The 288,358-nt window shown below is 38.5% G+C and overlaps 1 long non-coding RNA gene and 1 pseudogene across 1 annotated transcript; one reads left to right on the top strand and one right to left on the bottom strand.

The window, feature by feature from the left end:
- The first annotated feature begins 43,420 nt into the window (after positions 1-43,420).
- On the top strand, positions 43,421-43,910 carry LOC109449914 (succinate dehydrogenase cytochrome b560 subunit, mitochondrial pseudogene; annotated as a pseudogene).
- A 53,616-nt stretch (positions 43,911-97,526) lies between these two features.
- Positions 97,527-244,716, bottom strand: LOC141571349 (uncharacterized). Its single transcript, XR_012496111.2, has 4 exons — positions 244,601-244,716; positions 174,174-174,256; positions 99,121-99,239; positions 97,527-98,086 (listed from the first exon to the last, which is right to left on the bottom strand). It is a non-coding gene; the product is annotated as an uncharacterized LOC141571349 (long non-coding RNA).
- Between the last annotated feature and the right edge of the window lie 43,642 nt (positions 244,717-288,358).

Raw genomic sequence — 288,358 nt, 5'->3', positions numbered from 1 at the left:
GCAGGTGATGGTTTAGAATTTTGCAAAGCACCTCACTGAGGGGGAAGTCTCCAGGAAGGATGGAGACTAAAACGTGAGCCTGGGAGGGCTGGCAGTAAGCAGAGTGGGGAGCTGAAGAAATAAAAGCCTCCTGAGATCTTTGGCCCATGGAGGGTAAACCCCACAAACGTTCCTGTTGCTTCTGCAACACATGCCACTCCCGGTGTTGCTCTTCAGATGATGTGATTGTGTCTGCTTCATTTTGGGGTCGATGGAAATGCACTCCAGACCTCCTAATCTGGGGTATAGGACCAGAGGGTAGGGTTGGGAGTGGGGACAGAAGGTGGGCCTGGGCAGGGTTTGAGGGAAAGGCTGGATATCAGGCAAGGATGTCAGTAGAGGATGGAAAAGCATTGGGTATTCTTGGCATGTGGAGGCATTTGATGTTCTATTGAAAATAAAGACTGAGGAATAGTCACCCAGACATGGGCAGCAGAGGGCAAGGACTCGCTGTGCAAAGATGGGAAACCACAGAAGAGACAGATATGATTTTCTAGCCAAGAATCCTCCAGGCCTCAAGATATGAGGGCCGCCGATGCACATGCTGTTCCGTTGGTTTGTCTTTGCTGCTCCGGAAAGGAAGGGCGATGACTGCGTCATGCTTATCAACACCTGACTCTAATGTTTTGGTAGAAGAATTGAGGTGGTATTCTGGCTTACATTGTTCAGATTCAGTCAGTGAAACTGGAGTCTGGTGATGGTGATGCAGGCGGCACTGCTGCTACGTGATGGTGAGCAAATGAACTGGTGGGGATCATTTTCTGACAAATCAGGTAAGGGGTCGGTATATTCGGAAAGGGAAGGGTCAAGAAAGATGGTATTCAGGGTCAAGGGGGCCTCTGGTTTGCGAAGAGGATCCATTCTCAGAATGCCACGTGATGGGCTGCCAGGGCGTTGGGATTGGGAATGTTCTGCCGGGAATTTGGATTCCAAGGGATGAAAAGGCTCTGGTGGCAACGAGTGACCCAGTGGGAAAGCTGAAGGAGAGTCGGGTAAGGGGGTCACTGAATTAGTGGAGAGAAATCGGGGTGACGGTGAGGAAGGCTCAGGCAGAGGGCCTGGTATTGGTTCTCCTGGACGTAGGGCTGAGAAGGGGGGGGACAGAGGAAACAGTGATTCAGTCACAGAATCTGTAGAATCCAAAAGGGACACAGAGGATGTGGCATCTTCCAAGGACTCTGGGTATAGTAGACTATTGATCTCAGCAGTTGCGCGATTACACACCTCACAGAAGGGGTCTGGACATAACATTCGACGAAAGCGCATAGTATCATAATTCTGGCCCAGTGGACTGAAAGAGACAGGAGGTGGAAGCTGCAGCCAGGACCAGAACAAAGGATGGAGGACCTCGTGGTCCTGTGGGGGTGGGGCCACCTGAAACCTGCTGCCTTTCCCATGGCTCCACATCCATGACTTCACAATACACTCAGTAGCACTCACCCCAGGCCTTCATTCCCATCCCCGTTCCTATGGCTACTCCACCCCATGACTACGGAAGGCTGCACTGAACCCTGGATTGCATACAACACCCCAAAAGGGATCAGGAAAGAGGGGGAAAGTCTAGTCACCTTTTCAGGATAGAAATCAGCCTCTTTTTCTCCTCTTCTTCCCTCTGGTAATATCTGCAACCTGGGAAACCAGAGGAATGATTTACATGGGATGAAAATAGAACCATAGGTTTCATACAGGAGTCCCTTTATGGGAAACCATTGTGACGTTAGTCTGTGAAAGCCACAAGAATCAGTAGATGAGGTAAAGTGGTCGATGACAATATTAACAAGGTTCCCTCATGTGTCTGTTGCTTCATTTGTAAAGTACTTCCACATACATTATCTCATTTGATGCTCAAAACCTCTCTGTGAATCAGAGACGTCAGTGGTTACCTCAGAGGGGTATCATCCAGGAAGTCAAAGCACTTCCACCAGGTCAGAGGACAGAAGTTCTGAGTCTCCACATCTATTAGGCAGTGTCGATTGCTCAGGTCCATCACTGCTCATGCCCAGGGATGGCAGAGCAGGGGATCTGAGAAGTGTACAGGGTCTGACTGCCTTCCCATGAGCCTCTTTTCTGTGGGCTCTGTTTACTTAGAGGGACTCTATCTATTATAGCTACTAATATCCTCAGAGACCATGGCCCTGGGACCTCATGGAAAGGACTGGGAGCTGAGAAAGTTCTCTCAGAAAGCTCTCACCCTTGGAGAGCTCTGGTGGAACAGGCACAACTTACCTTTCCGTGTCCCACGCTTCCTTCTCTTGGCTCTGCCCTGATGCTGAGAAAAAGAAGAGAATCATTTCTGTCATTTCTCTCCACAGGAAACTCAGACACTCATGATACAAGAGTAATATGACTATTTTAATTGCCCAAACATTGCGTTCCTCCCTTTTTCATTTTATATAGGTTTAAAAATGTCTTCAATTTTCCTTCTTTGAAAAACTCAAAGAAGGATTTTGTCTATGAGGTCCACACTTGGTGTTCTCAGTCAGAAGTCCTTTGCTCACGGAGGGCATAGTATCTGAGGCCAGCAGTCGCATCTCTGCTCCCTCTGATAAGACCCTGTAACCTGGGGCAGAGCTCAGGCTCCAGCCTCTGCTCAGAAGCTCTCAGAGGCTCAGCGCTGCTCTCCGGATCAGCCCAACACAGAGGAAGCCTCCGTGGAGTGATGCCTGACATGGGAATATGACTCATGATGAAGTGCTGGGGAACTCTGTTCTCCTGCAGGGATCCCAAACTCTCTAAACAATGCAATCCGGGGCCAGGAAATCACTGTTTGGGGTGTGATCCTGGAATCCTTCCCCCCCATACATACCCAGATGGCCTGTGAGCCTCCAAGGAAACAGTCCCAGCTCAACCCCTAGTCTTTTCCAGCCTATTCTCCTAGAACGATGTCCTCACCTCTCAGACTCTTTACCTCAGATGTTACTCTGAGCCAATCACGCACATTTTAAAAGGTGGGACTAGAAATGGAAACAACAATAAGGAAGGCTACTGGGACTGGCTCATGGTGGCTTACCTTTTGCCTGTTTTCAGTCTCCCAGACTGTTGGTGAAGATGGAATCCCCACCAGGCAGCACAGCAACAGAAGGAGCAACCACAACCCATACGTGCAAGTGAGGGTGTGGTTAGCATTTTGGGATGTTGAGAGGAAGCATAGACAAGATTCACAAAGGCTATTCAGAAATGAGAAAACATTCCACAGTGTGAATTCCATTATCTGAATCGCCAAGCTGCCTGAAGCAACTGAGCTCTGAGAGTGCAGACCCTGATTTTATTGCCAGGCCTGCATCACAGACGATTGATGAGTCACAAAGGGTTTTGACACAGCAAGCCCCCCCCCCCCCCCCACCAGTCCAGGAGGTCCCTCCACCCCTCTTGGGCCTGTAGGTCCCTCTGCCCCACCCATCTTCCTGTTTTCCAATCCACCTTTCATCATATCATATACTTCCCTTAATGAAATGTTCTGCTTGTTCCACATGTAACCCAGATATTACCTTCGTCCCCTTAACTGTTTGGAGACCCTGACTACAAGCTTACCACATCCATTACCTTGAAAGTCTAAGTACTGCAAAGATTGTTTGCTTGTACCCAGACATTTACACACAGGGCCATATTTGTCTTCAAACTCATCTTTCCTGTAGAACATTTTGCCTTACAGGAACCTGGATACAGAACGTGAAGTTCTTTTACACTTACAGTGGTACCTTGGTTTTCTAATGTAATCCGTTCCAGAAGATGGTTCAAGTTCTGAAACGTTCAAAAACAGCCGACAGCTAGGCCTCAGGATCTTGCACTCAGCAGAAGCTGCGTGACATGTTCAATTTTCGAGACGTATTCAAAAACCAAAGCATTTACTTCCATGTTTACGGCATTCGTAACTGAAATATTCGTAACGAAGACGTTTAGAAACCAAGCTACTACTGTATTTAGTTTTGTAAATGTTTAACAGCAAACTTTAGTTGTTTCAGTAAGGTATAAATGAATAATAAAAGTTGAAAATGTCATCCCTCCCAGGAATACATCTCCATATTTTACATATCTCCCTAGGTTTTGTATTAAAACTTTCCCCAGTGCATTTCAGGTAGCCATCCAGGGATGGCATTTGGTAGAGTGAGGTCTTCTCCTTACAACCCATGTCATCTTCCCAATTGAGGTCCATCACCACACAGAAGTCTGGTCCCAGATTGCAGACTGCACTTGTTCATATTGTCTCCAAGGAGGAGTGTTTTTCAAAAGCTTTACTAGAATAATATGCTTCTATTTGAGGAGGCTCGTTAGAGATAAGTCATTTGAATCAGCAGGAATTGTGGTGATGTATAACGCTTAACATTTAAAATCAATGAACATCTTATGTGCTCAAGGTTGTATTCTTAGAAAGTCAGAAAAAGCTGTGTGTAGAAGAAGTGCAATGTAGCCAGAGGGAATATGAGCAAACATATAACAAACGTAAAAGTACATATCTGGTCACAATAAAGCATAAGGTATGTACCTAAGGATGAAAGTAGCAAAAAACTAGGTGAAAATGTAGAAGGGGATTCGATTGTGAAAGACATTGAAGGAAAGTTTAAGAAGATTGAATGTTCTACTGAGGGCAGTGGGAAGCTAGGGTTTTCATAATCAGAAGAAAGGCACAGTCAGATCTCTGTTTTGGAAAGAAGACTGGCAAGAGAAGATAGTTGAGCGTTCTTGTAGAAATATGCAAATTGATCACTTTATCACATAGGACTCTCTCTTTCAGATGATAGAAAGCCACATGAGTTCTGGCGTAAGCAAAAATTGTATTAGCTTCTATTTCTCCACCCTAGAGCAGTACATTCAGCTTCTGACTCACCATCCTTCAGTTCTATTTTCTCAGTGTTAACTCATTCTCAAGCCACTTCTCTTGTGCTCTCAGATGGCTTCCCAGAAGGAAAAACAGAATTGCTGTCCCAGTGTTTATTCAGTTGAATGGGACTAGCTCAGGTCATAAGGACACTCCTGGAATAATTACTGGGAACCAGACAATACTATCAGCCTGGTCTCTGTCAGTGCTACTCAAAACTGTGGTCCGTGGACCAATGCCTGTTTTCACATTTTTGTTACCATTTGTAACAATTTACAGATAGAAACTGAGGATGGTTAGAAATTTTATTGCCATTTGACAAAGCAATTAACTCTAATAATAAAACATTAAGGCTTCTATTTTGTACGTTTTTGTTTTGTGTGTCATTTTTCCAGTGATCATTTTTATTGTGTTTCCCACAATATCAGTCCACAGTGGATGGGGGTTTGGGAAGAGAAGCAAACTGGTCCTTCACCACAGCAAGTTTGAGAAACTGCGGTCTAATGTACGTGCCACACTGTGCAGAGTGAAGCGTGGGGTGAGTGAGCATTCCAGAAGCACACCGAGATGTGGGGAGACCTTTCCTTCTCTCCATTAGATGGGGCATTAAGAAAGTTCTGCTGTGATGCAGGCACCTAATTTGGAAAGAGGAAGGACATTCCCAGACTTACTTTAGCTCTCCTTTCTTTCTCCTGCTTTCTTCCATGATGGCCTGCTCTCCTTATTCAGAGTCCCTGGTAAGAATTGACTCTGCTTAAGCTTTGGATATGGCCATTTTAATAGGCTGAACATTACATGGTCATATGTCTATGCTCCCCATTGTAACTTTTATTACTAGAAGCAAAGCATTCAAATGGCTCTCCTAAGCCATTAAGAGTAAAGCAACTTTGAGCTAGACTAACCCAATGTACTTACTAAACTGATTTGAATTGCTTTATCATGCTGTTGGCACTGAGGTATCAAAACTCCAGAGCCCTATAAGAGGTCTGAATGGGAAAAAAAGTTAAGCAAACTAATCAGAAACAGTCTCAGAGACAGAGAAAAAACTGAGGGTTGCGAGATGGGAGGGGGGTAGGGATGAGGGAGAAGGTGAGGGGATTAGAAAGCACAATCAGTAACCACAAGATTGCCACAGGGATACGAAAGTCAATTTGGGGAATGTAATCAATAATGTTGTAAAGATTTAGTAGGGTATCCGATGGACACTTGTCTTAATACGGAGACCACCTCAGGGATGATGTAGATGCCTGATCACTGCACTGTACACCTGAAGCTGAAGCTGAATACTAATGAATGTCAACTATAATTATATATATATTGTCACAGAATATGGAGTACAGCATAGGGAATAGAGTCAACAGAATTGTAACAGCTGTATACTATGTCAGAGGGGTAGTAGATTTGGGGAGGGGGGTTAACACTTTGTGAGGGGTGCAAATGTCTAATTATTACATTGTTTTGTACACCTGAAATTAATAATAAAAAATAAGGTTAAGACAAATTACAGGGATCTAAGTTTCTCATTAAAAATACATTTTAGAAAAAAACACATTTTAGAAAACTGTTGTAGGTTAACTTGCTAGAGAAGTTGTATGGCAAGGAAACGTGTGGCAGTTTGGCAATTGCAGCTTTCAGTTCTCTTTTGAAATAAAATGTAAACAATAAAAACATAATAAAAAAATTCAAAATATATAATTTGAAAGAGCCTTTTGATTCTTTTTCTATTTAAAGGTCTTCAATTAAAGTTTTCCTGGAGCACAACCTATATTTTTGTTTGTTTGTTCGTTTTCAATTAAAGTTTATTGGGGTGACAAATTGTTAGCAAATTTACATAGATTTCAGATGTACAATTCTGTTATACATCATATATATATATATCACAGTGTATGTATGTTTTTAATCTCACTGCACATGAAGGGCTAATATAGGCACAGGATTTGAGATGCCTGCTACCCTCAGAGCTGGAAGTGACCATGGAGAACCTTTTATTTTTGCTTTCTTATTTTATAGATTGGAAACTGAGGCCAGGACAGCACTACTTTTTTTTTTCTCCTTAATCCTTTCTTGTGTGCATGTGTTTTCTCAGAATGCTTAGAAACTTGGTTTCTGCATAGTTTTAACATAATGTAAACACTTAACGTGGGACATCTTTCTTTCCAGGTCCCTAAATCGCCTTACAGTATAAATATAAGTACTCAGAAAGCCCCCAATTTTATCCAGATGAGCGATTTTTGCCTAAGTGAACAATTAAGACAGTAATGCTTTTTGTGTGACCATCTAATGGAAATACAGTATATCCTTTCATGCATTCTCCAATTATCTAAATGTGACTTCAATGATCCTTGATGGCCCAAGCTGAGTCTAATAAACAACTGTGGTACTCCAGAGGAGCAGGTGTAGACAATCTGGGATATAGACACAAATGTACACATCAGCAGTGGCCCCAAGCCTGCCATCATTAAAAAAAACAAAAAACAAAAACAAAAAAACTATTACTTGTATTTTACCAATTTACCTCTTTTGATATAATCACAATGATTGTTTATCCAATACACACACACGCACGCACGCGCACACACACACACACGGTAAAAAACTGGAGTATGACGGAACTGCCTTTAGCAGGTCACAGGACTACCCTTAAGGGTTAATGCAGTTTAGATCACCTTTATCCTCTCAGGTGGTGAGGGAACCTCAGGGAGGACGTAAAATAAAATTAATGTTTGGTGCGTATTTAATATGTGACTCAAACTTTCAGTCATTGCACTGCTTAACTCTCCTGTGTGGGAAGAAATGTTGCCCATTTTACAGATGACAGTACTGAGCTGTAGAAAGATTAAATAGTTTGTCCAAGGCCACAGAGCTAAAAGGCAGCATAGTGAAGATTTGAACTAAGCTTGCTGTGGTCCCAGACCTGTTTCTTCTCTCTACACAATGCTATCCCAGAAACTACAGTCACTGGGTTCTGATTCCTGACTCTTCTACTCCATTAACAAACCAGCAGCTCTCTTTTACCGTGTAATAAACCAACCCAAAACTTACTGGCTTAAAACAGTGAACATGTTTTGCTCACAGCTCTTCAATCTGGGCTGGGCTTAGCTGGGTGGTTCTTCTGTTGATCTTGTCAATGGTCCGTCATATGTATTCATTCATCTAGCTAGTACAGTGTTTCCGTGAAAATAAGACCTAGCCAAACAATCAGCTCTAATGCACCTTTTGGAGCAAAAATTAATATAAGACCCAGTCTTATTTTACTATAAGTCTTATTTTACTATAAGACTAGTATAATATAATATAATATAATATAATATAGTGTAGTGTAGTGTAGTGTAGTGTAGTGTAGTGTAATGTAATGTAATGTAGTATAGTATAGTATAGTATAGTATAGTATAGTATAGTATAGTATAATACCAGGTATAATATAATATAATATAATATAATATAATATAATATAATATAATATAATATAATATAATATAATACCAGGTCTTATATTAATTTTTGCTCCAAAAGATGCATTAGAGCCTGTCCAGCTAGGTCTTATTTTTGAGGACACACGGTAGGTCAGGAGAACTTGAGCTTAGCTGGGATACTGGATGTCTGGGATTCCCTCTCAGGGCCTCTCCCTCTTATGTGGCTTCTTCTATGGCCTCTCCATGTAGTTCCAGCAGGGTAACAAAATTCTTATAAGACCGATCAGGGCTCCTAAGAGCATAAAAGCTGAACTTGTTAAGGCTTAGACCAAGAACTGATACAGCATCTGCCGCCTCCAGTTAGTGAAAGTAAGTCAGTCCAAACTCAAATTCAAAGGGCAAGCACTACAAAAGGAAATGGAGATCTTTGGGGTCCAGCAATGGAAGAGTGGTCACCATAATCTTCTTCAATATGGGCACCACCCACTCTACTGGTTGCTGTTTCTTTTGTTCCTGACACTTTTCTCCTGTTTGTTTCACCACTTTCTCCTACAATTTCTTAGCTTCTCTGCATTGTAAGTGGACTTCCTCAGCCAGCGACAAATTGAGAATTTCTTTCATTCACATCAGTGAACTGAGCAATCTTATCAGGTCAACCCTATTCTTCAGGTTGTCAGTCTTTGCAGCTAAAGTGTTTGATTGACAGAGAATCCTTCGTTTTGGTTGTTGTGCTTTGCTTTTACATCTGTGTTCAAAGCTGGAAGTCTCTTTAAAGGAAAATAAGACATCATTGCATCAAAAAGCTACTTAAGTGAATACACTTAAATGCTTTGCCCTTGTTAATAAAATCTAGAATCTGTGACCTCCAAGAAAGCAAGATATCCACTTCAAAGGCCAAGTTAACAAATCAAATTTATCATGTTTTACTTGCTTTAAATTCCTTTATCAGTCATTTACCAGGACAAAAAAAGGAAGAAAGGCTTGCAGGAATCAGATAATTTCTGGCATTACATTTCTAGTCCACAGCAGGTTGCTTTGTACAGGTGGCTAAAATGAGATCAGATTAAGTTTCCATTGAATCATTCAACTTGTCTGATCACTGCTTTCTGCTGTCAAGGGAGATTCAGGAGTACAAAGAATTATCCAGGGCCAGGAGACCAGCTGTACAGATACCACCAGCATGAAGAGGGCAAAGGAAGTGGAAAAAAAAATTATAAATAACCAAGGTGAAGATCTTTGCAGAAAGAGATCGTGGGTTTCTATTTAAAATACTAAGGAATTTCAAGTTAAAATGAGTTGTAATGTGAATTCCCCTCCAAGAGTTTCTAAATCCATTTGCTGACAATGTTTCTCATTGTTCCTTTTATTGTACTCCCTGAGGCCAGGCATTGGATAGTTGATTGTTGGATTTCATCTCCACCAGACATTAAGGAGCAAAATTAAAAGGGTACTAAAGTCAATTTGGCTACCTATACATGTAAAACTGCTCAGGCGAAGGAGGCAACTGATATAAAATATCTTTGTTATTATTTCAGACTAATTCATTGACTCTGATTTTATCTGTGCTATAGAGTCACAAATATCAAAAGTTGATTGAAAATGTGCATAAATTCATATGTAAATGAATTGTTCATAAATTCATTACAATCCTCACAATGTTTCCACAGAATCCAATTAACATTCTATGAAAATTTTGGAGAATCTGACTAGATTCGAATGTTCTCAGGAAAAAAAAACAACGTAGGTATATTCATCAAAGAAAATTTTGAATAAAGAATCTGAGATAGGATTAACCACACTAGATCTTTAAATAAATATTATAAGGCTACGATAACTAAAATAAGACACTACTGAAGGAAGAAAAAAAATATGGACATAGAACAGACTAGATAGTCCAGAAATTGAATTTTTTCCATGAAAGAATTTGCTAGAAAATTAGAACGTGACATTAGAAAATTAAAGTGACATCACCAGAAAGGAAGAACTATTCATTAACTTGTAGGGGAATATATGGGTAGGAATTTAAGGGAAATAAAATTAATTTAGACCCATCCCGCATAGTACATAACAAAATAAATCACAGATACATTGAAAAGTTAAACATTTTTTAAACATCCTTTTCCTAATGTCCATCAAGCAAGCTATTACATCGGTGAATTTAAAACCCAAGATGAATTCCTAAGCTTAAAATCCTTGTAGGACATCATAAAGCAAAAGAACAAATGATCAGATTATAGAAAATTTAAAACTTCTATTTATAGAACAGTTAATTAAAAAAATAAGCATTTAAGGGTGGCTGGTTAGCTCAGCTGGTTAGAGTGCATTGCTACTAACACCAAGGTTGCAGTTCAATTCCCGCATGGGCCACTTTGCCTCCTTAAGAAAAAAAAAAAAAAGGAAGGAAGAAAAGTGCAGAGCAGACTATATAATTGTCACCCCAATAAACTTTTTTTTTTTAAAAACGTGATTAAAAAAACCCCCAGCAGTTAGTAAAATTACATTCAGAAAATATGGCAAAAATTAGCTTCCTTAGAAAATGCATTATTTTATTACTACAGCAAGAGAAAACATTTTCACATTTATTATTTGTTGATCAATTTTTTTCTGTTTGTGGCCTTCGTCCAGGGCAACAGAATTAATCTTTCTAAAATGCCATTTCCTTATGATATTTCCTTGTTATAGGAATAGAACAATTTTCTGTCACTCGCCATTCTCTAATCTCAGTCATTTCAGTACAACTACACATACTCACCATGTCAATATATCATTTGTACACAATATTTATTTCATAATTTTCTTTAAATTGACTTTTACTTAAGCAAATTTACCTCTTTTCTAACCAATAATTTCTGTGAAATTAGAAGTTTTATGTAAAGGAAGTTAAAACATTAAAGGCAACTAAAATTTTGCCACCCTGAATCTCCTGTTGGGGATATTAATTTTAAGTTGTCAATTAAGAAAAAGGCTCAGATGGAAACGTTGGCTCTCCCCCCTTTCCTACCCAAAAGATTCAGACAAAGAAATGTGCTTCTGGAAGGAAATCTTAGGATGCTGCCTTAGCCTAATTTGAATGAACTATGGTAGATAAATAAGAGTGCATCAGGCAGGCACCTGTTAGTTAGATACCCGCTGTGTCCCACCATTTCTGAGTTGCCCAATAAGAATTGGCCTGCCATGTATGTTCCATTCTTCCTCAAGTACCTGTAAATCACCCAGTTTTACTTCTGAAATGGAATACCTCCTGCCCCCTCTTTTCTCCTTTGTCCAAAATGTCTTTCTTATATACCTGATGTTGCCTCACTGTCTTTGGAATTTTCATGCCCATGTGAATTGCCCTTATGCATGCATTAACATTTTTATTTTCTCCTGTTACTCTCTCTCTTAATTTGATTATTAGTCCAGTTAGAAGAACTTAGAAGATGTGAGGAAAAACAATTATTTTTTTAGCCCCCAAAATATATAAAACAAATTTTAAAACAAATCTATCTGCCACTGAAAATTACCTATGCTGACTGTGATGATTAATTTTAATGTGTCAACGTGGCTAGGCTATGGTGCTCTGTTATTTAGTCAAATACAAGTGTTGCAGTTAGCTTTTTTTAGACGTGATTATCAGTAAAATAAGTACACTTTCAGTAAAGCAGATGCCCCTTCATAATGTGTGTGGGCTTCATCTAATCAGTTGAATGACCTGAGAGAAAAGACTGAGGTTCTCTGAAGAGGAAGGAATTCTGCCTCCAGACTGACTTCAGATTCAAGACTGCAACATCAAATCCTGAGGAACTTTCCAGTGTGCGGCCTGCATTGTAAATTTTGCGTTTGCCAGCTTTTACAATCGAATTAGCCAGTTCCTCAAAATAAATCCCCACCCCCACTCCTCTCTCTCTGTCTCTCTCTCTCTCTCTCTCTCTCTCTCTCTCTCTCTCTCTCTCTCTCTCTCTCAACACATCCTATCCTATTGATTGTTTCTCTGGAGAACCCTGACTAATAGCCTGACCAGCTGATTTCCTAATCACATTCAAATACCCTGGCTTGGATGCCAATGTCCACCTTTATCTGGCTCCTCTCTCCTATTCCAAGTTCATTTCATGTGACTTTCCAATCACACTCTGCTTTACTCCATCTGGTTACCTCACACCTTTGTGCTCTGCGCTCTACTAAGAATGCCTCAGTGGCCAGGCCTCCCCTCTTCCCGACTTTAAGGCCAGGATCAATTACTTCATGAGGAGCTAAGGAAGAAATGGAAGGTAGAATAAGATTATCACATTTAGAAATACGTCAAACCAGCTTTGGATAGTGAGGTTTCATCTCATGTGCCAGTTCTGACTAATTGGGGGCAGCCACTTGGGACATTTTAAGAAGGATTCTGAGACTGTCTGAAAGAACACAGTGACCTATTAGTGGAAGGGGGAGAAAGGGTCAGAGTGGTAGGTAATAAACTTCATACATATTTGCTACCTCTGGCTTGGTTATTAAGGAAACTGGCCAGAATGTTTTCCTGAGTCCTTTCCAATAGCTACTCAAAGAAGGTATTAGATCTGTTATCTTTTTAAAAACCTAATTCACACTCCAGTCATTTCCCAGTTTTACATATGCAGGGAAAGTCAACCAAGAGCACTCAAAGAAGGTAGAAAGAGTACAGAGAACAGGCTACACTCGCTTCCCCGAAGTCTCCTTTCTCATGTAATACCAAATGTCAGTGCAGAATTTGCCTGTTGGGATGAGTGAGTGGGGAATACAAACATCCCAGTATGTGCACTTTAGTTCCCCCCCCCCCCCCAAGTCTCCCAGCACCTGACACTGGCACATCCTTATAAAGACTTTTGGGAGATCTTAGGTAAAAAAATTCCCTGGGGCAGAAAAATCACACTGGTTCTTCCCTCACATTCCTGCTTTCCTATCCCTAGATGCTGGAATGAGAACAGTAGCAATCCTTTGCAGCACACCAAGATCAGAGTTTGTCCTGTTGATACAGATTTTTGTTAAAATCAACCCAAAATTGTCCTCATAAAATAATCACCCTATGCCTGATTTTCAATGGTTCTTTCCCATATTCTTTAAGGTTTAGGGGTGAGGGGATATGATTATTCATACAGATGAATTAGGTTACTTTCATTTATTGTGAACTCGAGCATGTCTTTCTAAAAAGACACTGTGACAGGTACTGAAGATAGAAAGAGAATTCATATCTGATCTGTGATTTCAAGGACCCTCCCTGGCTTAATTGATAGTCACAGAATATATAGAATCATATCTTAGACTAGGATCGGTAAAATTTCTATAACAAGCCAGACAGTAAATGTTTTCAGCTCTGCAGGCACATGTTCTCTGTTGACCCTACTAAACTCTGCTGTTGTGGCACAAAGGTAGCACAGACATATCAAAAGAACTCGAGAAGAACTTGGAGTCTCTGGCTAGAAATAAATGATAATGATTTATTCAAGGGTCTCAGGGTTTGCAAACCAGAAAAACTAGACAATAACCAGGGTGTTCCAAAGAAGAAAGAAAAGCTAAGGGTTGTTATAGTAAAAAAGTACATTCTTGAGAAGAATCAGTTCTACATTCTTAGCCTCTGGATTTGTCCACGATAATAATCTTCCAGATGACCAGTCTGGAGAATGGATGTCAGGCGGTCTGGATACATGAAGATTCTCTCTTTAGTCCTTCAGGGAGTAACCAGAGGGTTATCTGGAGATTTGATACACATTCAGCCATTGGCTTTGACCTGGAAAATTCAAACGTTTAAGTTCTCATTCTTGTTAAAACGAGAATAGAATAATTTCTACATGCCTCAACGTACTTGATTTTAGTAATTTAGCAGCTTGACTACAGTGACTCCATTTTATTTCCTCAGTCTATTCCTCAGACAGTACTTAAAGAGGAAGTTGTGGCTATGTTAAAAAAAAAAAAAATGTATTTACAGCAAAAGGCTGCTGGCCACATTTGGCCCATAGTTTGCTGATCCCTTATTTAGACTCTTTCAGAAAAATGAGGACCTGAGATGAGCATCTCGCAGAAGAAAAGGTAAAAAAAAAAAAAAAAAAGAGTAGATCAGTCCTTGGTTAGCGTGGTCACTTGAATAATAAGAACCTTATTCCTTGATGGTGATTTTTAATTTATTAAAACTCCAAATAAGATCTATGACATCTCAGGTGAAAATGTGAGGAAATAAAGCAGTTATGTTTAGTAACAGAATAGCTTCATTCATTTAAAAACATTTTTAATATAAGATTTTCCATAGTCACAATTCATTCAATGAGGAGCAACTGCCAATGATGAAAATGATGTGGTAGAAATCCACAGGGCAGAGTGGAGCAAGCCCTAGAGAGAAATCAGAAAATGCTTATACAATGTGTGCAGTGAAAATGTGCCCCTGTCACGCATAGAGGTCTTAATTTTTCAAACCATCATGGAATACCCTGGAAAAATGACCCTCACCCTGAAACCTCAACAAAGACTCTCTCGTTCATGTTCCCTCCAGCAATAAGAAATTTATTGAGCAGTAGGGCAAATAAAGAAATCGGGAAAATTTGATGGAAGGTCAGAAAGTGCTATTTTAATATTAGGTACACAGATGTTCTAATGAAATCCTGGCCTGACAAAAATAACTTGTTACTGAAAAGTTGATTTGAGAAGTCCACTGAAACACATGGCTATGAGTAGACAGTGCCACCAGCTCAGCTTGTATGACCGAGCAACTTACCTCCCAAAGTTCATTGCACTGTCCCTCATTATATCATTAAATTTCAGGGTCCTAGAGGTTATGGAGAAAAATACTCCCTGTCTTATGGTCAAACCAGAGTCCAGACAGATTCAGCTACAGTCAGTACCACAATCATTGCCATCATTCACAAAATGACTTTCATGTCTAGAGACGCCAACAGAAGCAAAACTGAGAAACTGACCACGTGGCAAACTTCACTCCCACATCACCAATGCCCCTGCTCTATCCCTAATATGTGCGCATATATTTCCTTTATATGTGAATACCCATCAGAACACCCCAAAGACCTCAATTGAGAAATACCAATATTTCTCTTAGTCCCAATTAGGTATTTACATTTTCAAACAGGACTCTTAAAGACCAAAGGGTTTTAAAGGCCATAGTAATGATTCTATAGCAGTAAGATTTCAAGCATCGTGAGTGATAAAATAACTTTATTGGACAAGAGATACAGGTTCTTCTGAAACTAACCCTGACTGTTAGCTTCCCAAACACTTATGAAATAGTCTCTGTCAATGAAAATAGTAGTGGATAACTGTCCACTCACCATAATAAAAACGTTTCTCACAATTTTAACACGAGCTGTTATGTCGTTATAAGCTATCCAATAGACTTGGTTAACTAAGATTCTCTCTTATGTATGTTTACGTAAAACCTCACTCTCAGGAATCTGAAATCAAACAAGAAGCACAATATCTTAGTCACCTGTTCTATTTATTGTGTACCTGCTGGGAACACTAAGAAATATAAGACATGGTTCCTATCCTGAAGAAGTTTGCATGGTCAAAGCAAAAATAAGTAGTAAAGCAAGTCATCATTTGGCCAATAGAAATCCCTACAAAAATGCAATAACACATTAAACAAAATCACAGTTTTTCACTGGTTTCCCACTCATTTAGAACAAAGATAAAACTTCTTAATGGGGCCTATGAAAACTCATGTGCTGTAGGTGACAGACAGCCGTTCCTCTGGCCATAAGTGCACTTGCTCTCTCTGCTCCAGACACACTATCCATCTTCAGTCCCTATGCCTACCATACCTTCTCCCGCACCAGGGCCTTTGAAGAGACATTTACCTGAGACTGGAAGGCTCCTCAGTCCCCTTGCTCCCTAGATAATTCCTTGTCATGATCAGCACTCAGGGCAGGTGTGACCCAACCCCCCACTACATGCTTTCATTGCCCTCTTGTGCTATCCTCCTTGGTATTTTCCACTGTAGTGAATCTTTTATTCATTAAATAATTATTGTATTCATATATTTCTCTCTACTAAAAGCTCCAGGAGGCAAGGATCATGTCTATCTGTTTAGCACTGAATTTCTAATGCTTAGCATATAATAGGGGTTCAGTAGATATTTGTCTGAATAACTGAGTAATTGAATGAATGAATGAAGATCTGGACTTATATAAAACAATAAAAATTAATGTATTTTAATTGATAATAATCATTTCATATATAGCTATTAAAAGTTTAAAGTTCACCCACAAATATTTATGAAATTCCTACTATGTGCCTGGCACTCTGCTGCACGCTGGAATATAGAGATGAAGACACTGGCCCTCTCCATGCTGCCTACTAAGGAAGACAGATGAGTAAACAAACAATACAACATAACCTACACTGTAGATAAGAGAATCCAAAGTGCTGTGAGAACACAAAGGCAAGAATTAACTCTGCCCGAGGAAGCTGAAGAAGACCTCTAAGAAAGTGATGTTTGGGCTCTTGACGAAGAACTAGAGCACAGCAGGCAAAATGGTGAAAGAAGACATTTAATGCAGAAAATCGACTGTGAAAAACGTCAAAAGGTTTGAAGCACTTGGTATAGATATGGAAGAGCAAATAGTTCGGTACCACTGTGACTGAAAATGTGTGGAAAGGAAATGACTCGAAATGGGATGGAAATTGTAGGCTGAGGTGCACTGATGAGGACATGATAAATCTGCAATAAGAACAACACACCCAAGTGGGACTGAATGGCAGTTAGTGGGAGGTACAGAATAAAGGTTTGGGAAAGTAATACGAAAGAGAAATGCCTTCACGGGAATGATGGGGGTATTTGGGAATCAGGGACTCCCGTTCTCTGATCACCTTTCAAAATCATACTTTGTAGGACAGACAGTGTTCCCCACACGTACCTCACGACATCAGTCACATGGCTGTTAAAATATATGTTGCAGGGACATACCCAACCCTCCTGCGTCAGAATCCCCAAAGGAGAAGGCTGGAAATCTGAATGTTTAACCAACTCCCTAGGTAACCCTCATTATCAGGGAAGCTTGAGAAACATTTTTAAAGGGAACTCCCTCCCATTCCCCCTTCAGGTAAGGCTCACCATCCTTTTCCCCAGCACTGTGTCCACTGGCCTGTCAGCGATATGTCTGTCAAGAAAATATCAATTTCAATTAACAATTAACACAGTGACCTTTCTCCCCAACACAATGATAAAATATGACTGTGTTACACAGAGAAAATACAAGCATAGTCAACAAGAATATCATTGGGAGAATTGTACATGCTACTGGAGGAAATTTTCAACGAATTATGCTCAGAAGATAGAAAAAAACGGACTGTCTGTGCCGAAGGAAGAAAGCCCATGAACTTTTCCCATTAGTGCAGTAGTTATGGGTGATTCGTAGGCCTCCGAATCCATTTGCTTCTCCCCAAGTGACTAACTATCAATTTCAATTAAATCATCAGTGGAGGTCCCAAGAGCTGTGGAACTGACTACAAAACAATTGAAATTTTTTCAACACTTACTTGTTGGGCTTATCACTGACAGAGAACGGAGAAAGGAGATATACTACATAAACAGAGCAGTCTGAGTTTATCACAACCCTTGTGCTGGAAAAAACTCTGTGCAATGAAGGTATTAGTGTTCAGAATTTTAGTTGCTCGTACTGTAATCATTTGGACAGCAACCCTTCGTTTAGCCCACACACTTTCTGTGACCATCTAGGTCACCACTTGCCTACCCATGACTGCAGCTATAAATGGCAACTTGGGTGTTGCGAGCCTGAACTATTTCTAATGGAAAGCTTTTGCCCTCTTTGGGAATCCAGCTGGATAATGGCCTCCAACCTTGGAACTCATTGAAAAGCAAGTGCACTAGAATCTCGGATTGTTTATACAATTTCCTACATAACTTTAGCTAAAGACTTTCATATCTCTGTGCCTCAGTTTTCTCACCCATAATTAATCACAAGTGCTATTTTTTAACTTACATTATATAATACTATAAAAATAAAAGATGTTTTTAAGTGTTTCTTGAGAGGATATCAAAATTACTTGTTGGTATCAAACCATATTTAAATGAAAGCCTTTTGTTCCAGTAGGCAAATATGTATATAATCTATTGTTTTTCTCATTTTTTTAACCAAATTGAATGAAGCTAAATTTGCAATAGGTACCCTATTTAAGACAACAGCATATTACTGGGAGGGGAAAGGTTGCTCAAAAGCAGAACACCTGAGAAGTAAATACTGCTATGTCTATATTTTACTTTCTTTCTTAATGACCTTTGAATGTAAGATAAGATGCTCTTAATAAAAAGTGACTTGCTTTCCAAAATGCTGTTCTGCTGATTGGCGAAGGAGAGCTATGGAAACGGAGAATGAAAAAAACGTAATTTCTGGGTGTTACTAAGCTATACATAGATTTCTAAAAATACCAGAAATTGTACTGGGTAGGCCAATTAGATGTATTTAAGTGAGGATCCCAGGAAATTCTGGGCATTGCTTTGTAAATGGCCATCTCTAAATTTTACAAACATTGTGTCCAGTCCAAAATGACCCTTGGGGTTTTCCAAGGTTCCTTGCCCTTTGGTGCAAGTGAATTTTCTCAGAGTGTTTATAATGGATGACGATAAGAATTATGCATGACATAAAACAAAACGGTCATGTTCAGAACCTAGGTACTATGGACACTTGACGATGAATGACAAAAATAAAACTATGAGGTGGGGGGAAAATGACCATTACAATAAACAGTGCTAGAACAAATGGATATCCACAAGCAGGAAAATGATGTTGAATCAGACATTAGATTAAAAAATAATTCACAGTGTACATTTGGCATCCCATTGTATAGAGAAGTGCTTCTCAAAGTGTGGCCCATGCCCCACTTATATCCAAGTCACCTGGGTGATACTTAAAGATACAGATTCCTGTGCCTAACTTAGACTTATTAATTCTCTAGGAACAGGACCTAAAAAATTCTGTATTTTTATCTAACTACCCTAAATGATTTTTAGTATACTAATGCTTGAGATTCACCTGCAGAGTGTTTTGCAGTTAGCAAAACAATTATCTGAATCCCAGCTTGGCCAGTTATGGACAAATTAATCAATCTGTATGCATTTCAGTTTTCTCATCAGTAAAATGGTGATAATAACCTCATACATTGGTTGTGATGATTAAATGAGGTATTGCATATACTGCATCCCTCTTTATCCGTGGTTTCACCTTTTGTGGTTTCAGTAACCTATAGTTAACTGTGGTCTGAAAATATTAAATGGAAATTTCCAGAAAAGAAACAACTCATGTTTTAAAATGCATGCTGTTCTGAGTAGCACGATGGAATCTCATGTCACCCAGTTATGTCCTTTCCTAACATGAATTACCCCTTTGTGGAATGTATCCACACTGTATTAGTTATTTAGTAGCCATTTTTGTTGTCAGATCAACTGTCACACACTGAGAGGCTTAAACAACAGAAATGTATTCTTTTGCAGTTCTGGAGGCTAGAAATTTGACATCAAGGTGTCATCAGGGCCATGCTCTCTTTAAAAGCTCTGGGGAAGAATCTCTTACATGCCTCTCTCCTAGCTTCTGATGGATGCCGGCAATTCTTGGCATTCCTTGGCTTGTAGCTGCATCACTCCAGGATTTGCCTCTATCATCGCATGGCCTTCTTCTCTCTATGCCATCTCTTTTTATAACGATACCAGTCCTTGGATCAAGGGCTAATTTGAATCCAGGATATTCACCTAAATTTGACTAATACAATGTGCAAAGACTCTGTTTCTAAATAATCACATTATGAAGTTCTGAGTAGATACAAATCTGCAGGAGACACTATTCATCCCAGGCCAGTCTCAGTAGACCATGGTCTTAGGAGGAGAAGGTGATAAGGATTAGCTGAAATGAAGTCAGGCAGGGGATGGGACCAAAGGTAAGGAGATAGCATAAACCCACACTCAGCATCCAGCAGCACTGAACCACTCAGGGTTGCCTTCCCACATGTTCCTACCTTCACTAACGGGCCCACGTATCCATTAAGCACAACAGGCACAGAGCCAAGGTACTTTTAGGGGCCCATGAAAATGTTTCAAACTCTTTTAAAAGCTAAAGAAAGAAAAAAATATATATATATACATATATATACACATGTGTGTGTGTGTGTGTGTGTGTGTGTGTGTGTGTGTGTATATATATATATATATATATATATATATATATATATATATATATATATGTATATATGATCCAAGCTGAATTATATTCACATTTGTATCTATGCAGTCATAAATGACAATTTTTATCATTTTTTAATGGAGGAGGGCCCCTGGAGAGGCGAAAGTGCCTAGGCCACACCAAAGTGATAATGCAGCCCATTCTCTAATGTTCATGCTCATGCTCTCTGCCTAAAATTGCCTCCCACATCCATCATCTGTGTCACCCTTCAGGACTCACTTATGGGTCATTGCCTTGGAGAAATTTTCCTTGACAACCACTCCCATCTCACCTCTACTCCAGCCTCACAACGTCCTCACAACTAGCTTAGTTTATGTGTTCCTCACGTGCACAGCTCTATTACTCCACCCTCATGTCATTTTACAATCACCAATTTCTATGGAGTCGTTCAGAGACGAAACATCAGGCACCACTGTGCAGCAGATGCTCCTGATGCTCTACCTAGATCCCCTTTGTCGTTATAGTGCACTCACCCCCCAGATGTCATGGGTGTTATTGTTAATGGCTCACACCTCAAGTCTCCCAGAGGACATGTCTTGGCCTGACAGAACTGACTGGAGGCACGTAGAAGTTTACATGAGCCTCCACCCACCCCAGCCCCAGTGTGGCCCATAGCCAATCAGTGGCTGAGAGCAGGGGTAAAACAGCCCAGCCCCTTACCAATGGGGAGAATAACTTATACGGTACAATTCACTCTTCAGATGGCCCTATGAAACCACATCATTGCCTAGCTTCTTTCCCATCACATTCTTTTTCTCTTCCACCTGTATAGCATTCCGTTAGTTTACCACTTGCATAAAAATTCCCACTCAATATCTGCTTCTAGGGTGCAGGACCTAAGACACATTGAATCTCCATGATTAGTATTAGCAACTGGAAACATTCTTTAATAAACAAACATATTGATTGATTGATTGATTGATTGATTGATTGATTGATTGAATAAAAGAGTAAATGGTACAGAGACATGGAAGCAAGTATCAAACTAATCCAGGCCTATACAAGGGCTGAACTGCTAATAAAAGAACTTCAGTCCTTGCTAAACTAAACACTTGAACACACGGAGAAAGGGATGTAGGTACAGTACAGTAAGACAGATTTGTTCACAAAAACTAGGCATAGTCTAATAAATAGACTATGAAGAATGATGCGTACCCAGCAAGTCACCTTCACATATACCAATAGCTACCAAAACTGATACAGGTTTCCTTAAATTCTCACAGACTTGGTTGGCCCCAGAATTGCAGATGACGTGAGTTTGCAAACAGAGATTATGAGGTTGGTTCAGAAGAATTTTTGTGAACAATGATCTGTTGATACAAGGACTGACTTTGAAGATCTGGCACCTTGCAGTAGTTCCCTGGTAATCCTAAAAGCGTGGTCCTCTGGAGCCAAAAAAGGAAAGAAGATTCCATTGTATGGAACTTGTGTCATAGCTATGGTTCTTTGTAACTTAAGCAGCTTCTCTCAACCTTTGCAACAGTTTTGGAGTCAAGCAGGTGGTAGGGAATGGCTTGATGAAGTGGTTAAATATCAATGTGTATTCAGAGCCCTGAAGAATGCCTGGCACAGTGGATGCAACAATAACTATTTTGGATTGAAGAATGATTGAATTAATGAGTAAACGAATGACTGACTGAATGAATACAACACATCTGTATCAGAATCTCCACAGATTTTTCCAGGGCACAAAAATAACCAGGGTAAAACCTAATGATTTAGTTCTTCACTGCCATTAACACCCTAGTAAGAAATGGCATTAGGTACACAAACACATTGGTGGAGAAGTGATCTAACCTGATCATTGTAAGCTGAGCCTTTGGACAAGAAAAGAAAAATATAATAGTAAATGATGTCCCGGTGAATAAGAACATCTTGTGAGCTAGGAGAGTAGGAAAATGTGTACAAGTGGGCATGAGCACCAGAGGAGAGAGAGAATGTACCTCAGAGGTGTAAAAGCCACTTACATTGGCTACACCACTCATAACATTCAAACTCCCACTGGTATGAGACTCTAGGAAAGTATAGGCTCAACTAGTTTGCATAAATATAATATATAATCTACAGCCCATAGGGCTCTAGCTAATAAGAGAAATATAAGATTAGTACTCAAGTTAATAAAAAAAAGAAAATAGTAGAAAAATGTTTAAACAAATTTGATGAACTCAAGAATATAGTGGACATGGCATTTTGAAATTTGATCCCAAAGTTGTTTTCCATAACATTTGTAGCACATAATGATAAGACCCCTTCTGGCACAATCTTGTGGTTTGTTGTCCAAAAAAGAGGCAACGTCATCTTTGATAGCTCTTGATATAAATCATACAGTCAGTACAAATCAAATACATTTCATAAGTGAGCTTTACCAGGTATAATTTTTACAGCAACTTCCTCATTTGAACAGGGACAAGAACATCTTCTGCAGTCTTAGGTTTACTAAAAAACAATATGAGTATTAAAACGATAAAATAAATTTTATTTCCTTTATGAAAAAGTATATTTTCCAATGCACTTTCAAATGTTCTTACGAATAGTCTAGGAATTTTATACGTAGGGCTCTTTACTTAAATCATCGCCACATGTTTTAATGTCAGGGTGTCTATGATACTACTAGGGACTAAGGTATTCATGGAAAGTGAATAATATTCAGAACTAGACCTCAAAGCATGTATGGTCTGCAGATTTTACTGACTTGTAGCAGCCATTTGAATTCTCAAAACAGCTGACAATTTTTAAAAAATCAGAAATTATAGCATAAAAGTGTATTTAATGAAAACACAGTCATTTCCAATGAGGCAGCTCTCAGAGGATGGCTAGAAAACCTTGACATTTGGCTTATGATAAGGTAATAGAGTCTTATCCTGACACTTTCAGTAGGAAAGAAAGGCATTTGATGTTCTCCTTCAGGGCTGAATTCCAGCTGAAACAGCTGCCACCATAACACTAACCATCACCAGCACCACAGCTTTTCCAGTAACAAATATTTACTAAACACAGTTTATGGGCACACTATAGACTGGTAAAAATATCATGAGCTTAAGAATGAGGTAGATAAAAATTAAATATTTATTACGTGCCAACAATTGTTCTAACTGCTTTACCCATATTAATGCATATAATCCTCCCAATAAGCCTGTGAAGTAAAGAAAATGATGCAAAAAGTTAAAAACCTTGCCCTAATTTTATAGATAAGAAAACTGAAGCTCAGAGAAGTCCAGTAACTTGCCTAAAATTAAAGGTCATGGTAGAAGTGGGATTTGGATCCAGACATGTCTGTTCAAAAATTCATGTTTTTAACTACTGAGCTAGATTATCCTAATATTCAAATTTGATAAAGAAATCAGTAATCAACTTCTAATTGTCTTATCCTTAAAAAAAAAAAAAAAGAAGAAATAAAAGTAGTAGAAAGGATAACACAATGCTTTATAGAGGAAGAGCTGAGTCTGGAGTGATACATAAGAATTTAACAATGAGACTTTGGGTGGGAAACTTTCCAGGCAGAGGAAACAGTATATATGAGGGTCCAGAGGCATGAAATAACAAAGCATGATTGAGAGATTACAAACAATTAAGAATGGATGGACTGCAATGAACAACTGGGAAACTGAACTTTTTAAGAAAAATATTCAGGAATAAATTTAAGAAAAGAAGTACAAAACATACTCTGAAAACTACAAAATATTATTGGAAGGAAGTGAAAAAAATCTAAATACTTGAAAAAGATAAGATAAGATATCTCATGTTCATGAATAGGAATACTTAACATTGTTCAGATGGCATTACTCCCCAAATTGATCTACAGAGTCAATGCCATCCCCATCAGATTCCCAGGTGACTTCTTTATAGATATTGACAAGTTGATTTTATAATTCATATGAAATTGCAAGGGGCCAAGAAGAGCAAAAATCATCTTAGAAAAGAAGAGCAAAGTGGGAGGACTCACAATTACTTATTTCAAAATTTACTACAAAGCAAGAGTAAACAAGACAGTATGTGATTGGCATGAGAATAGACATATAAATAAATGGAAAAGAATTGAGAGTCCAGAAAGAAACCCTTATATTTATGGTCAACTGATTTTCAATGATGGTGCCAAGGCCATTCAACAGGAAAAAATAGTTTTCCTCAAATAAATGGTATGGGACAAATGCATAGCCACAGGCAAAAGATTAAAATTGGACCCTTGCTTCACATGACATACAAAAGTTAACTCAAAATGGATCAAAGAATTAAATTTAGAACTGAAAATACAAAAATCTTAGAAGAAAGCATGGGGTAAATCTTCATTACCTGGGGTTTGGCAAAGGATTCTTAGCTATAACACCAAAGGCATGAGAAACAAGAACAACAAAAGTGGATAGATTAGTCTTCATTATAATTAAAAATATTTATACTTTAAAAAATATCATCAGGAAAGTGAAAAGGCAACCTACAGAATGAGAGAAAATATATTAAATTCTCATTATTCACAATAACTGTGTTCTATAAATTCACTGCAAACATTGAATTAGCAAATATTGAAACTTTGTCCCTAAGGGAAATGTAAGATTAGGTTCCTGAGGCCTTCTGGTCACAACATATTTGTCAATCAATTAATACATAACCTTTTTTATGTGAGTTTCTGTTTAAGGACACCTTGTTTAATATTTATTGTTGATTCAATAACATGGAACTCATGGCCAATAGCTTTATAGCTCATGCCTGAATGGAGCTTATCTAACATACATTTTTTCTCCGTAAGACACATCACAGCCTCTTGTGCTTGGGAACACTAGACAGTACTTCAGCAGTACACTTGGAAGCTATTTTAAACAGCAAAATGACCAATAAAAAGCACAAAAATACACACACAAAAAAAAGTAACACTAAATAGATACTTGCTTACAGTAGGAGAGCTGAAACAAAAAGGCAAAGGGTTTCTTTGTGTCATCTCAGCTAAGAATGTATGAAACAAGCAACTCAAAATTGTTGCCACCCTGCACATGTACATGTCCTTCAATGAGAAAGTACAAGCACTGATTTGTGATTACAGATAAATTTTAGTGAGTAGGCACATTTGAAAACATGGAATATGCAAATAATGAGAATCAACTATATTTGCAAATCATATATCTGATAAAGAACTTGAATCAAAGATATATAAACTCTTACAATTCATCAGTAAAAATACAAATAACCCAATTGAAAAAGGGCAAAAATTTGAATAGACATTTTTATAAAAGAGAATTTCAACTGACCAATAAGCACACAAAAAGATGCTCATCTTTAGCCATCAGGGAAATAGAAATCAAACCCACAATGAGATTCCACGTTGCACCCATTAGGATGGCTATAATTTAAAAAAATCCAGTAATAACAAGTGTTGGCAAGCACAAGAAGAAACTGGAAGCCTCATACACTGATGGTGGGAATGTAAACTTGGACAGCCATTTGGACAACAGTCTGGCAATTCCTTAAACAACTGAATGTAGTTACCATATGACTCAGCAATTGTACTCCTAGGTATAAACACTCTGCTTGCATCCTCTCACAAACACATTAAAATTACAACTAAATTACAGAACAATCATTATTGAGGATGGCCTGAAGTATAGCTGAACACAAGTCCTTATAACTAAGAAGAGACAGAAGGAGCCAACTTGAGACTGGTAGCAGAGGCAGAGGTGAAGAATTAGCTGGTCCACACCAACATGTGACAGTTAAAAATAGGGAGGGATATCTCAGCAGCAGAGCTTCCCCCTAAGAAGCATGGGTCCCAGCCCCACACCAGGATCTCCAACTCAGGGTTCCAGTGACAGGAAGAGAATTCCCCAAAACTTCTGGTTATGAAAACCAGCAGACATTGTAGCTGAGTAAAACAGAAGGTGGCTAGAGTCCCAGGGGTTCCTTTTGGCCCACAACACAGACTTATTTATGAATAAACTAACTTACTCTCAGCTCCTTTGCTGAGATAGCAGCTCAGAAGGCACCAGGGACATGTGTGGGAGAACTGTATTGTCGGACTTTAGAGAGAGGGCTGGAGGAGCAGCTTAGACAGAAGTGCTGGTAGAAGCTATTATTCTTTTGTTGAGCATTCCACCCATCAAAGTGCAGATTCAGGCCATGCCATATTGGAGTCTCCATCAACCTAGTTAACAACTTTCACCCTGACCTGCTGATTCCATGAGACCCTGCCACACAAAACATGTGAACCCACCCAAGCTGCTTCCATTGGCTTTTTCATAAATGGCCTGTCTTGGCTCACATTGCAGACTCTCCTAAAATCTCTGAAAGGTTTATAAACCTCAAACAAGCAACATCTGGTCTCAGCAAACCCCTTACCTCTTGCTAAGCAGTGCCAAGCCCAACGGTACCAGAAGACAGCTTTGGTTCACAACTTAACTCCTCCAAAAAAAGTTCAAGCCCAAGATAAGTGGCAACAATCTTCAGGTCACTATGTACCTCATATCAAGTGGCCCAGGCAGGGCACAGACAATAGCTGAACTTGGCCTGCAACAGAGCGCCTCCAAAGAAGACCCAGATCCAAACACACCCAATGGCCAGCTTCAGACCACACCAAAGCACCATCCAACCACCTCCACAAATGACACACACAAAGGGCAGAATGGGCAGGCATTAGAACACCACTAAAGCAAACCCTGCTCTGTAGGTTTAGTCCCTGCACAACAGCCCTCCACTGAAGTCACAGCCAGTCCTCACAGCAAATCAGCCTCAGGGTCAATCCATCCACTGATGTGCAAACAGTAACCAAGGCTCAACTATAACAGGAGGGTACACACAAGCCACACAAGGGATGCACCTGGACCACCCAGCTCAGGCAACCAGGGAGTCTGTGCCACTGGGCCCCATGGACACCCACTACATAAGGCCACTCTATCTGTGTACTAGATAGCAGACCTAACTGATACACAGAAACAAACACAGGGAGGCAGCCAAAATCGGGAAGCAAAGAAACATGTCCCAAATGAAACAAAAGAACAAAACTCCAGAAAAAGAACTAAACAGAATGGAGACAAACACTCTACCAGACTGAGTTCAAAACCCCAGTTATAAGGATATTCAATGACCACAAGGAGAACTTTAACAAAGAGATAGGAAACATAAAAAAGAACCAGTCAGAAATGAAGAATACAATAACACAAATGAAGAACACCTGAGAGGGCATCAATAATAGAGTAGATTAAGCAGAGGATCAAATCAGTGATTTGGAAGATAAAGTATCAGAAAACACCCAATCAGAACAGCAAAAACAACAAAGAATCCATGAAAACGTAAATAGTTAAAGAAACCTCTGAGACAACACCTAGTATGAAAACACTCACATCAGAAGGCTACCAGAAAGAAAAGAGAGATAGCAAGGGATTGAAAACCTATTTGAAGAAATAATGACTGAAAACTTCCCTAACCTGGGGGAGAAAATCGACATACAAGCCCAGGAAGCACACAGAGTCCAAAAAAGATAAACCCAAAAAAGGCTCACACCAAAATATATCATAATTAAAATGCCAAAGGTTAAAGACAAAGAGAGACTCTTAAAAGCAGCAAGAGAAAAGTAGTTAGTGACCTACAAGGGAGTTCCCATAAGACAATCAGCTGATTTCTCAACAGAAACTTTACAGGCCAAAGTGATGAAAAGCAAGGACCTACAACCAAGATTACTCTACCCAGCAAAGCTATCATTTACAATCAAAGGACAGATAAGGAGCTCCCCAGACAAGAAAAAGTTAAAGGAGTTCATCACCACCAACCAATATTTCAATGAATGTTACGGGGACTTCTTTAAGACAAACAAAAAAATTTAAAAATATAAAAAATATGAATAATAAAATGGCAATAGCTACCTATCTATCAACAATTACTTTCAACGTAAATTGATTACATGCTCCAATCAAAAGACACAGGGTGGGGCCGGCCCGGTGGCTCAGGCGGTTAGAGCTCCGTGCTCCTAACTCCGAAGGCTGCCAGTTCAATTCCCACATGGGCCAGTGGGCTCTCAACCACAAGGTTGCCAGTTCAATTCCTTGAGTCCTGCAAGGGATGGTGGGCTCTGCCCCCTGCAACTAAGATTGAACACGGCACCTTGAGCTGAGCTGCCTCCCGGATGGCTCAGTTGTTGGTTGGAGCGCAGGCTCTCAACCACAAGGTTGCCAGTTCAATTCCTTGAGTCCCACAGGGATGGTGGGCAGTGCTCCCTGAAACTAAAATTGAACACGGCACCTTGAGCTGAGCTGCCGCTGAGCTCCCGGATGGCTCAGTTGGTTGGAGCGCGTCCTCTCAACCACAAGGTTGCCGGTTCAACTCCCGCAAGGGATGGTGGGCTGTGCCCCCTGCAACTAGCAACGGCAACTGGACCTGGAGCTGAGCTGCGCCCTCCACAACTAAGACTGAAAGGACAACAACTTGAAGCTGAACAGAACCCTCCACAACTAAGATTGAAAGGACAACAACTTGACTTGGAAAAAAAGTCCTGAAGTACACACTGTTCCCCAATAAAGTGCTGTTCCCCTTCCCCAATAAAATCTAAAAAAAAAAAAAAGCCATTTGCTTTAAAAAAAAAAAAAAAAGACACAAGGTGGCTGAATGGGTAAGAAAACAAAACCCTTACATATGCTGCCTACAAAAGACTCACTTCAGATCAAAACATACACACAGACTGAAAATAAAGGGATGAAAAAAGATATTTCATGAAAATGTAAACAAACAAAAAAGGTGGGGTAGTAATACTTATATCAGACAAAATAGACTTTAAAACAAAGGCTATAACAAGAGACAAAGAAGGACCCAATAATCCCACTTCTGGGTATTCATCCAAAGAAACCCAAAACACTACTTCCAGGGGACATGTGCATCCATATGTTCATTGCAGCACTGTTTACAATGGTCAAGATGTGGAGGCAGCCTGGGTGTCCAACGATGGATGAATGGATAAAGAGGAGGTGGTACATATATACAATGGAATATTGCTCGGCCAGGGAAGGGAATGGATTATTGCCATCTGCGGTTATTGCCATGGTGCTGAGAGGAGTATGTCAGACAGAGAAAGACAGGTGCAACGTGATTTAGCTGGTATGTGGAATCTAAAGAACAAAATAACCAAACAAACAAAACAGAAGCAAACGCATTGATACAGAGAACATTTTGATGGTTATCAGATGGGAGGGTTTTTGGGAGATTTGGTGAAAAAGGGAAAGGGATTAAGAAGTACAAATTGGTAATTACGAAATAGTCATGGGGATATAAAGTACAGCATAAGGAACATAGTCAATTATATTGTAATAGCTATGTGTTGGGTCAGATGGGTACTAGATTTACTAGGGTGATCCCTTTGTAAGTTATACAAATGTCTAATCACTATGTTGTACACCTAAAATAATATAATATTGTATGGCAACTGTAATTGAAAAATAAAAAAATTATTTACAGAGACACACACACACACACACACACACACACACACACACACACAGTGGTTACTCTGAGTTACTGGCCTTGAATCAATGTAGACAATCCATGATGCAAGTGAAAGCAAAGGGCAAGCTCAAATCATGTTCCTCTCCACAATAAGTTATCTCACTCATCTTTTCTCTGCCTAACCCATATGAAAGGAAATTTTCTGCTTACAATTACATTTGCCTAGGAGGTACCAAAACTCAGCGCTCTGTTTTATCACAATTAGTTCTAACAAGCAGAAGCTGATAAATTACCATGAATTCAGGATTACCCCAGTATGCCAGACACTTCTACACCTAATTAAAGACTCTTTCCTGACCAATGGATAAGAGGACTTATTTTAATCAACCGTATAAAGACCAAAGAACATTATATTCTACCCAGAGTGCTAGTTTTCAACTCAGCATAACCACATGAAATGCCCTTTCCCCTCTCTATGTCCACTCAGTGAATTTCTTCACTGGTGTGTGTTCCCTGCCTGACAAATCATTTCAGTTTTGCTTTCTAAAGTTCTTTTGATCTTTTTTTAAATTATTTGGCACCCCTAATCCATGGTCCCCCCGCCCCCCACTTCTTATCACATTTGTTTCTCTTCTTGCACTTTCATTTTTTCCTTCCCTCCTACCTATAACTGGCACCTAAAATTCTCAAAGAGATGTCAGGACTGCTACCATCATAAACCATTGTTCTCTCTCTTTTAACTTTTAGATGAGACTGTGCTCACCACCTTCACCTACTCAGCTCTATTCATATCTATCCCTGTTTCTGGAATGCCCCACAATCTCCTGTTGGAATCTTCACCTATTGAAATCGATGCAGTACTTAGAGGTCTACTTTAGGTTGCACGGCAAAGCATTGCCTCATAAAGAAGGCTTCCCCAAAGACCTCAGCAAAAGTGATTCCTTGTTTCTCTGAACTCCTGAAATTTTTGCTTATAATTTTCTCATGTCATTTGTCACTTTCCAGCAGTGGTTTCAGCTATTGACATTATTAAATTAATTTTCCTATAAGACAGAAAGCTTTTTGAAATTCTGGGCATTTATGAGCAAAAGATACATTGTCCATAGACATTCCAGAGCAAACATCAGCTAAGTTTGATCTTTGGGCTCTTCTACGTTTTGCAAATTTTTCTTAGGTATTCCTTGTACTTTAAAAAAAACAAAAACAAAAACAAAAAAACTGATATATCTATAATGCTTTATATTTAAAGGCATTTTTCAATGTAATTTCTCATTTGGTCCTCAGAAGAATTCTGTCACATAGTACTTTTACTAGCTCTATTTTACAAATGAAGGAACTTAGATAGTTAAGGGACCTGATGAAAGTCATACAATACTAACTACTTGATCAAGTTTGCAAATCCCACCCCCTGCTTTCTGCTGATGGTGTCATCAATAAAAACTGGAATGTTCTGTGGGATAGCTTACTAAAGTGACAGGCAAAGCCAAGTATTCAGTATATCTTCTTCATTGTTCTACAGATTTAGATAATATTATAGCCTTTAGCATTTTGGAGTTCCTTATCTATTAACAAACAACCCAATGATATTTTGCATTGTTATTGGTTGAAACCAGCTCACTTTTCCTCTAGCTGACATTTAATACCTACACAATTCTAGTGATTTGTCTAGTCTGTTGATGACCAATCTCATATCAAAGTTGCAGGATGCTGAGAACTCACAAAGAAGAGATAGGAGGTAACCTCCAAAATCAAACATCTCTATTTCAGGTGCAAGGGTCATACCACCAGGTCAACAGTTCCTTGATGATACCCCATCTTATAATGACAGGAAGAGATAAACCAACAAGATATTGTGAAACATAGATTTTTCCTCTAATTTATAAAAGCCTATTCAAAATGTGTGATTTTGAACTAGGTTGAAAACACATATGGCCTCATTTCTATGGGTTCAGCCAGGAATCATGAAATCAACAAATCAACTCTGAGATTCTTAACCCAGATCGGCTTTTGTCTTCTTATAAATTGTTCTAAGACTCTAAAGGAATGAAAGTTTCTATAAATAGGGCCCTGGAAAGAACAATACCTCTCATTTAAGAAATTCTGTTCTCCTCAATTAGGTTTTCACTTTCCTGTGGTCAGGGATCACAGTTCGCAGACCTGCTCTATCCCCCCTTAGCATCCCACTGACTCATACAGACAATGCCTAGTGAAAGCTCCTTGCCTTGAATTAGATTAATTCAAAGAGATAAGGTAACAAAGACAATTCCACATTTAGCATATACATGACAATGTACTAATCAACAAGTCAGTCTCAATAGTGCTCTGGATTACAGAAGGAAGGTTTAATTCTTGTTCTGGTTCCTTCAACTATTCCTATTTTACAGGTATCAGACCAATCAAAATTCCTTTCAAATATGGGAAAACTGAAGCACATGATTTAATTTCAAAAAAATTAATTAAAAAATAAGATATAACAGCTTATCAGAATATTAGGAATCCTCAGATTTCTGGTCAAGATGGCACGGTAAATAAATGCTGTGCTTGACTCCTCTCATGACCACATCAAAATTACAACTAAACTACAGAACAACCACCACTGAGAATCACCTGAAGTCTACTGAACTGAAGCCCTACAACTTAGGACATACTGAAGAAGCCACGTGCAGCCTGGTAGGAGGGGTGGAGACACAGAATGGGCTGATCCCACACTCGCATGTGACAATTAAAAACCAGGCGGGATAGCTCGGCTGCAGAGGTCTCCCCAGTTGGAGTGAGGGGTCCCAGCCACACACCAGGCTCCCCAGCCCAGGGTTCCAGTGCCTGGAAGAGAAGTCCCCATAATTTCTGGCTGTGAAAACCAGAGGAGATTATGGCTTGGTGAGACAGAGGGCAGCTAGAGTCCCAGGTGTGTTCCTCTTAAATGGCCCTCACATGGACTTGCTGGCAAACTCTCTTGCTCTGAGGTCCAGCACTGGAGCAGCAGCTCTAAAGGCACTAAGGACATATGGGGAGTAACTGAGTTGTCTGGCTTCAGGGCAATGGCTGGAGGGAAAACTTTCTACAAGACAGATGTTTTGTAGAATCCATTGTTTCTTTGTTGGGCCCTCCCCACTCCAGGCATGAAGATACAGGAGGGTGCCATATCTGGGTCTCCATCAACATAGATAACACCATTCATTGCACATTGGTGATTCTGTGACACCTCCACCTCTCCCAACTTTGGGGTACACCCAAGCTGCTTGCAGTGGCTTTTCCATACAAACAGCCTGTATTGCCTCATACTGCAGTCTTTCCTAAAATCTCTCAAAGGCTCACAAAACCCAAACAAGCACCATCTGGCTTCAGCATTTCCCATGCCTCTTGCTCAGGAGCCCCAAGCATAACACTAGCAGGAGCTGGCATCGGTTCATGGCTTGGCCTCTAGAGGCACCTCCAAGCCCAGCGAGGGTGGCTGTCATGTGCAGATTGATTTGTGGCTCATGCCAGGTGGCTCTAGACAGGGCACAGGCTGTGGCTGAACTTAGCCAGTGGCAGAGCCCCTCCTAGCAAGCCCAGGTGCTCGCACGCCTGGTGGCCGGTTTTGGACAAAGTGGAGCATCATTTGGCTGCATCCAAGGACAACACACCCAAAGGTCAGACTGAGAAGGGACCAGAGCCCTGCTAAAGCGAATCTTGCTCTGTAGGTTCAACTCCTGCACTATAGTCACAGCCAGTCCTCACAACAAATCAGCCTGAGGGTCAATCCCTCTTATTGATGTGCAAACAGCAACCAAGGCTCAACTACAATAGTAGGGCACACGCCAGCCACACAAGGGACACACCTGGAGTACCAGGTTGAGGGGACCAGGGAGACTGCGCCACTGGGTCCCACAGGAAACCTACTACATAAGGCCACTACACTAAGATCGAGAGGCATAGCAGCCCTACCTAATACATAGAAACAAACAGGGAGGCAGCCAAAATGGGGAGACAAAGAAACATGTCCCAAATAAAAGAACAAAGCTCCAGAAAAAGAACTAAACAAAATGGAGACAAGCAGTCCACCAGATGCAGAGCTCCAAACACTGGTCATAAGGATGTTCAATAGCCTCAAGGAGAACTTCAACAAAGAGATAAGAAACATAAAAATAGAGATAGAAAACATAAAAAAGAACTAGTTAGGAATAAAGAATAAAGTAACACAAAGGAAGACTACCTTAGAGGGAATTAACAGTAGATTAGAAGAAGCAGAGGATCAAATCAGTGATTTGGAAGGTAACGTATCAGAAAACACCCAATCAGAACAGCAAACCAATACAGAATCCATGGAAATGAAAATAGTTAAAGAGACGTCTGGGACAACATCTAGCATACCAATATTCACATCGTAGGGGTACCAGAAAGAAAAGATAGCAAGGGATTGAAAACCTATTTGAAGAAATAATGACGGAAAACTTCCCTAAATTGGGGAATGAAATAGACATATAATCCCAGAAAGCACACGGAGTTCCAAACAAGATGAACCCAAAGAGGCTCACACCAAGATACATCATAATTAAAATAGCAAAGGTTAAAGAGAGAATCTTAAAAACAGCAAGAGAAAAGCAGTTAGTTACCTACAAGGGAGCTCCCATAAGACAACTAGCTGACTTCTCAACAGAAACTTTACAGGTCAGAAGGAATTGGCAGAAAATATTCAAAGTGATGAAAAGCAAGGACCTACAACCAAGATTATTCTACCCGGTAAAGTTATCATTTAGAATCAAAGGACAGATAAAGAGAGTCCCAGACAAGTAAAAGATAAAGGAGTTCATCAATATCGAACCAGTATTAGAAGGAAATTTAGAGGAAGTATTTTAAAATGAAAATATATATATATCAAAATATGAATAATAAAATGGCAATAACTATGTACCTATCAACAATTACTTTCAATGTAAATGGATTCAGTGCTCCAATCAAGAGACACAGGGTGGCTGAATGGATACCAATATGAGACCCTTACATGTGCTGCCTACAAGAGACTCACTTCAGATCAAAAGACACACACAGAGTGAAAGTAAAGAGATGGAAAAAGATATTTCATAAAAATGGAAACAAACAAAAAGCAGGGGTAGCAATATTTACAACAGACAAAATAGACTTTAAAACAAAGGCTATAAGAGACAAAGAAGGACCCAATAACCCCATTTCTGGCTATTTAACTGAATGAACCGAAAATGCTATTTCAAGGGGACGTGTGCATCCATATGTTCATTGCAGCACTGTTTACAATGGCCAAGATGTAGAAGCAGCCTGAGTGTCCAACGATGGATGAATGGATAAAGAGGAGGTGATACACATATACAATGGAATATTGCTCGGCCAGGGAAGGGAACAGGTTATTGCTATCTGCGATTAATTATGGTTTTTGCCATGGTGCTGAGAGGAGTATGTCATACAGAGAAAGACAGATGCAATGTGATTTAGCTGGTATGTGGAATCTAACGAACAAAATAACCAAACAAATAAAACAGAAACAAACACATAGATACAGAGAACATTTTTGATGGTTGTCTGATGGGACGGGTGGTGGGAGGGTTGGTGAAAAAAGGAAAGGGATTAAGAAGTACAAACTGGTGGTTACACAATAGTCATGGGGATGTAAAGTAAAGTATAGGGAATATAGTCAATAATATGGTAATAACTAAGTATAGTGCCAGGTGGGTACTAGACTAGTCAGGGGGACCACTTCTTAAATTATATAAATGTCTAACTATTATGCTGTACACCTGAAATTAATATAAAATAATACTGAATGCCAAGTGTAATTGAAAAACAAAATTTTAAAGGGGGGGGGCAAAAGGGGATAAGAGGTCCAAATTTCCAGGTATAAAACAGATAAGTCATGGTGATGTAATATACAGCATAGGGAATATAGTCTATGATACTGTGATACCATGGTACAGAGTCAGATGGTTGCTGGGCTTATCATGGTGATCACTTCTTTAGGTATATAAATGTTGAATAACTATGGTGTACACCTGAAACTAATATAATATTGTATGTTAGCTATATTTTAATAGAAATATTTTTATAAAAAGAATATTAGTTATCCTATACAGGACACATTTAGACTCCTTATTTAATCTATGACAAAGAATTTTTAAATAATAATTATTTATACATACTGAAAGAAAGAAATGTTAATGTTGTTCCTGCTGAGATATTTTTCAAATTATTTAACTTACTAAACAATGCAATGCCCTAATGTTTTGTTTGTTTGTTTGTTTGTTTTTTATTAGTTTCAGGTGCAGAAAACAAAGTAATACTTAGACGTTTATCATTTATATCCCTCACACTGTGTCAACCCCCCCACCCCCTATCCACTATCCCTCTGACATCGCACACAGCCAATACATTTCCATTGTCTCTATTCCTAATGCTGTATTCCGTTTCTTGTAAGTATATACACATATATACACATATATATAAACTTGTAGTTGACATTCATTATTGTTCAGCTTCAGCTTCAGGTGTACAATGCAGTTAGAGCCACATACACTTCTTTGGCTCCCAAATGTTTTCAGCAATAACTTTTTCCTTGTTAATTTCCAAGTCTTGGCTGTATTTCCTGATACTTTCAAACATATGTCACGTACGAAATATGAAACTTTTCTAAGCCGAATTTTGGCATGAGGGAATTTTGGAAGTTGCATAGGAAGATTTGGGTTAAATAAACAGGACAGCTTGAAGCTGCCACAACTTCATAACAGTTTTACCTTGTTCAACTGTCGCCATGTCAACAAAGGCAAGGACAGTAACAAGGGGTGAGTGGGCTCTGATAAAAATTTCAACATGACGTGAAACACACCTTGAAGTATAAGATCTTACCCTGTAACTAACTTTTCAAAAAGAATCACTCAAAATAGTAATTAATTTGTATAGGATACAAGATATGAGGTAAACTTAAGACACTGATAACAAATGTAATACAATACTGATATTAATCACCCTAGTTCCCTGAGACTCACAGTCAAAAGAAATATACAGGTAAAGCAATGTGAAAATTATTCTTAACCTTCAAGATTTTCTATACTTATAGCATTTGGAAAATGCCAGACATCTCCAATTATATAAAATCTATTTTCTTCAGATACTCTAAACCTGATTTTGTGAAGAATTACTAAGTAATAAATAGATAAAAAGATGTGAATTTATCACAGATATCTATCAATACTTGAGGACCAAGAGATACCCTTAGGCACATTTTTCTTTTCCTTATAAACATTCAGCTTCATTATATAGGTAAGTAGGAAGAAAGCAAGTATAATAAAAAGAAATCTGAGATGGAAGCATGAAACAGGGTCTTAGTCCCAATTTCATCCTTTTCTAAAATAGTGAATTGAGTGCAATGGCCACGATTATTCACCCCTCCCTACATCTACAACCTTTCAAATGTTGCTTAGTAGTTCATTAATACATAGAGACTATTTTGTCACCCCTGTGACTTGCTGAGCCAATAAAATGCAAAGGAAATGATATTTTGCCACATTGAAACCTAGAGATATGGTACACCTTCTGAGTTTGCTCCCCTCACCTTCACTACAAGAACATGCCTGAACTAGCCTACTGGAAGATGAGACACATAGAACAGAGGTGAATCAGTTCAGTGACTCAGGTGAGGCCCCAGACATATGAGAGAGCAGAGGCAAGATTCGCAAAGTCACCTAGCCAATTCACACCTGATAGTCACAACTGACATGTCAGAGAGCCTCACCAAGCCCAGTCCAAATCAGCGGAAACCACCCAGCTAAGCAACATGTTTAGCTGTTCTAAGATTCTGGTTGCTATTCTCAGCTTCTAAATTTGTTTTGTTTCAATGCAGCAATAGCTAATTGTTACCTCTGGCTTACTCAAGTGACCTCCTTGTTTAACTGACAGAATAGTATAGGTAATTAATAACAAGTATCTGTGTATATTTTAGAAAAGTAATAAAATAAAAATCCACAAATAGCTCTTTGTTTATAAATATCTGCATGTTTCATCTATCGGAATTAAGTATTAAATTTGGGCTCAAATGAAAAAACTGGCTCAGTTACAGATCAGCAGATGGCACCTATTCAAGTACCAAGAGGAGCTTGATTAACAGATTTGAAAAGGTTTAAAAAAATCAAACAATAAAATTATCTTTGTATGTCATTGATTTTTAAATGAAGAGATTATTTTAGCAACTTAATTATTCAATTCAATTTTTAAAAACTTTCTTTTCACTTGGACTTACTTTTAAATTTCCCTTAAGACTAGCTTAGTCTGGGAGATTTTAGGTTTAAATGGAATTTGGCTGACTATCGCTCCTTTCTCCTAAAATACCTACACAAACCAGGAAAAAAAAGCAACACTGAAAAATTGACTATTACCTAAATTTAGAGGGAATTCCCTTTAACTGTTAAACAGATGGAGCTGAAATGAGCAAAGCAGGCAATGGCTGACCCATGTATTACTCTTAAAATGATCCTTCCATCACTCTGGAGGGTAGAGAAATCTCTTTCTCATTGACTCTCTGACCCTCTGGCTTGGAGAGACGTACTTACATCCAACCAGGAAAAATAAAAAGATTATTTCTCAACTGAGTAGAAGGAAATATGACATGGCCATAATACTGTTTCCCCTTACCCTGCTCAGACTCCTCAACATCTTTTTACATCCTGCAACACCCCATAATAAAAGGACAGAGGAAGAAAAGAGTACATGAGGATTAGAGATCTCATATCCCACTATGGATGGTGTGATCACATAGTTTTATATGGTAAGGAGAAGAGACTTACAGGAGCCTTTTATAAGTTTCTTTTAGGAGACTAAAATGTACCCCATGAACTCAGATTGCCAGAGAATGAGACTTGAAGCTAAGCAGTGCTATTATCATGGCTTAGCTAGAAGAACCAACTTAGTAAATGCCTACAATCTAGAATTTATGCTAGAAACTAAGCATATCTACCCACGTTGCAGTAGAAATTAGTTCAGTCAACTCCCATGTACACTGGTTCCCCTCCGTTATCCATGGGGGACATGTTCCAAGCCCACCAGTAGAAGCCTGAAACCATAGATAGTACCAAACCATATATATGGACTATGCTTTTTCCTATACATACATACTTTTTTCACTTAAAAGAAGAACTGAAGGGCTTCTCTTTGGCATATATGAATTGCCTGCATCACTACTCTTGCTCTTTGGGGCTATTATTAAATAAAATAAGAGTTACTTGCACACAAGCACTGAGATACCTTGACAAAAATTGATCTGATAACCAAGAGGACCGCCAAGTGATTAATGTGCAGGTAGCTATGCATGCAGCATAAAGATACTGGACAGAGGGATATTCACAACCTGGGTGGGATGGAGCAGAAGGACGGGAGATCTCATCACACTACTCAAACCCACCTGTAATTTAAAACTTATAATTGTTTATTTATGGAATTTTCCATTTAATATATTCAGACCATGGTTAACCACAGGTAACTGAAACTGCATAAACTGAATCCAAGGATAAGGAGGAACTACTATAGAGAACAAGAAGCCCATCCACACATATACTCTGTTGGCAGATACTAAATAAAAGATAGATATTATCTTTCAAGAAAGAGTGAAAAAAAATTAAAAATTTATCAAAATAGAGCCAGTGGACTTCCACTTCTGGGAATGTGTAGTAGATGTACTTTTCACTATTTCTCCTGCTAAGTACACCTGAAAAATTCTGGATGTGTTTAGATAAAACAAATTTTAACAAGTACTCTGAAAGGTAAGGAAAAGAAGGCAGATTAACTAGGGACCTCAGGACTGAAGAAAAGATGTGATGGGAGTTCCCTTGGTTTTTCTATTGCCTTGTATAACCCAAATTTGGAGCTGAAGAATTTGAAAGCCGGAAAATGCCAAAGGGTAGAGATCCCCTTAAAAAAGCCGCAACAAAAACTCTCCCTCCAGCAAAAGGAGCAGGAAAGGCTAGCCTTGCATGACAGAGAACTTTTAGACAATAACAGCTTTATTACACCCAAACACTATAAGCCATGAACTAGAAAGAACTAAAATCAGATGAAAATCATAATAATAATCAACACATACCGATACTGTGATGACAGACATGTTAGAATTATTTGACAATTTTTTTAAAAAGCTATATTTGGACAAATGTATAATGACTTATATCCATCATTATATTATCATATGAAATATTTTCACTGCTCTAAAAATTCTCTGTGCTCCACCTATACATCCCTTACCCACCCCACATAACCCCTTGCAACCACTAATCTTTTTGCTGTCTCCATAGTTTTGCCTTTTCCAGAATATCACATGGTTCAAATCACATAGCATATAGCCTCTTAAGATTGGCTTCTTTCACTTAATAATATGCATTTAAGGTTTTTTCATGTCTTTTCATGATTTGATAGTTCATTTCTTTTTTTTTTTTTACCACTGAAAAATATACCATTGTCTAGATGTACAACAGTTGATTTATCCATTCACCTGCTAAAGGGCATCTTAATTGCTTTTGAGTATTGGCAATTAGAATAAGTTGCTATAATCATCTTTGTGAAGGTTTTTTGCATGGACATCAAATTGGTAAATCAAATGCCAAAGAGCACAACTGCTGGATCATATTGCAAGAATATGTTTAATTTTGTAAGAAAGTTCCAAACTATATCCCAAAGTGGCTATAACATTTTGCATTCCCCCTAGTAATGAATGAGAGTTCCTATTGTTCTACATTTCAACCAGCATTTGGTTTTTGAATTGTGGCCATTCTAATAAGTTTTAATTGTATCTCCTTGCTTTGCTGTGCCTTTCCCTGATGATGGAACATCTTTTCATGTCTATTTGCCATTTGTATAAACCCATAGAGTATACAACACTAAGAGTGAAGCTTAATGAAAAATATGACATTTGGGTGATTATGATGTGTCAGTGTAAATTCATCAATTGTAACAAATGTACCCCTCTGGTGGGGAATGTTGATAACAGGAGAGGCTGTGCATGTGTGGGGGCAAGAGGTATATGAAAACTCTCTACCTTCCTCTCAATTTTGCTGTAAACCTAAAAGTGCTCCAAAAACATAAGTTCTTTAAATATTAAAAGCCATCATAAAAAAATGTTTCAAAAAATAATTATAAGAACACTTGAATCAAATGGGAAAAAAATCGAAAGTCCCAGCAAAAAGAAAAAAAAAGAAAAAAGAAAGAAAGAAAGAAAAAGAAAATCTCAGCAAAGAAATAGAAGATCTAAAGAAGAACTAAACGGAAACATTAGAACTGAAAAATACAATAACCAAAATATAAAACCCAATGTATGGACTCAACAAAAGAATGGAGGTGACAGAGAAAGAATCACTGAACTTGAAATCATGCAACAGAAATTACCCAATCTGAACAACAGATAAAATAGACTGGGGAAAAAATGAACAGAACCTCAGGAATTTGTGACTCCATAACAAAGGATCTCATCTTTGTGTGATGAAAGTCCCAGATTAGAGGAGGAAGACACTAAGGCTGAAAAGTACTTAAGAAGATAATAGCTGAAAACTTCCCAAATTTAGCAAAAGACCTAAATCTACAGAATCAAGAAAGCAAGCAAACCTCAAACATGATAAACCTAAAGAAATCCATATCATGATAAAAATACAGTTAAACTTCTGGAAACTAAGACAAAACAAAAATCTTCAAAGCAGCTACAGAAATGAAACTAACTATGAGGGAAAACCATTTAAATGGCAGTGAATTTTTATCAGAAACCATTGAAACTAGAAGAAAGTAGCGCAACAGTATTTTTTTGCAGAAGTATCAAAATGCAATAGTCCTGAAATCAGAATCTTATATTCAGTGAAAATATTCTTCAGGAATGAAGGAAAAATCAATATATTCTCAAATTAAGAAAAGCTAAGACAATGTGTTACCAGCAGATATGCAATTAAAAATGGCCACAGAGGCATTAAACGAAATTAAATGATTACATTAGGAATCACGCAACATCAGGAATGAAGAAAGAAGACAGTAAGCAAAAATATTGATAATAGGATTGACTTTCCTTCTCCTTTTGAGTCTCCTAAAGTACGTTTAATGGTTTAAACACAATTGTAGTAGTATCCAATATATATATACAAAATATTTAGGACAACTTTGTTATGAATGGTGGGGAGCAAAAGGAGATAAAAGGGCAGCAAGTTTTCTACACTTCATGGAAAGTAGTAAAGCAAACCATACCTATAGACTAATTGTTACATATAGATAATGTAATAGCTAGGACAACCATTAAAAAAAGGCTATATAAAAAGATATACTCGGGAATGTCATAGAAACGGCAGTGTGAGGGATGCTTCTTGAAATCTCCCCTGGAAGTTATTAATACCACAAATTGAACACCTTTAATTCCACAAAAAATATACTCAAAGCCACTATAAATAAATCAAAATAAAATTCTCAAAAATTTTAAGTAACACACAGGAAAAAGACAGAGAGAACAAAAGAAACTAAAATAGCAGAGTTAAGCCCTAATATATTAAAATTGCATTAATTTAAGTGGTCTAAATATACCCATTAAAAGACAGAGAATTGGACAGTAGATTAAGGAACATAACCCAACTATAAGCTATCTACAAGAAATTAAATTCAAATGTAACAATAAAGGCAGTAAAATAATGGAGAAAGATAAAGCAGGAAAAAGAAAGCAAAAGTGATTCCATAAATATCAGATGAAGTAAACTTCAGAGCAAAGGAAATTACCAGAAAGACAGGGACATTATCTAATTATATAAGGATCAATCCATCAAGATTAGCAATCTTAACTGTGTATGTACCAAAACAACAGAACTGTGAAATATGTAAAGCAAAAACTATTAGAACTGGAAAAGAAATAGGAAAACGCACAATTATAATTGAAGAATTCAATAATCTTCTCTCAAAGATGGATAGAACAACTAGGCAGAGAAGCAGCAAGGATACAGAAGAATTCAACACCATCAACCAATGGGAACTGATTGACATTTGTAGGACAATTCTATCCAACCAGAGCAGAATATACGTTCTTTTCAAATGCCCATAGAATATATACCAAGATAAACTATATACAGGACCATAAAATAAACTGCAACAAATTTAAATTTAAATTCTTTAAAGTTAAAATAAGTAAATAAATAATTAAAATCATATACAGTATGTTCTCTAACAACAATGGAATCAAACACTAGAAATTAATAAGAGAAAGATAAGAGATAAATCTCCAAACATTTGTAATCTAAATAATACACTTCTGAATAAATTGAGAGTTAAAAAGGAAGTCTCAAGAGAAACAATAAAATATAAATTGAATGGGAGAAAATAAAAATGTAACATATCAAAATCTGTGAGACTCGGCTAAAACAGTGCTAAGAGGGAAATTTATAATTCTAAAAGTATACATCAGAAAAAAGTCCAAACAAATAATCTAAGTTCCCAACTCAAGAAACTAGAAAAAGAAGAGCAAAATAAACCCAACGTAACCATAAGGAAGCAAGCAATAAAAATAACAGCAGCGACTTCTGTCTAGGCTGGAACTCAAGATGGCTACACTCTTGTTGAGACATGTTGGCCATCACTGCCTCCGTGCCCACCTTAGTCTTTGGCTGTGTATCAGAAATGCTCTTCTTTTGGGAACTACTGCCAAAGAGATGAAGAGGTCCTGGATCAAACCACCCTTTGCCTGCCTGTATCACTATCTACAGTTCGTTTCTTCCCATGGCTGTCAATTTGCCACCATGACACTGGTAATCCCTTGAGTTCGGAGGTCTCTCTTTTCGGCTTCTTAGCCCTGTTCATTCCTGGGAACTTTGAGTCTCTTTTGGAACCTGTGAAGTCCCTGTGTCTGGGGCCAGCCCTAATCCACACAATCAAGTTTGCTCTCATCTTCCTTTTCATGTATCACACCTGGAATGGGATCCAACGCTTGATGTGGGATGTAGTAAAGGGCCTGAAGATGTCCCAGTTACACCGGTCTGCAGTGATGTCTTGGTTCTTACTGAGTTGTCCCCTGTAGGACTGATAGCCATGTAAAGAGCTGAAGTTCCAACATCATCTTCTTACAGGTTATTACACTGAGCTATCTTCCTGTTTGTCACTCTTATCTCCTGCCAGGGTAAATTCTTTTGATTTGTTTAGACCCTTTTGTGCTTGCAGATTCCTTCTGGAGTTCAACAGTAGAGTACCTTACAGAACCACAGTAATGGAAAAAGATCCAGTTTTTCCCTTATTTCTAAAGATGAAATGAGGGCAAAAACTCTTTTCCCTGCGCCCAGCTTGTGGCCTACTCTGGACCTAGGAGTAGATTATATTCCTCACATTTGGGCCTTGATTTGTTCTTGAGGGTCAGCATTTGGCTCCTTCTTCTTGAGACAGTGAAAATGATGCCACCTCTGTGGCCTTGTACCATAGGCACTGGGAGCGGGGCTTCGGGTGCCATTGCCTGTGGGTTGATGGTATAAAAAACAATTCTGTTCATCAGTCCCAATCCAGGGCCTTTAGCACCTACACAGTGTGATTAAAGGAAGAAGGGGCGGAGGGTGATTGAGAATCGGCCTGTCCCAGATAGTTGGCTCTTCGAGCTTTGAGGAGAAGATCTATAGCTTTTGATGCAAGAGGAAGATCCAGAAAATTATTGTGGAATCTATTAAGGGTTATTTCTTCTCCTGCTGTTCCGGAAAAACAAGCCTCTTATTGTCATGTTTTCTAATCCAAATTCATGTGACCATCTTTTTCTGAAACTAAATTACTCAGTTTGTCTTTGAAAAAAAATAAGAGCAGAAATCAATGAAACAGAAAACAGGAAAAAAAATAGAGAACATTAGTGATACAGAGCTGGTTCTTTGAAAAACTCAGTAACATTGGCAATGTTCTAGCAGGAATGATAAAGAAAAAACGAAAGATGACACAATATCAGTTATGAAACAGAGGGTATTAAGTACAGATCCTACAGATATAGAAATAGATAGAATTGCAGAGAGCCCTTCCCAGTTCATTTAATGAAGCTAGTATTACCCAGATACCAAAACCACAGAGACAAAGCACAACAAAACACACTACTCTAAAAACACACACAAAAAATACACAGACCAATACCCTTCATGAGTATGGACACAAAAATCCTTAACAAAATATTAACAACTAGAATCCCACAATATACAAAAAAATTTATACAGAATTATACTAAGTGAAAATTATGCCAGGGATAAAAGTCTGGCTCAATAATAAAAAAAAAAATCTATCAATGGTTTAATATACAATGTATCAAAACACAATCTACCAATATAATCTAACAGGCTAAGGAAAATCACAGGATCATTACGATTACTGCAGAAAAAAAAAAACATGACAAAATTCTAATACATTCATGTTTTTAAAAACTAAGAAAAATATAAAAAGAAGGGAACTTCCTCAAATTGATGAAGAGCATCTATAAAAAGCCTACCGCTAACATGACATTTACACTGAAAGAGAATGCTTTCTCCCTAAGAAGAGGAACAAAGAATGTCCTCACTCTTCACTCTAATTTGACACAGTAAAGAACATTCTAACCAGTGCAATAAGCAAAAATAATGAATATGGATCAGAAAGGAAAATATAAATCGTCTGTATTTGCAGATGAAATGATTGTATACACAGAAAATCTCAAGGAACTTAAAAAAAACCTAGAACTAACAAGTAAGTTCAGCAAAGGTACGGAATACAAAATAAACACTTTTTTTTTTTTTTTTACATACGGTACTAGCAATGAGTATATGAGTCCCAAATTAATAAACAGAATTTCACTGACAATTGCTTTAAAAAGGTATAGAACTTGGATGCTAAAAAGTATTTAGAAAAAAACTGATGCAAGAATTCAAAGAATATCTGAATAAATAAAAAGATATAATATGTTTGTGGATTGAAAGTTCATCATAATAAAGATGTCATTTCTCTCCATCTTGTGACACCGGTACGAACACAATTCCTGTCAAAATTCCAGCAATACAGAGGGTGCCAAAAAATATATATACACACTTTAAGAAAGAAAAAACTGTATTAAAATTGTAATACTCAATATATACCGATAACAAAAGATGAAAACAAGTCACATTTGACTTCTGCAATTACAAGAGGTGCTCAAAGTGGCTACCATCAGCGTCTAGACACTTCTGATTACAGTGAAATACTGCTTGAGCAATGGTAACCAAAGTGTCTACTTGTATATATACTTTTTGGCACCCCTGGTATATGTACACATAAATATACATATATACTATATAATAAATTTTGAAATTGGGTAGACTTATTCCTAGCAGTTTATTCTTCTTTCTCAAAATTATTTTAGCTACTGTAGCTCTTTTACCTTTTCATATAAATTTTGGAATAATATCGTCCAAAAATATTGAGGGTGCCAAAAAAATGTATACAAATTGTATTCATCTTCTGTTATCAGTATATATTGAGTATTACAATTTTAATACAGTTTTTTTCCTTTCTTAGAATATAAATTTTTTTTTTTTTTTTTTTTTTTTTTGCACCCTCTGTACAGTTGCAATGCTGAATGCTGACAAGGATACAGAAACTAGATCACTAATGCATTGCTGGTGGAAATGTAAAGTGATATAGACACTCTAGAAAACAGTTTGGAAGATTTCTTAAAAATTAACATGCAACTACCATACAAACTAGCAATTGCACCCCTGGGCATTTATTCCAGAGAAATGAAGATTAGATTCACACAAAAACCTGTATAGAAATGTTTATAGACACTTTATAGCTCAAAATTGGAAGCAACTCAAAATGTCTTTCAAAAGGTGAATGGTTAAATTGTGGTTTGTTTACCATGGAATACTACTCAGAAATAAAAAGGAACAAACTATTGATATACACAACATCTTGGATGAATCTTCATAGAACTAAGATGAGTGAAAAAAAGTCAATCCTCAAACATTAGATATTATATCTATCCATTCATATAACGTTCTTGATATGACAAAATCATAGAAATTACTTGTACAAAGTAATCAATTTAATTTATCAATATAGATCCCACACAAAATACTAAAATAACAAACGTAACTGAATTATGTATAAACCGCCCACTATGACCAAGTGAGATTTACCCCTAGACTGTAAGGATGGATTAATATTAAGATATACGTTAACATATACTCAAATTTTCAAGTTTATTTTTTTAAGTTTCAATAGATAGCAGAAACATATTGGATCCTAATCAATAACCATAGGTTTTTAAACTTTAATTAATTAGCTAAACTTTTTAATCATTAACTAATGACAGCAAAGGTGAAATGAAATAGCATTTTCTAACTCTTTGGCAGGAATCTGAAATAATATACTTTTCCAAGGGAAAAATATTCATATTTATTAAAACAAACCTTTAAAATATTCCTGTCTTTTTAACCATTCATTTCACCTCTAAGACTGTATTAATGAAATAATCATGGTCTAGACAAATACATATGGACAAAACTATTCATCACAGTATGGTAATAGAAAAAAATTTAGGGTAACTAAATACGGCTTACTATTAGTAGCCATTAAAAATAATGTCTTTGAAGAATGTCAAGTAACTTAAGGTAAGATTACAGATAAAAAGCTGCAGGTAAAAGCAGAATCCAAGACTGTACGCGGAGCATAATTCCAACTGTGTTACACACACACACATACACGACTCAAGCACAGATGTTGCATATATATTAAATATTAGCTGTGTTTGTTTAGAGAGTAGGGTTATAGCTAATTTTTGTTTTCTTTGTACACCACTAAAGTTAAACTCCCTGAGAGCAAAAATACATCTGTCTTATTCATTGCTTTGTTTTCAACTCATATATAATAAGTGCTAAAGAAACATAGCTTGAGTGAGTGAATATTTTTAATTTTCTAAAATAAGGGTTTATTGTTTTCTTATGGGACAAATTCAATCATTATTTTAAAATATGTGTATGTATATATAATCTGTACTTGAGTAAATTCTATTCACTGTTTGTAAATGGGCTAATTTCTGTATATGAAAATATATGCACCATGTAATTCCAATCCAAAAGATTTTGATCCCCAAATCAAGTCTGTACATCAGAACATCAAACTTTTATTAGTTATTTATTTTGCTCAACAAAGAATATTTAGGAAATATATCCACTTCCATAGTCTTTTTGACTTTACATCTCCCTGCTTCTTCTCAATTTCCACACCAAGAAGTGTAGTTAGATAGTTATTATAAGTACAATTCAGGGGGAATAAACTTGAGCACTCATTACTGAAATGTTTTCATAGAGATAAGGTTTATTCTTTAATAAATAAAAATTTAAAGTATATTTAAAATGAAGTTGTAAGTGATTCTCAGGATTATATGAAAATAACGAGATTCTTGGTCAAAATTTCATTCAGTAATACATGCGGAGCTTTGCGATCCTCCAGGAGAAACAGTGGGTCCAAAGAACAAATGTTGGACAAACTCTTTGATTGCAATGGTGGTGGTGGATTCAAATTAGTTCAAGCAAAAAGAAAATTTAATGCTTCACCAAATCAGGAAGTCATAGATACATATGGCATTTGGCACAGTGAACTCAATGGGCTCAGACAATATTATCTCTCCTCTCTCCATTTCATTATTCTATCACTCTACCTACCTATATTTTGCATGAAGGCTGTCACCACATGGTACACAAGCAAGCCAACCACATCTTTCCAGGTTAACATCCCCAGCTTAACGTTTCCAGAAATAGACTTTCCCTCTCTGCTATATATCAATCCGATGGAATACTCTGCTTGACCCTTACCCAAGGCTGGTTAAACTCAGGTTGCCTAGTCTGTCCAGGACTTCTGACACCAACTGCAATGAGTAAGACAAAATCAGAGGGAACAATCCCCACAAGACCACCCTCTCTTCAGACCCCAGTCACAAGTTCAGGGGCCCCAAAAAGGCCACCCTCACCTCAGACCAGTTAGCTACAAATTCAGGGGATCCCATGACCACCCTCAGGTTCGATCATTGACTAGAAAAACTCAGAGGACTCAGGAAAACATTAGAGTTATCATTACAGTTTTATTATACCAAAAGAATACAGGTTTGAACTAGCCAAAGGAAAAGATACATAAGCAATCTGACAATTAAATTCCCGAACTTGTTGCAACGATGTTGCTAACCTTTTGTTGATATCAGCGGGATTATTCATTATGAATTTGTACCAACTGGACAGTTAACCAAATGTACTATTTGGAAGTGCTGAAAAGGTTACATGAAAAAGTTAGACGACCTGACCTTTTTGCCAACGATTCGTGGCTCTTGAATCATGACAATGCACCAGCTCAAATGGCACTGCCTGTGAGGGAGTTTTTAGCCAATAAATAAATAACTGTGTTGGAACACCCTCCCTAGTCACCTGATCTGGCCCCCAATGACTTCTTTCTTTACCCGAAGATAAAGGAAATATTGAAAGGAAGACATTTTGATGACATTCAGGACATCAAGGGTAATACAATGATAGCTCTGATGGCCATTCCAGAAAAGAGTTCCAAAACTGCTTTGAAGGGTGGACTAGGTGCTGGCGTGGGTCCCTAGCTTCCCAAGGGGAGTACTTTGAAGGTGGCTGTAGTAATATTCAGCAATGAGGTATGTAGCACTTTGTCTAGGGTGAGTTCACGAACTTAATTGTCTGAGCTTGTAGGGCAAAGTCTGGAATGGTTACAGGTGCAAAGCTGATCATCCTCAGGGACACATTACTCTCCCAGCACCAATATATGACAATCCTTTAAAAGTACTGCCAGCTAACGGAGCTCACCCAAGTTTCTGTGGCCAGAGCTTTTATTGGGGTTTCATACGTAGGTATGATTGATTGAATAATAACCCACATGGTTTAATCAATCTCCAGCCCACATAATTCCCAGAAGTCAGGCTGATATCACATGGTCTGAAGGGTGCACCATAAGTCACTCTGTTAACATAAAGCACCACATGTGGTCTAATGGGCCCACCATGACTAACAAAAACACTCCTATTAGGAAATTCCAAGGTTTAGAGGTTACGTCCTAGGAACTATGGCAAAGACCAGGCTTCTCATTGAACTGAAGCCAAATTCTTTATTACACAACCCTATTTGCCCATCCCTAAAAGAATCAATCACTTCAATCACTAAGATTTAGTAAAAGAAATCATCTGATTGGCCAAAATGGATCTGTTTACATCCCAGTGGTGAGAGCATGGGGTGCTAGAGAAAAAGTTCCCAGAAGGAACCATAGAATAAAGCTAGGATAATACATAAGTGGAACAGATGTAACTTTGAGACACAGTTGTCCATTATAACTGGTCACAAACATTACTTCCAAAAACAACAAAAGAACAAGACAAACAAATGAGAAAAAAAACTCATAGACACAGACAATAGTTTAGTGGTTACCAGAGGGTAAGGGGGGTGGCGGGTGGGAGATGAGGGTAAGGGGGATCAAATATATGGTGATGGAAGGAAAACTGACTCTGGGTGGTGAACACACAATGGGATTTATAGGTGATGTAATACAGAATTGTATACCTGAAATCTATGTAATTTTACTAACAATTGTCGCCCCAATAAATAAAAAAATAAAAAAATAAAAATAAAAAACATTACTTCATTATCCAAAAATATTCATATTTTTAAAAACTAATAGGATTTTTAGGAGAGATAGGAAGAAATGGTTCTAAAAACCCCATGATCAGAAGCTAATCAAATAGAAATCGTTCTGCGTAAAGTATTAAGTATGCAATTATGAAAACTATTTGAAGAATATGGTTTCAAAAAACATTTGTCTGTAGTATGAACTTTAAAATTAGGAATACATTTTTCTTTTTCTTTCCTTTGTATCGCAATGCCTAAAAAAATAAAACTGTTTTTATTTGTGAAAGAAAAACATCATTCTAAGTCTCAGTTTTCTTATTGGCAAAATGAAGTTATTACTTACCTACCATATAGGATTATTAAGAGGATTAGAGAAAATGTTTCTAAAATGCCAAGCACAATGTCTGACATCTAACAAACTGTATCTGTTGTTTTTGCTGCTCCAAATTAAAAGCCACAGCCCAGATATAGCAAGTATAAACCAAATTTGAGTGATCACTACCTAGGAAGAACTGAACTCCGAAGAATCATGTTTAAGTGCTTTAGAATGAACGAGCAGTGCATAAAGGAAAAGAGATTTGAGACAGGAAACAAAAGTCCCGATTTCATGCTTCTTTCCCACCACTTTATGTACTAAGCAACCATGGACAAGTCACTTTACCTCTGCTGCCCTCAACTATTAAATCTGTAAAGTGGGGATAAAAGCACATTTTTTTTTACTATCTTACACGATTCTTTATGTGATATGTTCAGATAGTATTATAAAAAATGAGTGGCAGTAGTAGTTACAGGACCATCTTTCACTTTGTACATATGAAAAATACTACACAATTAGGGCAAAATATTAAACTCCAACTGCTTGTACAATTATGGTGTCAAGAGAGAAAAGTTGTTTCTATTACTCCACAAATATGAGAAACAACTTACCACATTAAAAAACGTATAAAATGTTAAGTATATATCTAGTAATATATGTCATGTCAAGGATTACAATTTAAGATAGAAGAAAAGATAGACGGCTGTAAACTTGTACCTTTAACAGTATTAATAGCAGAACTAACCAACGCCAATCCTATCAACTGGAATATTGACAGTAACACAGCACGATAGAATTAGGAACATCATCTTCTGAATACCCAAGCTCCAAGACTCATGGGAACAAATTTCTCAGGCCACATAAAATATATTTAGTTTCATTATATTAAGAATCATATGATTTAAACAATGACTTTTAGCCTGAGTTAGTAGAATTTCTAAGTTGTGACCAAAGCATATATCTAGGGCCCAAGACAAGCTTTCTCATTAATAATAAGCATCTTCCCTTTTTCAACCACAAATGTCAAAGGGCTAGGCAGATATAATTTTCCACATAGACCGACTATCACCGTACTTCAAAGAATACTATTTCAAAGCCACACTCCCAGCCTGGAAATCTTCAAGCCATCTTTGACTCCTCCATCCCTTCAAGCCCTCACATTTAGTTACTAAATTTCCTAGATGTTTCCTTAAAATATCTCTCACATTTGTTCATTTATCTTTTCTCTGCCACCATCACAGTCCACATCATCTCCTTGTGCCCAAACTCTGTCTCCTCCAGTCTTTTCTCCCTTCGCTCCAGCCTACAAATCTCTGCCCATTTATCTCCCTAAAATACAGTACTGCTTACATCCTGCCAGGTCCTGCCCAGGAGCCTATAACCACATCAATCTTTTGACTCCAAGGGAGGAGCTATTCAAAAGCACTGATGCTCAAGTTCTACGTGAAGAGGTTCTGATTTGATTTATCTGGGACGGAGACAGTCATGAATTCTCTTTCAAAGGTCCTCATGTGTAGCTTCTCAGGTTTGAGAAGCCCTGTGGTGAATCTCTGTCGCCTATTAAGCTAAATAACTCCTGTAGCAGACAGAGGGAGTGCTCTGCCAAGACTGCTTCTGATCCCTTCATCCTTTCTGTGTGCCCATCCCCTGGCTCCGGTGTGATGTGCTTCTGATGGCCATCACCACATGCTACTCTCCTCTGATGACTGCCCTGGAGCTACTACACTAGAGTTACTTTGTCCCAGCTCCTGCAGAGAAAACAGGAAGGTCTAGGGGTTTCTATCCCCTGGGGTAGCCTGTAGTCAACACCTAGGTGACGTGGGAGTATGGACACCTAGCGCCCTTGCCTAGATCTGGACATATTCGGAGCTGCAATTCACTTCCGAACTCCCTGCAGGACCAGGCTGAGACAGAGACTTTGCCTAAACACACATACACACACTCTTGCTTGGCTTCTCACCCTTCCCCTTACTCCCTATCATTTCTCCTGGGAGCACTCCCTTAAGAAATCACTGCGCACAAATCCTCATCACAAGGTCTGCTTATAGAGAATCCAAACTGTCTCACAGCTTAGTCAAAAGGTTCATAACTCGGCCCCACCATGTTTTCTGTAATTATCCATGATACACCAAGGGTGGTAGTTCTCTCCTCCGCTGTGCTGATCCACAGCACTCTAAGCATGCACTTCCCCTCACCCAAGATGCCGCTTCCTTGCCACTATGACTGTCAAAACATCTTACCTTTAAAAAAAAGCCCTAGATATCACACCCACCCCATGCACAGCCCAAGGCCCTACCCATGACAGATGCTTAATAAATGTGGGTTGAACTGGTGCTGCCTCCTCCATTAAACTTGTTCTCACAATTCTAGTACACATAACTCTCGCTGTTTTCTCTAACTTCTACGTTTAATGTCAAACCCGTTCTCATTGATTCATTCAGCTGATATTTGTGTGATTATTATGCACCAGGAACTGTGCTCATCGTGAGGAATGAAACAGTGAATGAGGATATATTTTTGCCCCCATGGGGCTTATAGTCACCGTAAGGGTACAGACATTAAACAAAAAAAATCACACCAATGTTAATTTATCACCATGAAAATCTAAGGTGAGATAAACGTGCTGTGAGAGAACATATGAGTGGTAAATGTGCTTCCTGAAGAAATAATGAAGAAATAATCACCTAAAATTAGGTTCTGTTCTCTATTTTAGAGGTTCTTAGACCCCCCCTAAAATTGTATACAAATTGTGTGTGACCATGTATTATTCTAATAGACTTTCAAGGTGTCCATAACCCCAAATTTTGCACAATGTCAATCCTATAGAAAACAATGCCACATTTATTAATTGCCTCCTACACATGCCTTGCCTGTAGGTCCCTGTTTATGAAAATGCTAACATTTTTCTTTTGTATCTGATAGCATTTAGTATAATGTTAGACATGTGCTCATCACTTAACAAATATTTGTTTTCCTCTGCCTGTTTTCAGCCTGAGTATTTCTACAGAACTCAGACTCTCAAAAACAAATAAGAAAAGTGTCTTTATTTTCTTTATTGAATAAGAGTCCATTTTGAGCAGTTATGGGTAGACTGAAAATGATTATCTTCGTTTTGTTGGGTGCCAGTTAAACAAGAGCAACAAAACAGAATTTGCATATTAAAGCCTGTTTGTGCTAGGTTAGTGCCAAACAATTGTCACTACAGCACTTCAGAATTCTCTTTCTTCAGGGATTTAACTCTTTCATTCTGGAGGCTCCCTGGGGGCTTTCCCCAGCCCCAATCTTTAGCTACCCTAAAGTACTTACTAGGTCAAAGCAGAAAACATTCATCTCACATGAAAAAAGACGAAAGCTGATTACTTAAACATACAGATAAATTTAAAAGAAAAACAGAATAAAAAATTAAAATTTCATTTCAAATGCAACTGGAAAATATTTGTGACTATACATATACTGAAAATCAATGTTATGTATGAATAGATAAAAAATAAATATGCATTTATATATACTAAAAATAAATGTTTTCAATATGTACACTTATGAATTCATTTATGTTATAGATAAATATATATAAATCACAATTTCAAAATGACATCGATTAATACATAAACATAAAATAATAAAATAAGATTATGCCAGATTCCAACATATTTCTAAGGTATTGTTAAAAATTTACCAATTTCAAAAACCTGTACTTGAATCTCAGGTCCAACAGACCTGAAATAATGGTACCAATGTATAAAACAACAGAAACCACAGACAAACATTAAAACAATACAATAATTAAATTGGATAATCAAAGGACAGAAAGCTTCAGGTTTATTGTACAAACCCATTTAAGAGCTAAACAGAGAAAGAGACTTGCATAATTTCACATTCTCATTTCATGCTTTTCTTAAACTTCAAGCTCAGAGTCTCAAAGATAGGTTATTACTGGAATATCATGAACAGATGACACCATATGTACACATCAATATTTTAAAACACATTTTTTGCGGGAAACGAGTAAACTCCTCATATCGCCTCTAGTTGGAACCGGCAAAAATTTTGCAAAGTAAATAAATAGAGACCTCTTTTTAAACTAAAACACTGAAAGTTTCATAGAAAAATATCAAATAGATCGAAAGATATGAATATTTTACGGAAAGTCTAATTTTGGCGAGAAAATGTCAAAAAAGCCCCGTGTTACGACGCGATTTGGCGGGAAAATGCCCGCTTACAAATTAATAGACTGCCATTCGAACAGTTAAGGGACCAAACACTAAATTTTAAAAATGTGTTTCCTTTTCCCATAGGTTGACAACCCTTGTGCCCCTGTATTCCCGCATAGGTGTGCAGATAAAGAGAGAGGGTGTTCAATGCAAATAAAATTGTCACTTAATAACAAATCAGAAATAAAGTCTGAGAAAACAGTAGAAAGCCACAGTTCATTCTAAAATCAAGACTTGATTTATGGTTTCTTACTGATGGTTTTCCTTTCTTATTAGCATATGTGATCAAATGTATGCTAAGTAATTATATATTAGGAACCAAGTCTCAAAGACAAGTTTAAGAAGGAAGAATCAGGTACAAAATTACTTTCCATACAGGGAATGATGACAGGGAATGAAAGAATATAAAGTCATCCAATGAGTCATTTATTGCTTCTACTTTTAGGTCCTTTGTTTCTTTAGATCCATGTTTCTTAACATGTTGTCCTCCCAGGAATGTCACACTCCCATGGACATAACCATAGTCAGCAATTCTTCATGCCAATTCTACCCTTTTTTCTGCTGCTTCAAAGCTACAAAAGGAAAAATGATTTTACCATAAATAAGGATAGCTTTGATTTAGCTCCCATCCTTTAAGTAACTTATCCTTAAACATGCCCATTTTAATTATAAATGGCAAATTATCTGCTACACCCTTCATGAGTGATGAAGATTGACCAAAGTGTTGGTATTCCAAAGGGGATAGTTACTGGCCTCAAAGGATTAACCAAAGAACTGTGAGGTATCTTGCAGGACATCCTAGAACTGAAAGAAGAAATACTTAATGGCTATTTGGTCCTGTATTTTGCACTTTCTCTGTCTGCAACTCTCATATGCATTGAAAGACTATTACAATTTTTCTTTCCTCCCCTGCCAACGGTTTTCGTCAGGGTGTGGAGAATAAAGGTGATGGTAACCATAGTAGAAAGCAGGTAGGCTGATGAATATGCCAGAGGGAGTTTAACATAGGTATTGTACATATAACGTGATCATGGATGAGTGCTATGCATGATACAACGTCCAGAGGCCAGGAAAGTGGCAGCTTCACTATGCCCCCAAAAAAGGTTCACTGGCCTATCACTGACCAGGAAAGACTTTCTGAAAGCAGTAGGATAGACCCTAAATTGTCAGCCCAAGTACACCATTGTTCAAATAGGAGCCACACATGGGTTGCTTTCACTATACAAATAAAACAACCCAAGAATTTTTCAAAAACAATGGATTTTTAATTGGCATGTTAAATCACCCTCCCTAACCCCAAGTCAAGGCACTCCTCCAATGACTTTGATTAAGCCTTTTGTAGAATTATGAACTTGGAGAGCTTTTTAAAGGAGAAAAGGATTGAATGCCAGGTGGGATTTAGCCAAAGCTGTCACAGCTCTGGTTGTTACCCGTCATAATCCATCTTGCTTAGTCAAAAAGCAAATTGCGAACAAACAGCTTAGGCAGTTTGTTTAAAGATACTCTCCTGTCTTTCTAGGAGGGATTAATTCATGGCTACAGTTTGTTTGGAAAATGATCATCCACATGAAAATTATTAAATTCATGTGGCATCTCTTTGAGCCAAAATGTTTTATAACTTTTCATCTCTGGATCACAGAGATGATAACGCTGTAGTTTTTCTCCTGGAACACAGACCTTCTCCATAGTCTTTCAAAACATTGTCAATTTTTTTTGCATTTGTCACAAGAATACAGAACATGTTGACTTTCACACTTATAAATAATAAGGATTCAGGCACTGTCTTTAAAGAGGAATCACAGCAATACCAGATGTGGAAAGAAGGGGATTATTTTTAGCATTTATTCCAAACACTGGGCTCCATAAAAGCCACATATCACATCCTGCTGCAACAGCAGAGACAGATTAGGTAGCTAAGAGCTTGAGCAAGAAGGAAAGAGTAAAGCCAACACTGTGATACATTTCAGAAGTAAAGTGTTTCCCCTTAGGATGGACTAATATTAAATTTCGTCACGATACATGGATCTAAATCTTGGAACACAGTATAATCTCTTTATAATATCTAAGCAATTGGCCTCCTTTGTATCATCAAATATTGCATTTTTGATACTCAAGGCATTTTTGGTTTTCAAATAATCCCTGAATTGAGATGGGGGAGGGAGATTATTCAACAAACACTAAATGGTTGCTATGTGTCAGGCACCATGGCGGGTCTTAGATAAACAGGATTAATAAAACACTGGCCCTGCCTTCTGGAGCTCATAGTCTAGTAAAGAGGACAGACATGTAAACAATAGATTACTCAGCATTATGACAAAAATCACAATAGAAGGGTAACCAATTCAATTGAAGAAGCAGAACTCCATAGGATGCACGCAGGCCAAAAAAAAAAAAAAAAAAAAAAAGAAAGGCCACAAGAAAAAAGCTTCATTTGTTACCCTCACAGGCCCTTCATAACCCATTTGCAGACTCAGTTTTCCTTTGCCCTTTGAAGGAAATGTTGGGTGAGAGAAAGTCTCATAATTTTCTTAGACACTCTTCTTTTAGGTCACTTGTAGAGCCAAAAATAATCTAGCTCAGTAATTAAAATGTCCAATCTATTTTATTAATCAAATCACCAACTTCATTTAAAGTTAAAACTTCTTCCCTCTGCCAAATTGGTAGTGCTTTCAGGCTGGGAGACCTAGAGCAGAGAAGTATGGTACTCTTTTTCCCTATTTCCTCACCTTGCGTTGTCTTACCTACCCACCTAACTCTCCCCTCCCTCCACACACAAATGTGTCTCTGCTTCCATCAGGGATGCAGCGAGGTGAAGGGAGGAGAAGGAAGCCTCAGAAAATGTCTTGACTTGACTGGTACTATTAGAATCGGAACAAAATAGATTCTTTCTTATAAGGTGTTTTTATGTATTTATTCCACAAATATTAATAGAACACCAATTACATTCTACACAGCATTCCAAACACTTGGGACACATAATAAGAAAACCAAAATCCCTGATTTCATGGAGTTCATAGTCTAGAGGGAGCTGTAACTCGAATCTATATCTATGTCTATGTCTATGTCTATGTCTATGTCTATGTCTATGTCTATGTCTATATCTATATCATCATCTATATATAGAAAGAGACTTAAATTATATATAAAACATGTTAGATGGTGATAAGGGCTTCGAAAAAAATAATTAAATAGGATAAGGGGATAGTGAGCATGAGAGGTAGGTGCTGTTTTACTTAGGGCAGTCAGGGAAGTTTTCTCTGATAAGGTAATATTTGAGCAGAGATCAGGGGAAAAATTAAAATAACTGAAGGATTTAAACAAAGCAAATATCAGGGTAAAGAGCATTCCAACCTGAGAGAATAAAAATTGCAAAGGCCCTGAGGTAGGCAAATGCTTGATATGTTCAAAGAACAGTAAGTAGGCTAGAACAGAATAAGCAAAGGAAAGAATGTTAGAGATGACGCCACAGAAGTAGAGGGAATTTAGATCATACGGTAGGTACTCATAAGCCATTGGGCTTTTATCTGAGATTCCTTCCTTCCTTTCTTCCTTCCTTCCTTCCTTCCTTCTTTTTTTTTAAAAAAGAAGATTTGAAAGTTTTGAGCAGAGAAATTAAATACATTTTGTAAAAATCACTCTGGGAGCGGCCAGATGGCTCAGTTGGTTAGAGTACGAGCTCTGAACAACAGGGTTGCCGGTTCAATTCCTGCATGGGCCAGTGAGCTGTGCCCTCCACAGCTAGATAAAGACAATGAACTGCCAGTGAGCTTCCGAAGGGGTGGCCAGATGGCTCAGTTGGTTAGAGCACAAGATCTCAACAATAAGGTTGCTGGTTCAACTCCTATATGGGATGGTGGGCTGCGCTCCCTACAACTAAGATTGAAAACGGCAACTGGACTCAGAACTGAGCTGCGCCCTCCACAACTAGATTGAAGGACAAAGACTTAGTGCTGATGGGCCCTGGAGAAACACACTGTCCCCCAATATTCCCCAATTAAAACAAAATCACTCTGGCTTCAAGATGGAGTAAAGTTTACAAGGCAAGTGAGAAAGCAGGAAAACAATTGGCAGATTACTGTAAGAATTCAGGCCAGAGGTGATGGTGTCTTGAATCACTTGTAGAAGATGAGGAAGAGGAGGTAGAGAGAATTGGACAGATTCTGGGTATACTATAAAGGACTTCATGATGGACCAATTATGGGGTGTGAGAGTACAAAAGAAGTCAAAGCTGACTCCAAATATTTTGACCTAAGAAAACTGAAGAAGAATGTTACTATTTACTGTGATAGGAAAGAATGTGAGATGATAAGGTTTGATTTAAAAACAAAAACAAAAGCAAGGGTTTTGTGTTGTACATGTTAAGTTTACGCTTCCTATTTGACATCTAAAATAAATATAGACGTATATTGTTTGATATTCAACACTGTAGTTCAGAAAAGTCCAGTCTGGTCAGCACATACATAGTATTTAAAGACATAAACAGGGAAATGTCTGGGTGGAGAAGCAATCTGAGGCCAAAGACCTCAAAAAGAATAGCTGATACTACATATCTTTAACGAATCAAATATCACCTTTAATTAAAGATGTCTTAATTTTAAAACACAGGAATATGAAAAGGTATAATATTTTATATCTGATTCTAATGTTAACTATACATTCTATAAAGTAAAATGGTAGCTGGCAGCTTAGAAAATTACCAAGAAGATTTTCCAACTAAAGAGAAACAAATTTAAATAAATGATAAAAATAAACTCAAGGAGACGCTCATAGTTGCAACTTGTAATCTATCGGTTGCTTTTATTGACAGTAAAGTTGTACAGTCAATATGATTTTTTATAAGGACAATGCCATATCAAATAATTCATGTCTGTCTTTGAAGTATAACAGTATGATTATCTCCTGAGATAGCAAATTAAGATTTTGTTCTCTTGGCAGTGATAAGACAGTATAAATATCTACAAATGTGAAAGTAGAGATTCTATTCAATTTGACATTATCGAAGAGGATACATTTAGATAAAACTATCTAATAAAACTCAATCATACATGCTTTTATGTTGCATGATTACTGTTCATAGAGCACCCCAAGTCAGGGAGAGGAAGAATTAATATTGTACCAAACATCACAGTATTCTCTGTTTTAAGAATAATAGGTTCATCACTTCGTAAGGTATATAAATGATGAATAACTCGGTTGTATACCTGAAACCCATATAATATTACACATCAACTACACTTTGATCAAAAAAATAAACTCCAACAAAAAAAAATCAAAGTGAAAAAAAAATAATTGCAGCCTTGTTTAATGTCAATCATATCTCAAGAAAAAGAATAATAGGAACCAGAATTCTCACTATTAATGAGGAGAGTTACAGACATGGAGAGGGAAAAACTAAAATTAACCCTGCAGTGTTGGGTGTCTGATTGGAATCAGAGGTATTAATGTGAACTCACAGTTTTCAGTGAATACAGATATAGGAATAAATATAGATTAGATGCATATTATATGTATGTATATATCTCTCCCCACTGAGAAAGACATGGGAGCAGTAACACCTCAAAGCAATGAACACACTTAGTACCTATACTGGCTTCTAAATACTATACTCCAGCAAATGGAACCAGGGCATCTTACAGAAATGGCTGATTCTAGGGCTAGTTCAGGGAAAATACAAGATAATCCTGATAAATGTTGTTGTATGAGAAAGTAAGAAATGTTCAAAGAATGATGGATATGTCAAAAGGACCCAGAAGCTAGTTGTAAGAGGCTCCCACTGTCCAAGCCCAGGACAGTATGAACATCAAAATAAATAATGATAATAACAGACTGCAATTAACTAAATAAAATAGAAAACCATAAGCCCAAATGAGTACAAATGAATGAATGAATGAGAAGCTTGATGAATAAAAACTATACATATAGTTTCAAAGTACCGTCCCCAAAAATAGTAATTGCAAAGAAAAAATTATATAAAAGTTGGCATACAACACCTTAGTCAAGTGATTAAATAGAACATGATTAGTAATGGGATTAATAAAAATCATGCATCACTTAATAGGATAAAATCAAGAGTCATCTATACTTGTATACTATTCTTACCAAAAATATACAACCTATAACTAAACATGAGGAAACATCAGACAAACCCAAATTGCAAGACATACTACAAAATAACTGAGTTGTAATATTTAACACTTAACGACAATCAAGCACCAACTGAGGAACTGCTCCAGATGAAACCTGCTTCTAACTACACGACATTTTAATGATTTCTGTTTACCATGTGCATTTACTTACTATTCAAAAGGTTTATTCATTAAACATTTTAAATAAATGAACACATGTTTTTAAAAACGTGAACAGTCTGACCCAGAAATTCCATTTCTCATACTCTGGAGAAGCACTTGAAAATATGCACAACGAGGCATGTAGAAAGATGTTCATGGCAGCATTGGCTATAATAATAATAAATAAAACACAATGTCTAGCAATCTAAAAAAATATTAAATATCCATTTAAAGAAATACAATACAGCAGTTAAAAGGAATCAGGTACATCCATATGTACTATTATAGGTAGGTCGAAAAGATAGCTGTTGGATGAAAGAACCATTCTGCAGAGAATATGCATAATATAATACCATTTTATATAAAATAAATAAATAAACTATAGATATTTTAGGTGAATACATAGCATAGAATATATACCAAACTGATAATAATGATAATAGAGCGTTTACCTCCTAGAAAGGGATTATCAGTGGGGTATTTAGACTCAAGGAGACTTTTAATTTTTTAACTGAGATAATTAAATCTTGCATTACTTATATAAGAAAAGATAATCTAAATAAATTGCCCCTGACCTAAAGGAACTTACAATCTATTTGGGGAGTGTAGTAGACAGTGTGAACTCTAGTCTATCAGTCTACTATCTAGTGTCTCTATCAGGCATACTTTTCTATCCAATTCACCTGACCTTTCAGGAACTATATTCCCTCTTTATGTTGTCATAGGGGGCAATGAACCCAGTGACATTTTTATCATAAATGTGGGCCCATAACCTAGTCTAGTCTATCAATACCTGTATCCCTATGACTGCAATTTTTGGTTTAGGAATTAGCAAATATCCCAAAATCAGGCCAATCAGAGCATTACTTGTTATTAAACTGCTTTGGATTATATTTCCATCCACTTGCATCCAAACCAATTCTGATAAATACAGGGAAACATACATTAATACTTAAACAGATATTTTCGTAGAATAAGATGAGTAAAAAAACACTATGTGAAGTGGCATATTCCTTAACATAGACTGATACAAATTAAAGACATCTACTATAAACTATCACGTAACCACTAAAAAAATAGCTAGACCTAATAGGCTTCCTAAAAAGGAAGAAAATGGTGTAATAAATAATCAATTCCAATCAGGGCTGGGAAAGTGGAAAAGAATTACAAATAACACAAGGGACAAAAAGAAAAAATATGAATAGCAAGAAAGTATATTTAAGCCAAAGTATACTAATAATCACATTATACATAAATGGTCTGTATTAGTTTTCTATCGCTACCAAAATAAATTACCACAAGTTTAATGTCTTGAAACAACAAACATTTATCATCTTCTACTTCTGAACATCAGAAATCTGGTACTGCTCTCATCAAGCTAAAACCAAGATGTCAACAAAGCAGTTAATTCTTTCTGGGAAGTCTCTGAGAGAATCTGTTTCCTTGCTCATTCAGATGCTGGCAGAATTCTGACCCTTCCAGTTGTAGCGCTGAAGTCTGTTTACTGGCTATCCATCAGCTGAGGGCTATTCTAGCTTCTAGAGACTGTCCGCATGCCTCAGCTCATTGTCCCCTTCCCTCATCTTCAAAGCCAGCAACAGAAGATCAGAGACCTCACATTTTGAATTTCTCCTGCCTTTTCCTCTGTCTTCAAATATCTCTGACTTGTTCTGGGAAAAGTTCTCAGATTTTGAAGGCTCCTATGATTGGGTAACCCAGGATTTCCCCATTTTAAGATCAGATGACAAGCACCGTTAATTCCATCTGAAAAGTGAATTCTCTTATACTACGTATATAAAGTGATATTAAGTTGGTGCAAAAGTAATTTTGGTTTTTGCAATTATTTTTAACCTTTTAAACCGCAATTACTTTTGCACCAACCAGATATATTTTCCAGTTACAAGGATTAGGACATGGAAATCTCTTGGAGGCCATTATTCTGCCTAACACATGGTCTAAACACTCATTCAAACACAGATTAATGTGTTTCAAACTCTCATCATTCAAACACTCAGATTAGAGTAAGAAGCAAGACCCAACTATACACAGCCTACAAGAAACCCATTTTAAATTTAAAGAAACAAATTGTTTAAAATAAGATAGAAAATGTGAAACTATCCTATTCAAAAGAAAGCTGGATAGAGAAGAGTGATGCAAAATGGCAGACTAGGGAACTCCAGGAAGCTTTGGGAAGCTCCCCACATACCAGAAAACCTAGAAAGCCACACACATGCACACAGCAGGATGTAAGCTCAGAAAAGACCCGAGAATACAGTAAGTTTTCACCTCTGGCTAATCTTTAGGTTCAACAAAAAGAGGATGTGAAAGCTCAGAAAGAGTTGTAAACAACCTGGCTAAAAACTGAAGGAGTGCTTCACCACAGAGCCAATCTGCAAAGACCTGGAGTCTTCGTTTTCCTTTCTGTTTTACTTTGCTTGTTTGTTTTTGTTTTTGTTTTGTTGCTTTTGACTCCAGTCATTTAAGAAAATCACTAACAAGCCACTAACTGAGCACTAAGCTAAAGGAATGGAGATTTCAGAGTCCACACATGACAAAGAATAATGTATTTATAAAAAAAACGTTTAAGCCAAATTGACTGTGGTGATGGGTGTATATATCTGTGATATATTAAAAACCACGTAATTATACACTTTAAATGGATGACTTGTGTGGTACATGAATTATATCTCAATAAAACTGTTTTCAAAGAGTTTAAAAACATCACTAAACAAACAACTACAACCCAACCTGCAGCGAGCAAGAACAACAAATCCTAAGGATGAGAAAGACAAGAAACTGACTTCCAGAGTTACAACATCCCAACACTCAAAATGCCCAGTTTTCAACAACAACAAAAAAAACCCCAATGATTAATGCAGAGAAATATGAAAGTATGCTCCATTCACAGGAAACAAAAAAGAAATTAACAGAAATTCTCCCTAGTAAGTACATACATTGGACTTACTGAAAAACACTTTAAACCAACTGTCTTAAATACATTCAAAGAAGTAAAGGAAATCACAGACAGAACTAAAGGAAATCAGAAAACTGATATCTCAACCAATAGAGAATATCAATAAATAGATCGACAATATAAAAAGGAACCAAATAGAAATTTTGAAGCTGCAATGTACAATAAGTGAAATGAAAAATTCACTAAAGGAGTTTAACAGCAGATTGGGGTGGCTGAAAAAAGAATCAACGAACTTGAAGCTCTGATAAACAAAATTGCCAAGTCAGAGAAACAGAAAGGGAAAAAAAATGCTGAAGTACCTATATCAACAACAGAGAAAGTAAATTTCAGGGGGAAAAAAATTACATGAAAAATGAGGGTCATTTTATAAAAACAGGTGAGGTAGGGGAGGGTTCAGTTAATCAATAAGACATAAGAATCCTAAACATTGGTACGCCTAATAAAAGAGTTTCAAATTACATGAAGACAAAAGATCACTCCAAGGACAAATAAACATATCCACAGTTACACTGAAAGACTTCAATATCCCTCTTTCAATAATTGATAGAACAAATAGACAGAAAATCAGTAAGGACATAGGAGGCTTGAACAAACTATCAATCAATTTGATATAATTAACATTTATAAAACACTCCACACACTAAGACTGTACAAGTACACCTATAAGATTATCAAGATAGAACATATGCTGTATTAAAACATAAACCACACACACACACACACACACACACACACACACCACTAAACAAATTTAAATTGTTCAGATTAGACAAAGCATTTACTCCTACCACAATGGAATTTCTTTTTAAAAAATCAATACGAGAAAAATCTGAAAACCAACATATATTTCAAAATTAAACTTAAAAATTCTAAATATCCCATGGATTAAAGGAAAAATCAAATGGGAAATTAAAAGTATTTTGAACAAAATGAAAACAAAATACAACATACTGAAACTTCTCATATGCAGTTAAATAATATTTAAAGAAAAACTTACAACACTAGATGCCTACATTAAAAAAAAAAAGTCTCAAATCAATGACCTTGGCTTCAACCTTAAGTAACTAAAAAGAGAAGGGCAAATTATACCCAAAGTAAGTAAAAGAAAAGAGACGAAATCAATGTAATAGACAACACAAAAAACATTAACAATCAATGAAATCAAAAGCTAGTACTCTGTAAAAATCAATAAAATTAATAAACCTGTGGCCAGACTTATCAGGTGAAAACTAAAGACACAAATTACCAATATCAGGAATGAGAGAAGGGACATCACTATAGACCCTAAAAACATTTAAACAATAATAAGGGAATTTTCTAAACAACTTTTCACCAATAACTCTGAAAACTTAGGTGAAATAGATAAATTTCTTAAGAAATGCAAACTCACCCTACATAAAATAGATTATTTGAATAGATCTATAACTATAAAAAATTGATTTTTAATTTAATTCCCATGCCCCCAAAAAAGTCCCCAGAACCTGATGACTGCACTGGAGAATTCAACCAAATATTTAAAGAAAATTAACACCAATTGTACAAAATCTCTTCCAAAAAACAGAGGAGGAGGGAACACTATCCAATTTGTTTTATGAAATCTGACCCTGACACGAAAATGAGACAAAATCATTACAAAAACAAGAAAACTACAGATCAATATTCTTTGTGAATATATATGCAAACATCCTAAATAACATGTTAGCAAATAGAATTCAGCAATATATAAAAAGAATTATACACATAACTAAGTAGCACTTGTGACAGGATACAAGTCTGGTTCAATATTAGAAAATCAATGTAATCTACATTATTAACAGACTAAACAAGGAAAATCAGAAGATCATATCAATTCATGCACAAAAACCATTTGACATAATTCAACACCCATTCATGATTAAATACTCTCAGAAAAAGAAGAGCAAAAAAGGGTAACTTCCTCTACTTCATAAAGAGCATCTACAAAATGCCTACAGTTAACATCATATTCACGATTAAAGACAGACCCTAAGACCAGGAACATAGCAATGATGTCTGCTTCAGCACTCTTATTAAATACAGTGTTGGAAATTGGAGCCAGTGCAGTATGGTATACAGATCAGAAAGGGGGAAATAAAATTGACCCAATTTGTAGATAACATAATTGTCTATATAAAAAAAATCTCAAGGAATCTATGAAAAAAAAAATCTACTAGAATATGTGAGTTCAGCAAGATCAAAGAATATAAAATAAACATACAGAATCTATTGTATTTCTGTATACTATAAAGGAATACATAGACACAAAAATTAAAAATGCACTATCATTTACAATCACTAAAACAATAAAATATTTAGGTGTACAAAATACTTAGGTGTACAGGAGTTATATGCTGAAAACTACACAATGTTGATGAAAAAAATTCAAGAAGACCTAAATGAATGGAGTGCTATACTATGTTCATGGGTTGGAGGATTCAACATACAAAACATGTCAATGTTCCCCAAACTGATCTACACATACACACGTAACACAATTTCTACCAGAATCCCAGGAGACTTTATGGAGATGAGATTTCTACAACACATGGGGAAAGGTAAAGGAACTGGAATAGCTAAAACAATTCTGAAAAACAATAAAGCAGGAAGAACCAGTCTATCTAATTTTAAGACTTACTTGGCTTATTATAGACACAATAATCAAGATTATGTGGTACTAACATATAGATAGATATATATGTCAATGGAAAATAATAGAATACCAAGAAATAGGTCCACACAAACACGTTCAGTGAATTTTTGACAAAGTACAAAAGCAATTAAATGGAGTCAAGAAGCTTTTAAACGAACAGTGATTGACTCTCTAACTTCAAACTATACTGCAAAGCAACAGTAATCTAAACAGTAGGCTTTGGTAGAAAAACAGACACACAAACCAATGGAATGTAATTGAAAACCCAGAAATAAACCCACACATATATAGGCAACTAGTTTTCAACAAAGGAGCCAAAAACATACAATAAAGTAAACTCTCTTCAATAAATGGTGTTGGGAAAACTGGACAGACATATGTAAAAGAATAAAACTAGACTACTATCTTGCACCATACACAAAAATTAACCCAAAATAGATTAAGGCTTGAATGTAAGATAACCAATTATATACACAGAGAATACATAAGCACTAAACTTATGGACCTTTGTCTCGAAGGTGTTTTTGTGAACGTTACCCCAAAGGCAAGGGAAACAAAGTAAAAATAAACGAATGGGACTACATCAAACTAGAAAGCTTCTGCACAGCAAAAGAAACCATTAACAAAACAAAAAGGCAAACAATTGAATGAGAGAAGATATTTGCAAATAATACTTATGATAAGGGGCTGATACCCAAAATATATAAAGAATTCATAAAACACAGCAGATGCAACAAAATCTGATTAAAAAAATGAGTACCTCAAGAGACACCTTTCCAAGGATGATACATAGATGGTCAACAGACACATAAAAAGATGTTCAACATCACTAGTTATTAGGCAAATGCAAATCAAAAGTACAATGAGATATATCACCTCACACCCATGAATGGTTGTTACGAAAAAAAACAAGAAATAGCCAGTGTTCCAAGGGATGTGGAGAAAAAGAACCCTCATACACTATTAGTGGGAATGTGCATTAGTGCAGCCACTGTGGAAAACAGTACGGAGATTCCTTGAAAAATTAAGAATAGAACTATCATATGATCCAGTAATATCTCTTCTGGGTATCTACCCAAAAATAAAAGAAAAACTTATTTTTAAAGATATATCTACCCTATGTTCACTGCAGCATTATTTACAATAGGCAAGATATGGAAACAAGCTATGTTTCCATCAATGGATGATTGGACAAAGAAGATGTGGTATGTATATGCTACTCATCCATAAAAAAGATCAAATATTGCCATTAGCGACACATGGATGGATTTTGGGAGTATTGTTCTAAGTGAAATAAGCCAGACAGAAAAGCACAAACATTGTATGATTTCACTCATATGTGAAATATAGACAAAAAGTGAAAAACAAACAAAACAAACAAGAACAAACTCATAGATATGGACAACAGAATGGTGCTTACCAGAGGGAAAAGGAGTACAGGGAGGGCAAAGTGGGTAAAAGGGGTCAAATATATGGTAATGGAAGACTAGACTTCAGGAGGTGAGAATGAAATACAGTACACAATGTTGAATTATAATCTATTACACCTGCTGATTATGTAATGTGGTTAACCAATGCTACCCTGATAAGTTTATTAAAAGTAAACAAATAGTGCTGGAGCAAGTGGACATGTATACACCTCCTCCCACAGAAAAAAATGAACCTCTGCCTAAGTCTCACACCTTACATAAACATTAACTCACAATGGATCACAGATATAAACACAAAAATATAAAGCTTTTAGAAAAAATTGGAGAAAGTCATCAGGATCTAAGGATAGGCAAAGAGTTCTTAAATGTGACACCAAAGACATAACATGTAATAAAAAGAATTGATAAATTGATCTTCGTCAAACGTTAAAACTATTTGTCTGCAAAAGACAGTTAAGACAATGAAGAGACAAGCTACAGACTGGGAGAAAATATTTCCAAACCGCATCTCCAACAAAGGGCTGGTATCAATAATACAGAAAGAACTGGCAACTCAACAGTAAAAAAGCAAACAATCCAAATAAGAACATGGGCAAGACATGAAGAGACATTTCATCAAAGAAGACAAAAAGATGGCAAATAAGCCCATGAAAAAATGTTCGCTATCATTTGTCACTCAAGAAATGCAAATTAAAACCACAATGAGATATCACCACACACTATGAGATGTCTACACAATTTTTTTTAAACAGTGACAACACCAAATGCTGGCAAGGATGAGGATAAACGGGGTCACCGATATGTTGCTGATAGAAATGTAAAAATATAAATACAGCCACAGTTTCATTTACTTAAAAAGCTAAACATGCAGCTACCATAAAACTCAGCAATTATAGTACTGGGCATTTATCATAGAGAAATGAACACTTAGGTTTATGCAAAAATCTACACAGATGTTCATAGAAGCTTTATTTGTAACACCAAACAAGAAATAATCCAGTTGTTCAACTGGTTAAACAAACTCTAGTACATTGTGCCACAGAACACTACTCAGCAATGAAAAAGAATGAACTAGTGATACACACAACAGCCCAGATGAATCTCCAGAGATTTCAGCTGTGTCAAAAAAGCAAATCCCAGCTATTTATCTAGTAGATGATTCCATACATATAAAATATTAAAATGAAAAACAGATTAGAAGGGGGTAGGGACAGGAGGGCAATGAGTATGTCTGCAACATGCCAACATGAGAGATACTTGTGATGATAGAAATATTCTGTATCTTGACAATATCAACGTCAATATCTTCATTGTGATATTATACTACAGTTTTGCAAGACATTACGTTTGGAGGAAATTGGATAAAGTATACATAAGATATCTCTATTTCTTATAACTGCATGTGACTCTTCATTTATCTCAAAATAAAAACTTTAATTTTTAAAAACTCAAAATGAATGGGAAGATATGGATGTGTGGCTATCTTGATTGGGATGATTGCATTATCAAACTCATTTAGCCATACACTTTAAATAAATGCAGGTTTTTTGCATGTCAATTATGCTTCCAGAAAGATAGGGAGTAAAACAATGCCGTATTTCTCTTCCTTTTCATTTCTATAATAATTCAGTTTTATAGCCATTAGGTGAGCCAAGCAAAGTAGGCATCTACACCAAAGGGGGACGGAGAGGACAGGTGTTGGCAATGTCCCAGATGTGCGCGTCAGAGCCCAAACAGGGTGAAGCGGGCCTTCACGTAGAAGGATTACCTGGCACAGTGTTGGTGTCTACTTAGCACAGCTGCCAAACACATTGATGTCTCAGCACACATGGCAGAAAAGGACAACCATGCATCAAGGGGACGGTGGTTCCCTTGATGCACGGTTGCTCACACAGAGGATGACTGACTAAACAAGAGAATGTTTTAGCACAATGAAACCAGATTCCTCACTGTTGGAGAAAGAAGTGACAAATATGGGAAGGGAGAAAACTAGAATGTACCTGATAGTGTCACACTGCAACCATGGTTTTCAGCATATAAAGATACAGAAATAAATTAATATTTAAGTGGGGAGGGGAGGGCTGTGCATATACATACACATATTCCCTAGCAGTGTTCACTGAAGGCCAAAAGCAGCAACATCCCAATGATATTGCGCACATCTAGTACCCTGACCTTGGATTCTAAATACCATTCTCCATTAAAAGAATCAGGGCTACTTGGAGAAATGCCTGCAACTTTCCCAGGGCTGATATAAGGAAAGGTATACAATCATCCTTTTTGTGTCAGAAAGTAAGAAATTATAGAGCTAAATCAAAAGAACACAGAAGTCAGATTGAAGTAACTAGCTAAGTCTGTAAAATTCTGGCACCAAAATAAATACTGGTAGTAACTGAGTGAATTAAATCAACTATGAAACCAAGAGTCAATGTTGATATAAATAGCAAGGAAATAAGTAAATGAATGAATAAATTGAAAATCTGATGGGGAATGTGATATTCATTTTTGTTTTGGAATAGATATTTAATCGTAATGAGAATGCTTTAATTTTGACTCAGAGCATGTAAACATACATTACTACATAATTAGAATAGATTATAAAAATACAACTGAAACATCTTACAGTCCATTTGAGGGGAACGTAGTAAACTGTGAGAACTCTAGGATTTCGCTGCCCATTACATTTTTCCAGCCAATCCATTTAGTAGCTGACTAGCTATTGGGAGTATGAAGAGGGAAAAATGGCTCTTGTGTTTCCCACTTGGGTGTCCAGGTACTATTAATTGATACTGGGAATATAAGAGAAAGGAAAGGTTGGAGGCAGAGGAAAACCATGGGTTAAGTCTGAAAGATTTTATAGTGAGGATGTTTAGCAAGTAGTTGGTTTCACTGCCTTAAAACTCATAGGATAATCTAGTGCTGAAATAGCTAACCACATGAGTGCTTAATTCATCTAAGAATGATTGGAGACAAAGAAAAGCAGTCAGCCCAAGACAAAAATCCTGGGTTAAGCAGACATCAGGGAAAAGCTTTCTGCTGGTTGGCATAGGACTGTTTATAAGCAACTATAATTATGAACAAACATGGTAAGGAAAATATTAAAATTTCAAAAACTTTGAAACTACCCCAATGTCAACAAAGGTAGAATTTAACAGTGCTCCACTTAATAGGATTTGATGATTAAAATGTTACATGTATTTATGAAACTTTATAATGATATAAAAATGTTTGATAGTGTTTTTCCTTTAAAGTACATATTACTGAAGCAATGTGAAAAATAGGCATAGCAAAATCTGCAAAGAGATACATCAAAAAGTTAACAGTAATTGTTTTCAAGGTGGGAATGTATGAGGCGCTGCCTTCTACTTTTCCATATCTTTCAAATTTGTTAATAATACTTCCTAATAGGAAAGAAAGTCAGCAAAAGGATTCTCTTGTACCTCTTCCTAAGATAAACATGGTGACAGTCTCCAGTTAACAAAGAACCTGGATACATAGTAGGCCCTCAGTAAATGCATGGACCTATCAATACTTGCAATCGAAGGCAGTTGACTGAGATTTTCTTACCTAGTATAAAAAGCCCGTAGTCCTGTCAGCTGCAGAGGCTCCTGGGCTGCTGTCCTGGATCTTGCAGGGTTCTTTGAACAAAGGGTTCTGACTCTACCCTCTCTGTCTACTGACACTAACGTCTTCATAGGCCTTTACCTAGATTCCCAAGAACCATTCCTACTAGATTCACTGTTAGGTCCAAAGGGAGTTAAAGCTTTTCTTGTTGGCTCCTCTGAAAACAAGGGACTGTGAGCATCTTTCTTTAGGTCACTAGTCCTACAGAGAATCAGACATGATGACTTCTTAATTTAGTGTGTGAACCAGAAACTCCACATCTCACTGTCCTTCTCACCTGTGCAGGCATTTCAAAGGCACTGGGCTCTCTGGGGGCTGGAAGGCGCATGTGCTGACTGCATCTGGGACCTGGCCCGTTCCTTAAAACCGGCCCTTAACACTGTTCAGAGCTCTTTACCTCATTCCAGTTCTCACTGCAAACCCTGTTAGTCCATATTAGCTGGTGTCACCACACATACCATTTCCCCGAAAGTAAAACCTAGCCGAACCATCAGCTCCAATGCATCTTTCAGAGCAAAATTTAATATAAGAACCGGTATTGTATTATATTGCTATCTTATATTGTATTATATTATAAAGACCCGGTCTTAAATTATATTGTAAAAGGCCAGGTCCTATATTAATTTTTGCTCCAAAAGACGCAAATATAGAAATAAATTAATCAGCGCTGATGGTCCGGCTAGGTCTTGTTTTCCGGGAAACACAGCAGTAGCTGATTGACTGACAGGTCAGCTGCGCAAGGCCCGGCAGCCAGTGCGAGGCGAAGCCTTCATGGTCGTCCATATCGTTACTGTATTTAGATTATGATCACCTGTGTTTGGTGGCGTCATCCCCAGAAGGGGGCGCTGGTCCGGTAGGTGGAGACCCACCCGCAGGCCTCTGGGCTTCTTTTGAAGCCTCGGCCTCTCGGGAGGCTTCTGAGCTGACAGCCCACGAAGCCCAGCCAGACGGATGGAAATGGCTGACGGAGGGAAGAATCCATCAGCCAGGGAAGGGAGAGGTCATTCGGGAGCCCAAACACCTTCCTCGCAAACTCTCCTTGAGTCAAATCTCAACTCCTGTCTTCCAGGCCGCAGGACCGACGGAAGTAGCAGCCAGAAGGCTGAGGTGCGACATCTCTGCCCTGGCCAGGTGCGGCCTCTTCAGAAGGCCTGAAGCCACAGCCCCACAGGCCCCGCCCCTGAACGTGCCCCGCCCTCCGCAGCACGTTAGGCGGGGCCACCGGGGAGAAATCCCTTCTGTTGCTTCTAGTTTCTTCCTACAGGGGTTAACAGCTCCGCTGGGGCCAGTGGCTGTGATGGGGTAAACATAAGTCCCCGTCCTCTCAGAAGGAAGATACAGTGGACCCTTGAACAACACTGGGGTTAGGAGCACCGACTACCTGCACATTTGAAAATCCGCATATTACTTAGGTTGGCCCTCTGCATAGGCAGATTCCCAACTGCCAGGTGAACCTTGAACAAGGCAGGTTTGAACTGCTGGGGTCAGCTGAACTTCTTGGGTCAACTGAACTAGGATCAGTGAACTGGGCAAGTCGACTGAAAAAAAAAAACTGGCATATATATAGACCTGTGCAATTCAAACCTGTGTTCTTTGAGGGTCAACTGTAAGTAACTAAACCAAATATCCACATGGTGTGGAAAGTGTTGTCAATGGGAAAGCAAAGAGAGCCCCTAGCTTGGGAAGATGGAGGAAAACATCTAAGGGGAACCTTTCTGTGTGATAGGAAGGAAAGAAAAAGAAGTAATGGGGATTCAGCTATTGGTTTTGGTTATGTTGCTGTTTTGGAGCTTTTGTGATATATTCCCATCTGATGATTTCTCATTCCCCTGTGGTGGTCCAGCACGTATGCTCAATGAGTGACAAATGGGGAGAAGTTGTAGGAAAGTGAAATAGTTTTGAGTACTTAGGCAAGAGAATTGACTAAGAAAACAACCATATAAGCGCCCCCAAGACAAGGAGGTTTGTTTGATTCCTTCACTGGCTTATCGCAAGGGCTTAGAAGAGTGCCTAGTACATATTTAAAAATGCAGGAATGAATGGATTCTTTTCAGTCAGTGTTGGAGCTTACAAGTAGTAGTAGCATGTACATTTATGGTGACATCAGCAAACCTAATTGCATGATTTTATCAAGAGGAACCAGCCCCTTATTACATAGTTGGTCAAAAACAGGTAGAGTTAAAGTTTTCCAGTCAGGAAAGAATGAAGGATGCTGGGGGTAGGCTGTTTACTGTAGAATAATGGCACATGGACAGGGAAAAAGTATAAAGTGGCTTGTAGTTCCTGAATAGGTTGGGGAATTGGCATACTGAGGGCATAGGCTGAAAAGATAAAAGCTGCTATGTCAGATATTTTCAGAAGGCTGGAGAGATGCTAGTAATAAGTCATAGGGTATGGTCCTAACCGAAGTGGAACGGAGGGAAAGGGCTGGAACATGAGGAGGGATAGACAGTGAGAGTTAAGATCATAGCCTAATCTGTCCACCTGCATGTTCAGATTTTGATCATTCCTCCCACTTCGAGTCCCTGTCTTGGGCCCCATCCCACTTCTTTCCTGTCCCAAGGTGCCCACAAAATCTATGTGTCCTCCAACTCCATGCTTCAGTCAATGGCATGACTCTGGACAACAAATCAGAAATGGGCAAGTGAGAGAGAGGGCTATAGCAGATACTGGCTTTATTTTTCTTTTCTTTTGACACCCAGCAGTCACTCACCTTCTGGAAATAATACCTCTGTGCCCGTGTAAGGAACTAACCCCATTGTCAGTATCAGTCCATGTGCAAGTGGAGTGATCTTTCCCTGACACTCTTTCTTTAAGGATGGATGTAGAACTCAGCCCTGGCCAAAGAGATTGTTCCCTGCTGTTGGCAACAATGATTGGTCAGAGATGGGTATGTGACCCAACTGGAGACAATAAGGCACAATAGGACTTTCAAAGGACTAGTGGGAGAGACAACCTACTTTTAGCTGCACCTGAAGCTTGAAGAACGTTGCCGGACAAAAAGCTGCACACTAAAGCTAGTCCAGAGTATAGAACCAAGACACGGATAGCAACTGACTGTTGACGGCATCCATTGAGCACCAGTATGAATCCTCCTGCCAGAGGCCAGCCTTACTCCCAGACTTTTTCATGGACTTGATTCAATGGATTCTTTTTTAAGTTTTTAAGAGCAGAGGCTCTTGAGTTCATCGTGGTTGCCACTGACATGTTCAACATCCAAGGCCACTTGGCCCATTAACAGGCCAGTGGCTGCACAGCCTCTATGCCAGGTATGGGCAATACAGTGTATTGCTACAGTTGCCAAGATTAATGGAGCATGACAATTAATCCTCTCAGGAAATACCATTTCATCCCTTGAAAAATTGTGCTGTCTCCTAGAGGAGTTTCACACAGAACATACCCACTTAAGGGCCTCATCTTTACCTTCCTATCCTGAAGCCTTTGGAGCCACTGCTGTCTTTAGGTAATTCTCCTTATTTCAAATCAGCGCCTACATCAACCGTTATTATTTCCTCACTCCTGAGAATGTCCACCTAAATTTTCCTTTCATGTGAGAGTCAGGACAGGATTGTACAACAGATGCCTCCCAACTTCTGCTTGGGGTCAGGAAACATGAAAGCCATTAGTAACCACATAGAGCAGAAGCCAGAACTTCCTGCAAGATAAAGGGGGAAAGATAACTCGCATTCCTTCTGAGTCCTCTCTGGCAGGGAATAGAAACGTCAGTAAATAGCTCAGGAAAAATCTCCTGCCTCAAATGAAGGCTGCCTAAAGCTGGGCAAGAATCCCTACACAGGAAAATTGCCCACGCTTGTCATTGTCATCCCAACCTCCTTCCCACAGTGAAATACTGCAAACTTGCATAAATTCGCTTTCTTTTACGCACCACCCCCTCACCATGAAGGAAGAAACACACCCTGAGTCTCCTGGGCAGGCTCCACAAGTCTCTGAACCTGCCATTTGGCCTCCCTAGTGAAGACCAAACATGTCCTTGTGACCCCAGGAATGGCCTAATTTACACTCTGACCCAGGGCCAATGGAGGTTGTTGAAGAAAGGATTCAAGAGAAGAGGCCCCGGCCCTCATAGCCTGGGCTCTTCCATTGACACTGAAGAATGGGTCACAGTACTTAGTGCTAATCCCTTAGGCTGCATCAAGGAATCTTCTATTCTTAGGCAGCTCCTGGCACCAGAGAAATTCACAATGCCTGAAGCTGGGACCTGGTGTCCTCTTGCCCAACCCACATCAAGGTACCCATCGATGCATGCATTTTGTTTGCCCTGATATTAGGTTCAGAGTGTGAGCACGAAGCTATCCATTTTTATTAGAGTACGGTAAAGAGGGGGACATGGTCTATCCAAACTTCAAGAAGTGGAGAAGAGCTCTTAGGAGCAGGTGACATATATTCCTCACGAAGAGATCCAACATGAAGGTTTCTCTCTACCACTAAGATAAGAGCCTAAACACTCTCCTTCCCCACTTCCTATTCCAAAGCTTTCTGGAGGCCATAAGGGGGAATTCTGGCTGTGTTATGTCAGAGTACCTCATCCTACTATATATATATATATATATATATATATATATATATATATATATATATATAGTTCAGAATAGTGAGGGAGCAGATAAAAAGAGAGTTTGAGACAGCTTCTGGGCTTTAAGACTTTTTCTCACATTGAAACAGTCGGCAAGATTTTAGAGTAAACATTTTGTAATTTTATGAAAAAAAAAATAAGGTTTTTTTTAACTATAGGACATCTGAGGAGGCTCAAATAGGGGATCCCGGGATAAAACTGAGGAGGCCACTGTCAGGCTCCCTACATGGGACTGATAATCTTTTAGACCTAAAGAGGAAGTCAGTAAGAGCTATGGTAATTTCTTCCTTTCCCTAAGCATAAGTCCAGAGGTATAGAAAAAAAAGAAAAAAAAAAAAGAAACCCATGCGATACATACAGAGCAACACTCTCCAATAGAAGAAACATTTGTTGACAAGGATCAATATCTTGGGTTGAGTTAACAAAGATTGTTCGCTTCAGAGGATGTGTTATCACAAAACTGAGGCTTTCTCAACAAGGATGGAATGATTTCTTGGGGAAATATTTTCTCCCTAGAAGAGCTGGGGAAGCATTTTCTGTTTTAATAGAAGAGTCAAATCTCAGAACACAGTGCTTGTATCAGGGGTGTGAATGGCCAGAGGGACCCGGAATATGTGAGGTGGGGACAGAGTCCCAGAGAGCAGTTTCCAGGCTCTTGGCCTCACGTGGAAAGGTGTTGGCTCGGGTAGTAGATGGCCATCAGCTGTGACTAGTTGGCCATCAGCTGTAACCAGTTAGCCAATTAACAACTGGTATAACTGCTGTGGCTGCGTTGGTTGGTTGGTTGGTTGGTTGGTTGGTTGGTTGGTTGGCAGGCAGAGAAGCGGACGGCAGATTGTGCATCCTGTGGCTAGTATTTCCTGTGTCTAGCATGGCCACTAGCGAGACTGGGGTACAGGAAGACCCCTTGATGGGGTACTAGAGGATATTTGCTTTTGTGTCTTGACTAGCCACCAGCAAGAATATAGTGGTATGAACCCCTATCTATGGCTCCGTGGGTGTTCCTTTTTGGCCTCACCATGTCCTGTGTTCTTGTGTGGGGAGCGGGACAAGAGACCATGCATGATATGTGATGTATGCAGGTGGGTCTCGGATGGGGCACAGGCACCCCGGACAGTGGGGAAGTGTGTTCACTGTGGCATAATGGCAGGTCCTCGAAGGCTACACACCCTTCCTGGGGATGACTGGTTCTTGCTCTGATCCTTGTAACAGCTGTAGGACAACTCTGGTCAGCAGAGGCGGCTTCTTGGTTGCAGCACCAGACACTTGCCCATTCCTCTTGCTGTGGGTCAGAGAGAGCTCCGTAGATGGAGGGATGTCCCTTGTCACAATCTACTTGGGCTGGCAGTTCCTTCTGCTGACTTAACTCAAGTCTGTACCTCCAGGCCACTTTCTCCTCTAGGATCCTTCCAATGGCTGTCACGAGCTCCTGAGCTTCAGGAGGCCCACAATCCACAGAGAAAACTCCACCTTCAGTTGGGTCTTGTGCTATGCAAAGGTTGACAAAAACTGGGCTTTCTGTTGGAGACTTTCCCGATTTTTGAGTTTTTTCTTGGAATCAATCCACAGAAAAAAATCACCCCCTCTATTTTCAGAAATAACTATCAGGAGGAAACTGTTCATTCTGTGACAGAGACAGGGAAGTGCTCTCCATTTCTCTGTCCTCAACAGGGTGGCTCTTCTCTCCAGGCTTTAGCTGTCTTTCTTCCTGTATCCTCAATCCACATTCTCCTTCCTGCCTGGGAGCCCGCAGGTATCTCTTTGTTTGCAGCTGATGGGAAGCTGTTCTTCTGGCACTTCCAGAAGATTTGCTTAGAGACCCAGGGCTCCCGCCTCATCTCCGCGAGGACCCTGCCATCCTCCAGTTGGACGTGCAGCACCTGGGAAGGTCCCACGTCCCCACCGGAGACGCTGTGGCACTGAATCAGTGAGGACATGGAAGGCAAGCTACCTGAAGTAAGGGAAATGTCAGCAGGACAGCCTAAGCCTGGCTTTGCTCTCAGCTCTCCAGTTTAAACTTTAACTCACGAAGGACCTGATTTTTCATGACTGATAGTTGAGATTTTTGTGGAAAGGATATTTTTGGTGAGGGACATTCACTTGTCAGGGTAGTATCTACTTTACTTATATTCACATCTGTCATTAGGAAGTTTCCCTGCTCCCTGGTGGTCAAGATGTCACAAGATTGTGACTTAAGAGCACATAACTTCTCGGCCTTGAATATCTCCCTGCACATGTTGGACAGGCAAAAATGTTCTAAATTCTTCTCCATTGTCATTTGGCCCTGCTCTGTCACTCAGGCTCACACATTCTCATCCCTCAGCTTAGGTCCAGCGCCAGCTTGCTTCACGGGCACCTCTGGGTTGCATCTGTTGTCTTGTACAGTTACATGCTGACTCCCTTTGTCTATGGTGCTGTGTCAGGGGCTGTCTGTCTGCCACTCTGAATTTTCTAGACATCGTCTGCAAGCTTATGGTCCCTATCAGCATGTGATGGTTTCAGGGCCCCGTCTTTCACTGCACACAGATGAAGAAGCCAGAAGAGGACAATCCAGCAAATTCAGGGACTGAATTTGTTGTTCTCGCCTTGTTTCCCTGAAAAGTTTTAAAACATTCCTCAAGGGGCTTGGGAACCTCAGATTTGGAGTCTACCCCAGAAACATGGATGGCTGAGGAGGGAAAGTCAAATTGGGGAAGAGGCCATGTTTTGGCTTCTCTCAACATATAGAATTTTATGGATTCAAAAACCTTGAGGGCTAGGCCCCACTTCTGACTCACTCAAAACATTATAATACCAGCTTCTAGCACTTTTTGAGTGTTGGAATCAAGAAAATAAAACTCCAGGGGTGGCCAATTAGCTCAGTTGTTTGGAGCATGGTGCTGATAACAGCAAGGTTGCTGGTATGATCCCCGCATGGGACACTGTGAGCTGCGCCCTCCTTAAAAAAACAAAAACAAAAAACAGCTCTAGAATACTAATCTGGCAGTAGACCCTTCCTACTATTGTTTTCCATATTGCTGAGGGAACTACCAGAAGGATGTGATGTACTGTCCTCAGCCAGCCATGAATGACACGTGATGTCGTGCCCACTTAGGGATCCTAAGCGCAGTGATCTGCCACTACTTCTTGCTCAAATGTAACCTAAGAATGCTTTTCACTTGATCTAGTCTCTGTCCTTCCTTGATGCAGTTAATAATTCATCCCCTAAGTAATTCTTTGAGCGACCCCACAGTTACTTTTTATGTCTGAGGCAGCCTTCAGACCCTTCATTAGGTAGCAGTCTGAGACCCTCAGTGAGCTGTCTTCTGGGCTCTTCTCTAGGATATTCCCAAGATTCTTCCTCATGTCCTTGCTTAGCTGAAACATTTGTGGAAACCTCTCACAGAAACTTTCTGGGAGACTCAATTCAGCCTTGGCTAGATCATTGCTACTCTGGTCCTGAAGCTCAGAGAGTCGTAAGTGAGCCTGGCTGCTTTCTGCTGAGATATTTCTGTTCATTTACACTGAGGCACCATCAGTGCTGGGGATGGTAGATTCCCACAGGTGTGCAGGCAGCAGCATGAGATTATCCTCCTTGGAATGTGGAGCTGCAGTTTCTTTTGGGGTTCACTGGTGATATGAAAATGGCCAGGAAGTATAGAAACTGGTATATAGGCATGGGATGACCAGTGGACCAATGGAAGATTGGGAGCTCAAGAGTAAGTGGCCAATGGAGAGTTTTAGAGCACAGGGACTAAACTCCACAAACTTACCTCTTGCTTCAGCAACATGAGCCATTCTAGGTGACGATTTTCTGTCAAGATATGATAGTCTGACTCATTCTTAGATCTATGGAAAGATGCTCCACAGTCCCTAATATCAAAAGAAGAAAATGTTAGGATTGAGAGTCGGGAATAAAGGTGGAACTGGGCCTGGACCTGTGTGAAATTTTGGGATGGGGGCCTGATTTGAGGCAGAGGTTGAGAACTATACTGTGTATAGTTCGAAATGAGACGGAGGTGAAGATCTTAGATGCTGCATTTGGATGAAGAGGCATTATAGATGCCATTCAATTAGACAAAGCAAGACTCTAGATGGGAACTACTTCCTGAAACCAGGAAAGTAGCCACCAGGGACTCACTGTGTAAAGAAAGAAGACCTCAGAAGAGCTGGTTCCATTTCTGCTGAAAGTTTCCCCCCAAAGTCTTGACATGAAAGAGCTGCTGGCTAATGCGCAGCTGCTCTGCTATGTCTTCAGTGTTTTGGGGGCTGTGCTGTCCTCTTCATCACATGGCTGCAGTGAATTCCATGAACATGTCCGATGGCATTCTGGCCACATATGTTTTGAAAATGGTCCCTCCTCCTTTTATTTCTTCTCTAAATTCTAAAAATCCATTCTCCTTTTTATTTTCTCTCCAAGTGTGCCTCTATGTTAAGGCCAAGAGAACAATGGCTACTGGCCTCTGCGTGCTGTGTAACAGTCTCCCCAGAGAGAGGTCTCTGGGAGAAGAGGGAAACGTGTTCTCACTGAGAATCAGACTGTGACAATGTGGGGAGGAGCACGTTCTCGGCTGCAGTTGAAAGGTTTGAATCGTCAGTGCCTCTGATTGTTGGGACATAAGTGCACCATACACCAGGACTATCTTGAAATGAATCATCTAGAACAGGCTTCAATGAGATGGAATTGATTTACATTGAGTCACAGTGAAAGTGCATTCTGGAGGTGGTGAAATAGACAGCATTCGTGGTGAATCAGTGGGACTCACTGGCTGTGATAAACCTGGTAAGGAGTTGATATCTTGGGAAAGGGTAGGGTCAAGTGAGAAGATGGTATTCGGAGATGAAGTGGCCTCTTTTTGGACAACAGTATCTGCTCTCTGAGTGTCATGTGGTGGAAGAGGGGGAAAGATATGGGTTTGGGGTGGGGAATGTTCCACTGGGAATTTGGATTTCAATGTATGAAATGGTTCTGGTGGCAAAGAGTGACCCCCTGGTGAAGGTGAAAGAAATGAGCTAAGGGGGACGTTGGATTAGGGGAGGGAATTGGGGGTGATGGTGGGAAAGGCATAGGCAGACGGTCAGGGATTGAGTCTCTTGAGGGGATTACTGAAAAGGCAGGAGACAGACAGAATGATGACTTGGTCCTAGGATCTGTGGAGGCCAAAGGGGACACAGAAGGAGTAGCATCTCCAGGGCCTCCTGGAGCAGCAGCTGATTGACTTCTGCAGTTGCACTATTACACACATCACAGGAGGGGTCCGGACATGACAGCTGATGAAAGCACATGTATCATGGTGCTGGCCCAGGGCGCTACAGGAGACAGGAGGTACAAAGCTACCGCCAGGACCAGAGCAACATGTAGGACCTTGGAAGGTCTGGCAAAGGTAAAGCCTCACACTGCATACTGTCTTTTCACATCCCCTACTTCCTCAATCTGACAGTGTACAATTTATCCCTGTCCCACAGACATTCACATTGGGGTCTGGGGATTTTCCCTCCCATGTCCATCCCAAGCTTCACTAAGGCCCTGGAAATTCATGGACTGGGCTAAAAGAAGGTTCATAGACTGGGCTAAAAATAAGGGGTAATGTTTAATCACTGTTGCAGAACAGAAAGCACCTTCCTTGCCTCCTCTACTTTGCTCTGGCAAGCTCTCCAATCTGGGAAAGGGCAAGAATGATGAAGGCAGAAGCAAAGAGATCTTATAGCAGGAGAATGAGAATGTTCCTTAAAGGTGCCCTGCTTAGATTGACTTGGGGAGCCCCAAGAATTAGTGTATAGTGTCACATGGGCAATACTAGTAATAGGCTCAGACGTATGTTGCTTTATCACAAAGGGCTTTCACATATACTATTCTATGTGACACACAAAACCACCCTGTGAGCAGCATTGGTCAATGGTCATCTCAAGGAGGAGGCTGAGTCCCAGGAAGTCAAAGTACATTTGTAAAGTCAGTAGACAAGGGTCCTGACTCTTGACGTCTCACATGACCACCTGTTGGGCAACACCCATTGCCCAGGTCTGTCACTGTTTCATTCCCAGCAATGGCCAAAGCAGGGAACCTGAGAGGTGTCTCAGGGTCTGACTGAGACCACATGAGCCTCTCCTCTGATGGCTCTTGTTTTCTGAAAGCGGCTGAATCTAGCAACTAATGTCCTCAGACACCGTGGACCTGAGACCAAATGGAAAGGAGAGGAAGGGTCACACTTGGAGAGCTCAGGTGGGATAGGCAGAACCTTACTTTTCAGTGTCCCACCTTCCTTTCTCCTCTGGCTCCGCCCAGGCACTGAGAACACAAAGAAAGTAATGAGTGGTTGGTACTCATTTCCTTCACTCCTCTCCCTGGGAAAATCAAACACTTATAATACAAGATTAATGTGACTCTACTTAATTAACAGAACAAAATGTTTGGAGATTAAAGAACACAATACCAACACATGGGTCAAAATATAGGCTGAAAGAAAAAAGTAATTTTAAACTAAATGAAAATGAAAGAAACTTTACAAAATTTGTGAGATGTAACAAAAGCAGTTTTTAAAGGGAAATTGATAGCACTAAATGCATCTATTTGGAAAGAATAAGTTACTATCTGAGGGACTCACTCTGGTTTACTTACATGATTATTGATGTCTCTCTGTTTCCAAAATACTGGGAAACATGGCTTCCTGTGTAGGAGCTCAGTGACAGAAGGAGGAGCCCCATCCCACCCAGGTGGGCAAGAATGGGAATACCTAGAAGGGCAGCTGGAGCTCAGCCATGGTGCAGTGAGGTTCCTCAGACAAAGGAGCTGGTCTGCAGCACCAGAAGTGCGTTGCTGCAGCAGGCAGAGGAGCGTCCCAGGCCCACACCACAGAGCTGTGGCACAGACACCAAAGGTTCTTGAGGGATGGGAAGGGGACGCCTCAAGGGAGATGAACCCACAACCCTTCCCCCATCCTCCAGCCCAGAAGATCTGTCCATCCCTCCAGGGCCCTTTAGATCCCTCCATCCTAACGTCCATCTCCAACCATTCACCATACCACATATTGATTTACATTAGTGAAGTTTGCTATTTATTCAACATGTTACCCAGATAATACCTGAGACTCTTCTACTGCCTGGTGATCTCCTTTTGGACCCCACACTGTTTGAAAGTCAGCTGTGTCCGGCCATTTACACCCGCAAGATCTACTCTGTCCTCAACTACACCTTCCCTTATACATGATGTATTCTTACGTGTGACAGCCCAGAAATATACTTAGCTGCAGCCCCACTCCCAGATTTCCCCAAAGAAGCCATGTTCACTAAGAAGCGTTGGAGCAGCCTGTACCCAGGAACAGAAAGCAGGGCAGAGGGGGAGGGGACATGGCACAGCCGTGCACCAATGTCAGACAAATTTAAAATTTTTCACAATTCTTTTTCTCTCAAGACCCTCTTAGGCTCTTCAGACCCTCAGGGTTCTCAAATCTAGCCGCCCGCACTCACACAATGTCGAGCCCTGCTGCTCCCTCTTTCTTCTCTCTGCCAGACTCCTTCTCTCCCCACAGCAGTTTTAGTTCTTTGTTTCACAGAGCAGTTGTGCCAGCCCACAACCCACAGGACCAAACTCATCTTGATTTAGGGAGTGGGCTTCTCTTTAGCATAATTTAAATGAGCACAATTGTAGTTATATGTAGCAATATATTTGGGGGTTTTTGAGTCACACCTATGGTTACTTCTTTCATGAAAAGTGATGATTGTTTTCCCCCATCTTCTAACTTTTCACCAAAATTCCTGTTGGCATCTGTATGTCATTTGAAATAACAATGCAATTTTGTTGGTGGTGTATGTGTATTTGTTTCATCTCCCCATGCCAGCTACTCATTTAACAGTCACAAGCCCTACCGCTTCATTATTTAGATTCTGAACTGCTGAAGTGAAGTCCTGTGTCCTTTTCTCACTTTCTGTGCCTGCATCCCCTCTCTCAGTCTGATGAATCAGTCTTGGCCCCAGATACCCAATCCTTTCGCTCGCATTTGAGGAAGGTTTACCAGTAATGACAGCTCCTTTCTCTGCCTGTCTTCTCCGGCCTCCACAGCTTCCCCATTGTCTCACTCAGTAGGAAGGTGCACTTCACGGCCAGCCCCTCTCCCGTGTCCTTCCTTGATTCCAGAGGTGTCTCTGTTCAGAAAAATCCCTCCACATGTCCTTATATCTCTGGTACTGTATTTTTATAGCAAGTGTCCCTAAGGTCCTTAGGGACCTTTAAAAATATCTTAAAGTCTGAGCCAGATAAGCTCCACCAAAACTTTTTCCAGAACAGAAGGACTTACAAAAATGGCACTTTGAATATATTCTTAAAAAATGGACTTGTCATAGAAAGGAAAGGTTAAGAACTTGATCCAGATTAAAGAAGACACATGAGAGCTAAATGTAATACCAGACTGAATCTTATAATGGAGGTTTTAAAAGAAGCCACAAGGATGTTACTTGATAAATTGACAAAAATAGAACATGAATGGGAGCTTAGTTAAAAGTTTTATGTCAAATGTTATATTTACTGAAGGAAATAACTACTGTATTTAAGAGAATCTTTTTGTAAGAAATATGCAATGGAATATTCAAGTCAAAACTGCATGATGCATAAACTCAAGTATTCAAGAATAATTGTATAGGTTTCATGTGTACGTAGATATTCATATGTAGGGAGAAAGGAGGGAGGGAAGGAGACAGAAACAGAGTCACAAAAAGACACAGAGGAGACAAGTGGCAAATGCATCAGAATGTTACTGGGTTAATCAGGATAAAGGGTATATGGTTTTACCACACATGCAACTTTTCCACAAGTTTCATTATTTTCCAATAAATACAGTTTAAAAATGGATCATTCACTGTTTTCCTGAACTTTACCTGACCTTTGAGATTTCTGCCTTTGATGCTCCCAGCTCCTACCACCACCACCATATCCAGACTAGAAGTGTGCAATGCAACGTTACACAGTTGTCTCAGGTTCTGTCCCAGGCAAGAAGCCTAGGATTCTGCACATTTGACAAATTTTAACATTGCCTCAGGATTTTACAAATTACTGGAGAAGATCAAACCCCAAAAAAGAAAAAAAATTAAATTATACACAATGTAAAACAAACAATAAATTGAACATGTTTTCAGTGTGGAACCCCTAATTTCTTTCTTACCTGGTGCAAACAGGTTGTCCATGTTCTGGGGTTTTGTTGTGTGAAGTGGTTGCCCAGCACTTCCTCTGCTCTGCTGCTCACTTACCACTCTGGCACCAGATTTTCATCTCCCAAAAATGTGTTGACGTATTTTGTCCTAGCCTCACTCTTTCTTAGCCTAGCCTCTCCCCTTCTTGTAATGATCAAGCACTTACTCTTTTAAAATCCTTTACTTGTTTTAACAGCTTTATTGAAATATAGTTCACATACCATACCCCTCACCCAATCAACGTGTTTAATTTTATGATTTGTAGTGTATTTACAGACATGTGCACCATCACAGTTTGATAACATTTTCATGACTTCATAAAGGAGCCCTGTAACCTTCAGCTATCATCTCCCTCCTCCTTTTGCCTCTCAGCCTTAAACTACTACTAAGCTACTGGCTGTTTCTCTAGTTTTCTCTATTTGGGGCATTTCACCTGAATGGGATCACCTGTGGCCCTTTGTGACTGGCTTCACTCACTTAGCATAATCGAAAAGAGTGTCATTCCTTCCGTGTTGTAGCATGTATCACTATTTTTTTATGCAAAACCTATTACATTATATGGATATTCTATATTTTATTTACCCATTCAGCGGTTGATGGACATTTGGGTTATTTCCACCTTTTTACTCTGTGAATAACACTGCTAGAATATTTGTTTATAAGTTTTGTGTGGACATGTGCTTTCATTTCTCATGAGTATATATTACAAGTAGAACTGCTGGGTCGCCTGGGAACTCTATGTTGACCATTTTGAGGAAGCACCAGAGTGTTTTCCCAAGCGGCTGCACCATTTTCATTCCCACCAGCAATGTGTGAGGGTTCTACTTTCTCCATATTCTCAGTGACACTTGTCATCTCACTTTTTGATTCTAGCTGTCCTTGTGTGTATGTGGTGCTTGCTATCTCCTAGTGGTTTCGCTTTTCAATTTCCCTGAAGGCTAATGATGTTCAGCATCTTTTCATCTAATATTTCATTTTGAATGGCATTTGGAAAGGAAAGCATTTGAACATGTGTGGCTTGATCTACTGTTTAATTCAAAACACAATAGCTCATTTCAAACATTTGACTTGAAAGAATTTCTTCTAAATATTTGAACAGACATATAGCGATATGAAGTCTTTATCAGCATGGATAGATTTCTACTTGAATACTTTCTACATGTTAGCATAGTTACTGTGTGATTAGGGGACAGCAATATTGTGCACTGGATTTGCTCCGTAATATTACTTCTTGGGTGGACTTGAGGGGGAAATTCACTCAGACGACTCCTCGGGATTGAGTAAAAGGGAGAACAGCACCGATTGCCAAATCCTGTGGAAGCTCAGTGCTTTCTCGTCAGCAATGCTATTTACATTTGTGGTGTATAAATTTGTTCCATGGGTGATAAATATCAAATAAATGTGAGAACTTTGACATGGGCACATAGCATAGGATTGAAAGGTAGATGGCAAGATGTTTCAGTGGGCTTTTTCACTTTATTGTAGTGTAAAGAAATGGGATGCATCACACATACCAGATGATAACTGTGAAAGTTGGGTGAGGGTGCATGGGAAGATATGTTCTTCTATCTGCTCTTGTGTTTAAACGTTTCTGTAATAAAAAGCTTTAAAACATAGAAGATGTCGGGTGCCTCAGGAGAGGGAGGGGCAAAAGGCTACCTGACAAGGGTGCATCAGTCCATCAATATCTGAGTTTAGCTATTTCTCAATAAGGAGATTTCAAGAAGTGTCATTCCTTTGAGATAGGTAAGGAAATCTCTTTCCATAAAGCAGTAAGGAAGAAGGAATGGAGGAATAGGAAAGTGTTTTGGTGAACAGGTCTCATCTCGTGGCTTCTAGCTCCTCTGTGAACAGTGGTCCAGTACATCTGCTGAGCAAATGAAGACGGGCTCAGTCTGAGGAAAAGGGAAGGACATTTGAAGTCGATTTGAGTAGCATCAGAGACAGCGTTGACTAAGGAAACAGTGACCTCAGCTCCGTTTGTTTTTTTCACATTAGTAAGATCGATAATTATTTGTGAAATGAATGAATTAGGTCCAGGTAGTACAGGGGCTCAGTTTATCTGGGCACCAGTAGACTCCATTGTAAGCTTTGATCCAATAGTGATCAGTTATTTATATGAGGGAATTTCTGGAAAAGTCAGAGCGATGGGTTTTTTTCAGACAAAAAGGATGAAAGTGTATTGGAAGGGTCCCATTTATAGTGGAGCTTTTTAAAATGTTGGTTAAATGATAGACCATCTAGTCTGCCTTGGTCTATCCACACGGAGGTTAGAGCCCTCCAGTGTCTCCCCTCTTCTTCAAGTTCCCTGCTCTGGGCCCCATCTCACCTTATTTCCCTCCCAGTACCTCCAAGAATCTGTAGTCTTCCTGTGACCCTAAGCTTCAGACATTGCAAGGTCAGTGGCATAACTCTGGACAAGAAGATGTAAGTCTGGTAATGAGAGGACTGTGGTGGACACCAGTTTTGCATTTTTTTGCTGTTGTTGTTTGTTTAAACACTGAGCATTCACAAGACTTTCTGGAAAAATATCAAGTGCTCTCTAGGACATTCATCGTATTTTTAACTCTCAGCCTATACAAGTTGAGATGCATTCCCTCCAGACCTCTATTGTAAGGATGAGTATGTGTGCAGTTTGGTCAAAAACATCATTCCATGGAAGTCCATGGTGAAGTCCTAAATATCTGCAATCCTTGTGCATAGTCTAGGTTTCACCTCAGATTCATGAGCTACAAGTGTTCTGGGGGAGATTTATTATGGCTCCACCATGACCATGAATATCAAAGGTGACATTCCATCCTCACAGCTGAATGGTACATGCTAAGGGCAAGATCTTGTATATTTGCATCAAGCATGAATGGAAGGAAGGCATCTAGATCACCTTCCCCAAAGACAGGGATGCCAGGCCTGATGACCTCCCTGCAAATACTCTTTTACTACTCAAACAATAGCCCCATGTGTTTTGGTATATGGCATCAGTATGCTGTGTGGTGCTCTGATCAGCCTCATGCAGGGGAGCTTGAATCAGACGCAGGAAGCTGGGAACAAGACAGGGTGCCAATGCAGGGATGATGACACGTAGACCTTTGTTCCAGCAGCCAGGTCATTCTTTCCCCTCTTCCTTTCTTCTGAATTTCCCCTTTTCCACTCACTCTAAGGCATCGTTTCGTTACTTTCAGCTTTTTTTTACACCAGAAGATAGTGGTTCCGGGTCAACATTCCTACCACTGACAGATGAGTGATGTTTTTGCTTGGCAAAAAAATACATATACATATTGGCTGTCGGATCATCAAACTGACAGCTAGAAGAAATACCCAAGGTTGGAACCACTTCCCCAAGGTCTTTCCAGTAGAGAAACTTCAGTGTCAAGTATAAAGGATGCTTCCCCAACACACTAACAGGACCTAAGAGGCAGACTTATAAGCAGCATCTATGCTGTTCCTAGACTCCACCCCAACCAGCCCAGGATCCACTGCAGCGACATCCTCCCCACAAACACACCCACTGAGGGGTCACCCATCTGGTGTCCTCTAATCACTGACTTCTACATAATGATCAAGGCACTGTTTCTTCTTCTCTGATACTTTCTGAAAATATACCTGTCTTTGACCCTCTTCAGATATAGAGGGCCCATGTGCCCCACCGCCCTAAAGGGTATAACACGTCCATGAGGGGGAAAGTGTGGGCTGCTATACGTGGTCCTTAGGGCTAAGCTAAGAGGCAGGAGACACAGCCCATTGCCCCAAACTTCATCAGGGACTAAATGGGCTTTTGGGGGCACATGATATCTATTTCTCAACTAGAGCTCCAGAGAACTGGTCACCTTTTAGAAGCCAAAGAAGGCAATAGGTAAAAGCTAAACTAACTCCTTCCTTTCCCTAAGCACAAGCCCCGAGTTATCCAAAACCCATGTCCCCAATACTGTTCACAGAAAGTGTCACTATTATTGATGAAACATTTATTAGGGAGAATCAATTCTCTCCACAAGGAAGAAAGTAGTTGGGGGTGGGAAAATGTTTTCCCTGGAAATTCTAGGGAACATTTTTGTGACTAGTAGAGACTCATCTCTGAAAGCACTGCCTTGAGCAGTGGCGAGAGCAGCTTGAGGCCCCTGGCCAGCTTGTCGCCTGTAGCTGTGGCTTGGATGGGGCACAACCTCGCGGTGGTGCCTGGATCGGGGGTGCATCTGCCATAAGAGCTGCTCCTTAAATGTTGCAGCTGTCTGGGCTTGTCTGTCCTTCTCTCACATTTGTTTAATACTTGCAGAAATCTTCCCCAGGGCTTGCATGGGCCACAGTCTCCCTATAGGGCCTGGGTTGGAGGTGTTTCTGGTAGAAGAATTGCTCCTTAAACACCGCAACCTTCTGGCGGCATTGTCTGTCCTTGTCTCGGATTTGTCTAAGACTTGTAGAGCTCTGGCAGCAAAGCCAGCAGCTTGTTGGTGTGACTTTGTCCCTTTACAGCAGGGAGCCCTGGAGTTGAAAGGATGCCCCTGGCTGGGCCCTGCCTGGGCTGGTATTTGTGCCTTCTGCTGAGCTTGAGCAAACTTCACTGGTGAGGGAAGGTGCTCTTGAGGGCAGGGCATATCTGTTTCACGCCGACACCCCAGTTTCTCCTGTAGAAACTTCCCCATGCCTGTCACGACAACCTCACCCTTCAGCTCATCTTCCTTGAGCTGAAGGATTTCTGAACTCCTGTCAGAGAAGCTGTTGGGTTGGTTCAATCCTTTGTATGCACAGACCGTAATTGCTCTTTGACTCAGATGTGTCTGCACAATGGCTCAGAAGCCTCAACAGGGAGAGAGACTCATGGATTCTGCGGGGCAGGCCCCACAGGTGTTGGATGAGCCTCTTTTGCAGGTGATGGTCTAAATAGTTTTGCGAAGCTCATTGCTGAGCGGGAAGTCTAGAGGAAGGATGGAGACTGAAACCTGAGCCTGGGAGGGCTGGCAGTAAGCAGAGTGGGGAGCTGAAGAACTAAAGGCCTCCTGAGATCTTTGGCCCACGGAGGGTAAACCCCACAAACGTCCCTGTTGCTTCTGCAACACATGCCACTCCAGGTGTTGCTCTTCAGATGATGTGATTGTGTCTGCTTCATTTTGGGGTCGATGGAAATGCACTCCAGACCTCCTAATCTGGGGTATAGGACCAGAGGGTAGGGTTGGGAGTGGGGACAGAAGGTGGGCCTGGGCAGGGTTTGAGGGAAAGGCTGGATATCAGGCAAGGATGGAGGCAGAGGATGGAAAAGCATTGGGTATTCTTGGCATGTGGAGGCATTTGATGTTCTATTGAAAATAAAGACTGAGGAGTAGTCACCCAGACACGGGCAGCAGAGGGCAAGGACTCGCTCTGCAAAGATGGGAAACCACAGAAGAGACAGATATGATTTTCTAGCCAAGAATCCTCCAGGCCTCAGAATATGAGGGCCGCCGATGCACATGCTGTTCCGTTGGTTTGTCTTTGCTGCTCCGGAAAGGAAGGGCGATGACCGCGTCATGCTTATCAACACCTGACTCTAATGTTTTGGTAGAAGAATTGAGGTGGTATTCTGGCTTACATTGTTCAGATTGAGTCAGTGAAACGAGTCTGGTGATGGTGATGCAGGTGGCACTGCTGCTACGTGATGGTGAGCAAATGAACTGGTGGGGATCATTTTCTGACAAATCAGGTAAGGGGTCGGTATATTCGGAAAGGGAAGGGTCAAGAAAGATGGTATTCAGGGTCAAGGGGGCCTCTGGTTTCAGAAGAGGATCCATTCTCAGAATGCCACGTAATGGGCTGCCAGGGCGTTGGGATTGGGAATGTTCTGCCGGGAATTTGGATTCCAAGGGATGAAAAGGCTCTGGTGGCAACGAGTGACCCAGTGGGAAAGCTGAAGGAGAGTCGGGTAAGGGGGTCACTGAATTAGTGGAGAGAAATCGGGGTGACGGTGAGGAAGGCTCAGGCAGAGGGCCTGGTATTGGGTCTCCTGGACGTAGGGCTGAGAAGGGGGGGGACAGAGGAAACAGTGATTCAGTCACAGAATCTGTAGAATCCAAAGGGGACACAGAGGATGTGGCATCTTCCAAGGACTCTGGGTATAATAGACTATTGATCTCAGCAGTTGCGCGATTACACACCTCACAGAAGGGGTCTGGACATAACATTCGACGAAAGCGCATAATATCATAATTCTGGCCCAGTGGACTGAAAGAGACAGGAGGTGGAAGCTGCAGCCAGGACCAGAACAAAGGATGGAGGACCTCGTGGCCCTGTGGGGGTGGGGCCACCTGAAACTTGCCGCCTTTCCCATGGCTCCACATCCATGACTTCACAATACACTCAGTAGCACTCACCCCAGGCCTTCATTCCCATCCTGTTCCTATGGCTACTCCACCCCATGACTACGGAAGGCTGCACTGAACCCTGGATTGCATACAACACCCCAAAAGGGATCAGGAAAAAGGGGAAAAGTCTAGTCACCTTTTCAGGATAGAAATCAGCCTCTTTTTCTCCTCTTCTTCCCTCTGGTAATATCTGCAACCTGGGAAACCAGAGGAATGATTTACATGGGATGAAAATAGAACCATAGGTTTCATACAGGAGTCCCTTTATGGGAAACCATTGTGACGTTAGTCTGTGAAAGCCACAAGAATCAGTAGATGAGGTAAAGTGGTCGATGACAATATTAACAAGGTTCCCTCATGCGTCTGTTGCTTCATTTGTAAAGTACTTTCACATACATTATATCATTTGATGCTCAAAACCTCTCTGTGAATCAGACGTCAGTGGTTACCTCAGAGGGGAATCTGATCATCCAGGAAGTCAAAGCACTTCCACCAGGTCAGAGGACAGAAGTTGTGAGTCTCCACATCTATTAGGCAGTGTCGATTGCTCGGGTCCATCACTGCTCATGACCAGGGATGGCAGAGCAGGGGACCTGAGAAGTGTACAGGGTCTGACTGCCTTCCCATGAGCCTCTTCTCTGTGGGCTCTGTTTACTGAGAGGGACTCTATCTATTATAGCTACTAATATCCTCAGAGATCATGGCCCTGGGACCTCATGGAAAGGACTGGGAGCTGAGAAAGTTCTCTCAGGAAGCTCTCACCCTTGGAGAGCTCAGGTGGAACAGGCACAACTTACCTTTCCGTGTCCCACGCTTCCTTCTCTTGGCTCTGCCCTGATGCTGAGAAAAAAAAAGAGAATCATTTCTGTCATTTCTCTCCACAGGAAACTCAGACACTCATGATACAAGAGTAATATGACTATTTTAATTGCCCAAACATTGCGTTCCTCCCTTTTTCATTTTATATAGGTTTAAAAATGTCTTCAATTTTCCTTCTTTGAAAAACTCAAAGAAAGATTTTGCCTATGAGGTCCACTCATGTATTCTGTCAGAAGTCCTTTGCTCACGGAGGGCGTAGTATCTGAGGCCAGCAGTCGCATCTCTGCTCCCTCCGATAAGACCCTGTAACCTGGGGCAGAGCTCAGGCTCCAGCCTCTGCTCAGAAGCTCTCAGAGGCTCAGCGCTGCTCTCCGGATCAGCCCAACACAGAGGAAGCCTCCGTGGAGTGATGCCTGACATGGGAATATGACTCATGATGAAGTGCTGGGGAACTCTGTTCTCCTGCAGGGATCCCAAACTCTCTAAACAATGCAATCCGGGGTCAGGAAATCACTGTTTGGGGTGTGATCCTGGAATCCTTCCCCCCCACACATACCCAGATGGCCTGTGAGCCTCCAAGGAAATAGTCCCAGCTCAACCCCTAGTCTTGTCCAGCCTATTCTCCTAGAACGATGTCCTCACCTCTCAGACTCTATACCTCAGATGTTACTCTGAGCCAATTATGCTCATTTTAAAAAGTGGGACTAGAAATGGAAACAACAATAAGGAAGGCTACTGGGACAGGCTCAGGGTGGCTTACCTTTTGCCTGCTTTCAGTCTCCCAGACTGTTGGTGAAGATGGAATCCCCACCAGGCAGCACAGCAACAGAAGGAGCAACCACAACCCATACGTGCAAGTGAGGGTGTGGTTAGCATTTTGGGATGTTGAGAGGAAGCATAGACAAGATTCACAAAGGCTATTCAGAAATGAGAAAACATTCCACAGTGTGAATTCCATTATCTGAATCGCCAAGCTGCCTGAAGCAACTGAGCTCTGAGAGTGCAGACCCTGACTTTATTGCCAGGCCTGCATCACAGACGATTGATGAGTCACAAAGGGTTTTGACACAACAAGCCCCCCCCCCCCCCCAGTCCAGGAGGTCCCTCCACCCCTCTTGGGCCTGTAGGTCCCTCTGCCCCACCCACCTTCCTGTTTTCCAATCCACCTCTCATCTTATCATATACTTCCCTTAATGAAATGTTCTGCTTATGCCACCTATAACCTAGATATTACCTGGGTCCCCTTTACTGTTTGGAGAGCCTGACTATGGGCTTACCACATCCATTACCTTGAAAGTCTAAGTACTGCAAAGATTGTTTGCTTGTACCCAGACATTTATACACAGGGCCATATATATCTTCAAATCTATCTTTCCTGTAGAATGGTGTGCCTTACAGGAACCTGGATACAGAACTTATAGTTCCTTTACACTTACTTAATGTTATAAATGTTTAACAGCAAATTTTAGTTGTTTCAGTAAGGCATAAATGAATAATAAAAGTTGAAAATGTCATCCCTCCCAAGAATACATCTCACATATTTTACATATCTCCCTAGTTTTTGTTATAAAGCTTTCCCCAGAGCATTTCAGGCAGCCACCCGGGGATGGCATTTGGTAGAGTGAGGTCTTCTCCTTACAATCCCATGATGTCTTCCCAATTGAGGTCCATCACCACACAGAAGTGTGGTCCCAGATTGCAGACTGCACTTGTTCACATTGTCTCCAAGGAGGAGTGTTTTTCAAAAGCTTTACTAGAATAATATGCTTCTATTTGAGGAGGCTCGTTAGAGATAAGTCATCAGTGTACAATTCTCCTAAGTTCTCAGTTTTCTAGGGACAGTCCTTAGTGCTCCGTCATGCCCATCCTGATCACTATCCCGGGATGAGAGACATGAGTGCAGCTCTTTTCAGGATACCAAATGGCCGAATAACAGATTCTGGAGCAAAATACTTTAAGCTGCATTGAAAACAGTAGTTGTAAGATGCCCTTCATCATTCACACAGCAAACTTGTATTGTACTCTCCTGTGTCGTATTTCTAGAAGAAGTGTTAACAAAAGCAGGCATTACCTCTGCCCTCAGGCAGGTCATAGTGCAGCAAGTGATACCTGCACACAACCGCAATAAAGGGATACGGAGCGTAAGAGAAGTAGGAAGAAGAACACACAACACTGAGAAAGAAGCAATAGATTGTTCTGCCAGGGGGGAGAGGAGGAAGGGGTCAGGGAAAACTTCAGAGCTGGTTCCCCCTGAGATGGGAAGTTGTCTTTCCCTTTCCCACTGTTTCTCCTCTTCCTCCTTTTCCTCATCTTCTTCCTTCTTTAGACTATTTTTTAGTGCAGTTTTAGGTTCACAGCAGATTTAGCAAAAAGTGCAAAGTTCCCATATTCCCCCTGACGCCCCCGACACACACACACACACACACACACACACACACACACACACACACACACGTCCCCATTTTCAACATTCCCCACCAGAGTGGGACACTTGCTACAGTTGATGAACCTACATGGACACATCATCATCGCTCAAAGTCCATAGATTACACTAGGGTTCGCTCTTGGTGTCGTACATTCTTTGGGTTTGGATGAAGTATGATCACATGTATTGACCATTCTAGTGTCATACAGAGAGCAGTCACTGCCTTAAAAATCCTCCGTGCTCTGCCTATTCCATCATCCCCTCCTCCTCCAGTGCCTGACAACCACTGATCTTTTTAGTGTCTCCAGAGTTTAGCCTTTTCCATAATTCCATCTAGTTTGAATCGTGGCAAACTATCGTGTGTAGCCTTTTCAGATTAGCTTTTTCACTTAGTCATATGCATTTAAGGTTCCTCCATGTCTTTTTTTCATGGCTTAAAGTTCATTTCTTTTAAGAGCTGTATAATATTCCTCTATCTGGATGTACCACAGTTGCTTTATCCACTCACCCTGGACATTTTGGTTGCTTCCAGTTTGGACAACTATGAGTGAAGCTCATATAAATTCACTCTTGTATCATGAGTGTCTGAGTTTCCTGTGGCGAGAAATGACAGAAATGATTCTCTTCTTTTTCTCAGCATCAGGGCAGAGCCAAGAGGAGAAGGAAGGGTGGGACCCGGAAAGGTAAGTTGTGCCTGTTCCACCTGAGCTCTCCAAGGGTGAGAGCTTCCTGAGAGAACTTTCTCAGCTCCCTGTCTTTTCCATGAGGTCCCAGGTCCATGGTTTCTGAGGATATTAGTTGCTATAATAGATAGAGTCCCTCTCAGTAAACAGAGCCCTCAAAGAAGAGGCTCATGGGAAGGCAGTCAGACCCTATAAGAATTGACTCTGCTTAAGCTTTGGATATGGCCATTTTAACAGGCTGAACATTACATGGGCATTTGTCTACCCTCCCCATTGCAACTTTTATTACTAGATGCAAAGCATTTGAATGGCTCTCCTAAGCCATTAAGAGAAAAGCAACTTTGAGCTAGACTAACCCAAGGTACTTACTAAACTGATTTGAATTGCTTTGTCATGCTCTTGGCACTGAGGTATGGAAACTCCAGAGCCCTATAAGAGGTCTGAAGGGAAAAAAAGTTTAAGACAAACTACATGGATCTAAATTTCTCATTAAAAATGCATTTTAGAAGATCATTGTAGGTTAACTTGCTAGAGAAGTTGTATGACACGGAAACGTAGCATTTTGGCAAGTTGCTGCTTTCAGTTCTCATTTGAAGTAAAATGGAATCAATAGACACACAATTAAAACTAAAATGTTTAAAAATGTAATCTAAAAGAGCATTTTGATCCTTTTTCTATTTAAAGCTCTGCAATTAAAATTTTCTTGGAGAGCAAACTGCCCACAAAGGCCTAATACAGGCATAAGGTTTGAGATTCTTGCTACACTCAGAGCTGGAAGTGGCCTTGGAGAAACTTCTAGTCTGCCTTTCTCATTTTACTAATTGGAAACTGAGGCCAGGGCAGGATTACTTCTTCTGTCCTTAATCTTTTTTTCATGTGTGTTATGTATGTTTTCTTTCAGAATGTGTGGAAACATGGTGATGGCTATTTTAACATAGTTTAGGCACTCAGTATGGGACTTTTTTGTTTCCAGGGCCCTGATTTACCTCCCACTACAAAGGTAAGTACTCAAAAAGCACCAAATGTTATCTGTCTGGTACTGCAATTTTTGTCTAATTGAACTTTACAGGTAATTTAGATAGTAATGCCTGTTGTTGTTTTTTTGTGGGGTTTTTTTGGTGAAAATCTAATGTAAATATGGCATATGCCTTCTATAATAATATAAGCTGAATAACATAAGCTTCAGTGCTCTTTGGTGATCTAAGCTTACTCTAATAAACAACTGTGGTATTCCAAGGGAGCAGGGGTAGATGCTCTGGGACACAGATGCCAACGCTCATTGACTCCAGCAGTGGCCCCCAAATCTGCGTCATTAAAAAAAAATCCATAATTGTATATTAGGAGTTTACCTCTTTTTCATATAAACACAATGATTGTCTATACAATACACACAAACATACAGTGCAAAACTGACCTATGATAAAACTACCTTTAGTAAGTGTTAATATATTTTAGATCATTTTAATCTCCTCTGAGGGTGAGGGAATCACAGGGAAGAAATGGAGCAGAACTAATATTTGGTGGGTACTAATATGAGCCCAAATGTTCAGTCATTTTATTGCTTAACACTCCTGTGAGAAAAGAAAATTTTTTATCATTTTACACATAATAGAACTGAGCTGTAGAAAGATAAAATAGCTTGTCCAAGGCCACAGAGCTAAAAGGCAGCATAGTGAAGATTTGAACTGAGCTTGCTGTGGTCCCAGGCCTGTTTCTTCTCTCTTCAAAGTGCTGTCCCAGAAAGTATAGTCATTGAGTCTTGATTCCTGACTCTTCTACTCCATTATCATACCAGCAGCTCCCTTTTACCGTGTAAAAAAACCAACCCAAAATTTACTCACTTAAAAGAGTGAAAATTTTATATGCTCACAATTCTGCATCAAGGCTGGACTTCGCTGGGTGGTTCTTCTGTTGATCTTACCAATGGTCTGTTATATGTGTTCATTCATCTAGCTAGTATGTCAGCAGGAGCTTAGCTGGGATACTGGATGGCTGGGCTTCTTACCCAAGGCCTCTCCTTCTTATGTGGCTTCTCCTATGGCCTCTCCATGTAGTTCCAGCAAGGTAACAAAATTCTTATCAGATGGATCAGGGTTCCTAAGAGCATAAAAGCAGAACTTGTTAAGGCTTAGACCAAGAACTGATACAGCATCACTGTGCCACCTCCAGTTAATGAAAGTAAGTCAAGGTCCCAACTCCTGTTCAAAGGGCAAGGACTACAAGAGGACAAATACTGGGAGATGGAGATCTTTGGGGTCCAACAAGGGAACAGTGGTCACCATAATCTTCTTCAACATGGGCACCACCCACTCTACAGGTTGCTGTTTCTTCTGTTCCTAACACTTTTTTTCTCTTTTCCTGTTTGTTTCTCCACTTTCTCCTACCATTTCTTAGCTTCTTTGCATTGTAAATGGACTTCCTTAGCCAACTACAAATTGAGGATTCCTTTCCTTCACATCAGGTCAACCCTATTCTTCAGGTTGTCAGTCTTTGCAGCTGAAGTGTTTGATTGACAGAGATTCCTTTGTTTTGGTTGTTGTTGTGTTTTGCTTTTACAACTGTGTTCAAAGCCAGATGTTTAGTTTAAAAGAAAATTAGACATCACTGCATCAGTTAGCAACTTATTTGAATATACTTAAATGCTTTGCTCTTCTAAAAAAAAAATCTAGAATCTGATACCCTTCTTCAGTTTTACCTGCAAGAAGGCAAGATGTCCAGTTCAATGGCCATGACAACAAATCTAAGTTTGCCATGTTTTACATACTTTAAATTCCTTTAGCAGGACAAAAAGGGAAGAGAGGCTTGCAGGAGTCAGATAATACCTGGCATTATATTTCTTTTTCATGCCAGGTTGCTTCTTACAGGTGGCTAAAAAGAGAAAGATTATTTCTACTGAATCATTCTGATCCCTGCTTTCTGCTGTTAGGAGAGATTCAAGAGCACCAAGAATTAGCCAGGGACAGAAGAACCAGCTATTCAGATACCACCAGCATGAGGAGAGCAAAGGAAGTGAGGAAGGACAAAAAAACCACACACACTTATGAAGATCTTTGCAGAATGAGATTATGGGTTTCCTTTTGAAATACTAAGGAGTTAAAAAAAAAAGGTAAAAAAAAAAGGTGGGGACTTACTCTTTACGGGTTTCTAAATCCATTCGCTAACAATGTTTATCATTGCTTCTTTTATTCTGCTCCCTGAGGCCAGTCACTGGATCCTTGATTATTGGGTCACATCTCCACCAGACATTTATCTGCAAAAATAAAAGAGTTAAATTCAATTTGGCAATTTATACATTTAAATTTCACAAGAAAATGAGGAAACTAAGATAAAAAGTCTATGTTATTATTTTAGACTAATTCATTGACTCCAAACTTATCTGTGCTATGTAATCACAAACATCAAAAGTTGATTAAAATGTGCATAAATTCATACATAAATGAATTACACATAAATTCATCACAATCTTCATAAGGATTTACACAAAATCCAATTAATGTTCTTTGAAAATGTTGGAGAATGACTAGATTCTTATGTTCTCAGGAAGAAAAAATAGATAACTTTACCAAAGAAAATTTTAAATTAAGAGTATGAAAAGGACTAGCCACACTAGATATTTAAATATGTTATCAGGCTATGGTAAATATGAGACACTACTAAAAGAAGAGATAATGTACAGATATAGAAAAGACAAGAAGGTCCAGAAATTGATTTTGTTCCATGTAATAATTTTCTAGAAAATAAAAGTGACATCACCATGAAAGAATTATTCATTAACTTGTGCAGGAATAACTGGGTAGCAATTTAAGGGAGATAAAATCAATTTAGACCCATCCCTCATGGTGTATAACAGAGTAAATCTCAGAACATTAAAAAGTTAAATGTTTTTAAAACATCTTTTTCTAAATGCCAACTCAAACAAGGTACTAGATCTGTAAATTGAAGCCAAGGATGCCTTTCTAAGCTTAAAATCCTTTTCAGAAATCATAAAGCAAAAGACCAACTGCTCAGATTACATAAAATTTAAAATTTCTACTTATGGAAAAAAAGTAGTATAAACAGTTTTGTTTTGTTTTTTTAAATGATGACGTCATAAAAATGGCAGCGTAAGGTGAGCCTCTTGAAACTCCCCCTGGAATTTACAACAAATTGAACAACTGTAACTCCACAAAGGACTCCCTGCACAGCAGACAGGCAAGACTGAGAGGCGCACTACTGAAATCATCTAAAGGTGGGCAAATTGTGCAAGCAGCAGCCGAGAGAAGGGAGAAGTGCAGAGACGGGGTCACGAGGGTGCAGCACCTAGCTCAGTTCTCTGAGCCCGCTGCATCCCGGAATTACCACAGCTGTGGGAGAGGGAAGAATTCAGACTGCTAGGGCTCCGCTTATGGCCCACAGGGCTGAGGGGTCAGTATATAACATGGCTGAACCCAACGCTCACAGCAGAGATCTCGGAGCAAAGACTGAAGGAAGAGGCTGAAAACAGTGGTTTAGGCCCTCAATGCCAAGCAGAGAATGGAAGTCTTAGGCACTGAGCCTAGCCACCCCCTCCCTAACCTCCAGAGCTTGCCCTGCCCCCACCTGCCCAGTGCTAAAAGTGGAACAGTAGCAGTGTCAGATCAAAAGAACAGAATATTTGCAGTCCTGAGAACTGTGGTTCACAGACACAGATTCGCAGCCCAAGTAGTTCTGGCAAAGGGGAGGGAGCTGTGGAAGCAGGACCGGCTGTGGTAGTGGTCATTGCCATTGCTCTGAGCCACCTCTCACTACACACCCCACTCCTGTCACCACCTATCTGGGCAGATCCCTGCAGGAGGAAACAGAGCTGCTGAAGCACAATGGCTCTGAATTTGTGCAGGAAGAGCTTTGGAACTTCAGAAGCTCGCCACATCCCCCCCACGAAGGCAGTGCCCTATGAGCCAGGCGAACTGTTCACAGAGGAGAAGCCTGCATTCCAGGGAATCCCCCCGTTGTGTGAGAAGCTAGAATAGTGCAGAGAAAATATAACACTACAGTGTGAGAGAGAATAAAAGGCTGCAGTCAGAGAGAAAATAAAACATTCAACCAATACCTACTGGAAAACAAAAGAAAGGCCTCTTTCTAGCAACCTATTGCAGAACACACTCCTGTAGATGTCTAGGAAGAGAAATAATAAATCATTAATTGCCATAAATCATAAATAACAAAGGTAACAAGACAGCTGAGAAAGAAAATGAAGTCTCCAGAAAATGAACTTAAAGACATGTAAATATGTGACTTAAATGGCAGAGAATTCAAGAGTGTAGTTCTTATAAAACTCACGAGACGCAAGAAAACACAGACAGGCAGTTTAATGAACTCAGAAACACAATCAAAGAACAAAATGAACATTTTACCAAAGAGACTGAAATTTTAAAAAAGAACCAAATAAAATTTCTGGAGGTTAAGAAATCAATAAAAGAAATGAAGAATGAAATAGCCTGCTTAGGTAGTAGACTTGACCAGATGGAGGAAAGAATCAGTGACATTGAAGATAGAAATCTGGAAATGACATGGATGGAAGAAGAAAGAGACTTGAGACTTAAAAGAAATAAGGAACTCTATAAGAACTTTCTGACTCCATCAGAAAGAGCAATATAAGAAAAATGAGCATACCAGAAGGAAAAGAAAGAATTGGATATATTCAAACAAATAGTCGACAAGAACTTCCCAAATTTGTGGAAAGAACTGGATCCTTGAATCCAAGAAGCAAATAGAACACCTAATTACCTCAACTGCAACAGGCCTTCTCCAAGGCACATTGTATTGAAGCTGTCAAAAATCAAAGACAAAGAAAGAATCCTCAAGGCAGCCAGGGAAAAGAAGATGGTAACCTACAAAGGAAAGCACATTCGATTATCATCAGATTTTTAGCAGAAACTCTGCAAGCCAGAAGGAAGTGGAATCAAATATTGAAATTATTGAAAGAGAGAAATTATGAGCCAAGAATAATAATACATCCAGCAAAGATATCCTTTAGATATGGAGGAGGAATAAAGGCCTTTCCAGACATAGAGAAGGTGAGGGAATTTTCTAACATACTACCTACACTACAAGAAACTCTGACGGACGTTATTCGACCAGCATAAATAAGGATCACTTGTGACAACCGAAACATAAAATGGGGGAGAGTAAAGGCCTGAAGCGGAATATGGGAATGGAGAAAGTAAGCATGCTAAAGAAAATGGAATACTCTAAATATGAAACTTTCTTTTACATAAACTTAATAGTAACCACTCAAAAAAAAAAAAAAAAAATCCAGAACTGAAATATATAATGTAATCAAAGAAGAAACAGAGGGAAAAATCATAGAATACACCACACAGAAGTAATAGACAACAATGAAAAGGCAAAGAAACAATGGAGACACAGTCTTACCAGAAAATCAAAGATAGAATGATAGGAAATCCTCATATATCAATAAACACCCTAAATGTAAATGGACTGAACTCACCAATAAAAAGGCACAGAGTAGCAGATTGGATCAAAAAATTAAACCCAACCATATGCTGCCTTCAAGAGACATATCTCAGCTACAAGAACAAACATAGACTAAAGTGAAAGGGTGTAAACTGACACTCCAAGCAAATGGTATCCAGAGGAAGTCAGGTGTAGCCATACTGATATCAGATGAAACAGACTTCAGGATAAAAAAGGTAAGACAGATATTACCTGTTGTGTCTTCCTGTTGTATAGTCCCCTTAATCATTACAAAATATCTAGCTAGAACAGTTGGTTCTTTGAAAGATTAATAAAATTGACAAATCCTTTGCCAGACTCACTAGCTAGATATTTTATAATGATAAAGGGGACTATACAACAAGAAGACATAACAGTCATCAATATTTATGCCCCCAATCAGGGAGCACTGAAATATACCAAGCAACTACTAACAGAACTAAAGAGAGAAACTGACCAAAACACAATTATAGTAGGGGACCTAAATACATCATTGACAGCTATGAATAGATTATCCAAAGAGAAATAAATAAAGAAATAGCAGCTCTAAATGACATAGTAGATGAAATGGATGTAATTGACATTTATAGAGCACTTCATCCTATAACATCAGACTATACATTTTTTTCTAATGTACATGGAACATTCTCAAGGATAGACCATATGTTGGGACATAAAATGAGCCTCAGCAAATTTAAGAAGATTGAAATCATACCAAGCATATTCTCTGATCCCCAGGCTTTGAATTGGATATCAACTGCAAAAAGAAAGCAGGAAAAACTACAAATATGTGAAGATTAAACAACATACATTTAAAGAACGACCGGGTCAAAGAAAAAATAAGAGGAGAGATCAAAAGATACATAGAAACAAATGACAATGAAAATACATCCTACCAAAATTTTTGGGATGCAGCGAAAGCAGTTTTCAGAAGAAAATTTATATCATCGCAGGCCTATCTCAAGAAACAAGAAAATTTCCAGATAAGAAAACCTCACGTTACACCTTAAAGAACTAGAAAAAGAACAAATGAACCCCAAAGTCAGCAGAAAGAAGGAAGTAACAAAAACCAGAGCAGAAATAAATGAAATAGAGAACAAAAAGACAATAGAAAAAATTAATGTGACAAACAGCTGGTTCTTTGAAAGATTAATAAAATTGACAAACCCTTTGCCAGTCTCACAAAGATAAAAAGAGAAAAGACACTAATAAACAAAATCAGAAATGAAAGAGGAGAAGTTATCACGGATGCCACAGAAATATAAAGGATCATCTAAGAATACTATGAAAATCTATATGCCACCAAATTCAATAACCTAGAAGAAATGGACAAGTTCTTAGAAACATATAGCCTTCCTACGCTGAATCACGGAGTATTGGAAAATCTTAAGACTGATCATCAGCAAGGAAATTGAATCAGTCATCTGAAACCTTCCCAAAACTAAAGTCCAGGACCAGATGGCTTCACTAGTGAATTCTACAAATCCCTCAAAGAGGATCTAATACCTGTCCTACTCAAACTCTTCCAAAAAATTGAAAAAGAGACAATACTCCCTAATTCATTTTATGAGGCCAACATTACCATGATACCAAAACCTGGTAAGGATAACACAAAAAAGAAAACTACAGACTAGTATCTCTGATGAATACAGATGCAAAAATCCTAAACAAAATTCTAGCAAATCAAATGCCACCGTGCATTAAAAAGATTATTCATCACGACCAAGTAGGATTCATCCCAGGGGCACAAGGATGGTTCAACATATGCAAATCCATCAATGTGATACATCATATAAACAAAATAAAGGACAAAAATCATATGATTATATCAATTGATGCAGAAAGAGCGTTTGACAAGATACAACATCCATTTATGATGAAAACACTTAATAAAATAGGTATAGAAGGAAAATACCTCAACATAATAAAGTCCACATATGACAAACCCTCAGCTAATATCATAATTAACAGTGAAAAACAGAAACCCTTTGCTTTACATTCAGGAACACGACAGGGCTGTCCCCTATCACCTCTGTTTTTTAACATGGTGTTGGAAATGCTCACCAGAGCAATCAGGCAAGAGAAATAAATAAAAGGCATCCAAATTGGGAATGAAGAAGTTAAACTGTCATTCTTTGCAGATGACATGATGCTATATATAGAAAACCCTAATGACTCCACCAAAAAGCTATTAGAAACAATCAACGAATACAGTAAAGTTGCCAGCTACAAAATCAATGTACTAAAGTCCACTGCATTCCTATATATTAACAATGAAATCTCAGAAACGGAAATAAAAAAAAATTCCTTTTGCAATTGCAACAAAAAGAATAAAATACCTAGGAATAAACTTAACCAAGGATATGAAAGACCTATATGCTGAAAAGTATAAGACATTTTTAAAAGAAATCGAAGAAGACACAAAGAAATGTAAAGACATTCTGTGCTCATGGATTGGAAGAATCAACATAGTTAAAATGATCATGTTACACAAAGCAATATACAGATTTCATGCAATCCCCATCAAAATCCCAATGACATTTTTTAAAGAAATAGAACAAAAAATCATCAGACTTGTATGGAACCACAAAAGACCCCGAATAGCCAAAGCAATTCTAAGAAACAAGAACAATGCTGGAGGTATCACACTCCTTGACTTTAACTTGTACTACAGGGCAACAATAATCAAAACAGCATGGTACTGGCAGAAAAATAGACACACAGATCAATGGAATAGAATTGAGAACCCAGAAATAAACCCACATAAATATGGACAGATAATTTTTGACAAAGAAGCAAAAAACATACAATGGAGGAAAGACAGCCCCTTCAGTAAATGGTGCTGACAGAATTGGAAAACCATGTGCAAAAGAATGAAACTGGACTGCTGTCTGTCACCATGTACCAAAATGAATTCAAAATGGATCAAAGACTTAAGCATAAGACCTGAAACAATAAACTGCATAGAAGAAAACATAGGTACTAAACTTATGGACCTTGGGCTCAAAGAGCATTTTATGAATTTGACTCCAAAGGCAAGGGAAATAAAAGCTAAAATAAATTAATGGGACTATATCAAATTTAAAGGCTTCTGCACAGCAAAAGAAACCACCGACAAAATAAAGAGGCAACCAACTGGATGGGAGAAGATTTTTGCAAACAGCACCTCTGATAAGGGGCTAATGTCCAAAATACACAAGTAACTCATACAACTCAACAACAAAAAAGCAAACAACCCAACTGAAAAATGGGCAGAGGACCTGAAGAGACATTTCTCCAAAGAGGACATACAAATGGCAAATAGACATGAAAAAATGTTCAACATCACTAATCATCAGAGAAATGCAAATAAAAACCACAATGAGATATCAGCTCACCCCAGTTAGAATGGCTATCATCAACAAGACAAATAGTAACAAGTGTTGGAGAGACTGTGGAGAAAAAGGAACCCTCATACACTGTTGGTGGGAGTGCAGATTGGTACAGCCGCTGTGGAAGGCAGTGTGGAGCTTCCTCAAAAAATTAAGAATAGAATTACCATATGACCCAGCAATCCCTCTCGTGGGTATCTACCCAAAAAATCTGAAAACATTTATTCATAAAGACAAGTGTACTCCAATGTTCATTGCAGCTTTATTTATGGTGGCCAAGACATGGAAACAACCCAAATGTCCTTCAATAAATGAATGGATAAAGAAGTTGTGGTATATATACACAATGGAATACTATTTGGTGGTAAAAAAAGATGAAGTAGTACCATTTGTGACAACATGGATGGATCTTGAGATTATAATGCTAAGTGAAATAAGTCAGACAGAAAAAGCAGAGAACCATATGATTTTACTGATATGTGGTATATAAAACTGAAAACAGAAAAGAACAAGACAAACAAATGAAGGAACAAAAACTCATAGACAATAGTTTAGGGTTACCAGAGGGTCAGGGGAGGGGCTCTAGAAGAGGGTAAACGGGGTCTAATGTATGGTGATGGAAAGAGAACTGACTCTGGGTGGTGAACACACAATGTGAGACATAGATAATGTATTACAGAATTGTACACCTGAAATCTATGTAACTTTACTAACAATTGTCACCCCAATAAACTTTAATTTAAAAAATAAAAATAATGAAAAGAAATTGTGAAGGTGAGCAATAGCCATTTACTGTAGTAGGTAATTAGTAATAATAATAATAACAACAATAATAATAGTAATTAACATGTCCAATAAGAACATAGTTCATTTCTGGAATTTAAATAGTTAATTGATTGGCATGTTAAGTGGCATGGGACACTACTAGTTTCCTACTTTGTTTCAATGTTTACACAGGATCAACTTGTGCTGGGGTGATCCTACCACAGTTGTGTGGCTGTCCTGAAGTGGCTTCCAGGGGAGAACATGGGATTTTCCTTTATGCTTATTGATAAAAACATCCCATATGTCTGGAGATAGATAAGACTTCTGCTAACAAATAGTGGATGGCCTTAAGTTCCTTCCTGCCCATTCAGGGGCATGAGTATTACCACCATATTATCAATTAATGAGTGAAATTTTTCACCTGTGTTTTCCCATGACAACTTTTTATATTCAGTCATAACATTTTAATTCAAGGTTGTTTTCTTTTATCAAATAGATTATCTAAGGAATCATGCAAAAGTTTCAGTTCTATAAGGCTGTGCATTTAAGAAAACTGTTTAAATAAAAAATACAAATAAACTCCTTTGAAACTTCATGCTAAAAATAAATAAAGAAATAAAAATAAATAAGTAAAAATAAATAAATAAAATAAAAACAGCAGCCAACTGGGAAAATTACATTTAAAAATATGGCAAAAAGTTCTCCTCCTTAGAAAATGCAAATTTATTACTATAGCAAGAGACAACATTTTCACATTTATTTTTATTTATTTATTTATTTTCACATTTATTTTTATTTATTTATTATCATTTGTTTTATGAATTTTTTGTGTCCCGGCCTTTGTCCAGGGCAACAGAATTAATCTTCCTAAAACCGCATTTCCTTATGACATTTCCTTGTCACAGAAGTAGAGCAATTCTCTGTCACTTCCCAATCTCTAATCGTGGTCATTTCAGTACACCCTTCATATACTCACCATACCATACAACATCTGTATCCAATATTCATTTAATAATTTTCTTTAACTCACTTCTGTTTTACATAAATAAATTTACCTTTTTTTAACCAATAATTTCTGTGAAATCAGTTTTATTTCAGAGAAATTTTAAAATATAACAAATCCATCTGCCACTGAAAATTACCTATGCTGACTGTGATGGTTAATTTTCATATGTCACCTTGGTTAGGCTATGGTGCCCAGCTATTTGGTCAAATACCAGTCAATATTGCAGTTACAGTTTTTGTTAGATGTGATTACCAGTACACTTTGAGTAAAGTAGATGACCCTTCATAATGTGTGTGGGCCCTGTACAATCAGTTGAAGGACTTGAGAGAAATGACTGAGGTCCTTCGAAAAGAAAGGAGTTCTGCCTCCTGGCTTCCTTCAGATTCAAGTTTGCAACATCAGCTTGAGTCTTCAGCCTGCTGGCCTGCATGGCAGATTTTGAGCTTGCCAGTTTTCACAATGGAATGAACCAAACCTTAAAATAAATCTCTCTCTCTCTCTCTCTCTCTCTCTCTCTCTCTCTCTCTCTCTCTCTCTCTCTCTCTCTCTCTCTCTCTCTCAACACATCCTATCCTATTGGTTGTTTCTCTGGAGAACCCTGACTAATAGCCTGACCAGCTTTTGGGACCCCTGATTTCCTAATCACATTCAAATACCCTGGCTTGGATGCCAATGTCCACCTTTATCTGGCTCCTCTCTCCTATTCCAAGTTCATTTCATGTGACTTTCCAATGCACACTCTGCTTTACTCCATCTGGTTATCTCACACCTTTGTGCTCTGCGCTCTACTGAGAATGCCTCAGTGGCCAGGCCTCCCCTCTTCCTGACTTTAAGGCCAGGATCAATTACTTCATGAGGAGCTAAGGAAGAAATAGAAGGTAGAATAAGATTATCACATTTAGAAATACGTCAAAGCAGCTTTGGATGGTGAGGTTTCATCTCATGTGCCAGTTCTGACTAATTGGGGACAGCCACTTGGAACATTTTAAGAAGGATTCTGAGACTCTGTCTGAAAGAACACAGTGACCTATTAGTGGAAGGGGGAGAAAGGGTCAGAGTGGTAGGTAATAAACTTCATACATATTTGCTACCTCTGGCTTGGTTATTAAGGAAACTGGCCAGAATGTTTTCCTGAGTCCTTTCCAATAGCTACTCAAAGAAGGTATTAGATCTATTAACTTTTTAAAAACCTAATTCACACTCCAGTCATTTCCCAGTTTTACATATGTAAGGAAAGTCAACCAAGAGCACTCAAAGAAGGTAGAAAGAGTACAGAGAACAGGCTACACTTGCTTCCCCGAAGTCTCCTTTCTCATGTAATACCAAATGTCAGTGCAGAATGTGCCTGTTGGGATGAGTGAGTGGGGAATACAAACATCCCAGTATGTGCACTTTAGCTCCCCCCCGCTAAGCCTCCCAGCACCTGATACTGGCACATCCTTATAAAGACTTTTGGGAGATCTTAGGTAAAAAAATTCCCTGGGGCAGAAAAATCACATTGGTGCTTCCCTCACATCCCTGCTTTCCTACCCATAGATGCTGGAATGAGAACAGTAGCAATCCTTTGCAGCACACCAAGATCAGAGTTTGTCCTGTTGATATAGATTTTCGTTAAAATCAACCCAAAATTGTCCTGATAAAAATATCACCCTGTGCCTGGTTTTCAATGGTTCTTTCCCATATTCTTTAACTTCAGGTGTGGGAGAGCATGATTATTTATACAGACAAATTGGGCTACTTTCATTCATTCTGAATTTGAGCACTTTTTTCCAACAAGACAGTGTGATAGAAACTGAAGACACAAAGTGAAATCATATTTTGCTGTTCTTTCAAGGAGGTCCTGGCTTAATTGATAGTCAAAGAATAAGTAGAATCATATCTTACATTAGGGTTGGCAAACTTTTTCTATAAAAGGCCAGATAGTAAATATTTACAGCTCTGTAGGCTATGTTTTCTGTTGCAACCACTTAACTCTACTGTTGTAGCACAAAAGCAACACAAACAGTACTTAAATAGATGGGCGTGGCTGTGTTCCAATAAAAATTTATTCCTAGAGAAAAGCTGCTGGCCCGATTTAGCCTGTAGTTTCCTGATCTCTGATTTAGATTCTATTAGACAAATTGGGACCTGAGATGAGCATCTCTCAGAGGAAGATGTAAAACAAAAGGATGGATGACTCTTTGTTTAGTGTGGTCGCTTGAATAATCAGAACTTTATTTCATGGTGGTAATTTTTAATTTATTAAAACTCCCAATAGGATCTATGGGATCTTGTGTGAAAATGTGAGGAAATAAAGCAGTTACATTTAATAACAGAATGGCTTTATTCATTTAAAAATATTTTTAATAAAAGATTTGTCATAGTCACAATTCATTCAATGAGGAACAATTGCCGATTATGAAAATGATGTGATAGAAATTCACAGAGCAGAGTGGAGAAAGCACTAGGGGGAAATAAGAAAAATCTCACAGAATGTCTGCAGTAGAAATGTGCTCCTGTCAGGCCTACAGGTCTTAATTTTACAAACCAACGTGGAATATTCTGGAAAAAACCACCCTCTACCCAAAACCTCAACAAATGCTCTCTTTCTCATTCATATCCCCTCCAGCAACTAGAAATTTATTAAGCAGAGGGGCAAATAATGAAGTTGGAAACTGATGAAGGATCAGAAAACACTATTATAATACTAAGTACACAGATATGCTAATGAAATCCTAGCCTGACAAAAATAACTTGTTACTGAAAAGTTGATTTGAGAGTCCACTGAAACACATGGCTTTGAGTAGACAGTGCCACCAGCTCAGCTTGTATGACCGAGCAACTTACCTCCCAAAGTTCATTGCACTGTCCCTCATGATATCATTAAATTTCAGGGTCCTAGAGGTTATGGAGAAAAATACTCCCTGTCTTATGGTCAAACCAGAGTCCAGACAGATTCAGCTACAGTCAGTACCACAATCATTGCTATCATTCACAAAATGACTTTCATGTCTAGAGACGCCAACAGAAGCAAAACTGAGAAACTGGCCACATGGCAAACTTCACTCCCACATCACCAATGCCCCTGCTCTATCCCTAATACGTGCGCATATATTTCCTTTATACGTGAATACCCATCAGAACACCCCAAAGACCTCAATTGATAAATACCAGTATTTCTCTTAGTCCCAATTAGGTATTTACATTTTCAAAGAGGACTCTTAAAGACCAAAGGGTTCTAAATGCCATAGTAATGATTCTGTAGCAGTAAGATTTCAAGCATCGTGAGTGATAAAATAACTTTATTGGACAAGAGATACAGGCTCTTCTGAAACTAACCCTGACTGTTAGCTTCTCAAACACTTATGAAATAGTCTCTGTCAATGAAAATAGTAGTGGATAACTGTCCACTCACCATGATAAAAATGTTTCTCACAATTTTAACACCAGCTGTTATGTCGTTATAAGCTATCCAATAGATTTGGTTAACTAAGCTTCTCTCTTACGTATGTTTACGTAAAACCTCACTCTCAAGTATCTGAAATCAAACAAGAAGCACAATCTCTTAGTCACCTGTTCTATTTATTGTGTATCTGCTGGGAACACTAAGAAATATAAGACATGGTTCCTATCCTGAAGAAGTTTACATGGTCAAAGCAAAAATAAGTAGTAAAGCAAGTCATCATTTGGCCAATAGAAATCCCCACAAAAATGCAATAACACATTCAACAAAATCACAGTTTTTCACTGGTTTCCCACTCATTTAGAACAAAGATAAAACTTCTTAACGGGGCCTATGAAAACTCATGTGCTGTAGGTGACAGACAGCCGTTCCTCTGGCCATAAGTGCACTTGCTCTCTCTGCTCCAGACACACTATCCATCTTCAGTCCCTGTGCTTACCATACCTCCTCCCGCACCAGGGCCTTTGAAGAGACTTTTACCTGAGACTGGAAGGCTCCTCAGTCCCCTTGCTCCCTAGATAATTCCTTGTCATGATCAGCACTCAGTGCAGGTGTGACCCAACCCCCCACTACATGCTTGCATTGCCCTCTTATGCTATCCTCCTTGGTATTTTCCACTGTAGTGAATCTTTTATTCATTAAATAATTATTGTAGTCATATATTTCTCTCTACTAAAAGCTCCATGAGGCAAGGATCATGTCTATTTTCTTTGCTTAGCACTGAATTTCTAATGCTTAGCATACAATAGGGGTTCAGTAGATATTTGTCTGAATAACTGAGTAATTGAATGAATGAATGAAGATCTGGACTTATATAAAAATAAAAATTAATGTATTTTTAACTGATAATAATCATTTCATATATAACTATTAAAAGTTTAAAGTTCACCCACAAATATTTATGAAATTCCCACTATGTGCCTGGCACTCTGCTGCACGCTGGAATATAGAGATGAAGACACTGACCCTCTCCATGCTGCCTACTAAGGGAGACAGATGAGTAAACAAACAATACAACATAACCTACACTGTAGAGAAGAGAATCCAAAGTGCTGTGAGAACACAAAGGCAAGAATTAACTCTGCCCGAGGAAGCTGAAGAAGACCTCTAAGAAAGTGATGTTTGGGCTCTTGACGAAGAACTAGAGCACAGCGGGCAAAATGGTGAAAGAAGACATTTAATGCAGAATATCGACTGTGAAAAACGTCAGAAGGTTTGAAGCACTTGGTATAGATATGGAAGAGCAAATAGTTCAGTACCACTGTGACTGAAAATGTGTGGAAAGGGAATGACTCGAAATGGGATGGAGATTGAATGTGTGGAAAGGGAATGACTCGAAATGGGATGGAGATTGTAGGCTGAGGTGCACTGAGGAGGACATGATAAATCTGCAATAAGAACAACACACCCAAGTGGGACTGAATGGCAGTTAGTGGGAGGTACAGAATAAAGGTTTGGGAAAGTAATACGAAAGAGAAATGCCTTCACGGGAATGATGGGGGGTATTTGGGAATCAGGGACTCCCGTTCTCTGATCACCTTTCAAAATCATACTTTGTAGGACAGACAGTGTTCCCCACACGTACCTCATGACATCAGTCACATGGCTGTTAAAATATATGTTGCAGGGACATACCCAACCCTCCTGCGTCAGAATCCCCAAAGGAGAAGGCTGGAAATCTGAATGTTTAACCAACTCCCTAGGTAACCCTCATTATCAGGGAAGCTTGAGAAACATTTTTAAAGGGAACTCCCTCCCATTCCCCCTTCAGGTAAGGCTCACCATCCTTTTCCCAGCACTATCTGAATCCCAGCTCTGCCAGTTATGGGGGAACTAATCAATCTGTCTGCATTTCAGTTTTCTCATCAGTAAAATGATGATAATAATAACATCATAGGTAGGTCATGATGATTAAATGAGATACTGCATTTACAGTCGTCCCCCCTTATCTGTGGTTTTGCTTTCCTCAGTTTCAGTTAACTACAGCCTGAAAATATTAAATGAAAAACTCCAGAAATAAACAATCCTTAAGTTTTAAATTGCACGCTGTTCTGAGTAGCAAGATGAAATCTTGTGCTGTCCTGCTCCGTCCTGCCCATGATGTGAATCATCCAGTGTGTGCCCGCTGTATACGTTCCCTGCCTGTGAGTCACTTAATAGTCATCTCAGTTATCAGATCGATCAACTGTCGCAGTATCTCAGTGATTGTGTTCAAGTAACTCTTATTTTACTAAATAATGGCCCCAAAGCACTAGCACAGTGATGCTGGCAATTTGGACTTGCCGAAGAGTTTTATATTAGTGTATTGTATTTATGTGTATTCATAGGAAAAAAACCAGTATATATAAGGTTTGGTACTATGAGCAGTTCAGGCATCTAATGGGGGACTTGGAGCAGTATCCCCTGGCCACCAGGGGCGCTACTTGTACAGTGCTTAGTATCATCCTGGTTCACAGTAAACACGCAGTAGATGTTAAAATTATTCTTCATACCTGGTAAACCTACTAACAAAAATTTTAATTGTAAAATTTTGTAGCATATTACTGTATGTAAAGGCCAGTCCCTCTACTTATATGTCAGTATGCTGGGACAAGATGCGCAGGTGGCAGGCAATGAGACTGGTGCACCTGAACGTTTGCAGGCCTGGGCTGATGTGTGCGCTTGGGACTCAGCTTTTAACAAAAAGTTTTCACATGCAGAAAAATAAATTAATTAAATTGAAAATAGAAAAAAGCTTATACAATAATTATATAAAGAAAGGAAATATTTCTGTACAGCTGTACAAATGTGCTTGTGTTTTAAGCTAAGTGTTAGTACAAGAGTTGAAAAGTTAAAAACTTTACAAAGTAAAAACATTACAGTAAGCTAAGGTTAATTTATTATTGAGGAAAGAAAAACATTTTTTACAAATTACTGTAGCCTAAGTGAACAGCATTTATAAAGTCTGCAATAGTGTACAGTGATGTCCAAGACCTATTCACTCACTGACTCACCCAGAGCGACTTCCAGTCCTGCAAGCTCCAATCATGGTAAGTGTCTTACATAGGTATACCATTTTTTATTTTTTATATTAGGTTTTTACTGTACCTTTTCTACAGTTAGATATGTTTAGATACACAAATACTTACCATTGTGTTACAGTTGCCTACAATATTCAGTACTGTAACATACGGTACAGGCTTCTAGCCCAGGGGCACTAGACTATCCCGTACAGCCTGGCTGTGGAGTGGACTATATATACCATCTAGGTTTGTGTAAGTGCACTCTATAATGTTCGCACAATGACGAAATTGCCTGCAAAACATTTCTCAGAACTCTCCCCATCGTTAAGCAGCCCATGACTGTATACTAAACTAAAGCTGTGCTCTTGCTGCTTTTTGGATGCCTCAATGAGTTGACAACTAACTCTGCTGTCTCCTTCCTAAGTGTTGGGGAGCCACCCACTAGAATGCAGCTTTGTTCTCTTGCTACTTCTAATCTGCAGACACATGTTTTCAGATCGGGAAACTGAATTTCACACAAACTCTGGGCTCCATTCTAACATGTAACTAATAGGCCCTTGTCATTGCTCCCTTATTCTTTCTCTTGGTACCTGATATGAGTCGAGTTAGGCTTTGAAAATGAAGGAGAATAGATGACTCCAGAATAAAAACCATTTTCCTGCCAATCCTAGCTCCAAACTGGGGGTATGAAAGGAACAAAAGAGAAAATACATGTGTGCCATGCACACACGCTTTGGTGTCCTGGAGCGAAACTTCATTGCCAATGGGGAAAGAAACACTTTGACTCAGATAGGCGATTGGAGTTTTAAACTGGACTAGACAGGATTCGTGTCGTGGTCACCTGAAGAGACAGGTGCCCCCCCCACACACTCAAAATTTAGTTGTGATATTGAGTGATGACACCAAACACACACATACACACACCAAAAAGGAATGAAAGGATTGATTACTTACATAATTGAGGTCTTTGGAGAGAACAGGGAATGTCCTTTAAGCAGGTACAAAACTGTTTGGGAGAGCCAAAATAGGAGATTGGCCTCAGTTTTTCTTGTGGTTTGGGAGTGGGGCTGCGTAAGAGTTTGCCCACATGTGTGCAGGTAGGGGCTTGTGTGATTTGAATCTCCCTTCCCAGGGCCAAAGGAGGAAACACCAGGCTGTCCTGTCAGCTAACCTAGATGTGGGGCACAAAGGGGCCAGTGAAGGTAAGACTTAAAAGTTGTCAGCATCAGACATCAAACATAAAATAGAGGCAGAATCCTCATTGCGACTCACTAACTGAAAGTGATGGGATATTGTGGAATCTCCCTGAAGCATTCATTGCTTGAGGTTCAAGGAAAGGTGACATTTTGCAGTGGAAAGATGAGAGAGCTGTTGTTAAATTCCCTCTATGGCAGAATGGCCTCTGAAACAGGTTGAGACACAAAGGGCTGGCTCTCAGTTCTCCTTGCAGACTTAATCCATACGTCAGTCCATGCCCTTGTTACTCTTGTTACTTAAGTGAGTTCACAAAGTTGAAGAGATTCTAAAAGGTGCTTTGGTTTTATTAAAGGTCAATTCAATAGTATACCACCCTATTAGTGTCTATCTGACCACACAAAGACAGGAAAGTCCAGTCCATAGGACTTAGGTATAAGGCCTCGACTGACCGACTCTAAGATGAGGCCCTCCCACTAATGCATCAGATGTGATGCAGTAATGGGGCTTTCAGAGAGTTGGCATATTAGGCCAGAGGGTAAGAGGTGAAAGGCATCTGGGTGTCTGCAAGTGCACAACGAACCAATGGCACACATCTCAGTATGCATTAGTGTCTTTCTCAAATAATTATTTCATTTAACATTTAATTAGCCATGTAAAATAGTTCAAAGGCTCACAGTGGAGTTACTCTAAAATGGAAACCTAGGTTAGGAGAGAGGAGACACTTTGGACTGGAAACAAACATGAATGTTATGAAATAAAATGTCTTCTCTTTTCCATAGTGGTTAAAGGTTACTCCTCATAACCTTAATTTAAGGTCTCCAGGTTTTTGGATTAAACTGAAGTTGCATAAAAGCACTGTGTTAAAGCAGGGATTATATCCCCCTTTCCCTTTTCATGTTATGTATATTGCTATAAATCCTGACTTCATTTAGGACTATTTCCCCAAATCTGCTAATAATTGGAATTACCTGGAACCTGTGTTAAAAATATGGCTTCCTAAGCCTCACCCTAGATTTACTATATACTTACTAATACATCAGAATATTCAGCAAGGAACTTTATGGATATGTATTTTTGACAAGTGACCCCCCTTCAGATGATTCTGGCAACAGCCAATATCTGATGCCGCTTCAACATGTAGCATGGTGTCGACTCTATATTGGACGAATAAAGTCTACTATCAGCTGAAGAAAACCTGGGGCAGTGTGGCAGAAAAACCGCAGTTTTGAGAACATATGAATTACCTTTCCTCTTTGGTCTAATAGCGTCCTGTCTACACCACCATTAAGGAACAGTTCACACACGATTGCCTCTTCAGAAAAATGACTTTTTCCTAAGACTGAGCTTCTTGAACAAGTGTTTTCTAAGTTAGAGCTTTGGCAATTAGGACAGGGATTATTTGTTGAGTTAATGTAAGAATTTATGAATGAATTTATGCATGAATACACAAACGCATGAATGTGACAATTACATTCATTAAAAGAGTTCAAAATAACTATGAAACAGGCAGATAACAGAAAGTCAGTATGTAGTTATATTTCAAAGAGAGCTTATTTGACCATCATTCACAAAGAGTTACTTACACACCCAACACCATAAAAATCTGAGCTCTAAGCTTATGTATAATGAAAGGGCAGTAAAACTCTCTCAAGGTCTTTGGTAAAAAGCAGCTGCTAAAAATTCTTAACAGGGAGAATATCTTAAGAAAGAAGAGGTAAAATGTGCCCATATATATAACCTAAAATCATGTATGTGTCATGCAAGAAGAAAGCTTTATAAGTAGGAACTTGTTAAACATTTTTACTACATACTTTTTACTCATTTATTACCTTAAGTTCTTGCCTGGCATTGCCACGTTTCTCTTTGTGGAAGAATTTTATGTGTGCCTGTCTATCTATTTGTATAAACATCTATGTTTATGCAGATTTTTTTAATTCTATCTAGTATCTAACATACTTGCACTGCACACATTGGTACTTAATAAAGATTATTTGAGCGTGAAGATTTAATTACTGGAAAATGGCAGTTGAATATTTAATAGAAGATGACATCTTTGCATTTAAATGTGCACTCGTTTTTAAAATGTTAACCAGAAATAGTTGGGGGGAAACCTTAAAGAATGAGCTATCATGTTTCTGGGTTATGTCGGCAATAATTCTCTACTATATTAGTTCTTTCAAAGGTGAATGGTTTTTTATTATGATATAACCTTAACTTGCCATCTGTTATGAAAGTGTATGAAGCTTAAACGTAGGATTTTCAGCTTCACAAACTCTCTGACAATTATGAACTCTAACTGACTTCATAATTAAGTCTAGACAAGGTTAACAATCACCTGCCATTCTGTTAATGTTATCGTTCCTCTGTGAACCTTGCAAATTCTTATAAGTCACTGTGATATTTTCTTTGAAAAACAAACATTCTTATAACCTTTCAAGTAGTGAAAAATCCTATGACAAATCAGGAAGACCCTTGGGGCTTAAGAGGCACCTTCAAAACCATCTAATCCAACTCTCTGTCTACTTTCAGGAACAGAATCTCACATTGAAGAACAAAAAGTAAGGAACTTTTTCAACATCAACTCTGCCTGGGGTAGAGCTGATGTTAGAACTCATCTCTTTCTAATCCAGAATTCTTGGCAGTGTCCCAAACAAGTTCAAGAAGAAGACATTTTTATAAACAAAGATGAAATTTACCATGGTAAAGGATTCAGGAGCTGTGCTTTTATGAGACAATATTCTTGAGATTTTGCTGCTCGATGACTCTTACACAGTCAGATAATTGACAGAAACTTGCTTCTGGGGGCAGCATCTGCTCTTGCTATACATGACCTGCTGAGTGTTTTTCTCAGTAGACTATGCACTTTGGTTACTGGCTACACAGTCAGCATCTTATGAACTCTATGTTCATATATAGTTCTTATAAACTATAGCTTACTTTTCACATAGTTCTCAGTAATGACCAGAAATTTAATAATAATCACAGGTGTTTGCCTCTGATATGAACAACATTCCCTAAGGTTATAGGCCTACTACCATTAAGAAGAAAGCCTTTCTTAGTTTAGCCCAACTCAGCACAGAGCCACTCCCCCACTCTCTCTCTCTCTCTCTCTCTCTCTCTCTCTCTCTCTCAGTAGGGGCTCAACAAGTAAGAGGTGGATGAAGAATTCTAACACAGGAATGTTTTACCTCGGGCTCTGTCCTCTTCGCCATCATTCTGCACTGCATCCATATGACTACTCCTCCATCCTCAATGGGCCAGCCTGAGCTAATGGCCTGCACCTCCTGCAGCCTGGTGCATGCAATTCAAGGTCCTTGCTCAAATGCACACATCGTAGGCTCTCTGATCCTGTCCCTGTCATATACTGTGGGAGACACAGAAATCCGCTTGTCATGAATATTCAACATTCTGTGGACCTTGAAGATTATTTTCCCCTTGAACGAAAGCCTTCTGGAATCATTTTCATAGTCACCAGCAACTCTATTCCTCTATAGTATGTCCTTTCATGCTGAAAAGCACCCTCTACCACTTAGACCTGTCCTTCCCCAAATGCAGCCCAATTTAGCGAGAACGTGTCTCACCAATCACAGGACATAAATGAGTAAGATTTTACTCTGGTGCATTCAACATAATAAAAATTATTCTCAGAGGAGGGTAATCAATTTAAAATATACAATTTCGGGAGATATACCACTGACTCTCCTACTGAGCTGTTCTTTCAAACACAGTCAAATATGTCCTTTCAAAGAGCAGGGCTTCCCATTGCAATGAGAGCATGTGAAGTCCTAGAATAAAAAAAAAAAAAGAAAGCTACCCAGTTGTGCAGCCTTTCATTCTTTCATTAGGTCATCGTGTCCTCCTTTCAGCCTTTCAGAAGAAGAAAAATATTATTCCTCATGGCAACATCTAAAAAACTTACATTGGGACCATTTAGAAAGGAATTCTAGAATGAAAGTATATATATATAAAGTAGTGGCAAGATAATTCTGAAGAGATCTTTCACTGAAAAGATTTAAGGGTAGAAAGATTTTTAGGCCTAAGGTTTGCAAGAGACAAATTGTCATTTATCACTCCTTCCTGCCTAGCCCCTTTCTTTCTTTCTATTCTTATTCATTCCTCTTATTCATTGTTTTCTCATTCATTCCTTCCTTTTGCAGACTTTTATTGTGTATCTTCTATATTCTAGTATCTAATGAGATGAGGGGTACACCCCTGCCATCACATGGGACTACAAGTGGATTACACATGGCATTACAGGATAGAAAGGGAGAGAAGGGCGGGGGGGCGGGGGGGCTTCAGAGCAAAGATTCTCAATCACCTAGGAACTTAAAAAAAAAAAGGAAAGAGAGAAACCAATGCTAAGGATGCACCCCAGAACAACTGAATCAGAATTTCTGAAGAATGGTGGCTCAACGTTTGTTTCAGATTCTGAACCACTACTTTTGTTCAGTATTTCTAACTCACCTGTGTTTCCTGCAGGTAGCCTAATATAGCCCCTGACAGCAAGGGGCAGATCAAGAGAAACTAGCAACACAAATGTCAGTTGGCTTTCCTAAAATAAACATGGCAAAATAGCTTTTGTTCTCCTGCCAGCTTACATTTTAGTAATTACAAAACAATCTACTGACCTTTGGAATCGTAATTTACAGAATCCTGGGGCTGGCTAACTTCTGCTCTGGTGGCTATTGTCTAGATGAGGAAGCAAGGCTCACCTGACATCTCTTAACCTGGGCAGCCCACTTGCTTTCTAGAACCCCAACTTTTGCTTCATGAACTTCAAGTTGTAAGGAATGAGCCTCGTAGGGAAAAGCATGTATTGGAATCTTAAGGGAAGAGCAACTTTCCCTTCTGTGGGTAACAGTACTTCAGGTTATCAGATGTTCAAAAAGTACTTGCACAGCAAAGAGTATCCAGCCCATTTTATGGAGGAGGAAATTGAAACAGAGTTTAAGTAACTTACAAAACTCCCACTGCTCTGGTCTAAGGCTTCCTAAAACTCAGATCTCCAGGTTTCATGTCCCTGTTTCTGTTCCATGATTTCTAGTTATGGAACAAACCACATTTTTAATAAACAAGTATCAAGCATGAAAATAGAGAAGACAGTCTCTCCATTAAGAAGAAAAACCGTATTTATTTATTCATTTACCCATATATATTGGAGTAGGGAGACTACTAATGATAGTTCCTTGAACAGAAGACAGAGTGTATGCTAAAAGGGCAAAAGGCATGATTTTGGACTCAAGGAAGAAGGATAATTGCTTGGCATGCAAAAAGAGACAGAAAGAGAAGGAGAGAGGGAGAAGGAGAGGGAGGGGGGAGGGAGCGAGGGAGAGAGAGACAGAGAGAAAGAGAGAAGAAAGAAGGAAGGAAGGAAAGAGAGAGAGAGGGAGGGAGGGAGGGAGGGAGGGAGGGAGAGAGAAAGGAAAGAAGAGAAAGAAAGAAAATGGAGGGAGGGAGGGGGAGAGAGAAAGAAAGGGAAATAAAGAAAAAGGGGGGTGGCAATAGTAGGTAGTTTTGTAGACTGCCAAGAACCCCAAGGTGCTTTTGTGGATCTACATTGGTTGTGAAAATGACCATGGGTCTCAAATCATAACATGGGATGTGCCAGCACAGTAGAGGCAAGTAGATGCCATTCCTTACAGACACATGAGGTGTTAACTGAGAAGGCATGTGCTTCATTCAGTAATAGAAATCATTGGGTATAGTTGAGCTAGCAATAAGACTATGAAATGTCCTTCCTATTTTGGGATGTGAATGTGATGGGAATCAGATGTGAGAGAGGAAGGGAAGGGAGGAGATGTGATAGAGTGGCTGGTGTGCAGAACCATCTCTTGCCTTTTATAAATTTATAGTGCTAGTCTTTGTTTTTTGTTTTTTGTGTTTTTTTTTTTTTTTTTTTTTACTTTTTAGTACTTCTTTTTATTTTAGTAAATTTTACTGGGGAATACTGGGAGCAACATTGTTCTTAAAAGCTCGTGCTCTAATCAACTGAGCCATCTGGCTGCCCCTCAGGAAGCTCAACTGCAGCTCTTTGTCTTCAATCTAGTTGTGGAGGGCACAGCTCACTGGCCCATGTGGGTATCGAACCAGCCATCCTGTAGTTCAGAGCTCACACTCTAACCACCTGAGCCATCTGGCCACCAGATAGTGCTAGTTTTTGTGAAGTTAGTTTTGTTCTTGATTGCACAGATAATTACAGGAGAAGTGACAGGTAAGTGCTGGAGAAAGATGCCACTAATGCGATTTTTATGTCCCAACTGGAGGGCACTCTATTTAAAGGTCTTGGCTCTTTCCAGCCTGAATTGGGTTACTTCTATGGTATGTAAGATAAAATAATCCAGAAGAATTTGGTGTTAATCAACTGGGAATAGACCCCTACTGAGCCAGAACTATGGCCTAGAATAAACTTTTAGTCTTGAGAAAGACAGATACCTCTCCCCTCCCCAGACTGCCATGGATGGTCTTGGACTTCAAAGCCTAGGTACTCAAAATATTCCTGGTGAAATGGGTGAAGTGATCTCTACAGGGTGGGAGAAATATATAGGCTAGAAAGGAAGTGACCCTTTGGATGAACCAGAATATTTCCTTGCCATCATCCTGCTATTTAATTAAATCACTTAAAATCTTACACTTGGGTCTTAAGGACACTGGGGAGAACTAAGGAAAGAACTTGCTTCATGCATGGGACAGAGAAGTCAAATGGAGGTGTGCCATCCTCCTTCTAAATACAGTGTGGTAGTAGAAACAGACACTCTTAAAGGATGCCTATACCCAGTGGAGTGCTGGTCCTGTCACAATGGGACAGTGTGAGAGCAGAAATAGAGGATAGGAGCCAAAGGATATGAAGGCCATGATTTTAAATATCAAGGAAGCAGCAATAGGAACAGTCAGAAAGAATTGGTAAGTGTCCTGCAGGGACTCTGGTCCTGCTCCCTGCACAAGAACGCAGGATATGGTAAGGCCAAAACCAACAAAGCCATGGATAGGGGAGTCATACAACTATATTCTCACTGGCGGCCGGGTTGGAGACACAGGAAGCAGGATCCACACAATCCGCAATCCGCCGTCCACTTCTCTGCCAACCAACCAACCCCCTTGCCAGCGTAGCCAAAGCAGTTATATCAATGGATAACAGCTAATCGGTAACAGCTGATAGCCAACTAGTCACAGCTGATGGTCGTCTACTACCAGAGCCAGCACATTTCCACGTGAGGTCGAGAGCCTGGAAACTGCTCCCTGGGACTCTGTCCCCACAGTAGGCAATATGCAAATGGAGCTCTGAGTAATTATAAATTGGAGTATAAATGGAAATATAACTTCAGTTACAGCCAACCAGTGAAGTTTGTACCCTGACTGGCAAATATTCTTATGAGATGATCCAGAAACCAAGCAAGTATTCTAAATATATTGCCAAACATTGTCATATGTTTTTCTTACAAGCCAGGCCCGATAATGAAAATTGCTAACAAACCTGTATTACATGTTTTTTATGTGCCACATACAGTGCTAACACTTTAAAATTCTTAGGATAACATTTTGAGTTTCATATCACAAGCCTCTCTTTATCAATGAGGAACCTGCAGCTTTAAAAGGTTAAATAAATTGCCCAAGATCAACAGCTAGTAAGTGGTGGAACCGGGAATCAAACAGAGATCACTTGTTCTAAAGCCTGAGCTCTTGGCCACCATGCTATGCTGTCCGTTAAGAACCAAAGATAAAGGCACGGGGATGGTGAGGACGGAAGGAGAAAGAAGGCTGGAACTAATATAATACAATTCCACAATTTTAGAATATATCTTCAGTATTATCACTTTTTAGGGAAAAGAAATAAAATAATTAAAGTACAACAATTGTAAGATAGCCCCTGCTTTCAGAAATATTACAGTGAGAAAATGAGTATCATAGAATATGGGAAATATGGTATATTAAGTGCTTCCCATAATGATGCTTCAAGATGTAAAGGACTTGCTCAAAGTTAAATAACTGGTCAGTGATAAGACCAGAATTTAAACCCATAATTGCTTAAGTATTAAATCAGTATTTAGGGGGTACAAAGCCTTCATTCCTATTTTTTTCTTCTAAGACAGGATCCCATGACTCTACACTTGAAAGAATGTTTTTAGATGTCGTTTCCATAATTGCTACTCCTGAAAGCAAAGCAACTCTCGTAGGTAAGAGTTCTACAATCACATTCAGACTTTTTGGATGCATTAGAGAAAATGATAATGGCTTCTGCAATTTACCTAGTAACCACCACTTTCAAGAGCTTTCCTTTAGAGCCAAGTCACTTATGTGATTTTCAGCCAGTTTACTTTGGAACCTAACACTGAGGTTGGCCAAGGCATCATACGAAGAGTTATTACTATTTCGTACCTAGAAAAGGTATAAATAAATTTCACTGTGCTAGCTTCTCTCTGTGTATGATAGTCTTCGTGCAAACACATTTGGAAACTATAATAAATGTTTTTGGAAAAATTAATTTAAACTGATATTTATTATCCTTATGGTTAAGAGTTAAATGTAACTTCCTAAAAGTTTCCTGCATGTCATGAAGGCATAGCTTAACCACAGGGAGTATTTGCTTCATTGAGTAACAGAATTCTGGAAAATTTAAATGCCATGGAAGAGAGTTATATAGAAAGTCCAAATGATTGTTGCAAACAGACTATAGCATCATAATATACACAGACAAATGTGTGTGTCTACATGTATGTGGATGTAAACACATATGTACGTGGAGGGATCATTTGAACTCCAAAAGAGATAATAGATATAAAAATATCCTTAGATAAATACATTCACACATTATCATGGACATAAATACATGTACTCCTATGTATACATATGCATACATATGCACCCATCACAAAGATTGGTTCTGAAAAATTGACTGTAAATTATATTTTTATTTAAATTGAATTTAACTTGAGCCATTATTAATTGAACTACTCTTTTTCTTCAAAAAATGTTTTTCTTGCTCTCTTTTGTTCCATTTAAAAAATTGTTTAAATTTTGTTTTTCTTTTAAATTGAGGCATAATTAACAAACCACTTTTTTAAAAAAATTAAGCATTCTCAGGCAATTTATATGACTTACAAAATACCTAGAAGTGTATGTTAAGTCTTCCCAAAGCATCTATATTTTAAATGTGTACATGTATTACATTTGTTTCATCCATGTCAATGACTCAACAAATATTTACTTAGCACCTACTGTGCACCTAGCACTCTGCCAGGTGCTGGAGAAGCTGTGTGTGTGTGTGTGTGTGTGTGTGTGTGTGTGTGTGTGTGTGTGTGTGTGTGTATGTGTGTGTGTATACAGAATTATACACACAGAATTAAGGTATGAATTTATAACTAGAAACTTATTGAAATAATAAAAATTCTTTGGTCTCCCAGTAGTCTGTTGGTCCTTGGGAAACAATTAACTACATATGGAACTGAGCTCTCCTGGGCACTATTAGTAACACAGTCTATCCTTAATCTCAGTCTTTTAGTCTAGACCAGACATTTACACTTGATTCCCAAATGTGAATTCAAGCCCGTAGCCAGATCGTCCAATACGTATTAATTTTAAAATCTACTCTGCAACTTCAAAGTCAAGAATAGATTGAGAATATTATTCCAAGCAGAAAAAACAAAAACAAATGCATGTTCAGCTCTTTAAACCTTTTACTACTATACGTAGGCTGCAGAAAAAAACTAAGGCTAGATGAGTTAAAGATACCTGATGAGCATTTCAATGTACTTCAGCAATCACTTCTCTGTGAGTCCAGGACTGTATACTTTTGAAAATCCTTCAACAGTTAAGTAATACCAAGAAATTGGCCCCCTCAAGCAATAAATTACTTTGAAATTCACCACAACACAACAACAAACTGGCTGTCAAGTTTGGCAACCATTTAAAAAGAGGTGGGCCTCCTCTCTGAACTCTGAATGGAAACATTATTTTTCCTCCACTAGAAGCCATCATCACTCTTTCACCATCAGGAAGGTCACACCATCTTTCACAAAAGATTTGCCTGCTTGTAATTACTGCCTGCAGCGTACAGACAAACGCAATCTTTTAAAATGCTAACTGTGTTATACTTATACCCAAGGGATCCTGGGTAGAAATGTAAGGCAGCCTCACCAGTTTGTCTTAGTGAGACCTTCCAGTGCTGATTGAAAACAGCTGAACTAAATCAACAGTTACCTTGAGGCAGGGGCCTTTGGAGAGCAATTAGAGTCAAGGCTTGGGTTTTGAACCCAATATGCTCTGTCAGTCTCAATGATTTGTGTTTGTTGTACTCAGTCTCATTTCCTGCATGAAATATGAGGCTGTATAAAGAGGGAAAATTCCCAAGATTAAAAAATATTTGACCTCAGTGCATTTGTGAGCATAGCAGTACACATGTCTAAATGACCATTTGGGTTTGTAGTACAAAGTTCTATTGATGTTGGCAGCCCGAGCTTCCCAGTCTCAAAGCCACATGAATGGTTTCGAGTTTCAGCCAAAAAATGTTTTCCACATGCTTTAGTGTGGGCCAATTTACACAGTAGATTTTGTGGAGACTGTGGCCAAGTGCTTCATAAAGGGCTGCCTTCTCTGGGATCAGGGAAACCACAACAGACACATTGCTAATGCAATCTAATTATCTGCTTGAATATTTTTCCAGATGTATCCAATGTCTAAAAATAATGCAATAAAAAAGGTATTATTTGGCTCCCTCGACTGAAACAGTGGCATAAAGAACCTGTTTGTCTAGAGGGAAAGTTACGACCTTGTACTTCTATGACTGCATTTAAATCAAACAAAACAGTACCTGCAGTGGGGGCCATGCCTTCTTTTTAAATGAGTCTTCCAAACCGAGTCCTTCGGCTAAGAGATCATCCCTTCACATAAAGGGGTGACCCTCTCAGTTATAAGTTAATTTCTCTCATTCGTGGTTTCCTAATTTGATTGAGGTTGGTTAGAGTAATTCATGACAAAGAGAGCCCATGTTTTTTCTACTAAGCTCATTGTATGCCTCACACAACCAACGGGATAGCCGACCATTTCCTTCCTGTCAGGGGAAAAAAAATCTTTTGACTAGTAAGTTGAGATTTTTACTCTGTCCCCATAGAAAAACTGGCTGTCCTAAGGGCCTTAACGTTTCCTTTTTGTTTTCCTCTGGCAGAATTTATTTTTGTATAGCAAGGCCCATGCTTCAGCCAGCTGAGTTTCCTTTGTGTCATTTGGATCTCAGCTAGTCCAGCAGATACATGATGTTATGCCAGGTTATTGTTCAAGCTGTTGGCAATGACGCTTATTCCTAACACATCCAACTGCCTAGGAGACACAAGCGCATTCAGTAGGAATTTGTTAACTAAATTGAGAGGTCAGTTTTAGCAACCTGTGTCTCTACATACACTTTTAACAAAGACTTGAGAATGAACTACAAAATTCCAAATAAATCATCAAAGCTACACAAAGTGGGCACGTGTGCTCTCACACACACACACACACACACACAAACATTTTCCAAGAACTTGAAAATCTCATGAAAAATTTTTATCTTTGTCTTTTTTTTTTTTCAATTTTCCTTCCTAGCAGCAAGGGTGGAGGTGGGGGTGGGGTGGGGATTGCATTCTACATTACACCTTTCAGGAAGTAAATCAGAAGCAAGATATTACCTTTGCAGTTTTAACTGGTCTCAGTCACAAACACACAACAACTGTGCCAGCTCCTCTAATTCCCATACTGCACCACTGGCGTGAACAGAGACACCCAACATGGAGAAACCTTTAAATAGTTATGTGCTGAAGTTGTGGCTGAAACAAAGAAAAAGAAAGCGGACTGCCAAGAACTTCTGTGAGTTAATGATGAGCAAGTGAGTCCCCCCAGGCTGATTCATTCCGTTCTCCTTAATTGAGCTATTCTCCTTGCAATGAGAGCTCTTACTGATTGATTTGACTCTATTGTTTCTTGTGAAATCTTGAAACCCTATCCTCATTCACTCCACTATTGTTTTTTTTTTTGTGTTTTTTTTCCATAGGCTGGGATATGGTTTCTAAATCTGTTCATCATTCCCTAAAAGATGTCCCTAGAGAATGATGTCACATGGGTTTACCAATTAGAAGAATTAAGCAGTTTCATTTCTCTGGCAATCCATTTCCATTCTATGACCCCACCCCCCGCCACACACACACACACACACACACACACACACACACAAAATAGCAATGCACATTATCCTGTTTACATGTATCAGCAGGGGCAGACAAGACATGCAATAAGGTGCTAGTCACTTTGGCAAATAGAGAATATTTTATTTAAAAGAGGATTGTGTTTCAAATGTCTATTGATAATTTACTTGTCTGGAATTCAGTTTATGATTTCTTGTTGAAGAAATGTTATAAATGGGAAATAGTCTCTCACAAAGACTTTTTAACCCATAGTGAAACCCATAATTTATGTAAAGTATTGTATTAAGATAAAAAGTCATGGTGTTCTTAGATGAAAACCCTTCTCTCATTTTTATAAGAGTCTGGGGGCATGAGACCAAAGAGTTAAGGAATTAAGAAGGAAAACAAAGTTTATTTTTGCATTACTGGTAGGGTTATCCAAGCAACATTTTCGAAGAGACAAAGCGAGTTTGGCACTCTATTCCAGAAACTTTCATCTGTAATATTTCTTTCACTTTCTCACAATCGTCTGTCAGGTCCCATTAGTTTCATGATTCTCTTGACTTTTTTTTATTGTGAAGCCCTCCTTTCCCGTTGTCTCAAGTGTAGAAGCAATTATGTACTACCCTTCATTCACAAGAATAACCTCACAAGCATCTCAGACTATTTGCATTTTAAGGAAGCATGCAAATTAATCCTAAATAATCTTTGATTTGTTCACTTTAGGTAATGTGATAAAATTGAAAAAATAAAAAAATTGAGGAAAACAAAATTTGGTGTCTGGATCTCACCCATAGGCAGGCCTGCCCAGCTTGCCGCTCTGCTCTGGAAGTGTTCTGACTGATCACATATATTTCTCTCCCTCAAGCTCTGCATTTTGGAGAAGGCAGCCTTTAGGGAAGCAGTTTCCCTTCACTACCTCCCTTCACTAAAGTCCTTTGTCTGACGGTAATATTAGTACAAGGGTGATTATAAGCCCAAGCCTGACTGCAGCAGAAAAGAAGATGGAGCTGAGATCTAAATTTCAGTGTTAGAAAATGCTATCTATATCCTTCATAATTGTTTCAGGCAAACAGAGCCACGGTACTTTCTTCTTTTTTTTTTTTTTTTTTTAATTTTTCACAGAGCAAGTTAAGAAATGAGACACTTAAAACTCAATTGCGGGGCCGGCCCGGTGGCTCAGGCGGTTAGAGCTCCGTGCTCCTAACTCTGAAGGCTGCCGGTTCGATTCCCACATGGGCCTGTGGGCTCTCAACCACAAGGTTGCCAGTTCAATTCCTCGAGTCCCGCAAGGGATGGTGGGCTCTGCCCCCTGCAACTAAGATTGAACACGGCACCTTGAGCTGAGCTGCCTCCTGGATGGCTCAGTTGTTGGGTGGAGCGCGGGCTCTCAACCACAAGGTTGCCAGTTCAATTCCTCGAGTCCTGCAAGGGATGGTGGGCAGTGCCCCCTGCAACTAAAAATTGAACACGGCACCTTGAGCTGAGCTGCCGCTGAGCTCCCGGATGGCTCAGTTGGTTGGAGCCTGTCCTCTCAACCACAAAGGTTGCCGGTTCGACTCCCGCAAGGGATGGTGGGCTGTGCCCCCTGCAACTAGCAACGGCAACTGGACCTGGAGCTGAACTGCGCCCTCCACAACTAAGACTGAAAGAACAACAACTTGAAGCTGAACATAACCCCCCACAACTAAGATTGAAAGGATAACAATTTGACCATTGTTCCCCAATAAAGTCCTGTTCCCCTTCCCCAATAAAAAAAAAATAATAATAATAATAATAATAATAATAAAAAAAAAAAAAACTCAATTGCTAGGAGCTAGATTTTCATGGTTCCTAAAATTGGCTATTTTGGTTTGGAAAGTTTTAGTTTTGGTTTTCATGGTTTTGAAGATCACAGTATGACACAGAACAGTTTCTCAATATGTAGCCCATAAATTGTTTGTGTCCACTGGTGGTTTTTCAGCAAATAGTTTAGACATTTCGGAGGAAAAAAAGATTAAGAAAATCTTTGTTTACAAATATTTAACAAATTTAAAAAGTAAGATTGAATGTAATTCTCACAGGGGTTTGCTTAATAGTCATTAGCGCCCTAAAGTGGCCCACTTATCGCAGGGACACTGACTATCAGGCTCAGCTTCCAGTCACTTAATTGGATGCAATGCATTGAAGTTAACTTATTTTTTGATTATTAGCGTGTTACTGCTTGCATTCGTTACATTTGCCTTTTTAAAACAAAGAAAATGTTACTATTAGTGTTTATTGGATTTTTAATTTTATTAAAAAGCAATCACATACAAGAGTAGTATATGCAAACATAAAGATAATTTAAAAAGTGGTGACAGAAATACAACATCACAGCAGTCATCTTTAGTGACCAGGTTTCAGAGTGACTATAGAATGTGACTATGTATGGGAAAAGCAGCTAGAAGCAGCCAGGTATAAAAAGTGAAAATAGGAAATCCAAATATAAACAATGGAAAATTGTATATAAGAAGACTACTGATTATTTTGACCCTGGTATGTAGTGAATCACTTTTTATAAAACTTGGTTAAATCATGGCACGAAGGTATCAAAGCTTTGCATGTAAGTATTATGTACTTCTCTGGTTTAAAAAAAATGATTTTTTTCCTATAGAAATGTTTTTCAGTTTTAAATTGCTGGATTTTATTGCTAAAAAAATTGGGGATACCACAACTACAGAGGCATAATTCAGAAGTTACACTTCTTGTAGCAAAAACAGGTAGAGGTACAAGTCATACTTTTCCAAGGTAGCTGGTAAAACTACCTGCAAAGTTAATAACAAATAATGAGCTCAACATGAAAGCTTAATATGTATTGGCAAAATGGTCCCATCATACAATTGTATATCATGGGAACATTAATGGCATATAGTGTGTGAGGTCTAAGAGATATTTTGCTTTTCAGTTGGCAAAACCACTGATGTATGAATCAGGCCTTGGCTAATATGTGACACATGCATGGAGGAGAAGTGCTTCAAGATTTTTTATTTTTATGTTAATCATTCAAAATCCATGGTAGAAGAAATTATTAGCCTGTCACCGGTGTTTTTCTGAAGCATGACGTACTTTGCGAAAAGAGTACTGGTACTGTTATTAACAAGGCATCAGGCATGTGCCCAGCAAGGAAAAGGATGCTACATCAGAAGAGTGTGACAGACTCCAATCTACTCTCTTTGCTATTAACACAGAATAGTTGGCGATCAACAACATGGCTCCCAATCTTGGTTCTGTGTTGAAAGAAATACAGAAATTTGTGAATATAATCAGATGGTGGTATATGTCTTTCTAGCATAGTCTGGGAAATGACTTCTTTTCTGCACTGAAGTGTGTTGGCTTCCAACAGGAAGTTTCTGTAACATTTAAAATGATGAAATGTAACACACATAGAAAAAGGTGCATAGCACCTAAATGTAGATAGGATGAATCATTAAAAATTAACACCCATTACCACCAAAGTAAAGAAGTAGAATCTTGCCTACACTGAAGAAGCACTCCGCTGCCCCTCAGTAGCCCTCCTCAATCCCATTACCTTTAATCACTTTAGATTTAAAAACACTATATTGATATGTATGATAAGTTCTTCCTTAACATTCTCTGTACTTTTATTGCTTTTGTATATAGCCCTAAATAAAATGGCCAATATTGACTAGTTTTAAACTTTGTAAAATTCATACTTTTTTTCATTTCTTTCAATAAATAATGTTTGTAAGATTCAATTATGTTGTACATAGCTCAAGTTTAATTGTAGTACAAGATTCCACAATTACATTAGAGCTATATACAACTTTAATTGTGGTACAAACTTCCATTATACTAACCACAATTTATTTAGACATCCTTACTTTCAGATGGATGTTAAGAGTTGTTTTCAACTATTGTAAAAATTACTGCCATGAGCTTTATTTAACATATATTCTGACATACATGTGAATGTATTTCTCTCGGTGTATACCCAGTAATGTAATTGTTTGGTATTCTTTGGTCATAAGATATTGTTTTGTTACAGGTATGTGTGGGTAAGGACAATACTTTTCTAAAGTTGTTGAATGAGTTTTCACTCATGTCAGCTCTCTATGAGAGTTTCTTGCTCCATATCTACACCAATACTTGGTATTGTCAGGCTTTTAAATTTGCCCAAGCTCCTGGATATGTAGAACACTAATTTTAATTTGAATTTCAGTGTTGGAATTATGTAGATGAATCCTTGAGATTTTAAATGAAATAAGATATCTTCATAAAATTGATAACAGTAAAGATCATTTCTATTATTCGAAATGGTTCATTCAAGTAATGTGACTCTATATTCTCTAATAGCTTGAAACTATTATTTCAAAGCTGAGATGTCATCACTTTTAATGTTAATTATTATAACATTCTAATGTTTACCACAAAACTGATCTATGTCACACAGGAAATATCTGCAATTTTGATATGTTTTCAACACTTGATATTTTGCTTCCTTTGTTAGAGAAATAAGTAATGCTTAAGTGACTTCATTTGAAATTATACTCAAATAACAAACAGACTATAAACAAATACTTTTCAGATGTTAATTAACTAAAGGATAGTGTAATAATTTATTTACTGTATCTTCTAACTTGAAACTTTGACGCCTCCACCTTTTCTTTACATTCTGCTTACTGACCTCACTGGTGAAAGACAGCTGAATGTTATTTTCACACAATTCTCCCCATAATTTTGTGTTCAATGTGCAATAGAAATATCTCCAATTCTCTGATAGAGTCTCCTAGCAAATGGTAACATTTCAATGATGTATAATGTTGCAAAAGGATAAGGTATTGTGCTTGACATAAATATTAAAAAACAACAACACTGGAATCAGAAGCTATAATTAGAGTAATTTTTATCTTTGTGGAGGATGCCAAACAAAACCATCTCAATGTTTGACAAGTGATATGTTAATGATAATTATACTTTGTACCATGCTTTATTTTGTTGTTTAAATTATTATGACAATACTTTAGAAAAATCAATGATCACAGTTACTCCAAAACACCATTAAGTAGTTTATTAATGATCAAAAATTGATAAACACTAGTATGGTCAGAAGTGAGAATGACTAAGAACTGATGACAAGGGTTCTGGAGCTGACTTGGCGCTGCAGCTTACTGACAATCTGGGAGAAATGTTAATACTCCCGAGTTTCCATTTCTTCATTTGGAAAATAATTCTCATTACAGCTTCCCTGATTTTCTCTTATTGTTTAGTCTAAATGAATTAATATGAAAAAGTGTTTTAAAGACCATTCATTTATGATGGAATAGCTGGTATCAGACTGTTCCATAAGGAGAACTTTGAAACTTAGAGACAATGAACAACAACAACAAAGGCAAAAACAAAATTGTTTTTGAAGGCACTGGAGAACAACTAAAACAGCCAAGACATGAAGGTTTAAGACTCATTCTAGAGAGAAAGGAACCACAGACCTACATTTGTGGGCAATTTCCCCTTAAGGCATTTTGTGACCACTATTCAGTAGTACAGAGCAAGATGCTGAGAAAATAAGTAGAAACCAACTGTAGGCATACCCTGGAGATAGTGTGGGTTCAATTTCAGACTACCACGATAAAGCAAATATTACAATAAAATGAGTCACACAAACCTTTTTAGTTTTGCAGGGCATGTAAAAGTTATGTTTGGACTATGTTATAGTCTATTAAGTGTGCAATAGCATTATGTCTCAAAAATAATGCACATACCTTAATTAAAAATATCTTATTGCTAACAAATGCTAACCATCATCTGAGCCTTCAGCAAGTTGTAATCTTTTTTGCTGGTGGAGGGTCTTTCCTCGATGTTGATGAAAACACAATATCTTCATAGCACAATAAAATGAAGCACAATAAAAAAGAGGTATGCCTGTACTAAGCTAAGCAGAGATTATCACAGCTTCAGGATTTTCTAAAGAGGAAGGGCCCTAATCAATACCCTAGGACTGTAGCAGAGACCCAAGGAAACCTACTTCCTAGGAGTAACAACAAGCCAGAAATAGACAAGTCTTTACCGAATGATGCTGATATACTTATATTCTATATGCCTGAGAGATGAAACCTAAATCTTCTCTGGAGGAGGTAACATCATCTATTCATACATATCATTTAGCATTTGTTTAAAAATTGCCACCCATGCCAAGAAAATAACCAAATCCATGAAAACCAAGAGAATATAGAGAAAAAAAAATCCATCAATGATTCAATTGTTGGAACTAACATACATGAACTTTAAGATAATTGTGACTAATGAATTAAAAAATAATGGGATGAGGAAGGGAGATAATTTCACAGCAAATGAAAAAACTATAAAAATAATGAAATAGAAATCTTTCCAATTAATGCATTTAACAGCAGATTGGACAAATATAAAAAGGATTAATAAACTAGAAGATAGGTTAGTAGAAAATATCTAGATTGAAGCAAAGAGAGGAAGAGAAGAAAAGATGCTTTAAAAACCAAAGGAGATAAACAGGACACAGTGAAAGGACCAAACTTATGTGTAATTGGAGACAGAAAGAGAAGTGAGACAGAATGGGAGAGAAGCTTTTTTAGAAGACCATGGTCTAGAATTATCCAAAAAATTGTTGAAAGGCCCACTGATTCAAGAATATATATAAATCAAAAGCAGGGCAAAATCAAAGAACATCATACCTAGACACATCATACTAATTCTGCAGAAAGCCAAAGACAGAGAGCAAATCTTAAAAGTATCTGTAGAATAAAAAGACACATGACCTTCAAAAGAACATTAAAGTTACTGTCGAATTTTCAATAGTATGATTTATTTCTTAAATGTCTGTACGAATTCACCAAAGGATCTATCAAGGTATGATATATTCTTTGTGACAAAGCTTTAAATTTATATTTAATTTATTACAGATATAAGAAAAATTAGATTTTGTTTTTCTTCTGTCAGTTTTGATAGTTAATTCTTAAAAAGGAATTTGTCCATTTCTTCTAAATTTTAAAATTATTAGCATGACATTTAAAATCATACTTTTATTGTTTTTTAAAGTGTACTTTGAAGAAATAGCCTCTTTTATTTACATGCCATTGATAATTTGTGACTTTTTCCTATATTTTCCTATCATTCTTTCTTGGGCTTGATCAATTTATTAATATTTTTAAAGACTAAACTTGGGGTTTTCTATATTTTTCTTTACTGTATTTTGTTTTCTATTTCATTAATTATATCTCTGAAATATTTTATTTCTTCTACTTCTTTGACTTTAGATTGCTGTTTATTTTATAGCTTGTTAGGTGCTTGCCTAAGATCTTTGATTTTCAGGCTTTTTTTCTTTTCTAACATATTTATTTTTACATATAATTTCTCTCAATAATTGCTTTAACTCATTTTATGAAGTCATCATAACCTTAACACCAGAGGACATTATAAAATTTTCTGTGTCATAATAGCCAACTTCTCTCATTAAAATAGGTGCAAATTTTTTCAAACAAAATATTAGTAAATTCTACCAAGGAATACGAAAAAGAGTAATACATTATGTCCAAATAAGCTTTATTCCAGTTATACAAAATTGGTTTAACCTGCAGAAAAATAAATCAATATTATTCACCACACTAAAAGTAAAAAGAAAAATGTCCACTATGACTATCAGAACACATTACAAAAAAGAAAGAAAGAAAGAAAGACAAAACAAAAACATTTGGTAAGCTTTAACAAACTTTCAAGATAAAAATGTTTGGTATTTTTAATCTGACTAAGAATATGTACCAAAAACAGATTTATATATATATAATCACATAGCATTTCCTGCTTTTACCCCTTCTATTCTGCATTATACTAGAGGTTTACCCAATGTAACAAGAAAAAGTAACAAAAAGATGTAAGAAGCAGAAATGTATAAAAAATTATCAGTATTTATAGATAACATGATTTTGCTCAAAGAACATTTCCAAAAGAATCTATATATAAAATTCTAAAATTAATAAATAAGTTTTGTAAGGTAATTGGCTATAAGACCAATATACAAAAATCAATTATATTCCTACACACTAAAACTAAAAAAGGAATTTTTGAATGAAATGTTAAAATCTCCTCTTTTACTCTAACAGCGAAACATAAATTATTTAAGAAAAAATATATGAAGAAAGCTGTAGAAGATCTCTAAAAATAAACATCCTAAAAAGTATTGCTATGAGAAATTAAGGAAGCCTTAAAAAATGAAGGTAATATCATGTTCATAGATTGGAAGTCTCAGATTGAAGAATGTTTATTGTATAGACTCAATGAATTACAATTAATATGCAAAAAACCACAATGGAAGGATTGATACAAACTGATATGCTGATTTTCATACAATTTTTGCAGAATAAGAAAAAACACGAGTGCTTATATTCCCAAATATCAAGTCTTATTACAAAGTTAAAGTAATTAAAATAGTGTGGGACTGGTGTCAGAAGAGACAAACAAATAGAACATAGCAGAGGAACCAGAGAGAAAAACCATACGTTTATAGTCATCTAATTCATCATTCCAATGCAGTGAGGAAAGACTGCTCTTTTTTGGTCAACAATATTGGATCAATTGGGTAGCCATAGAGATTTTTAAAAAAGTACCATTATCTCATACTTTACACTATACATAAAAGCACTTTCTAGTAGGCCAAAGACTTAAATGTGAAACATAAAATAAATATTCAAAAAATAATATAAGACAATATCTTCATGATCTTAGTATATACAAATAAAGATTTTTTTAAAGGACACAGAAACACTAACCATAGTAGACAAGGTTGATAAAGTTTTCATTAAATGTAAGAACTTCTGTTCATTAACAGATATGATTAAGAAAGTGAAAATGTAAGTCACAGAATAGAATATATTCATAATAATAGAACCAACAATAAGGAAATTAACAAGGAAAAAAACCAGAAAACTTAACTTTAAAAACACAAGAGACTTAAACCAACATTTCACGAAATAGTAATAAGCAATTGAAAGGGTGATCAACATCATTAGTCACCAGAATAATGCAAATTAAAACTGCAGTGCATTATCATTACATGCCTACTAGAATGACTAAAATTTAAGGGGGAAAAAAGAAGGCAAAACCAAGTGCAGATGAGAATGCAGAGCAATAGAAACTCTCATTCACTGCTAATGGGAGTATAAACTTCTCAAATCACTTTGGAAGTCTATTTGACAGTGTGACATGTGACCATATGACCCAGCAATTCTATTCCTCAGTGCGAACAAAATAATTTACATATATGCACCAAATTACATGTACAAGAATCCTCATAACAATATTATCCAACATAATAAAAAAATTAATAGTTTAAATGTTCAGTGACAATAAAATGAATAAATGGTGCTGTATTTGTACAATGGAATACTAGCAGTAATGAAAAATAAATTGCTGCAACATGCAACATGGATGCATATCACAGGTATGATATTGAATGATAGAGCACAGGCAAAAGAGTATGTATTGTTGGATTCTATTTATATAAAGTTCTAAAACAGGCAAAATTAATTTATGGTGATAGAAGTCAAAATAGTGGTCACATCTGGTGAGAAAGTAATGATTGGGGGGGTGCATGAGAGAGGCTTCTGGATGTTGGCAAATTTGATCTGGGTAATTGTTAACAAGTTTGTACAGAAGTAAAATTTATTGAGCTGTACAGGTGAAATTTGTGTACTTTATAATATGGGTGCTATACCTAAAGTAAAGAAATCACCAAATAAATGAACTCTTTAAACATGGTTATAGGAGCATTACAATCATATGTCCTATGCTAAGTTTTTTCATGAGGTTCCTAAAATAATAAAACAAGACTCTCTAACCTAGATCAAAGCTTATGGTTGGGCCAAGAAGGAGCACTCAATGTGATGCTAAAGGAGAGAACAGTGGAGTCTCTGAGTGGAGCTACTGACAGAGGGAGGATTTTCACACTGTATCGTGTGATACTTAATGGCAGTGACAGTAAATTACTTATCTCGACATGCCCATGTGTGTAGCACAGTGCCTGGAACTTAGTATTAATAAATTTATTTAATTTAAGCTTGCTCTGTGCCAGACTCTGTGCTAGGTTTCTTATATGTTTGATCTCAATGAATTCTCACAAAAGCCTAAGAAGTAGCTATGATTTTTGTCCTCATTTTAAAGGACATAAAACTGAAGTTCACAAAAACTACTTAACATGCCAAGTCACACAGTTTGTGAGTGGTGGAGCTTAGGTGCAAGTTCAACTTGTGAATCTTGAAACCACGCTCATAGCTACTGACTGTAACATACCGCTAAGAAAGCAGTTGGGTATATGAGTCACAAGCCTTCTCTCTATCTCCGTTATAGAATTGAAAACAATTTGTGTATTTATTAAGTTTAAACTCTGGAATTCCTCCTCATTAGACTCTGAGATCCTTGAGGCAGGCATAATATTTTATCATCTACTGATCCCTGTCGTCTAGCACAGTGCCTGGCTCATAATAGATGATAAATTTAATAGAGATTTGTTCAATGAGGTAGCATGTATTGCCATGGTTCTAAGGTTACCGTAGAATCCATTCATTCCTGCACACTTGTTTGAAGGCAAATTGGAAATTACCTCTCATAGCAAGCTTCACAAGGTAATAAGAATATCCATCAAAGAGATTTGATACAAATTGTAGGAATTCAGTGGTCTTTGCTAGATCAGAAATTAACAGCTGGTCCAGAAAAAAAAAAAAAAAAAGTTAAAAGAAGTGTCCTAGTGGTTGTTTAAGAACATAGTTTAAAATACTTTTACACAGAGTCAGAGGAGTAAAAGCAAACTTTAGGATTCTGAACAAACTTCCTTCATTCTGTTAGATTTTCCACTTTCTCATTGGAGTGATGGTTTCTCAATGCACTGTGTTTATGTTTCCTGGACACTTTTTTTTGTGTGATCTGAAGATAAGCTGTCAACACAATCCCAGAGAATCTTTTGGAAAGAGGAAGAATGCTCAGGGATACTACCTCTGCCTAGAGTCCTGCAGGAGACAGATGCCCTAAAACTTTCCCTTTCCACCAACTGTATGTCTTTGGAGAGGAACCAAATTTCCTTGCTTTTGGAATGCATAAGATATACAGAGATGCCTAGATGAGGAATTTAGCATATCATCCCAGGAATACCTTGGTCTTTGGTTTGGCAAAATATCATCAATGGAGGTGGTAACAGCTGTGCTACAATTTATGGGAATGGCATGGAGTCTGGCAGCTGCTTTTATTTTTTCCCCTTCTGGAAACTTGTTCCCTTTGAGTCACCTTTTGATTGTGATGGATTTCTTTTCTGGTGTATATTAATTTCAAAGATATTGGGCCATCTTTTTTCAAGATTCGGGGAAACAAGGATTCATGGTTCTAATGAAAAAGGGTATTTAACAGCTGTCAGAACTTATGTTCCTGCACATCTTTATGAGACATATTTGGCATTCTAACAAGTTATGTAATATCCATGATGATACACAGAAATCTCTAAATTGTCAGTGCTCAATGGCTAGTCTATTCATAAATAAAATTTAAATGTACTAGAACATTCAGATTACCCCCTGCCCTATGGGTATGATTATTTTAAATGAAAAGTCACTCCTTTAATATGAGGCTATTGCAAAAAAGGGAAAATATAACTTGACGGGACAATAGTTTGTTTTCTAATATTAACAAAAATGAAGCCTGATTTCAGGTGACATTCAAGACATTTCTCATCTCAGGTGGTCAACAGGACTTCAAGATAGGACATGTCCTGTCCATTTGTAGCTCTGAGATTATTGTAGCCTAGTCATTTTTTTTTAAATCATAGTTTCTTCTAAGTACTACTGAATTTTTTGTTGTTGTTGTTTTCTGAAACTCTATATATCAAATTCAGTCTCTGCTTACGTCACATCTACTAACATCTTATTGGCCAAAGCAAGTCACGTTGCCAAGCTCAAAGTCAAATGGTTAAAAAGTACAGTCTACTTTTTGTAGGAGTGGTAGCAGAATCAACTGACAACAGGGATAAATAGAGGAAGGGGTAAAGAAAGGGAGCTAATAATCAAATTGGGGTAATTATGCAAGAATCAAAGAGATAATTACCTTTAAAGAAATCAGTGTTTTTACCCACCACCACCACCACCACCACCACCACCCCACCCCCCAAAAAAAGAAAAGAAAATATTCTTGGTAGGAAAAGGAAATGAACCCAACAAATGCCTAATTTCTTGTTCGCACCTGGCTCTTAGGAACTGCAGCTTCAAGTGGCCTTCACGTTGCACCTTTGTACATCAATAAGACTCCAAAGACCAACAAAGGAATCTTTATAGCAGGATTGTGACCAGTCGCTTAAGATACAAGTGGAAGTGGTCAGATCACAGCTAAATAATGTGCCTGCCGACTTTTAGGAACAACTTTGCAAGTGGCTGTGATTGCAATATATCAAGACAGAAAATTTGTATAGGAGAAGAAATTGTTGCTCTGTTACTTAACTGTTCTAGAACCTGTGGACATCCAAGCAGCTGATAAACTAGTCCAAAGCAACAAGTACAGCTCTCCTGGCTCTCTCTGATGCCAAGCTCAGCACTACCCCTTTCTGAAGCATCTTCTGGTGGAGAGCGGTGGGTATTATTATTCTATGCTTTACCTTGCCTGGGAAGTGCTGACAGAATATGAACATAAGATTAATGAATCAAAGGGTCCCCTAATGCCAGTACTCAAATCTAGGCTGGGCAGCTACATTAAATCATATATTCAGGTTCTAGGGCTCCACTCCTGAGGGTTCTAATTACGTATGCCTGTGTCAAAGAAGCCCTAACATCTATTTTTCTTCTGACACTCCAACACTTTCCAAGTGATTCCAAGGTTTATCCAGGTTTGCAGTCTATTTAGTCTAGTGCTTTAAGAACGAAAAAGCTGATCCGCAGAGTGGTGACAGTATGACTTTCCCTCCAGTGTCCCACAGCTGGTTTGTCTTATGTCAGAACTTGGACTATTATTACCTGATCTCCTCCCCTGCCTCCCAGTCCAGTGCTCATTTCTCTATACCCTGCCATCTCCGTCATGTGCACACCCAGAGGTATCATGCTGATCTGAATTTCTGGAGAGTGAACACCACCCCCTCTTCATTCCCAAGCACATTAATTCCTTTCACCCTGAAGCACATATAGATTGAGATATGTTTGCATATTTATGTAGACTTAATTGCTCATGGGCTGACCTATTCAATTAGTCTTTGGTTGATAGAAAAGTGAGCTAAAACCATTTTTAAATAAACCTCTGAATCCTTTTGCCCCATAGGCACAAAGTATAAGCCAAGGGTCACCGCGATGAGGGAGACAGCAGCAGGTCCATGGAAAAAGCCTCCAGAGCAAAATCATTACCCCTCGGTGGAATGTGAATCGAAAGCCAAGAACTGTTAATAAATAGAGAAAAAAAAAGATAAAAGTAGAGGAAAGAAGGACAGAGGGGAGTAAGCATGAGGTGAGAATGCAGAGGGCTTGAATTAGGCCCTGGGAAGCCTGTCTCTCAGCAGGTCAGCACACACAGGTTGGCATGCAAGATAAGATAGGGGTGAGAGACAGTCACCCAAAAGGAAGAAAGATGGTCTTGGGAAGGGAAGATATGCTTAAAATTAAACACAGGGGAGGAAAAGGGTGTTTACAGTTTTCTGAGATGAGATTCAAGGCTGAAGTCATAGTTTGGCAGCCAAACCAAAGAAATTTGGCTTCCCTCTGAAAGATTTATATCTTCTAGGGTTGAGAAATATGTCTGCATGCCAATATTTCATAAAGCAACAGAGAAAGAAATACTACCTACTTTAGTGTTTGGCTTGGGACTTTTCACCTTTGTTTGGCAAGATATTTTTCATTTTGAAAAACAGAGAACAATTCATGTCAGCTTTCTATGAAGATCTGAAAGCACTTTGCCTAAATTATCCAGTGGTTCATAATGTTTTACTTACCTATAATACAAATATTTTAAATGGTGAGTTAAACTTGTTCATGTACATTAACAGAACCTGTAAAACTCATAACCTTTCCATTCCAAAATCCTTTGAGATAACATCACCTTCACAGAGACAGAAATGAAATGTAATCAAACCCTTTGGGAATTTGGTATAGTAGTTGGGAACAACAAAACTCGGGGCTAGTTACCAGAAGGTAAGGGGGGAGGAGGGAGTAGAGGTGGGTAAAAGGAGTCAAATATATGGTGACGGGAAGAAAACTGACTCTGGGTGGTGAGCATACAATGCGATATATAGATGATGTATTATAGAAGTATACACTTGAAAGCTATATAGTTTTACTAGCAAATGTCACCCCGATAAATTAAAACAACAACAAAAAAACTCAGGGCCAGCTCTGCCATTGCTAGTTGTGTGACCTTGAGAAGTTATTTCACCACACTGTGCCATAGATGCCTTATCTGTGAGGTGGAGATAATAAAAGAATCACATCATAGGGCTATTGAGAGGATTAACTGACTTAAACCCTTAGAACAATGCTTGGCACTCAAGCAGGATTCATTTTTATTATTACATGTTCTGGAATTTCTGAGATATCCCAATTTCAAATATTCTCTCTTACTGCAATCATATAGCATAAGAAAATCCTAAAAATGCCAACTTTCTACACTCCTGGAAAATCTTTCCCACTGCAAGTGGCAGAATATTCCTTTATCAGGTTATGCGTCGTTATTTTTGAGGTTCAGAAAACATGGTTGTGCTGAGAAAGGAGAGGGGTATGGAAACAATGGTGACAGGAAAATATCCTCCCGTCTTCTCTAGCTCCATCCAAAGCATGTTTTTTATTCACAGGGACATGTTCCCCGGACATATTCATCTGCACGCTCCAGTCACCATTTCCTCCACAGCCTGTCTGCCAGCTTATCTTTTCTTCTCCTCCTGCCATTCTCTTCTTTCCCTTTCCTGCTCTCTCTTTCTCTTTGCTTGCTTCTTTTTCCCCTTTTTCCTTCTCTCCTTTCCTTACTTCCAAAAATCTTTAGCTCCCTGCTCTCCTCCAGGCACTATGCTATTTTCTTCCCAATTCCCCCGTTAGTGAACATTCAGGTATGATGCAGACAGATGTTAAATTCTCTGCCTTGTTTTCTCTTTAAGTCTTCCGTCATGCTCACCATGTCCTTGTCATCAACTCTTCTGCTATGTTCTGTCTCTAGTTCTGTCCCAACAGTCTTCACTATTACATAGGCCACACACAGGAGTAATGTTGTTGACAGAAGGAACTTGAACAAAAGGTAAGCAACCTAGGTTCTCCTCCTGGTTCTTTTATTTGCCATCTGAATGACTTTGGGCAAGACACTTAACCCAGCTGAGCTTCAGTCTCTATATGTGAACTCTGTGCTCTGAGTACTCCCAGAGGTGCTACCAGACTCCTGAGAGGCAGTATGTCAAGCCATATGTTTAAGTGCATGTACTGATACTTACTTAATGTCACCATTGCCCCATCCTTCCTGGTAGTACAGATATCCTACTCACTTCCAACTTACATAAGTGATGTTTTCCACTTTCAACCCTGTTATTATTCCTATTAGTAATTATGGCCCCCCAACCCCCTTTCCCCTCCCTCAACTCTTCTTTCTTTCCCCACATGCTTTTTACATCAGTAATTTAAAATCACTCAAGAAAAGGATAAATGAATGAACTAATCAGAAACAGTCTCAGAGACATAGAGGAAAAACTGAGGGTTGCTAGATGGGAGGGGGGGTAAGGATAAGGGGGAAGTTGAGGGGATTAGAAAGCACAATTGGTAACCACAAGATTGCCACGGGAATACAAAAGTCAATTTGGGGAACGTAATCAACAATGTTGTAAAGATTTTGTAGGGTATCCGATGGACACGTGTCCCATTAGGGAGACCACCTCAGGGATGATGTAGATGCCTGATCACTGCACTGTACACCTGAAGCTGAAGCTGAACAATAATGAATGTCAACTATAATTTTATATATATATATATATATATATATATATATATATATATATATACACATTTTTTTGTTTTTTTACAAGAAGTGGAGTACAGCATTAAGAATACAGACAGTGGAAATGTAATGCCTGTATGTGACGTCAGAGAGGTCGTAGATGGGGGGAGGGCGATTATCACTTTGTGAGGGATATAAATGATAAATGTCTAACTATTGCATTGTTTTGTACACCTGAAACTAATTTAAAAAAAAAAATCACTCAGAGTTTGCCACGCATGACAAGCTGCTTCTCATTCCATGACCCCTCAGGTGTTGCTCTTGCTGTTTTCTATCTGTCTGGTAACCACTCATTACACCTCAAAACCCAGCTCAGATATCTTTTTTTGTGTGAGATCCTCTTTACGAGTAACATGTATCTATTGCTGTATATGTCATTTCAGTTCAACATTGTCTATGTTCATATCTGTTACTCCTACTAAACTGTGAGCCTCTTGGAAGAGGCCTTACTATCCTCGAGTCCTTGCACATAGACTGGCACATTATATGTCTGAGAAACATTTGATGAATTGAAATATAAGTTCAAGTTATCCTTTTCTGATACTGTGAATATAGACTTACACAGGTTTTGGAATTCTAAAACTTGTATTCAAACTCCGGCTGGCCATGGATATTGTCTGTTTGATTATGGACCAAGTCATTTAACCTCTAAAAGAGACAATTTTCTGCTGTGCAAATCAGGGACAATGACATCGCTTATTTATTGAATACTTACGATTTGTTGAAACTATGCATTTTCTCATTTAATTCTTAAAATTACTCTGTGTTGTATCTATTATTATTCCCATTTTACAAATAGGAAAGCTGAGGCTGGACAACTAAAATAATTTCAAAAATAAACTTCTTGCTTCCACTCTCACTGTTCTTCAATCCACTTTGTTAGAGTCACAAGGGTGATCTTTTAAAACAAATGATGTCATGACCTTTGCAGAAAACCTTCCAGTGTCTATTAAAAAAAAAGATCTCAATGTCCTCTTTATGTCCTGTAAGCTTCACAAACACATATGATCTTGCATGAGTTATGTCTTTGATTTCATCATACACTACTTTCCACCTGTATCACGTCACTCAGGGCCAGTGGTTGAATTGCTTTCCCTGGAGTGGGTAGGCTATTTCTCACCATGGGGGTTTTGCATGTGCTATTTTTTCTAATGGTCGTAACCTCCCAGCAGATATTTACATAGTGACTCCTTTTCATTCAAGTCTTAGCTTAAATGTCACTTTCCCTATACTGTGTTTTAATCCCAGTAACTATTTTGTGACTACCAATTTTTACTTCTTAATGCCTCCCCCCTTTTCATCCAGCCCCCAACCTCCCTCCCATCTGGCAACCATCAGTTTATTCTCTGTGTCCATGAATCTATTTCTGTTTTGTTTGTTCATTTATTTTGTTCTTTAGATTCCACATATACTAAGTCAGATCATATGCTGTACACCCAAAATTAACATAAAATAATATTGGATGTCATCTGTAATTGAAAAAAAAAGTGCAAAAAAAATGTCACTTTGAGTAGTTTTCCTAAAACCCAATCCTATTTAGCTCCAGCTCCATTAATCTCCATTTCATTACCCTGTTTTATTTTCCTTAAAGCACTTATCAAAATCTAAAATCAACATTTACTTTATTGTCTATCTGCAATATTCTCAGTGCCTAGCATAAGCGATTCAACACATATTTGTTAAAAGAATGAACTATCTAAAGTCAACATAACCAAGAAGGATTGAACTGGGATTTGAACCCAGACTGTCTGCTTCTAAAGCCTATATGTTTAACCACTGTATTCTTTCCTTACCTCAACCATATTTGGAAGAAACAGTAGGCTAATATGGGGGACATATAATATGCAGGTTATGTCAGTCTGAAGTAGTAGAGTTATGGTATGTTGTCCCTCATTGTCATCTGCTGGATGTCACATACAATCAGACTGTCCACACTCAAGAGGCCATAAGATATCACCAATGTCAGGGAAAAAAGTCAATTGGCTACAAGGCGTCCTTTGGCTGATATTCCTTAAAGAATTGTTAGTAACATCTGTGAGAAAAGTTCTCCTCTTTTACTTTCACTCTTGGCCAGACCCTCACTAATCCTATCCTCATCTTCTATATTCTGACCTTACCTTGCATGTTGCTATTAAGGGAAAATTTACTGAAAATCTTCCATTTATTCTTCACTAACCAATCTAACACATTCTACTTTCATGGAGACTTTAGGCCTCTGTTTAATACCCAACTATGCTATACCCCTCCAGAAGGCTTAGAGTAACAAAATCTAAATTATACATAGAATGAACAATGGGAATCCTAATTTTAAGCCCTCTTCTTCCATTGTAACAGGAAAGAAAACTGAAACATATTTGTTAGTTCATCTGAAATCAACAAGCTAACCACACAGCTAGTTAATGGCAAAGCCAGAATGAAAACCTGGTCCCCAAACAAGTGTTTTTTTTTTTTCTAAAACCTGTTGGGTTTGTGTGTTTGTTCATTTACTTAATCAGATAGATAGAATGTTGTGGGGTTTTGTTTGTTTGTTTATTTTTTTGATGGAATATCATCATATAAGTTTCCAGTGTGATTATGGTTTAATGATGAAAAAATATTTTTACATCTAACCAAAAGTAAATGTTTATCCTATTGTACACAAATAAAGTAGCAACTGATATATTTTATCTTTGCATTTGTGAAAGTACCCAAATTTCAAAGACAAATAATTTGCTGAACTTTCAGTGGCATAAATTAATGTCTGTTCACTATTTTCCTTTGACCTCTTAAGCTACAATCAGCATCATTTTAGGATTTACTGAAACCAAAAATCTCTAAAACCACCTAATATTTACATATTTGATCATTCTGTTTTCTAAGCAAAATATGGATTATGCTTTTAAAACCTACTAATTGCAAATGCTAAATTTCATTTATTTTTAAGTTGTAAATGTTTTGGGAAATATGCTATAGTTTCTTCATGCTTTGAACCATTAGGGTCTGCTGTGTTGGTGTTTTGCAAGGGTGAAAAACTGAAATGAAAACACTATAGTGAAAGCACAGAGTATTACTCTTTAGAAATACAATTGTTTCAGCAATTAGATCATAAAAATGAAAAAGATTTGTAAACTTTTCCATATCTGAATGTCTAAATCATTTGTCCTCATTCAAAGAAAACAAGTTCTGTTCATACAGCAAATATAATGAGTGGTAGGGACTGAAAAGGAAAAAGACAAAACTCCCTGGTCTTCTAAATCTCCTTCCAAGATGTCCCTCTCTGGTACGGTTATGCCATATTAGCTACACATCCACCATATTTTCCACAAGTACTGAAGACAAGAAAGTTTGGAATTTCACCAAGCTTTTTTCTTACATTGAAAAAAATTGTTTTGCACTTTTTTCCCATCATTTTTAGTCAATAAAAATGCTTCTTACTCTTTTTAGGAAGTAGATTATTGTATTTGAGTCATAGATCATGCTATTACTAATACTACAGCCATTTAGAGCATACTCACATCCTAGAAAATTTCTAAGTTTACAATGTCTACTTGAATTTTTCCAGAGAACATTTGTCATTTCATTCAATAACAGGCGTATGGGTAATCATTGAATCAAAACTACTGCAGCGATTGCTATTTGTACAGAAAATTATAAAGATACAGCAGGAAAAAAGCCAGGATTGCCAAGTCTAATCCCAAGTCTAAATGGGCACTGCTTCTTTGTTAAGCGTTTGGTAAGAATGAATACCACATCCTTAAATTTGGAGGAAATTAAAGAAAGAGAATCACTCTTTGTTCAGGACCACATTTTCTAATTTTCATTTCCTCTATTTTATTTACACAAAAATATATAATGAAAATTCGTAGAAGTCACATACAGAGAACATCTAATTATGATTCATTTATTTAAAGAAATGTATTCTAGCTTTGGGGCCTCCAATATCTCTTTTTCTTTTAAGAGTCAAGAGGGAAAATTAATATTGAAAAACATTAAATAGAATACATTTATACCTCATTATGATTTCACATATAACAACAATCAAGTGAAAAAAATATGTTGAGATGATACTTTCTGAGATATCCAGTCTTAATATGTGAATAAGAATTTATTGGAAGGCAAGTTAGTGTGGAAATAAGTCCTCTTCTAGAAAGAAGTTTTGTTTGGGATTGAAACTCCATAAATTATGTTTATATGAACATAATTCTGTCTTACTTTCACTGTCTCTAATGGACATAAGTTTTAGTATTTTGCTAACTATAGAGATGACCTCTTAGGGAAGACTTGGATGTGTATACTGGAGCAAGTAAACACTATTCCTTAAAGGGTAATATAGTGAGGTCATACTCTGAAAAGAGATTGTAACAAAGACAGTTTTATCCTACTATTTATTTTCTTTTCTGATGGCATTTCTTAAAAAATGAACTCAACCTTTAAGTTAGAATGTGATTTTCTCAAATATTGATATAAAAGGCAGGTCCAAAGTGGTACCCACAAAAAAGAAATTCAGCCATAAATTCAGCCATTTATGGTTAATTAAATGATGGATGATACATGAATGAAACTGGATCTTGTAACAGCAAGATATATTCTCTATTTGGAAATAAAGCATGTAAGTTTCCATTGCTATCTCACATTGGCAAAAGAGACAGGAAGCTTTAAATCTGTGGCTTCTCTTTATGAGTGGTGAAAGACTACATGAGTAAATAGATTTTGGAGGGGCTAACCTACCCTGAGAGAGCCAAGTGTGTTGACAGAATCTCACTAACTCACTGCCATGGGACCAGCAATAAACAAGACTTCCCGTGAAGCATGTTTAAACACCACAAGAAAGGATTCGTTTCTGACAGAAAATCATCCTGAAAAGTTTCTTGTCTAAGTTTAAATATAGTTCTTCAGGCTTTAAGGCCATGCTGCTAAAATATGGTCCCTGTGAATTTCCTTACAGCAATAAGGAAGCTGTCTGTATCCACCATACTGAAGATGGGAGCACTTTTATTTGACCTGTGTAGTTAAAAGCTGGAGAAATAGACTCAAACTTATCTTGATCTTAGACAGCAGGAGAACCAAGCTGATTAGAGGGCAGGGACCTGCAGTTCAGCTAAGTTGAAGACCTATTTGTCAGGAATATAATTTATTTAGACCAGAAATTATATCTGGGGAGAACAGCTAAATCAGGGAGGAGCAGGCAAGAACTGTGGAGCCAGACAAGTTAGAGGTGAAATACTTGAAAATAGCAAACAGAGAAAGGAAAATGGACCATTGCTCAACGGTTGAGAGTCACACAGAGCAGGATTCAAACCTTAGCTTTGCCCCTTTCTGCCTGTGAATCTTTGGACAACTGTGGTTATATTATTTGCTTAAAATATTAGCGGTCCCTCTCCACTGGTTTCCTCTCTTCAGAGTCCTCCCTATAGGAGAAGTCTCCCCTAAACCCACTGATATTGGGGCTGGCCATGTGACTTGCTTAAACAATAGAATATGTGCAGAAGTAATGAAAATCATGTCCAAATAGAAAATTGAAGATCTACTGCATGTTAGTTTTTTCATTGTTCTTTTCTCTCTGCCATAAGGAAGGCATGTTACTTCCTCATGGGGTCTGCTCCTTCATCCTGGATTCTAGAATAAAGATGACCTGTGGGAGAGCCAGACCCAAATCACATACCTGCAGCTGTCATTTCTCATCAGTCTGTGCTGTTAACCACTGCAATGTGGGGTAGTTTGTTACCACAGCACAACCTGGCAAAAACTAACTAATACAGCAAGTTACATAAATCACTCTGCCTTAGGTTTCTTATCTTTTAAATCAGAATAAGGTTATCATAAAGAGAAAATGGGACGATATTTGGATATTTGGTATTTTCTTAGCAGTATCTAACAAGTAGTGGTCATTGTCATTATTCCAGGGGCCCAGGCTGGGAATCTGTGGGAAAAGGGTCATGAATCCAGAAGAAGGGCTCAGCAGGAATTGATGAAGACCACAAGGCCAAGGGTCTACACAATGATGTTGGGATTTAGCTGGAGGCATGAGTAACAGACTCCGAGGGATGGAGTATAGGGAGGCAGGATCAGCGAGTATGACACTTGGTAGTGAGCCAATTGCCCTCTGAGAGACATTTTGTAAAGGCTTCTAATGAAGACCAAAGTCAACTGAGACCACTGGTGGATCCAGGCTATCTGGTGGGGACAACTATGTGGATGGCATTGTAGACAGTTACGGACAGGAGGTTTACATGAGGCAAATCTTTCCAAAACAAACTTTTTTTCCCAAGTGGGCTTTTCCATTTTTAGTGTTATTTAAAAACATTATGATTATGTCTGAAATTCCACAATGACAAAATCCCTTCCTTGTCGACTGAGTTTTTATGAACGCTACATCATTTATGTCTCTAAAATTATTTTAAAAATAGAAAATGGGCTAAACGCTCTAAACAAATTTTAAATCTGTTAACACAAACTTGAATATTTACAATGATAGATATGGTTGATTTTGATGGTAGTGATGAAAAAGAATCATGTTGCTGCTGATGCTGTATCAGGCATGTATGTTTCCTCCCATACAGGGATTGTTGAAAGGGGAAAAAACTGACCAGCTACTTTCCCTTGATACAGGACCATGGCTACAAGTCAATGAGACTCACTTGGATCTACTGGGCCAATAACGCGCACCTTACCACTAGAATGGTTTTGTGGAGCCAGAGAGCAAAAGCTAGGAGTCCACACCAATCATCCATTGAAAGTATTTTAGTGGTTTTCAATATTGACTTCACATTAGAATAACCCGGGGCAATTAATACTTGTACTCAGACACTGTCCCCAATAAACTAAAAAACAAAAACAAAACAAAAATCCTTTGGAGGTGTGGACTAATGATCACAAATACAAAATAAACACAACTCGGTGATTCTAGTATGCATCCAGAGCTGAGAAGCATTGAGTTAGAGGTGGAAAAATCCAAGGGTGAGGAGGACTCTAGGGAAGGGGGAAGTTGAGAAGCCAAATGCATAGAGGAGTAGAGAGGGAGAAGAATACTGACCAGAGCTTCTCAAACTTCAACATGCATAAGCATCACCTGGGGTGTCTTATTAAAATGATTCAGTAGGACTGAGATGGGGAGTGTCTAACAAGCTCCCAGGTGATGCTGCCAGGCCCTGGACCACACTTGAAATGGCAAGGAACTAGGGTAGAAAAGCAGGAGTGGTTCCAAGTGAATCGTAGGCTACTAAAGCCTGAGTGACTCCTTTGAGGCTGTGTGGGCAGTCCAGGGTTGGATAAAACAATGATGGCAGGTACCAATAGAAAGAATATAGGGATTTCTCATAAATAAAAGGATCGTTGCCATGGCTCGAATTTATTCTAAGGGTTTCATTAGAAGAACAAGAACTAGATTTTGGGTTACCTTATAAGAGATGATGTACATGGAACTAGAAGCTAAACATAGATAGGAACCTTGCATACTGTGTTTCCCTGAAAATAAGACCTAACCGGAAAATAAGCCCTAGCATGATTTTTCAGGATGACATCCCCTGAACATAAGCCCTAATGTGTCTTTTGGAGCAAAGCTTAATATAAGACCTGGTCTTATTTTCGGGGAAACACAGTTGTAGTACAAGGTAGGTGCTTTATAAAGACCATTCACTCAGAGTTAAAGTCTAGGCCGCATAGTAGTGTTGATAGACAACGTAACAGGAAACAGTTCAGAAAGCAAAACTAAGTGGTCTTAAATGGCATTTTAAAAACACTGATGTTACTGAGGTTATTTTAGTTGGCACCCACACATAATAATAAAATATACTGCATCACATAGCAATAACATTATTTCCGTCTTAACTTTCTTTCAATACTTCAGATAAGCTTCAGGGGAAAAAAAATATTAGTTTGATGTTGTATGTCTTTGGAAGTTCTCCAGTACCTGTTAATTACCCATTTTAACAAAAAGAAAGTAGTTCCCAAGCTCAAAATTCCAGCAGGCAAAACTCATCATTGATTTATTTTTATTACAAATATATGTGTGGTTGCTTTCTACTTTCAGTAAGTGATTGATACTTTTTTCACTTCTAGTAGTGATAGTTTTCTTTCAATATAAATTTAAGTAAATTAAGTCAGTTTCCTTAAAATATTAGTGATACTACAATAGTTTACAGATATGACAAAAATCATGAAGGTAGCATTTGAATAGCTGAAGTTTGGAAAATCTGGCATGGAACAAACATGGAACTACTTTGAAACCTGTGGTGCTTACAAACTTAGGTTCAAACAAATATTTGCATTGATTTATTTAATAAAAACCACACATAGAATTGGCTTATAAAGACAAACCAAATTTAACCAGCAAGTATTTGCTGAAAGAAAAGGGCAATTTTTAAAATTCAAAAATTCTGATGTAGGAAGCAATTGATCATTGTGAGGAAGAGTCAACTATAGGTCCTGGCTCTGCTTCCTGTGACCTCATGGAATAATGCTAATCCCTCTTCCAAAGGCTCTCTCACTGATTCGAGAAAAGCTATTTAGGATCCTTTTGAGCCATCTTTCACATACGGAACATTTGTACTCCCTTAACCTGCACATGTGACAAAATATTGAGCCTTACCACCACGGTGTTGGAACTCTCCAATGTGTCTTTGGGCTTCCATCATCATTTCTATATAACCAGTACTGTCTTGTTATTAATTTATTGCCCAGACGTCCCCTCTTCTACTGCATATATGCACCCTCTGACACCCCTAGCTCAGTATCTTTCCAATCAAGAACACATGCATCCTGTTCCGTTTTATCAAAACTTACCTATATCAGTTCACATTCTTTTGACTTCCAAGATATTAGTATCGACATATCTGTAAATATTGGAATTGTGACAATCTTCAATTTCTTACCTAATGGAATGAGTAATCTGAGAATTTTAAAGAAAACCAGAAAGGGAGGACCTACCAGCAATGATACTTGTATCTGCATCTTGACATGGACCTCTATATGTTCATTTTCAATAACCTGTCCTTGGCTAATAACTATTTCCAGGAGCATGTCTGTGTGTTTCTGTTGGGGCCCGGGCAAGCAAAAGGGAGGCAAAGGTGTGTGCTAAGGAAAGAGAGTTAGGTACCATGATTACTTTTGATTAAAGAGAAGATTTCAAATAGGACTATCTCAGGATGTTACTAAGACAGGAAGCCAACAAATATACTTTTATCCTAAAAGCCTATAAACAGGCATTAGCATTAAAATAACTTCCTAACTTGATCTAGTGATTGTCATCAACATTTCTTCTAGGGATCAAACTAATAGAATGTGGGTTAAATAGCATTGACCTTTAATGCTATTTAATCCCATTGATTCCCCCTCATTCTCGCTGTTGAGTTTACATTTTTAAGTCATATTTAAAAGTGCATATGCTTAACAGCACTTAATCATTTTTTAATATCAGGGGACAAGTGTATACTAAAATGGTGTCAAAAACAAAGAATGAAAGGAAAAGGGTGTTTGGTGTTTTAAAAGTGAGGGACAATGTATGGCAGAGGGATGCAGGGGTGGTAGGAGGAGTCTAAACCACGAAAGACAAATTAGGCTGAGAGTGAAGAGCACAGACTAAACAGTGAGTTGCAGGGACCCTGTGCATTCAAACTGACTGGCCAGCCTAAACACAGTCTTTAGGAGCTGCAGTAGATTAACGTTCAGATGTCGTCTACACGGGGTCCCAATCACAAGACTAGTATCCATGCTCGGCTATACATAAGGGAGATCAGGTCTTAGCTTTGTGTTCCACATTTCAGCACACTTTCACCCCAGACCTCCAAGCATCTTGGAAAAATTACTTCATTCATCTCTTCAGCATTCCATTTGGGGAGTTAAATTACAAATATTATGAGACCTGTTCTATAGTTGAGAAAGCTGAGTTGCAGGAAGGTTAAGTGGCTTGCTCAAGGTCAGAAATTGGTAATAGAGATCAAGTGCAAACTGGAGAGGACCCGGCAATAGTTCCCAGGATACCTTGGCAGTGTCACTCCAAAATCCTTTCAGTGATTTCTCTGTGTTATTCCCCAGGGCAGCAAATTCACAAGTGCTAATAGAAAGCTTCTATAAAGCAATTGTACAGGCAGGGTTCTTTCTCTAGGGGACAGATACTATGCTGTTACTTTAGACCCTTCTCCTACATTTTCAAAGGGGCAGAATTAATGACTGAATTAGTCTAACACTGGATACACTTCACATTTAAAGTCAGAGACACCACCTTGCAATACAGACGGTCACAGTTCAGAAATGCTTCTTAGAGAAGTTTTTGCAATGCAAGAAAACTCTTGGGCTTTCTGAAGCCAGAGCCTAGATATAGTTTCTTTTCCTTCAAAGTGGAAATTTGAGAGGGAACGTTTAGAATACCTTCACAATCAGTCCTTTCTATGGACAAGTTTTGGCTTGAGAAACTTCAAAACGTTGTCCTCATTCTGTGGTTATCTTCATCTCCAAGTAAGTCTCGAGAGCTTTATATGAAGGGAGTTGAGGCATTTTTTGTGGTTTCTCATACTTTAGCTTTCTTACTAACTGGCAGTCCAATGGATTCACAAAAAGGGGAGGAAATGGAAAGGAAAATTGGAAATGTGTAGTTACTCATAAATGAGGCTCACACCGCTAGTGGTGGCCACAATTGCCTTACCGGAAGTTGCAAGTTTAAGACTTTTCAAATCTGTCTCACGGGGTGAAAAGAAGATTTGAAATTATTCCAGATTTCTGATCCAAATGTTTGTAATGCAGGTGAACCTATATTCCAAGATTGTAAACTTTTGATGTGAGCCAAATTTTAGATGTATCTTTATAGCCACAATAAGTTTTCTGGATAATACATAGCAAATCATAATCTTCTTTCCAAAGATAAGAAATATTTTATTTCCTGAACCACTCAAGAATGTATATCCTCTTTGAGCACATTTCTGCTTTGAATGTTTACAGTATTATGCATATAACAATAGAATCAACAATAATTACTATTTATTAAGCAGCATACTACCTAAATGCATAAAGAATATATGTGCATATATATGTATATACATAAAGTATATAGGTATACGTGTATATGCATACATATACACATATGAAATCTTGTTTAATATTCTAACAACCCTTCAATGTAATTACTATTATTCTTATTTTACTTATAAGAAAAACGAGACTCTAAGAGACTCATGTCTCACAGCTATATATTGCCGACAGAATTATCTGATATCTACGCATGAAGTTAAATTGAAAACAAACAAAAAAGAATGATGCAAGTTGTAATCTATATACCCCTTGTATATAAAGTAATCTGGAGAGAAAAACTATTAGGAAAGAAAAATTACCATCTAAATTTACTGTCAGAATAATCTATATGGTGGACCAGAGCTGTTGGGCCCAATTTTCTGATGAAGACTATGAGGCTCCCATATTGTACACTGTTGTTTTTGAATTGTTTAATATCAACCAGGTGTTTGATAGCAGAGTGACGACTGTAGGAATTTGTTCAATATGTGCCTTTCTTAATTGTTTAAATACACTAAGAGAAAATCATACCATTCTAGCCATAGTTCCTAAAATCAAGGTAGAATTATCTTAGGTTATGTCATTTGTACTCCAATGATAAGATGACACAAAACTATCTATGTTGACGTATAGTAGTGATGGGTCTGAAGGTGCAAAAATATCCATGGAAAACCAAGCAATAGAATCATAGTTGATGGGTCAGAAGTGTCAAAACCTGTAAATGGTAGCATCTAAACTTTGCACAGCATTCAGGAAACATTTTCTGCATCTCCTCAATCCATAGGGCTTTGGAAATTTGGGGGTTGAATGATTTCTTGAATCAAAATGTGACTACTATATTCTATTATCATTTCGGAGTCATCTCACGCTGGAACTCTCCATTTCCTTGACAGGCCAGTTTTTCTCCTCTGTGTCCTCTCACTTGCAGATGGGCTGGTAGAGGTAGAGCCACTGACTGTCTCTCTATATATTAAGTAGGGAGATAGGTAGGCAGTTAGGTAGGTAAAGTAAGTAGGTGGTTAGATGATAGATAGATAGATAGATAGATAGATAGATAGATAGATAGATAGATAGATAGATAGATAGATAGATAAACACTTCTGGATCTGATATTGAGTTACTATAACATTGTTTTTTCTCCTCCAATAGACTGAACAGCTGATGCATTTTCTCACTCTATGAATTGGTCCTCTCACAGAAAGCTGTCCATAGCAAGAGGGTTTCGGAAATCCCAATTTACCTCTATTGGAATTATCTGCATTTCACCCAGCTTCTCCACTCAAATGTATTTTTAGGCCAACAGCCCAGCAGTGTTATTTTTTTAAATTTTATATGCCCACACAGCTGAAACATTTAAAGTGCAAGCGTGGGACCGAATACTTTTCAATTAGATGTTGGCACATACAAACACTCACAGACACTAACTGGCACAGCCCAAGTACCATTCACTAAACTTAATGGATATGCTTTAATAGCATGGCCAATGATAGAGCACTTTTGGAGCCTCAAGAAACGGAGAAGCAGTGGAAATTATAGTCCACAGCATGACAAGTAGTGTTTTAGAAAAGTTTTGCACACTTAGTTTATTTCAGAAATGACGAATACTAATTGGATTAATTTGCCAAATCTTGGCGGGACATTGATACCAACTGCCTTTTGCACTATTTACTTACCTTTCTGTTTCCTTAGATATGGAGGATCAGAAAAAGATCATTTCTTATAGGAGTCAATGAGTATTTGTACTAAAGCCTTTTTACTTGAGAAAGCACAGGGCGATGAGTCCTCCTTTCCTCTTTTCTTCTTGAATCCTGTGAATTTTCAAACTTCAAGGACTTTGTTTTATTTTTCCACATATAAAGTTTCTCATTAAATATTCTATGTCTATGCTTGGATTGAAATTTCTTCATTTGGGGCTTATAACTACAAATTAATTTTTTTATCTATTGGTATTATTATTCGCAAATCACTAGAAATCATTTTTATAGTCTACATCGATGGGTGTTATTGTTCCCTATCCATGTTATAATTTCAAGTAAATCGAGCAATGAAAATTTTATAGTGCATCCCTAATTGTGCACCAGACTGGAACTGTTCATACAAATTCCAAGCAATTATAAGGCTTTCTGGGAAACATTGGCAGCAAACACTGGATTAAATGTTTATAACAGCAAGCCAGATGGGAAACAGAGATAAGGAAAATCTCATGGAAACTTATTTTTTCCCCAAACCACAACAGTATTTTAAATTAACCTGGCCAAGGGGAAACATTTTCACATTGTTGACCAATAAAAAGTTTTTGGTTAAGTAATAGATGATAAATTGTGGGAATAATTTTACAAAACATATGTTTTTGTGTCAACGGTTACTGATGTTACAGATACCAGATAGACAGTTAATGAATGAGACTCCAAGGATGTATGAGAGAATGCAAATTTAAAAAGTGAATGCTTTAAAATTAAAAATGTGGTCAATATTACATTGAAGGTAAAAAACTTACATGGAAATACTAAGCTGTACTTGAGAATGTTTGACATGGAGACTGTGGTGCACATATAGTTAACTTACGCTAAAAATACTTTTACTGCTTGAGAACTCAGAGTAAAGACTGCCATTTTTACAGGTAAAATCGCTTAATGGAATTGGGCAATAGGTGACTCCCACCCACTTGAGTTCATGCTTGCTTCCTCTAATGTGGTTAAAATGATCTCAAAGTTACAGAGGTAGATTTATAGGGAAGTTAATAACACTGAAGTTTCAAGTCCCCTCATTTGCATGGGCACCTTCCCTGGAAAGATTCCTACCGTGTTTCCCCGAAAATAAGACCTAGCTGGACAATCAGTTCTAATGCGTCTTTTGGAGCAAGAGCGGGTCTTATATAATGTAATATATTTTACTATAAGACCAGGTATAATATAATATAATACAATACAATATCATGTCTTTATAATATAATATAATATATTATATAATACTGGGTCTTATATTAATTTTTGCTCCAAAAGACGCATTAGAGCTGATTGTCTGGCTAGGTCTTATTTTCAAGGAAACACAGTAACGATGTGTTCACATGCCCATATATTTTTAAAAGTTTGTAAAGAAAGATATTTAACTGTAATTGGTTAAGACTACTGTCTTGTTCCATTCTGATTTTCCTTCTATCGCACTTCCCCTTGTTGATTAGGTTTGGAGGGACCATGAGCATTTTTGGATTATGGATAAGTGAAAATCAAATTTGGGAGACACTTCTTGGGTTTAGTCAATATATTTATGTGAGATGCAGTCAACTCCATGTATAGTAAAGTTAGTGCTTCTGTCCAAGCTTAGCAATTTCTTCTGGGAATTGTCTACTGCTGACTATTCCTGCTTACTTATCATGGAAACATGAATGTACCAGCTAGAAGGATTATTAATATGTCTTATCTCACCATGCTTCACATGGCTAGTGGTGGAGAAATAAGGTTGTAAATGCATGTGGCAAGGATCTACTCTATAAAATATTTTTCCAATCAACAAATATGTATATGATATTTAGACTTAAAACACAAATGTAATGACTTTAAGAACTCTAAGTTATATATTCCAGGAATCAGAAAAAGTACACAAACATAAACAAACTGCAAAAATATATTCAAAAAGTTAGTCAGGCTCAAAAACAACCTTTTAACTGCTAATGGGAACGATGTTTTAGAGTATTTAAATGAAAAAGATGAAAAATTACCACCTTCTGATTTGGACATACATATATGAAGAGTATTTTCTCTTGCCACATTTAATTTTATTTATCATACGTGTTAAAAATGTTAACATAAAAGTTAATGGAATATAAAATATAAGAGACAAAAGTAAATAATGTAATCAGTAGAAATTATTCTTAAGAAGGGAATTTGAAAAATATTTTCATACCATACCAAAAGCAGGAATTTGTTAAGTTTAAGAGATACATTTTGAGTAGAAAAAATGTCAGGCCCTGAAATTTTGGAAGAAGAACGAATCATATGAATGATTTGGGAAAACACTTAAATTTCTTGCTATACTAATTAACTTTTGCTGGGAAACTCTCTTCCTATAACTGCACTTGACCCTATGGACCAAATTTGGCCCATGGCTTATTTTTGTATTTCTTACAGCTAAGAATGGTTTTATATTTTTAAAGAAATGTTTTTTTAAAGAAGAGAAATGTGACAAAGACCACAAGTGGCCTACACAGCCTGAAATATTTACTATCTGGTCCTTTACAGAAAAAGTTTGCCAACCTCTGACTTAACAATTTATATGCTCACTATACACCATGTTGGCGATTTGGGCTGAGTTCAGCTGGGCAGTTCTTCTGCTGGTCTTGGCGCATCTCATTCATGTGTTTGCAGTTAGCCAGTGGGTGACCAGGTATGTCCTCCCTTATGGGTTTGGAGTTGGCTGGCAGTCAACTGGGATGACTGGGCTACAGCATCTCATTCTTTAGCAGAGAAGTTGGAGCTTATTCTCATGATGTTAGTTGCAGTGCTTCCAACAATAGTAAGCAGAGGAAAGCTCCAAATCCAAGTGTGTTTCAATTACCAATTTGCAACATGTTTGGTAAAGTTCCATTAAAGTAAGTGACATGGCTAAGTCTAGAGTTATTGTGGGAGGATATCACTAAAAGACATGGATGAAGAAAAAGGAAAACATTGTGGCCATTTTTATAATCCTCCACACTTGTCCATTTGACATGGAATAATATCATTAACAAAGATAACCTAAAATGAATAATATTCTATTACTATGAAGAGACTGATGGCAAACTCTTAAATAAGTGATGTCAATTCAATGAGTGTTTAAGATTAGTTACTACACAAGAGAATTTTGAATGCCCTGAAATCTTTTTCCTCATATGTGAAAGAAATTTGATAGAGACAATTCTGAAATTCTATGTGGAATTATCAATAGCAAGTTATAATTTGAATGACTCTTTACTAAAACTATTAATTTAAAAAAAACAAAAAAACACTAGATTACATCCTGATAGAGCTCAATTATCTTTATGTTTTTTTATATTGAAAAGATGTTACAAAATCATTATCAAGAGTTGGTAATGAAAGCATATACAGCCAAAAAAAATGTAGGAGAGAAGTATTATAGAAAAGGCCCCTGTATTTCATTAAAAATTATAGTTTTCTGGATTTTGTGAGATGGGTGGTATTTTTAAAATTTATAGTTTGTTGTGATTTCTTTTCTTATTCTAAAACATGTTTTTTTCATACCTAATTTTAGATATATACTTTTAAAATTATGCTTTTCCTTCTACAGGATTTCCAAAATGTCCTAAGTTTCAGGTCCCATAATACCTGGATTCACCTAAGGAAGGACTAGTATATATTCTTGCTCCCGAGACCTAGGCCTGGGCAGAAGAACAGCTGGCACAGAGAAAGGGAGAAGGAAGGAAATGTCAGTTTCTCACGTGAAGGTGGTAGTGAGGGTAAGGAGGTGGTATTTGGAACCCTAAATCTTCTTGTCAGCTCCAAGTTGGATTTTGAAACTTTTAGTAAGCCTTCCTGTTCACAGTGAAATCACATTCAATCGATCAACTCTAGGATGATCAAAACCTCATAGTTTTTGAGCACTGCTAAGCTGATAGATTGAATACCTGCTCACCTTTGTTGCCCTCATTCCTGCTTTCCTGAAAATTTTCCCACTCTTTGGAGAAGGTGTCCAGATGAGATCAGAAGGGGGTTTGATTTGACAAATGGAAGAAAAAGTCTCTGAGAGATCAAGTAATTTGTCCATGAACACACAGTACACCAGGGAAGCTAGAATTGCAAACAATGTGTATCTATTGATAAGGACCATTATTTTCTCATCATCTTCCTCACCCTTTATCCCTCCAATGCACAGAGTCTGTCTTTCTTAATTGATGAGAAATATATCTCATATGGAAACTGAAACTTTATCATATGCTAATCATCATCCATCAAATGCCTTCTATATGCAAAGTCCTACTTGTATGTTATGTGCCAGAAATCTTTGAGAAATAAGGACAATTAAAAATACACATATATTACTAGGTATCACATGCTAAGTATCTAAGTGATATATAATATTTCATATGTGAAGATTCAGGTAAATAACTTGAAGGGACTATATGGCATATATAAAGTGAATATGTATTTGTGGGGTCAACTCAGAAAGGAAGAAGGGATAATAAGCGATGATTGGCTTTATTCACGGATGTGGCTTTATTTAACATATATTATGTGATACCTCTCACAAAGCATAAAGTTGGAGATCCCAAAAAGATTTAGAAATTATCTAGCCCAGATCCCCACCATTTACAAGATCTACTTGATTTTCTCCACCTCCACCAACCTGCCTTCCACAGGATCACCCAGCCAACCACAGAGACAAAGTTTTTAATTGTGTTTCCTCAGCACTCCTTTGGCTAAACTCCCAGCACCAACCATAGTATTATTATTTGAAACCAATAGCTATTCTCTAAAGCCAACCCTACACTAATTCAGACCCTTAAAGTTACTTCTGGTGTTTACTATGCTGTGTCCTCATATTTTACAAATTTTATTCCAAGGTTGAAATCTCTAATCCTTATTCTTCATCTCTACTTGTTGTTTATTGTTTTCCCTTTGTATTGTTGAGGCAGCCTAGAGACAGAATTGCACACAGAGAATAGCTCTTTAAATAAGGAATTGGCTTTTCCCCATTCCAAGAATAGTTTGAGGGCACCACCAAGGAAGCTAGATGATAAGTCCTTTTATATTTAAATATAGCCCTTGACAAAAGCAAGTTAATTCTCTGTGCCCTATCTCTTTTATAAGTGTCTAGAATATGTTAGGAACTTAATATTTATTTGATGGTAAGAATCATGGTATCTCCCACCAGTGATTTCACACTGCCCTTTAGCTCTTTAGCTATCAGTATCCTTTTATGCCAAATGGCTAGATTTTGATCTTGGGTGGATAATAATGAAGTTAAGGTGAGGTATTTCCAAATGACTCAAAGGCTAGTTCTCAATGCACCTAGAGAAAAAGTAATGCTAATAGGATAAACATGTATAGCAATGTAACTTTTTGTCTTTTCAAAATTATCTCAAATAACCATTTTAAGAACTCAATAAAAATAAGTAAAATATTATTACCATTTGACAGTTGAAGAGACTAAGGTACAGAAACAACAAATGATGAACTCAAGGTTACACACCACAGTGAGGGCACAACTGGGATCATGCCCAAGATGCTCATCTGGGTCCAATGCCTTTTTACGCTCCCTGTACCCTTCATCATTCCCAAACTATGCATCACCATCCCAAATGCTCTCTCCCACATCTACTCTAAATAATTAAACAAAAAACAAAAAACATAATATCCCTGGTTTCCAATATTGTTCACAAACCTTGTTTTTTTGCTGTTGTTGTTGTTCAATGAGTGGCCTAGTGCCTCTTTACAATAGTTAATAATGACAATAAAATCCACTTTTACATAAAAATATTTTGTGAGTAAATAATACATAGCTGTGAGAAATCTTTAAGTCAACCTAAACATTTCTGTAAGACTTGAGAGACAAAATGGAGAAGAGTTGCTCTATAATACCTGTAACCATTTTCTTTGATCATGAAATCCACTTGGATCAAAGAGCAGATGCATGTGGATTCAAGACATAGCCCATAACTGTAATGATTAAAAATGTATCCAAAAAGTAAAACATAACTGTTAATCTATTATATTTCTTAGCTTCTTGGTTAACATGTCCAGAGGCTAATGCTGCCACAGTGGTTACTCAAAACAAGCACACAATAATTTATTTTACTTTACATTTCTAGATAAAACAGCAAAATCATACTTACTTGAAACATTACATCACTTTAACCTCTAGTTACCTCTCACAACTAGTTTTCCAAGAGTCGTTATGTCATCTGATATGAGTCCAGGGCCTCTGAAAAGAAAGCCCATAGCAAGGGGACAGAAGCTGTGAGGAAAGCTGGGGTGACTGTGTAAGCAGGTCTTAATGACTGTTTTTTGGCCTAATTTACAAAGTCTTCTTCCTACACTTAAAATTCAGGTATTTCAGATACAACCAAATTAAAATAATGCCACGACCAAATCATGGATACAAGTCCAAATGCTATGCAATTGCTTCATCACCCTAGGAGATGTTCTGATTAAAATGAGTCACATTGACCTTGGATGACACGGCCTAAGGGGCAATTATTTCCCAAGGGACTTAATTAAATGCAATTAGACCAGTGAGAGTACATTTAACGAGGCCCCTTGTGATACCTATGTTTCTAATTTATTTTTCCAGCAATTTTCACTAATGATTTGATGCACTCAACATCCATCAATCGATAATGATTGGACACTCACTACTGTAAGGTGGGACACCTGGATCCCATGATTCAGGAATTAGAGAGAAAAGAGACACATGACAAGTTAAACAGTCACACAAGAATATATGTGTTTATGGGCCAAATGAGTCATGGGAGAAAGGGCAAAATAGAGTCAGAGGAAGAGTTGCTCACTGTGGGTTTGAGGCAGACATAGATGGCCTTAGTGACAACTTGGAGGGCTTGGAGGATGTGGATTAGGATAGAATGACACCTCTGAATCATGAAATTCTAAGTTGGAAAAGATTTTAGGACTCATCTTATATCATAAACTCATTTTACGGTGAGTATTCTGTAGCTCTTAATGGGTTATCTGGCTTACTCAAAACCAACCTACGAGTGGCATGAAGGTATTTTAGGGAAGGAGAGCAGTATGAGCAAGCTGAGTCCTACAGATGCATGCGGTGTATTTTGGGGATGGCATTGTTGACCAGTTGAGTAAGGTAAACAGTACAGGTAAATACTGATTGAAAGGATAAGCTTGGGCCTATTTATAAAATGCCATGTTTGGGATTTGAAATTTATTTTGTCAACAAAAAACTAATGCAGGCATGTACTTGATCTGTGAAGTCTTACAATGAAAGTGGCATTTTCTAGTAGATTAATCTGGTAATTGTGTCCCAGATATATGGAAAATAGCGGGGACTGACATAGGCGTGGACTAGGCCAATATTAATTAAAACAAGAGCCTCAGATGGGAACAGTGATCTCTAGAAATAATATATTGCCAAAATATATTGTGCAAGTAACTTTGGGTAAGGGAGGATACGACTCTTAGGTTTAAAGCCAGGATGTAGGAGACAGCAGGCAGTGGAAGCTGTCAGAGATAGGAACCATTGTTGAAAGCAGGAAAAGTCAAGGAAATATGGAGAGGAAAAGGAGTGGTCCTGGACCAGAAAATTCTTGAAAGGCCCAAGAGCTCAGTCAGTCATGAGCTAGGAGCCAGATAAATAGTCTGAACCTGAGGTGATCTTGGGCACTTCAGGTCTGAGTAAAGCCACGGCTTGGAACTAGCATCCTGCTGGGGGCCAGGAGGGCTCAGACACTAACGGGAAAGGTACACCCTGCCCAGACCAATGGTCAATGGCAGGAAATTTAGAATGAAATCTAAGATCCTAAACCAGACCTGCAGCCGAGACAGCAGCAAACAGTAGAGTCTGTTGAATAAGAGTCTGATTAAAAAAGAGGTCTGCTGCAAAGAGGTGGCAGGCCAGAGCCCAAGCTAGATTCAGGCAAGTGATCAGAGAGGTATGGATGCACAGCATTAAGGAAGCATTGATACTGCACAACATTAGGGAAGGAGAGAGAGAGCGAGAGAGCGAGAGAGCGAGAGAGCGAGAGAGCGAGAGAGCGAGAGAGCGAGAGAGCGAGAGAGCGAGAGAGAGAGAGAGAGAGAGAGAGAGAGAGAGAGAGAAACAAAAAAGAACGGAAGGGGGCACCCTTAGCAGATAGAGCTGGTTTCCAGGAGGAATGATGAGTTTGCATTTTATAGTGTTAATGTGGAACTGACAGCAGAACAATGAAGGAAAATTTTCTACAAACAACTGAAGAAGGATAAAAGTTTAAAATGTAGATTTTGGAGTCATACAGGAATTGATGAATGAAGGTGATTAGGGGAGGCACTGTCGCTTTTCAGCAGCAGTCACATCAACAGTTATTTATGTGAAATTGTTTCTATTACCACCATTTTGAAGGTGCTGACTCATTTCACACAAATAAGAGCATGATTGGATGTAGCAGATTTTGACCTCAGCTGAGTCTGAGCATAATTAGATGGACACCTCTGGAGGTTGGTGAATTTCAAACACATCTGCAGGTGTGACATGGATTAAAAAAGAGGTCTGCTGCAAAGAGGTGACAGGCCAGAGCCCAATGCTGGGCTGGTGGTCAGCAACCACCGGGATATGCTTAATAAAGCAGGGTTTGTCTACCAGTCGCTTGAGTTGAGACAGGCTCATGTCAGCCTTTGAAAAACTCAGGAGAGATATGGCTGAACAGTGTCTCTCTTGAGGTTTCAGTTATTTTCTGGTTGCTCTCATAGCACCCTTATCCTGGCCTTTCATATGGCATCCTGGAACTTCTACCCCTTCCCTAGCCTCAACTGCAGAGCCAAAATCAAAATAAAAAACAAGATCAAATAAAACAAAGAGCTCTGTGGGGAAAACTGCTTTTGAATAAAGGTTTTCCCTATTTATATACATTGGTTTGTAAAACATTTGAATTTAGAAGACCGTGGCCAAACTCTTCAGGTATTCATTGTTTCCCTGAGCCAGCTTTAGTGCCATGAACCATGGGTGAACAATGGGGTGAGTATGACACTGTAAATGCAGAGACAGGTCTGGGTTCATTGGCTTGGTTAAAGCAAGGATGAGCGTGTTCCATGCCAGCCCTGTTGAAACGCACCCAATTTTGGAATGACAATTTAATATAAGCAGCCAAACATGGACTTAGTCCAAGCTCAAATGTCCTACTAAAACTGTGTGATGGCTCATAAAGATAGCTCTGTCTCGAGGAATTTTATGGACTAAAGCAGTGTGTTGAAGTGATAAATGGCACCCTCAGTACCTCTGTTAAGAGCTATGTCTAGATTGCTTTGGACCACCACCCAGCAAAGAGAAATGGCCAGCAGAGAGGAATTAAGTATGAAATCTGTATTCTTCTCTTTCTGATTCTGCACGAGACCATTTTTTAACTCCTCAAAATGGAAAGAGAAAGTTCTAATTACCAAATGAAGGACTATTATGGTGCTCAATTGTTTTGAGAAGGCGTTTATTTTCTACTGTGTCATTAATGTCCCCTCAGTAGCAATTCATGATCCCTGACATGTGCCTTTCAGAATTTACTGCCATGCACACATACTACCTAAACATCTTTAAATTTAAATTCAAATAACAAGAATTATATGACACTGGTTTCCTTTCCTCCCTAGTTTCTAGGGAGCTCAGAGCAAAATTCGGTAGTGAATTCCTGATCTTCTGCCTTCTTTATCTGTTTGCCCTCTTTTTTAAAAATTTCTAATATAAGTATAGTTTGACAAGTTTTTAACTTCTTAGTATTAGGGGGAGGATTTATATGGGGGTATAAAAGTAAAGAAAATTAGGAAATATGATCTGTTCTTCACTACCCATGTTTTCTACATTCATCACAATTTGAGCTGTTTCTCCCAATGCAGCAGGGTTTCATTGAGTGGGTAACATTAATGCTCAATATATTCTCTTGCTACTGAGCTTACTATGGGATCTTGTTCCTATTTATTATACTCCAAATGAGAAAGGGGTAGATTTAAGATGGAAGGATAGAGGTGAGGTGAAGGAGGAACAAGGGAAGAATCTATCATAAGTGAACGCAAATGAAAGTGTGTTCAAGTAATTTTTATCAAATACTTTGAAATTCTTTTTCTCTCTGGAATTTTATACACCTCTTCATCATTAGCATTAATGAGTGAGAGGCTATTATAATGACAGTGCTCTCTGGGGTTGTCATGCAGGGAGTCACGTGGGGTCTCTAGTCCCGCTCCCCATATAACAATGCAGGACATGGTGATGCCAAAAAGGAACACCCATGGAACCTTAGATAGGGGAGCCATACCACTATACTCTCGCTGGCAGCTGGGTTAGAGACACAGGAAGCAGGAGCCACAGAATCTGCAACTTGCTGTCCACTTATCTCTGCCAACCAACCTCACTTGCTAACTGCAATCCGCGCTTGCTAGCTCAGCCACCATCTTCTTGCTAGCCCCCATTTTTCTGCTAGCATAGCCACAGCAGTTATATTAGTGGCCAATGGCTCACTGGTTATAGCTGATGGCCAACTAGCCACAGCTGATGGCCATCCAATCACAATTGATGGTCATTTACTACCTGAGCCAGCACCTTTCCACGTGAGGCCGAGAGCCTGGAAACTACACTCCTGGTTCTGTCCCTACAGGGGTCACATAAAGAATGAGTACATATAAAATTTTGATCATATGGAAGACCCACTGAGGCTAATACCTACATTATCCTGTAGGTAATTAAATATATTCTGACCCTATATTTGGTCTTAGACACTGATATGCTTTACTCTTATCCAAATCCTTTCAGTCTTTACAATTTGGGGACCAATGTAATGTGTTTTCAGGTATCTCAAGATATCAACCATGAGATTTGTAACAGCTAATGAAATCATAGTGTACCCAACAAAATAAACTTCTGGGCTGGGCTTTAACTGGTGATTTGGGATAGAAATTTCTCAGAGAAATTACAAATGCATTTATTCAACGAGAGAAAAAAAATCACAAATATGGTGATTCCTCTGGATGCCTGAGAACTAAAATTTTATTCATATTCTCAATGACGTGTGTATCAATAGTTGCATTTGTTCTTCATTTAGAGTTTTTTAATCATTGCATTGATGAAACCTGTAATTCCTCCTGACATCTAATACCAACTAAGTTTGTGTGAGGTTATAAGATCTCTTTATTCTGATTGAATTAACGTTTCAAATTCATCAAATAAGGAGGTCCAGTTTCCATTAATTGGCCATTTTATTGACTAAACTGATTGACTTGAGCATTCACTTAGAAAAGCGTAGCGCAGCCGAGTTATTCACAATCTCCCTAGATTTAAAAGTTCTCATTGAAATCTACTGCTTGAAAATAAAAATGCACATCTCTAAGGAGCACAGGAAACTATAGAAAGCCAATTCATTTCTCCTTTTGTTTTTTTATTTACTTATTCAATAAATACTTTTTGAATACTTTCTGAGGTTACAACTAGGAACTTACAATTATAAACCAGTCAGAACTATTACCTCTTTTGTCCCTCAAGCTATGGCTAGCAACTGGTGAGTGACTACCATGTAACCTGTCCTCAGTGCAAGGTGAGGAGGTGCCATGGGAGGACATGTGCAAGATGCCTAACCCATACTGGAGCATGGGTGGAGGCAGAGAATAGACCAGGCTTCCCAGAGGAAATGACCAAAGCAGCTGGAAGGGGATGGGGAGAGACCGATGCAACAAATACATGACTTATTTTCCACTGCATCGAAAAAGAAAGGAAGAAAGAGAGAAAGAAAGAAAGAAAGAAAGAAAGAAAGAAAGAAAGAAAGAAAGAAAGAAAGAAAGAAAGAAAGAAAGAAAGAAAGAAAGAAAGAAAGAAAGAAAAGAAAAGAATAATAAAAAGAAGGAAGGAAGGAAGGAAGGAAGGAAGGAAGGAAGGAAGGAAGGAAGGAAGGAAGGAAGGAAGGAGAAAGGAGTGTAGAAAATTCATGACCTCCTTGGCAAAAATCTGAGAGAATTCATCCAATGGTTTGTGTGTGTGTGTGTATGTGTGTATAAAACAGGAAAAATGGGTCTAATCACAACCTAAGAGTGAGAAAAAAAAGTCAGGTGGGAAAACACCAGCAGAGAAGGTTATGTGCGGGAGATAGAAGGTTTGAGGAAAGTAAAGCAAATTTTAAATAGTTGCTGGAAAGAACCAGAGAGAATACCTTAGGAAAATATAATAGGATTTCCAAGAGCATCGAGGGGGCAGTTAAGTCTAGAGATATATTAGTTTCAGTTGTAGAAAACAATGTAATAGTTAGACATTTATACCCCTCACAAATGATAACTCCCTCACTCAATCTACGACCCCTCTGACATAGTATATAGCTGTTACAATTCCACTGACTCTATTCCCTACGCTGTACTCCACATCCTGTGACTATATATATATATTAAATTATAGTTGACATTCATTAGTATTTGGCTTCAGCTTCAGGTGTGTTCACTGCAGTGGTCAGGTGCCTACACCGTCCAGGAAGTGTTCTCCCTAATAAGACAAGTGTTAATCGGATACCTTACAAAATCTTTATAACATTCTTGATTATATGCCCCAAACGGTCTTTCGTATCCCATGGCAATCTTGTGGTTGCCAGTTGTGCTTTCTAATCTCCTCACCTTCTCCCTCATCCCCATCCCCCTCCCATCTAGCAACAGAGGCATCATTTCCAATTGTTCTGTGAGGTCAAACCATAGCACTCCACTGCCCAGGTGTAGATGCAAAGGAAATGGAGAGATGGATGATGGAGGGTGAGGGTTTTGTAGACTGGAGTGTTAAATTAATCACAGGCAACGAGTGAGTTCTGAGACATAAACCATGCAGTCTCACATGAATAGGAAAAGCAGTGACGTCTGGGTGAGGCTGGTAGAGGGGTTCAAGGTATTAGGAGTTTCAGCAGGGTCAAAGATCAAATCTAAATAGTAACTCACTAAGAGGGCTAAAAGACAAGAATTTGTGGGGGGCAGCATGTGAATTTACATTTGGTAAGGGAGCCATTCTTGATGATGAGACACAGTGCAGCGTGTGCCTAAGGGAACAGATAGATGGCTGAAGGGAAGTAGAGGGAAAAGTCTGTGGAGGAGGGGCCCTGGGTGTCAGGAGAAACAACCATGCAGGGGTTGGAGTTGCACGGGAGGGAGTTAGGATGTGAGGCATGATGCAAGACTGCGAACCACCCATGTGCTAGGCTCACTAACGAACTGACAGCAGGATACGTACTAGTAGGCCTCTCATAGAAGCAGGATTTTAAAAAGATGCTGGAGAAACTATAGCATGGGAACTCGATCAACACCAACCCTGCTTCCCTGCCCCAGGATGGAAAAATAAGCAGCTTCTCCTAGAGAAGTTATCAGTGACTTACTGTCCTCAGGAGAGAGAGAGCCTCTGGAAGAAAGGTGAAGAGTTGAGGATTTAAACATGAAGAGATGCCATGACTTGCCCGGAGTCACCAAACAAGGCACTAGCAGGGTTTTGCCCATACCCCTTGGTACTTAAGACTCCGGTATTTGACAGGGGCTTCCTATTACAAGTACCTGCAACTCGCTGCCAAGTGCTTCCTATGATGCAGGAAGGTGCTTTCCTCACTCTGACAAAGGACAGACAGAAGGGGTGGGGGAGACATGCTCCCAGGATTAACCCTTAACAAATGATTGAAGGAAATGGTGGATACATGTCCCACGTTCCTTTATACCCAGACAGGACAACTCTAAGGTCTGTTCTATACAGGTTCACAAAGTCCCCAGAGGGACCGAGCTACAGTTGTGTCCACATCTGCTCATTAGTGCAGTCTGTGTTGGTTTCCTTCACTTGCCTTATCTCATGTCCCCACTCTCTTAACTTCCTGGGATTGTGGTTGCCAGATAAAATGCAGGATGCCCAACTACATTTGAATTTCGTATAAACAATAACTGATATTTTGTAGTGTAAATATGTCCCAAATATGTCATGGGACATAACTTATACTAAAGCTTTTTTTTTTTTTTCTTTTTTTTTTTGGCTATTTGAAATTAAAATGTAGCTGGGCTTCTGCATTTTTACAGTAGCTCCCCTTACCCATTTTGCTTTCCATGGTTTCAGTTACCCATGGTCAACTGTGCTCCAAAAATACTAAATGGAAAATTTCAGAAATAATTCATAAGTTTTAAATTGAGCACCATTCTTGGTAGCATGATGACATCCTGCCCGAGCCATGAATCATCCCTTTGTCCACTGTATCCACACTTTATGCCCAACCCACCCATTAGTCATGTAGTAACCACCTTGGTTATCAGATTGACTCCGTGGTATTGCAGTGCTTGTGTTCAAGTCACGCTTCTTTTCCTTAATAATGGCCTTAACGTGCAAGAGTAGTGAGCTGGCAATACGGATATGCCAAAGAACAGCCATGAAGTGCTTCCTTTAAGTGAAAAGGTGAAAGTTCTCTACTTTATAAGGAGAGAAAAAATATTTTATGCTGAGGTTGCTAAGATCTACAGTAAGAACAAATGTTCTATCTGTGAAATTGTGAAGAATAAAAATGTGTGCTAGTTTTGCTGTCACACTTCAAACTGCAAAGCTTATGGTCATGGTGCATGATAAACGCTTAGTAAAAATGGAAAAGGCATTAAATTTGTGGGTGGAAGACATGAACACAAAACGTGTTCCAATGATGGTAATGTGTTTCCCCAGACAGCATGGAGCCTGTACAAAGACTTCAGCAAGGGATCCCCTGAAACAAGTGATACTAAGCCATTTACTGGAAGTAAGGGATGGTTATACAGATTCAGGAATAGATTTAGACTGAAAAATATAAAAATTATTTGAGAGCAAGAGAGAGAGAGAAACCACATTCACATTACTTTTTTTTTAAAGTATATTGTTATAATTGTTTGGTTTTATTTTTAGTTATTATTATCTTTTACTGTGTCTAATATATATTAAACTTTATCACATATAGGAAAAAATATACGCAGTATATATAGGCATCCACCGAAGATCTTGGAATGCATCCCCCAAGCAAATGCACTACTGTATTTGCTAAATCTGGCAACGCTTTCTGGGATTGCTTTCCAAATAATTTACTTGTATTCATACCCTTGCCTCAGGGTCTGCTTCTGATGGAGCCCAAATTAAGAGCCAATAACCATCCTAGAGGGATAAACTTCCAAGAAGAAAAGAACACACTTCAGAAGCAACATCCTACTGAAACATTCAAATCAGATTGAAATGATAAAGGGCCGTTCCTCTAATGCCAGCTATAAACTAAAGTTACCAGGAATAGGTCACAAACGAGCCTCAGCACATTTAGCCTGATTTGTAGAAGTCACCACCTCATCAGGGAAGCACCTGTTATCCAGTCACCTTTATTCAACTCAATGCCAAGTATCATTAGTACAGCAGTGCTGTGATGATGCTCTATTCATTCCATCACCAAATGTCCTAAATGTTGATCACTAGAGAACAGCCTCTGTTCCAATAAAACAATATAACTGAACAGGAAAAGCGGTGGCCTTGCCTTCCTGGTGATTTCCTTGACCTACCACTTATAACAATAAGTCCATCAACATTGGGGATCTCAGATGCATTATTAATAATGAACTTTCAAACTGAGGCTGTTTGTTAATAATTTAATTAAAACCCAAGTATTTGCTTGTTGTTGTTCCTCCTGCGAGATCCCTTTGCAAATTCTGGACAGTAACTAATTCATCCATCCACCCCATTAACACTGCCAACATGTTCCAAGCTGATATTTGCTAAGCCCCAATTCCTTATTTCCAGAAAAGCCTCCAAGCCTTGATGGGGATGTGGTTTCATTTCTCAACTCTATAAAAACAAGCCTTTCAGAGTATTTGCATCTCCTCAACAAGTCTGGTGATTTCTTTGTCTTGAATTTCAATAGCAGAAGTTCAGTTTGTTTTTTACTTTTGTTCATGTGCAGTGAATACAAACCATTGGTGCTAATGGTAGGTTGCGTTCAATTCAGTTAGAAAATTTGTTCAAGTATTGAACAAAACTGCTGGTTTGTGAATATGTGGTAACTTCTCTGAATATTGAAAATGATGTCCTATCAGTGCTACCTAATTTGGGCATTCACACTATTATTATTTTAATGTACTACTGGCTTCTTTCATCTCCGCAATAGATAGCGCCAATCTGTGGCAGTATCAGCAAACCTGCGGGCTGCCAACAGCACTTGAGTCGCTAGGGAATGCAGTGTAGTTCACTTTAAAGAAAATGATTCTCACTTTTCCATGCATTTGCAGACTTCCTTTTGATTTCCACATTGAGCCTATTGACTTCAAAGTGTCCTTTCAGCATCACTCAGAGAGCCAGAGAACCATTGCGTTCTGATTTCTTGACTTTGCTCCATCCTCGGCACTTGTTTGAAACCTGTGGGGTGCTGGCTAGAAGAAGTTCAATAGGAGGCAGAGAGAGACAAGGGTCTGGTCTCAAACCTCCTTTCTGGAATGATTATAAAACTAAGCAGAGACTGGGGGGCTGGTATCATCTTGCCAATGAGTCATCTTCTGAAAATGAGTCCTCGGATCCATCATGGCAGGAGAATGGCTACAAAGGAAAGTATTTTATATAGGGTGCTCACATCTCTCTCCCCTGCCTATGTAAATGGCACCATTTTGAAATCTTAAGATATTAGACCTACGCCAGATTGAAAGAAAATAATCTCCTGATTTACACATTATTAAGTTACTTGAATATAGATGAGAGATGAAGGAGGATAAAGGTAGCTATCAGCATTTGTTTGCATCGCACGCTCCTGATTGTAGTTCAGGATTTCCCCTGTGGAGTGGAAGAATGGTAGAAACCCTGCCCAGAGGAGCTCTACAGGCTCTGAAAGGATGCATAGAATTGCACTGAGCTCCCTCCTATCTGCTTCTTTCTGAGGTCAACATTGTTCTGATAATAAGGACCAGATGGATTTGTGTTAATGTGCAACTCAGGCCAATACGTAACTTCACGAAGCCAGTCTGAAGAACCATAGTCCTGCTGTCCCCTTTCTTTGGTCCACGTGTTTGATCCTATAACTTATTTAACCGTGACATAGTAACACGGATTGATCACTTGAGGGGATCACAGCGACAAGGCCTCCCAGGCTTTGTATCTCACCAATTGCAGGAAGCTCACCACCCAGTTAGCTGTCTATAATTTAGCTTTGTATTAATGTTACTTAACTATTAAACACATTTACATCATTTAATGTCTAGACTATACTTAGATGACATGAGATCAACGGTTAAAATGTGAAAAAACTCAGACAAACTGGGAATTTATCATTCTGTGAGATAAACTACTTGGTTATTTCATGGAATTCAACTGTCCTTTTAAAAAATTACTTTTTCTTTATCACTTGAACCTCGCTAGGCATACCAGTGTTTGCCAAGATGAAAGCTTTTGCACGATGCTAATATCTTCAGACCACACATTTGTATCTTCCATTCTGTCTCACCTTCACAGGGTTTTGGAAAGACCTAAGTTGAAAAACAAGAATTCATAGACATCTGCCCCAAAGCTCTGCAGACCTCACGTGCCACAGGTTATAGAGTACTCCTCAGAGTATGCTGGGAGCTTGTTGTTGCTGCACAGTTTCTTCCAGAGACCCTGGTCAAGGGCCACATCATTTTAATCTGGGGAATGACTCTTTTGAGCAAGGCCCAGATAGAGTTAGTGATTTACAAAAGCTTTTATCAGTCTCCTGATGGCTTTTACAGAGTGGAACACTACATGACCCATGTGATTTGTTTTCATTTACAAAGGTGCAGAGACTTTGAATTTAAAAACGGAACGTTTTCTTCTTGTGCCAAATATAAACAATTTAACATCCATTTCCCATCCAGCTATTTTACTAGTTCAAAAGAGTTTATATGAATCTTATCTGTATTATATTTCCTGCTGATTGGCAGTGCCTCCTACTTCAGCTGGGAAGCCAAAAATGTGCTGGCTCAAATTTGAACAGGAAAGAAATAACAAAGAAAACTGGGAAATAAATGTAATGAGTGGTTACGGGGTGCTGAAAACTATACTTATCATTTCTTATTCTCGCAGAGTTGGTGCTGCCATATTGATTTATGCCTGGGAAGTCTTTTATGGAAACATACAACAAAAGCTTCAGATTATTTTGTCAACAAGAAAACACAGTTTACCTTATCTTCAAAGTCCTCATCTATTCCTGATTTGAGCATTTGAGCGGTTCCATATTCCTTGCTTGCTGAGATCTCTCTGAGCCCTAAAAGAGATTTGCATTGGATATAGTAATTCACCATAAAAGATAAAAGCCCCCAGAATGTCACAGAGCTGGTGGAATAATTCTGTGGGGACCATGAGGAATCCAGAGAATGAAAAAGTATTGTGACTCTTTCAGGCCAACTTCGAGTCAGTTTACTGAGCCCTTGAGAGTCATTTTTTTTTCCCCTTTCCAAAATGTAAAAGACATTTATTTGGCCTATTGTTTGAAGATCTTAAGTCTCCTTCTCACATTCAAGGTCTGGACTATTGAAAAGGAGAGGAGGGAAAGAACAAAAACAGCCGTCTAGACATTTCCAAGTGGAGTATCATGTTTATAAACCATTTTCCTTGCCTTGTCCTAATAACACATTATGAACTGATATAAAATGCTAAATCATAAACTCGGGCCCTACTATAAGGAGGACATGTAAGAGTTATGGTTTTCTTTAAAAAAATTAAACATTAAATTTTTCTTCAAGTTCGTATTAATTTCTATTAAAGACCCTCCTCTAGTGGCCCTTTCCAGAAATGTTCTCATTTACTCTTGACTTCCTACCCTCACATTCCCTTACACTCCCCAACCTACACTCCATCCTGTTTCCACTCCACTCTCAAGCCTCAGTTTAATTGGATTTACCAAGTATGTGGGGAGTGCATTATTTTTCAACAAATACCCTTAATTTCCTATTAATTGACATCTTGATTATCACCACCATCTAAGAGTTAGATGCTCATATTCAAGATAAGACATAAGGCAACTTTAATACTGATTAAAGAGGGATAGGTGTAGATGTGCTTTCTGAGGCTCTCTAGGCAAGATGGGTGCAGTAGAAAGAGCATTACAGAAATCCCAGGTTCCAATCTTTGATTAAAGCATGTAACCTCTCTGGGCCTCCATTTTACTCATCAATATAATGAAGGCATAGAGCCTAAAAACCTGGAAAAGTCCCTGATTCTTGAAAGGTTTTTTTTTTTTAAGCTTTGTGTTTCCAGGAAGCTGACTACATTTCTAAAAATTACTTCTTGGCATTAGATGACCTTGCTATGAAGACCATGAAGTGTTTTACTAGAATACACATATACTGATTTTCATAATACTATCTTAAATTTGTTGAGTGCCATTAGTTCACCAAGTGTTCATCCATAGGCAACTTCTCGCCCATCAGCCAACTCTCCAGTGCCCTGGGTAACAGCGTGAGCTGCCATCTGTGGTACAGTGACATTCTGAAGAACAAATGGGATGGTGCACATGATGACAAAATAACTGGCACACTAAAGCTCACCAACCAGGAACTTTAATAGATATTTGACAGAAGTTTCTTAACCTCCTGTTTTTTTTTCTTTATCCTGTAATACACGCTTTCTCTTTTATGTCCACACAAAGAGAAACACGAATTTCCTGTCCCTGTACTTCCATGTGGTTTCCATTTGAAAGATCATCAATTACTTGGATAGTGATAACAAGATATTTCATTAAAAAGTAATCTAAATATTGAGCAACTTCATAAATGGAGTGCTCTCATTAATTTCATATGCAGTGTATGTAGTCAAAATTGAAGAAGAAGGCATACTGTTTCCCTAGGCTTAAAAACCCAGTCTCATATAGAACACATTGAGATAAGATTATATTTTAGGAAGGTACAAGTTTATTTAAATGATGTACTTAAATATGTATATTTTTCTTCTTACCAAGACACTAGTGCTAAAGCAGTAGAGCACAAATTAGATGTTCAAAGAATATCTGTGAGAGCAATGAATGGATGAATGAATGAGTCATCATTATATTAATATGTTTTGCACCGGTAACTGAATAATGGGTGATGGTTATTGTGGAGCCTACTTCACCAAAGATGGAGAAATAATATCAATACGTCTCATATGATATCTTTCTTTACCTGTTTGTTTTCTTCCCCAAGGGCAAACTATTAGGCATCTTAGGGACATACACTATTTAGGCATCTTTGAGATTTGGAACTATTCAGAGCTCTGTCCTAAAGTGCAGCCCATTAGATAGGTAATCTGGTGCCTCATTCACATCTGATGGAGACAACTATTAGGTTCATTTATGCCAGACTTTGGTTGAATCGATACCATAGAGCTAATGACTGAGTTTTCCTTGATAGAAATGAGGGAGTGGGGACCCAACGCTCTCCAGGTTCCCTCATGATTTTACTATCCTATGGTTCTCTGAAAGCAGCAACTGTGCTCACAGAATGGGTTGTGTTCACAGTAATGTTCAGTGGATAAAGATGATAATATTTATCAGGTGTTTATTTTTGAGTCATGGGATTACTGGTGATTTTTAACTTATGATTTAAACTTTACCACAACATGTTTACAAGGAACATACATGATTTTATAATTATATGAAAAAATACAAACTCCTTACCATTTTGAGAAGAAAAAAAATCTCACTATAGGAAGAAAAATAAAAGGTAACAAGAACAACAAAATATTTGTGTCCTTATCCAGGTCTAGCCCTGTTTTTTAGACTTTAGCCCACAGATTTGTGGATGCCCAGCCCTGAGAGTCTGATTTAGTAACTCTGGATGGTGCCTGAGAATTTGCATTTTAACAAACTGTAGGATCACACTTTGAGGAACCTAGGTCTAATAGTGAAACATCATATAGATATGAATCCTACAAAAATTATGCCTTATCTGTGACTATCACAGTTGTGAGGGAAAATTTCTGCATTGAATCTATTTAACCTAACTAGCATCTAGGGCAAAAGAATTGTCAAAAGGCAAAGCTCCACAGAAAAGTGTGGTTTCAACCCAGATGGGTCTTGAATGAACCTGGAATGATCAGCTCATCATTTTATAATTTAATCCACTTGAGCCTGGTCCCCCTTGGACTGAGAAAACACAGACTGATATCTAAAGTCAGGGGTGAATCAAGGGGCAGTGACTTGGAACAGGGTCTTTATTTGGGGTTTTGATACTAGACCGTGCTCTTAGTAACACAACTGTGGGTTCATCCCTTGGCAGTGGATTAGCTGGCAGTGAACTGAACTGACTATTTCATCACCAGGTTTCTTTTGAAGAGTCAATAAAGAAAAACTCACATGGAGAGAAAAAGAAATAGCTCCTGAGAGCTCTCAGTATTAAGTTATTAAGGCTTATGTCCTATGTAAAGTATGTGCATTATAATTAATAGAATAACAACTGAAAATGAATATCTAGTTAACTATGATTTTGTTAATTTGACCAGTGCTGAGGCCTAAATGGCAGAAGAAAAAAAATGGATCTCTCAACCACAGAATGCTTTCAATTTACAAGTCCACACTCCAGAAGCAGTGGTTAACACTAATATTTATTGAATGTTTACTCTGTTCTGTTTGTGTCCTCACCAAAGTTTGTATGTTGAAGCTCTAACCCCCAAAGTGGTTTGGAGAAGGAACTTCAGGAGGGGAAGTAATTAGGGTTCGATGAGGTCATGAGGGTGAAGCCCTCATGATGGGATTAATGCTCTTTATAAGAAGAGAAAGAGAGCTTAATGTCTTTCTTCATGAGCAGGCTGGAGGAAAGGCCATGTGGGGGCAAGGGAGAAGTCAGCCATCTGTAAGTCAGGAAAGGAGCTGTCACTGGGACCCAAACTGGACAGTACCTTGATCTGGGACTCCCCAGCCTCCAGAATGTTCAGAAACAAAGTTCTGCTGTGTAAGCCACCAAGTCTTTGGGTTTTTGTAATGGCAGCCCAAGTAGGCTAAGACAGTGCCTTAATTAAATTACCTATTTCAGTTATGTCCATATGGTCACTTTAAACAATAGAACTCAAAGCACCAAAATCTTTGCATGTTTTCAGAGTCAGGGTCACTTTGGCAAAAGCCTTCTTTTATGTTTTGCTATAGGCTGACAGCTAAAGAATCATGTTACATATTTCAGGTGTGTGAGTGTGTGTGTGTGTGTGTGTGTGTGTGTGTGTGTGTATGCACACATCTCTGCATGCTTACATACGATAAATAAGGTTGTGTTTGCAAGTACATGTTCCTGAGGTAGGGTGGATATATGGACCCAATGTATTTAGTGGCTAGTTTCCTCCCTTTTTCCTTTTAAGTAATTTTCTATGTCTATATTTTTCCAGAAGGTGAAAAAGTCAAGATGAAGGAAGAAAGGAAAAGAAGGAAAAGAAAATAACCAAGAATGAAAAGAGAGAAGTAAAAGGAGAGTAATATGAGAGAGTAAATAAGGGAGCAGGATTTAGAAACAAAGAAATGGAGGGGTGACTTTGAGGGTCCCTACTTTCCCTGCCCTACCCTCTGCTCTTCCTCCAAACCCCCAGGCTGCTGCCAGACCCATCCCCCATCCTCTTCTACCCATTCCCTAACCCTGTGCATGCTGAAGCTTTCCCTCATTCTCCCAGTCCCACCCCCAGCACACCAGCTAGAATCAGAAATTTAAAAAAAAAAAATTATGTTCCCACCATTAGTATTGTACCAACAGGCTAATTAAAGAAAACACAAACAAGGAATTTTGAACATTTTCCAATTCTTTAAAACTGTGGATGATGAATGCCTTACAGCCCTTCATGAGGCGGCCACCACTTACTCCTCCTTCCCAGCTCTGGAGCCCTACTTAAATATATGCAGAATGGATACCAGCAGCCCCCGCTTCCAACCGAATTCGAGATCACCCATTACATGTCACCCCATTATGCATTCTATTCTTTGCAGGGTTTGATTTTGGGGATGTACATTGCTGAAGAAAAAGAGGCCTTTAGGGTACAGTATATTTCAAAACACAATTAAACCCTTCAAGTGGAAATGTAAAAGGCGTTTGTATTCTGTGAAAGCCTTTGGCCTTATCAACTGCAGAGTGCTCCATAACAAGGCCATTAGTAACCACCCTCACACAATGGGCAACAGGCATCAGCTGCACAGAACAAACAGGGGCCCGGACACCACAATAACTTCCTGTACCTCCTGTTTGCTTGTTGAGCCCTCGAACATTGGGAGTTACTGACATACATACAAGCGTAACAGCTTGAGTCAATATTTGCCAGCCTAAGCCAGTGATTTTATTTAGCAAGATGACTGAACCCCTTTGAATAAATACATCTCCTTGCAGGAGGAGAGCAACCCCAGGCAGGCATGAGGGGTAGGGCTAAGGGCAGAACTAGCTGGGCTGGGACTGGGGCTCTGAGACTTCAGAGGGTCCATTTCCTGCACTTTTCTGCATCCTTGGTGTCATGTGGGGTCTCTGGTCCCGCTCCCCGCACAAGAACGCAGGATATGGTGAAGCCAAAAGGGAACAACAACGGAGCCATGAATAGGGGAGTCATACCACTATAGTCTCGCTGGCGACTGGGTTGGAGACACAAGGAGCAGGAGCCACACGATGCGCAACCCGCTGTCTGCTTCTCTGTCAACCAACCAACCCGCCCACGTAGCCTCAGCAGTTATATCAGTGGGTAACGGCTAACCGGTAACAGCTGATGGCCTACTAGTCACAGCTGACGGGCATCTACTACCCAAGCCAGCACCTTTCCACGTGAGGCTGAGAGTTGGAAACTGCTCTCTGGGTCTCTGTCCCCACACTGGAATAAGGGGTCCAATCTCAGTGGCGTGGGGTCCAGTCCAGAAGCAAGGTGGGAAAACTCCACTTCTAGGCTGCCCTCTCTTCTAGACTGGTATTTTCATCATGACCACCTGTAGGGCTTAATACAACATTGGTTGCTGGATCCAGAGTTGCTGATTCAATAAGTCTGGGTTGGGACCTAAAAATGTGCATTTCTAACAGGTTCCCAAGTGATATTGATACTGCTGGCTCTGGGAACACACTTTGAGAATCACTGGTCTAGACCAACTCTGTGCAACAGAAATGTAATGCAAGCCACATTAGTGATTTGAAATTTTCCAGCAGCTTGTGAAAAAGACAAAAAGAAACAGATGAAATTAAGTTTAATCATATATCCACAATGCAATTAATTAAAAATATAATCAATGTAAAAATTACCAATGAGATACTTTACATTTTTTTAAATCTTCAAATGCCAGTGTGTATTTTAAATTCACAGCCCATCTCATTTTGGACTAGCCACATTTCAAGAGCTCAATAGCCACATTCCATTAGTGGTTGTTGTATGGTACAGCATAGTACTACGTCACCCTCCGGGGTACAGGACCTAGGGAGTCCCAGACCTACAACCAGAAACCTACCCCCCAGGGCCTGAGTGTCCCCACAAATGTGTATCTTGGTGTTGGAATAGAGTGCACATCCTCGGGCTCTAGGGTGGCCCTGATGGTGGATGGGAGTTGAGGGAGTGAAGGGTATTGGAATAAAATTGGACATAAGAGCTAGAGTGTCTGTACATATGAACATGAGGCCCCTTGAGGTGTGGGACAGAATTGGGGTAGGGAGAAAAATGGGGCAAGTTGGATTGTGTGTCAGAGAGGGAGGGAGGGGGAGGGAGAGAGAGAGAGAAAAGAGAGAGAGAGAGAGAGAGAGAGAGAGAGAGAGAGAGAGAGAGAGAGAGAGAGAGAGAGAGACAGGTGTGAGATGACTGATTCTGCTCCAGGCTCCCTTCAGTTACAGAACAATTCATTCCCCATGACACACCCTTAATGTCAGAAAGTTGTAGTTGCTGCTGCATCACCAATCTTCAGGACACTTAGCTTTTTGGATTTAGAGCTAAGCCAGGGCACTGCTCATGAAAGGAGATATCTCACATGATTTCCTGCTGCAGGCCTCTCCTTCCAAGCTTTTTTCCTTTCTGTACAAGTGTCTTGGGGTCTGACTTGAAGGAGCAATCATAAAGAGAATGATTCATTTTACACTGGCTGCAATGGGGAGAGGAGTCTGTGAGGAGGGGTTTATACATGGAAATCAACACCAGCATTGGAAAGCATCCCCTTTTGCCCATATAAGTGCTGCCCCCAGGGTCAGTAGTTAGAATTAACCTGGATCCTTTTTTACTATTATTATTTTTAATAAAGCTGCTGTATGAGAGACTCTGAAGTGAGCTCCCACTCTGAAACTGTACCAATGTGAAGGGAAAGAACAAATGGTTTCATTTAAGAATTATCTTTTGTTCCGTGGGTACCGCTCCCCACTCCCACCTCACTCACTCACCAAGTCTCCAGAGAGTCAGAGAGAGAAGAGCGAAATTAAACCTTTTATGAGCATAAACTGATACCACGTAAAAGAGAATGAGCTCATTGCCCTGATTTTACAGGTTGTTTAATTTGTGGTACACAATAATAAAAGTTAGCTTTTGTAGGTACAGCTGTACTGAATGCTTACCATAGGCCAGACTCCATACTTGGTGCTTTATTCACCTCAATTAATTATTTCACCAATCCTATAAGATGAAGAAATGCAGACCCAGGATGGGTAAATGTCTCAAGAAAGATTTAAGTGGTTGAGAGCCTTCCTAAAGTCTTTTTGACTCCCCAAACTGCACTGTTTGCTGGATCAGAAAGATTGAATTGACAGATGTTCTTTAATTGCCAGTATAGGTGTTGAAAGGCTCACGTACCTTATTCCAGCAAACTTCTGTCATTCCTTCTGTTACAATGTACAAAAACAGGGTAGTAAGAAACTGTTTTTGTGATAACCTTGGAATCAGTCCTTGAATACTCTTTCTTTAGCCTCATAGCCAATTCATCAGCAAATTCTGTTAGCTCTCCATTTAAAGTAGAGGTGATAAGAACGCTGTATCACTTCCCTTGGTCCTCCACTTCCACTCCCGTCCTCATACAGACTGCTCTGCATAGCAGCCAGAGTGAAACTTAAGTAAGTTAGGTCATGACAGGTCTATGTTTAAGGTCATCCAACAGCTTCCCATCTCATTCAGAGTAAAAGCCAAATTTCTTGCAGTGGCGTGTAAGGCCCTACATGTTCTTTGCTGATACACACACACACACACACACACACACACACACACACACACACAGTCCTCTGATTTCATTTTCTTCTACTTCCTCCTTGCTCACACCTCTCTAGCTACATTGTCTCATCTCAGTTCTTCAAGCTCACCAAGCACCTTCTTGCCTCTGGGCCTTTGTGTTGGCTATTCTCTCTGCTTGGAACACTTTTACCTCAGTCAATAAATGGCCTTCTCCCTCACTTCCATCTGGTGTCTTCCCCAATGTCTTCTTATCAGAGAGAATCCTGCCATGACCACCTTATAAAAACATAGCAAGCTCTCATTCCTTATCATCTTCTCTGAGCTGCATGTCTCTCCAGCACATTCCACTGTCCACCATATTCATAGTTATTTACTTGTTTCCTGTCTCTGTCTTTTCCACTTCCCACTCTCCTCATCAAAATATTAGCTCCGTAGAAACTTGTTTGATTCACTACAAAAATAGTTTCTGGAATTCTTTCTGAGAGGCAGAAGGTACTCTGTAAATATTTGCTGAATGAATGAATGATAACCATTTGGCTGCCACCAGATATGGGAAAGGGGGCAATAAAATGATTGTTAGGACACCAACAATTGCTTGCCCAGATATTAACAGCCTCTCCATGGGGAGCCAGTCCTGACAGAATTCCTTAAATGCAAACCCAGAGGAGTTTCAGCACCCCTTCTGAACTGGAAGTTAACACTGATTCTGCCCAATGCTGCTTTGTCCCTGCCATCCAGGCATTTCAATAAAACAAGAGCACTGCAGTTAACAACCTACATTGTTCCCATGATCCTATGCATTGCTCAGACCTCAGAGAACAAGTTGGCCTCAGTGTGGGACTTCGGGCATGGGTGGTCATTCAGCAGTGTGGTTCTGAAGACTTCACTCTTTCCCTTGCCTATGCTGCCCTATCTGTCTGAATCTTTTGGGAGCAAAGATATAAAGTAGGACAATTAGCAATTTCTAGACTTAATCAATTCTTTGTGCCAGATGGTTCCATCAATGTGACTTTCCACACCTTGAGCTGGGAGCGCTCATGGACTGGGCATTGAGGCGTAAAGCAGAGTTGGATAAAGCTGGTCCACTATTCCGAAGATTACGAACAGGGTTCAATGTCTAATTCCGCTCCCTCTGCTCTTCTAGCCAATGTGAACCTAGCAGCTCTGAGGATGACAACGCTGGGGAAGCCTCAACTGTTCAGAATGCAGCACTGACCAATTCAAACTGATGCGTGTTGGCTGGAGAACTAGAGCAAGTATTTACCTGCACACACTCAGGTGATGTGGTAATTCCGTCTCCCTCTTTAACCTTCTTTGGCTTTATGGATCTTTTCATACATAACTGGGCTATCGTTATTGGTTCAATCAACCAGAAACTTCTAAATTTCCACATCATCTTGTTTGGTAGTGTCACAGTCCATTGCAGGTATGTGCACCTCACAGGGCTGAAACAACAACGTGTATCAGAAAACCTGGGGAGGAAGTCTTCATCCCTCCCCCCCCCCCCCCCCCCAGCAACGTTTGAGTGTGTCTTTGGCTGCCACAGGAGCATAGTTCACCAGGGTAATGTATTCTGAGAGTCTGCTGGAACACTCAGCTGACAAGAGCCCTGTTGAAACGATGTTCATTCCCCTGGGAGCCTTTCTGTTTACATGTACCTTTACTCATCTTTCAGCTGAATCAGAAAGCTGAATAGAAACTGAAGTGTTTCAGAACACAGAGTGGATTCTGATGCTTAAAAGGACTTTTATACAGAGAAACCCAGAGTTAACAATCTTCACACGTTGGCTAGTTCTATAACCCTAGAATTGGGGAGTTATCTGGGACTGTAGAGATTGCTTCCTGTGCAGTCCAATATGGTAATCATTAACCACGTGTGGCTATTTATTATATATTAACATTTAAAATAATTTAAGTCAAGTAAAAATTAAAATTCAAAGAAAAAGTTTCTTAGTCACACTACGTAGTCACAGCCACGTCGCCTGTGACTGCCATATTGGACAGCACACATGATAGAATGCTTCCATCGTAGCAGAAAGTTCTACTGGACAGCAGTGGCTAGACTACTCCTCTCATTTCATAGAAAAGAAAACTGAGGCTTATAGAAGTCAAGGTCATGTGTCTTGCCCTCTTGTCTTACAGATAGTATCTTGGCTCAATTAGAAAAGATCCAGTTTGTCTTACTCTGTCCTTTCATATAACCAGGCCATCTCCTATCTCTGGTGATAATATAAAATGTTATCCTAATAACATTGAGCGCAATTACAAACGACGGAAAGCAAGCTGGTGACACAACTAGCCATGAAGTGCCCCAGTATGTGTGATTCCAAAATAAAATTAAAATAGAGTCAGGAAATTGTCTCCTTCACAAAAGTCTTCAAGGCTAATGCTAAGAGAAGAGACAGTTTTCCCTCATAGCATTATGCTGGTGCCTTGCAGCTCACAGGGCTCCCTCAGTTACTATGGGACTGCATTACTTATATAACTATATAAACCTAATGAATGCTTTTTATCGTTTTTGTGGTGTGTGTTTTTTTTTTGGGGGGGCGTTGTATAATGAACATCATGGGGGATTGTAAGTGCCTAAGTAACTCCAAGAAAACTTCCCTTGTACTGTTTATACAGGGTATATTTAGGAACATTTTGGCCATAACAACCAATTAACAATAATGGCTACTATTAGCTTATATGTGACAGAAACTAGTTTCAATTACCCTGTGATTCAAAACTTGCACTACAGCCTAAGGTGGCAGGGTTGAGCAAACTATGGTTCTATGGTTAACGACTCTCCACACAAAGAAAGCTAGAAAATTCCTATGAAGCTTGGAACATGTCTAAATACAAGAATTTCTTCCTAGTCATTTGACTAAATTTCCCTAGGCACTGTCAAAATCTCACCTTTAGGCCAAAGGACATCAAGCTAACATGACTTTTTTCAGGATAGATGTAGACCTGAGGAAATTTCTAGAGCTCCTGAGGGTCAGGTACAGTATCTTTATTCCTCTGTATCCCTATCACTCAACACTGTGCTTGGAATATAGTACATGTTCATCTATTTCCTTCTATAAAAAGGAAGGAATGAAGGAAAGGAGGGAAGAAGAAAAAGAATGTATCTTTAAAATGTCATCTAGCCTCTCAAGTGAAGGAGGAACATATTTCATGGAGAAATTTAATTGTCCTAATTTGATTCCCTTTCATTACATGGCTCAAGACAATAATACCTCTGAGGTGAACACCTCTTAGTTTTGCCTACTTAGCATCTCCCATATGAAGAGCAGCTATCTCTTCCTCCAGCCACTACTTCCCTTTAGGTCATTTGTTTCAGCTGGAATTAGCCTATTCTTGGCTCCAGAGACAGACACTAGACCTGGACCTGGCCAAAAAGATTAATTGAAGTGTGAGCAAACTCATTAGACTAATCTTCAGAGACGTCAAGAAGAAACTCTCTGCTGGTGTTTCTAAATTAAAGGAAAATAATCCTGGAACTGTTACTAGCCACCTTTGGCACCTCATTAGCCAACTCAGAGGGAAAAGCAGAGGCAAAACAATGGAGGAAGACAGATGCCTAATGTCGTAGTTTGGACTTTTCAGTTACCTGAACCACTAAATTATTCTTTCTGCACCCTCCCCACCTGGAGACTGTTTTAGTTTGGTTTCTATTACTTTGAAAAGAAAGGACAATGATTATCTGAACACCAATCCCCAAAAATCATTTTTGACAGATTATCACCATGAACTTTACAGCTATTAACTGAGAGTTGTGACTTCCCCAAACTAGAGAATACTCTGAAACTTAGAGCTTTTCTTAGCTTTACAGGCACCTCTGTCCCTCCTGACAGGGATCCATTTCCAGGTAGGTGTCCTGGGATCTCCACACTGTCTCCTCTGCTTTATCCCACCCTCGAGCTCACAAGTCACCCATTCATGATGCTCTGTGCTAGCCTTCTGTACTTCCCTTTCCCAGGCTTTAATTTTCCAAACCCATCTCCTGAGTAGGCTCAGCCCAGAAAAGAACAATGAGAAACAAAGACTTACACGCCACAGTGTATTTTCTATTTAATAACTGATCTATCACGCCATTTATCTGCATAAAAGGTTGGGTAACTCAGAAGTGGGTTGGCAATTGTGGTCTCCAGGGAGTTATGTTTCCTGCTCTAGCGCATGAAGATAGACAGCTTGGTAGATACCAGCTCTCATGTGCTGAGAAATCTTCAAATATACTCAAGTGTGTTTTCTATGGAAAAATGAAAAGCATCCTCATAAGAAAAATGAAAAGCAGCCTCACCAGAAAATGGTGGCTCAGAGGAACACACCATAAGGTGATCTCGTAGCAAAGAACAGCATCTGCGTGGTTAACAGGCTGCTAGTGTAGTTCCAATGGCTTGTTTTAGTTCCCACTGCAAAGGCTCAAAGTAACCCAGAGACACAAAGATACTGACTGGTGAAGCTAGAAATTTGCCCAATTTCAAAGCCCTAGTTCTTTCCATTATGCTTTGTTTTTCTTCACATATTTTATAACCATGCACTTTGGAGGACAAAGTATGGAGAAACTGACATTTTGATTAAACAGATATTGTGTAGTTTATATGCCAGATTCAATTTTCAAAAATGAAATGAGGGACTTAGAGATAATAATGTAAACAAAAGCTGGCCTTACATTTATGGCTTCGTATTCCTCTTCTTCTATCATTAATCTATAAAAGTGTCATATATTACCCATCTGGTACTGTCAGGTCACTTTGTGATTCACCTTTTTATGTTTTCATTCAAAATCTAATTTGTATGTACACTAGCTTCTGAAAGTTCAGAGACCCAGTCAGGGTAGCTAAAGACTATAGTAGATCATGCCTACCACCTGGGATTGAAAAACACAACTCTATATCCTGGAGTCATTTGTATGTCTTCCTTAGACATATGGGAGAAATAAAGATACGGATTGAGAAAGTTTTAGAGCCCAAATTCTGACTCTCAGGGAATTAAAAATCTTAAAGGACGAGGGTGTGGTTATATTCCTAACATCCTGCCCCTCTTCTTTTGCAACACCCAGTGCACTTGCATTTTTTTTTTTTTTTAACTTTTATCGAACATCCTTACAGACTGTAAGTCTCTTGAAGGCAGGGGCTGTGAAGGTCTTCTGCAGCACGGTGTCCCAGGGTTTAGCTAGCACTCAGTGCCTAGCTGATGGTAGGCTCTTAAAAGTTGTTGCAATGAATGTATGCTTAAGACTTGGAGCACCTTGTGTTTCATTGGGAAGGGTCGGCTTGTTCTCCTTCTCACTGGTTGAAGGTTAGACAGATAGAGCTGAGGAAAAAGATGACACATAACTTTGAGCTAGATTTCACTTTGAAGACTGGGTTCCTTGCTCAGTGAGTACAAATCATCGGCTTCATAACTTGAAGAGAAAAAAATCAGAAAGAAGTGGTTTGCCTTCAGGACTAGTTCTCTAGAGATGTATGTCAAGTGAGAAAGAAGAAAAGCTTGGAGGTCCTGGTAGTTCCTTCTACTCCTGGGTCACTCCTACCTGCAGAGTAAGGCGGGGATAACACAGCCGATGATGGATGGCAGTCCAAGGAATAGTTACTTTTCAGCAGTAGTGCCAGAGAAGGGAGCACCCTCTGCAGGCTCCAGAACAGAAGTCCAGTATTTTTGCCTTGCCTAGAGCTAGATTATCCAGGAGTGGAAAGATCCAAGGGTGGCCATATCTAGGAGTAACTTCAGCTCAAGAACTTCAGCAGTTCCTGGAAGAAAGACATACCTGGATAAAAAAGGCAGCTGTTATGGAAATAACTGGGTCCTACATTTGCCTCACTCCAAAGACTTCAGGAGAGGTTGCTTGAGGGTCTGTACAGGCATCTTTGCCCTCTGGTTCAAGAGGTACAGGAAGCTACAGACAGTAATTTCACTCCTTGGGAGCAAGTCCACGGTCTGGAGACTTCTATCGCCCTGTGTTCCTCCACTTAATAAAGGATTCTGTTCCCTGATCCAACCGGGAGATTACTTATCCTGCTGTCAGGATATTTGCTGCACTTGACTTGGGTCAAGTACGTTTTACAAGTAAGTTGCTTGTCAGAATATCTAACTGGATAACAAGCTTCCAAGAAATGGTCATACCGTATGACTACTGTTGTACGCATTTGCTAATGAATTGTGGAAGAATGGCAGAATTAGTTCTGACTTGATTTCACTGATAAATGCAATCTGTGAGGAGACATTAGTCCCACCTATTTATAATGGTTGGAAGCCACTGATACCAAAATAATTTAAAATTTTTGAATGGGCAAACTGGCTTAATCAAGTCTGCCATACCTCCAGCCCCATTTTTTTTTACCTTACCTACCAGTTCTCCAGCTTACTAGTTCTGTGATTATGATAAGTCCCTTAACACTATCTGAGTCCATTTGTAAACTCATTCATGCATATCCATTTAGCTTTTCTTCTTTCACCAAGTATTTATTGAGAAACTACTATGTGCTAGTAACTGCATTAGGTGTTATAAAAGGGCTGCTGATAGTTTCACCCAGTAATTCTGTATATTGAGATAATTTAGGAAAGCTTCTAGCACAGAAGGGTACTTAATAAATTACTACTATACATGAATTTAGGGAAAAAACAAAACATAGTAGATGGTAAGGGAGAGAAAAGCCTCTTTCAAGGTTTGGTCCAGCTAGGTGCTTAAATCTTGTGTATTACTACTAAAAGCTTTAGAGGGATATTTTTTCTCAACTCTAGAAAGGAGATACTAGTCTGAGTAATTGCCCAAAGGCCAGGTAAAAATGAAGTTTAATATCAGCACACATCCTTGCACCTGTATTCCCCTACTTTTGCTTTGGAATCCAGTCTGTGATATGAGGCATATTCAGAGCCTTCTTGTAAGGAAAGCCACCATGTGGGGAGCATGCGGACAGGTGCTGTAACTTCAGGGGAACCGGGGCTTCCCTGGCAGGCTCCCTGAACAGTCCTCAGTGATCTTGTTCACAACGTGCTCTGCGGAAACTCTGCTCCAGAGGCTCCCCTTCTGGTTCTCCCCAGTCTTTCCAGTTGGTAGCTCAATTTACACCACACAGGTCTCCCAACAGTGCTGCTGGGGTACCTAAGGAAATTGTTTCTGTACTCTCTCTACTCTGACAACTTAGAGTGAAACTGGGATACAAATTTTCAAAATACCAAGAAGTGGGTGGGTATCCTCCCGGCCACAGTGAAAAGCCAACAAATTCTTATTGGCTGCTTTGCTTGGAGAATCAGTGGGGGTTAAATGTCCTGCTGAGAATGGGGAATCTGGTGTGTTTCATAAGGCTGAGTAATCCTTAGGTGAGGCAAAGTGAAGGTTTTTCTCCTAGGAACCTGCTGACTAATGTGAGGTGGGAAGAGCCCTGAGCAAATGCAGCTGGTGTGTAAGTAAGGAGCCATTTATTAACCAGCAGCCTGGGGGCCCTGGTATGGGGATAAATTTAGGGCAACTATGCATTTCACTTACTCTTCTTCCCCAAGAATCAGGCCTTGCAGCATTGTCAAAAATAGGAAGAGATACTAGAGAATTCTGTGTCGTAATCAGTTTCCAAATAATCCTATGCTGTGCAAAAGTAGAAACAATATTCTTTAAGCCAAAAGCTTTGTATTGTATTTTTGACCTCATAATGAATTTTTAGAAATACATCTCTCACTCTGCTTTTTGTCTCACCCAGCCTGGTTTGGTACTCCTGTCAACGTAGATAGTTTTAGATCTTTGCCTTCTCTTCAATGGAACTTGACCCCCTAACAAGATAAAGGGGGATGCTTACAGGACCCATGACTTTCCTTATCATTTCTTTTTGTCTTTGAAGAACAGCTTGAAAGAAAGACACCTTATTAAATACAAAGTGAAGAAAACTTTCTTGATCAAATTGCCCAGCTTTTCTTTTTTTCCTTTTTTCTTTTTCTTTTTGTAAGTCTACATGTATAAAATTCTGCTAAAGATATTTGGAAAAAATTTTCAAGGAGAGTGAATTATGGAAACATTTGATTTTATAACTCACTTTAGAAAGGTTAAGAAGAATTTGGTTCCATCCAGAGTGTGGTAGGGATGGAATAAAGTCATCTTCATTCATTTAGAGAAATACAATCAAAGAGAGTCAAACAATAGTAGGAGCAAAGGTCAAAATTCACCGATTTTTAAAAGTCATTAATATGTTTAAAGGCAGTCTCCAGCTTTACTGCTAGTGGTATGAGGGACTACATTTATAAAGCAATTAGTAGCAAGTTAAATACAAAGAATGCTGATAAGAATGTAATGCCAGACAGCTACAGTGGTTCATGTTTGCTTTAACAAAAAAAAAAAAAAAAAAAAAAAAAATGTGTTAGCAATCCAAACAAAGAACTGTCATTCCAACACATTAATTTTTCTTAAAATTGTGGAAGTCAGTTTCAAAAGTCTAAAAATTTGAAATTTAACTTTGGAAGTAAAAATTCACCTGGCTTAATTCAATGGGCAAGATCAGTTCCAAAAGTGACTTCTTAAAATAGAACTGTACACTATTCAAGTGATACGGAATTAATATCAGAATAGGTAAAGAACTACAAAAACAAACGACCCAATTCAAACATGGGCAAAATACTTGAAGAAACATTTCTCCACAGAAGATATACAAATGACCGGTAAGCATATGAAAACACATTCAACCTCACTGGCCATTAGGGAAATGCAAATCAAAAGTCCAATGAGATAACACTTCACACCCTTTAGGATGGCTGGTATGAAAAAATGAAAATAACCAGTGTTGACAAGGTTGGGAAAAACTCACCCTTGTGCATTTGCTGGTGGGAATGTAAACTGATGCAGTCACGGTGAAAAGCAGTGTGGCAAGTCCTTCAAAAATTTAACATAGAATTACCATATGATCCAGCAATTCAATTTCTAGGTATAAACCTAGAGGAATTGTAAGGAAGAACTCAAATAGCCACCTATACCTCTGCTCATAGCAATATTATTCACAACAGCAGAAATATGGAAATAATCCAAATGTCTGTATCCATTAACAGATGAATAATTAAATGGATAAACAAAACATCACACAGACAAACACAAACAGACAGACAGACACACACACACACACACACACACACACACAAGAATATTTCTCAGTCATAAAAAGGAAGAAAATTCTGAAGCATGCTACAACATACATGAACCTTCAAAATAATCTGGTAAGTGAAATAAGCCCAATACAAAGGACAAATGCTATATGATTCCATGTATATGAGGTATCTAGAATTGGAAAATTCATAGAGCCAGAAGGTAGACTAGACATTGCCAGGGCCTGGGAGGAGGGAGAAATGGGAGTTATTATTCAATGAGTATAAAGTTTCTGTTTGGAACAAAGAACATGTTCTGGAAATGGATAGTGGCAATAGTTGCACAGCATTGTGGATGTACTTAATGCCACTTAATTGTATACTTAAAAATGGTTAAAATGGTAAATTTTATGTCACGTATATTTAGCACAATTTTACAAAGATTGTTTTAAATTCTCTCTCAGATGCATAGTATACATTTTCTGACACCAACTGAGCCTGGACTATGGGTCTTTCCTTTGTATTCTGATATCTCCCTGTACTTCTCCAGTCATGAAATGTGTGACATTATATTTTAATTTCTTGCTGCATTCTTTTTACTAGAGTATAAGCTGTGAGGGCAGAGACCATGTCTCACTTGCTCTTGGCATGTCTGATACCTGGCACTGTGCTTGACATCTAGTACCTGCTCAATAAATACTGGTTATAACAAACTGAAGGTCATTATTTTTAGTAGGATTCTAATCACCTCCTCAAACCTCAATTTACTTTATGAAGAAAACAGACTGCCCTAGATCCCACTGTTTGTTTGAAAATCCCATATTAAAATGTTAAATACAAACTTTCAAGGAAAGAAACTCAAATTGTTGGGTTTTTTTAATTCTCTGCTGCTTTTATAATTTAATATAAAAATACTCTAATTTAAAAAAGAAAAAAAAAAATAGCCACATGGAAGCCAGTGCTGCCTTTTGCTACAGACTCAATCTATTCTGAATTTTTTGGGATCCTCAGGACCAACTGAAACATTTTTTGCCTTTCTGATTCAAGCCTACCGCCTAGTGATGAAAAGGGGGCAATTGCAGGTATAAAGGGCAGACTTTCTAACTTACAAACAGTTGCCCAAAAGGTCTGTGTTTTGACATTCTTCATTCTTTTACAAGAACATTTTGACAAAGGCATAGGTACTGCCTAAACACATATGATTTATGATAAAATTGTAATGAAAATAAACATGTAGCTAATTTTCAAAGATGTCCCCTTGATGAACCTTGTCACCCCCAAATAACTTTGGTTAGTCCATTCCCATACTCTTCTAGTCTTGCCATGTATAAGCAAGAGAACATGACAAAAGTGACTCTGCATGACTCTGACTTAGGTCATGAGATGTCATGCAGCTTGTGGGGACAGAGTCCCAAAGAGCAGTTTCTAGTCTCAGCAGTTTCTGCCTCACGCGGAAAGGTGCTGCCTCGGGTAGTGGATGGCCGTCAGCTGTGGCTAATTGACCATCAGCTGTAACCAGTTAGCCAATTAGCCACTGGTATAACTGCCGTGGCTGCGCTGGTTGGGGAGAGTCCAGTCGAGTCAAGTGAGTTGAGTCGGTGGGTTGGCAGGCAGAGAAGCGGACAGCAGGTTGCAGGTCGTGTGACTCCAGCCTCCAGTGAGACTATAGTCGTATGACTCCCCTATCTATGGCTCTGTGGGTGTTCCTTTTTGGCCTAGCCACATCCTGCATTCTTATGTGGTGAGCGGGAGCTGAGATCCCTCAGGCCGCCCCGCACGACAAATGGCGCAGCAAGCAGGGTCCCCCGCATGACAAAGCTCCATCTAGGTGGTTGGACTGCTTGCTTCAGGGGAAGCCAGCCACCATGTAAGAAATGTGACTACCCTAATACCTCCATGCTCTGACAAAGCCCAAGGTGGAAAGCCGAACACAGAAAGACCACACAAGTAAAGAGTGGTAGAAAAAGACCACTTGCAGCTGTGCTAGCCAGACTTTCCTGGATGCCAGATAGGTGCTAATGAGAGAACTCCCTCCGACATTCCATTCTAGTCCCTGACAATGCCATGTGGAAAAGAACCGAGGCCCAAGACATAGGGCCTCAGGTATATGATCCACCCAGGTGAGGTCCAGGCACCATGGCACAGAGATAAGCCATTTCCACATAACTTGTCCCAATTCCTGACTGATAGAATTGGGAACATAAGAAAATGGTTGTGTTTTATGCCACTAAAATTTGGAGAGGTTTATTACATAATCAGAGCAACGCTTTTAAGTGTTTATTTGAAAATCGTCTCATTGTTTCATGCTCACAAATGCAAGGAGATGTGTGTTCATGAAGCACCTAAAAAGATTTTGACTTGCAGTTCTGCCCCATAGGAAAGTCTCCTGACCTTTTTGTATCCTCCATGTTACCATCTGTAAAATGGAATAATAATTTTACAGGGTGATTGTAAATATAAAATAAAATACTGCATGTGAAAACACTTAGAAAACACTGAATTTTTGTACATAATTTCTAGTGGCGGTGGTGACAATGGCGTTCTGTTACGCCAGCGATGATGGCAATGATTGTGGTTAAAGGTTAACCAGATGGCAGTCATTGTTTTCGGTAAACATGTGAGCAAACCATACATCTGCAAGGATATTTTTGAGTCTCGGGATTGAAAAGTGTTTTGAGAGGTGTGAAAGCATGAGACAATCCTTGTCCTTAAAAAACAAAGACAAAACAAAATAAAACAAAAAACTGACAATATCATTTGAAAAAGACTAGTCAGCTGCATGAAACATTAATACATGTTCACAGAAGTATAAAATAAATTAGGCCCAATAGTGTGGACTCCAATTTGTGGTGGGAGTTCAGAGTTGAGAAAAATCCATATGGCTTTATAGAAAGTGTAGGTTTCTCCCTGGAAACAGGGGATGGATATTGCCACTGTTTCCCTTGTTTTAGGGAAGAGAGGAGCTTTCACAACAAATGTGGGGGCGTGAATAAGGGAGACATTAAGGTGAGACTATTGCAGCAGATAGCTTCAAAGTTTATCCAACTGAAAGCCCTGGGAGTGTTCCCAGGGTCACTGCGTGTTCCAGGGTCAACTGCCTGCTCTGCACAGCACTCCCGTGGAGCCCTCTTTGATCTGGTTCCAAAGACTCAATTGGTTTGTGCCTGAAACAAAACAGCAGACCCAGTCATCTTTCCCTACTCAGGTGGGCACCATTAACCATTGCCTTTCTGGGTGAGGTCTGCATTCCAGAAATTCATTTCCTGATCACTGGGGAAATGAGAAAATGGAGCAGTCAGAAAATGTTTCACTCCCAGAAACAGTATTACAAATAGTGGTTAAATTCTCGGGCTTTCTTCATGGAAAGTGTATCACATCAAGCCAGTAGAGCTTATCATTGGTGACTTAGGAGAGATATTCCACAGATTCTACTTGGAATGTTCATTTCATTTCTCTTCTCAGGGCCGGAGGAGTGGTGATGGCAACAGGACACTCCAGATTCCCCTAAACATCCTGGTTCCCCATCACCCTTGCTCTGATTGTTCTCTTTAATGACACTTGAAAATCTTAGGAGCCTCTAGCCCAAGTCTATCTCAGGAGACCTTCGTCAGGCAAGAGCAGCTCCCAAGTTACTGCTGTTCTTTCTCACTTGCTTCCAGGGAGTTGTCCTGCTGACCTCTCTTTTGTCCCCACTGTTTACGATTTCAAATCCTAACCTCCCCTCTTAGACCAGAAACAGGGCCTGCCTCAGTTCTCTGTGTCATCTTCTATGGCTTTCTAAGAGCTTCTATTCCTACCACAAGGGAAAGCAGAAGGAGGGGGATGGAAAGCAGGGAGACACAACAGTCTCAGTAATTCACTTACAAGCAACATCTTTTCTAACCATGGGTTTATAAATGGAGACAGGCCTTGAACATTCTCTAGGTTTTAACTATACCTGTGCCAGGCCCAGCCAGAAAGATACACACCTTCATCTTTTTTTCCTAGAAAGAATCCTGGCTCCATTTATGCCAAAATGCTATGGCTGTGCACTGCCTCTGACTCACTCTTCTTTGCATTTTCTGTCCTCTAAGTGACACTGAGAAGGACTCTGCCTTACAGCGACCTCCAAGGAAGAGTTGGCAATAATCATAATTAGAGCTGCCGTTGTCTTACTGAGTATCTACTATGCTAGGAACCATAATAGGCTCAAGTTTATTATAACAGGTAAAATTAATGAGCTCATGTGCCACACACTGGGCAAAGCACATTGTCTCATTTAATAGTCCAGCAACATCACAACGTAGGTATCCTTAGTTCTACTCTGCGCACGAGGCAACAACTGAGAGTCAGAGAGTAAAGTGGCTTGTCCAAAATAGCATGACCCCTTCTCTCCCATTCCAAGGCCCAGTCCTTTTCTCTCCAGGTGTGGTGGGGGCTCTTTGCTCCCCCTTTCAAGCCTGCCACTCTTCACATGGGAAGTCATCTAAAAGAAGGCCTGGCATCACAGCTCTGTCCCTATGGTAACAGCTAGTTCTTCCTTCTTTTCATCCTGCCCCAAACCCAACCCCACCAATGCCCCCTCTCCCTGCCAAACACAAACACAAAGATACTGGTGGTGTGGTTTCACAGGTCACAGGTGGATCTCAGTAACTGGGGTTAAGGGGAGAGAGAGAAAAGGGGAAACCCTGGTGCAAATGGGTTAAAAAGAGATGGGTGTGTTATAGTGCTCTGGCTTCACTGCAAGAGTCATCATGAGGATCAAATGAGATAGAAAATGCAGACAGATTTTTAAATTTCCAAGTGACATAGAGGTATGATAATACTGTATATGCCATATTCCTTCAACTTTAAAATGCTTTTTTTATATATATTTTAAGGTTTCTAGAAACAAAATTCATCTTATAATAAATAAATGCATTAACTTTGTGAGCTATTTCTTCCCTCACTACCAAAAGGGGCTGTTAGTTCAAAGGTGGACATTATGATGGATGGTTCTTAGAATCCAGGATATTTCATACAGGTTAGTTTGACACTCCCAAGTCAGGAGCTAGAGATGATACTGAGATTGTTCCTTGCTCAAGAAACAGTATATTCTGAAATGTGTGGTCCTACCTGAGCCATATAGTATGAGGATATCTCTAGCTATTTGATATCATGCCAACCAGGAGCAAAGAAGCTGAAGGAGGGGACAAGCCCTAAATGGCATGATAAGACAAGGTAGGGCAGGAAGAGGCCCACCTCAGCCCCTAACACTTATCAGACCAAGGTCAAAAGTACAAATGGAAGCCCCTATGGTCCTCTGCCATCTCTTTTCACTCCAATTCAGTCCTGTAATGAAGAGTCTTCACATATATGCGTGTAGCCACACAGGTCTGCACATATAAACTATATCCATTTGACCCCAATAGCCAACCATTTAGCTCCCCCTGTAGACTCAGTGTGCTGCATCTGTGCTATGGTCCCCTGTGCGTAGATCTGGAGAAGAGGCTCACATAGATGCTGGAAGCATTCTCAGGGCCCTTTGGGAATGGAATTCCAGAATCCCAGTACTAGGAGCATGGTTTAGGTTCAGGGGAGAAACGGGCTGTATTAACTCCTCTCAGTACGGACACGTGAAAATATGCAGAATATTGCCAAGCAGGAAAGCTCCTCCAAGCCTAGTGTCCAGTTTTTATTGGGGTTCAATCAAACTTATGGTTCACTTCCCACATGCTTGAGCTTAGTCTCAAATTCTTCCAGAGGCTGAGCTCATACCTTTCAACTCCATCCCTTTGAAGTTACAGCAGATACCATGTGGCCAAAATCTCTCTTCATAAACACATTGTTAGACTGTCCAGTGTGGTTCAACACTCACAGATAGACAGTGACATCTTCCTAAAGGCCACCTCTCAGGATACCAGGCCAAAGCCAAACATTTATCTGGGTAAGATTAATTCTTTATTACACAACCTCACACTTCTAGCTCCTGGGGAGCAGGGTTACCAGAAAAGGCATAGGACTCCCAGTTAAATTTGAATTTTAGATAAACAATGATAATATTTTAGTATACATGTGTTTCCAATACTATACGGGACATACTTATACTAAAAAATCTTCACTGTGTGTCTGAAATTAGAACTTAACTGGGTATCTTATATTTTGATTGGCTAAATCTAGCAACCCCAGTGGGCAGGGACCACCCTGGAGGGTCAAATTGGTGCCTTTAAGGAATGGGCCTCCGAGTAAGGGCCCATTTGTCTGGGTCTAAGGGGCAGATGAGGCAGTATATCCACATCTTTCCATGCAAACCTAAAACAGGTTTGAGGATAGACAGGGGTCAGCCCCAGGGTCTCTAGCCAGAAATGACACTTAGGAACAGGAAGAGTTAAAAACACAGCTGTGGCCCAAACTAGCCCAAACCTTGACAAGGAGAAAAGGACCAGAGGACCAAGACTGGGGTTGATCACTCAAGACACGCCAGGCTGCCAAAAGCCTGTTACCATGAATCAGTTTTGGATATCTCAGGCTCACCCGACCGACGAGTCTCTGCTTGCATCTGACTCGGTGGATGGAGGCATACCTGGTCACCATTCCAGTTTTACTACTGATTAGCTGCTGTCCTTAGGAAGGTTACTTTATTCCTTTGAAACTGTCGTTTCCTCTTCTATAAATTGAGAATACATGTTTCACAAATTTTTGGAGAGAAACTGAGCTAATTTATATAAAGTACCTTGTATGTGGTAATTGCTTAAGAAAATTTACTTTCCTTCATTCCTTCCTTCCCTTTTTTTTTTTTTTTGAATGAATAATTTATTTTACTATGAAGGTATCTAATTTTAAGACACCAGCAATAGAAACTAAACTAACTGGTGAAATGAACAGACTTTTTTTTTTTTTTTTATTGCTAAGGCAGTCAAATACTAGTTGGTTATATTCCCCATTTCTGCTCTAAGTTCTCTCATTTGCAGCCTCTATGGGCTTGAAAGAGAACACTCACAAGTACAGAGAAAATCATATCCATATGAAAAAAAGTTACCAACATCCCACACATAATTGTGTTTCTTAGAAACCACTCCCCCAAACACCAGCCATTTAATATTACTTGTGCTGTGGCCTTTGTTCCCAAGCAAGAGATGAATTCTAAAAGTTCACATGTTCTTCATCAAGAGTAATCTTCAGCCACAAAGGGAAAGATCTCCAAAGCATTTGAGTTAATACATTCCTTTCACTAATGTAACCAAAATATTCCAATGTTTTCCCTTTAATACTCTCAATTTACAACTAGCAGACAGATGCTTCTTCTCAAAGGCCTTCATAAATCTTTCCATATGAGATGAAAATGAAGGACTTATTCTTACCCATCTTTTAATTCTACTCCACATTCAATGAGTTATTCTTACAGCTGGCATTTCAAATGTATTAGTGGAATTTATCACTCAAAGTCTTATGCAAGAACTAAATTACACTAATGAATTGACTATGAATTTGAAGCCTAACATGAGGCCAAATATTTTCTGGCTTCATTTATATATCTCAGCAAATGTCTTAATTTGCTCCCTACTTATCCATTACTGCTAAATTGTCTTGCTATTATTGTAGTAAATGGCTGCAAACCCTGGTTTGCCCTAAGGCTCAGGCTGAATGGAGTGGATGGATCAAGGACATTTACCACTGGCAGGAAAGGTAAAAACCTGCTATCCACTCATTTTTGCTGAGCTAGAGGAGACGGGAGGGGAATCGTAGTGCAACCCACATTTTTCAGTACCTCTCACAGTCACAGACTATTCTTAAGAGCTGGCATTTCCAATGTATTAATGGAATTTATCATTGAGAGGCTTATGAAAAGTTTAAATTACACTAATGAACTGACTTTGTATTTGAACATGAGGCCAAATATGTTCTGGCTTAGGTTTTTTAGTTTGTTTTGTTTTGTTATTGTATCTCAGCAAACTACTTAATTTTATTCCTACATACCCATTATCGCTAAATTGTCTTGCTATTATAGCAATGCCTGCTAACAGTGTTATAGTTAAGAGTCTGTGAGTGTTTTTATTATAAGTGCCTCTTTTCTGAGGTTCAAACTACCAGTACATAGGGAATTAAGGAAATCTCAGAGGTCTCTCAAACTTTGCTGAAATTACACCAGCCTTAGAGTTTTTTCCTTTAGTGCACATTAAAAATCAGGGCTTTTGAGGGAGAGGGACTAGATATTTCCTGAAACAGCTGACTTTTTGCCCAGTTGTAGTTGTGTGCTAGTTTTAAGTTTACACAGCAACTTTGTGGTTCTTTATTTTAGCATCTTCTTTCCCATTTCCATTGCTCTTTTATATTTTATTGAAGGCTCTTTGACATCATACGTGACTGAAGATTTTGTCCCCTGATAATCAGTCACTGAACAAGATTTAATTACTAAAAAGGGTAGGAGTTTTTTGTTGTTGTTGTGATTGTTGTTGTTTAAGTTTCCATCTGTGAAAACACAAATGAGCAAGTAAAATTTGTAACATATAAACTATTCTGTACTTCTGTGGGAAACTCAACTGTTCTTGATGGAAATATAAAGGGGCTGAGTCAAATGATCAATCACAACCCCTTAAACCAGGGGTGTCCAAACTGTGGCTCGCGAGCCAACTGCGGCTCGCAACCCAGTGTTAATTGGCCCGCAGCAAATTCCAAAAATATATTTAGTTTACTTAAATAAACCAGGTGAGGCAATATGTACTTCACCTCGAGTGAGTGGCCCAGCTGTTTGTGTATTTTACCACATATGGCCCTTGGTGAAAACCGTTGAAAAAATTTGGACACCTCTGCCTTAAACTGTATAAGATCTCTAGTGACCATGTGATTTCACTGATATGTGGTATATAAACCAAAAGCAACAAAAGAACAAGACAAACAAATGAGAAACAGAAACTCATAGACACAGACAATGGTTTGGTGGTTGCCAGAGGGTAAGGGGGGTGGGGGGTGGGAGATGAGGGTAAGGGGGATCAAATATATGGTGATGGAAGGAGAACTGACTCTGGGTGGTGAACACACAATGGGATTTATAGATGATGTAATACAGAATTGTACACCTGAAATCTATGTAATTTTACTAACAATTGTCACCTCAATAAATTTAATAAAAAAAATAAAAATAAAAAAAAGATCTCTAGTGAAAAGATTAAAATCCTTGGAATTCAGAATTAACTCTGGGAGGGAAAGAAAACCATAAAAAGAGAATCTGTCATATTTGCTCAAACTTCCAGAAGTTCCCAGACTCTGTGAATCTCTACTTCTGCATTGTCACCTTTCATGCCATCGTAGGCCTGGCAGATTCTTCAATGCTGCTAAGGTGTCTCATCCATAATTTCATTTTCCTTCGGACTTATGGGTTAGCTTTTCCTGTTTCCTTTCTCTGCAAAGCAAGCTCAGGCATAAATCTCCCAGATATGGTCTAAAACCCAAGTCTTCCTCAGCTGTCACAGAGAAACTTCCTCCAAGCAAAAGGCTAAGAGGTGGTGGCTGCATCATCACAGATTTTCCTCCTTGGGAGAGTCCGAAGCTTGGATCCACCCTCTTACCCTTGTGACTTGTATCTTAGTGGGGTATTTTGAAAGTATTTCCTAATCCTTTTCAGTCAAACACATATTTTTGGATTTTTTACCACATTCAGTAACACACTTTCAGGCTCCGCTGCCTCCTGCTAATTGCCCCTAATTCAACCATCTGACCATTCACCCCGCCCCGTCCCCCCTTGTATCCCCCATGAAAACTCACATACAAGCAATTGTCCTTTCCTGTAATTCATACTCTGTGTTTAAAATTGTTAAGGCGAAATTAGAAAACCAATTATCCTATAATATACAGAGGCTCTGTTCACGCAATACCACAGGTCGAGTGGTACTGGATAGGAAACAAGGTCTTCTCCATGTTGCCTGGACCATTCTTTAGCAGCATGTGATGCTCTCAGCTTCCATTGATTTCTCTCTGAACATATCCCAAAAGGCTGAAAACTGTTCTAGTTAGGATTCACCAACAAGAAGATACCTATGAATCTGCTCAACCAATTGGTTTTCTTTTTGACTACTTTGACTCTCAGAATAACCTCACAAACCCAATTACTTCAGGGTCCCAGCACAGGGCATGTTGCAACTTTGGGACTCTCAGACATCAGGTGCTGCTTCAGCTTCACCTTTACTTGACAGCCCTTCCCAGCATTCACAGTAGGCTTCCTCTTGCATTTGAGGACAACAGAAGGGCCTATCCATGCATGCACTCTACTTTAGACTCACATCTTTGGTTTTGCCTTCTTTTTTCACATATGAGGGAAAATAACTTTTCTTCTATCAGGTGAAAATAAACAGATGGCATAGTGTGCCAATCTCAGATACAAAATGATACTACTTTTACATGTATCAAAAATGAAAAGCAGAGTGCAATCATGTTTGTAGAGTCCTCTGACACAGGGAGAAAATTCCTAAACTCATGATTTCTCATAAGTGCTGGCTAAGTAGAAGTATTCATAGTAAAACTAGGATAAGAAAGCCCCAGTTGCCTACTTTTTTAAAAATTTGAAGTACATTTAGAAATTGTAATTCCTTTCAAAAGTATCTATGCTCTGGTATATTTCCAGGGTGGAAGACCAACTGTTTTCTTTGGGCCTGTTTAATCCTCATAATTCGGTTCCTTACCTTTTTGGGAAACAGAATCATGCCATCTCTGACTCTGAGCTGTATGGCAATCAGAGAAAACTCTGAAAGTACATGAAGCAGAGAAAAGCCAGAGGGTCAGAGGTGATAAGCTATAACCAGTGAGCTCTCTTTTAAGTCTAACTGGATTTTCTTTTCAAGGCAAGTTTACTCTGCATTTTGAAGATACACTGCGATTGTCCATCCTCTTAGCCACTTACACATTTGGAAATAATATTTTTACCTTGATAGTGAAGTATGAAATAGCATCCCCTAATGATAATGGCAAGCTATGCCAAGGAAAACAAGGTACTGAGTCACACTAATGCAAAAGTCATTATGCCGTGGCAGACCGATGTGAAACATACATTTGATGTGTAGATGAGTCCAAAGGGAAACTAATGTTTAAACTTCGTTCTTTTTAGTTGTGCTTCTTTTTTCAGTGGGTTTGAGTTCATTCCCTGGGAAATTATGGCCAGATAGCATATGCATTGATGGTGGAATAGTCTGGGCCACATGCCAGCAAAAGTGAACCCTTCTTCTTTCAGGTCTTCTCCAAGCAAATGCATGACCAGAAAGCATGCCGCATACACACATGTGGTTGCCAGTATGATTGAGCAACTGAGAGGTTTTGCATGATGGATAATTGGCTAACAGTTCAGGATGTTACAATCAGATGAATTAGGAGACACAGGAGGCATTTTTTCAGGGATACCTTTATCCTGATTTCCCATGCAAGACCCTAAAAATCCCAGCCCCATGCCTTTGCTCCCACTCTCTCTTCTTTTTAGATTTCTCTTTCCTCTTTCTCCCTTGCACCAATCTTGCAGAACCCAGACCAAATGCCACTTCTTAATCTCCCACCCTCTCTCAAGTCTGAAGGATTTGCTGCCTCCACTGAACATTGAGAGCAAGTACACCTATGAAGAGACATTGGAAAAGAGTAAAGTATGATGATTATGAGCAGAGGCTTTTAAGACATAAAAAATCTGAACTTACGTCTTATTTCTGCCTCTGACTATTACAGCTGTGTGACACCTGGAAAATTCCTTAAACTCTCTAAACTCTGGTTTTCTCCTCTATAAAATGTGGAAAATAATATCAACCTCATTTGATCTGGTCAAATGAGATAATACATACAAAGCATTTAGCCAAGTGTCTGGTCTATAGAGAATATACAGTAAATGCTGACTGTTGGTATTATATCAAAGCACCAACCACTTTTTTCCTAAATTCTATCTGTAGCTCTATATCCACGTAAGCCCCCTCCCCCCACTAGACTCAATTCACCTAGACTGGAAATCAGGTGTTCTGCACCTTTGTCTTTCCCAGAGGTACTAGGACAGTGCTTTACACTAATTACATTGGTAAATAGATGAATGCTGGAGATTTTGAGGAAACAATTTATGTTTGGCCCTTGAAAGCCATGATTAGCCTGATGAGGCATATGGGAAATAAACATCATGTTTCAAAATGCCAGTCAGGGGACTGAAGAAGCCCAATGGTCAAGTGATGGGATTGAACACCCTCCAGAGAACAATGACATATATTTCTTTGTTGAACTGTGAGCTCTCAAAAAAACAACAAAAAAAACAAAAACAAGACAGAATCTCAACAGACAAAGCTGTACTGAATCTGTGAAAGTCAATCCGGTTGACTCAGTGGAACAATTTTTTCACATGTCCACATTTTGTAATGGCTGGTTGTTGATGGAATTAGCCATGATCAAAATGAGTTGTCAGTCAGCTCGTGGGTACCCACAGACTCGACTCTATTTTGAGCCTCTGCACTAATTGCTATAGCTAACTATCTAGCCAAAGGATTCTCATTATTCCAAATTCTGAGAATGAACAAAAAGTGCATGTGATTTATCAAAAATAGAATAAGTATATACCAGAGTTATTTTACTTAAAGATCAAATTAGGTGATGGCCATTTCATAGTTTTTATGATGTAGGATGGTGTTAAAATTCTACCTTACCAGATCTCCAGGCCTCAGAAAATTTCCACTTCAGTAGAATGTAGGAACTTAATTTTTCTCAGTATTTAACATTCATAGGACTTGTAAGAAATATACCATAGTACCATGACACTTAATTTCCTCGTGGCTTATGTAAATATGTCTATCTAGAGCTGAGTACGTGTTTTTTTTTCTTCATTCTCTCTCTACGAGAATGGTTTCTGAAAAATCATCTTTAATTTAGAGAAGCATTGTACATAAAAGAAGTGTATACATTGCCATCTGCTAAAAACTGTCAGAAGGCTCCCGTGGCGAAGCTCGCAGGCATCCTGTGGTTTTCAACTCATTACTTGAGGGATTCCACCAGGTTTCTCCTAAACACTGTCAAGGCTTTGCTGAACATTTGGCAGCATTGAGATTACTTTAAGCAGCTCATTTTGGTTACAGCCTGAAAAGACTTCCTGTTTTTATGAGGTAGTTGTCTTTCTAAGGGGTGGCGTGGGGTGGGGGAAAAGGGGCTGCCCTTGTCACAGACACACTTGAGGAGTTTTGGGATGTGAGAGATCCTGTTATAAAGGACATTGCCCAGAAGCAAGACAGCTTTGGGGATTCACCTTGGGAAGGGACTCTACTCAAGAGAAAGGTGAACAGAGTAGAAGTCAAAACTACGAGTTTCATTTCCTGAGTTTTACCATCAACACCTGCTTCAAGGGGAAGATTATATACTGACTCACCACCTGAACCTGTGTGCATGTGCACACACATACACACATGCATATATGTACATTCATGCATATGTCATGCACAGCTAGAATAATTTTCTTTAAACATTACACACACAAAAAACATTTTTTTCCCCCCAAATCTTTGGTGGTACACATTTTCAAATCAAACCCTTTAAATCATTTATTGAACTTTTTCTCAATTTGCTCCCACACCGCCCACCTCTACCCCACCCCCCCACACACACACCCCCACACACTCACTCCAGCTCTTCCCATCATCTCATTATTCCCAAACATTGTAACTTTGTTTGGCATCCAACTAATCCATCTGTACACAAGCCTTTCACCATGCATCTCGTGCCTATCTATTTCATTACCCAATTGTTTTCACAATTTTAAACCTGCAAATCCACTCAGAAAATGGAATTGTAATAGTTGGAAACTGATAATGCAAAACTGGTAGAAGCAGAGCTGTTCTATTTAAATAAAAATGGGGCGGGGGGAGCACTCGCCTCTCTGCCTCCTAAAGTCTCCCTTGTCTTCCTTGCCGTTTTGCAGAGATACCTGAGTCACCTCTGCAAAGGTTTAGGCTCTAGCTAACATATTTGAAAACCACTGATCCAATGTCATTTTTTAGTAGCCTTTCCAAATGCCAACCACATTCACTTCCTCTGTTAAAGTCCTACTCATCCACACCCATGGATTCAGATTTCCCCTGGACTCTGCATTTGCTCAGCATTTATTGCCTTGCTTTGTAGAACAGCACACTGTGTGGAGAATGGGTGACTTGACATCAAGCTCCCCAAAAACAATATGGCTTCACTTTATTCCTCCCCATCCATCTCTAACCTCTGCACCATGCCTAGTGGCTGGTAAAAGAGTAGTGCTCCATTGAATATGGAGAAATTCCTCTCTCTCAGGTTTCAATGTATACATTTTCATGGATATAAGCAACGCTATCACCATGAGATGGTAATGCCAGTTGTGTTTGAACAATTGAGTCATGACCACTGTTTTGATCCTGAAGAAGTGTCCTATTACACATGAATGTAAAAGCATTTTGAATGGCACTTTTCAGTTACCTTGGAGCTGACATCTGGAGTTCAGAGACAAAGAAGAGTGCCAACAACCCCACATTTTAAACAGAGACACCAATAAGCGAGACCATTCACCTGCCAGGGCTTACTTAGAGTCAGCTTAAAAATACTGGGGGCTAAACAACCCCATCTTTTACCTCAGCTCCTACTGTGTTTCCCCAAAGATAAGACCCAGCCAGACAATCAGCTCTAATGCATCTTTTAGAGCAAAAAATAAATAATTATATAAGACTGGGTCTTATAGTAAAATAAGACCCAGTATTATTATATTATATTATATTATATTATATTATATTATATTATATTATACTATATTATACTATATTATATTATATTATTATATGACCCGGTCTTATAGTAAAATAAGACCAGGTCTTATATTAATTTTTACTCCAAAAGACGCATTAGAGCTGATTTTCTGGCTAGGTCTTATTTTCAGGGAGACATGGTATTCTCCTACAAGCAATATAAGTGGAAGGCTCGGGGAAAGGACAGATAAATTTCTGAGAATCTGAGTGGTGGCAACAGCTTTGTTGCCATATAATGATTTTGTGTTAACAAGGATTTTTCTTTTTTCTTTCTTTCTTTCCTTTCCCTTTCCCTTTCCCTTTCCCTTTCCCTTTCCCTTTCCCTTTCCCTTTCCCTTTCCCTTTCCCTTTCCCTTTCCCTTTCCCTTTCCCTTTCCCTTTCCCTTTCCCTTTCCCTTTCCCTTTCCCTTTCCCTTTCCCTTTCCCTTTCCCTTTCCCTTTCCCTTTCCCTTTCCCTTTCCCTTTCCCTTTCCCTTTCCCTTTCCCTTTCCCTTTCCTTTCTTTCTTTCTTTCTTTCTTTCTTTCTTTCTTTCTTTCTTTCTTTCTTTCTTTCTTTCTTTCTTTCTTTCTTTCTTTCTTTCTTTCTTTTTTTGGTTTTTTTTGTACTTCCTTAAAGCCAAATCAGGGGCCCTCCAAGAGAAGCACCTGTAAAAAATGGATATGCCTGCAACAATCACACCCCACATATCATTTTCCTTTTGGACATGACTTAGGTAATTGACTTGCTGCTCTGCTCTTTTTTTCTATGACCTAGAGAAAAATGAATTGAGGGGTGGCAGGATGAAGAGAAGAAGACGTAGGGGAACAGATTGACTTCCTACTATTGGGCTTGGCAAGAAAGCATGGGTTTCCTCTAGTTTATTGGGCACAGAGCAAGGTATCTGGACTGGGTCCATCTTGCTAGGCAAAGAAGTCTGCCAGGCATCAGAATACCTATTGGGTATTCCCTAAGATTCTATGGCGTGTACTGCAAACAACAGGAGCTTGATGGTAGGTGGAAGGTACGGGAAAACATGGAGATGGAGGTGGAGTTGGACCCCCACTCCAGCAGGGAACTGCAGTGGAGAAGCCCAAAGGGCCCTGTAAAAACTCACACATGTACCTTAAGTATGTGGTGAGTACACACTGAGGCCTCCCACAGCCAGTCAGTGTTGGCCAGAGAAGCAAAAACAACCCGCAGAGAAAGGACCAGAGCCATAGATGGTTAAGTGAAGAGATGGTTACTCATTTTTCCCCTCGTGTCTTTCCTATACTTCATCATCATAGGAATCAAATTTCGATATGGAAGGGCAGGTTCAAATTCAAGTTAGGGTACGCTGAGTGCTAGAGGTAGCACTAAGGTTAAAGGAGGAAATAAGATGAAAATAAAATATAAAAGGAGAATTGTAAGCCTGACTTAGATTAAAGGGCCTGGAAAGTCACCAATATTCCCAAAGTGTCAGTAAATGGTGTTCAGGGGCATTTGGACAGAACATAGTTGAACAGTGGTTGGAAAAAATAAAGTATTTTAAGTTATTATCCTGAGTCAAAGCTGCTTAATAAAACTTTACTTATATTCATTTATAGTGAAAAGAAGGAAGCCAAACTATAAATATCTTTATACACAAATTTTAAGAGAACTCCAAAGAAACAAAAATCTATGTTTAGAATTTCTATAGGCGATCTGTCTTGATAATCTATATGTACACTTTGGTCACCTGTATAAAGTCACTTTGGACTCAAGGATAAATGACCTTCTTGAAACTTAACTTGTTTTTAAGTAGAAGTTCCTTACTTCTGTACGCCAAGTAAATTCTTATTAACGTTATTTTGGAACTAATTTCTTTATAAAAATACAAGTTTAATTATATGTTTTTTATAATTTTATGAGTTATATTTTATGAATTATAAATCACAAGTCCAACAGCTCAGATAGCATAAAGCAAAAAGTTAAAGTCCCATCCTGCCTTTCTATATGTAACCATTGATAAGTTTCTTGTTTATCTTTCCAAAAGTTCCCCATGCCTTTATGATCATGTAAGCATATAGATGTGTGTCTTCTTTTTAGCAAAAAGTGAAATTTACCAAACACAGTCTTTTACAATTTGCTTTTCTTCATTGAAAATGTGTCTTACACATATCTTTATGTCATATACACTGATCTACCTTATTCCCTTTAAGCACTACATAATATTTCACTTTATTTTTGCCTCAGACTTTAACTATTTCTCCATTAATGGGCTTCTAGCTCAATTACAGTTTTTTTTTTTTTTTTATGTGCTATCATATAATAAATCACTGGTTATCCTGATACACTTTTGTCTATTTCTAAAAGGCAAGTGTCATTTAATTGTAAACTTACAATTAAATGTTACAATAATACTGTTCAGAATGCAGAATCTGAAATGTTACATGATATTAAAATACTAAATGAGTAACCAGTGAAGACTGAATCATGCTCAATATAGTTAATAATATTAAGTGATTTTAAAACATCACATTCTAACCCTCAAAGTCGGCAGTTTATATATGGTAAAAGAAACTCGGCTTATTTAACTAGTACACAGCATAGCACCGTGCTCCATAACAGAATGTACTGAGTGTATATACATACCGTCTAAACCAGAGATATGGTGAGAATTAATAGGGTAATATATACAATCTCCTTGTAGTGGGTGATTGCAGAAGCTAACATAAACAGTGTGACTATTTCCTTTCTGGTACACTCAGGCTCCATAGATGACAAAGCAAAGGCACTGTTACAAGGTTTATCTTTCATCTGTTTGTCATTCTTCTAAGTAATCTCAACCTTTCCCAGTTTATCTGAGGTCAAACCACGGTAAAGGGCAGAGAATACTACTACTGAGGTGTGTCTGAGCTATCTTTAATATGAGACCATATTTTTTTCCCCCTTAGATAAATGTTTCTGTCAGCATGAAAGTCTTCCTCTGGTTTTAAGCCATGTTACCACTGCTCCTGCCCACTCAATATGGCTGCCTACCACCCACCTTATACCTGGACTAGCCCCTGCCAGAAGCCCCAGCCCTCCCTGTGTCTGAAAATGGAGTTTATCCCAGGGCTGTTTATGTTCAGTAATGCAAGTTAAGAAACCTCATAACAGAAGCCTCTCTTCTGAAAGGTGTGTGTGTGTGTGTGTGTGTGTGTGTGTGTATAAGTGTACATGTATGTATAAAAAGACATTTCAGTTTTCAATAAACTGTTTACTGTTCAAACATTAAATAAATGTAAAACTGTTTTAATCAGCTGAACAAATATTTAATGTACACTCCAGCATAAGAGCTATGTTTAAAAATATCCTCTATACTGTTAAGACACAGGGAATTTATGGAAACCAGTGACCTGAAAGGTAAAACAAACATTCAGGGGGGAAAAAAGAAGTATATAATTTTAAATTTACACGTATCTCTCCCCTCCCAATAGTATTCTACGTGTGTGTGTGTGCGTGCGTGTGTGTGTGTGTGTTAAATCCTGGAAAGTGCCAGATTATAAATATATTTTCTAGAACAGCTAGCAGTTGGGTGACTACCAAATTAATTTCCAGTAAATTGTTATGAGAAGGTAAAACATGGCAAAGTTTATGGTCTGTCCAGCACTGTGTTTCTTGGTAGAGTAAATGTTTGTTTACTCTTTAGGTTCCAAACACTGGAGGTCATTCATGACAGCAGTAGCTGGGTTTCTGTCCACAGCTGTTAGAAGGGATTGTCTAAAACTCTGACAGGAAATGCTAAGTTCTTGGAAAACATTTAATTCTCAGTAGATTCTGTGTAAATATCATAGAAAGCTGGCAGAAGGGGTATATTTTTAGAAAAATAACCTCTACCAAAGATATATGGGAAACATCTTTAATAAAAGGGTGCTGTCCTCTTTACACTAATTGCATGTTTTGTTGTATTTGCCAAGAAGAATAAAAAGTAAGGGTCTTAAAGTGGCCACACTTTTCAACTCTTACCGTCCTGTCCTGCTATTTAGCTTGGTGAGCAGACTGTTAATGGAAGTTATCTTCTCTGCCTGAATTGATTCAGAACAAAGAACTGTAAGGGCATGTGTAATACTTGGCTGTTTGTGGCCATTACTGCTCTTAGCATTTGGTGATTGTTTACATACAGCAGTACGTGGATGCCGTGTTACTACATGGCCATGCTCATCCGCCATTTTGATCAAATAGTACACCCACCCCACATCACCAAGAGTCTTTAATAGCAGCTTTCTACCCAATTGATCAGATTATTGATCTAGTCAATTCGATTTAGCATTCAGAGATTTAAAATGCCAGATTTATTGACTTTCAAATACATGCCTTTCTTAATGCACTTACAGCTTTTGAGTTTCTTTCTGGTTTACAATAGGTATTCGTTAAATGCAAAACTTGAAGTTTTCAAGTAATTTTTTTTACACCACTTCTTTTGGGACATGGCACTATCCACATGTTTACTAAGAAGGTTTCCTGCCATTGGTTCAAAAAGAAATGCTTCCTTTTTAGTTGGAATCCAAGTCATTTCTGGCTCCCTTTAGCTCAGTGACAATGTATCCTTCTGTCCATAATCACTGATAAAGTCAGCCTGTTACTGAGAAGACTAGGAAAATAGCACTTCAGAGCGTTAAGTTCAGCTGTTCATAACCATAATGAAGAGGAACTGGAAGCCGAGAATTAAAAAGAGAAGAAAGGAAAGGAAGCTACTTAGCAATCAGAAGAAACACAGTGTTTATGATGAGATCATTAGAAACCCATTTGAAGTGCTTTTTCCTAACTAGCTTTAGCAAAAAGGAAGTTGTCAACTTAAGTCAAGAATATACCCTATATCCACATGGCTATGAAGCAATTAATACACCTTAATGCCATAATGAAATGGTTGGAAATTATAAAAGGCCTCTTCCAGATTTGGGGCTGCTTTTCCATGAAGGGGCTTTGATGTCTGTACTGCCAAGCAAAGCTGGCTCTTGTGTCAACAGCAAGATGGTGTGCTTGGCAAGGGAGCCACAGGCCTAATGCAAATATACCTGCCCGCCTTCTCAATGCCCTTGGAAATAACTACTGTATTTGAGCTGTAAAAAAGTAGGAAACGATGATGCTTGCTTACTTAGCTCAGGTAGAGCTTTGGCTATGGTTATCTCTGAAGCACCATGAAGAATGGATGCTATTTCCCACTGTGTTTTTAGACATAAATACATAAATACAGAGATAGCAATGAAAGGGTCTCCATACTGATGTGGCTTAATTCAGGCTGCTTTCCTCTCACTCTTCGCTTGCAAATTCTGATTCGAGGGTATGGTATTAACATACCATCATACTGAGGTGACTTAATTCAGGCTTATTTTCTTTCTGCATCCCAGCTTTCCATACCCAATGTATGGGTACAGCATTAACATACCATCCAAATAATGAAGACGTGGACAGAATAAGAAACTTATAGATAGATCTCCATGTGCTTTTCAGACTTTGGACTTTTATATACAAGCTTAGAGAATGGAATTAAGCTCTATGCAATATTTATATTAGCAATTTCCTGGCTCTAAAATTTATTACAAAACAATAGCTTCTTCAGGTTTTCCCTCTGGCCCCAGCTGTTTTATTTAGTGTTATCATTTCCCTTCCTCTCCATACAGCAAGCCATAGGTGTAAGACAGCCTATTCATATATTAACAGCTATTATCATTATCAATGTTATTTCCCCTGGTTTCTTATTTTTTCATGAGGCTTGTACTTCAGGTGACGTTGAGCACAAAGCGGTAGGAGGTATAAACAGGAGGAGCTGCTATGCATTAGATACACCCGTCACCCAGCAGATGGCCTTTCCTTGCAGGCAGGTAGCTAGGCTTATCCTGGAAGACAAGTGACCCGTTTGTGTTTCCCAGGAGACTAAGGCCATTGTGTTCACTGTGGAAGCATGGAGGACAGGAAATCTTAACCTTGTACACTCAGAAGGCTCAGCAATTGCTCTGGAGTGGAGATTGAGGAAGAACAGGCTTAGCTGCCGTAGCCACTTCTGACTTTATGATTCAACATGTTACAGATAAAGATATTCTTCCTGACATTCCAGGAATTCCCACAACAAGCCTGAGAAGCTGTGGAAATAACTGCACTTTCCCAGGACTGTCCCCAAAAGAGCCACTGACTCAGGAGGCCTCTTTAGATGTCCCTTTCCAGATCCTGGAGCTTCATACACCCACACTCCACTGCCTGAGGTCAAGTTTATTCTGTAGAAACCCTACTGTCCAAACATAGTGGGCTTCTGGTCAGGAACAAGCATGGCCACACTCTGGTAAATGCAAATAAATCGCCCCACAGAGCCCTTTTCTTTTGAAGGGCAGTACAAATCCAAGGGTCAGCGGTCAGGAGGAATATCACCAAACAAACGGAAGCTGTGTTTGCTCCACCATGAAACATGAGCAACACAAGTCTCCGGGAGGATTTATTGTAGCATGTCCAAAATAAACGGACATGAGTGAGTGGGTGGGGGTGGGGTGCTGTTCCTACTTCAAAGTCATGTCCCAGCTGCTCCTGAAGAAAGAGACTCCTTCAGGCTTTCTCCCCGCAAGAAGCACTTAGGAGTTTGCCATTTCTGGATTAACTGTCTTTATCTATTTGAAACTGGAAGAGATGATAGCACTTCTGTTTGTTTTCTGTTGATGTTTAACAGATGCACTGGTCTATTACAGCCATGCGGGCCTAGCTCAAGATGAGGCAGTGAGAGGAATGCAGTTGCTGTTGGGCCAACGGGAAGGGCATAGATTTGCTCATTATTTTGCATATGTGTTCCATATTTTCATGTGATTTCATGCCCCAGTCACCCCAACATGTCAAACTACACCTACCTACGCTTGCCTCTTTTCAGAAGCCAAGAGGTCCCCTCAACAGACAAGGACACAGCCTTCAGAAATTCACTATGATTTCAAGATGGTTGTTACTTCTTCAGTAGATAAGATCATGTCTGCAAGTATTTATTTTCTCAAACCGTGATTTAGCTGTGAAAGGTGGTGAAAAAATTAAAAAGTTGGGGGAAGGAAAGGATAGGAAAAAAGCAGATATTGGGTTGACCTTTAATTACTTATTTAGTTTTGAATTTCGAACTTCATTTGAATGAGTTTGAGTTCTCTGGGCTCTGAGGGCTGGGCATCACAATGGACAAATCTGCCCCCGACACCAGATAATCCTAACATCTGTTTCACAGATCTGCTGTCAGAATACAATGCCATGAAAACTGAATCGAGGGTATTTCAGAACTTTTACTTTTTTTTCTTGTGTAAAATAAGACTTTTGTGAGCATTAGAAGACTAAGTTATTGGAAGAGAAGAGGGTTTAAGATATAAAAATTTAAATTAGTGATATGGTGAAAATCCTGATATTCAAAAGCCTCTGTGAAGTTATCCTAGATCACATTATTTCAGAATCATTTCCCTTGGAGAGAAACAAACTGTGGCAGACATTTCCCATCAGGTGGAGGGCAACTGGCGCCTGGCATATCAATACCCACATGGAAAGTCACTTGACAGAGCTAGACTTGAATCTATCTGCCTGAAGTTTCCAGGAACAGATGTCAAAACAGGACATGCTTCTGGAGACTCAGAGACTCAGTCTGGTCCAGTCTTTGGAGCCCTTTAAGCCACCGACCTCCAACTGCACTGAGTAAGATAGTCTATCTTAAAAGCATCAAAGGTTACCATTTTCTGCAAGTTATTTCCCTTAACTCCACTACTTGCCAGATGTATTTTCATCCATGTAGAGACTACATTGTACGATTACCAGGTACCCAGGTTTTACAATAAAGATCTGTTCACACTTTGGGAACCACATTAGGTAGAAGTGATATGTGTCCTAAATGGCAAAGCCAACTTCTATAGAACTAAAAAAACAACACTCTTACTGATTATAAAAAGTTTCACTTAACATAACACCATGCATCTAAGTTTGTTTGTTTTGTACATTTTTCAGTAACTATGATTTTAATCGCCTAGCTGTTTCCTACCAACAAATGTTGTAATTGTGGATACATAATGGGAAGCAGTCATTTTACAAAATGAAATGTGATAATTTGAACACGTACATACAGTTGTTCTTCTCTATGTAATAGATCCTATGCTGAAATGGTTAACTTTAAAAAAAAACTTTTTCGGTAACGTAACGGGGGCGGGGGGTGGGGGGTGGGAGATGAGGGTAAGGGGGATCAAATATATGGTGATGGAAGGAGAACTGACTCTGGGTGGTGAACACACAATGGGATTTATAGATGATGTAATACAGAATTGTACACCTGAAATCTATGTAATTTTACTAACAATTGTCACCCCAATAAATTTAATTTAAAAAAAAAAAAAAAACTTTTTCTTTTTCATCATTAAGGAGTATTAACATGTTTCTAAATTTCTCAAACTTCAACCTTGCCAGTTACTTTCTGTAATTAAAATTCTTCCCAAAACCAATATCAAGATTAAGACACAATCATATTAAGCAATTAATGTTAATTTGGCTTACTCATAAAAGCCTATGATCTGGAAAGATGGTCATGATAACAGTCTCTCCTCTGTATACACCTGATGTATTATATTTGGTTCTGAGAGCCAAATTGTCATAAAGACATGAGTAAACATAAATCTATACAGAGGATAATGACAAGACAACCATAGAATTTCACATAAATGTCAGTTGAAAGAACTGTATATGTAATGTTTAGCCTAAATTAACAGGAAAAACATTTAGCTGCTTTTTACAATTTAAAGTCCATCATGTGGAAGGTGAATTTGACTTATTCTAAATGCTTCCAAGTGATATACCCAGCACTAGGTAATAAAAGTTGCAAAGTGATCAAATTTGGCTTAATTTAGGGAAGAATTTTCTAATGTTCAAATAGTCACCATCAAGCTTGGGGCAAACAACAATCTAATAAGGACTTGGTGAGTGAAATTCAAATGTAACACAATTTGTTGGAAGCTACGTAGAAAAGTCCATTGCAGTGTTCAGATTCTGTGATCCTATGATATCTCATATAACCTAGATTCTGCTTTTTTACTTTTATTTATCTGAATTTTTCCGAGTCTAACAGATGAAGACTGGGAAAATATCAGATAAGTCATTCTTTGAAATTGCGTACTTCAAATCATGTATGTAATAACCCATTATGCATATTCAAACAGAAACATGTTGATAACTGGACTAATCACTTTTAATATTTGTACTGTAAATAAAGGCAAAAAATTCCCTTGTTATTAATTGACAGCCTCTGAAAATAACCCATAGATTTGGAATGGAAGCAGAGCCCTTCAAAAGATCAGAAGGCAATGTCCTACAGCGAGAAAATTGATGCTATGAAATAGCAATTCTCTTTGAAGCTCAGAGAAGAGGTCCACTGAGGAAAGTTAAACACACAAAAGTCAAGATTTGCCAACTATAGAGGAAAAAAAAAAGTCAGCATCTGAAACCATTTCAAGCAAAAGTGTGATTTCTAGCAGTGGTAAATTGTCAAGAGTAGGCTGAAGACAACTAGCGAAACCATGCTTTCTTTCCGAAATCTCTTGTCTTAAACACCTCTAATAGCAACTGGGTTAGTAGGACAAGAGGACCCCAGAGGCCAAAGGGCATTTGTCTAAGCATCTGTGGAGTTCACTGAACCTGTTATCCTTGGAACCTACCCAAGGGCATGGACAGAATTTGCTGGCTTTGATTTCATGGAGATAGTCAAACACTAACAGCAGCTGAAAGTAAACTTTACAAAAACCCTTTAATAAAGAAGCCTATTAATAAGCATGTGAGGTTTAATTTACTAAATTTATCTGAACAAACATGCCTGACACAATCCCCTCTCCCACCATCCCCAAAACCCAAGTCTTTTGATTTGCTTATTCACATAAAGTCTAATTAATTATTTTAAAGTGAAAAATTGAGATGCATTTATGTTGAGCAATCACAATCTTTATTTAGCTCCTAAACATTTTTATCGCCCAAAAAGGTAACCCCATCCCCATTAAAGCAGTCACTCCTTATCTCTCAATCAATTTACCTATTCGGGATATTTCACATAAATGGAATAATACAACATGTGACTTTTGTGTCTAGTTTCTTTCACATAACCAAGTTTTACAAAGAAAAACATATAGTTTATATTGTTTTACTATGTATAACTTGGTGCTTCAAAGTGCCTTATTTTGGATGTCAATATCTATACTCTGTACAGCTGTCTACTCTCCTTACATCGCATGTGATTTGATCCTCACAACAACCTTATAAAGTAGGGAGGAACAACATTATTAGTACAACTTTCCAGGTGAGAATATTGTGACAAGGAGAGCTGGTCCAGCATCCCACAGTAAACTCATCTGGTGCATTTCAGTCCTCTTGTTCCACTGCTTTTTCTAAGGCGCTGCACAGGTTCCTGTCAGGGCTCTTACAAACACAGAACGCTGACTAGCATCTCTATTTTAAAATCTCAAAAGCATATTTTAAACAAATAGACAAATGAAAATAGATTTTGGATACATTATTACTATTTGCACTTAATAGAGTGCTGTTTTTGACACACGACAGTCATATATGACTGGAAGTAAACTGTGCACACAAGATCGTATTTGGTCCCAAGTCCACATCTCCATTTGGAGTCCACTGGAAGCCAGGTCAGCCATGAATCTTTGGGCCTTGTGTGGTATGAAGGGCCCGGCTTTTTTGTATGTACAGTAAGAAATTTGTACATAAGTGACCCCTAAGTTCTCTTCCAGATCAAAATTCTGTAATGCTTAGCTAAGCTCTAGCTCAAACTCAACCCTGAGCTTATCGCCTCCATCTACACAAGGTCACCACAACTGTTTGAAGTATGTATCAATCAAAAGTTTTATCCATGACTAATGCCAACATCCATTCCTTCTTGCAGAAAATATTTTGAAGAAATTGAGAATGTTCTTTATCAAACTAACTATCCCACCAAAGTTTTACTAAGTGATTTTGGTATAAATAAGTAATGTGTAATGAGGTCTTAACAATTTGGTGTCCAGATTCTTGCCTTTCCAGTGTACCACACTATTTCAGACATTTCTCTACATTTCAGCTGCTCATTCCATGGTAGAACTGTCCACATTTATCACTTGTGAATTTTGCACAATCAAATTAGGACGGCCAAGCAGAATTTTTAGCATGCTTGTAGACACTTTTTTTTTTCAACCTGGTACTCAGACCCAACCACTTATTTGCCATCAACCAAAAATTAATATTGGATTCTTATTATGCCCTCTCCATAGATTTTCCTTGCTTAGTTTTTTTTTTTTTTTTAACAGTGGTGTCAGCAATTCCTCCAGGATTGGGGAATAGTCAAATTTAGCAGGGCTAGACTGCCATCTAGAGACCAGAATTTGAGTTCCAACCTCCTGGTCCTCAGTGAGCTTGCTCTTTAACAAAACATAGCAATCTGCCAAATAAAGAAGTTCCAGCTTGTTTTTGCAAGGTGGAGGGCACCCACTGAATCTAAATAGGAGAGAGTCCAAAGCAAGGGACTTGGGGTAGCATGTTTCTGTAAGTCCTCCAGTTATTGAAGGTTAGGTGACCACAGGAGACATTAATGACAACGAATTGACAGAATCCTACCCACACAGGAATGTGTCTTCTTTAACTTGCTGTTATAAACAGAGTCACATTTGCTAGAAGTGGAAACTGCACTGCAGACCAGTTCAGATTTCCAACCTATAAAATCAGCCAGAAAGGAAAGAGTCTTTCTACAGGGCAGTGAAAGCTGTAAAAGTCTTTCATTTTATGTGAGAATCCAGTCTTGATAGTAGTCCCCACATTTATGGAATTTAGATCTGAAGTTCCTATTATTTCTAGTGTTTCCATGGAAAGTACATAGTTTGGAAATCCCTCCCCCCACTTTTTTCCCCCAAAGCTGTCCTTCAGGGTTGTGTGCTAAGGCCATCTGTTCCATCAGACAGTCCCTTTGATGGATGTGAAGAGGCTGGCTGTAGAGGTAGAGTCGAGACTGAAGTGGCTGAGAATTAATTAACTGCATATCCATTTGGTAACTGTGCCCAGAAGTTCAGCTACGGGAATGTCTTATAAATCACAAATAACTACTATTATAGTTAACCTCAAAATCACAGGCCACAAAAGTTCCTCCTTTGCTGATGCTAATTAAATGTTCAAGTCTGTCCAACAGAATGTCATACAGGAGTCTTTCAGTTCATGATGGGAGTGGTCAAAAAATGTGTACTATCTTGAAAAATTTTTATAGTATAGGATGAAGTATACCATATGCTTCCTAAATTCCAGTGATGTCACTTTTTGGCTAGACCTCACATGTTTTAGGAACTTTTAAAGCCCCAAATTACTTTTGTGGCAGGTATTAAACAGGGTCTGGACAACAGATACTTCAGTAAGGGATGGTAGGAAAAGCTTGAGTTTTAAGGTCCAAGCAACTGAGCTTTGGATCTCTGCTCTCACTCATCAGAAACCCTAGGAAACATCTAGAACAACTGGAGAAAATGATGTGAAGAGCTATTGGGAGGATTAAACAGAATAACATATCTGAAAGTACCCCACATATAGTAGATGCTTAACAAATGCTCATATTTTTTCTTTAGTCTTACATCTGTTTTCCTTATCTTAGTAGAGTTGGAAACAGGATGTTAATTATAATATCGAGTATGGTAATTTTACTTTTTCCCTAGAATGCTAAATCTTCCAAACCAACACTTCTTAAGCTTGAATGTGCATATGAATCACATATGCATATGGGGATCTTGTTAAAATGCAGATTCTGGTTCAGAGGTCTAGAGTGGGGCCTGAGATTCTGCATTTCTAACAAAGTCCCAGGGGCAGCTGCTGGTCTGGGGACCACATTTTAGGTAGCAAGTCTCTACACCAGGGTTTGGGAAACTACTTACTGCCCATTGGTAGACTTCTTGAGTTTATAAATAAAGTTTTATTGGAACACAGCCACACCCATTGATTTCCATAACGTCTAAGGCTGCTTTCCCACTGCAATGGCAGAATTTACTAACGGGTCCCTACAATTTACTGACCCCTGCTCTAAACCATTCTCTTACTTTGTCCAGATATGCAAACTAAGTTAATCACTGGCAGAGCATGTGGAGGGCCCGCAGAATAAGAGGGAGGGGTAGCTATCTGTATTAGCTTCCTATTGCTGTTGTTACAAATTGCCACAAAACGACAGGCTTCAAACAACACATAACACATATTGTCTTATAGTTCTGTAGGTTAGAAGTCTGACAAGCAGCCTCACTGGGCTGAAATCAAGACTTCAGCAAGGCTGCATTCCTTTCTGCACGTTCTATGGGAAAATCCATTTCTTTGCCTTTCCCAGCTCTTGGAGGCTGCCTGCATGCCTTGGCTCAGGCCCTTTCCTCCATCTTCACAGCCAGTAATATTGTGTCTCTCTGACTTTTCTTCCATTATCACATCTCTTTCTAACCACTGCTGGTAGAAACTCTCTGATTTGAAGGACCCATGTGATTAAGTTTGGCCTACCTAGATCTAGCTAACTCTCTCCATCTCAAGGTCCTGAGCTTAATCACATTTTCCACGTGAGGTCACATATCCAGAGGTTCTGGGGTTAGTGTGGACTAGAATCTCTTTGGAGAGTCTGCCGACCTCAAAGCACATTCTTCAAAATGAGACTTTCCCAATTATTTCTCTACGGTAATATGTTATAGTGGTATTCTTTACATTATGATGAAAAGATGTTAGTCAAAGCCACATGGCAGAAAAACCACAAAACACGTAGGGAAGGTAGTCAAAGGGTTTACCTTTTATGCTCTTCTTTTCCCACCAAACAAGGGTTCATGCTCACTACCCAAAAATACTTGGACATCTGTGGAGGTAGTACACTACATAATTCTCGAAAATACCCGTTAGCTTCTCAGTGTACAGACTTCATGCACATACGTGGCAGCTGCCTGCCCTGGAGATCAGAATTTGTCTACACCTCTAGCTATTGATCATGATTAAATTGAATTCTCAAGAAATTTTTTCAGCTCACACCGCACATAAAACAATTTGCCCACAATAATGTCTAGTGATAAAATTAATCACTCTGATGAATTAACCTTACCTGAAAAAAAAAAAAAAAAAAAAAACACAGGAAAACATACTTCAATAGCTATAGAGTGAAACCACTTGAGTAGCAAGAAACTTAAAAATAAAATCTAGTCACTCAACCTGACACCCATATATGGTGTCATTTTCACAATAAGATCAAGAAACCCAGAACCCAAGACTGTAACAGGGAGAGGACCTGTGGCACTGGGGCAAGAAAGCAGGGAATGGCATAAAGAGAAGGGGGCGCTCATAGAAGTACTTTTTAGTTGCACCTGAAGCCACACCAGGATTTTAAATATGGATCACTGACAACTGCCTGCTAGGCTGTTACGCTGAACCCTCCATACTTTGAGTGTGTCATGGTACTCCTTAAAAACAGCTTATTGCATAAACCATTCTCACTCTCCTAAACTCAGTCTCTTCAACAATGTCAGAAATAACAGGGAAGTGACCAAGAAAATATATGTGACCTAACTGTTGTGTAAGATTTCATTTTGCTAAAGGTCAAGACAAATTATCGTGAAATTCTTAGAGTACTATCACATAGTTGCTATGGACAAAAGGTTTCCTTTCAGGAGAGCTTCTTAGACGCACAGGGTGCCAATCCTCAGCTAACTTTTAGTTAATGGCTCTTGCCTTTTCAAATCCTACCAGCTCTGCTTATTAAAAGGAGAATGCAACCTGGAGTGTGTGCTGTCAGAGTGAAGAGCAGCGACAGTCACTAATCCCAAATTGTATGCCCCCAGGATACCTACTACAGAAGGAGGACATGCTTACATTTGATTAACCTTCCAGGTAGAGAAAGGAAGGCAGCCAGGGGTCTGCAGCAACATGATATGGTATAATGGCAGTTTTAAAGTATGGCATTCCTAGACGGATGCAAGAAAAAACATAGCACAGGGTGCTGACTTTGTGTAACACATGAAGATTATGTCTATACAATAGGAAGCAAGCCTTTGGGGAAAGAACATCGCCAACCTGGGCATTCATTTTCTTCAAAATATATGTCACCATACAATAATTCCTTATGTCCCTATGGTGCTTTATGGAGTGCATACTGCTCCCAGGGCACCACCCCATTTGATCTTCACCACGCTTATTTGTGTTAAAGGGTTAGAGTTAAGGAGCACTTTCCCAATTAAAAAGGAAAAGCCCATTAGCTGTCATGCACTTTCTTCTTGCCCTGGCCTTTAACCATTTCTTTAGGTACAAACCTGAACAAGGAAGACACATCATTGGGTGGGGGAGAGGGATGTTGGGCAGGTTAGGCGGTAGATAAAACCATGCAGTTTGAAAAGACATCTGAAAATATGAGTCAAAGAAAGCACAAGATGCTTCTATTTCTGGGGCCGCAGGTACAATAAGAAGAAAATCTATCATGGTTATGAAAATCGTTTAATCTTGTTGTTAAATGTAGCATTATTTAGCAATTAAGTAAAAATTTGAAATTTGTCATTTTTGTGAATATGAGGAAGGGCCAGGCCAACGGTTCCCCCAATAGACGCTACATTCAGTATGCTGCTAAAAGAGGACAGTAGACAATCAGAGGCTCTTTCATATCTCAAGAAAAGTGCTTTTCTATTTATTGCCCTTGACTCCATATCCATAATATGTACAAAATCCTACTACTTGTCCTTTAAGACCTATTCAGACACCATATTCACCATGAGGTTTCCCCAGACAACATTGTTTGTTCTGTCTGTTCTAGTGTGTCAATGATGTGATTACCATGTTATGTCATTTATGTGCTTTACATGCTCTCTTTCCTATTACACAACGAGGTCCAAATGAGCAGGAAGAGTAAAACACCTAACGCTTTGTGGGTACTTATATTATGTTTGCTCAATAAATGAATGAATGGAATAAAGAAAACAAGAAGACTCACCAAAAAAATAATCAAACCTAGAGATGCCAGGTTTCTTCAAATACATGTTGGGAAACATATGAAATATATAGTTACACTGGGCATTTTTCAAATACAATTGTTGCTGAATCTTTAATTCAAGAGCTGTAATCATTAGCTTGATGTGATTGATCATTTTACCACAGACTTGATATAGATGGCGTAGGCAATGCGTGTTTTTATAATTGTCTAATCCAGCTCGCTGTGCCTAGTTTATAAAACAGAACTTCTTCATTCTGAGCAAAATCTGATGAGAGGAATAGCAGCTTTAAAGTCTACAGTTTTCTCTCCTGCCTCATATTCCCCAAGTTAATACCAACAAAGTATATATTCAAGTAATTCCTTTTCCACTTTAGAGTCAAAAGCACCTCAGTTCTTCTACAACTGGGCTCCTTAAGGCAGGGAGGCTCTGAAGTCTCATCCACTTACCAGCAGTGTCTTAAACATATGACAACAGATGAAAATCCATGCTTTTCTACCTTGTTTACGCAGTGCAGGCACACACTGTTTAAAGCCACCCTTAATCAGAGAAAGAATTGAGAATCCACCTTGTTGGTGCTGGATTTGATTTCCAAACCCAAAAACAACAACAACAAAAGTCTGTTTTTACAAACCAAACCATTATCCAGAGCCCAGCAAGAATCTGTCTTTTAGGAGTTGTAAATTCCTTTGTACAAGAACATTAGTTTAATAAATTTGCCCAAGTAGACTTTGTTCTAGGCAGAAAGCAACTGTGATACGAAATAGTAATAGGCACTTTTGCTTGAGTTGAGGTTGTAATTTCAAATGAAAATACAGCATGAATGCTTCAGAGAGAAGAACTTGCTGGAACGTTAACTTTTCAGTCATCAAAGGGCATTTCTGGACATTTGTTTTTATCACTAATTTTCTGCACAGCTATTTGTTATCCTGATAACAGTGTGTTTTATGTCTGCTCTCCATTAGCCAGTGCTATAGTTTTATGAGCCATGCAAGGAAAGTAGAGGAGGAGGTCAGCCTCCTTGCGAGTATTATTTTGTTGTTGGCTTTCAAAGGAATTCAGACAATCACCTTTGTTCAAACAAAGTAGGAAGAGAGGCATTTTATTATTGTCCAACCCCAAAACATAGCAGTTGTCTGGACTTCAGTCATATCTTAAGTTTGAAAGAAATGATTTTAAAAAAGCAGTTTTAGCTATCCAAATAATTATGAACTCTTCATGACATTACTCAAAAGAAAGAAAAAGGAAAAAGGTAAGCATGTGGAAGAGTATTGTTCCTTTCCTTAAAAAAAAAAAAAAGTCATGAAATATGTTTTAAAATATTTTATGAGGTCACACTAAAAAAAGAGTAATTGGAAGAAAAATTCTGCTTGTCTAAGCGAAGAGCACATTTGTAGCGGTAGGGTAAATGTTTTATCGATTGAGAAGCTGGGAAACTCAAGTCATTACTCACCATGGGCTAAAGAATAATTGCTAATGCTCTGGCGGAAAGATTAAAAACAGTTTCTGGAAGTATTTCTTACAATGATCAATGGTGTATCATCCCAGGCCATTGGATCTTCAATAACATTTTTCCCTTTTGGGATACAATCAATTTTTATAATATGATTCATTTGCCAGTGGGCATGCTTTCTTCATACGATGAAAAGGCACTTATGCATCTTATATTGTTGAAAAGTAATCTTATATAGCCAAGGATCAGGCTGTGGTATAGAAGACTCACTTGAATCCATCTCTATTTTAAATGGGTTTGGGAAATCATCTCGGGTGGGGAAGTGGGGTGTTGGTGAGATGTTATTGCTTTGTTAACCCTTTAAGAATGCACTTAGCACACTCTAACAGCAGCCATGATTGTCATAACACTAAGGTAGTGAATGAGGGTGCTATTTTAGATTTGAGCATATGCCATGGTAAGCTTGACTCATTTGCAACACTAATTACCGTGGCAGAGCTCTCAGGTCAAGGGTTGCCTTACAGCTGTCTACTGGCTGCACACATCTGACAAGGTCTTCGGCATCCTGTGGCAGAGCTAAATGTCGGTCCACTGTTGTTGAATCCATCCATTCATCTCTGCTTTAATACATGACAGCTTCAGTCATGAGAGGATGTGCTCACTCCAAAATTTTCTCCAGGAGAGAAAGCGCTGAAAGCTTGGGCACAGTGACCTCTCAGGCTCTACTTGGCCATTGCATCTGTGATGAGGCAAACGCACGGCCCCATCGCCAGGGTCTGCCAACTGAAGAGGCCAAAAAGATGAGCAATACAGCCAAGCTCAGGAAGTGGCCAAATGTTCTTTTGAACATACACCCCAACCTGGAATGTTGTTTGAATCTGAGAACAATGGCTTTTATGAAGTTACATAAAGGTTAATCCACTTTCTGCTTATTCCAAATTATCCTCATTCAACACCCTGGCTCTGCACCCAAGGACTGAATATCCAAAATTAAAATAAAAGAAATTTGAGAATACGGTTTAGATTGCTTACATTTCAAATATCTCCTGTTTGATGGTGAGATTATTCTCAACCTGAATTCCTGAACCCAAAAAAACTTGTTTTCATTTGAATGTTTAGAATTGTATAGACATTATTTTTCAGTTTTGCACATTTCTAGTGTATTTATTGGGTGAACCAAGTCATTAGGCTTCCTGTCTCTTTTTTTTCTTAATATCAAAGAAAAAAGATAATCTTAAGAAGAACACAATTAAAAAAAAAAATAACATATCTAGAATGATTTAGAGATTTCACTAAATAAAAAAGCCCTTATACTCCTTAATGTCACTTCAAGATTAGTCTTTCTGAAAGGAAAATTTAAATCATCTTTCTCATCATCATAAAAGTTAAATTTATTGAGTGCTTACTTTGGGCCAGGCACCAGGTGAAGTGGGCTAGTATTATTATCTACAATTTTTACAAAAGAGGAAATTGAGACCTAAAGAGGTTAAGTAACACTAACCATGGCCATAAAGCTAAGTCAAGGCAGGGCTAAGAATAGTATCAGGTCTGCCTACTCTGAAGGCAGGGCTCTTAGTTACCTTACTATGTTTCGTGCTCATAAATCTCATTGGTTTTGCTAAGTGTATGGGTGTAATCATGTAGGTTAATTCCACATCTAAATCTAGAATTCCAGACCTTCCTTCATCTATTCCCAATGAACCACACTTCCATGTTACCTTTGGTAACGGATACTCTGTGAATCTTACACTCTTACCAAAATTTTCTTCTTGCCATTTCGTCTACTTATACCTATTATCTTTCCTACTTTCCAGCTTCACTTCTGTTTTTGCAAATATCACATTCCAGTTGTCCTTGCCAGAAGTTCTTTCTCACCACTCTGAACTTCCAGTCCACTTATGTCATTTCAATGTGCCATATATTTTATTGTATATTTACATCACGCTTGGTGCCTAGAGCCATGTAGAATTTATAATATATTCTGAATTAAAGTTTGCTAACTGAATGAACAAAAAAGTTTACCTAGCAATGTGAGTCCATCAGGAAGAACCAGTACTCTACTGGTATTGGTAAAGTCCATGTTAAACCATTTCTAGATGTGAAAATCGTTCCCTAACAAAATTTTTTAGGTTTTCAACCTACTTAAGTTTTAAACAGACCTTGGTTTGGGGGTAATGTAGTATTAGTTTGCTATGGCTGTCGTCGCAAAATACACAGGCTTGATTGCTTACATAAGAGACATTTATTTTCTCATACTTCTGGAGACTAGAAGTTCAAGATCAAGGTGTTGGCAGGTTTGGTTTCTTTTAAGACATTTCTCCTTGTCTTTCAGATGGCTGCCTTCTCTGTATATTCTCACATAGTCTTTTCTCTCTGCACACACGTCCTTGGTGTCTTTTTGTGTGTCCAAATTTCCTCATCTTATAAGGACACAGGACAGATTTGATTTGGATCCACCATAACAACCTCATTTTAATAACCTCTGAAAAGGCCCTATCTCCATAGTCACATTCTGAGCTACTGGTGTTTAGGTCTTCAACATGTGAATTTTAGAGAGACATAATTCAGCCCATAACAGATAGCTTTAGGGAAAATACAGAAGACACTATATTAGAATGAAAGCATTAGTAAGTCTTAAAAAATGGTTACTTCACAAATTGGCTGACATCCTAAACACACAAATGCTTTAGAATCCCTGGTCCTATAATGCAGCTTTAGCTTTAAAGAGTGGGCCATTTTATTTGATGGTGAATCTGTCAGCATATTTAAAAATATCTGAATTATACAATTCATAGTGAACAAAGTTAAAACCCAAGGCAATTTCAACTATAGGGCAATTCATCAACTGTAAGGAAGAGTCTCAGAACACAGATTGAGTTATGGTGAGCACAGCAGTATATGCAAAATTCTTCCTCCAATATAAACTTAGGAGGGTCTCTGCAGAATGGTATAACAAAGCCTGGCTATTTCCATAACTGTGTTTGCTCCAGCTCTTGAGCCAGCACACTTTTGATGCTCCAATGAAGTAGAAAAGAGCTCATAGATTTTTCAAGGCTGCAACTCAAGCCAGAGGTAGGCTGTTAACAGTTCAAGACTGGGAGAAATTATAATATATGGCCTCCAAATGTACACTCTTCCTGACCCAGGTAATGAAACATGAGCCACACATCCAGCTTTTGATAAAGTAGTGCTCACTTGGGTGGTGAGGGACTGCAGGTAGGTATTTATTTCTCTGGCTGCTACCCTAAGTTGTCCTTGACTGGCAAGGCTTTTGCATTAACCCTTTTCTCAGAGGAGTGTAAGGAATTTGGCTCCTGGTGATGAAGTCTTAAGACGTTTACCACCCAACCTTCAGGTATTCATTTACTTGTAATTATCTCAGTGCTATGTTCCTGTGTGCTGTTGTTGCTGTTACAACAATACCATTTTTTGAGCAATTATAAATAGCCCAATGAAGAGAGACAGACAATTTCTATACGATATTCGATAGCCTTCAGTAAGCAAAAAGCAAGCTGTAGCATTTCCCATATCGTATGTGTGCCCGATCCTCTAAGTGACCCTGCACAGAGCCACCATATCTCTTTGTGCATTACATGATAACACGGGAGAGTCACTGACCCAGTTTTTAAGAATTAAGAGAATGATGACTGCAAAGTGATATAAAATAGAAAGCATTAGAAATACTAAATAACCATGACCATGATTAATGGAGGTATGACAATAAAGCATTACTTAATGGACCAGAAGAAAGAGATCATGATGGATGGAGGAGTTGAAAAGAGGAGAAAGAGGAGGAGACAGAAGAGCAAAGGAGAGCCTGAAGGTGGATATCAGCAATGTTGTTCCAGATCTTCAGAAATCTATCCATTTGATACAGGTGCAGCCCAGCATAAAAATGTTCCTGTAGCAAGAGCTTTGAAGTAAAACATAACACATAGCTGCAAGGGAGGATGAGAAGGTCTGTGTGTGTGTGTGTGTGTGTGTGTGTGTGTGTGTGTGTGTGTGTGTTGTAAGTGGGATGGGGGAGGGAGTGACTTGGAAAGTGGATGGGCTTGATCACTGAAAAAGGAGAGCTTAAAGGAGGGGCTCCACACTGGGCACTAATGGGGGAGTAATGAATGAGGCCTGACACTTACCCCTTCATGGACACAGATATGGACACTGTTACAGGAACAAAAAGAATGAAGACCAATGACAGTCCAAAGAATGAAGGAGTAGTTCAATCCTCTGAGAGAATAAAGGTTGTGATTTTGAAGTGAGTTCAATGGAAGCTGCTTCCCCAGGGGCTGGAAGGTGTAAGAAATGGCATGTGGGAACACACAACTCTGACTGGGGTGGCACAGATGCAGCAGAGCTACGACTGCAGGTGGGCATCAGCCCGGAAACCTGGGAGAAGAAAACATAGTGGAAGGTGGGGACAGACTCCAGGCTCACACTCAGTCCTCCGCCACAATACCTGAAGGAAGGGCTAGGGAGACTCTTAACACATGCACAGAGGGTCTGTGGTACATAGTATGGGCTTTGTTACTATTGGTGTCCCCTGGCTGTATACTCATAATAAAGTCATATTAGAATTCACTCAAAACAAGGCTGATCGAGGGACCCAATGCCACTAAGAGAAACTAGTGGTATTGAATAAAGTTCATTAAACATGGAGGTACAAAATTAGAACTTAATTCTGAGACTAATCAATATGTAGGTTTACTTCTTTTATGTAAGTTCTGAGTCTCAGGTAATTCATGTGCAAATGGGAATAGTAAGAACTACCTCATAGAGGTTTTGAATGTGATATAAATGAAAGCATAATACAAATATTTATTGAGCCCCTATTATGTGCCTGGAACTGAATATGAACTGCAGATTCACCCATGAATAAAAAGGCAAAGTCAGGACCCTAATGCAGTTCTGAAGTTTATATTAGAGTCAGTGCATGTACCAGGTAGTGTTCGTCAGTACTTATTCAGTTAGTTCCCCTCACAATAGGGTTGGGGCTATGGGACAACATGATTTAGGGAGATATGATGTGAGGAGACTGGGATCCAATAATGGGATATAGGTGGATGTGGTGTGAGGCACTTCTAAGCTTGGCCCTCAGAAAACATCCAACATGACTGTGCAACCATCTTTCCCCTTCTGTGGCAATCCTGGAGGTCACATGTTCCAGATTATATAGCTACAGACACATAAGAGCTACCTGATCTGTATCTAACAGTGGTGAGAGCCTAAAGTAAACTTTATTGTGTTGAGCTACCTGAGCCTGTCTCATCATGGAACATCAGGCCTGCCAACATGGCCTGCCATGTGAGTGAGCTTGGAAGTGGAACCTCCTCCCATTGAGTCTTGAGATCACCGTAGCCCTGGCTAAAACCTTAATTGTAGTCTATGGAGAGACTTGGAGCCAGAGGCACCCAGCTAAGCTGCACTCAGATTCCTGACCTACAGAAACTGTGAGATAATAAATGTTTTGCTTTTTTAACCTTCTACGTTTTGGTTTGTTACATAACAATAGACAACTAATGCAAACCCACAGCATCCTTCAATTCAATAGGTGAATGGATAAACAAACGTATATCCATACAATTGAATGTTACTCAGCAACTTTCAAAAAAGTGAACTATTGAACTACAACTTGGATGAGTCTCAAAATAATAATTAAATAATTCGAAACCAAGAAGAAAAGTACATACTCTAAGATTCTATTGATATAAAATCTAGGAAATGCAAACTAATCTAGAGTGGAAGAAAGCAGATTAGTGGCTGCCTGGGAATAGGAGATGGAGTGGGACATGAAGGAATAAAGGAGGGTAAAAGATTATAAAGAGGCATGAAGAAACCTAGGGAGTGTCAGCTATGTTCACTATCATGATTATGATAATGATTTCTCAGGTATAAAAGTGTCAAAATTTATCAAATTGTACCCTCAAAATATACAGTTTATTGTATGTTAATTATAATTCAATCGAGCTGTTAAAAAAAAAGAGTGCCTATATTCAGCTAAACAACTCTAAAATGATTGATTTTGTTTGAAGAAGTGATTTATGTTCCAGCACCTTAAAAATCCAATGGTATATTCTTCCCCCAGCCTTGCATTTGCACAAACCTTGTAATCTTGACTATGCTTTTACCCATGTAGGTTTCCCTGTTAAAGAAACACTGTCAAATATAACACCTACTCCCTTTCAAAATAATGACCTGTTAAAAATGCTTGTCTCTGTCCTAGTTCAGGTTTCTGAGTATTTCATTTACTCTTCTGGCATTGACCTTCCTCTTCACACTACTCCTGAGGCAAGACTACAGGCTCCTAGGCTTGGTGGCAGTCTAGAGAGCTCTAAATCAGGCAGTAGGTCCAGTTCTTAACCTTTTCAAACTTCTTTAATATGGTTTGTTGGTTGGCTTGTTTCCTGAACAGTGGAGTTCATTTCTAGTCTTTCCCCCACTCATTTCTTTAACTTACCCACTCCTTTGCCAGCTGTCTGGAGAGTCACAAATCTCTACGACACAAAGCATACCTGACTTGGGCATGAGGGAGTAATCTAGATAAAATTCTAGCTATGATGTGATATGACTTTCACACTTTCCAAATTATATATTCAAGTCAGCCATATTCAATGGCTGACTAAGTTTCTAGAAGCCATGACTTAGAAGATACCCAATGCATTTTATAATGAATGAATTAACAAATCATTTGACTTCAGCAGTGATAAATACCATTCAGTGGATATAATTATCCCCTGATTAGAGAAATTTGATTTATTATTTATAAGACTTGCTAAGGAAGTGGTGCCAATAACATATTTTTATTAATGGATATATACAAATAAACATATATTATAGACATAGCAGTTTACAAAATCATAATTTAATTGTATACTCTTTAAGATGAGAGTCATATTAAAGGTTGTCAACAAACCTTGCTATATATCTCACCCCTTGGAAAAGACTGGTTGGGAGTCCCTTGAATATTTTGAGATGTCCAGGATTATTGGTTAACAATATGCCTTTCTGATTCTGTCAAACTCTTCTCTCCTCCAATCTGGAAAGAGAGCACTGAAAATAGGGTATATCCAACCCATCGATGGCTGTCCCCTGCCATCACTATTTCTCTTGACATCTACCTTATTTATTTACTCTTCTTCCCTTCCCCTTGTCATCTAACACCACAGCAACTCTCTTTAGCCCTCCAGGGCAGGTGATATTTGTTTACAAGAAGACAGAGACAGGGCTGTGACAGTCCAGATGTGAAATGTACAACTCATGCTTTTTTCCTAGTATCACAGTCTCATTTGAAAACTAGAGAATGAATTTAAAGTCAGAACTGCATGGAAATTAAGAGATGAGGACTTGATTAATCAGAAGGAAGAAGTCTACTAGAATAGTATATGTAGGTAAGAGGTGGGGCTCTGAAGTTTGAATCAAAGTTGATGAGAAGAGAACATGACATCAGTCCTCCAGAAGGAAACTGAAGGGTTGCTGCTCGATGCGGGGTAAATTATGGAGAGACATAAATGAAGTCTGAATCACAGTTTCATTACTAAAAGCTATGTGACCTCACTCAATTTCTTCATCGATAAAAATGAAGATAATAATATTTACCTCATAATATCTACTCATGCCCAAAATCTGACATGTTGTAAATAATGTACAATGTGTAAATCTTTTAGAATAGTAATCTTTTACAATATGCCTTTCTGATTCTGTCAAATTCTTCTCTCCTCCAATCTGGAAGGAGAGAACTGAAAATAGGGTATATCCAACCCATCGATGGCTGTCCCCTGACATCACTCTTTCTCTTGACATCTACCTTATTTATTTACTCTTCTTCCCTTCCCCTTGTCATCTAACACCACAGCAACTCTCTTTAGCCCTCCAGGTAACTGCTTAGAAAATATGCAGTATGTCTGAAACATGCTCAAAAGTGTGTTAGGAAAATTTATTTCAGACATTGCTAGACATGTGAAAAATAGTTCTGAGGTCAATTTAATTACAATGCATGGAATTAAATAATTTTTATTTTTAAAAATAATTTTGGACCTCTGAAAGCATTTAATATGCTAATATGTATTGAAGAGATATCATATTTATCATTTCCCAAATTTATTGGCTCAAAGGACCATTTTGGCTACATTCTAAGGAACACTCATTGTCAGTGGTTATATACCTGATGGAAGACAAAGAATTCACTTAGGGTACCAGCAAATGAGAAAATTTAGCTTAAACGAGTATGTTTATTTTTAGAAAGAAGCTAGTTTTAATTTAGCTTACATGTACTTTTTTTGTTTTAAAGTCTAATAATACTTATCACATAGTTTTATTATGCAATAAATGTAATATAAATATTAGAGGCACCATAGTGTTACCAATTCTCAGGGCTTCTAAAAGATCCTAATCCGGCCTAAACCTCGCAGATAAAATATTCAGTAAGTATCATTCATGGGAATTATAGAACTCAGAGCAGTAATGGGCTTTTATAATAATAAAGGGTCAGTCCACCAAGAAAACATAGCAATCCAACATGTGTATATAAGGCAGAGCCATCACACTAGTCAGCTCAGAGAGGAATTTTGTATCATATCTCATCTCTCACCCATACTTGATTTAGATCACATTTAGATGAGTTTTGGACTTAAGACTTGATGCTGGAATGAATTAAGACTTCAGAGGCTATTGAAATGGGAATGAATGTATTTTGCATGTGAGAAGTACATGGATTTTGTGAAACCAGAGGAAGGAGTATTATGGGTTCACCTATGTACCCCAAAAATCCCAGTACCTCAAAATCTGCCTGTATTTAGAGATAGAATCTTCAAAGAGATAATTAGATTAAATGAGATCATCCGGGATGAGCCCTAATCCAATACAACTGTCATCTTTATCAGAAGAGGAGATTAAGACACTGACACACACAGACAGAAGACCACATGAAGAGAAAGGGAGAAAATGGCCATTCATAAGCCTAGGAGAGAGATCTCAAAAGAAACAACCATGCCAAAACCTTGATCTTGGTCTGTTAGTTTCCAGAACTGCAAGAAAATAAATTTCTATCATTTAAACCACTCAGTCTGTGGTTCTTTATTATAGCAGCACTCTTCTTTATTATAGGAAACTAATACAATCCAAAATACATGAAGCAAAGCTGGCAAAACTGAAAAGATAAATAGACAAATCCACAATTACAGTTGCAGACTTCAATGCTAGATAAAACCAATTAACAGAAAATCAATAAGGATATAGAAGAACTGAACAATATTATCAACCAACTAGATGGAATTGACACATATACTGCAATTTGTCATTGTGATTGTACATTGACGTCTGTAAAATGCCTCAAACAATAGCAAAATACACATTCTTTTTAAGTACACATGAAATATTTGCCAAGATAAACTATATTATGGGGCACAAAACAAACACTAATACATTTCAAAAAATTAAATTCTTAAAACATATGTTTTCTGATCATAAAGGAATTAAACTAAAAATCAATAACAGAAAGATCACAGGAAATTTTCCAAACTGGTCATTATACAATATGCTTCTAAGCAATCCATGGGTCAAAGAAGAAGTATCAAGGGAAATGAGAAAATATTTTAAACTGAATGGAAATTAAAATGTCTCAAAATTTATAGATTGCAGCTAAATCAGTGCTTAGAATATTTTTTAAATAGCATTAAATACTTATATTACCAAAGAATAAAGTTTTCAAACCAACAATCTAAGCTTCCATCTTAGGAAATTAGACACATACAAAAAAGCACATTAAACTCAAAGCAAATTAAACTCAAAGCAAATACGAGGAAAGAAACAATAAAGTCCGCTTGAGAAATCAATAAAATTAAAAACAATGATAAAATATTAGAGAAAAATCAATGAAACTAAACTCTTGTTTTTTAAAAATGTAATAAAATGTGTAACTTTCTAGGAATACAGGCAAAGAAAAAGAGAGATGACACAAATTACCAGTTACAGGAATGATAGAGGAGATATCACTATAAACAATGATGGCTTTTAAAAGATAATACAGCAAACAACTCTACACACATAATCTGACAACTTTTATGAAATGGAACATTTCCTTGAAAACCATAGAGGAGCACAACTTTCTGAAGATAAAGTAAATAAGAGTCCTTGACTATTAAAGAATTTTAATTTGTAGTTAAAAATATCCCACAAAGAAATCCACAGGCCCAGATTATTTTACTAGCACATCCTACTAAACATTGAAAAGGAATTAACACCAATTCCAAGCAATATCTTTAATACCAAATGCTACTGCAGATGTGGAGCAACATACCTTACTGCTGGCAACACAGACTGGTAAAACCACTATGGCAAAAACAATTGGAATTGTCTTATAAAATTAAATATTTATTTATTATATGATCCAGCAATCTTACTCCTAGGGATTCACTCTAGAGATATGAAACTTATGCTCACTCAAAAACCTATAAATGAAAGTTTATGAAGCTTTATTCTTAATAACCAAAAAATGAAAATGACTCAAATGTCCTTTAACAAATGATTGAATAAACAAGCTATGGCACATCCAGACAACAGAATACAATACTATCCAGCAAAATAAAAGGAACAGACTATTGATATACACAATGGCATTATGCTGAGTGACAGAAGACAATCTCTAAAGGTTACAAACTGTATAATTTCATTTACATGACATTATGGAAAAGGCAAAACTACAGAAGAGAACAGATCAGTGTTTCCCAGCAGTTAGTGGTGAGGGAAAGGTGGGACTTTAAAATTTGTCATCTAGTTTAAGGATAGGATATTTTTTAAAATTATTAGTTATCCTATTAAGTTATTTTCAATGTACACAAAGTGTTTCTATTCTTCTGGTATCCTAGGATTTGAGAATACCAAAACGAACAAAAATTGATTCAACTTTTCTTATAGAGGGTGCCAAAAAAATATACACATTTCAAGAAAGGAAAAAACTGTATTAAAATTGTAATACTCAATATATACCAATAACAAAAGATGAATACAAATCATGTGTATTCATTTTTTGGGCCCCCCTGGTATTTTCAGCCAAGTTTTTCCTCCTCTAGAGCAGTGAACATAAAGGACTGAGCTAATTGAATGTCGGAGGACCAAAGGTAGAAAAGACAATCGTTGTGATATTTGTCCACTGATGAGCAAACAGAAGTTTAGGTTGGCTAACAATTTACCCAAGGTCACAGAGAGAATAAATGGCAAAAGTATATTCAAATCTAAGTCATTTATTTTAATTTCTGGACTTTTCCATTATAATGTTTTAGTAAGATAGGAAGTTTAGTCAAGGAAATAAGAGTATTTTTGTTGGGGTGAAAAAAGCAGGAGGGGGCATATTATGATTTTTGTGGGCCCTGGGTACTTTTGTCTTTGTGGGCCCCTTCTTCCATAATAATATCAATATTAAACATTACTTTTGATATAACTTTCAGTTTTTGATATAACTTCAAATTTTTTCCTACTTTAGGCAAAATTTAACAGATTTTCAAGGACCTTAAAATTTTAATTTTCTTTAAATTTTCATTTGAAGAAAATTAAACTTTTTCTTTGACTTTAAAAATTTATTTTTCTCTCCTGTTTTTAATAGAAATCAACATATTTTTGTGGCTCCCTAAATATATCAAGTGTCCTCAGCAACATGCCTATTGGGCCTAATGAATAAATTGTCCCTGCAAAACAATGTAAACATTGGACAAATTCTTTAAATTTCTTAGAGGACAGGCATGATAGCAGCATTACAGAAATGAGGACACTGGTGACTCCAGTCAGCATAAAGCAGATCTTTAAGGAAAGAGTTAACACACAGTTATCACATTTCTAAACAAATGCATTTGAGTCTATACATCTTTAAATTTTCTTTTCAATAAAACAATTCAAACTCTTTCCTTTCATCCACATCCAAATACTATAAATTGCCAAGTGATGGTGAAGAGAACAAATAATGAAGGGAGCAGATCCTAGGTTTCTGGGAAACTCAATTATACAGCTTCCTTTTTCCATTGTTGCAGCTGTTGGACCAACTGAGCTCCTGGAACTGCAGTAGTGAGCGGTGGCTGGGTGGGCAGGTCATTACTTACATCTCCCACAGGGCAGTGCGAAATTAACATTTTCCACTTGCAGACATCTCTACACTTTATCAAGAGTCCCTGTTATTTCCCCACCCCCCTCTATTTGGGAAATGTTACCAGGAATCACCCTTTGGTCCTAATTCTCAAATACCCTATGAATTTATTTAACCTGCAGCTCTTTTTAGTTATTTCCTCTATTGCCCACCCGTGTGTCTTTATTCATGTGACCTTTCTGTCTCAAGGACTCTTTTCCCGCTTCCATTTATCAGCCTCCTGGTCAACCTTCAAGACGTAGGCTCCAATGCCACTTACTCTACGTCTGCTTTCCAGATCCTGGCTCTCAGAATTAACACTTCTTATCCGTCCATGGAAATTCTAGTTATATCTGCCTTTACTTTAAAATATGTATCATAGTTGTGATGTGTTGTTTACTAAGTCCAAGGACAAAGCACCTTCCCAATTTTCTGTCTTCCATTCTGCCTAAAAGGTTTCAAAAGCAATTGTTGAATTTTGAGATTGACTCAGAGTCCTTTCTGTAGGTTCATCATTGCTGTAATCCCTTCTATCAACTCTCCCAGTATCTTGATTTGAAAAACGTGAAATATGCAAGCTTTAGGCATCTGAAGAGCTAATGCATGTTGCCAGCACTTCAGACAATCCTCAATTTCTCTGAAATGTTGTACTTCAAAGAACCTGTTACAGATTCAGGAAGCAGCCACCGAGTTAACTCCCTATGTATTAGATCAAGTAGTTCGTTAGAAACCACCAGTGCCACCTAAAAGCAAGATCCCAAGTTACGTTTGATCACCAAGTCTTCAGTAGCTGTCAGTGTGCTCAGGGAGAAATACCTTATACTTTCCCAAGCCCAAGCTCTCAATGGCAGTATCTGCACTGGCCATACTTCCCACCACCTCATCACTCCAACTTCCCTCAGGATTATTACTATAACAACGTATAAAACTATAATAGCTACCATTTCCCAAATATTTATTACATTTCTGGCACTATTTGGTTCTTATATGCCTTGTCCTACTTTTCCTTTAAAAATTCTATAAGGAGGGTATCACTATTATCACTTAGTAATAACTAAATAAATTCTGATTAGACCCATATTCTGTGCAATGCTATTGGTTGTCAGACCACATTTTTTTCCCTGAGCCAGTCTGAAGCATACAGAAGAAGCAGTAGATATGGCAGCAGGCAGGGAGTAGGGGGAAGTGGTTGCAGTGGCCTAACTAACCCTGTGTTATGTCACATGTCTCACAAGTGCTTTCTACATTGTAGGTGCCCAAGAAGTGCTGGGGCTACTGTTACTGCTTCATACTTACATGAACTCTTGAAAATAAAAGGCCAAGGAGAAGTAGTGCTTTTAACTCTACAATAAGAGGATTGAAGTTTGGTGGTAAGAAGAACTAGAAATGAAAAATACATTCAGAAGTTCACCAGCCATATACTGAAACTCACGAGCCACATACTTCATCGCTCTCAGAGGAGGCCCTGAGTAACCTGAGCGTTTGTGCTGCCTGTACTCCCTACTCTTCCTTTCCAATAATAAGTAGGAGGAAAGAAGAGAAGCAATATTATCTTCACAAACAGCCATTTGAAATTGTGGGGACATAGGAGGAGGAGGCAATAAAACAGATTTTTATGATACTCTTTTGATGTTTAGGACCTACTTCCTTCCTGAATGTCTGTATCTAGGAGTGAATGCGGGATAATGGAGAGGACTGAGCGATATCATATCAAGAGAATGCAAGCAAAGTAGAGAATGTTCTTTCTGTTTTCAGGTTTTCAGAGCTACAGAGCTTCAATATACCCCAGAAACCTCCCACCCAGTGGCCACTGTGGTGTAGGAATAAAGAAGCATTTGAATAACACATGGTGGAAGGTTTCTGTGGCTTTCATCTTGTCCTTGGTAGACTGTAGAGCTCCCTCGGCACATATGTGAGTCTGTCCTACAACCTGAGAAAATTCTCTTAAAAATGAGGCTTTCCATAATGAAAAAGGCCCAGAGATGGATTATCAAATATTTGAGCTGCGACTTAGTGCTGCTTAAGGCAGATGTGCCAATTTGGTGGCATCACATAAGATCACAAATCTCCATTTACTCATCTGTGGCGCTAGTATCTCTAATACTTATAATGCTGATAATCAACAGTGTTGTGAAGCTTCGGTGGGATAATATATGAAGCTTACTTTGCAGCCTGCAAAAGAGCTATTCAATATCTACTTCTTACTCTTAATTATTTTTTAAATAGAAATTCTTTCAAATGAAGACAATGGTAATAAAATAGCTCACAAAAAAGGACAAACTTAGCATTCACTTGGGAATTAAACATAAAACATTCCTTCTAAAATGTGCTTTTATGTGGACATTGATTTATCATAAATTATTCATTATGTCTTTGAGGCTTGTTTAATCAGACAAAGACAATCAGAAAATGTGTATGTCTACGTGACTTTACGTATGTAACCATAGGTCCACAGATTATCTTTGTTCTCTGACACAAAATCCTGGATTGGGGCTGGGAGTACCGAACCAATAGGATTTCTCTTTTCTTTCCTCTTCCTTCTTCCATCTTTTTCCTCGTGGAGGTCTATGAATATCATTTTCCCATAGTATTCTGTTATGTTTTTTGGACCTCTATATGTTTCTACAGAAATAAACTTCAAATGCAGCAGTAAAGATAAGTTTCTTGCAGCTTTGCAAACATAAGGAAAAAAGTCATAGACTATTATTAAATTTGGAATCAGAATTAATTTTTTATAAACAAATCATGATCTACTTAAAGCAGCCCACTTAGATGGACAAGACAGATTTCCTCAATGCTGTTTAAGAATTCCCCTGCTAGAGGTCTTCAGCAAGAGTGTTTATAAACTGAAAAGAAGGACTCTAGAATAACCAAAACTATTTATAGCAGTCGGGAGAAGACAGACCAATTTTTCTAAATTTCTAATTACAAGGGGAAAAGTTCAGAAAAATACTTGCTATGACACCTAATTCAATCTTCCCACTGACTAAGAGAACTCCATGTTGTGTAAAACAATGGCAAGTTCAGGGAGAAGGTGCTTACTGGTAAACTTGAAAGTCATACAAGATGGTAAGCCATAATCACTCTTTGTCCTTTTAGAGGACTTAATAGGGATATAATGGAAAAAAAAAAAAAATGATTTCCACTAGAAATAGGAATTTTGCCAAGTGACTATACCACGATTGGCTTCCTCACTTATATTCCTACTGTACTTATTGGGAGGCACTTGGAAAGTTTGGACAAGAATCATCATTTCTAGTTTGTCTCATACCAACAGGTAAAAATGATGCTTGCTTATTTGACATTCTGTAAATCGCTTTCAAAGCACCATTATTGCAATGAGCATTTCAAGATGATATTTTTCCTGTCTTCCATCACAAACAGCTCATGTGGAATATTTCCCCTCCTTACACTCTTTTAAATAATATATCAAATTAAGTCTAGCAAGACTCTAACTGGGGAGCACTTTGATTCCTTGTGTGGATATGGGAGCAATGTAACTGAGCTCATATGGGGAAGGGTTTCCAAATCTTAGCATTCTAAAATTCCAGAAGCAAGTCAAGTTTTGTATTTATGTCAAATTGGAGCTTATGGGAACACTTCAGGGAGTGATTTGGGTTGCAAAATATGTTGGAGAAACAAGTTCTTTAGCTATATCAAGTGAGATGCCTCATGAAAAAGAAAAGACGTAAGGTAAACAGCAGCAGTAACAGGGCCTATTGCAAGTTTAGCCCAGCAAGAAATAGACATGAAATGTAAACACACACTTTTATATTTCAAACTTGTAAGTGCAAGTTCACATTACATGGTCCCAGGGTCCAGATTCATTCATTGATCTCAAGAGTACTAGGTTCCCTAAGAAGTTAACCAAATGTCCCCATATCTGTGTCTGTCATCTTGAGAAGTTGGGACATAATGTGCTTACATGTACCTGGCAAACTAGAAACACAGACATAACTCTTAGTGGCAGGACACAAGTGGGAATCCCTAAACTCTTTGTTTAATTTTGAGTGGGATGTCAAATCTGAGGAGCAAGGCATAAGGACAATCAATCATTCTCTATATGAGTGTTTTGAGCATATTGTCCAGAACTCAAACTCTTAGAGACCTGCAAATATTGATAAGGGTTTGGATGTGCGAGTACCTATATTATAGTATATTATATCATTTGAAAATCTGCAGCCCAGTTTTTCCTTTCTATTCATTTCAGAGGATGCCCACTACAAACGGCTATAAATATTTCTTAGAAAAAAACAAACAAAAAAGCTAATCTATGAATATACTGCTCTGAATTTCCATAGTTGACCCTTGAACAACAGAGGTTTGAACTGTGCGGGTCCGCTTACACGTGGATTTTTTTCAATAAATGCCTGTACTGTTTTCAAACCGTGGTTGGGCTTCCGCAAATGTGGAGAGCCGCCTACACATACGCATTGATTAATCTATGTCATCTTATATGGGGGGCTGGAGCATCCACAGATTTGGGTATCTGTGTGGGGGGGATCCTGGGACCAATCCCCCGTGGATACTGAGGGACAACTCGGTTTTGTGGGAGTCAAAAGTTATACATGATTTTCAATCAGCATGGAGGTCAACGCCCCTAATCCCCACATTGTTCAAGCGTCAGCTGCATTTTGAGTTGTTTGAGGTGCTGTATTCAATTTATTTGGTTGATAATGCAGGTTAGAATGAAGGAAAATTGACCTAATATTGTTATCTTAAAGTGGTGGCACAAGACTTGGACCATGTGAAGTCTAACTTCCACTGCTCAAGTCCTACCACCTTTCTCCATGGCAAAGTAGAAGGAAATGGAGGAATGACTTGACCTAAGGCTGGGGGGAATCTCTCCAAGATTGTGGAGATTAAGGAGTATACATCCTTCCAGTTTGTGGATGCACCACACCGAAGATCTCTTCTAGGAAAGAATTGATAATATGAAGGGAAAGGTCAGTAGAACCCTCTAGAACCCTCTGCCTCAACCTTCCAATTATGTGTTTCTTATTTATATCATGAGTCATAAATGGCCAAGCACTTTGATGTGGTATTTTTGTTTTGTTTTTATTTTGGACAGAATATAATAATGTTGGCCACTACAAAGCCAGGGGTAAAGTTCTGAGAGCCACCAATAAGTTATTTCATGATGCTGCCATATTGGAAAACTAGGGCAGAGGAAGCTATGGAAGGAAGCTCTCTCCCCTTCAAACTGGATAGAGGACAGGGAGGTGTCTTCCCAACTTCAAAGGAGAGCAGTTGAGTAGAGGGTATTCTCACATACTCTGTTTCTCAACCTTTCGTCATATGTTCTGTAAACATGAACTTGTTGACAAAGTACGTTCTTTGGCTAACATGTTGTTCTTTTCATTTATAATCATAGGATAGTTAACATCTTCCAGTCTTACAGTTTGACTGGATATCACTTATCTGAGTCTCAGGAATTAATAAGAGTCCAGCTGGTGGTGGGGTGAGGGCACTATAGGGAAGAGAGGGATACCAGCACGCAAGGGACAGAGGATCATTAACTTTCTCTGAGGAGGCCACATGCCAGATTTCTCTGTTAGAAAAATGGTGACTTTTAAAATACTGTTTTATTTATTTATTTACTTACTCTACTGACATTAATAGACTTTTGTTTTAGAGCAGTTTATAGAAAAATTCAGCAGAGAGTACAGAGTTCCCATACATCCTCTGTCTCCTTCCCCACCACAGCTTTCCCTATCATTAACATCTTGCATTAATGTGGTATATTTGTTAGAGCTGGTGAACCAATAGTGATACATTATTATTAACTAAAGTCAAGAGTTTATATTAGGGTTCACTCTGTGTTGTACACTGCTTTAATACTGGTTTTAACAAATGCATAGTGTCATGTATCCTCTTATACGGTATCATACAGAATATTTTCACTGACCTAAAATTCTTCTACGCTCTGTCTAATTATCTTTCCCTCCTTCCTAATCCATGGCGACTATTTATCTTTTCACTATCTCCATAGTTTTGTCTTTTCTAGAATGTTATAGTTGGAGTCATATAGTAAGTAGCCTTTTCAAACTGGCTTCTTCCACTTAGTATATGTATTTAAGTTTTCTCCAAGTCTTGTGTGTGTGTGTGTGTGTGTGTGTGTGTGCATGTGCCCTGATAATTCACGTCTTTTTATCACTGAATAATACTCCATTGAATAGATATACCAGAGTTTGTTTATCCATTCACCTATTGAAGGACACCTTGGGTGCTTCCGAGTTTTGGTAACATTTGTGTACATATTTCTGTATGGTCATGTTTTCAACTTATAAGTTTTTAACTCATTTATGTAACTATAAGGAGCATGATTACTGGATTGTATATTAACTGTTTACTATGACTGTCCCTTTTTTGCCTTTCTACCAGCAATGAATGAAAGGTCCTATTGATCCACATCCTTGCATTTGATGTTGTCAGGGTTTCATTCAGATTTTAGCTATTCTACTGGGTACATAGTGGTACCTTATCTCATCTTAATTTGCATTTCTCTGATGACATATCATGTTGAATATATATATATATATATATACACACACACACACACACACATACATGTGTGTATATACATACACATACATATATGTAACATATATATATATCATATGTATATATATCATTTTATATCCTCCTCTGTGAGGTGTCTGTTCAGATCTTTCATCCATTTTTTTAATTAGACTGTTTGTTTTCTTACTGTTGAGTTCTAAGTGTTCTTGTATATTTTGTAAACAAGTCTTAATAGGTATTTTGCAAATCTGTTCTCCAGTGTAGCTTATTTGTTTTTATTTTCTTAATTGTCTTTTACAGAGTAAAAGTTTTTAATTTGGTTTTAATAAATTTAAATTTATCAATTTTTCTTTCATGGGTTGTTCATTTGATGTTGTAGCCAAAAACTCACTGCCAAGGTCATCTAGATTTTCCCCTATGTAATCTTCTAGAATTTTTATAGTTTCATGTTTTCCATTTAGGTCTGTGATCTGTGTTGAGAAATTCTTGTGAAAGATGTAAGGTCTGTGTATAAATTCATTTCTTTTTAATTTACTTTTTGTTTATTTTTGTTTCATTTGTTTTGCCTGTGGATATCCAGCTGTACCAGCACCATTTGTTGAAAAGACTATTGTTTCTTCATTGGATTGCATTTGCTCGGTTGACAAAGATTAGCTGACTATACTTGTGTGATCTATTTTGGGGCTCTTCAACTCCTTTCCATTGATCTACCTGCCTATTCTTGCCATCACCACACTGTCTCAATTACTGTAGCTTTATAGTAAGTCTTGAAATAAGATAGAGTCAGCCCTTTTACTTTGTTCTTCCATATTATGTTGACTAATCCAACTTTTTTGACTTTCTATGTAAACTCGTCAGTATTTTTTACATAAATTCAAAATACAACCCATAGACTCTAAAGGTTACTAATCAAACTGAAAATATGTATTTTTACTTTTACATTTAATAGAGTAAACATCATAGTGATCATTTAAAAATAAAAATGATTGGTTTGCCACAAACTCAAATAACCTTTTCCAGAGACCCTGCCTCATAAGCTATTTTGCTAGGAAAAAATAAGATTCTCTTTCTTGCTACTTGTCCCATTTGTCAGAGCAAACAAGATCAGAGTAATTTTCAACTGTCATACTATAGACTGTGTAAACTGGTGGGCCCTATTATGTCTCCTGCATTTTTCTTGAATGCTATGGAAAATGATATAGTTTACAACCAACTAGTTATAAAGATAGGACTTTATTTCTCCTACCGTTTAGGCACAAGGGAATTTGGGACAAATATTACACCAATGTCCAAAGTTTTTTGGATCTTCTTCATGTGATACCTTTGGCTTTTTAGGTTAAAAACTCAATATTCTCTGTAGATTCACAGCAATTTAGGCAATACTGAAGAACAAACATATTATGTGGACTTTCTGTGTTAGGACCAAACATGATTTCAATTCTTGAAAATGTTAATACATGTAGTGGTTTAAATCGCTCATTGTTTATTGTCCAAAATCTTCCACCAGTTCTTACTGCCTACTTTAATATTGCACTACCTGCCTAAATTCATAGAATTGCACCCATTCCTTCTTTCAGAAGGTATTGTAGAGATCTCATCTTGTTCTAAAAACATTTATTTTGTGAGCAGCTTTTCATTAACAGGCATGTTCCACATTTATTTAGCTGCTTCCCTTTCCCTTATTCCTATGCACACAGTACTGTATTTACTCAAGCTTTGTAGGGTAAGAACGGGTATATTAACTTGACCCCATAAAATGGGACACTAAAAACAAAATTTCAATAAGAAATAGCATGACAATCTTTAACAGGAATGAATACAATTAGCATGTCTTCAATGGAAGTCCACAAATGCATAGTGTCATATTGTAGACATTTCATATTGTCACATGGTGGTATTAGTATTAGGCTTTCAATTACAGTTGATTGAAAAGAATCAGCAGACCTTTACACACACACACACACACACACACACACACACACACACACACACACACAGAGTTCAAAATCAGATTGTCTCTCCCATGATCTCAGCAGGGACCATCCTTCATTGGCCGTTCTTCCCATTTTCTAAAGAACATGAGTCCCACCCAGTGGAAGTCTTGTTTTGAAGTGACTCACCTCTTTCAGTAATATTACCAGCATTTCCACCTTGTTCCAGTTACAAGATGTAGTTGCCAGAATAATTTAATGCCCTCCTGCTAATTGCCAAGGCTAATAGAGGAACTGCTACAACTCTTCAAATGCATTTCATTTACATGTTGATTTCTGGCTTTCCACTTGGGAAAGGTGTCTTTGGCTCGAACTGCTTTTGATCTAATGGTTCTGTAGTCTGACCTACTTTCATTTTTCTTACTGCTGACATTTATATTATTTTCTTTATTTAAGGGCAGAAAATAACAGAAAAGGTAATCAGCATGCATTTAGGTCATTGTCAGTGTCCCAGTTACATTTGCATTTCCTACTTAAAGTCTAATGCTGCCTTTGAATGATCTAAGATATCTGGACAAGGGGAAAAACTACCCTTCTGTACCATAAATCCAGAGTAAAAACAAAGAGAATACATAATTCACCCACCTTGATTCGGGACCATGTAAGTAACAACAGCTGCAGTCACAGATTTTGTCTGGTTCCCAGAAATCATCCCTCAGGACCAAAATCCAGATAAGTCAGAGAGCCTCCCATTCCCCCCCAGCACTAGAGGCTTTGAAGGACCCAGCAGACAGATGCCTACCTTTTTGATTACTGAATTTCAAGGCAGAGTGTGATCTTGGTCCCATATAGGAGACGTGACATCCAACGGAAGAATCCCAGGTGAATCTCACTCTCTTACTGTGGGGAATAGAACAAGAATTATGCTTCAAGGGTCATTTACATATTTCAAGTATCAGAATGAGGTTGATACAGACCTGCAAAATGATAAAGTAGCAATGAGAACACTGAATCTAAAAAGGCCAAATGATACCACACAGTCAGGGTATTTGGGACAGATACTAGAGATAGACAGGAACCACGGTGATGAATTTAGTAATTAAAAGGCTCCAGAGAGTGACAGGAGCTCATCTGTGTCACCAGTTAGAGGGCCTTACATCAATTTCTCAGTTGTGGCTCTCTTTTACTCTTCAAGGATCCAGCATGTATTATTTCCCAAACTACCTTCTATTTCATTATTTCCCAAACTGCGTTCTATTTCGTGATAGTTGCTAATAAGGCTAATATCTGTTTCTGTGGTCAAATAAGTTTGAAGAGCACTGGTTTACAGAAAGTTTATCTCTTTTGTTTTGTTTTTAAGTTACAACTCTGGAAATGTGTGTTGTTATTTTCTAAATGAGAGCAAAACTATTAAATATATTTCAAATGAACTGACCAAGAAATCCTCTTTATGGAATGACACTATTTTGTAATCTTTATTGAAATGACATGTACATATGTTACAAAATCTAGATGTTATAGATGAAACAGTAATGGCAATCACAGTCTCTGACTACCATTTCTGGACAATATATTCCTGCTCCAATAAGGACCTTCCTTTACCCAAGACTGTTTAAAGAGTTTCTGGTGATTACCCAGTTTTTCTAAATAATACACTTACAGAATTATTTATTGAGTTATCAAATTTTGAAATGAACTTTTGACCATCTGCATTGATGGGCTGGGACTTTTAGTTCACTTACACCATCTGTCCACTGTATCTCCACCCTTTTCTTAAAATAGTTGTATAATTATGTTTAGTCACCGTAATCATAACCTTTGCATCTTTAAATACACACAAAACTGTTTCTTATGACATCCACTTTTTTGTCCCTTTTATTTCCAAGTGATTTTAGATTTACAGACGAGTTCAAAGGTAGCACAGAGAGATTCCATGTGCCCTTCCCCCAGCTTTCCCCAAGGTTAACATCTTATACGACCATAGTGCTTTTATCAAAAAGGAGAAACTGACATTGGTACAATACTATTAACTGAGAGACTTTGCTTTTCTCTCGGTGTATTCTTTTCCTGTTTTATGACCCAACCCTGGATACCACATTATATTTAGTCGACTTGTCTCCTGACTCTCCTCCAATCTCTGAGAGTTTCCAAGTCTTCTCTGTCTTTCATAACCTCAAAATTTTAATAGTAGTGGTCAGGTTTTTGTTAGTTTTATCATTATACTGAAGTTATGGATTTGGCAGAGGAATACCCTAGATGTACCCTTCTAATCATATCAAAGTTACATAATATCAACATGACATATTACTGGGGAAGTGAACCTTGATCATGTGGATAAGGCACTATGAGCAAGGTTTCTCCACTGCAATTACGATTTCCCCCGTCCCATGTGCTCTTCATTGGGAGTCACTACATGCAGTGATACTCAATGGTAGAAGAATTAAGTTTCAACTTCTGAAGCCATAAATATCAAAAAGTCTATGGTGATATGCTAAAATCACCACAAAAAAATCAGTAAATATTTTGGAGGAAGATACTTGTTGACTATGCAAATATTGCCTTAAAGTTTCTCCTGCTAATTTAAAATTCCTCTATGGATCTTGCCAGTAATAATTATTACTGTGGTATTCTAATGCTGATTTTCTACTTTCCTTATTCCCTCTACATTTATAAGTTAGAATTATTTTATAAGGAACATTTGTCTCCTCTCTTCTGTTTAGTCATCTACATATGTATGTATGTATTTATGCAAACATTATTTATATCAGTATAGGCTCATGGATATTTATTATTTTTCTTTGGGTTTTAAACCAATAATATAATTTATTTTCTCACTTAAATTGTTTCAGCTTTAACTATGGGCAGCTCTTTCAGATGAACTCATGTCCTTTTGTCTCCTTTGACATGCTCCATTTTTTCTTTTCTTTTTTTAGGACAAGATAATTTAGACTCATTTTTCTTATTCCAGCCCTAGAATCAGCCATTTCTCCAAGGTTTCCCTGGTTCCTTTTATTAATGAAGGATATTTAGAAACAAATATTTGGGCACTAGGTGTGCTCATTGTGAATATGGTATCACTGCTTGCAGCCGTTTCAGTAGACAGAGTTAGAAAATAAAGTATGTATACTAACCCATGTGCACACAAATACCTACATTTATAACTGTACCTCTCTCTCTCTCTCTCTCTCTCTCTCTCTCTCTCTCTCTCTCTCTCTGTGTGTGTGTGTGTGTGTGTGTGTGTGTGTGTGTGTGTAAACATGAGTTCACTATCATCTCAGACTCTAATCTGGTACCATAGGTTTCATTCTAGCCCTTCCAATGTGTTTATATGTAACTTCTTTCTCTGACAGTGAAAGCACCTGGGCTCTCATAATTTACACTATTTATACTTATTTATTGATCCTAGTGTACAGATATAGTAGTTTTAGGATTCCTAAACAATATTCCTGTAAGAAACAAATTTATAAACTAGAATTTAGTGTTTTTGTACAATTACTTTTCTTTAGGCTTCGAAATCTAACCTTATATATTTTCAAAAGTATTTACTTTCTTTCTTGCCCATCCCCTTCAGTGAGCTTATGCAATACATTTGTAATACAGCTAATGCAGAGTGCTATGGTTTCTGGCAGTCATGTATCACCATCACAGTACTATACAGAAGAGTTACATTGCCTTAAAAATTGCCTTGTGATCCATTTATAGTCTACCCCCTCCTTCATTCCCAATTCCTGGCAACCATTGACCTGTTTTCCATCCCTATAGTTTTGCCTTTTCCAGAATGTAATATAAATTAAAATATATAATATGTAGACTTTCGGGTCTGGCTTCTTTCACTTTGCAAAACACATTTATAGTTTATCCATGTTGTTGAATAAATTGTTTGTTTCTTTTTATCGCTGAGTAATATTCCATTATATGGATTACCCACTTTGTTTATCCATTCACTCGTTAAAGGACATCTGGGTTGTTCCCAGTTTGGCACAATTATGAATACAGGTTTTTTGTGGACATAAAATTATAATTCACTCGGGACTGCAACTACTAGGTCATGTGGTAAGTTTGTGTTTATAAGAAATTGCCAAATTTTTCCAAAATGGTGTGCCACTTTGCATTTTCATCAGTAATGAATGAGAGTGCCTGTTGTTCCTCATTGTCTCTAGTGCTTGGTATTGTCCAGGTTTTAGGGGTTTTGTTTTGTCATGATTTGTTTTTTATTTTAACGATTCTGAGAGTTGTATTTTACTGTAGTTTTAATTTGTATTTCCCTAAATAAATAGCCAGTGAAACTGCCTGGACAGAGTATTCTTTTATGGAAGATTATTAATTTCTTATTTAATTTATTTAATAGATATAGGACTATTAAGGTTACCTATTTCCTCTTAAGTAAGTTTTCATAGTTTGTGTCTTTTGAGGAATTGGTACATTTCACTTAGTTGTAGAATTTATGGACAAAGATGTGTTCTTAGTAGTCTTTTATTATCCTTTTAATCTGTGTTAGTTCAGTAGTGATGTCCCTCTTTCTTTCCTGATATTGGTCTTTTGTGTCTTCTGTCTTTTATTTCCTGGTCAGTCTGGCTGGAGATTTGTTCATTTTAATTATTTTCTCAAAAACGAGCTTTGGGTTTCATTGATTTTTCTTTACTGTTTTTCTGTTTTCAATTGTATTGATTTCTATGATACTCTTTATTCTTTCCTTCTGCTGTTTCAGGTTTAATTTCTTTTCTTTTCGTTAAGTTGGTAACTTAGATTACTGATTTTTAGATTTTTTTTTTTTTTTAAATTTTCCAACATAAGCATTTAGTGCTATAAATTTCCCTCTGATCACTGTTTTGGTTTTATTATATTATTTTTGGTATGTTTTATTTCCACTTTAATTGAGTGCAAAACATTTTCAAAATTTCCCTTTTAACTTCCTATTTGACCATAAGTAATTTAGAAATACATTGCTTAATTTCAAAGTAGTTTTGAATTTTTCCTATATCTTTCTGTTTTTATATCTAAAGTAAATTTTTGTAGATAACATGTAGTTAGGTCATGCTTTTTATCCATGCTCAGAATTTCTGTCTTTTAAATGGTGTGCTTAGATCATTCATATTAAAGCATTATTGATATGGTTTGATTAACATTTATCATCATGCTAGCAGTTTTTGATGTGTTCTTTTATTTCTTTTTTTCTCTCTTCTCTTCTGTTAATTGACCACTTTTATGATTCCATTTCTTGATTTATTATTTATACTTATTTCTACCTCCTTTCTAAATCTAGCTGTACAGTTATTTTTACATCGACAATTCTGACAATGTTTTGTGCTCAAAAATCATAATTCTGAAACAGTCTCCTATACTTTGCCCATAGGTTGGGCCTAATATTACATTTACAATAAAATGGTTGTATAATATTATTCACCAGAGAATCTTAAATTGTGTTATTATTACATTTTCTTTTTCTCAATTAAATAATAATCCTCTGCACTACTCAAAGAAAAATGTTCAAAAGGTTTCCCATTTTTTACATGCCAGGAACCATTCAAAAGCATTTTCTTTGTATTTCAACAATGTCTTTATCAAGCAATTTTATTCTTTATTTAAAATGTTTCTCGTTGATGGTTTTTTTATTTCTTTGCATGAATATGACACATATGTAATATTTACCACGTCCTCACCTTTTCCAAGGGTTACACATCCTTTTTTTACTGGTAGAATCCATTTACTGGTAGAATCCAGTTATTAATATTTTCCCTGAAGCCTACTCACCTCTCATTGAAATTTGGACCGTGATTGTTTTGCATAGTATGCTATTCTTTCATAAGTATATATTGTTGTTTTTTTCTTTTGTTTTCTGCCTTTATCACATTTCAAATTTCTTTCACTGATTCATTATTGAAGAGTCCCCTGTTGTCATGCTCATATTTGGATTGATTTCTTCCAAGGCCTAGTAGAGCATCCCTTACTGCTTGCATAGTGTGAAATAACTGTTTCTTGGATCCTACAACTTCCTCCTTCTAGAATTACTTATTCTTTCTATACCCTCATAGAAAACTACTCATTGGGAGGAATAACATGAAATGTTTTTTATCCTTTACATGTCTGAATTGTCTTTGTTCTGTTCTCAAAACAAAAAACAAACAAAAAACTAATGAGTAGAGATACAAGTTAAAGATCGTTTTCCATTACAAATTAAAAGGCATTGCCCTTATTTTATCATTGAGGATTTTGACATTCTGTTTCTTGATTCTTTGAGGTGATCAGTTTTTGCTCTCTGGAAGCTTATATGATCATTATTTTTTCCTGTACTGAAATTTCACATTGGTGTATCTAGGGATGGTTTTAATTGCAAGTACTCTACTTGGCCTCAGACCTTTCTTTCCCAAGCTACCATCATTCAGATGCTGTATCTCTTGAATGGACCTTAAGTATACTTTTCTTTCTCTCACATTTTATGGTATTTTTTTTGTTGTTGTTCTACATTTTAGGGAAATTTACCTCTAATGACATTTTAATTTAGCAACCACATTTTTAGTTTTCAAGATCCTTTATTACCTAATTATTCCAATTTCATAGCATGTCTTTCATTTTTGGGGTTGATATCTTCTCAACTTTCTTGAGTATAGTAGTAGTAAGAGAGGTATTCATTTTTAGCTGTTCGTATTTGTTGATTTGCTTGTTTGTATTAAGTTCATTTCTGTATACTAAGTCAGGGGTCAGTTTTCTATTTTTTTAAGTTCTGTTTTTATAATCTATTTGTGCATATAGTATTGTCCACAGATAAAAGAATCTCTCTCAGGTATTCACCTAGATAGAAAATCACTGGGACTCATTATGCAATTTTCAATTTTGTTAGGAACTGCCAGGTTGCCCCTCAAAATGGTTGTACTAATGAGCATGCTTTCTGTCAGAATATGAGAATTCCAGAGTTATCACATTCTCTCCAAACCTGAAATTGTGAAGCTATAGCTAACTGGTGTAAAATACAATCCCATGGTTGTATTAATTCTTTATTCCTTGATTTTTAGTGAAGTTAAGTATACTTTCACGTGTTTATTTCCCATGTGTTTCTTCCTCTGTAAATCGACATTTATTTGTCCCTTTCTAAATTATTTGTAAACTTTTTCTACGTTTTCTGGATACTAATCTGTTTGCCCATCATCAACATTACAAATATCTTGCTGTAATCATTTAGCATTAACTCTGTTTCTATTTGATCCACAGAAGTTTTTATTTTTCACAGTTATATCTACCAGTTTTACCTTCAAGTTTAATGGCTTAGATGTATCACTTAAGAAATTTTTCCTATCTTTTGGTCATGAAGATATTCTCCAAAATTTTGTTCCCAGTAATTTTATTTTTCCAATTTAGATCTTCATTCCACCAGGAATTGATTTTCATGTGTGAAGTGATATAGTAATTTAATGTTTTCCCTTACATATAGAAAGCAACATGTCCTAATTCCAGTTATGGAACAGTGCCTTCTTTCTCACTGTTTTGAAATGCTATTTCCATCCTATAAGAATTTTCAAATATCCATGGATCTTTCTGGGCTCTTGCATGTTTCTTATTGATCTAAAACAACACTAAATGATATTGTGTCATTTTTACATTACCTTAATAATATTGCTTTATTACAAATCTTAAAATCAGACTTTTTTTAAAAATCATCTTTTTTTTTCAAAAGAAAAAGTTCTTCGCTATTCTTGGGCTTATACACTCATACATGAATTTAGGCATTGGTTTTTCAACTTTGACAAAACAATCCTGTTAGGATTTGAATTTGATTAGAATTTATAGATTAGTTTGGGTTCTTCCCATAGTTTAAATCTATTTTAAATATCTCCACATAAAACATCATGGAAATTCAGGAGAGTATTACGGGTTAGCCAACCCATAGATATACTGTAATTAAATTATACATTTAAATTCATTTTAGCTGTGATATATTGAAAAGAAAGAGAGAAGTGGAATCTTTTTTTGTGTGGTGGATTTTTTTTGCAGTTATTTTAATAATTTGGCTAAATTCGACATGTGATCTCAAATGTTTCCATCATCTGAGATCTGTCAGTGAGCTGTAAACAGTCATAATAATTGTATAATCAATATTTAGAAGAAAATAAACAGTATATGCTTGTTGAACAACTACTTTATTCTCAGCTCTGAGCCCAGTCTACAATACACAGAAAGTTAGTTTCAGAATAGATAGGCTATACAACTGTGAAAAAAATTAATCTACTAAATACATTAAATACATTTTTACAATTCTCTTTTGTTTGTGGCCTGGGAATATAAAGTCAAAGTACTATGCTTAAAAATTATTTGAAGTATTTTTTCTCCTTTGATGTAGTTGTGTTATTCATAGGAAGTACAGTTAAGTTGTTGTTTTTTCTGTTTGTATTCCATTTTGTTTTATTTTCCCTCATCCTTGTCTATTTGTTTTTTTGTTTTTGTTTTTGTTTGTTTGTTTGTTTGACTTGAGTATATAAAATATTAACATGATTTCAAAACTTAATACTCTACCAAAAGTTATATTCTGGAAATGCCACCCCATATCCCTTTAACCCCATTTCTACCCATCCCTTCTAACAATCACATTAGTTTCTGCTTACCTCTGCTTCTTTTTGCAAAAATAAGTACATAGATGTATGTTTGTTTATTTATTTCTAACACAAAAGGAAGCATATTATATATCTCTTTTGCTCTTTAATTTTATCATTTACTAATGTATCCAGGAAATTCCTATCAGTTCAGAGAGATCTTTCCACTAATTTTATTGTTTAATATTTTGTATATAAAGCATAACTTATTCAACTGATCTCCAATGTTAAATGTTTAAGATAGTCCCACTAATTTGCAATTATAAATAATACTGCAATGAATAATTTTTTGAATATGCATTTTTGTGTTGTTGGAGAGGTACCTTCAAGGTAAATTCTTAGGAATGTATTGCTAGGTCAAAAAGTAAACACATACGTAGTTTCTTTAGTAATTGCCAAATTTCCCTTCAAATTGTATTTCCTCCAGCAATGTATGAGAGTGCTGATTTTCCCACAGATGCACCTCTGATAGGTGAAAAATGGTATCTCTGTATAGTTTTAATTTCTATTTATCTTACTACAAGTGAAGAGTCTCTCTTTGTAAGGTTGTTACTCAGAAGTTAGTAAGATCTCATTAGTTTGAACTTATACAACCATACTTAGCCGCAAAGGAGGCTGGGAAATAAAGTCTCTAGCAGGATAGTCAAAAATCCAGCTAAAATTTACTTAGCTGTGGAATCTATTATTAAACATAAGAATACTATTAGGGGATAACAAGGAATAATAAGCAGTCTCCATGACACAAATTCACTAATTGGTAGCCAGCAGTCTATTAGATATATTATACGTTCTAAGGAGTTACTTATTTATAAAGTAATCGCTTAGGCTGTGCCTGTTAATACACATTCCTTCAGTAACAATTTTTAAAACACATGGATAAGATATAAGAATTACCTTACCAGGAGATGAAAGTTTGATGGTGGGAAACATAATTAAAATATAGTTCGAAAGTGTTATGATAAGATTAAGTAAAAAATTCTAATAAAACACATAAAAACTGTACATAAACCAGTTGTGAGAGGTTTAGGAAGGCCTCCCTGAAGAAGTAGAGTTTCAGTAGAAACATTAAGAGTTGTTTTCAGGAAGAGAAGTGTCTGGGTAAAGTAGGAATGGAGAATGTCTGGGGAAAGGATCTGAATGTTCAAAGTCCTGATATAGAGAAAGAGAGAGTACAGTTCAATAAGTGTTGGCCACAGCATGCAGCAAGGAGAGAGGTGGAGGAAGCTTAGAAAGAAAAACTGGGCGATAACCAATTACCTCCTGGGCTTTGCTGAGAAGTTTGTCATTTATCATTCAGAAGGCAATGGGGATCAATTGAAGATTTGTAAGCAAGACACACAGGTTAGATTGGTGATTTAGAAAGACCACATCATATAGACGATGTAGTACAGAGGGGCAAGACTGAATTAGAGGAGAGAGAGAGAGAGAGAGAGAGAGAGAGAGAGAGAGAGAGAGAGAGAGAGAGAAAGAGAGAGAGAGAGACATATCACAAGCGACTGCAGTCAGGTTACAAAAGCGTGATTTATAGCCATCTTACTATAGCTAGCAAAGATTCTTAGGTTAATTATGAGTAAATTGGTTGAAATTAGAAGTCTTCTAAATCAGGATAAGGGACATCACGTAGGGGAGGGGGGTTGGGATGGTTTAATAATGAAAGTGATGAAAGTTACTTCTAGGCCTGGGTTTAGAAATAACATTCCATTTGATCTTCTAATTCTCTCTTTTCTTTTATTCACATGTATGTTTTGCAAAAAAAATTACTGCAGACCTTAGTGGCTTAAACAATCTTAGTTTTTGTGGACCAGAAATTTAGGAGTAACTTAGCAGAGTGCCTCTGGATCAGAGTCTCTCAGAAGACTATAGTCACGGTGTCACCAGCGGCTGCAGCCATCTCAAGTCTTGCCTGAGGGAGGATCTGCTTATAAATTCACTTACATGCCTGTTGGCAAAACTCAGAGCATCCCTGAACCTTGGCTGGAGACATAGTTCTTTGTCATGTGGGTTCTCCATAGGACTGGCCACATCATGGTAGCTTGCTTCTCCCAGAGTGAGGATTCCGGGGGGGGGGGGGGGCAGGGGAGGGGAAGAGGGGGAGGAAAGAGGATGAGTAAGACAGAAGCTACAGTCTTTTTATAACCTAATCTCAGAAGTGACTTCCTATCACTTTTCTATATATCTATTAGCAGTGAGTACTTAGATTCAACCCACACTCAAATGAAAGGGATTATACAAGGGCACGAATGCCTCAAAATGGGGATCATTGGATCTATTCTAGACGCTGTCTACCAACATGGTGATCCTCAAGGCCATGTGTTCCAGAGGGTGCAACTGCAAGATGAAAGTAGCCTGAAGGAAGCACTGCATTTACACGGAGAATATCAACTTTCCATAAAGGAACTTGGTGCAGAAAGAGAATCCCTGAACTCCACAGGAGTCCCTCCTACAAAATAGCACCTGGGAAGGCTGTGAAGGTGCAGATATACCTACTGAGAAAATAGAAGACTTAGTTTCATTATCTAAATCAAATCTAAAGAGTAACTGATACTTCTTTTGTGCAAGTTTTTTTATACATAGGAGATTATTCCTATTCAACATCTTTATTAAAAGATTTAAGAGAGGTCAATGAAAACATCTAGGTAAATCCCACTTACAACAGCATCAAAATGGAAAAAAATAGCAATACTTGGAAACATATGTAACCAAGGAGGTCAAAGATCTGTACACTGAAAACTATAAGAAATCAATGAAATAAATTAAAGAAGACACAAATAAATGGAAAGATATTCTGTGCTCATGGATTGGAAGAATTAATATTGACAAAATGCCCACACTGCCCAAAGAAATCTACAGATTCAGAGGAATCCCTATCAAAATTGCAAAGACATTTTTCACAGAAAGAGGAAAAACAATACTAAATTTCACATGAAACCACAAAAGACCCTGAATAGCCAAAACAATACTGAGAAAGAAGAATAAAGCTGTTGGCATCACATTTCCTAATTTCAAACTATGTTACAAAGCTATAGTAATCAAAACACTATGCTTCTGGCATAAAAACAGACACATAGATCAATGGAACAGAATAGAGCCAAGAAATAAACTCATGTATATACGGTCAATTAATTTTCAATAAAGGAGCCAAGAATATGCAGTTGGGAAAGGATAGTCTCTTTAATAAATGCTGTTGGGAAAACTGGATAGTCAAATGCAAAGGAGTAAAACTGAATTCTCTGGGGTGGCCAGTTAGCTCGGTTGGTAGAGCATGATGCTAATAACACCAAGGTTGCCGGTTCAATCCCCACATGGGCCACTGTGAGCTGCGCCCTCCTTAAAAAAAACAAAAAAAAAAAAACCTGAATCCTTATCTTACACCATACACAAAAATCAACTCACATGGATTAAAGATTTGAACATAAGACCTAAAGTTTAAATTCCCAGAAGAAAATAAGGTAAGCTCCTTGACAATGATTGTGGCAATGATCTCGGATTTCACACCAAAAGTAAAGGCAACAAAAGTAAAAAGTAACAAGTAAGACCACATCAACCTAAAACACTTTTGCACAGCAAAGGAAATCATCAACAAAATAAAAAAAACAACCCGTGGAATGGGAGAATATATTTGCAAACCACATATGCAATAAGGGATTAATATTCAAAATATACGAGAAAATCATGTAACTCAATAGTTAAAAAAATCCAATTAAAACATAGGAAAAGGATCTGAATAGACATTTTTCCAAAGAAGACATACAAATGCCCAACAGATACATGAAAATGTGTTCAACATCACTAATCACCAGAGAAATGCAAAACCCACCTGAGATATAAGCTCATACCTGTTAAGATATCGAAAAGACAAGAGGTAACAAATGCTAGAGAGGATGTGGAAAAATGGAATCCTTGTACACTGCTGGTGGGAATATAAATTGCTACATCCACTATGGAAAATAGTATGGAGTTTCCTCAAAAAGCGGAAATATCATGTGATCCAACAATCCCACTTATGGGTATATATCCAAAAAAAACAAAAAACAAATCACCATCTTGAAGAGATATCCCTATCCCCATGTTTATTGCAACATTATTCACAATAGCCAAGGTATAAAAATAACCTAAGTGTTGGCTGATGGATGAATAGATTTAAAAAAATGTGCTGTATATATATATGCAATGGGAATATTATTCAGCCTAAAAAACAAAGGAAATCCTGACATTTGTGACAACATGGATGAACCATGGATGAGGGCATATACTAAATGAAATAAGCCAGACAAAGACAAATACTGCATGGTATCACTTATATGTGGATTTTTTTTAAAAATTCAAACTCATAGAAACAGAGAGCTGAATGATGGTTGCCAGGGTCTAGGGGGTGTGGCAAAAAGGATACAAATTTTCAATTATAAGATGAAAAGGTCTGAGGATCTGATGTATAATATGATGACTATGGTTGAAAACACTATATTATATAATCGAAATTTGCTGAGAGAGTAGAATTAATGTGTTCACACCACCACCTCCCCCCGCCAACCAAAGGGTAAACAGGTGAGGTGATGGATGTGTCACTAAACTTGATGGTGGGAATTCTTTCACAAGCATATGTATATCAAGTCAATATCTTGTATAGTTTAAATATATTACAGTTTTATTCATCAATTATACCTCAGTAGAGCTGGGGGAAAAAAGATGGAAGCAGCCAGGATTCACAGTTCTCTGCTAGCTGGAAAATACGAAGGAAATCGTCCCAATCCACATCACATTGTGGTACAAGCAAATCATAAACTCATGTTGCATTAAGCCCCTGACATTTCAGAAATCTTGTTTTAGGAGTATTATGCGAGTTTAGCCTGACTAATGCATCAGCTTTCATTTCTTCCTGGTGCCCTAAATATAACATTTATTTATTCCTTTACAAAATACGTTTTTTCAAAAGTCAGTTTTCATTTTGATCATTGTCATGATCATTAACAAACAGGTATTATACTCTTTGTCTGCGCTGGTCTTTCTGCAAGGGTAAAAAGGGGCAATATGTTTTTCTTCTTCTGTTGGATCAGAAAATCTTTCATGGCATGGGCTGGGATGTATTTATGCAATTATTCATTCAAAAATATTAACTTTACATGCATTTTCATATACTCTACTTTTATCTTTGCATACCCTATAGTGCTTTATTCAAAGTAGGTAGAAAATTAACTTTATTAAATGAATCTAGTTAGAATCCAAGGAAATATTTGTTATCTTTACCCCTACTCTTATTCCCCTTATCATTTATCATTTATCTCCTACTAACCCTTAAGGTTATGGCTTTTTTGGCATTTTTTTCAAGGACGCTTTCTGCAAACCTCCAAAACTGAGTTGGATGCCCTTTAAGCTCTTCCAAAGTACCACAGGCTGTTTCCGGGAGTAACACGATATGGCAATTGCCTATTTGCTCATGTGACTTTTCTAGAGTGTAAACTAGTGACTTGCAAGCATTTCTGTTTTCCCAGCACTTAGTACATAATGCATCGTAAGAATGCAATCATTCTTTAATAAATGTATAAATGAATCAGTAATACGAATAGTAGCGACATTTTATATAGCTTTCTGGGAAAACTTTTTAAGTATCTCAAAGAGAAGGAGATGAAAACACCCCAAATCTGACCAGTTGATGACTTATTTGACCAGACTAAAGAGACTTTTTTCTCACCAGTCAGGGTACATAAAGGGTTCATGTCTTCAAAATTCAAGCAATAGAGGAGGCAGGAAGAATGAGAAAACAATAATAGTAGCTATTAAGTAGCATTAATTCAAAAGATTCAAGCTGAAGCAGCACAACATGGACCGCTGTGCTCCCCAAGACAGAGCAGATACCTATGCATGTGGACATTTTTACATGGGAAGAAATGCTTCCTAACCTGTGATGGGAAAAAATATCTCTGAATTTACAAGCTTTGTCTGCATGAGGCACTAGAGTGGGAATTTATGTGAAATGTCCAGAATAGACAAATTCATTGAGACAGATTGGTGGTTGTCAGGGAATGTGGGCAGGTAATGGGGAGTGACTCCTAACAGGTATGGTTTTTTTGAGAAAGAGAATGATGAAAATGTTCTGCAATTAGATAGTTATGAAGATTGCACTACCTTGTAAACATAAATATAAATACCACTCAGTTATACACTTCAAATGGCGAATTTTTTGGCATGTGAATGACAGCTCAATATAAAAGTTATTGAAACAAGATAGTAGGTGGTAAATAAACAATGCTAGTTTTTAGTGGTTTATTAAATATTTTACAGTTTTTATATTGTAAAAATGAAAACATCTGAGTTAATATCAGAGACTAAAATGCTCTCTGGCAACTACTCTACCCCATTTCCCCAAAAATAAGACCTAGCCAGACAATGAGCTCTTATGCATCTTTTGGAGCAAAAATTAATACATGATCCGGTCTTATTTTACTGTAATATAAGACCTGCTATAAAATGATATAATATAATATAACATAATATAATATAACATAACATAATATAACATAATATAGCATGATATAATATAATAAATATAATATAATACCAGGTCTAATATTAATTTTTGCTCCAAAAGATGCATTAGACCTGATTGTCCAGCTAAGTCTTATTTTCAGGGAAACATGGTAATAGTTAAACAAGTTATAGCAAGCCCTACATTATTTACTATGTTATAATCTATTATCAGGCCTGGACTTTTAAATTATATCTGTTCAAAAAATGGATACTTGGAGGAAATGTGCACATCATATCCTATAATTGGTTATTTTTCATATAGATGTTAGTTGGTTCTCCTTTAGCCTATTTTTTTTCCTCCTATCCTGCCTTTGAACCATTGAGAATTACTTTTTTGGAAAGAAAAGTATTTTGTGGCATCTCTTTTCATTTTCTCTTCTCTTTGGAATATTAAGTTTTAAAAAATGGATTTTTGCTACACAGTGTTGAGCACAATCATTACCGCTGAGTTTCCAGGCTCTATGAAACCTCCAGTCACTCACAAAGATGTGAGGCCTCTGGCTGTGACCCTTTTATTAAACATCCCTACTATCACCTGGGAAAACTTAGTTCTCTTTTTTCTTTAAACCTCTGGAACCTGGAGTCACAAATAGGAATCTACTAAAAAATATGTCATGAAAACATGTAGTCTTCATAAAATAGCATCAACCTCAAAATATACTTCAAGAGGAAGATTCAGTCCGTGAATTTCACCAAATGTTCCCATTAAAGGGGACAGAGGAACTAGGGTGGCAAAACAAAAGCCCACTAACTATATCTAAAACAAAACTAGGTGGTGAAGTATCCCCATGTACCCCTGAATATGAGCTTTCATTTGATATTATGGTTCCTCTGCCAGCTGGAGTTCATGGCCATATTAAGACATCACTAAAGCTTCTGTAAAAGATAAACCAAAGTGCTCTGACACGTTTCCAAATGAATGGCACATAGTTAGCTTGATGGATTCATTATTTATCAGCCAAACAATTATGCTTTGAGTCTATTTTAATGCCAGCTTCTCAAGGGATCCCCAGTACACTCACCAACTTTTTATCTCATTAATCCTTATAATGATTTTGTGAGCAGGACAAAGGACTCCAGTTATTATCCCCATTTCACATGCAGAAAAACTGACTCTTAAAGGAAATGAGTGCTTGCTGAAGGATCCCCAGGCCCCTCCCTTATGAGGAGTACTTGTCATTCTATGTAAGTAATTAAGGTTCCTACACTCAAGGACACCTCAGTAATACTTTAAAAAGCAATTTGCTTTCTTTGGCACCTAACTATCCGTGAAGATGGAACTTGGACCCTGAGTGAAATGAGACAAACCCAAACTGGACTCAGCCGTCCTAGAACTAAAGGGCAACTTATATTCCTAGGCCTCGCAGGGTTTCATGGCACAACCCACAGGCTGCTAAATACCAAGCTAGCTAGATATAGACCGATAATAGATGACAGATAGATAGATAGATAGATAGATAGATAGATAGATAGATAGATAGATAAAATTTATTTAGCAGAGAGATGTCCAAGCAGACATAGCAACATATACACTAATTACATTTTTTTTCTTTCAAGAATCAAAGTAGGGGTAGACGGATTGCTTTGGGTACAGTAGGAAATGGGAGATTGGAGATGGAATAATAAGAATCTCTCTCCAAATGATATATTTCAGGTCTTCCCTAGGTGATTTAGTTTCATAGCAAGATTTATGCCTGGGGCACCATCCTCAACTAGATAGACTGAGACAAGACCATAGGCCATCACGAAGTCAAAGGCATGAAATAGTAATTAGCTACAAGTAGCCCTGGGAGACTCAAATGCTGTCAAAGTCCAAAATTTGCAAAGCCAGCTGTAGATGCACTTCCCTTTATAGAAGGTCATTTGAGTTACCGACACAGAGCCTAAAGGAAAGGAAAGCAAACACCTTATGGAAGGTTTGCCCTTATGGGAGGAGGGAAAACTCTCCCTGGCCTCTTTGCTTTTTTTAAACCAGAGTTTCCTCTCAATAAGAGGTAGGTGGATGCTGGGGGGGGGGGAGGGAGAGGAGAGGGAGATGAGTGCATAAAGTTGGGAAATGGGACAGCATCTCCTATGTTTAAAACAGAGAACACCTCCAAGAAGAGAGGCCCTGGGTAGACTTTACTCACTTAATAGACTTTAAGTGCCTGAGGACACAGTACAAACTTGTATCACATTATCAGACAGGCCCCCTCACGGCATCAGTGTCGGCAGAGGCTCATGAATATGTAAATACTATATGTATCTTGGAAACATGCTTGACAAGAGAATAGCTAAAATGAACTGATTCTAGTTATAAGCCCATCAGCCTGCCATTCTTTATGTTTGAACAGGCAGGCTATTGCTAGGTGACAGATCATTAAGGCTATCTACTCAGTCAGCGGAAATGAAGAAATAATTTGTTCCTAATAACCTTCAGATGACCTCCCAGGCAAAAGGGAGCCTTTAAAGTGCTGTCTCTGCCGATACATGTCAGGCAGTGCGTGGGATTCTTCTGGCCCCACAGTCAGAGCAGAGCGGCTGGTGAAACAGATTAATAAACACCTACTGACAGGGACATATCGGGAAAAGATCTCATCACCTGCCATTATCGGGTTGATGAATAATTCAGAATTCTCCATCAGAGCCAGGAATTTCAGGCAATGCTGAGCTCTACACTCCGGGGGGGGGGGGGTGGGGGTGGGGAGAGGCTGATTGTCAAGATTAAATTGGGGCCTAGGAGATATATTTCTGTCCCAGACTGAGTGGACATCAGGGGAGGGGGTGGAAAGGCATGAGAAGATTTGTCTCTTCAGAAGGTGACCAGTAGGGTTTAGGGCCGAAAAGCCAGCAGGAACTTTCTCTAAGACTCCGGACTGTCAGGAGAAATTCAGTGCTCAGGGCAGGTCCGTGGCACTTGTCTAGCACTACTGGTGGTGAAAGAGACCCCAGCCTTTGTTTCCTCACCTTGCAGGTGGGTTCCATAGATCAGTCTCTCTGATGTACCCCTCACTCCCTATTTAACCTTGCCCACATTTCTCCTCTCTATCTGTGAGGAAATATTCACACTGCAAATATAATCATTGTAACAGCTTTGGGGTCAGACAGGATCCTATGGGCATCACAGGAAAGTCTCAACCAGCTGTGTTTGAGCCTGACCATACTACATGACTTTTCTGGGACTCAGGTCTCCAACCTGTAAAATGAACTCAATAATATCTGATTCAGACAGTTATTGTAAGTTTTAAAAATAAGTATGCATGGAAAAGTTCTAGCACAGACCTGGCACCAAGCAAATACACATTTTATACTGGAGACAAATGGTTGCTTTAATCTCCCCATCTATGTTTCACCAGACAAAGCAGGAAACAGATTGCATAGCCAAATTTGGTAATTCAAGGAGTTATATAAAGGGCCAGTTCCACAGGCACTGGCCAGGTTTAGCAAACTGACAAGGTAGTGACAAGCCCCAGGACTGATAACAGCAGGGGTCCCTTAGCACCTCGAGGCCTTAAGGACCAAAGAAGACTTGCTGCCTGACTAAAGCCTACCACAGAGGTTCCCAGCCAACCATGGTGACCCTTCAGGTTGGGAGCACAGGACAAATAGCCCCCACTGCACTCTCCTCCGACCCTCCAATCTCCTGCCAGGAGCTCTCTTTCACGGAACCCAACTGGACACCAAGCAAGAGGTCTATTGATAGGGTCTTAAAGGTCACCTGCCTAGATCATAGATCAAGGTGTGGAAAGGTGGGAATTGAATCTGGAGGGACACACACAAGAGATCTAACATATCACTTGACTGATCTGATTGTCAGCTCTTCTCCATCTAAGGTGCCTTCAATGTGTGTGAAGTGAATTAAAATGAAAAAGAAAGGGTACATTTATGCATTTTAGAAGCTCATAGACTAGACTACCTAGGGGTAGGAAAAGGAAGAGAAAGAATGAAAAGGAGAAAGAAAGACCCAGAGAGAGAATTTTTGAGTGGTATAATGGAGTCAAGAAAGTTTAGGTCATTACTTAAATCATTGCAGATTCTTTACTAAACCATTTCTTAAACTCTCTGGTTCTGTCACCCATAAAATGAAAACTTCAGACTACCTGATGTCATAGACTTTCCTAGCATGAAATTAATGACATAAAGCACGATAATAGAGTATTTCCACCAATGCTTTCCCCTCCCAGGCACTTGAAGTAGGCATGGAAGACTAAGATTGCGATTCCTTGGAATTTAAAGTCCCACAACATCTCTTCGTAAATTTGGACTTGACTTAGAGCTCAGCATGTTAAAACAATTTTGGTGAAATGTATACATCATTCAGAACCTAAGTGGCCCATGTGTCCAACCCAATTTAAGCTTTACTGAGCTGAAGCTTTTTCAGTTTGGTCAAGAAGTAGAAGGAAACTATGTTGCTCTGTTTGTAAAAGATAAGCATAGAAAAAGCCTCTGGCCAGAAAGCTAAAAAGGCTGTAGATCTTTTTGAGAGTCAATCAGCTCTAATGAAACATCATTTTAAAGAATCTTGTTAAGTGGTTTAGAGATGAAGTGCCTTTTCAAAAACATTTAGTTTCAAGAAATAGCGTGAAAGTTAGGATGCGTTTGTTAATTCAAGGGCTGAGAAGAGGCAGAGGATGAGACTAGAGCAGGACTGGGAGGGAGACAGAACTAGGTTGGAGACAAAACAAGTACAGCATGGGATGACCTTAAATAGGATGCAACAGAAAGTGTGGGTCATCCGAATTCCCATCCATCTGTATCATTCTCTTTCTTAAGCATTCTGAATACCTTTGCTGCTATTGTGTTTTATATAGAACCCTTAGAAATGAGGAATCTAGCATGCTAGAGAAGGAAGACTCCTAACGGGTCTCAGATGGACTTAATGAATAAGTTCTTTGGTCATTGGATTACAGAACCAATATGCAATTCCAGGAAGTCCTCCAGGAATATATTCATAATTTACATAGGTTTTACAGTCAAGGGAAATCTCTGAATTTTACATGATAAAGAATAGCCAGACATGAGAGGATCAGCAGAGAGCATCTCAGGCAGAGAGACAACTAACGCAAAAGCCTTGGAAGCCTGACCAAGCTTGGCCTGTGTGAGTAGCATAAAGAAAGATGGTGTAGTTGGAGGATGTTGAGTCCAGAGAGCAAAGCCTGAGACTAGTCAGGAAGGAAGGAAATAGGCCACAGAGCCTTATGAAGTACTCACAACTATATCTTCAGACTACAAATAATGAGAAAAAGCACCCTGCAATGGGAAGTTGAAAGTCTTGTCAAGTTCACTCATCACACGTTAACCTTACAACTTAACTCGGCTGATGGAAACCACAGGGAAGACATGTCCAATGATACTAAGGTGCCTCAGGGATGCAAGTAAGCCATAGTCAGTCTGCCCAGGATACATCTTCTCTGCCACCCTCTTTTTGTTATCTAATGCATTTGCATTTCTTCTTGCAGTTTCAATTGGTAAAGGTCTAAGAGGCTGTGCTTTGCCAACACATTCTCCTGAGGCTCTACTATAGTATGGGCACCTCGAATTTCAAAAAGAGACACAACAGACTAATTGGCCGGAAGCACGCAGTCCATTTGTACATGAGGATGCTGGAGATGCACCTTTGTTCAGGAATGGAAACGGGTCCTCACACCTAAACTACTCCATGGCCTTTCTCTTCTATGTGGTGTACTTTTGCCCTTTGATTGAAATTTGGAGAGAACACCAGACATGTTTCTTGGGCTGCTGGTTTTTCTCACGAGTTAATATCCAATATCTCCAAAAACATGGTCTCTCTTCTGGACACAGATAGGAGAGGGCCAGTCTCATTTAGAAACTTGTGTGAATGTGCAACTGTGTTACTTCTGGAGAAGTTCCACTGATCACTTCAGTTCCTGTTTTGGCTATGTTCTCCTCCATGTTGCTTATTATCTGAAAGTAAATTTTTGGGTTTTTTTTGTTTGTTTATTTGTTTCTTTCCAGTAAATCTTGCCTCTGGGCTCTGCCATGCCATCAAAGGCAGGCTCATTCATATAATCAGTTGCCATTACACTTCAAGCAAAGGAGATACTGAGGTAAATAGTTAAACTTGTAAGTGACAAATGAAGAAGTTAAGCCAAAAAAAGCAGGGAGAGAAAAAGAATAAAAGTGAAGATGAAGAAGGATAAGGAATGTCAAAAGGGAAAACAGTGTTTTTTGTTTTTTGTTTCTTCCTTCCTTCCCTGTGCCACTAGAGAGGATACTAAAGAGTTTCTTAGTCCAATAAAATTAAGATGTCTGCTAGGAAGGAAAGTGACACCAGGCATAGAGTCAGGGAAAGTATTATAAATCCTTATTAGGGTGACCATATGGTCTGGTTTCCTGGAAAAGTCTAAGTTTCTACGTGTTCTTATGGCATAGTTACTAAAAACCTTCTCCCTTCACTTTTAAAAGTGTCCTTTTGAAATAATAAATTATTATATATGGTTACCCTGGAACTAACCCTGCCTCCCCCATAAAGCAGGTCTGTGTCTCTGCATAGATCCCTCACCTCTCTAGGCTTCAGTTTCTCGAGAGTTTGGATGAAATTGTTCTAAAAACGTCTTTATCCTGCTATTCTATACTTCCATTAAGGATAAAAGAAGAAAAAGAAGAGCTTGGGAGATTATGAAATGTATACACTTTGAATGAAAGAATATCACTTATTTCTGGGGGCATGTTTGCCTCCTTCGTTAGAACAACTTCCTTTGTCTTACCTAACAGTGTTTGTTAATGACAATAGGAAAGATTACTCTATGTAGACACTACACTAAAATCTGATCCTAACATAACTATTATGGTTTCTATTCTATATGGATTCATAGTCACTCCAAACCATCTTTCAAAACTACTTCTATCTGATTGTAAAATACCATGTTCTAAACCGCCATGCCATATTTAGGATGCTTTGAGCAAAGAGAGCAAAGAAGGTACTTAGTGTATCTGTCAGGATAGGCTAAAGTATGCCACAGTAACAAACAATGCACAACCTTACTGACTCAAAACATTTATTTTCTAATCATGTTAGATGTCTACCAGGGCTTATCTGAGAGCACTGCTCCATGCTGTCCTTTCTCCAGGACCTGGGTTGATGGAGCACCCATCATGTGGACTGAGGTTCCAGTGCGCTGGTATGAAAAAAGAGACAGCATGGCAGATTGCACACTAAATTTAAAGCTTCATCCACAAAAGACCACAACACTTCTGTTCACATTTTATTGGCCAGTTCAAGTCATATGATTATACCTAACTCCAAGAGGATAGGAAGTAAAATCCTACACCAAACCAGATAGGAGAATAGGGACATTTGGTGGAAAGCACTAGGAAGTACCACACCAAGGCAACCATAGAACAAAAGTTCTAAAGTCTCTCTCACAGCTTTTAAATTCTCTTGAGTTCCAGTTACTTCTAAGTAAAATTTCAGAGGACTAGGTGTACATTTTGGTTCTATTTCTTTGATGCTTCATTAAACCCTTTGTTAACCACAGACTTAACAACTCATCTCTGCCAAGAAACAATTTCTTTTTATCAAAATAAGGAGGTAGAATGATATGAATATAAACTACTTCTAATGCCACTATATTCCTCTTCTCTCTCTGAAGGTCTTGGATGTGTCTACTATACAACTGAGATGACAGTTCAATGAAGGAAAAGGTGTGTTTACCTCAGGAAAGAGTATCTTTATGACACTGATCTGCTCTGATGAATCCACTAATGTGAAATTTCTGACCCAATAGGCAATGATTGCACAGCTCTGAGACTCCTCTCATTATTCATGAAATATGTGCTGTGTAGTGTCAGTGCTCTCCTTGCAGACTCACTGCCAAGCAATTACTCATTTCCATCACTTAGCTTTTTTATTATTATTATTTTTCAGTGGGTGTCTATATATTCAGCACACTTCAAGAAGCAAAGCACAGTCCCAGAATAAAAATGATGCTTGTCGTGTTTGATTTTAAATAGAAAAGCACTTTCAGGTCCTTAAAAATTGATGTTGTTTTAAACTTTACAACAAGCAAGAGGAGAAATAAGTGGGTAGCAATCAAGGGCATCTCCACTGTTACACAGATTTGCTACCCAAGAGCTGCTGGAGGGACTATCTCATATGTCCTGATTTATTTCTCTGACTCCCCCGAGGAGCTCTTAAAAGGAACAATGAACCATAAATGGCTACAGAGCTCTAGGCTGCAGTCCTTCGCCAGAGGCAGAAGTAGTCAAGCGCAGTAGCCCAAGCTTGAAAAGAACAGGCTCCAGGATCCACGTCTCCTTCTCATCACAATGTTTGCTTATCATGTCCTTGCAGATATAAAATCTAATGTAAAAGGATGACTTTCTTTGGCATCTATTGATATAATCTGTGTAGGGCACTTGTATCCTGTAGATATGACAACCTAGGAACATTCCAACCCCAGAAGTTTTACCAGAAGAGTTCTGGTAGTGGCAAAACTTTATTAAACAAAGAGTCCTCAGTTCTTGGCTCCAATCCTCCTGTGTGAGCAAAATCTTCTCATATTCTATCGTCAATTACAATGATGGCTCCAGCTCTCCACAGTCCCTGTATCCCTGTGTCTAACTTTTCTCGTGTAAATTTGTAGTTCCTATTAAAAAGACAGAGTATCTTTCTCCATTTCTTGAATGTGAGCTGGTCTTATAACTTGCTTGGACAATAGAATGTGTAGAGTGATGGTGGGCCAGGCTTGAGCCTATGCCTAAAAGTCCTTGCATGTTGCATGGGACTTCTCTTGCACCCCAGCTATCATCATGGGAACATGCCTGGGCTAGCATGCTAAAAGACGAGAAACATGGGGCAGCAACAGGCTGCCCTAGTTGTCCCAACCAAGAGACAGAATAGCTGACCACCAGTTGACCCTCCTGAACCATGAGTGAGCCTAGCCAAGATCAGCGGAACCCCCTAGCCAATACCCAGCTGACCCCAGACACAAGAGTAATGCAGGTCTATTGTTTATTATTATAAGGTTTTGTGACTGTTTGCCAAATAAGTCACATAAATAACTGACTCATTTTCCATTAGGAAATTATGAGTTTATTTTTTTCCTCTCTCCCACACCCCACCATGATATATTTTATTTACTTTGGTCTTTCAATTTTCTTTAGTTTCTTTACTTTATTCCACATATTATTATTAAGTAGATATCACTATGCTGGACAACACGGTTAATACAGAGACTAGGGAATCACGGAACTTTCTCTTAAGGAGCACTCATTCTAACACAACAGTTCTCAATATTTTTATCCTGACTTACTAAATGGATGACATTAATATGCGCAAGATACTCTCAAGAGCAAACCTGGAGTTATGAACAATTCCTGGTGCAATTTGCTTTCTCTTCCTATGTCTCCTACACCTAAGAAATTGCACTTGAAAGCTAATGAGTTAAAGCAGCATTAAAAAGTTTGAAACATATCACAGATGTCACCCCAAATCATTTGCATGTTGTTATTTTATCTACCATTGGTAATAAATTACTTACAACTCATTTCACTGCTCTTTGCTACATCCTGAGTTTTGATGTCCCAGATGAGAACTGACCTAGTGGAAGACAATGCTGACATCCGAGGTATTAACTGCAATGCAAAGCAGATGGAAAGAAGGGTGTAGCAGAAATACAAGCAATGGACTGTGGGGGGACTCAGAAAGGAACAGTACCATCCCACTGGGGCACAGAGGGAAGGTTTTCCAGAAGATTTGACATCTGATCTAAACCCAGGGTTTTGACAGAGATTGAATCACTTCATTAGTAGGAGATCACTCTTTGTCCCATCTCCTCCAAATGCAGATGTCCCCCAATCCTTTTGACTGGGTCCACTGGAGGCTGAAAGGCCAATCAAAACAAAGAAATTGCACGTGATTGCTACACCTTACTGACTGGAGACGGGTGATGGGAAGGCAATACCTCTGCATCTGGAGCTCTGAGTCCAGCTTCCTGACTAATACTGTGTCCAAAAGGATGTTCAAGGAGTCAGTCTCCCTCACTTGCATTTCCAGACAAAGGAACAAATCAGACCGATCCACCAGTTCTCTATCATCTAATTAACGCAGAGCTGGAACAAACATGGCTTTCTTCTCCCTGGGCTAATGTTCTTTCCACTTTACTGAGTGTTTGATGATCTTTAGAAGTCCCTTCTAACCTTAGCTTTTGAATCATGTTTTCTTCTGAGTCTTGCCTGCCAGTATACAGGCAGGATTTATAGACACTATCCCTCCCACTCCTGCTTTGGAGAATCAAATCACAGGCGTCAAAGCTGCTCTGTATAGACAGAGGCCTTGGGAACTCCAGAGGACTCTATTTTAAGAAAAACTTTTTGCATTTCCTCCTGCCTTGTCTATCCTAGCAAAGTGTGAGCTTTCAGCTTCACTCTACTACACAGTTTTCCCTGGTGGTTTCTCCATTATGTGATGGCACAGGGATGGGAAACAGCTCCCCATTGGAAATAAGTGTCACAATGACAGCAATAAAGTGCTACAGAACAGTATTGCCCAAAGAAGAAGCCTTGGAAAAGTGCATTCTTTCATGTAGTTTGAAGAAAGAAAGCTTCACTGGCAGATGGGGAAGGTGTATGGAGCCTTGGCTCCCCTCTAGGAAAATCACAGTGCAGACTTTTAAAGTTTCAGAGCAAAGCTAGGCCATCCTGTGCAGTTAACAATTCTTTTGAGAAACAGCTGCTGGCTCACTGCTCGGCCCTAATAGAGAATGAATGCTTGATGACAGGCTGTAATCCAGAGACTTAAGGAATACCTTGTTACCATTATGGCACTCCACAAAGCAATGCTTTTGACCAGGGAACTTATGAACTGTGTGCTGTCTGCTGCACTAAGCCATAACATTGAGTGGCACAGCAGTACTCCATCATCAAGTGGGAATGCTGCATAGGAGACTCTCCAGGAGCACGTGGCTCATATTTTCATGGCTCCTACTTTTGCTACATTCCATCCTTTCTCTCAGCCCATCCCTAAGGACTCATCAGGAGTTCCCTTTGACTAGCTGACCAAGAAAGAAAAAAAAAATCCAGGCTTGCTTTATAGATGGTTTTGCATGATAAACTGGCAGCATCTAAGAATAGATGGCTATTACACCACAGCCTCAGTTGGGGGTGGTCCGAAGGACCATGGTGAGGGGATAACATGCCAGCAGGTGGAACTTGCCAGCAATGTGCCTAGCTATTCCTTTTTGCCTGAAAGGAGAGAGAGCATGGTAGGAAACTGTATCAATTCAAAGGCAGTGACTAATGGCTTGGTTGGGGGGGTCAGGGATTTGAAGGAAGACCACTGAAAAATAGGTGGCAAAGAGGTCTGCAGAGAAATCTATGGATGGATCTCTCAGAATAGACAAAATATGAAAAGATCTTTGTGTCTCACAAAACTGAAGCTTTTGTATCACCTTAGCATATTTAGAAGCATATTTAACTTTAATAAAAAGCCACATTCTTATTCGCAAAGAGGGAAAAAAAAAGGTTTGTCTTGCTTTTAGCCAAACATATGGGATTTACAATCCTATGGATTTGTTTTGTTTTGTTTTGTTCTGTTTTTAAACAACCATTTATTTGGCTCATGGATCTGTGGGTCAGCTGGACTGTTCTGACATGAGCTGCCTTGGATGTCTTCTACTGGGTTTTCTCATGAATCTGTGGTGGGCTGGCAGGTCTCCTGGGGGATCTAGGATGGCCTCATTCACAAGTGTAATGGTGAGCAGGTTGTCAGCATGAGCAATAGAGACAACTGAGTCACATGCCTCTAATCCTTGAGCAGGCTAGCCCAGGCTTCTCCACGTGGTGGAAGTCACAGGTTTTTAAAGCAACGAGAGAAAGCAAGCCCCAATGCACAAACATTTTTCAAGCTTCTACTTGTATCGTGTTTGCTAATGTCCCACTGGTTAATAACGGATTTCTTCTTATCGCTCTGAAAGAGCAACCTGTAATTGATACATCTGAATGGGGAAAAGCATTGATCACCACAGACGAGGTTGTGCTGCAGTAATATAACAAACAACTCCAAAATCTCAGTCGCTTAAAACCACACATCACTCACATTACACATCCACCATTACATGCAGAGGGCACTGCTCTGTAGCAGCCTGGCTCCAGGATCAGGCTGACTGAGAAGCCACTATCTGCCACCAATTGCCTTTCATTGAGGTAGAGGGAAAGAGAAAGTGGCCAATCTTATAACAGCTTTTAAAATATCTGTCTGGAACTTTTATTTCATGATATTTCATTGGCCAAAGTAAATCACATGGCCCCACCTAACTTCCAGGCAGTAGAGAAGTACAAACCTCCTACATGCCCAGTCAGAACCAAATATTTTTGTGTGAGCAATGCTAATGTCTACCCCATTGGTTAAGGCTCCATTGTGACAGTGTCATCTTGGCTGCCTTAAATATCACAAACTTCCCAGAGTAAGAATGTTCAGGAAGAATGTTCTAAAGTAAGTCCCCACCTGCAGCAGCAAGTAGTGATGCTATTAATTCCCACAAGGTTCGTTAGAAGCCCTGAGGTCTTAGCTATTTATAGTTGCAAACACCCGACAGATTCTGACAGATTATGTATGTGCAATACAGGAACAGTGTTAGTAGAATTTCCATTCTGGTTTCTGTCTTCTCAGGAATCTCCCCTGCAGTCTACCTAGGGCCTCCCAAGTCGTACCCCGAGCTTGTTTTCTCCTTCTGCCCTGCTGTGCATGGTGACTATTAAGCAGCTGTCCTCTCCCACTGTGGGGAGGGCTGTGCGTCCACAAGGCATTGTTAGTGCAGCAGCATATGCTGGTAGAGCATTCGGGAAGCAGACTGGATGGAAAACAGAAAGACTTAATTGAATTAGAAGCACACACTCTGGATATTCTGCTCTGCAGTTTTTACAGCCCTCTCTCTGTTTGCCAGAGGAAAATCTGTCTACTTTCACATGATCTGCTAGCATTTGGGATTTATTCTCGGCACCTTCTACTAAATCCAGTAGCAACCTCTTATCCTCTTGCATCCTCACGTTCTATAAAAAAAAAAAAAAAAATACAGTCTTTGGCAATAGTTCTGTAGTCCTTGCCAGATGTAGGCAAAGAAAGTAGTGCTGAAAATGAATGAGGGTCTTAAAACATCCCACACGCTGGGCTCTAGGCAAGGGCTCTCCCACTTTCCTGAGAAGAAGCAACCAAGGTGCCAGTTAAAGTGCAGACCACCCAGCCTATCCTGGGGAAGATATGAATCGGGCCTGGATAGGACCCAGGAACCTGACTGTAAAAACACTTGGGATGAGTCTTACTGTCAAACAAGTTTGGGAAACACGGGCCAGTGTTCGTTCCTTTCCTCTTGGGTGTTTTTCAACTTCACCAAACAAAGCTGCAAGGGGCTGGAAACCTTTCTCAAATAACTTCAACCCAATCTGCTCTCTCCTGTTATAAAATTTTCAGCCCCTAAGTATATCATATTTAGTGTACTTTCATATGCTCTCTATGGTATTTACTATTGTCTCTAACTGTTTCACTATATAGGTTTAATTTTCCCCTAAAAGTATAAAGTTCCTAAGGTCAAGGGTCAAGGCTAGTGACTACTTTGTTTTGTCTTCCTTTCCCTCATCCTGCATCTAGTGCACCTCTCTCTCTCTCTCTCTCTCTCTCTCTCTCTCCATTAGAATGTAAACTCCATGAGAGCATGGAGCTTGCCTCCTCCACAGTATCTAGAACTGTGCCTAGCATATATTGGGTACTTGAATAAATGAGTTTTAACGTATGGGTGAAATGAAAAAGGAAACTTGAACAAGCTGAGATATCACATGTATTACAAGGTTGCTTGCTATCTTCACTGTGCTTTTATCAATATGATCATTCCCCTAATTCCTTCTTTTAGCCCTCTCTTTCCAGCTCCTGCCTTTTGCTCTATCTAGACTCTCGTAAAGAGCATTTTCCTAATCTAATGGACAGAGAAGCAGAAGCCCAGAGCTGAAAAGTAAAGTTGATTTTTGCCCTCCCACAATCTATTCCTCTTCATTTTGTTAACAGAAACCTGATTCTCCTTCAGGGAACCAACTCAGTCTCTGTGTTGAGGTGAGATTGACCCAGACCTCACCGACCAATCAGCATATTTCCTTGCCTCAAGGTTTGTTTCAGGAATGGCTATATGACCGTCTTTTGCTGGGACTTCGGGGAAACATTAGCTTTTGAACTGTTGAGGTTGCTTCCTGAAGACCATTAGAAAAGCTTGGAGTTTGGGGGGCTGTCACATGGAAGAGGCCTCCCTGAGATTGAAACCAACACAGAGGAAGACAGTACAAAGTACTGACCAGAGGAGACAGGCGTGGAGAGGGTCATGGAGACCCAGGAACAGGCCATGGACACACTTGCTCTTCTACCTCATGCAGGCATCCTGCACATTGACTGCGTGTAAGGTACCGCCATCATAGCCAGGGCATGCTGGGTAAAGAAGAGGGGAGTTTCTTTGCAGGGAACATGCTGCCCAGGTGCTACATACACGCGTGCGCGTGCACACACACACACACACACACACACACACACACACACACACATAGCCAGGCTAACCCCTTGTCATCCTTTGCTAATATCATTCATAGGCTTTCCTAAATGGCCTTCCTTGCTCTTTTTATACACTCTGCACTCAACTTACCAACTCTCTGCAATAGACTGGTTTCCAATATAGACTGAGAGCTGCAATCTGAGGGACCGGGCTGGATTTTTCACATGTTGTACCCCCACACCTAGCACAGTGCCTGGAGATGCTCTGTGCTCAATACACATTGGTGACACAATTCAGAGTGTGCATATGGTAGATTATAGAGTTCAACTCTTCAGTTTCCTAACCTGAAAATACAATGGACATGCCTCCACTAAAAATTAGAGCTACTAAGGGAAAAATGTTTCTTGCTATCTCGACATTGCTGGGGCAGAGAAGAATCAACTATGAATTGAAGTTGTTGACCCCCCTCCCACGCTGCATAGAAAACAGCCTCTGGCCAGTTTTTGAAGGGACTTGCCACTGACAGGCAGACATCAGCCCACGCTCCTGCTATTTGGGCCCTCTCTCTGCAGGCCTCTAAGAGGCTGGGTGAGATGGGGTATGACAGAAAGCTAGGCCCGCTGCTCCGCTCACTGGAGGATGCCTGAGGCAGCCAGAATGACCCATTGCACACTGTGGGAAATCGAAGGAGAGCATTTCAGACACCAAAGGAAGAAGGTAAGAGGGTAAGAGAGAGAGTGAATAGTGATTTTTGGTTTTATTTTCAGCGTCTACCCCAAAGGAAACTGACAGCAGCCATCTCTCTGTGAATATATGGATCCCACTGATGGCAGTGCAGGCTGACACCTATACTTGGCCCCTTTATTTTTCTTTCCTTTCTTCTGTTTTCTCATGTAATAACACTTTCCTCCAATTCTTACAAAAAGTTGGTATAAATAGCTGTTTTCATTTGAGAAACATTTTGAAGAAACTAATCAAAAGGACACTTTTTCATAGCTTGCCTGTTGTGAATAATGCTACAATGAACAAGAAAGCACAGATATCTCCTTGAAGTACTGATTTCATTTACTTTGGATATATACCCAGGAGGGAGATTGCTGGATCATATGGTAGTTCTGTTTTTAATTTTTTGAGGAACTTACAATACTGTTTTCCATAATGGCTGCACCAAGTCACATTCCCACCAACTGCATTTAAGGTTTCACTTTGTGTTCATTGATGCATGAATAACACACACACACACACACACACACACACACACACACACACACACTGAAATATTATGCAGTCTTATTAAAGAAGAAGACACTGCCATTTGTGATAACATGGATGAAACTGGGGGCCATTATAGTAAGTGAAATAAGCCAGACAGAGAACGAAAAATACTTCATGATCTCACTTATTTTGGAATCTAAAAAAGTTGAACTCATAGAACCAGAGAGAAGAATAGTGGTTAAAGGAACTGGAAAGTGAGAAAAATGGGGAGATATTGGTCACAGGGCACAAAGTTTCAGTTACGTAGGATAAATTAATCAAGGGATCTAGTGTACAGCATGGTGATTATAGTCAATAATACTGTACTGAATACTGGAAATTTGCTAATAAAGTAAATCTCAGATGCTTTCCACATACACACAAAATGCTAACTATGTGAGGAGATGGATATGTTAATTAGCTTGACCATAGTAATCATTTCACTATGTATATGTATATCAAAATATCATGTTGTACACCTTAAAAATATGTATTGTCAGTAAAGAAAAAAGACCACTTTGCTCAATAACCTATTTCTATAAGACTTTTCTTCCTGAAGGGAGAGGCTTTCTTTAAACGTTATTTCACAGAAACCCTCCCTTCAAATTATCACATTACCTCATATCTTTTTTTTTTTTTTGGTCTTGGCTACCTTTTCTTCTTTGAACTCATGTTGTAATCATGTCCAAAGTATGGATAACAAGTTACAGGCAAGGTTGTGGTCATGAAACAAATATCGTATCTAAATATAAATGCCGTTGAACACAATTCAGGCAATAGGATGCACATTTCTTTCCTCCGCAAATATTTTGATGAATAAGTTCACTTCTTGGATCAACAGCACTCTCACGTTCTTTGTATCATCTTCTCACCTCTGCTAGGCTCCCTTCTTTTTATTGCCCGCCTTGAGGGCAAATTCTAATCAAGTTTATATGCAGTCAGTCAAGATGGAAAAAGGTTCCTAGGATATGGATAAAGGCAAATTTTGCAATGCTAAAGAAAGAGGTAGCCCTTGTGCAAATATAATTACTGAACCACTCCTCTGATCCAGCTCCTAAGGGTGGGAGGGTGAAGAGAATTCCTGGTGTGCCCAGTCATTAAATACCTAGTGTTTTATTCTCTTCCCTGGAAAATATGCTTACAAGAATACAAGCAAATAAATCTCCAAGGGGCACTCTCATGCACTTTATGAATGTTAATTTTCTAATCACTGATATGATGTTAACAAAATGGTTTCTATTAACACAACAAGTTTTGCAATGGTAGCCTACATTTGTTCGTTGCCTCTTGGCATTTCCATCTCATGACAGTGATGACAAAGATTCTCATCTCTTCCTTGATATTTTGAGACAGTTATTACCAGTTGCATAGTACAAACTGAAGTGGCTCCAGTGGCAATCACATTAATAGCGAGAACCTGGCATTTGCTACTATTTGATCTCAGGAACAAGAATGCTGCTCTGAACAGTTTACAAATTGGCATTGAAGATTACTGAGTTGTGTATTCCAGAGACACACAGACTTAAGCTAGGTGTGACCTCTGAAACAAACGGCCCGTTTAGGTAATACACTCAAGTGTCTCAGCTGACTGAGTGGAAACAATAGAAGACACTGCTATTGTTGTTTCATATCATTTATATTGCCCTTCCCTTCCCTTCAAAAGTTTTTCCTCAAATATTTTATTTTAGCAAGTAGCATTGGCTATCATTCGTATATCACAATCCAACAAATACAAGTATCAATGCTAAACTGTAAATGTATGCTATTTTATATCATTTTTTTTACTTTCAGCTTTCCTTGGTATTGATGACAATAATTGTGAGTTTTAGGCAATTATGTATCATAACATTAATCCTCATAAAACATGATTGAGTAGTGGAACTATATCTATTCGTATATAACAGACGAAGGCATAGCAAAGCAGAGGTTTAGAAAAGGGGTGCAAACAGGGATGTGATGGATGGAGCTGACGTGTACCAACCTGCAAGAGGGAACTCTACGCATCTCTCCTAACTTCTCATTCAGTGACATCACATGGTAACTTGAAATTGGCCACCGTGAAAGTGTTTAACCATGGAAATTAGCAAACGCTACAAATCATTGTGCTCCCTCCTCCTCCTCCGGAAATTCATTGTTCAACACTTACCTGTGCACCACTGGTTACAAAATCAGTAAGTAGCTGAGTTGACATTTAAACTCTGTTCTGTCTGACTCCAAGCTATATGGAAACCTCCAGCCAAAAAATCAGGAGACATTTGTTGTAGTTCTAGCTTTGCCATGAAATTTTATGTCCTTAAGCAAATCCCTTCGTGTGTAACCCTGCATTTTATCTAAAGCACACAGCTCTTGAATCTCTAAATAATTTATAAAATTATGAATAATTATTGAAAGGCATGATCAATATATTTTGATTTGATAAGAACAAGAACTCTGAGCTTAAATGATCACCACCTCCCAGCACCATGCTCCTTTAAGAGAATTGAAGAGAGGACATTCCGCCTCCCAAACCCTCCTTCTCAAATCCCTCTTCCCCTTTGGTAAGGTTCTCCCAGGCATCTCTTAGAAACAGACTCTAAGGCAAGGATTCCTGTTTAAGTGATTTGTTATGAAAGTGCTCCTCAAGAAACCATGAGAAGCAGGATAGGGATGGGGAAGAAGCAAAGGCGTGAATTCAGGAGAAATCCCATTGGAACACAGGAACATAAGTTATAGCACAGTTTGGCCACCAATCAAGGGAGCTGGGCTTTTGTGTCCCCCTCTCGCCTACTCCACAGCCACTGGCTATGGAGGAGGGGAGTTAGCAAACTCCCAAGCACTTCGCTCTCTCTGCATGGGCGTGAGGATGTTGGCTCCAGTGCCCACTTCTGAGTCACAGGTGCCAGTCATTAGCAGAAAAGTCTGGAGAAGAGGGGAGATGGGTGCGCAGAACTGGGAGAAGGGATGCACCAACAGTGACCACTACACTTCCACAAATGGTGTTTTACTGAGAAGCCTGCTTCACCCAGGCTGGCCAAAGGTAATACAGCTTTTCTCAGAAAACCCAGCACAATCCATCTACTCTCCTCCTGAATTAATGGGAACATGTTAGGGACCTAGAGCACTCTGGAAATCTGGAAAATAAGAAAATAGAACCTCTGGAAAAAGCATCCAGCCCTGTTTCAGAGAGAGACACACACAGAGACAGAGAAATGTCACACACAGTGGACATGCAGCCTGTGCTGGATTGGCCCTGAAGGAAGGGGGCAATCCCTTGGGGAGGAGACACAGTGTGTCCCTACCACCACAGTGAGCTTTTGAATATGGAGCTTTTCATGTCATGACAAGTCATAGTAGTTGATAGTTTTCCTCCCCCACTCTTCCCCATCCCCAGTAAGAATGAAAAGTACATGGCCAGTACACTTGAATATAAAGATTTTTATACTACTCTGAGTTTGTTCAGCAAAAAGATTGTACCAGGTTTCTGGATCAGAATTCAACCTAAGTATAATGCAAAACTATTCAATCACATAACTCGTTCTTGCCACAGGAAATCATGACCCATTGAGAAGTCTCTTTATACTTCTGTATAATTTCCAAAGAACCCTGAAGTGCTACAGCATTCAAAGTGCTTTCCCTCCTGCAAAGTGTCAACAAATAATGTGGTAATTCTTACCCCCATTGTATCCACTGGGAAATTGAGGCACAGATTAAGTGGCAAGTCCATGAGAGGAGCTCTACCACCTCCTGCTTGGAAATGAAATCTCATTTCAAGGAGACTAGCACTGAATATGAATAGTTTCAGCCATTACTTAGTTTTGCATCTAAACAGTTACACCCTACACAGTGGTCACCAGGTTTTTAATTTATTTTTTATTTTTAACTCCTACATTATGCAAGCCCACATTTTTAAAAATAGTTTTCCTATTTGCTCTTTTTATTTTTAAATGTAATCCTAGTTGTTTTCGGGAACAGAAAATTCTGGCATGAAATAGTTAACAGTTTTTAATAATCATTACTCACAAAATCTCAAGTGGCTTTGGTGGGCATCTGGTTGTCATTAAGACGATTGAATTTATCAGACAAGTCATTTTGCTTAATTAGGTGGCTAACTGACAGGGCCTTTCTTACTGAAACAGCATTAAAATCATCAGCAAAAGCTTCAAAAAGTCCTTGATTGGACTGTTTTCTCATTGTTTTACTAAGTATCATTAAATTCCCACTTGCAACATTCCCTAGGAGTTAATTCAAGTTCCAGGATCTTGTACAAAGCTCACAGAACCAGTTAACCAACTAACTAAAAATAATAAACCAGTTAACTAAAAATAATAAAGCGAATCAATATCTCAGGTCCTACTTTACATAGAGGAAGTCATGCTTTAGTATGATACTTGCTTTAAAATGTTCAATTCCTTACATCTGCAAGTCTAAACCTTAGAACAAGTGTGGCCTAACAATGTAAAAATGCCCAATTAGCAAGCTCCAAGTCATCCTTAGGTAGAAGAAGGGGCTTTAGAGACTACAACAGATGTTTTAATTGGACAAACACCAACTGTTCTTTCATGCAGAAACTAATAAACTACAATTCAGTGTTATGCTCATTTTTCATGTACTGGGGGTGCCAAAAAATGTATACAAGTGGACACTTTGGTTAACATTGCTCAAGCAGTAGTTCGCTGTAATCAGAAGTGTCTGGACGCTGATGGTAACCACTTTGAGCACCTCTTGTAATTGCAGACGTCAAAGGTTACTTGTATTCATCTTTTGTTATCGGTATATATTGAGTATTACAATTTTAATACCGTTTTCCTTTCTTAACATATGTATACATTTTTAAATGTGTATACATTAATATATGTATAGATATGCATATATATATATATATATATATATATATATATATATATATATAGAGAGAGAGAGAGAGAGAGAGAGAGAGAGAGAGAGAGCCAAAAGAAATGTAATAATATATACCGATAACAAAAGATGAATACAAGTCACGTTTGACTTCTGCAATTACAAGGGGAGCTCAAAGTGGTTACCATCAGCATCTAGATACTTCTGATTATGGCGAACTACTGCTTGAGCAATATTGACCAAAGTGTCTACTTGTATACATTTTTTTGGCACCCCCGGTATATCAAAAAGAAACATAGAATACAACATCCTACCCTCAAAGTTAAAAAAAAAATCACCTGTGTTTTTCAAAAAGGATTAATCCTAGAGCAAATGAGCAAGGTAAATGATTAGTGTAAATGGAAAATGCTAGGACAAAAATCTGGAGTGTAACATCTCACTTCACCAATTTTAGGAGTTCTGACACTTTAATAGGCAGTCCAAGCACTTCTCTTCCGGCAATGTCCTTTTACCTTATCCCTGGTAGGAGGCTGAATTCTAGTCTTTGAATTCAAATATTCACCATGAATCCTATGGAGGCTGCCTGCCGCTCATAGGTCTAATAACTCTATCAGGAAGGAAGAAACAGTAATAATTGGATCCCATGAGCTTCTGAAACTTGCAATAGTCAAGGAATGGAAGATAAACTGATTGAGCTGTGGGGCCAGGCAACCAGACTTAGGAACACCATTTGGCAGAAAACAACCAGAGAAACAAGAAGGAGAGTCAGCCCCAGGGACCTCCTAATGTGCAGAAGTGGCTATGAGTCTGTGTGCACGCTTGCTACCCATGATGGAGAAACTCCAGAGTTTTTCTAACCTACTAACGCTTGCTTACAGTAAAGAAAGACACTATAACCTGCACCTTAGACAGATTCCTTCTTAAAATCTGTGACCTGCTGAAGTCATAAACAGCTGGCCTGTCCTCACATTAAACTAGCTTACATAAGCTTCCATGTCCTCTACATAAACTGAATTTTTTTTTTTTTCAATATTTTCCTCCTCATTTTTTTCCCTTCCCACAAAGTTGACTGGCATCTTGCAGACATCAAATCTTAAAGCCTTCCTATATAATTAATTGAAGAGTTTCATAGATCTTACCAATTCATAATAATTTTATTAATTTTCAAGTGGCAGGTAGATTAGATAACAGGATAGGCTTTGTGAAATGATAATTTTATTAATAGAAAAGGAAACACACAACTCATAGGTCTTGGTTCAAAATATCCTCTGTGTCTTAGTCCTTAATCAGAACATCCAAGCAGGGTGGGCTAAGAACCCTAGTTTTTCTTTCATACTGCCACCAACTACTTGTGTATTTAGGGAGGTTGGAAGTTTTTGGCCTTCAGTTTTCCTGATTTATAAAATGTGGGGGTTGGAATCAAAAGGGATATATTCTTGCTGCAACATCTTTTTTATTATTATTATTGATCATAGTCTGTAATAAATTAGAACGTTCCCTGTAGAGGAGGTGATTTTAAGTGAGAACTTAAAAAGAGAAATGTGGTAGCAATGCCAAATACCAACCCCTGAAGGGTGATAATGAAGTGTGATGAAGAGAAATAATCATCATAAACACCATTTACTGAGCACCTCCCAGAGGCCATGGGATCCACCTAGGGTTACCATGGGCTTAACAGTTGTATGGATCCAACAGACTATTATTTAAAATTCATATAAACTTTCACCACTTCTGCCTTCTTAGATGTGTGGCTTAATTCACACCATGGATAGGTGGGTGAATCTGCCTACTCTTGCTTTCCTCTTTCAGAAACTGGTTAGGAGGGGCCATGGAAACATTGACATTTCAGACTCTTCCAGAACTGCAAAGACAAGACTGGTTTAGAGGTATTAAAAGAATCACTCAATAAGTCTGATAGGCCTCCTTTCAAGTGTGCGGAAGGATAATAAACTAAGATGAAGTGTCTTCCCAGAGGATCCAAGTTTGAGGGGCTCAGAAACATGGAGTAAAAGGATGATATAAGGAACATATAGAGCCAGAGTTTACCAAGCAATAGATATGTAAAGCCTCCTCCTCTTCCCAACATGCAAGCTGAAGGGCTCAAGTTCTACACGTCAGAATGAAGTCAGTGAGGAAGACAGTGGAGAGGACATGAGGAATTAGTGGGATTCAGCAGGAACTGAACCCCCAACACAGAACTGGCACAGGATAGTGGGATCCCATGGAGTTCCCAAGAATCTTAAAGAAGACTTTGCCCTTCCATACAATGAGGAATGAAAAGACAGCAATTGTTTTTAAATCTCAAAGTCAAAGAAGACCTCAAACAACCTGGAGATATTTCATCCTCAAATCTTACGGCTATCTTATAAATCATATATTATCATCCTTATCTTACATCTTTCTATTCCACGGTGGTCCAAGTGAGAGGAAGAAAAACAAAAGTGATTTGGAGCTTTTAATTGTTTTTCACGTAATGAACAAAAAGTCACAATCTTGGGGAAATGACATCTAGGATTAGTATTGGGAGAAAGGTGGTATAATGGTGGTGCCCACCACTGATTTTCCAAATGAAGGTTAATAGAAGCAGTTTAGGATGCTCTGTCTTCACCTAGATGGGAATTAGAGAGTAAAATTTCACATTACCATTTTTAAGGTGTTTCTTACTCTTATGATTCCCTGACTGCACAACATAATTCCATCTGTGATAACTGGATGCAGTCAGAGTACCCATGGCCTACCTTTTGGTCATGCGAGGGTTTCCACAAATATCTGGAGAGGGTTGTTTTCTGGTTTTTGGTTTTTTTGTTGTTGTTGATTATAAAATAAAAACAATACACAAAGAAGGAACTTTCTTCCCAACTTTCTTTAGTAATCTATTTTTTTTTTTGCTTACTTTGCTTTTGTAGAAATTTTTTTAAAAAGTAAAATAATACTTTCAGAAGATTTATGACCCCATCAGATAAATTTTCCCTCCCATGGCATCAGTACCAAATGTTGCCTTTAAATTTATTATATTTTATATGGAGGATCAAAGCAAACCTTCTAATTAGTTCCTTAAGGTGGTCAATTATAGTGTCAATGATACCATAAAAGATTTTGTGTTTATAAAACTCTTCACTATGTACAGGGATGAAAATACTGACAGAATTGGAAAAGATTTGCCTGGGCCTTCACACATTTTTGCTTTTTCCCCTTGTTTGAAATATGTCAGCATTCAGGATGAGTTCTGTGTCCTTGGCATGGAATAAAACTAACCAATCCATTATGAACTCAAAGCTGACACTTAGCATTAATGATTCTTATCTACTTAGTTAACAGCTTTCTAAGGTGGAAGTATATCTGATGAAGTCAGAATTGATGAATAAAAAGTACATGATCTTATGAAAAGAAATAGGCAAACTGAAACCAGTTTTATTTGTGCTAAAATCCTAGCGTTACAGATGAAACGAAGATTTCTTTTTTCTAACCACATAAGTATTAGAAGCTTACCACAGAAAATTTGAGAAGAAAAGTTTTTAAAAATGTAGAACCATCTATTTTTAAAATAACATATTGGTACATTTTCCTATGTGCTTTTCACATATTTGAGATTTTTTTTTTTTGAGGTAATATTGGTTCACAACATTAAGCAAGTTTCAGGTGTACAACATTATAATTCGATATTTGTTGACACTATTAGCATGCTCACCACCCAAAGTCTAGTTTTCATCATTACCATACACCATACATTTGACCTTCTTAACCATTTCACCTTCCCTCCATCTCCCTCCCTTCTGGTAACCACAGATCTGTTGTCCTTATCTATGAGTCCTTGGTTTATTCTCTCTCTCTCTCTCTCTCTCTCTCTCTCTCTCTCTCTCTCTCTCTCTCTCTTTCCCTTTTTCCCCCCACCTTCCCCCCTCTCTGTTTGTTTTATATTCCACATAGGTAAAATCATATGGTTTTTGTCCTTTTCTGTATGACTTATTTCACTTAGCTTAACACCCTCAAAATTCATCCATGTTGTTGCAAATGGCAATATTTCATCTTTTTTTTTTTATCACCAAGTTGTTTATACTGTCTCTGTGTGTGTGTGTGTGTGTGTGTGTGTATCATATCTTCTTTATCCATTCATCTACCAATGACACTTAGGTTGTTTCCATATACGCAACTGAGTATACTGTTAACGTATCATTTTAAAAAGTCATGTTATAAGCTCTCCCTAAAAATAATTTTAAGTGACAAAATAAATTCTTTACTGTATACGTAAACCATATTTATGTGGATGACCTACATTGAGTACTTAAGCTATTTTAATTATTTTTTATTGAGTAAAACTGTGGTAACATGGTATAATATTTAATAGTACCAATCGTAAAATCTAATGTTTCTTTTTAACATAGTAATAAAAATACCTTAATGTAGTTACAGTGCTCTTTCCACAAATATATCGGGAGGAAAGCAGGCATGAATGGTGCTATTTTTGAGGCACAGTAACTGTACCATTTTGAATATGTATGTCTGTGCTTCACATATGACGCTGGTCAGAATAAGCAAAACAAAAATTGTGTTCTCTCTGCTGTAACAATAGAGATGACCCAGGGGTGAGAAGAAACTGCAGCTCCAGCCACACACTGCTGTTCCTGGCCTGTGCTTATAAATTGTCTCTTTTTCTGTGTTGGCCATTCTATACTTTACCGTTTCCAACTAGATTCTAGTACAGCTACTACGGGTATGGCCCAGGTATTTGTGTTTCTTTTGGCCTACTCAGTTCTTGTTGAAAGGTCACTTGGGTGGCTGTGGGAGTTGATTTTATTTTTCCCATACACTACAAAATCTTTTTCAGGTTTCATTTTTCCTTTCTCACTTTACTTATATTTTCTCATGCACCTTTCTAGTTGACGGTTCATTTCTCACCCAACCCTCCTAACATAGTTTGAGGTGTTTCATTTTCTTCTTCTCAGACCTTTTTGTCAATCTTTTAATGGACTAATTATGAAGGAAGGTCTTTAGCTTGCTACTGACTCCACCAGATCTCAGAAGTCTCTCGGAGTCACAGAAGGGGACTCAGACAGTTAAAACTTAGAAGGCCAGCAATTCAAAGGCATGAGGCTAAAAGCCTTGCCCTGGTGCTGAAATGTTGTTCTGCTAATGTGTATCTCATGCCTAGTATTTCTTATTAATAAGGCACTAAATAAGGCAATCCAGTGTTTCCATTGCCAAAAGAAAACGTCTCTCTTAATTAATCAATGTAAGTGGGCTTTTACTGGAAAATAGAAGGGAAGTGTTTCTACAACTCAGGATATAACGTTACATCAGGGAATACCAGGCCGTCTTTTTTATTTTAAAGTGGAAAATATCTAAAAATGCAGAGACACTAGGTCTGGACTGGCTGAGAGAGTGTTCACAAATTATTAGGGAGCAGGTGCTTTTTTGTAAACTCAGGGCATTGTTTCCCAGTTCACTTTCACTACAGCGCATTTGCTTTCAATCTGGTGGGAGCTCACATCAAGCAAATTATTTGGATAAAGCAATTTATGAAACATGACATAACTCAGAGTCAAACTCCACTTCTTCCTTATTTCTATTTATCTTCCCCTCGTGGACCAATGCAATTACCACTCAGTCAGGGACAAACAAATATTGATCAGAACAGGAACACCACAAGATGACTGGTTGGCTTGGCTTGGCTTCTACTTCTCCTTAGTACATTTGCTGATATAAAGGTTAACGCTTCTTTCATTTCTCAGTTCCTTTTTGCTTCAGTTTTTCTCTCAAGACAATCTAATTTCAAATTGATCTAATTTGATTGATCCAAAGCCACCTAATTTTCCCTCCAATGTCACATTCTATTGTTTAATGTGGACATTTATACACTATTACACACTATGTAAACCAAAGGAGCTGGCTTAATTAGGAAAATCAGGAGAAGATAGTATTTCAAAATTTAGCCTGAGCACCTGCAAATGTCTCCTCTCTTTTCCATAAACCCATAACAGCAATTCTTATAAGTGACAGGAACCAAAATGGAGATGTGTCCAGAAGAGAGACTGAAGACATTCTTAGTGTACGGGACCTCTAAAAATGAGATTGGCATCAGACTTCCCATCAGAATAAATATACGCTAAAAGGCAATGATTCTATACTTCAAACTTTGGAGGCAAAATGATTTAGAACCTGTAATTCTAAACCTGGCCAATTTTTCAATGTATTATGAGGGTAAAATAAAGTTCTTTTAAGTAAAACAACATCTTAAAATATTACTTGTTTGGAATCCTTTTTGAAGAGGATACTTAAAGTTGTTGAACTCTAGGGACATGAATATAAATACCAAAAGAAAGAAATGGGGTCAAGAAGTAACTGACATAACCCACAAGAGAAAGCCCAAGAAGATGGCATGGGGACAATCAGTCCAAATGACAAAATCACCAAAGGGTTGATTTGATAAACAGTTTGAATTTTATTTTGGAGCTTTTCTTTAACTGTTTCTCAACTTTATTGAGGTTTAATTAACTTACCAAAAAGTGTGTGTATTTGATGTATACATCTTGATGAGTTTGGGCATATACATAAATCCTTGATACGATCTCCACAAGCAAGGTTATAAATATATCCATCACCTCCCATCTCCAAATGGTTTCTTTTTTCCCCTTGGTGCTTCCTCCCCTCCTCCTCCTCCTTCTTCTCTTTTTTGTTGTTAAGCACACCTCGCCAGAGATCTATCCACTTAACACATTTCTAAGTGTCCATTGTCTTGTTAAGTATGGGCACCATGTTATGCAGCAGATTTCTAGAACTCCTTCATCTTGTATAACCATAACTTTCCATCCATTAAACAACAATATCCCATTTCCCTCCCCTCGCTCCCTGGAAATCACCAGTCTATTCTCTGCTTCTTAAAGTTTGACCACTTTAGATATCTCATATACGTGGAATCAGAATGTATTTGTCCTTCTGTGACTGACTTATTCCACTTAGTAAATATCCTCCAGGTCCATCCATGTTGTCTCAAATGGTAGGGTTTTCTCTTTTGAAGACTTCATTTTGCTTCAGCCACTGATCCTTTAGTTGATAGGGTGAGCTTTCCCCTAAATGCAATCCCCTAGTGTGTTTTGATGACTTATGGTTTTCCTCTCTAGTGCCTTTGTCTGAAATACTTTGTCATGGTATTTTTCCACAGCAGGGGCAAGGACAGGCAAATGGAAAATCCAGTAAACAGTGTTAATGGGAAGCTCATTTATTTGTTTCTTTATAAAATGGTAAGAGTGAAAGCAGAGGCAAGAAAAGATCAAATGTTAGACTTTCATACAGGACATATAAATTTCCTGAAAATTGACTATTCAATGGTTTACATATTTGGCCAATTGACCAAGGCATTAGATCAGTAAGTCAGTTGGCTCCAACTGAAATACATTCAAGAAATAGGGAAAGATTTTAAGAAAATACAAAATGAATAAGAAATGAAGTTATTAAGGATATGATGACAATGGCGTATGTATCATCTCCAGAGGGGGGAAAAAGCAAAGCAATCAGAAACTCCAGGGAAGGAAAATGCTATATAAAATTTTACAGAGTCAATATGAATCTGAAATTCAGCATGATTTTGAACAATATGTATAGTAAAGAAAAGCATTTTATCTTCACCAAAGGAATATTCTTGGTTGACTGGCATGAGGTGACAGATAGGGTGGCACTGGGACCATCCAAGAAGGAAATTTGATTATAGCACACTGTAAGAAAATGCAAAAAAGTAGAGGGAGTGAGCTTCAAGTATGATCAGGACATGCCTCCACTTTTCTGTAATTCTTGCTGCTTTTCCTTTCTCTGCCAGCTGAGCTTTCAGGCTGGCTTCCTGTTCAACTGCAGGACGGTGGCTCCCATCAACACAACCTCACGCTACTTGTTCCTAATTGAGGGGTGGGAGGGGTAGTTAACCTTGGGGCCCACTGCGTTAGGAAGACTTGCTATGTTGCCTTCATAAGTTAAGTCTGTTTACCTGACACTTCAACAGGCTGTTCCAACAGGTGTTCTCTCTGGACCAGCTCCTTTAATTCCTCTGACAGTCAAGATCATATTCCAGATAGTCTATGTTCTTCTGTTTAAATTCTTGAGGAACATCCATACTGTTTTCCATAGTGGCTGTATCAGTTTACATACCCAGTAATGTATAATGGTTCCCTTTTCTCCACATTCTTGCCAGCATTTGTTATCTCTTGTCTTTTTGATAATAGGTAAATACACTAAAAGGTGTGATGCAATATCTTCTTGGGACTTTTATTCATATTTCCCTGATGATTGGTGATGCTGAACACAATTTAATGTATTTCTTGGCTGTTTATATCTCTTTTTTGGAAATATCTATTCTGGTCCTTTGCCCATTTTTTTTTAAATTGTGTTATACGTTTTTATGCTATTGAACTATATGAGTTCCTTATGTATTTTTCATATGAACTCCTTATCAGATTTGCAGTTTGCAAATATTTATCTCATTCTATAGGATGACGGTTCATTTTGTTGATGGTTTCCTTTGCTGTGCAAAAGCTTTTTAGTTTGTTTCTCTTTGTTTTTGTTTCTTGTGCTTTTGGTGTCAAATCCAACAAGTTATTGCCAAGACCAGTGTCATGAGGCTTACTCTAATGTTTTCTTGTAGGATTTTTATAGTTTCAGGTCTATGCTCAAATCTTTAATCCATTTTTTAGTTGATTTTTTTTTTATAAGGGTATGGTTTCATTTATTTGCATATGGACATCCCGTGTTCCCAGCATCATTTATTAAAGAAACTATCCTTGGAGAAGGCCCCAGATGGTGGATTAGGTAAACACTATGCCTACCACCTCCCAGGATCACACCAAAATTATAAATAAATTATAGAACAATCAACCTTAAGAATCATCTGAAGCCTAGTTGAACAGAACACCT

This window comes from Rhinolophus sinicus, chromosome 16, assembly GCF_057876585.1.
Source record: "Rhinolophus sinicus isolate RSI-liver-muscle chromosome 16, RSI-T2T, whole genome shotgun sequence".
Classification (NCBI taxonomy): domain Eukaryota; kingdom Metazoa; phylum Chordata; class Mammalia; order Chiroptera; family Rhinolophidae; genus Rhinolophus; species Rhinolophus sinicus.
This window is presented reverse-complemented; position numbering and strand designations above follow the sequence as displayed.